General features: G+C 33.9%; 3 protein-coding genes and 1 non-coding gene across 4 annotated transcripts; 2 read left to right on the top strand and 2 right to left on the bottom strand.

Moving 5' to 3' along the window:
* Positions 1-36,908: 36,908 nt before the first annotated feature.
* On the bottom strand, positions 36,909-66,644 carry LOC124366257 (ATP-dependent DNA helicase Q4). Its single transcript, XM_046822657.1, has 12 exons — positions 66,370-66,644; positions 60,506-60,622; positions 57,000-58,635; positions 54,356-54,498; positions 52,406-52,532; positions 51,490-51,719; positions 47,643-47,903; positions 44,684-44,983; positions 43,620-43,737; positions 43,329-43,504; positions 39,703-40,011; positions 36,909-37,100 (listed from the first exon to the last, which is right to left on the bottom strand). Exons 2-12 carry the CDS (start codon positions 60,602-60,604, stop codon positions 36,924-36,926), a joined length of 3,576 nt encoding a protein of 1,191 aa, XP_046678613.1. The 5' UTR covers positions 60,605-60,622; positions 66,370-66,644; the 3' UTR covers positions 36,909-36,923.
* A 16,240-nt stretch (positions 66,645-82,884) lies between these two features.
* LOC124366249 (N-alpha-acetyltransferase 80) lies at positions 82,885-110,122 on the top strand. Its single transcript, XM_046822647.1, has 5 exons — positions 82,885-83,135; positions 89,252-89,365; positions 93,134-93,267; positions 95,393-95,468; positions 104,469-110,122. Exons 2-5 carry the CDS (start codon positions 89,262-89,264, stop codon positions 104,716-104,718), a joined length of 564 nt encoding a protein of 187 aa, XP_046678603.1. The 5' UTR covers positions 82,885-83,135; positions 89,252-89,261; the 3' UTR covers positions 104,719-110,122.
* A 6,738-nt stretch (positions 110,123-116,860) lies between these two features.
* On the bottom strand, positions 116,861-223,691 carry LOC124369129 (dynein beta chain, ciliary). The gene is made up of 80 exons (XM_046826935.1): positions 223,524-223,691; positions 222,299-222,475; positions 222,022-222,218; positions 221,793-221,932; positions 221,477-221,629; positions 220,960-221,171; positions 220,565-220,662; positions 220,330-220,462; positions 219,941-220,225; positions 219,693-219,803; positions 219,163-219,317; positions 218,865-219,060; positions 217,697-217,833; positions 215,070-215,188; positions 212,651-212,846; positions 211,196-211,360; positions 208,661-208,883; positions 206,887-206,964; positions 206,594-206,779; positions 206,342-206,511; positions 202,609-202,831; positions 201,719-201,885; positions 200,273-200,438; positions 199,639-199,762; positions 198,811-198,959; positions 192,664-192,693; positions 189,846-190,091; positions 188,895-189,119; positions 185,236-185,462; positions 184,728-184,869; positions 184,526-184,597; positions 183,613-183,774; positions 178,597-178,775; positions 177,943-178,078; positions 177,580-177,714; positions 177,374-177,493; positions 176,736-176,878; positions 176,223-176,424; positions 175,542-175,766; positions 175,205-175,415; positions 174,802-174,929; positions 174,414-174,562; positions 173,610-173,892; positions 173,291-173,464; positions 172,883-173,075; positions 172,559-172,671; positions 169,830-170,023; positions 168,802-169,021; positions 167,306-167,467; positions 165,486-165,685; positions 158,867-159,023; positions 158,523-158,711; positions 157,822-158,061; positions 155,197-155,430; positions 153,806-153,932; positions 153,611-153,720; positions 152,915-153,067; positions 152,442-152,595; positions 151,127-151,269; positions 150,838-151,007; positions 150,619-150,757; positions 145,944-146,108; positions 144,169-144,362; positions 143,046-143,250; positions 140,936-141,023; positions 140,382-140,599; positions 138,245-138,415; positions 138,008-138,156; positions 135,158-135,325; positions 134,715-134,847; positions 134,457-134,600; positions 132,543-132,680; positions 131,582-131,807; positions 129,316-129,491; positions 127,242-127,484; positions 125,735-125,917; positions 125,196-125,369; positions 121,171-121,319; positions 119,607-119,739; positions 116,861-118,510 (listed from the first exon to the last, which is right to left on the bottom strand). The coding sequence occupies exons 1-80, from the start codon at positions 223,689-223,691 to the stop codon at positions 118,349-118,351; spliced, it is 13,434 nt and encodes a 4,477-aa protein (XP_046682891.1). The 3' UTR covers positions 116,861-118,348.
* Trnaf-gaa lies at positions 186,856-186,928 on the top strand. The gene has a single exon. It is a non-coding gene; the product is annotated as a tRNA-Phe (tRNA).
* Positions 223,692-258,084: the final 34,393 nt, after the last annotated feature.

Below are 258,084 nucleotides of genomic sequence, written 5' to 3'. Positions count from 1 at the left end.
AAGTAAGCCCCACAAAAAGAAATCTAGTGGATTATGATCCGGTGACCTAGCCGGACCCACTCAAACGGTACCCTCGCGACCAATCCAACGGTTAGGAAAACACTTCATCTAACAGATTGGCGCCACCCGCAAATAGTAATGGGGCCCTGTGCTCCCATCTTGACTGAAAACCATACTGCATTAATAAATTGTGCCCCAAAGAAGAGCACGCACTGCTGGCAAAAAATGTTATTTGTCAACATATTGAAATAAATTTCGCCTGTTTGAGATTTTCCCATCTATCACAAATGAAATTAATGAAATAATGAAAATAATGGATTTATTCTTCCATAAAATTTTCAAAATACAAAAATATTACATTAAGTTTCTTAAGAATAAATGCTTAACACACAGCTGCCAGTAATGCTGGTTTGATGGGGGTTAGCTGCATGTAAATTAAATTGCAAAAGTAATAATACAACTTGTTGTGAGTTCAGTTCACAATAAACAATTTAATAAAAAAACTCAAGCCAGAATGCCACTCCATCTGGGACGCACTAATATAAATACCAATAATAACTATACAATACAAGATGCAGAATATCATTACACAATATCACTGAGCAGAATAAAAACGTGAATTTAGTTATCACATACAACATAAAAAATAAAAAAAGGTTAAAACGAGTAGGATCAAGTAGACCGACATAACACAACATAAGAACAAAAATAGTAAATAAAACTAACCAAAGATGAAACAAAAAGATTAAATTTTTTAACTTTCAAAAAATAGATAGAGAGGGGATTCTGTACAAACCCACAAACAGGGAGCATTTACTTTAGTACAAAATTAAACAAAATTGTATTGTTGTTTTCAAAAGGCCATATGTTTTAAACTTACGATAGATAATAATTTGTTAATATTGTTTTATGTCCTTTTATTATCCTGTAGGTAAAATGTTAAAAAAATTTTTGGTCCAGAATAGAGGAATACACGATAGTCTAAAAAATTCTTTTGTTGACTTTTAGGTAATTCTTAAAGATTTATCAAAACGGAATTACATTTCTTGTGTCAATACGCTCAAAGAAATGTTGTCTCCGTCATTTCCAACTTCTCAGGTTAGGAATTAATATTTAGGAACCTTAAAACACATAAAAGGTGGTTGTATAGGTTAAGATTTGTAGTTGGCAATTATTAATGGAACAAAGAACTGTTCCCCCGTGGTTTTTTATTTAAAATTAGTTTTACGTATGTATATTGATTTGAAAAACTCTTTAAACCTATCCATTAAATGTGTTTATACGAAACCTCCCCAACAATTTAACCGTAATTTTGCAAGCCATAGATTGAATTAAAAGAAAAAGTAGGAGTCGTTTCGTTAATAAAATTTGGTATATCACATAGGCGTCCTCACATAAAGTAGGAAAGTTTTCTTAGCGTTATTGCGAAATTTTTCGATGGGAGATTAAGAGTATGTTCGCTCCAGTTTAAATTTGTCATCCAAAATTAATCCTAAGTAATGTAAAATTAATCCTAGCGCCCTCTCAATATTTCAAACAGTCATAACACCAGTTCAACCTTAGTGCAATTATGAGTTGTGGTATGTAATCGGATATTGAAAAGCAAGAATCTCTATAAGCCAAAATTTATGTACTTTCGCTTTTTTTTACGTTAATTTATCATAAAATTAGAGGTTACACCAGTTTCTGTAATAAATCTAAATCGTTTGATTTATTTTACGGGTACAAGGGATTGTGAAGTTCCTTCGTCTGAATAGAAAAAAGTGCGATCATCCGTCTGACAAAACGCATTAACCGCACCAGCCAAAGGGAGCCTACTGTTCAAGAAGGTTCGTTTATAAAAAACTAAGAATAAACAGTTGCAGACAATTACAGAGCCTTGCAGGGACATCCTGTCTTAAATAGACGCAAAGGGTGGACTTAAAATTATTTGTAACTCTTCTACCTGTTGGTATCTATTCCGTTAAGGATAACTCATTTAAAACCAGTTTCAGGGGAAACGCCTCTAATGCCAAATTGATTTCAGTTTTATTTATTGAGCCAACGTTGATGATTAACAGAATCGAACGCCTTTCGAAAATCAATGAACAAACCAGTCACTTTTTTGTTTTCATTTAGGCTACTGTAAATTCTGTTTGTTACGTTAATAAGAGCGTCTTCAGTGGATTTACCCTTTATGAATCCATATTGATTGGTATTTAAAACAATATTTCTATTTAGGTAATTTAACAGTCTAACATTAACTATTTTTTCAATGATCTTCGAAAATACAGAAAGAAAGACTGATAGGCTGAGGTTATCCAATTTAATAGATTTTTCTTTTTTGAATAAGGGAACGACAATACTTGTTTTCAATTTTGTAGGAAATATTACCAGTGTAACAAACTTAAATTAATTAGGTTTGTTTAAAACGGGGACAATATATTCAGCAATATTCTTGATAAGTTCAACAGAAAATGAGTCGTGTCCAGTTGAAACGTTTGTTTTTCAAGTGTTTTATAACAGACATAACCTCGTCTTCAGTTGCAGGTGTTCATAAAGAATGAATACCGATAGGCTCGAGATGTAGGTGGACTATCGCTAGGCACAGCTGTTGTCTGACCTTGACCGCGATAATCAGCTGATGCGATAAAGTGTTTATTTATAATCTCGGCTACAGCTCTCACATCAGTCACAACAGTGCCATTTATCTAACATTAAACCTTATCAACAGTTTTGTTTATATTCCTTCCTGTCAGGCTATTTATAATTTTCCATTGTTGAGCAGAATCTCCACTACAAGCGCTAATTTTGTTAGTGTAATGTTGCATTTTTACGAAGTCTATTTCATTTTTTAAATTATTGCAAAATCTGTTATAATAGTTTTTAAAAGCACTGTCATAAGGTCTCTTTCTAAATGTTCTATGTAACTTTCCTTCTTGTTTTCTATTTTATTAATTAACTGAAGTGTGATCCAAGGACTGGTAAGTTTTGCTTTACTTAATTTACTATTTCCATTACTGCATGCACTGCTGCTACTGATAAACATCAGATAAAATACTTATAAAAGTATCGTAGCTTGAATCTACATCCCTGGATCGACAACAATCACCCCAATTTATATTCATTAACTTATGTTTAACCATATTATAGTCTATATTATTCCTAAAATTTATTTTTGTTTTTTCATGCATATTACTTAAAGTACAATTTTCTACTAAACTATGTCCTAACATACAGTGATCGGTTATACCATTATCAAACCACATTAACTTGCTAAATATATCTATTCTTCTGTTCTTAATAAAAATGTGGTCACAATACAAGAGCTGGAAATACTTGATATTCGTGTAGGTGAATTAACCCCATTGAACCAAAAAAAAAAAAAAATCCAAAACTGTCCATTTAGGCTCAAATAATCTTGTGTATATTCCGTTATTTATCCAGTATATTTAGATTTATATCGCCTATTATATATTGGGTGATCATTATTCAGAAGAGGCATAGATATTATGCTAAGTTCATCAATGAAATTCACTTTCTTGAGTACTTCTGTAATCTATATAATACATACTAATCTAAAAATATAACCTTAAAACAGCTTACATTTAGAGACTAACAATGTTCAGCAGTAACCATATCCATATTCAACCTTATCAAACTACAACAAACCAATTTTCAAACATAGCACACTACTCCACCGGATCTATATGTGTTGGTCTAACATGAAGCAAAAAAATTGGTAACCTGGAATATGTATAGAGATGGAGTTCGTCACTTCCAATCCAGACTTCACTCCAAAATAAATAAAATCTAATTTGTTCCTGAATTTGGGCTAATTTCTGCAAGTAGAGTATTAAAGTTTTTCTCTAATGGCTTCTTATGTTTGCGTATAATTATATTGAAAGCCTGATTTTTTATATGGCAACTCAAAGAAGTCTTGTAAGAGACAGTATTATAATCCTGGATTGTTTGTATCCTAAACATCAAATACAGTTAGTGTTAATTATTAGTCGGAACTGTAATTAAGTAGTAAACAATATTCCCAGGTTTATAAACAAAAATATATGAGCAAACTCCCATGAAGTAGTATTTATAAGTCTAAATTTACTTATTAGATAACACAACAACCATAACATTTAAGCTTTACTCTTGACGTGTTTTTCAATGTCAGTCATATGGTCACCAATCTTCTGGCATTTTTCCCATTGCATTCTTCCTAACAAAAAATTTTTCCATCTCTACTCCAGGGCGATCTTGTAGCCTATGTCCTTACCAATTTTTATCTTTAGCTTTGATAAGAACCTTTTGTTTTTCGGGGACAGATGATTCACTGGATGAAGAGACGCCCCTTTGATCGGGAAAACAGTTTGATTTTACCTGTTTTAGCACTTAGAATTTCTCTTTTCTCTGTATTTGGTAATCCAAGTGTCCCTTTAATTGCCTTCCTTTGGAACTGGACTATTATGGATGGTGTTCGCTGCCTGCTTGTATGGTACGGTATGGCTGGTGGGAAGCCCGAGATATGACTACTCTTCCAGCTCTACACGCCTATAATCGTTTGTGCTCACATCCTTACAGTAATTGTCGAGGTAATGTTGTTTTCAATTAGGCGCATGATAGGGTTAATCCGCTGATCTCTATATTATTTTTCCATAGTATTAAACTGCTCAACGAGATCTCACTCTGGGGATCTTGCAAGCTTTCGTATACAATCAGAGGTTAGGGCTTTTTTTGTTAAAAAATTTACTTTCAGAATTGACTCATTTTCTTTCCTTACCAAGGCTAGTTCATTTTTACATTTCATTTCATGATTGGTATTGTACGAGTCTGTTTTATCAGGACCATAAAACTCAACTGGAGTGCACGGAGTTTCACTCATCTCCTTTCTCTAGGTTGAGCAAGTTCCTCAGAGATTCTTAATTAGGCAATCAGTAATCAATGTTTATTTAGATCATTACTCATGCGTTAGGTTGGTCAAGGTTTGAGAATGATCTGCAGATTTTACACTTGCCAGTCCTTGTAAGACCTTGTCTTTCTGCCCTCTAGATCAGTCTTAATGCACTTTATATGGAAACTAACCTCACAACCACCGGAGCATATAACCTCACTTCCATCTTTTGATAGTTGATCTTTACAGACGCCACAGATTGATGACATTTTTACTTATTTACAGTTATTATCCCACTTTAACACGTAATAAAACGATATTAGTGAACAAAACTATCAATTGCAGTATATAGAAATGATGTATTGAGAGCGAGGCAACAGAGCTGTTGACTGCGCGGCTGCCTGAGCTGAACTCACGCGGCTGCCTGAGCTGAAATGGTCCTACAATGTTATTGTTTATTATTCCAGCCCACATATTCACTTTCTGAGGCCTTTGTGTGTGGCCTTCTATAATCCAGTGTGGATTATGGTCGGCCCCAGTAACGGCAATTATGCCTATTAACTTGTCCATTAACAAAGAATGTAGCTTCATCTGAAAACAATATCGATCTTAAAAAATTTTGAATTTCGTTACACTTTCTCATCATTATTTCGCAAAATTCAGTCCTTCGATCAAAATCATCCTCTGCAAGTTCTTGGGTTAGGGTTACTTTAAAAGGGTGATACTTGTTTTTGTGTAACAACATTCAACACTGACGTATGGCTCATATCAAGATCCTTCTGCAGCCACTCTGGCCGAGGTGCTGGGATTTTCAACAAATGTTTGGAGTACATCCAAAGATTTTTGTTCATTTGTTGCCGATTTAAGGCCTGCCACTTCTTTTCGCGATCTTTGGCTGTTCTAGTTTCTTCAAATCTTTTTACTGTTTTAAACACTGTTGACTTACTAATTGGGGGTCTATCAAGAAAAGTGTCATCAAACAAATGCGCTGTTTCTTCATAGGGACGAACTAGATATCCATACCCACGCATCATAAGCAGCGTGATTCTCTCAAACTCACTAAGTGACATTGCTTTTAAAACTAGTAGAATAAAATGTAAACACTTAAGTAAAAAAATGTATAACTATCGCATTTTAAAACTAGTAGAATAAAATGTAAACACTTAAGTAAAAAAAAATTATAACTATCGCAGTACCTTCTAGTGAAGGACTTTCAACTTTTATCTTACGTGGACGAAATTATAACGTAGACTAAAAACCAAGCTGATATTAAAAATTACAAAACTGTGGAGTTTTGCTGTGACAGTACTGTTTGTATTGCCTAAACCAGTTTATGTTTGCCTGAGATAAAAGGGCTGGAGGGACTGGACCTTGACCTCATGTTGATAAGGAGTTACAGTGGTATTATTGAATACTCTCAGTTTCTTGAAAGACAAGACAGGAAAACCCCTATTTACTGTTATCCAACAAATTTAGAGGTAAAAAAAATAATTTTTTGTTGGAAATTGTTTTTCAAATTTACATAACCGACATAAAAACATACTACTGAAAGTAAATTTGTTACTTCACAAGACAAAATTACTAAATTTCTTTGTCATGAAATTCATACGGCCCGTACTCTGGATAGGGTCAACCTTTTTAAGTGCGGTTTGCGGTAACGAGTTTCTCTTTACTAGACCTTTAATTTGATACAAAACTCGGCCTATGCTTACATTTAAGATTTTCGTCCGACTCCTCACGGGCCGTCCCCCTGAAAAAGATAAAATGTCCCCACTGGTCTCAAAAACTAGGTTCTTAATACAAGTGGTGATGTACAAAATTTAATTTGTATAAGTGAAGACATACAAAATTAGTGAAAGCGTTTCCATACTTTTTTTCCACCCTGTATATGTATTTACTGGGCAAACACTCATCAAAGAATAATTGTACAGCACTCTAAAAATTTACAGGCTAAATGTTATAGTGTGGTTTATCTTTGAGAGGTAATTAGTTGCACTGATTTATACTGTACCAGTAAAAATAATTTATTAATTTATAACTACAGTAATTATTTATTTCTACAGAAATAGGAGAGTACAAACATTATAAACAAACTTATATGAATAGTACATATTACTATACATTTTTTATGTTACTTGTATTAAACATTACTAAGCTTAAAAGTTCAAAACACCACAAGTACCACGTATCTAAAAGTTTATTTTAATTCAAATGCAAACAAATCAATAGATGTACCTTTTTTAAATCATTGCTTCATAATTAATAATAACAATATTTTTATATATTAAGGTATAGAGCATACTCTAATTTTACACAAAAAAAGTTCATACTAATATTACGGGACATAGGTTCTGAGGTTCCAATGTTAATGGCTCATGATAAAATTCACAGCAAGCAGTTGAGGTTTGTATTGTCCAGTATTTTTATGTTTGTTTATCCCTCTCAACATGTATGAAGGGAGACCCAAAAGTAACGGGAAGTTGGCCTATGGTGAGGAGCGAGAGAGTGGGGAAAGCCATTGTTCACTTGGCCATACGTCAAGGTCATTCAATGCCCTGCTCTGAAATTTTGTTTCCTGCTATGAAAATCTGCCGCAGAGACTGTTTATGGGGAAGCTGCCTCAAGTAAAACCCGAGTTTACAAGGGGTTTACTCATTATGAACATTTGACCAACCCGTTCAAGACGGCCTTCAACATCAAGAACTGACGAAAACGTCAACAAAATCAATGCCCTTGTTCGTGAAGATCATTGCAGAACCATTGATCAACTTTGTGAGATGTCTGGAGAGTCATGGAGTTTCAATCAGAGGATTTTATCTTAAGATTTGCACATGGAAAAGGTTTGCAGCCAAATTCGTCCCTAGCCATCTTACAGACGAGCAAAGGGGAGCGTCAACTTCAGGCATGTTTTGAGCTTTAAAAATCAGTTCGAAGAGGACCTGGAATTTTTTTCAAAGGTGATTACTGGTGATGAATCATGGTGCTATGGATACAATCCTGAAAAAAGCAGCAATCAAGGCAGTGGAAGACAGCTGGCTCTCTTTGTCCCAAAGAAGCTCGCTAAGTGAAATAAAGAAATCAAGACAATGCTCATTTGTTTTTTCGATTGCAGAGGTGTTGTGCACTCAGAGTTCTTTCCACTGGGTCAACCAGAATTTATAACTGGAGGTTTTGAAGAAATTGAGGGAGAGCATTCGGAAGAAAAGAGCAAATCTTTGGGTGCACAGGCGACTGGTTCTTTCATCATGACAACACGCCGGCTCACACCGCTCTCTCTGTGTCACAGTTTTTGACCAAAAACAGCATGACACCGATTTTCCATCCCCTCTAATCACCAGATCTAGCACCGCGTGACTTCTTTTTGTTCCCCAGACTCCACAAGGAAAGTGTTTTAATACAGTGGAGGAGGTTAAAACAAAAATCGCTGGAAGGCCTAAAGGACAGAATAATGGAATGTACGAAATGTTTCGAACAATAAATGTAGCATCGTTTAGAGAAGTGCATTACGGATGTAAAAATATTGAGAAATAAAGAAACTGTATTGAAAAATCCCATTTATTTTGGGAACCCCCTTGTATGCATTCTCTCTCATATACACAAACAAACTTATTATTTATAAAGGTCAATGGTGTATCCATTGCAACTAACTGCCTCACTTGGCACAGAGTTAGAGCATTTTAGAATACAACAAATCTGATCAGTAACCAATGCTATTTGAAACATTCATGTAGATAACACCAGTAAAACAATATTTGATAAATTATCATCTCTAATCGTCTCTGCAACTTCTCCATTATTATACATTTTCAATGGTCCTCAGAAAATTATTTTATAAGCAATTCGTTCAAATGCAAAAAACTGTATATTATAGTGTTAATGTCACAGTTGCGCATTGACAAACGTTAATAACTAAAAGAAAAAGCCCTATTTTTCAGAATTGCTCTCTTATTTGTTTGTTCCAATCCTCCCTACAATACTTTTGAACAATCTATCATTTTAAGCCATTGCATTATCATTTGAATGTTAATACTATTATTAGTATTAATATATATATATATATATATATTAAGTGATTTTGTATTTTAATTACAGGAAACACTTTCCTGGTAAACATCGCTCTTGCCGATCTGTTAGTAAACTGGAATCGTGATGCCAGCCTCTGCTGTAGTGATCCTAGCCGGTCTCCCAGACTCTCCACCAGTTTGTCACGTGCAATGGTTCCTCGCAATTCTGTGCTGGCTGGTCACCGTTCTCACGCTTCTTGGCCACCTCAGTCGAGAACTACGCTCGCCTCTGCATGACTCCCGATTGCTATGCTCTTCTCACTCCTACCAGTGTCACCCTCATTGTCCTCTCCATCTGGGTGCTCAGTGGAGCCGTCACTGTGGTTCAGTCCATCTATGACCTTGGACCGGATTACTGCAACCGCCATCACAACGGGAATGAAAAACCAACCACACCGCCTTCGCTACCACCGTCATCGCCTTGCTTGCTTTGGTCACTTCAGGATTCTATATCTCGGCCGCTTACCAGGTTCAAATCTGCCAGGTTGAACCCCCAGGCTTTAAGCCGCCTCTAGCATTCACCTGGGATTAACTCCCTAATGAAGACCAACATTTCGAGCTTTTCTTTTGTTTTTCATGTTTTTGGCTCCCTTTTGGAATAGTTCTGGCAATTGATTCCTCCCACCCAGTGTCCACAAAATTATTTTATTTCCTCGCTTGGTTTGCACTCAGCAAGTCCTGCATCAATAACTTCCTGTATTGTATTTCAAATCGACATTTCCGTAGCGCTTACTTGAATTTGTTTCACTATTGCTTGCTGTAATAAGACTACTGTAGCTTTTTCAAGACGACCAAGAGGTGAGATGCCCAGACCCTCTGGAGACGTGAGGGTTCACATCATACCAGGTTATAAACATGTACTCCTACACCAGTCCACAGCGTGCTAGCCGTGAAAATAAGGTCTTCCTGCAAGCGAAGCTCATGCTCTACACGTTCTCAGCGCTCTAATGGGCGGGAAGTATACCAATTATGATGGGTAATGGCTTGTCCTATGATCTTATCTGTTCATTGACAGAGCTTCTTGAGCTTTGAGAACACCAATATTCTATGGTTGGCATTATGTTTGTACTCCTGTCTTGATACTGTTGTACCCAGATACATGTTAAATGTTGTAAGAGATGTTGTGCTCCCGGTCACAGCACAAAATCTGCATTCGCTCAACGAACAATGCACAAGTCAGCATTGATTTTTTCCAGCTGCCAAAAACAAGGTACTTTTTTACATGATTTCAAAGTAGTATATTTTTGTAACATGTAATTATCTTATAGATACATCTGTGAGAGCTTGTGGACCAATTTGATACCAAAACATGTACTATCTACATTTTTTACACTGACAGGAATTTAGTTAGAATTCTTAGTCCAATAGGTTTTGTAAGGAACAGTAGAATTGTACTACCACGTAACAACCTGTTACTCAAATTTAGGTTAAACATTATGTATATAAAATAACTTGAGGAAATCAAAAATCAAAGTTGACATAACAGTACAATCTATTACGATATCAAATTATTAGTAATAAAAACTTGTTCCAATATAAATTTTTAGACTGTCTTTGAGCTTGTTTCAAAACAATAAAGCAGATTAAATATTTTTTAAATGAAAGTGAAAGGAGCCTAGGCTGGAAGTTGTAACAACAAACATGAGTTTTTACAACCCTTTAAGAACACAATGTTAAACCTTAACAAAAACTTTTAAAAAACCCCTTATTATTGGTCATAGACTTGTATGGTATTGTTTTGTATTTCAAAGATGTGGATGAATACACAATCAATACACCTTCTCATGGTTTTCTTGTTAATGTATGATACAAAAATAGTTTATTTAATAATCTAGTTTTTATTAGTTTGCTAAAGAGCATTAGGAGATGCGTATTAATTAACCATTTGTTTTTTTAAAATGAAACATCTCCCATAACTCTTACAATGTGCGAACTAAAAATGAGCGTTGGACACAAATGTTTGAACCTTGTTACTGTTATGGGGCTAAAACCGAGAATGGTTTACCAGTACAGAGCTGTCTCTTAGGTACGTTTATATTAAGTCATATCATTGCACATAAGGACTAAAATACAATATGTACTTTTTATTTAAAAATCGAGGACTCCATTATTGCACAGTTTGTGGACCTCAGAAGATCTTATCATATAGAATAATGAGAGTCAATGAAGTAGACAGAAATTTACCTTTTTAAATACATGCAATATAAAACACTTTGATAAATGATGTCTCGCTCTCATTCAGTGAGTGGGAGCATCAAAATACAAATTCAATTGCAACAAATAAAAAACACAACAACAAAATTCGTAAGTGGGGATCAATCTGATATTATTCCAGCTTTTAAAATTGTGACACCAAAATGAATTATTAATTGTAAATTTAAGGTAATTTAAATAAAATTATACATGAAATAATTTAATGTTACTAAATTAGAAAATTAATTACCGTGAAATTTATGTGGATTGCTCTAAATTATTAAGATACAATTACTAATTACATGAGCTTAAGTCTTTGTCCTGTAATTTTTTTTCATTTATTTCCGACTACCGTCCAAATTGACATGAAAAAATAAAGAATCTATGAGCTTTCATTTGTGTTCATCAAATTAATAAAACCCCAATTAGGACATTGGTGGTCTAAAACTTTTCCCTGAAACACCATCCAGGGGTAATGAATGAAAAAGACTGACCAACGCAAGGGTGACTGAACCAACAATAGGTATGATATTTTTGTAAGATAAGTAAGTTTTTCAAAATGAATCTGAGATCGGTTCAAAAACTGTTCTATTTTGTACATTTTAAAAATAAAGTGAAATGCAAAATGTGTACTTGATACTCAGTAGATTTACATGTTTAGACCACATTTTTTCAATTTTTAACTGTAAATCTCAAGGTTTGTTCTATGAACTGATTGGGGAAATGTGTTCTTCTAAACTGGTAAGGAAAAAACTGCGAGGGTAACTGTAGAGAAGGAATGATCTGATGAGAAAAAATAATTAGTAATAATAAATTATCAAAAGGCCAAAATATAACCATTTCAGTGTATACAACTAACTCATATAGCATATTTTAATATAATTTTTTTAATTATTCATTACAGAACCTCAGATTACTAGTATTTTTATACTCATTTCAATCTTCCTTGACTGATTGCCTTTTGATATTTATTCTTCAAACCAAAAACATTGATAATCACATTCAAACTTAGGTAATCTAAAAAGCATAGTTAGTATCAAAGTTACAATACTTGTGTGGGATTGCATAAAAGCGTAAAAAAAGCAACTAAAAAATTAGGCTTATTGTAAGTTGATAAGGTATTACATAACAAAAAAAAATATATAACACCCCAAACTATAACAGTTCCTTATGATACAATCTTCTAAACAGATGATTTTAACTATATACAATGTTTATCTTTAGAAGTAGTAAACCTATAAGGTGCTGCCTAAAATTTGTTTTTCCTAATTTAAAATCAATCTGTACTCTAACCATTTAGAGGAGATTAAAATTTCGGGTTTGTAAATTAAGATGATGGGTTTGATTATATTTTATGAAAACTTTTAAGCACTAACTTTACTTCTATAATTATATAAAGAAATGTGGAAATGGGGGGGGGGGTGGGGGGGGGGGGGGGTGGGGGGGGGGGGGGGTGGGGGGGGGGGGGGGTGGGGGGGGGGGGGGGTGGGGGGGGGGGGGGGTGGGGGGGGTAATTACAACTATAGTCCGTTCGTTTAGGGGTTTACATGCAACGACCCAGATAGCGTAGACAACACAAATAAGTGACGCGATGTTTAGTGTTTTATATCACGAATCTGAAACTACAAATTATAATTTTTAGAACTGTGTTATACGTTTAGTTTATCTCAGACTTCATTAGTAACGCCTGTAATAAAATTGACGTATGTAAAAAGAATCCCATTTAATTCGTTTCTTATTACTACGTTACTATAATGATAACTATTTAAAGAATGTCATCTGTTGTGTAGAATGACATTTTCGTTGTAACATTTTTATATACTCATCACGGTTTAGTTTGTGTATTAAATAGAACAGAAATGTGTATCCTATTTGTGAGAGACTATGTAGGGCCAATCACATATCTGACGTTTATTTGGTAAAGCATATTCAAAACGCTGTTTATAGACAAAGTTATGTATAGAATACATTTAAAAATATATTAAATTAAAGGTATGTAATTCAAGTATTACATTAAAATATTTTAAATAGTAGTAAAATCTAAGGCAAACGCAGTAGATCACAAGACACTTCTATCTTGTAGAGAGCAAGGCAGTGAACTGGCGTGCGAAGATTGCTACTGTATCCTGTGGGGAATGTGTGGTGTTCAGCAAACAGTATAGTCATCCTGAGACAATTTAAAAAGATTTGTTTATATAGGTAAAGGATGCGAATTCGTTTGAACAGTTCCCACAACTTCAGTAACAATTGAATGTCAATATCAATATCAACAATATATCAAATAACAATATCAATGTAGAGAAACTACTAAGTCGAAGTCCTATGAAGGTCATAGATTTCTTAGTGAAAGCACGTCTTGTGATGTAATACGATATGGTCCTATGATATTTTAAAAATGGAATCAATCGTATATCACGCATTAGATACCTATATATATATATATATATATATATATTATATATATATATATGTGTTCATAGATTAAGAGGACCAGGACGTTAAGCACAATTGCGAGTAATTTTTTATTTCAGGTTTTGCTCTTCTAGTTCGAATTCAATGCAAAATTGGAGAATGCCATTTTGCTCTGAGAAACAATATAAATAATTCTATATATAATTTTGTAATGAGGTTGGATTTTAAAACATTAAAGGTTTCTAAATTGTATGGGTATAGATAATGTTATTAAAAATTAATAACTAAAATCGATATCAATAATACTTCAACATTTCAGTACTTACACTATAACAATTGTCATTCCTTATGTAAATATGATAGATGATACAGTAAAGTACATATTATTGCTTCCCAATGTCATACTATTTCCTCGGTTAAGTGTAGGAATTATGTCAATATTTATATACGTAATCAGTGTCGAATATATTATCAGTAAGAAATGGATGCGATGTCACCTGCAACATTGTCCGTCGTATAACTTGCATTTAGTGTCTCGTGTATTGCTTTGTGATTCCACTTGCTAGAATCACGGAATCACTGATTTCCTTAAATTGTAGTCACGGATCGAATGGTTTGTTGAATCAAGCTAATGCCCAGTCCCTCCGATTTTGATCCTTCAGCTACTGTAAATATGCTGTCCCACAATGTCTAAGGAAATAAAATTCAATATCTTACATGAACACATTTCCTAAATTTGAAATCATTAATTAAAATCTAGAATAAATTAAATATTTTGCCTTGTTGCCACGATGTTGAAATAAGAACTGTTGTTATTTTTACTGTAAGGCTTTCTATCTAATGAATGTAAACGAATTGAAAATATTGGTTAAATTAATTAAACATATAATCGTGCTTTCATAATACAATTTTCCGCAGAACAGTTGATTTTTCCTTCAATTCACACTCCACAACTTTAGAGACCAAGATGGGATTTTTTGCCTGCTTAAAAGACCAGTGCGGAGTAGCCCGGAGAGATGTTCAAAATAAGAACTATAATTATTAAGCTTATATTCATCTCAGGGACCCTAAGATTGTCCATGTAAAATTTAAGTACAATCGGTTTGAATAGTTTGAACGTGAAAGGGAAACACACAAACAAAGGCACTTTCGCATTTATAATACTAATTAGGATTGGTATACAGGGCTTAACTTATTAGCCACTCAATATTTTTGCTTCTAACCTCCTTGTTACAAATCAAATTAAATATACAAAAAGATGCAAGGGTTTAGCAAAACTCTCACAAAAACATTCAATTTTATTATTATTTGGTTTGACTGAGCCCATTGTTTTTTAGCTAATGAGACAGGTTATAATATACTGTAATTTTTATAAGCACTAAAGTATATACATTTTTTTTTAAATTTCTAGAATCACTAATAAAATGTTTTTTTACATTTTGAAAGAAATTGTTTTTAGTGCAAAACACAGTTATAGTCTATGATATTTGGTGTACCTTTATAGGAAATTTAATTGAAAAACTTTATTTTATTGATTTATCTTAATTCTTTTTCAATTATACGTAGATTTTTGTAAAATGCGACATTTGTATAGTCTACTCCTTACACATATCTTATCAAACACGCAAAAAGTGCAAAGGTATAATATTATACCCTGAATCACATTCTTTTCTGGGGGCTAATACATATTTATATGTATAGTATGTGTTCTTTTGCCTTAGTTTTAATACATAAACTTTATTATTTAAGCCCGTACTAATGTTTAAATAAATATTTAATAATGTATGTCGTCATTACGGTATCGTCTCGTGACGGCCGAACGGTACCAAAACGCCGATCACACTCATATATTTTGTATTGAGTTAACACATATTTATATGTATAGTACATGTTATTTTGTTTAGTTTTAAAATATATACTTTATCATTTGAAGCCATACTACTGTTTAAACAAATATTTAATAAACGTATGTCTTCATCACGGTAACGTCTCGTGATCGGTTGTTTTGGTACTACTGCGCCGGCCCGTCACGAGATGGTACCGTAATAAGTGGTTAATGGGCTTTCAGGAAATAAATGAAAACACGTAAGCCTTTATTTCGCGTGAGGTTTAACCAAACACCAAAAAGCCTACGTTGAGTAGCCACAAAATCAGGCATTTTAGAGTGTCTTTAAAAATAAAATCGTCGCTTATTGCCTTAACACGTAAAACAAATACGTTACACAAAACGTTCACAACAGTGATCATGAGTAGGACGAATTATTTGATTATTACGTTTAACCCACGATAAGACGTTTAACAGTAATCTTTTCAAACATTATTTGGGTTGATGTTTCAATAAGTACTCTGTACACATTTACAGTGTACAGATCTATCAGGTCCCTAGTCTATTGCACACTACAGTACGCAATCAAGTAATGTTTGCTTATTACAAATCGTTAGAAACATCAATATTAAGATATCGATAGCATATTTTTGTATCGATTTTTAAAACCACATTTTAATCAATTATTACTTTTCTATTTTGACCAATTAACTCTTGCATGTAAATCCCATGTAAAAATATATTTATAAAACATATTTTTATTCGTTCATTTATTTGATTGTTCTACCGATATACCATATTTATGAATTTTATTTCCATAAAAATAATCTAGCTCGTAATTGTGTATTTAATTTAGAATCGGAGTAACATTAGAATTTTTGAATACGGAAAGGATACTTAGCATTCATTCGTTGTCAAAAATTTTGTTTTAATCTTCAAAATTGGAATAAGCAAAGAAAAAATAATTGTTTATCGAATGAAATAACGTGATTATCCTAGGCCGTTTTTGGCCTTGTAAACGCCCTAGACATTACCATTAGAGGTTTGATTAGCACTTCTTACCCCTTTCCATTCAACTACCAGCCGGCCACCTTTACACCCATACGGACCTCACCCCCTCACCCGCACTCCGAGTGACGTGTGTGTCGACAACCGGGACGGACATCGCGTCTCCTAAGCCTCGCGCGCACTACGGAACGGACGGAGAACGGAAGGACACGACAGAATTTTTTCAAATATGAATAGTATTGATGGTTATGGAGATTGCGCGCACTTGGACGGACGGGACGGAAAGAGACGCGTCGGACGCGTCGGACGTCAGTCAGATTATCTGAGGAAAAGAACTTTTGAACAAATTCTAGCGCGTCGGCTCCGTCGGTGACGTCGGGTCCGTCCCGTCCGGTGTTGTAAGCGCACACACCTCAGACGGAACGGAAGGAAATTTTCTCTATTCCATTCCAGCTATATCTTCTGAGCCAAAAATGGATGTCTCCAAGTTAAATTTCTCTTGTTCAATACTACACCGAGCTGTACAACATGCGTCATCCTGAATATTTTAACGTCAATAGAAGAGAGAATTGAAGAGAGCTAACCTTTTAGTGTTTCTGTTATGTACCCAAAACCTGGCTTTTCTTCGTCTTCTCTCTGCCTCTTCTTCTTCTATTACGAAAGCAGCAACAATAATTAATTCTTCATCTAAGCACTGAAGCATCTCTTTGACAATGTTTTAACACAGACTGAGAACTTGATTAAACACCCAAGACGAGTCTGGCGTGGCGCGGCGGTTCCGTCCTAATGCGCGCACCCTATCTTAAATAATTTTTCAGTCGTCTGTTCTGTCGTTTCCGTCCGTTCCGTCGTAGTGCGCGCGAGGCTATACAGTTTGAAAAGCCGCTTTTTGGATCGGGAGGTACTTAACGTCTTTAAATCCCCTATCCTCTCCTTCCCTTTTTCGAAAGCTTTTCCTTTATCCGACACATATTGGACCCCCGCCGTGTTCTGGACAGGAACTGGCAGCCGAGAGGTGTCCTGTCGGCCTCGCTCGGGAATGCGGCTAATTTTTTCTCACAGGCATCACACCACCCACCCTCTCTTTTTGACAAAGCATTAAATTTGTCTAATAGTTTTTCTTTGGTTTTATTTTAGTTTATTAGTTGATTGATAGCTGGCTTTCAGCTTGAGACTCGAGTATAATAGGTTCTCTCCTGCTCTTGCGTTTGGCGAAGTCATCAATAATGCTGCTGTAAATCTATTTTAAAAAGATATATCAGTTCAGGTGCAGAGCAACATCAAACCGTTCAGCTTGTCATCCTCTGCTCATAATTTTATTTCAGGTTTGGTTCTTTTTTAATGCTGAAATTCTTCGTTTTACTGACCATTTTGTCACATGTAAGGTTAGGTGTAGCTTACTTCTAAATTTGGGAAAAACACTTTCTAGATCGGTTGTATTAGATGTACAGGTATGCATACAATTCTTTGCATCATGCAATTTTCTCCATAATTATGCACGGTTTGAAGTGGTCAAAGGATACATCTTTTGGCAATTTTGGGTAATATTTTTAGCTTTTCTATCCACGTACTGGGTGTCTTTTAAATGTAAATTCCGAAAAAAATCTGAAATTGTGCACAGACTTTTATAAGACTCTCGTCCTTTGTTCAAATTCATCTGTAAGATTACCAGTTATGGCAACATATGCCCCAGTGGGGAATTTCTCTCGATGAGACGTTTGTTCCAAGCTTGTGTCTTTTTTTCGTCCGGAAACAAGTTTCTTATCACTTTTTCATAAATTAATAGGTTCTTCTTCTTACCCGAATGTGACAATGTTTTTAGACTCGTAAATCATTAATAGTGTTTCTACCTCCTTTGCAACGGTTAGATAGGACTAAAATTTAATTTTGAAGGGCCCTGACACGTTTTGAAAACTCTCTCAAGAATTTCATACCAAATCACAGTGGTTTGGAAATTGCCACTGTTTCTAAAAACCTATCGGCTATGACCCATGTCGATGTTTTAAAGTTTATATCGACTTGTTACTAGAGCTCGTAGTGCGTACCGTTTAGAGGTTTGATCAATATTTATCCCTGCTTGGTTTTTAGTTTCCCTTTGTTGCTCATTTAAAAAGTAACCTTAAAGCACGTTTCTCATCACCCGTATCTGGATGTCGAGAAAAAGTATACAGGCCTTGAAGGAATTAACAAAATATGGTGGGTTCTAGACATACCTTCGCGGTAGCAAAACATCCAGCAAGGTTTAATGAGTGAGTTACATATAGTACATATTCGGCAAGATCAGTTTTACTTTTAATCCTTCCCTGAAGACTTGCGTAAGTACCTTACGTGTTGGATGTAATTGTCAATAACTTTGTCCAAGCCGGTCATCTACATTTACCGCTAGGTTCTCAAGTTAACTGAGGGTAGCTTCTTCCAAATTTCCGGACTTGAAGGATACAGTTTATAAGAGTTACATCAAGCGTTCGTTTGGTCAGTAAAACATACCGAAGTATTACAAGATAATAGAGCGACACGTGTGTGGAGTCTATGATGAGAGAAAAATATCGAGCTTGTTGATTTAATTTAAGATCTCTCGCAATACCTCTTTCCTCATATCAAATTTGTTGATTGCAAATGTCGGATGAAAGGCATGATACACTATGTTGCTGTTTATGATCTGCAAGGAATGGATCAAATTCACCTATCAGCACAAGACAACATAGAAAAGTCCCGTTTTATTTAGATTCAAGTATTTTATTGTCACTTCGAAATGGGAGACCTCTACTCGATAGACATTCCACAACAGACACAACTCTAGTCAACATTTTTCGCCAATATTTGACATTTTCATGGTATTAGTTTTTGAATTAGTTTGGCGACATTAAATGTAGTCTTTCTTTTCGAAATAAATGTTATAACAACGGCACTGTGATCGTCAGATCGTTCATGTTTTCTCAACTAATCCCAATTAACTTTTACAGTCATTAAAACATTTAGTAAAATAATTTGGTTTGTTTTTCTCGGGTTAAAAGATTAGGAAAAATTACACAAAATGCCTGACCTGTTTAATTTGGAATAAACAAGCTAGTCTCTTTTAATATTTTCTCCGTTCAGAAGCTCGCCAAAAATGAGTTAACTGAAAGCATAAGTTTTAATCTTCTTTTTATTTATTGCCTTCGTAATAGCCTATTCCGTTTGCAGATGATTTTATTCCTCAATTTAAAAATTGATTAATTTTATTTACTTACATTTTATTTTTTAAGTTCCATGAAGCAAGGTCTAGCTTGAAATCGCATTGGTCTTCGACTGAGTCCTTGATTTTCGGACGTTTCTACTTCGAGGTTTGCATCAGAGTTACAATCGAGTATGATGTAATCTGGAAGTATTGAATGTAATACGGCAGAGTCAAATATTCGATGGAAGAACCCCTGGTGTGGTCATCGTAGACCCGGATCCAAACTTTGAGTTCACAAATTGTTTGAGGATGCAGGTTTCGTGTCAAATATTGAAAACCACAGTTAGTTGCCTTATGGACCTTTTCCAGAAACTTCGTATAGTTTCTATTTTAAACCGTTCGTTTACGAAACTCTGATCCACTGAACGGGAAAAAACTCATTATAATTAATTTAATATTTTTCAATTTCTCACAACTTTTGTAAACACCCTAATTAGCCAGTCTATAATATTATAGAGATAGTTTCAGTGTAACCAGTGGCGCATTGTGTGTTGTATGTAATGTGTGTTTTTTATTATAACAAAACAGGTAATACAACTCGATCACGTTTGGTTTGGTTTTCTGCTATTCTGTTTACTTACGCACAAATAATTGTCCATTCTTCTTGATCACCGGAATCCTTATCACGGTATAATGATTATTAATAATGTGCGAAAATCAATTTGTGACAGTACTTGGATATTGAGATACACCACCAATAACACAGTCTTCAGCACTGACATACACCAGAGTGACTAATAATACACTATGATACACAAGTAACAAGACATCATAAACAAAGTTTCATGTCGTAAACGGGTGTAAAACTGGGGATGTTGGGGTGGATGGTTGAGAGGCACATCCAGTGAGAATGAGGAGGTGCTGGAAGAGACGGAAGGTTTGTTTTTTCAGCTATATTTTTTGGAGTTTAGTTTTGAATATTAAATAAAACAGGTTTCGTCATATCAGCAGGGTCAGGTGGAGCTATTGTGATAGCCTGCAATACAATTTAGGCCTACACAGTTTTAAAAGTATTTGTACTATAGTTAAAATTAATAAAATATAGTCTATGTTGTGTAGCTTTTGTTATTACAGTTATAGGCTACATAATCTAATCAATCAAAATCAGAGAAACGTAGGTGATAAACAAATCAAACCAACCTAATCTATTTTCGCTCAACTTCATTTCGACATGGGCGAAAACTTTATTGTCATTATGCATTTCAACATATTCGAATGAGTAAATATAGGATAGTTATTTTATTCAAAATTTAAATAAAAAACTGATAATGTATATTAGAAGAGAGCTGTTTGTTTGAACTGATAAGGGTAGCTTATTTTTATGCCTTTTATTTTCCTATTGAGATAAATACGTATACGGTGTAAAGACGTCGATTTAAACGAGAAAATACATTTTTAACTTTTAAATTTCAGTAACTGTGTTCTATGTTTTTAGGAGCCTCTCACTGACCATTGAACTAGATCCTGACTAAGGCGTAGTGTTTAGTTTTATAAGATACTAAACAATTACTTCAGTAGTTTTTCCAACGAAATCCATCAAAATACAAGCGAACACGCCTACTTTAAATATGAGCAACAAACAAATTATACATCTCTGCTGTGACATGTTTGACGTCTCGGATTGTGCAAGCGTTACCTTAAAAATGCTCGTGCTCGCTTATGCGTTGACGAATTTCGTTGAAAAATACCGTTTGAATTGTTAAAAAATTGCAAACAGTATCTTTTTGTTTTAAGTTTAATTTTTTATAACCTATGTAAAAACAGATGATGCCTATCAAAAGACAAAATGTTTGCTGCTCCCGACTTGTGCAAGCGTACCTTTGAAGTGCTCGTGCTCGCTTATGCTTTGACGGGATTTCATTAAATCAAGTACCGTTGGAATTGTAATGAAGTACTTCAAATAGTTCTTGTCTATTAATTTATTATAATTGTACTGTTTTTTTATATTTTTATTTATCTTTAAGCATTTTTATCAGATGTCGTTTTGTTAATATGAAATAAAATAACACAACTGTGTTTTTAATTTTCCTTTATCTATTTAAACTTATGTACCAATTTTGGTTTCTGTAGTTTAGGTAGGTAATACATTTAATAAAAGAGATAATACTTGTTTTTAATCCAAAATTGCGGCTAGCGGCTAAAAGAACCATTTCTCGAACTATGTTTAGTGACATTTTTTGTTTGAAACGATGAGTACTAGCAGTCACAGTAGTGTTTGTGACACACTTTTGTGAACATTCTGTTTAGAGTTAGTTTTTACGATAGTGAAGTCAAAACCCGGGTACTATCGAGATGGCATAATCGATACTTAATTCGATGTGGCTTATTATCAATGACCAAACACTAAACACATTATCTCTGACGGAAAAGAGAAGGGACACACCGCCATACTGTTACGTCACAGTCAGCTGTGTGGAGGGGGCAGTGTAACCTTCAACATTCAAGTCTCAATCAACACAAACTCTACAGTTGTTGATTTCTAGTGGTCGGAGAAAGTGTTTATTAGTGGAATTCCAATATAAGGTACTATATTTAACTATATACATCCATTAGAAAGTGAGTACTGTGCTTGCCATTTTGGAATAAAATCTGCCTCGGTGTAATTATTTGTCTTGGAAAGTCCAACTTTTGATGATGACCGGTAATGCTATATTTTAAAAGTATCACGGATGGGCACCATTATGTAAAGCTGACAGTCTACTCCACAGCGTGCACCCGCAATACACTCTTGCTTGCTGTAATGTTGTGGACCTACATTAGACTTGAACACTGGACTTTTCTGTTTATTTTTATGACTTTTATATGAAGTTTCTTTTTCGTTCTTGCAGATAGTCTGAGATGTCCGATCTTGAACAAAATTCGATTGATCTTGTTTTGAGGATAACACGCCCGATCAATTAGAATAATTGTGGACTAACACATTAAAAACGTCGCGTGGAGTCAAACTCTAAGGGAAATGTCATGTCACCATTTTCTATACACCACCTCTCTTTTAAGAGGATATTTAGAAATTTCTTTTCACTGATGCAAATATCCATAATTAGTGCCTTATAAATATTGCCACCACAGTGGTGAGCACTAGGATGTAGAATTACCCCGCAGATAAACACGAATTACAAGTCCAAATCAATTTAGAAACGAATAATACCAAATTAGTACTAAAATAAATTATTGTGGTTTAAATCCATGGTTTGAAAAAATAATACATTATTGTGTTCTGTAATACATAGTTTGTAACAAATATAAAGATCATAGTTGTGAAATAAATTTGTAGATGTAATCAGATTATTTTATCTAGTCCTTCGTCTTTTGTTTGCTATGCAAAACCTGGAGTGCAGATGTGATAAGCAAAAGTAGTGAGGACTACATCAATGTTTGTCACATCATTCCAAATATAAGTTTTGAGACAAGTTTTTGCAAGAGTACAGGTTTAAATTATTCATATAGGAATAAGTTTTTAATTTTGAAATACTAATATTTTTCAATACAACAGTTTACAAAAAAACAAAAATATTTATTTAGGGGTGGTACAATTTTGAATTGGTTATTTTCTCGATCGTCCTTAAGACCACGAGGTGTGCCATTTGGTATAACGGCAGGAGAAACGTGCAATAATGCCTCCCCCTCCCAAAATCACAATCCTGGTACGTCTCTGGGACATGTGCAAAATAACTTATCTATCAGATGGTGGTATAATAAAAATCTACTAACAGTTGTGGTATTTAAGTAAATTCAGCTCTCTCAAAAAAATTCAGCGTGTTGTATCTGAGGCCGCTGAACGTGACATCAAGAAGGGGTGGATTTCGATCCCTCCCGAAATAAGGCTAAATCCTATTTTCTTGTCAAGTTGACAATTTAGTTTGGGGGGGGGTGGGGGGGGGGGGGGGTGGGGGGGGGGGGGGGTGGGGGGGGGGGGGGGTGGGGGGGGGGGGGGGTGGGGGGGGGGGGGGGTGGGGGGGGGATGCCAAAGCACCCAAACTTATTCACTTGAAATTATCAGGCTTCTTGTCCACACAAGATCATCCCAGTATGGAATATCTGACTGATTCTTCATAGATATTTGAAATTTTGTAGACATATCAAAGTTTGTAAATGTAACAGTCAGTAGCAGATAATTTGTTCAAATTTCTCAAACCAGTATTATTACACTATTATATATAATTGTTTGAAGAACTAACTATTTATTGTTCAAGTGTGAAAGGACAACTGGAAACCAACCTTACCCTATAAATTATTGTTCAAAGTTAAAGTAAAAATTATCACAATGGGACAAGGTTTCAGAAAATTAATTCTGGAATTAATAATCAGAATTAATTCCTCCCAAAGTTTAGTGCACTATAGCACTATCATAATACAATATTTAATTATTTTCTGAGAAGTTGTTTCTGTCAGTGAGGAGATGCTCTTTCTTCCATCATTTTCTCAAGAAAATAAAACAAAAAAATAATAACCAATCTTTACATTTAATTTGTGATCTCTCTGCACAAGGCTATACATCCGTATTAATTAAAACAAATTAAAACAAAATGCATTTTAAAGGTAAATTAAAGGTTACATTTTAATATCTTATTAATTTTTATTAATGTAATAAATAAAATCATTATCTGTATATTTTAACCGCAAATGTGTTGCTACAGACTCTGTTAACCAGATATAATTGATGTTGACCAGGTGTCCCTGAACAACGAGGACCAGGTGGTGAGTGATATACGCAGCTTGGTGAACTGCTACAGAGATGTTACCTTCAGTGGCCGTGCCGTGGCTCGCATTTTCCACGGTATCCCCCAGCCCCAACTTTCCCCGCACAGCAGTGGGGACGTTGCCGGTTTTGGCGTGCACATCTCCATGAGGACTTCAAACTTATTAGCAAACTCGCAACTCGTGAGTTAATTAAAATGCGTTGACTTCTGACAACTCAGCACCAAGTGTTGTGAATATTTATTTATTGAATAGATTAAAAAAGTAATATATTTTAGCTGCGATTTAGTTTTTGAGCTTTAAAAACTGTTGTTTTTACAAAATGTAACATTTCTGTAGTCATGTGTATAGTGTATTATAGAAATTTGTATAGACAATAATTTAAACAGTTTGAACATAATCTTTGCTTTTTTATGTTATCCTTTTTAATAACTTTCTGTCCATAGATAATGTTTTAGAAGAACATATATATTTAGAACTATATTTATTATTCTGCAGTTACAACAAAACATAAGAATGCATTTACTCACCAAATGTTGGTGTATAAATTATTAATATAATATTTTCTTTGAAATTTATACAAGAAAAACTAAACATTTTTAGAAACACAATTATGTTGAGCATCATATAAAATCTGTATTAACCTGCATACAAGTGTACAGGACATATATTAGTGCATTGTGATGGCCACATCCAAGTGTGTATTTGGTTTTAAAACAGATTACTAAGGATTAAAAATGCACAAAAACTCTTAAAAGTAAAAAATATAAATTCCCATTAGATTCTACCATCATACAGAACTAAGAATGTATACATGAAACTTATCGATATAACTGAAAAAGTTCCAAAGAACTGTAGTAGATGCTACAATCCATCAATGAGAACATTAGTTTTCAGTACTAACCTACAAAACAGTCTTAAAAGTCTTATTCCATACACACTCATTTCTCTGCAACTTTGATACACTTGTTAAGATATTAAATTACATTACTGCATTTCTGGAATCAAAAGTAAGTTCTTATCCTTTGGTTAATAAAATTTATCATTTTTTTGTAAAATTTTGTTCTTACTTTTCTGCTTTTCAATCAATACTGGGTGCTGATACAATAGCTGTCTGGAATTAGACAATACAATTTTTCTTCTGCTGTAGTTGGAAGAATGTAGATTTCACATGTGACTGTCATTTCAAAATATCAAACTGAAAAGTATTATTAGAAGGTTAATCCGCACAATTGATTATATGATGAGTAGTCAATTGTAGGCATGTAAATATATTCTTAACAGTTTCAAATATGTAGCAATTCCATCATTTTCAAACCTTATATGATAAAAATCTTTATACACATATAAAACTGGTACTAAAAACTTAGAATTGGTTTAGTTGCAAAACAAAACTAAATTAGATCTTAAAAATTAGTTTTCTAAACATATTTAGTAATGATTTGATGAAAAAAAGATGTTATTTCAATGATCTGAGAACTCTAAAACTCTTTTCTAACATTGAAACCTTAAAAGATATTAGAAAACGTATAAGAATAAAAGCTTAACCCATTGCGGATCACTGACGAGCTCAGGTCGCAAAAGCGGTCTGCTTTTAAATTTCCCTCCAAATAGTTCTTTTAATGTCTGATAGATCGGGCGATCGTCTTCACTTGTCAACTAAGAGTATTTAACAACGGTCTACGTTTAGAGTTTTAAAAAGTTTTATAAATATCCTACAGATCGCAGTTGTATGTCGAAGTTGAAAAATCATTCATATGAGTTTACTCTCTGCTTTTTAGCGCTTCTTTTTGGGTGTTTTCTTCAGTTGTTATTATAATACTTTTGAGGTTAGTGACACAACGAAAAGACGCAGACGTACATGTTGGCGGGTTTAGTCTAGACAATGGCCCGGATGTTGTAATCGCTTCGCCCGAGCCGCTTTATTTAGACTATGATTCAGACATCATCCCTGTCACCCCGGAACCTTGCTCGCGTGTTATCGTTCCTACATCACGGATACCCAGCAGGCCCATGTTCCATCTGAACGAATACCTTCACAGCCGAATTTTCTAGTGTACGATAGCGAGCGATACTGTGACGCAACATTGCTGTGCGGCCGCTGACCGTAAATTAATTCGTGCCCGCTGGTGCCCGCGCGCCAAAACAATACGATCCGCAATGGGTTAATATTGTTTTAAATGTTACTTTGTGTTTATGTTTGAAAACATTCAAGCTAAAAGTTTTACACAAATGCAAATGGCCATCTCGAGACTTTTTACTTGTTGAGATAAACTAACAAACTTATCAAATACAACTGTATGCACAGTCTCTTTGAATTAGATTGAATCAGCTAGAAATCACTGTAATTATTGTGTTCACCAATATTTTCTTAACGTAACTAGATGAGTGTTAAGTTTGGAACACACATACCCGCACCGCGCCTAACACGTGAATCGGCTGAGTGTTGGTGCAGGCTCAGCTCGGTTATCGTGAAGCCACATGTGTCCGTACGCAGTCAGAGCGCTGAGCGAACAATCTCACTGTTTATATAGGAGCATATTTCTTTTGGATTTTGAAGTGACAGATACTTAGAAAATGCTCAGCAAATTAAGTATTGCTTAAGATAAAAAAATATTAATTTTAATGCTGTTATTTTTATTAATCACTGTGATGAAATAAATATTACAATGCTACAGTAAAGCTTGGTGCAATCAGCTAGTATGTAAAATTTGTAAATAACATTATATTAGTTACGTTTTTTATCCCTAATATTCTTGTTCAATTTGTTTTCATTGCAGTGAATTTCAGTAAAATAAACAGTATATTTGGCATTTTTTGTATTATTTTAACCCAAGAACTTATAGTGAGGCCAGAGTTTGCCATGTTGCAAGTCTTTTTGTATTAATTGGTAAAACATAGTAAATATTTGTGAAACATGTGAGAACATGGTTTTTTTCGTACTTGAAAAAATTTATTGTATATAAAATATTTTTATTTTAACTTTATTGTAGTGAAAAGAATAAACCAGTATAAAACCAAATGCCATAGAGAAATTGTAAATATGACCTATACAAAATAATGGAATAAATGTATCAAGTAACTTTAATACATCCAAGATAAATAGAATTTTGCACAAATAAATATATGCTTGTTATTTCTTACCTAACAAAACTGTAGATTTTACATAATTCTAATTTAATTGTTTAAAATAACGTAATATACATCATAGTTTAATAATTTGTTGTAATTTTAGCTCAATAAAAAAATATGACTAGTTTACTCTGAAAAAAATGTCTAATACCATTACTAATAAATATTATTTTGTACGTGAATGCGGGATGTAGAATTAGTATACTAATTAATTCAATAAAATAGATCGTTTTTAAATGATGAATGCAACTGCAAACAATATAAAATTATATTTCAAAACTCTATTCAAATTTACTTACCTTCTCCAAGCTCCACATTTTCCGTAATCTACTTCCACACTTTCTCATTATACTCTTCATTCCAATATTTTTCACTTGATTGATTATAAATAACAGGAAACATCCTTACTTCTTCGATAAGTTTTTCTATACCCATGACTGATGCCACTCTTAGATCGCACCGTGCCCATCAAAATTCAAGCTGCGGCTGATAGGTGACAGTGCGGCCACAACAGTCTGGTGTCGGTGTGGACATGTGTAGAATTCTTACACCATATGACAGCCTCACGTTTCGGGCACGGTGCGAGTATGTGTGTCCCAGCCTTTAAAGGAACCTATCACACGTAAGGGGCTGACAAAAGTCCTCTTCTGTCTGTCCACACAATATTTTGGCAAATAATTGAATCTTTAGGCTTTAAACTTTGTACAGTACAAGCCACGTGTGTTGCCAAGTGGTAGAGCAAGAGAGATTGTGAATATCCCCCACCATAATTCCCCTACATCAATTGTGTACAGTATGTTCAAAATATAACTTTCATATTCACTTTCATTTGAATTTGATTACAAAAAAATGTAAACAATGCAAAAATCATCGAACATCTGATTAAAAATAAACAGGGAGTTTATATTATATAGTCTGGAGATTAGGTTTAGAGAGGAGTAAAATTCTAAATTTGTGTTGGAGTAAAACAGAAAGGTGCAGTGGGAGTTGTATCTGGAAATGACAATGTTCATTTGAGACAGACAGTAAACAGACATTTTTATTCATAATATTAGAGATCATGGTGTTACAATACATTAAGATAATCAATTTGTTTCAAAGTTAACAGATACATCTGGTAAATAGATAGTTCTTATGTATAAATTTAAATATTCAAATTGGTTGGTTTTACAATCAATGAATTATTAATGTCAATTTTTCTCTCCACTCCTCCAGTTTAAGAAACTCATCCAGTGAGTAAAATAGCCATTCTGTTAGCTATTGGGTCAAAGTTTACTTCAGTCCTTTTCCTTGCAGTGCTTCTTCTAGGTGAAAAAATGGCCTTCCTGCGTAAGAAGGTTTCCTCTCAAAGAGTGCAGTACGGTGTATTAGAAAGTGGAAGTTTGATGCATGGTGGGTATAAGTGAATGTCATGGCCTCATAATAGTTCCCTGATATACAAGCCAATAATTGTTAGCAAACATTGGTGAGGGAATGCACTCCTAAAGCTCTCTCTTGGACCGAGGTTTTACATTATCCTGACTGCTCTTTTCTGTAATAATAAGATTTTCCGTAAGTTTCCTGATGTTGTGGCCCCCACAGATTACTCGACTGTATCTTAGATGGGACTCGAATAATGCGTAGTAGGCTGTTCTTGTAGTGACAGCATCACTGACTTGCCTTATCCTTTTTTAAGATGTATAAGTACGAGCAATTTCTTGGACTGTCTTCTTGCCCTCTCCCAAAAGCAAATTGTTTAGATTTCGCTGTGTTGACTTACTAAGTCATTTTCATGACAATATTGATAGGCCATATTTAGCGCAATAAGGAGTTAACAGCCAAGTTTTTGGATGATATTATAACAAAGCACTATCATCAAGCTTAGCACTCACAAGTTTCTGCAGGTATATCAGAACACATTCTTCTCGTCTTTTAAAAGCCTTATGTTTGTGGTTTTAGTCCAAGAATGAGAAGTAATTAGCATTCAGATATCATACAATTTATCCGTATTCTAATTTTGACCTAACACGAAAAAAAACAATATTTTAATTAGAATTATATAAAAACCTAACCTTCTCATAAATCCCATTAACCTGTCGAGTTCCGGATTGTTGCAGTACAGGTACTCCTGCTGACTCGGGTTTTCTAGTCACTTGTGCATTACAGTTATTATTTGTTCCAGGAATATCATATATAAGATTTATTTAGATTATTAATTATTTAATGTTATTGATGTTTTCTGCATTTATATGTATACATCATTTTAGAACATATAAAATATTGGTTCATCGAGATAGCCTAAATCATAGATGAAATCTGCATCACAAACTAACTAGTTAAAAAATAAAATCATCACATCTTTCACAACTGATAATATCCACTTCACTTTCTTCGTCACTATCAGATAACGTACTAAGCTCATGATACAATAATTCATCTTTATTGAATAACTCATGCTTACGCGAAGCCATATTTGTGTTTACAAACAACAGCTGCCGGCTGAAACGCCTAGACGTTTGGAATAAAAACAGGCTGCCAAATACCGTAGTGCAAAATGAAATAGACCTCAAGAGAAAGCTAGTATTCTGATATGAATCCCAGTATATTAATTATTATCATTCAATTTGGAGATGTGTGTCCGAAGCGTAAAATGTGTGTAAAAGGGAAATTAAAAGGCTTGCAAGTGGCCACAACCCTGTGCCGACGGGTGTGGACTGCACACTTGTCTCGGCCGCAACTGTGGCGGCAGCGGGATCCAACAGGTTAAGGATAAAGATGATTTGCACAATGATATAATATGCTTATTAAAAGTAAATTCTACATAAAATAAAACCTCTAGATATTTAATATTCATTTTTTCAACTCTAGATTCACCAACAAATTTTGTTGATATAAATTATTTGGAATGAACATATTCTCTTATTCAAGTATGAAAGAAACTAATTTTAAAGAATCACCAGTTAAACCAAGGTAATTAAATTTGTGTAACAGAGTGAAAATGTTGACTTTATTAAAGGCCTTTTCAAAATCAGTGTAAATAATATCAATTTGCAAATTGTAACGTCATGCAGTATTGCGTAAAAATGTGCAAATTAGAATTTATTGATCGGTCTGGAAAAGCTGTACGCTGAAATTCCTTAATTAGACCTTAACATGAGTGAATAATGTGCTGTAAATAACGGACTCATAGACTTTTTAGTGGGTTCAAAGAGAAGAAAAATAGGGTCGTGGAAACTATCTTACTAATTTTATAAACTTCTGGAAAAATACCACTATTAATAGATACATTTAAAATGCAATGTAAATGTTGAACAAATATTTCAGCATTCACTTTAAAAATGTAAGGAGCCACAAGATCCAGCCCTTGACTTTTTCGATTAAAAAAAACTATTTGAAACTATTAAAAAAATCTCCTGCTAAGTGATCCCTCTTAGGGTAAATGCAAAGTATTATCCATGATTGGTGATAAGGGTGAGCAGCATGAATGTTCAGATCAAAGCTGAGATTACAGAATTAATAAACGGCTAAAATATGTGGCCAATGCTTCCGTGATTGCTGTATCCTTCCCTTCCACCATCTTATCAACCAGTACGTTATTGATGGAGTCTTATAGTTTCATACTCTTAACAATACTCCAGAATTATTAACTCAAACTCCACTTTTTACGTAGTTATCAAATTCAAGTTTAATAAATCTTTTAATTTCAAATATCAAGGGTTTATATTCGTATGGCAAATATTTATGTTTGTTTTTGTTTTTTTGTACATGAAATTCCAATACTGTGTATAACTGCAGTAAAATTAAGTACTAGTTTTAAATTATTAACCAAAAACATTTTCCCATTTAGTATTTTTAAGTTCATTATGGGAAAATTAGCTATTAGCTATGGAAATATTATAACTGTAACAATAATTTCTATTAGCTTTACATAAAACTTTATTTTTAAGAGCATTCCAAAAATCAATGCCGTGTGATTCATTACAGCAAGGGGATTCAATTCATCAAAAACATTTACATCAGAAACATGAAACCAAATCAAATTTATATAAAATGTACCTAAAACACAAATGAATGCATCATGTAACTACACACACACACACACACACACACACATATATATATATATATATATATATATATATATATATATATATATTTTTCCACTTTTCCATACATTCCTCGGATAGATTTCAACATTTTTCATTTCTCTGAACTAGTTAAAAAAATATCTGTCAATGAGATTTCAACCATTTGATGACAAAATATTAAAATCCTTCAAGATTAAAGTCAATCAATCTTCAAAGTCAAGATATTATAAACAAGAAAGCTAGTATATTTCTTTGTTATGTTAGTTAGTGTTCTAATAAAAACAACATCACATCCCAGTGTTATCATTTTATTGTTAAAATTTATATAAAATGATGTTTTTACATATGGACTTTATACCTTAAACATTTAACTACTCACTAATTATTAATATAACTTAAACAAATTATAATATTAAAGTTTACTCTTCATACAATTTTTTATAAATTGCAATAATTTGTATTGAGTTTGTTTAATTATCTGAAAGATTTACATCAGGATTAAAAATTTGCTACTTTATTCTGGTCTATAATGATAATTATATATGATTCCTCATATACCCATACATGGTTATATGTAGTTCCTATATTTGAAAAATGTATATGAATAGACTAATCTCTGCCTAAAATTTCATTATTGATGGTAAAGTTTTTTTTTTTTTTTTTTTTTTGAGAATAAAAATTATGTCTAGAATAATTTCAAACATAATATGTTGTTTGTAAGTCTTACTTTTACGTGTTGAAACACCTGTCATTTAACCACATTCAGATAATGGAATAAATCATTTCAAATTTCTTTGTGAAAATATAAAAAATTTTTTAAGGTTTCTCTAGTAACAAACATGTATGTTGAAGTTGAAGACACTTTGGTTTAAATATATTTTGATACTTATTTTGAGAGAAATTAAACTTTGGTCTTTAACATATTACATTAATATATTTCATTTTAAACAGTAACAGCTTCATACAAAATTATATATACACTATCCATAGGTATTGATGATACTCATAGATTCTGTTAGAAGCAATTCTTTTATGATGTCGTGCACAGCCTACAATTAATTACATTTAAGACCTAAGAGCCAATGCCAAACTGTGCATAGTCATAGTTCAGGATTCGCCGACTGTGTATCTTCAATGTTCGCTCATCCTGGAGTTTCCCAACCTTCTGCATCTGTTTCTTGGCAAGGCATTCGGCGCACTTATAATCAAACATGATGCGCATTGGAGTCTTGCACCGAATATGAGTCTTCTCATGAGAATGAGCCCAGTCGTGGTAGAGAACCTCAGCCAGGAGGTACAGGATCAGGGCCCATCCTGGCAAGATGATGAGAAGTGGTAAGATTAGTAGAGTGAGGTCAAAACCATTCTCTGAGTCCTTTTTTGGCTGAGTCAAGGATTGCCGTATCAAACACTGGGAGCTTCAGAGCTGAGCGAGGAACCTAAACAACAAACAATTTGGGATCAAACTAAAACATTCAAGTTGACTGTATTTACCAGATAAAAGAGGCAATTTCTAGACTATGACCAATATACCAAATACTACTACTAATCACCCACAATGTATGTTTAACAACAGCTGTTAGGTTCTTTGCGCCAGAGTTCTGCCTCTCAGCACATGCGTGAGAGGAGTTGACAAGACTAATAATTTTTTCCCTCTAGACAGTTATAACTTAGTTATCATAGTGTTGAGATGTTTGTTAGTGGTTTGAGCTCTCCTCATAGCATCACATAGATTGGAATTCGGAATTGGTCACATGTATGTCATCAGTGATAAAGTTGCTCGTCCAGTAATGAAATAAATATTAAAATTATTTCCAAATTATTAAAAACTATTATATTTTATGCATTTTTTGTGTGAGTTAAAAACAAAATCCACAGAGATGATTTGAAATTTTTATAATATCCCTTGATAAAATTATTTTAATCAAATTTTTTTGTTGTTTTAGCTTCTTTGGATTTTTTAATACAGTGTCTTTTGTTTGAGCAACAATATAAAATATTGGAAGAAAATTTGTAAACTAAAGTGAACTTTTTACACAAATAAAATTATCGTCCCATAATTAGACTATGATAAACTAACATAAACATCTGGGGGATCAAGATATTGTAAGTTCATTAAATTATTTTGTATTAATTAGTAAATAATGAATTTAAACACTAGTTAATTGAACTATGTTTTTTATTAGGAAAGGACTCATTTTATTTTATTTTTGGTAAATTGTTTTTTGTTTTCGTTAATCGCTGACAAGCTACTGGTTTTAGGTCAGTGTATTTCCAAAGAATGTAAATGGTTTTGTATTTGTTTGTAAATGGTGGAAAATAAAGTATTATTATTATTATTAATATTGTACAGACATATTGATTCTTATTTATTTATTTAATGGAGCAGAGGAACATGATTATTTAAAAAATAATACAATATTTAAAGTTTATTTTTATTTAGCTTTAAAAATGACATCAGTTGAGCCAGGGTTTTGGGACGATCAGTATAGACCAGTGATTTGATAGAGCCTCAAAAAAAATAATCGCACAGGGCTAAATCAGGTTATTGTGCTGGCCAATGGACGTTGTCCCCTATGGAGATAAAGCATCCTGGGAAGTGATGACGCAACATTGACACTCGCGCTGTGGGCACCATTCTGCTGGAACCACCTCCATCTCATTGAGTGTTGGCAAGAAAAACTCCTGAAGCATACGTGATGTAATGGTTAGAAATTCGCTAAAACTGCCTAGTCGTTTTCTCAAAAGCCCATGGACCAATTATCCCATCTTCTTGATAGAGCACACCAAACAGTAACACATTGAGAATATAGAGGTTGCTGAAGTTGCCTGGAATTAGCAGGGCTCCAACAGCACATGTTCTGTTTATTGGACACATTCTGACATGGAAGTGTGCCTCGTCGCTAAAATAAATCAATTGTGCCTTAAGGCACGTCAAGAAGCGCCACACATTTGTTTTGCCTCAAGCAACAAAATTTACATACACTATGTTTCTGCAGAACAACTAGTTGTTAAGGATGAAAATTTATTTCTTCATGAAGAATTCGTCTCACAGAACGAGTAAATAATAATAAAGCAGCTGTGTGGTTAGGGCCGAGCGCTAAGGGGATCGCAAAACAAACAGCCTTACCATGTCAATATTTTGAGGTGATCTTGCTGTCCGTGGAAGTCCAGGTTTTCTTTTCTTGACTTCACCAGCTTCCCTGAAGTTCTTTATCCATGAAGCAATAGACTGACGGCCAGGAAGACGACCTCAGGGTGCAATATTAAAGTGGGTACAGAATACACGTTGCGTGGCAATGATTGAGCATCTATTTGTAAAGTACGCTTTAACAGCAAAAATGTGCTCCAAATTCGTCCACTCCATGATTCAGACTAAACTGAGTGGATCAAAAACTTATGACCCTCCCTCTAGAATACGCATACCCACCCATCGTAATAACCGATGCTTCACTGCATAAAATTAAAATAAGCAAGTTCTTCTGCCCCACCCTGTACTAGTAATCTCACAAGATTTGACCCACTAGAGCTTCTGTAGATCAAAACTGCCCCTCAGTAAGGGTCAGGGTAGGTTTGAAGTTTTATATTTTACAGAAATCGATTTTTTAATTAAAAATTTTTAGAGCTATGTTTTCAAAACTCTATATTTTCCTTTTTAAGATATTTACTACATTTTAGGATTTTTCCAATTATTTTCTGAGTTTAATATTGGTCATAAAATAATCAATACATGTTAAAGAACATGCTGTTTCTCAAGTGGTTTTAATATTCTAAAAACTTTTTAAATATTAAATTTCTTTATGCTTTATTGTCATCAGCAATAACATTATACTTTTTTCTAGACATAAAATGTCTGGAAATAATTTGATCCGCCTGTTTGAAAAATATCAAAGAGTCTCCCATTCTGAAAATAGTTTGGTTTTAAACACAAATTTTGTAAAATGAGATAATCTGTTGCATATTTCTAAAATGATTAGGATTACATTCTTTTAGATTAGGTTTGATTGTTTATAAAAGTTGCTGTAATCTCCTATTTTTCATCTGCAGTAATATACTATAACAATTTATGAGTGTGTAATCTTGAATTTGCCTACGGTGTTTTTTAATTATATTTTATCCATGGTCAGTTAATTAAAAATGTAGCTGACTTTCCTTAATTTTAAAAATATTTTTAATTAGGTGATTATACTATAAAGTTCTCTGAAAATTTACATAAATGGGGGGGGGGGTGGGGGGGGGGGGGGGTGGGGGGGGGGGGGGGTGGGGGGGGGGGGGGGTGGGGGGGGGGGGGGGTGGGGGGGGGGGGGGGTGGGGGGGGGTTTTAACTAAGTCCACTGCAATATCTGCTCAAGTTCCTTACTTTTAACTGATCAGTAACAAATTCAACTAAAATTTCAAGGGTAGTACTTCCCTTTAAGAAGCCAAGTAGTAGGCTAATTTTGTTAACACATTTTGTGTTTGAAGATATTCAATAATTCTTTTAATTGCAGTTTTTTGTATCATTTTAAAGAAGGTATAATCAATGGGATCAGTCGATAGTTCTTTAATTTTCCAAAAGGGCCCAATTATGTGTTTTGAATTTATTCTTTATTGTTTAAATGTTGATGAAAAGGGTCCCTGCTCAAATACACTTATAATGATTTTTCACAAGACTTCATTTAAACTGCATAACAGTATTATTTATAAGACTATATTTCTATTAATGTCCTTATTAGCTTCATATTTTCTACAGGTTGTGTGGTTGCAGGGTTATGAATAAAGACTCTACTATATTGTAGGCAATTTGTTTTTCTAGTGCTTTTTTTTTTCTGCTACTTCTGCAGAGTATCTATTTTGATGCTCAGCCATCAGTAGTAGGTTGCTTTCAATTTTGCCATGTATTTCTATTTGAAGAAGGGTTTCACATGTATTTTTATTCTTCCCTAGCTACATTTCATTCCAGAGTGCTTTGGATTTATTGTCAGATCTTGTTTGTTCTGTTCCTGCACTGCACTTCAGAACTCTGTTACTGCTGCAGTTAATTATAAGACCGTAAATTTTGTCCTGTTATTCATTATCTCTCATTCTGCACTGCCCATTAGGTAATAATAACAACAATTCCCGTAATAATAACAAGAAGAAATATAAACTGACATGAAATAGACAAATAATGTACACAGATATAATTCAACATTGTACTTTATATTATTTTGTATTAAATAATTAAATCAGAAATCATCAAATATTCTCAAAATGTAGCATGACGGAGTCAACTGGCAGTTTATTAGTTACTCTACTTGGCTATTTTTTCAAAGTCCAAACACTAATAGCTATATTACTTCAATTTATAAATATTAACTACTTGACGAAGATGCAAGAAAATAGAAACTATTTAATTAAGGTTTCTAAATAACGTATTTGACCATTAATTAGGTAAAAAGTGCTGACTTGATTTATTCTAGGTGACGATTGTACCTTTGGTCCACTCCAGGTTCTTAAGCTGGCGCTTGACGATGCCGCTGTCCCACTTGATGGCAGCTGCTACAGGGAAGATGGGAAACTCCAGTGTACTGACTTTGTCCAGAGGTGTTCCTTTCTGTGTCTCCATGGCAACAGCTACTGCTAGAGGGGGGCACTGACACAAAAAATGAAGTGTAAATACTACATGTAAATAATAATAATAATTTGTATTTTCATAAGAAAATTATGACTGCAACAATGTAAATTAATTGGTGTACAACACTTCATAGGATTAAAAATCTGTGATGGTAACATAAACCACAGAGTGATGATTAAACATAGCAAAACAATTGGACATTAGCACCAAGTCCTCGGCAAGAATATGATTAAGATGGAGAGGATTAAATAGTAAATATTTTTGTATAAAAAGTATACAGCTTTTCTTTTAAAATTTGCTAATACTCAATGCTTTTTGATAAAAATCATCACTCCTCCCTTTTTGAACGTAGTTGACAAGAACATAACTTTATTAAAATTGAGTCTTTTGATGTCATGACATTTCACGTTACGGTACGATAAAACTACAATTTGGGGGTGCAACTCCTCCAGTACTATATGTAAAGCTTCTATTCTAAAAAGTAGATTTAGAATATTACTACAAAAAATTAATTGACACTGCAGTTGTCAGAATCAATGATTAATTTAAATTGAGAACAAATTAACTCTTAGTGACACATGATTTCATGGATCTATCATAAGAAACCCTGCATGGTATTTACTCATATTACCATTCTTTGTTCTTAAAAATAGAATTTAAATAACAAAAACTTTGATTTAAATTTCTGAAAGTTTTATTTTAATATGTTAATATACCAAGTCTGAAAATTCTGTTCATATTTTCATAAATTGGTAATTTCAAGCATATTGAGCAATGATACATATTAACAAGATCATACATTATAAACAGATGCACTTCCTTGATCTTTACTCAACACGCTGAGTTGAGTTACATAGAAAATCTACTGGAACATTACTAAGAACATCTCTTACGCCAAGCTCCAACTCTTGAATTGACTTCGGTTTTCTGTAAGAAACTTATTCTTCAGCCCATCCCAAAAATAACTCACATAAAGTTAATTCAGGGCTTCAAGAAGACCATCTTGACCATTCCATTTATCTGGGGAATTTTCTTGGAGATGTTCCTTTACAATCACTGCATAATGCGCAGTTGCTCCATTATTTTATTAGAATTATATCTGGCCATTAAAATGTTCACAAGCATCTAAATTAACTCTTAGTGACACATGATTTCATGGATCTATCATAAGAAACCCTGCATGGTATTTACTCATATTACCATTCTTTGTTCTTAAAAATAGAATTTAAAATAACAAAAACTTTGATTTAAATTTCTGAAAGTTTTATTTTAATATGTTAATATACCAAGTCTGAAAATTCTGTTCATATTTTCATAAATTGGTAATTTCAAGCATATTGAGCAATGATACATATTAACAAGATTATACATTATAAACAGATGCACTTCCTTGATCTTTACTCAACACGCTGAGTTGAGTTACATAGAAAATCTACTGGAACATTACTAAGAACATCTCTTACGACAAGCTCCAACTCTTGAATTGACTTCGGTTTTCTGTAAGAAACTTATTCTTCAGCCCATCCCAAAAATAACTCACATAAAGTTAATTCAGGGCTTCAAGAAGACCATCTTGACCATTCCATTTATCTGGGGAATTTTCTTGGAGATGTTCCTTTACAATCACTGCATAATGCGCAGTTGCTCCATTATTTTATTAGAATTATATCTGGCCATTAAAATGTTCACAAGCATCTAATACTGACTGTTCATGGTATCTGAAAAATATGTCACATGGGCCCAAGAAAGTAATCTGCCATAAAACAACATCACAGTGAAATACTAGTTTACATTCTTACAAAGCAAAATGAAACTGCTGGTTTTTCTGATGCACAGCAGCGACAATTGTATCTATTTATAAACCCATGAAACAAAGAACATTGGAACATTACTTGGCCTGACCATAGGATATTCATGAACAAATTTGGGCATTTTCCCTTACAAGATACCATGACTTACATAAACTTCAAACTTCATGTAAATGTTACCGTCATTATCCAATAATTCTTGCGCATAGTTCAAGTTTTAAGGTAGGAAATTGAGACTTTTTCAAAACCATATACACTGTTAACTTTCTCTTGCTCCCTATCTGACTTCTTTGGGCTTTGCTTAAAAATATTCTGCACTGTGTTCAAAATATCTTCTTGGTTTGACGTCTTTCAGGATCAGTTTTTATCTCTCAAACTACCACTTTCAAACAACTTTTCATGGCATCTTTGTTTTTGCATCTAGGGACTTATGTCTTAAATTTTCTACCCTCCACCAACTCTGTACTTGAACAACAGAATGCCAAACTTCATATATAGAGGTTATTAGACTGTTTTAGCTCTTTATTCAATACTCAGTACATCAGCCATAATAACCTCAAATGTCACAATACAATGTTTATTTACAATAATAGCAATAAGCAAGTACCAAACAGCTGACATTAATGTAAAAATTAAGAATATGTATATTCTGAAAGAGATGTTAAAAAAATAGGAACAGAATTTTCAACCACCCAGTATAACATTACTCTTTAAATAGATTCTGAGATAATGTATAAATGAATTAATACCAACATAACATTAAAACTGTCTCCTTCTATATCATAAATAAATAAACTAAGAAGGATAAATACCTCTTTAACTGCCAGTCGAATCGGTTTGGGCCCCTTGTAGGAGAGAATACGCGCACGCATGTAGGCACGAGAACAGACACGCACCCATTGTCTGGCGTGAAGCTCCAGGTAACACAGTAATGTGGCGATGTTCTCCTCAGGTAGGTCGAGTGCTTTTACTGTTTCATCCACAGAGAACGCTACCTCATGTGAAGGACAGCTTTCACCACATGAGCATGCAACAAATACTCGTTGCAGCAATTTCCGTATAGAGTGACGCTCAACTGAGTCTGCATAGATGTGTCGCCTCAATTCACTTAGATCCTCTCCCTGTAATATTTCTGTGTTATCCAGTGTTACATGTGTGACAGAAATAGCCAAATACAAAATAATTAATTGATGGATTTAAAGTAAAAACCCTGTGATAGGATATTTAACACATGAGTACTAACGGAGCGAGTACTTTCTGGTAATATCTGAGTCCTGGTGGAACAAGTACTTTTTGTTTAGAAATTTTTATTCATATTAATTTAGGTCATTGCCACATATACAAATTTAATAAATATTAAAAGTCACTTTTACAGGTATTTGGTCACATGCTAGTTTGGTTATTGCAACACATGTGTGACAGAAACAAAAAAATAATAGATAGACAATAGACAATTGCTTTATTTTCGTATTCATTAAGAACAGAAATGGCGTCAAATATGATAAGACATATAGTCAATTAATTGTAGATAAAAGTTGCTAACTACATTAACAATTAACATGTTTAACTGACACAGTTTAGGTAGCTATTTCTTTAAAACATGATAAAAAGTTTTACCAAAATAACAATTACAAAATACACATATAATTTACATATTTACATTGGTTATATTCTTGAACTCTTCAACACTATATATTGACCTTCCAACAAGCCACTTAATAAGTCTTTTCTTCAGAACCTGCGGAGTGCTGGTTTTGAAGTTCTTCGGAAGCATATTATAAAGCTTCGCTCCAGCATAAGACGGCTTCTTGGCAAAAAGAGCTGAGTGATGTAAGGGAAGACTGAAGTCATTGGCCCGCCTTGTGTTGTAATCATGGATGTCACCATTCCTCTCGGGACGTTGTGTGTAGGCGTGTAGAATCACTTCAGTAATGTACAGAGTTATCACTGTAGGAATTCCCAAGGTCTTGAAAGCCTCTTTGCAGCTATCTTGAAAGTCTAGATCAGCCATGATTCGTATTGCACGCTTCTGTAAAACCAACACTCGCTGGAGATTCCCTGCAGATGATCCACCCCACAGTACTATACCATAACGAATGTGGGTCTCAAACAGAGCATGGTATGCGGTTCTTGTTGCAGTAGGTGTACCAATTGATTTTATCCTCTTTAGCACAAAGAGTGCTGAGCTGAGTTTTTTGCATAAGCCGTCTATGTGGCAGTTCCAAGTCAACCGGTCATCGATCACTACCCCAAGGTGTTTTGTGGTTCGTACTCTTTCAAGGTTGGGTGGAGCATGAACTTCATCCTTATTTTTACCAAAAGTAAGGCATTTTGTTTTTGATGCGTTGAAAATTAAATCGTTCCTAAGGCAGTATTCCTGAGCCATATTTACAGATGTTATGGTGTTCATTTCTAGTCCTGGAACTGACTTGCTGTTGCTTATTAAAACTGTGTCGTCTGCATAAGAGACAGGGTAACAGTGGTTCCCCAAGTAGTCAGGCAGGTCACCAGTGAAAAGTACAAGATGGACCAAGAGTATTTTTCTGTCTAAATTTCCGACATTGACACACTTATTTGGGTTCCTAAGTCAGAAGCATCAACAATACCAACCCCAGTGCAGTCTAGTCTCAGACCAGCAGATCAAACAAACAAAGGAGATGAGATGTTGAGCAATTCATTCTGAATATTACAAATGATTCTCTGGTATTGTCATCATGCAATGTTACAGAATAATCTTAACAACTTACCATAGTTTCATAAATAATATTTTGATTGTAGTTCTGTATTTATGTAGATGTGTTGCTTCAAGTCTATGTTTGTGGATGGCAGCTGATTGGCAGTAAGCAAATTAAGAATCGCTAAAACGTGTTTTTTTTGTACTTTGTTTATGACAAATTAACGTAAATATCATCCTCTACCTAATAGTTTTGTATTTTCTACTAGATATAACTTTATTGATCTTGAATATTATGTTTTGCATTGTTTAATAAAAACAATAAGAAAATCCACAATCTAAGGTTTATAAGATCTTAAAAATGTCTAATTATTTTACATACATAATTAACAGTAGAAAGAAACCTATCGTAACATTTAGACCATAGAATAAATTCTTAACAATAATAATAATATTTTGCTTGCAGTTCATTTTTTAAAATTTTTTGTTCATGCAATACAACTCATACACATAAGACCTCAATGCATGGACGTCAGCTGCTTCATGGAAAACAAAGGTATATCACTAATTGTCATGATATAGAGGTGGTTTGAAATTTTAAGTGTTATAAATTTAAAATGAGTGTCAATGTTTGATATAAATATTTGCCCATATATTTTTCTGGAAGCTCACACTATAATGTATCAAATTACCTCCTAGAAGACAGGGAATGTTAATTCTTAAAATATAGCTATTACCACGAACCTCTGTAAATTATTTAAAAATAGAATGGTAATTTTTCATCACTTTTGTGTTGTTAAGCAGTCTCCAGAGGTTTAAAAGTAGCAGAAATTAGATTAGTGATGACTTTTATAATCATACTAAACATAAAAAGATTATTATGATTCAAAATTCAAGACATGTAAATACATTTTTTAATATTTGGAATTGGATACTGCTATTTAAAATCTGAATCAGACTGAGTAGATTCAGAAAAAAAGTCAGCCAATACATATAGTCACATAGTGTACGGGACAATTTATCTGTGATTTATTAAAGTAGTGGGTTTACTAGGGTATGTACTAGGTAATGGGAACTTGGGGTACTGATCTAACTGGCATAACTAATAACTAATCTGTGATTAAAGGTGAGATACATGAGAAACCTGTCATGGTTGCAAGTAGAGTAGTGGGTCAATAGGGTATGTACTACGTAATGGAAACTCTAAGGGTTACTAAGTAAGACGGCATAACTAACCTGTGATTAAGGGTGAGATACATGAGAAACCTATTATGGCCACAAGTACAGTAGTGGGTTACTAAGGTAGTGAGTAATGGGAACTGTAAGGGATACTGAGTGAATGGGATAACTAACCTGTGATTAAGGGTAAGATACATGAGAAACCTGTTATGGCCACATGTGGAGTAACACAAAAAATCCAAGGGTTCCAAAACTTATGGCAATGGGTGGTCTATCCGCCCCTACCCTCCTCTCCCCACCTTTTGGGTATATGGCAGTAAGAAATTAACCCTTCATAAAGCTAGTTGGAAGATACAGTAGGAGACTTTTAGGTTTGCGCACAACCTTGACCATGAGATTGGTGGTGAGATATGGCACAGGGTAGAACTGTGCGCGTTCTGCAAACACAGACTAGACACTGCCACCTTCTCCGCTCACTGGTGATTGTACACATACCAGTGTTTTTATGCATGACTATGCAACTTTGGTCTGCACCGGTAGGACGCATTGCTACATGCCACCTACTGTAATAATGTTTCACGTTACCTCAGTATTAAGAAACAGATGGCAATGAGCAGTCTGGCCATTCCTCCCTGCTCTCCCCACCTCTTGGACATATCTTTCGAAGGAACTTGGCATGTTGTAATGGATTATCCCATCGATATCCTGTTTGTTGATCCCCATGCCAAATGCAACAGTCGCTACAACAATCCGTGTCTTTCCTGCAATCAATAAAATATACTGAATTATATTAACTTTATTTCTAACTCTGAAGAAAAATTATATCATGATTTAATTAACATATTATTTCCTTATAATTCCAAAAGAGAGAGATACCTGACATGAAAGATTTTTGGACAGCTTTCCTCCTGGCTGCAGTTAGACCTGCATGGTAAGCTTCTGCGTTCCATGACAACTTCCCTCGTTTGGTTTTACCATCCTCCTTGTTCACATCCTACATCACCATAAATAATGTAATATACATTCAAACCATGGTTTTATTTACTGCTATTTATTTAACAAAATATCTATTTTATAATCTTATTAAGAATAATTTTGGTAAATTTACTAAAATTTAACCCTACAGTGTTGCAGGAGTACATGATACTCTTTTGGAAATCCAAACAAGTGTGCAATAGGTGCATATGTTTAAATGTGATTGGCTCAAGTTGAACACATTCGTTGAATGTAACCAAGCCTTTCCTGCCTGTTACTGATTACGAAATACGATTTCTGTCTGTCTGTGCACATGATCTTGTGTCACCATGCACAAATTAGTTCGAAATTGAATTTAAATGGCTGGTATATACACGTATTACCATAGTAGGCTTCTCAGTCCTACATAATTTTTTCATCGGAAAAACAAGGCAAACTCAGTAAATTAGGGCACCGTAAATTTCTTAGACCTACATATGTATATTATTTTCTTGAACGGGGCAAACTCAACTGCAGTGTCCAAAATTAAATTTATTTCAACACGAAATGCTCCTACACATGCAAAACCTGATATAAAAGCCAGTCGAATTCCACTTAACCTCTGATCTTCTTAACGATGAACATCATATTACATTAGAAATGCTTTCACTAAAAAGGATATGAACATATATTTAGAAAATTGTATGGGAAGCCACAGGTAACTCCTTGTTACTAATACAGATACAGGTTAGACTTGTTGCAATTGCAAATGCTTCTAATCCTCATTATGAGAATTATTGTGCAAAATCATAAATATTTATATGAACACTCCAAACAACAATACGCCTACAAAACTTTAACCTAACTGCCATCTTAGAGGATATAAAGTCACTTTCAACGTATTTGTTATAGAAAACAAAACACAAAGCTCTATATTAAATGTTTATCTGAATCATCTGAAACATAAACCCTGCAAAAGATTTTACCTGCAAACAGGTTCGAATGTAAGATGCTAGTCGCTGGCATTCATCTCGCCGCGTGCAGTACACTATAATAGAGCGACACTGGTCGAACCGCTTCCCGCTGAGCAGTTCTATGAGTGCTGTGTCCTTGCGCTTGTCTTGAGATACACTTAAACGCAGGTTGTCGGGCATGGGTGTGTCCCGTATCACACCCTCCACCCCGTCAGGCAGTCCCAGAGTAGAGGCGATGCTGGCTATAGTCGCCCGGGAAGCAGTTGCAGTCAGACCTAGGATGGTCCTAACACCAAACTTCTCTCTTAATACCTATATATTTAACAAAATGTTATGTCAGTGTATCCATATTTAATGTATTGAAATATAGTGTCAGAGCACTTGCACTCCCACCAAGGTAATAAAAATGTAGTTGGGCAAGAATACTGTATTTTACAGATGGTGATCAACTTTACAATTATTCCCACTATACAATGGTCTAACTTTTGATAAGTATAATAACAAAAACATTGACATAAATATAATAAGCCATAAAATTTCTTTTGTGATACTCTGGACTTCAAATTATAAAAGTATAGGCTAAAATTTATTATTGTACAGTCCTATGTGATAATTCACTCATATGTTTCAGCTTAAATATGACATCACCACAGTTTACATTACGTTTTCAAACTTATTAACAATAAAAATGCTATACATAATTCAATGCATATAACTCAAAATGAATGAACATAAATCGGTATATGCCTATCTGGATTGATCATTACTGGTACGTCTACTGTACTATAAAACCAAATTACATCACTACTGTCGCTGTTAACTCTATTACCATTGTGGAAGTAATCAAGTGTATGTATGAGTTCCTATTCTTTAAGAGTGGACTTTAACAGCAATCTTATACAGCTTGTAAATTTAAAATTGTTTCAATGTCCTAAATTTTCACTCTTTTTTCGGCATAACAGTAATATTTCAACCATTGACTAATATTGAATAACCAGTTTTTTTTGCTTGTATGTATTGTAAGTTCATTTTCTAGGTAATTCTAAGCAATATATGGGTCAACCTCGATTTTTCTCATATTACAATATAATGTTCCAATAGTCAATTAGAAAAGGAAATGACTAGAATTTTTTGCCGGAAAGCAGTTATAGGGAGCAGGCAACCGCCAGACGGTCATATATTGCTTAGAGTTACCTATTAGTGATCAGGGGCACTGACGTGATCTGGGCTTCAAATTTGGAACTACTCGAGTTAATTTTTTCTCTAAAAGAGCAAGCAGCGCGAAGCGCTGCGCAGCGGGCAGGCATCGAGCGTGATCCTTTTTTTTATTAAAAATTTCTGATAAATTGTTATTACATATTACAATATAATGTAGGTAATGTATGTAAAACAATTTTAAACACATAATTACATGCTGGAAAGCAAAGTAAACCAATATAATCCGCCCAATACAAAATCTCCGTAAAAATCTGGTAAAGGAATCTGTGTCATTCCTTTGGCCTGAATCAATTCAGTATAGACGAAGATCACGCACGATGCTTGCCCGCTGCGCAGCGCTTCGCGCTGCTTGCTCTTTTAGAAAAAAAAATAACTCGAGTAGTTCCAAATTTGAAGCCCAGATCACGTCAGTGCCCCTGATCACTAATAGGTAATTCTCGCGGTTGCCTGCTCCCTATAACTGCTTTCCAGCAAGAAATTCTAGTCATTTCCTTTTCTAATTGACTATTGGAACATTATATTGTAAAATGAGTTGCCTGCTCCCTATAACTGCTTTCCGGCAAGAAATTCTAATCATTTCCTTTTCTAATTGACTATTGGAACATTATATTGTAATATGAGAAAAATCGATGTTGACCCATATATTGCTTAGAATTACCATTTTCTAAACAATCAGTAGAAAGGAAATTCAAAAAGGATAATAAGATTTCGGACATTTGCCATCATTATATGTTAAAAAAATAAAACACATTCAACAGGTGTTATAGTTTGTATCATACAGTATAACGATGGCAAATGTCTGAAATCCTACTATCCTTTCAAACCTTCCACCGCCAATAACAATTTTTAATCACAGAAATTCAAAACATATAATTTTATTTATACACCTGGTTTAATTAATTTAGGTGATAATATGAGCTTAACTGGTAATAGTAAGTAATTAGATGGTTTGGGAGTTGTCCTAAACCGCTAGTCTTATAATACAAAACTGAATACGGCTGCTCTGTGTACAAAATGTCCTATATTAGAGACTTCCCATTACTAAAAGCCAACCATACAATACATTTTTTAATACTAATAGGCATAAACATAAAATAATTTAACTATAATACTTTAAGAATAATTGAAAAAATGTTTTCCATCTTAAAATCATAAAATTTCCGATTATCGATGATTTTTACCATTTTGTTAAAATTCCCTGACTATGCCTGGTTGTTCCAATTATCCTGGTCGCTACACAACCTGAAGGATTACCTTTCATGTTTGGACAGTATCCAAAGGTTTAATAATGGTAGATATTGGATAATTGATGATTTTTACTAAATCATACTTAGGTAAAAAAATCTTTTAAGATTCGGCATAGAATTTGAAACTTCTGGATTTGCCCATTTATTTACTTTATTTTATTTACCTTAACCTAAAGATGGATTCTTCGAATCTGAAATGTATATGAGGTATGTATTTGATGTTACATTATTAATATATTGCAAAATATCATCATTTTATGGATGCTACGTCAATTACCATAAATGTAGACCTAACCTTGTATCACTATGCACTCAATACCTATGCACCTTGTAGACCTTGTGCATATTGCACTCAATATTAACATTACTGAGTGGTTTGGGAGGATTAAAGAACTACAAAAGTAAATGTAAATACAAAAGTTCTGATGCATCAATAATCTTGAATGTGACAGAATCCGTTGATATCACTAAGATAAGAGGGGAGAAATAACCATAATATTTGTCACCTGACAGATCATGAGGTAAGATGGGCGAAAGTTGTGGGACCACTGGGAGATGCAGTGAGCCTCGTCGATACAAGCGAAGGCGACAGGTGGTAGAGAGCGCATTAACTCGCCCACACGGTCACCCACTGCCAGGGCCTCTGGGGACACTAGCAGAGCGTGCAGAGAGTTGGCTCTGAGTTGCTCGTATACAGCATCTCGCACCTTGGGCAACTGGTTGTTGTGCAGACAAGCGATCCGCAGACAGGCAGGCACTCCGTAAACCTTCACAAATACTTCGGATTGAAACACATTGACATGCCTCAACAATGAAATAATTATTGTTTGGTGTTTACAATGACCAATCCAAAAGATAGTGGAATAAGATAGAAAATATTAAATTGTATGTGAGACCAATTCTATTTTTTAATTTGCCATAGTTTTCAATACATTTACAAAGAACATAGTTCACATAAATATGTAAATTATATAGAACTGATTCTAACAATATTAAATAAAACTTCTGGATTATAAAGTAATATGAAAAATAAACACCATTTGTTAAACAGTCACCCACACATACAAGAATAATAAGCTTTATTTATGAGGTGAATTTTTAAGGACACTGGTAATTGGAATGTTGTTGTATAGCACATTTCCATGAAGTGCTATGTGCTTTAAATTGGTATAAACATGTGTTACAACATTTATAAAGTCATAAAACATATTGGCACTATCTTTGGGATTTATAAAAAAGTCATGATGGCGTTGAAAATATGTGTTCTTATTTTGAGAGTAGTGTGCCTTTTTCCTCATGATAAACATATAACTCAAGATTTATTTACTGCATCCGAGATATATCTGTCTCTTGCCAACTGTTTACCTAATTTTATTACATTCTTAAAGCTTTACAATATTTTATAAGGTAGACTATTAACTCAGAGTATTTTGAGGCACAAAAGATTTAACAGTGTTCTCTTTACCATTCATAAGAAGTTTTGATATCCATGACTTATAATGCTGTACAACACCTACTTCTCTGTCACGATGGTTCTGAAGGAGGAATGCCTTTTCGAAGCAAGTCATATATACTTTTAAGATGTTACAAAAATTTGTATTTAAATCATGGTAAGAGTAAAAGATTTTTAATTATAAAAAATGTTTAAAACCTCAAGTTTGGGATTTTAAATAATCAAATTATTACATTGAACAGTACAGTATAGTGGAAATGTATGTATTAACTCTTGTCAGGTTTACAAAAACAAATTGTTATTACTTGAAATGTTTCGTAAACTCTGAAACTTCACCGTAGCAAACAAAATATTTATATTAAATTTCCACTGATCACAAATAACATGTTTGGAAAATAACTTTTCAAAAGCAGAAGCAAGGTTTGGTTATTATTAAAAAATTATAAGTATATATCAGCACTTCTATACAGTAAAATTACTATCAATGAAAACGTACATTCATAGCATATTTGAACACACACCATGACTTGAGAGCCAGAAAAAATTTGACGCCGAAAGTATCTGTAAACCTTCCCTGTTGCCTTCCTGTCCTCTTTGTTTCAGATGACATGCACGATACCACTGGAAGTGACAATACTGATTTCCTCCCCAATCCGTCAACTTCCTGGATGCGTGCAACTTGTTGTGCAGTGTGCTTTGTTCTATGCAGTGACATTGTTTAGATTCATTCTCACCTTCCTGGGTGCACATGCAACGTGTTGTGTAGTACGTTTTGTTCTATGCAGTGACTTTGTTTGGATTAATTCTCATCAGTCTCACCTTCCTGGGTGCATGCAACATGTTGTGTAGTATGCTTTGTTCTATGTAGTGACACTGGTTGGGTTCATGAGAATTCCTCACCATAGAAAACCTAGCAATAAGCGGCAATGTGAAGCGACTTCTAAGACGTCGCTTGCCACGTCACGGCGGCGTAAATAGAACGTCTCAGACGTCGCTTGCCACTTGGAGGGTTAAACAAAGAAATGAACTGAATTGTATGTTAACTACCGCTGATCCTTCCAACTACCACTGATCCTTCCAACTACCACTGATCCTTCATGAATGAGCTAAGATGGAAGCTGAGGAGATGCAATATTTCCTAGCTGTTTGAAAAAAAAAGATGTCAGCTAATCTGCTGATGAAAACAGCACAATTACCCATCTGTATGTGCCAAAGAGATGAGAATTTACTTTGTTGTTGTGGTTTTTTTTTCTAACGGTTGAACTTATAATCTCACTGTGTCATTTCTCATAGTTTTCTGTGCAGTATATTCATAGATCTAATAACACATGTGGTTCAACTAATTATTTTGACACATAAAAAAAGACTGACTTCTTGTTTACACATTGCGTTTTATGTTTTGTTTCTCACACTCAGTCATAAAGCACTCTGTTCCATATTCAAATTCATGACTAATAATTAATTAAGAAGAAATTATTATTTTATGATAATTTATTTGAGTTTAATCTTAACTACATATAAGCATGAGGGTTGGTCATTGTTCAAACGGGTTGTGCTTATACATGCAATATAATATTTTCAGCCATGTTTTGTAATGATAGTTCTGAATTAGTCTAAAAGATTGTGCGGGAAGTGGTTTGGTAGTTTAGAGATGTGCAGCACATCACTTGACAACTTGTGTACTCGCCGATCTATGCCAGACGTTTTTATCTTCAAGGCAGCACTTTTATGGCATTACCCAATGCCACAAGCATTATTTCATGGCATTATTCACGTACATTACTGTTGTGGTCTGTTCTGTAACCTAAGTAAAACAAATACTTTAATTTTTATTATTTTACTAAAACTCTCAGTACTACTTCATATAAATATAAACAATAAAACGTTATGGTAGACAAAAAAAAAACATGTGTTTTCATATATATCATATTATTGTATGTATTTTAAATGATTTTTTTTCTATCTATGATTTACTTCTTATTTTCTGTTTATTTTTCTTTTCTCTTTCTTCTGTAATTTACCAAGTGTATTTTAAGGACTTAAGTTAGTATCGGAATCGACTGAAGATCAGCGGTATCGCATATTGGAAACGATCTAACCCTTGTAAATATTCCAGGGACACTATAAAAATTCAATGTCACTTTCAAGGTTTTACTTGTTGTCACAAACCCACTACTTTCTTCCCCTAAAGGTGTCTTATCAGGTCTGATAAAGACTAACTAACACTACTGGTGTACTCAAAAAATCGGGTTGCATCTCTTATCAAACCATCAGACAGATATTTACCGAACCGAAGTCTAAAACCTGTTTATAGGGTGAAAAGTGTACATTTTAGGCCTGCACAATCTATCTAACACGTCTTTTCAAAATGGTATTTTTACTCAAGAATGAGAGTTGCACAACTCTATAAAATTGAAACACAAAACCACTGTTTTTATAGTGGCCACTATCGCTTTGCCGCTTACAGCCACTGCTCATATAGTGGTCGAGGCCCAAGACGATCGGTTGGCCAACTTCAATTGTTCAATGGTTGTTGTGTTTGGGGTCTTACTGCGACACAGTGGTAGAACTAACCAAGATACACTACACTGGTGTAGGCAACCAACATCAGATTGGGCTCTCAAACATATATTGATCTTTATTCACAATTTCACGGACCACGTCAATGTTTTAGATTAATCAGGTTCTAATTCAAGGGTCAAATTATTTCATAAGTTCTTAGAAACAGAAAATTTGTTTTTGAGATTTTCCTGGTTCTATAGGAAGATTTCCTATTATTTACTCGATTCATTAAATTCCCAGCTTATTCCCGGTTTGCCGGTTGCATAATGTATAATGTGAAAAAAACTAGTAAACATAGACACCTTAAAACACAAAATTAACTTGAACAATTGTGATACCTGGTCTTCCATAAGAGAAACTAATGGTGATACGACAATAGTGATGCGGTGCTGCAGAGTATGATAGAGGTAGGCTGGCAGCTGGTAGCAGAGAGACTTGCCTGACCCTGTGGACAAGGTGACCAGCGTGCTCTGACCTGACAACACTCGCATCACAGCTCTCTCTTGACCTGGCCGGAATTTCTCGAATCCCAGTTGCATAAGAGCCTCCAGCACTGATAGTGGGGTGTCTGGAAGCACATTAAATGGTATATATTTTATACATTAATTGTGTATCAGTAAAATCTTTTAGAGTGTACTGATAAAAACCTTAAGTTTCCATGAAATTTGTTATTAAAATTTGAAAAAAGTCACATTTTTAATCCATACATGGCAGAATATTTTAATTTTCGTTGTTATTTAAGGATATTTGCAAATTGTGTACAAAATATCATTGCTTTGCATTACACTACTTTAAAAAGCAAAAATGCTTTTCTGTATAGCACATAGAGACAAACAGATGGAAAACAAAGCAATTTCGGACATATAAGGTGTGGCTAGAAATAAACAAACTGAGGGTGAAAATAAATTTTACTTACAGATATTTGAAAACAAACTTGATGTTCACATGCTGTTCTTTCTGGATACTCCGCATTTTTCCGATGCAGAGACAAAAGGTTAACTGCTTATAACTGATGATACGGGCGGTATAAGCACAGGAGCCAGACAAAACTTGAGGTGGGTGGGAGGTCTATGGCTCCACCAATCCGGTTATTTCCTAGACTCACCTTGTATGTTCCATTTTATATTTTCTTATTTTTATATATATATATATATATATATATATATATATATATATATATATATATATATATATATATATATATATATAACTATACACAACTACAATCAACATTAATACAAAGAAGAAACTAACCAATAACAGAGCCATCATTATTCGGTTTAAACACAGGCTCTTGACAAGCAAATCTCATGATGTCGTCATTGACAATTGGAGGAGGAGGTAGGGCCAAGTCTTCAACATCAAAGTTGTCTTTAGCCACCTGAAAATAAGATTAAATTTCTAAATGATACAATCCAACAGTTCCATTAATTAAAACAATTAATTATATATAAATTTGTTCTTAATATAGTAATGTACCAACCTAACACATTCACCTTCTGGAATGTTAAGCAAACAAGTGACACTGGACTTCATTAATGTCTAGTAGCTAAATACCAACTTAAAAACCAATAAATCTTAAAATAACAACGATAACTTCAACAATAAAATTAAAATAAGTTTTAGAAACAACACAGGAGAACCTGAGTGAAAGAGCAGAGACGTTACTACTTCTCTACTACTACTGCTAACAATTTGGTGATTGCTACTACTCTATTAATGGTGCCAAGACTTGTCTGGTTGCTATTATTCTTCTAATCCTGCCAACACTACACTTGATGCTACTAATCTACTACTGCTGATAAGACTTATCTGATTAATAAGTAAATAAATACCTTTATTATAGCACGCATATTTCAATTTTTACCACTGCTTTATGAATCAACTCTTGTCATAAAAAATCACAGCAACATACATCGAAATGTGTCTTGGTTTAAATAACTCTCAGTTTTCTTTTAAAATTATCAACAGAAACAATTTTTAATTTATAAGGGAAGGCCATTAAATAACTTGGTGCCAAAGTATGAAAAGCCCTTCCTCCCGACTTCAAGTCTTGCTTTTGGAAAGAGAAAGAAGCTCTTCATCTTGAGGGGAAAAGGTGCTACAGATGGTTTTTAGCATTTTGTTATTAACTCAACCACCTACAAGCCAGCAAACTTGAAATTTACATCAGCACCCTAAAACATACTGAACCACTGAAAAATAACCCTATAATTTTGTTACAAGAAAACCACCATTTGATTGGATTATTATGTTAAATATAGTAACTTTATTGTACTTACACCTTACATAACAAATTTTGCAGATAATAAAACGATGGTTCAGGTTCAGCTGGCTGTCTGTACATTATTTTTAAAATTTGTTCTCTGCCTTAATATGTATATTATTACTTACTTAAACTAAAAAACTCTTCATTTTTTTATCAATTTTCCTAAATAGCAACACATGATTTTGTTGTATAAAAGGACAATATTCCATTCATGAGACTGGACACCAGATGGCACTGCTATACTACATGGCAAACATAACGAATGTTTCAATCGGCATGGGTTCAAGCTTCAAAAGAATTGAGCTTGACCAGGACCACCATCCTTGCATCAGTCAGGATACTAAAATCTGTTGTAATAGATGGCAAGCATTACGAATGTCCCAATTGGCATGGGTTGAAGCTTCAAAAGAGTTGAGCTTGACCAGGACCATCCATCCTTGCATCAAATTCTGTATAGTTGATGATAAATTAGAAAATCTATATTTTATTTCAATAATACTCAGTCCTAATAAGAAGAATATTTGTGTTCCCTTAAATGGGTTGAAGCTTCAAAAGAGTTGAGCTTGACCATGACCACCCATTCTTGCATCAAATTCTGTATAGTTGATGATAAATTAGAAAATCTATACTTTATTTCAATAATGCTCAGTCCTAATAAGTAGAATATTTTGTGTTCCCATTATTTGTTTTTAGGCAGTTTTTACTATAAAATCTGATAAAATAATATCATTGTCCTTTTATAAATTAACTACATTTCCAGTGGTAGAAATATTATAGTTTTATGAATAATATACATAAGCCTAAAAGAGTACTCGTTTGACACCTGCATTTTGCAAGGAAGTTGGTATATAATACATATCCTTATGTTCTAATATATAACAGAAATGAATAGTCAATACTATACAATAACTAATACTCAAAAATATCATACTGACATGTATGGGCAAATCATTCAGATTCCGTTTCACACACATGGTTTTGGACGCATCCATTGCCATCTCTTCTGCCTCTTGTAGAGAGGGGAAAGGACTTTCTTCTTCTTCATCTAGGTCTTCTACTGGCAGTAACTGATCACAAGCTGCAAACATATATAGGGAGAATAATGTATGGATTAATTAAAGACAGACAATTCAAGTTAATATTTTTTAATAAATACATGTAAACCAACAGATGTTTCCTTTTAATAAGACAGATTTTAGCTAAAATATACAGGATGTTTAAAAAGTAAGGAACCACATTTATATAATTTAATGGGTACAGATCAAGCAAGCTTGATATTTTTTATACGGTTCTACAATATTTAGACCCATCTTTTGGTGTTAAAAGTATTTTTTTGGAGGAATTTAAAGATTTAAACTTACAAGATATTAATATTATAATTTAGATTTAACCCTTTGATGCTAATGTTAGGATATTCAGGCATAAGAATAAATGCAGATAAATACGGGATGGAACAGAGGGAGTTGCTTATTTAGAAATTAAATTGAAAAGAAAGTAATGAAGACATATATTTAATCCTTTTTATATCATCAAATACAAAAGGCTTAATACAAAATTTCAAGTCTCTAGCTCATTTCATTATTGGCAGAAAAAATTACAAACATACGAAAGAGATATTTTAGATTTCGCAGTAAACAAAAGAGAAATTGTGTCAGCCTACTGAGTGATACGCTTCAACGACGCTCAGCCAAATTCTATGGTTGGACATGTACCATCATAGAACTCCTTGTCTATGTAGAAATGAAGTTTCATGCAAATTTCAAGTCTACAGATGAAATCGTTCTCTAGACATCTTCACAGGATACACAATCATGTTTTTGTTTATTAAGTTGGGTTTCATACCAGTGATTAAGTAATAAAAGTTTACATACCACATCATAAAATGATGTATATATGGTTTTAGACTACATATGTAAATATAACACATTTTAAAATATCTTATGAGTGTATTGGCTTCTTTAACAACTTATTTATTCTGCTATTTTCTCATTGTCATTATGGTTACCCATAAGACTAATGTAATATTTTCACTAATACTCAGCCAAATCCCATTGAATGACATGATATTCACCATCATTAAATTCAGTGTGCCTCGTATAGAAATGAAGCTTCATGCAAAATTTCAAGTCTATAGATCAGTCCGTGCGAACTGACAAATATTAAATTTTGCCAGCCCCTCAAGTGATAGGCTTTGCTAACAATCAGCTAATAAAATCTCCAAAACCCAGAAACGTACCGAGAAGAACGACGGTAGGTAAGACAGTATCACAATTTAATAGTGGTAATTCTATGTTTTCTTTGAGTATGAGTACTGCTGACAGTCCAGGAAGCTAGATAGCTTTAGTGCTAGAATTATGAAGGTTAGATACAGAAAGAGAATAACCCCTACAATGAACAAAAACAACATAAAATAAAAGTATCTTCACTACTTGAAGTTCAAGAAACAAACACTAGAAGACAAAAAAGAAGAATGAGGGTCTTACATATGGTACTGAAGAGTTAGTTATAATTAATAAAATAACAAATAAAATATATGTATTTAGTGGTTTTTCTGAATTCTTTACGTTTATATGTTTTATGATACAAGAAACACTTCTATTTTTATATAACTGTGCATTAACTTAACATTTTTCAAGTTTCATGAATAGTAAACCCCTGGTTAAATGAAATAAAGGGTAGAAGCAGCCATTTCACACAACCAATTTTTCGGTTAATTCAATTACATCTAAAAATGGGTGCATAAAGTAAATTAATTACATTTAAATCTGTAAGTTATAATTTGGGAATTGTGGTAGGAGCAGGAGATGGCTAATAGCAGTGGCATAAATCGGTCGGCACCGCTGCGGGTGCAATCACGCAACACAGTGGTGATTAGTGAAGGAGTGAGATGGTGAATCATCATGTTATTTAAAAAACGTGTTGGTGATACGTCATGCATACACCCACTATTCTGCCGACAAGCGGAGGGTTAGCACAGTGTTCTACTGTTAAATATAAACTATTTTGCTCACTTATTTATGTAAACGTTACCATCCATGAACCATTTTGGTTGACCCGAGTTCGATTAACTAATGCATTATATATAATCTGTAGCATGTTTTTTAAACTGTTCAGAGAAATACCTTAAATATTTTTATAATACATTTAATCAAATTTTTTTAAACATAAAAACATTTTTTGTGTAGTTTTCAGCATTGTGAGGAACAAAATAGTTGTAGTACAAATTGTAGATAATCACTTTTGAAAAAACATCATGACAATATTTTGTACAGAAAAAAATAAAAGCGTTTCCTATGAAGCCAAATAAAAATGGTTTCCCCTTTAGGGGGAAGGGGAAATTGGTTTCTTATGAATTTTTCCCCTTAACACATATAGCAACTTAAATATCATTATTTTTTTCTCTGTTAATATTTTTTTTATTTGGGTGAACAGTCCTTTTCACGATAGAAATTTAATACTTAAAAAGTTAAAATTAAAGCATGGAAAACTTTTAGCATCATAAAATAAGTGAATGTGTTCATTTCAAAATAAGTACTTCTGTAATACTACCTATAAAAATGAACAGAGGAAACTCCTTACCTTTATTGCAATTTTTGGAAAAGTGTCCGATATCTCCACACTTGAAGCACTTGTAAACTCCACTAGTAGTGGCATTTTGGTTACCCTTAATCTTTTTCCACATTTGCTTCTTGTACTTTTGAAAGGTCATAGTTTTCTTACCACGGACATATGTTTTCTTTTTGATATTGATCTTAACAAAGTTTTCATTGGCTTTCCCAGAGCTAACTTTTTTCTTCAAAATTTCTTCCTCTTTCATTTCTTTAGTTTTAGGAGTTTTGTTCTGTATTTCTACCAGTTGCTTTGCTATGGATGCAGGTATGCCAGTATGGTTCTGTTGGGTATAGTTTGTAGCAATATGTTGTATGTTTTCTGAAGAAAATTCGTACCTAGTTCTCTCTGGTGCTTGGCTATCACTTAAACGTACTTTAGTCTTTTTACTTTCACTGACGATCACATCACCACCAACCTCGTCAAAAGGCCTCTTACTACTTTTTGAGATTTGGGGTTCATTTTGCAATGTTCTCAGAGAGCTTTCACTTGAACAACCTCTTTTCAAATCATTACTAGATGAAGTCTGAGTTTTATTGCTAGCAGTTAAAGACTGAAATTTACTAAAGGAATTTACTTTAGGTAAGCTAGTACTAAATGAACTAAATGATTTAGATCTGTCACCTTCAGAGTCACTGTCACACACAATATCTTCATCTTCACTAGCATTGTCAGTGGTACAAGGTGGAGATGACTTTGGTTCATCACTCACCACACTGGAATCAGTAAGCTCGATTCCTGAGTCACTAGAGTTAGCTTTACTGCCAATTTCAATACTAGATAGTTTATCTATACGCTCCAACCAGCCCTTATCAACAGTTCGTGTACCCAACGGTTTAGTTGAAGTGTTTGACATTAAGGTTCTCTGCAAGAGGCTTACTGGTTGGGACTTGCTCTGTGTTTGAGAAGTGTTAATGATTTTAAATTTATTTAGATCAAAGCTCTGTGAATCTTCATCAAGGTCATCAAAGTTATTAATTACTGAGATATTTTTCTCATCCAAGTTTGAGGTATTAGAAGGATCTGGATGCATCACACTTTCTTCCAAATTTGCAACAATTGAGTTTTGTGAATCTTCAAATTGAGATACTGAATTATCATGAGATTTTTCCCTGCGAATGAATGATTTTCTGGGGTTCCTTTTCTTGAAAGTTGCACCTGCAAACAATTTTTCTGTGTATCGAGAAAGAACAGCAGTTTTTTCAGGTTTTGTTTTCTCTTCAAACTTTTTGTTGATATTACTCAAATGAGCTCCCCAAACAGAACTTTGATTTTTATCCTCTTTAATTTCATTCGCATGTTTTTCTTTGAAAATTGTTGTATTGTCCACCGAATTATTTTCTACCCCATCATTTTTGCTTTCTTCGTGTTTTGTTGCTCTATCCTCTCTTACCTTTTCTATTTGTATATCACTCACAGAAAGAGAATCTTCTAGAAGATGACAATAGTTTAGCCCATTATCTTTAAACGGGAAAGAGAAGCCATCCATAGTATCCTCATCCCCAAAGGATACATCTACAAGACTTGTCTCTAGACAAATAGTTTTTAGCTTCCAATAGGTTTTGTACGCTGCTTTAATGTGTGATGGAGCATTCTTTATATCAACCTATAAATAAAACCATAAAAATATTATTACGATAAAACTAACAATAATAGAATATTAAACTACAGAAAAGTATTTTAGAATGTTAAAAATACAGTGATAGTTATATAATTTATATAAAAGTAAATAGTTCATATCCTCATTTTGTTCATTACTATGTATACTTGTTTATTCTACAATAAGTTTTGCAATAACTTCATTCCTTACTTCAGAATGTGAGAATTTTATTCTTCTAAGAAAATATTTAAATACTCACTGGTTACCAAAGCCGTTTCAAAATTGTTATTAACTCTTTAGGCAGCATGTATAAAATTACGCTGAAGGTACTCGTACAAGGCCTGTTTTGGACATGCAAAGGTATGGAATACTGTGATACCACAGCAACACACTGTTTGCATGGCTACACTGGCCACTGTTAGTTTGAGAAATAATGGTACAAGGTTAAAATATCACTATTGGTTTCAACTGGGAAGTAAGTCACCTGATTTATTTTATAAATAAATCATTTATGGATCAATATTGAGTTTTTATGTAAATTAAGATATTTTATTGCAATTTGGATATTATCTTGGGTTTCCACATCCTAGATAGTCCCGGTCCTGTTTAGCTCCATTGAGAGCCTGCTGCAGGAATCTACAGAAGTAGACAGAATGTATTCTTAAAATAAAATAAGACTGAATACAGTAGAACGACCACAAAGAAATCCATGTTCTTATTTTGGATTTAATTGTTTTGGGGTAGAAGTCAAAAGTTTTATTGTCTTTGAACACAATGTATGTGATTTAAAAGATTCATATATGCACAATGTGTATAAGACATTGTAAATCTACTGACTATTCTAACATTAAAATATAACCAATATAACCATGTTAAACATATACAGACTTACTCAAACAATAGGTACTTTGATATTATCCAGAGGTCATTCTGACTCCATCTACTACTTGTTATTAGGCGATATAAGTAGGTTTAGATTAGGTTATCATAAATACGTTACTAGTCATACCATAGTTAAAGTTAACCTTTACGAATGCTCAAGTGATCTGAGGTGCTTGAATTTGGGTACTATCTAGAGGGATGCTTTTCTTTTTCGCCACAAGTGCAGGCTGGAAGGCATTACAGAAGTCCACACTGATGGCCAAGGACTTTTCCGATTGGTACTTTCCCGACCTCAGACCACTTTGGATGATTTAGGACATGATTTGAGGTTGGGAGAGTACTGATCGGAAATGCCTCTGACCAGTAGTGTGGGCTTCTGTGGCGCCTTGCACTCCTCACTTCTGACGAAAAAAAAAAAAAAAAAAACATCCCTCGTAATAAGTACCTAAATTCAAGCTCAAATAACGCGAGCACTTGTAAATTTTAACTTTTTCTATTAATAATATTTCCATATTCCCATTTTCATTTCCATATTCCTCAAACGTCTAGTAAAGAGCTCCCCCTCCTCTGAAATAAATTCCTCACTACATTCCTGATAGTAGTTTCTAAATTTGAGACAATTTTAGATAGACCTGTTCTGTAGATGTCAAGTGGTGTAAAGAAGGTCAAGAGGGTATAACCCTGAACCCTGATATTGTAAATTACAATTATAATAAGCAAACTAAGACTTAAATACACACCTAGAACATAATTCAAATATAAATACTTTCCAGACAAAATTAACAGAAAACTACAACCATACAATTAACTACAAAAACCCCACAACAGTTATTTTATATTTGTTACTCAAATGCAAAGCATCTGATTGCTGGAGACTTATATCAATTTTTTCACAATTTATAAAACAAATTAACAAAGTAGTGTGATAAAAACTTAAAGCCTATAAAATTGGTATTTTTAGTTTTGAAATAGATTGTACATTAATTTAACTTACTTTGGAGGGTTTGGATCCATTAGTTTCTGTGAATTCACTTTCCCATTTTTTTACCTGATATTTGCACTTAAGGTATTTCTTTTTTGCGGTTTCTTCCATATTGTTAGTTATTCAATCCTATAACATAAGAAGGTAAAAACTGAGCAGTTTGGATCTAGTAGGTAACTTTTCATTAGATTCAGTTATCTAATGAAAAGTAAAACTATTCTAAGAAGGTTATGAGAGTATATAATATTTGTTGGCTCTTCCAAGCATTCATAATCAGACTCTGTAGAATTTATTATATCTGTTACAGAAGGCACTATTTCGAGGAATAAATTTAGTTCGTTGCCATGTGCGGGGCAGCACCAAAGGTGTCAGTGCAGCTTACACTGATTGCGAAGAATTAGTCAGCTTGTTCAGATAATAAAAGTGGACTTCTCTCCACATACCCTTACCCATACCCTTTTTATCATGTTCAAACAATAATAAAAAAAGTTTGCATTAAAATTATGATAGTTTAAAACATTTTTTTTAATTTTTACAGAAAGTGGATCATGCATACGACACAAGACATAGTTTAAATATTGGTATTGCCCCCCCACGTCAAACTAAGCTTACAAATACAAAAAATTCTTTTTACGTTCTACAAACAAGCTATCAAAATTTACCATTGGAACTAAGAAAAGTTCAAAAAATTACAGTGGAAACGTACAAAAAGAAGTCAATTGCTGGGCATTGCTTATATCCATTTTTTTTTAAATGTTGACATTATCTTGTGAATATTCACCACTTTGGTAAAAGTTTGTGATAAAAAACTGTCAAGAGATGACATTTGTTTTTTTAGCAAAGTTGGAAAATTATGACTGTAAAAGTATATTAGAACTAAAATTTTGTATAAATAATAAGAATGCCAAGTAGAACACATATAAATAAATTCATAACATTCTGAGAACATAGGTTTCATTTTGAATATTTAGTTAATATTATTTAACATGTTTTAACTCTGAACAAATTTCTCATCCAAAAACAAAAGAATTTTTTAATGTTGTCAAAAATAGCTAATTTCTAGGGCATTGTGAATTTTAAAAGCGGGTCAATCCATTTCAAATCACCCAGGTCATGTTGCTCAACATTTTTAATTTTGCCTAATTTTTTTATTATGAGTTCCCTATGGGTACACAATTACAAAACACTATTTGAAAAAATTTTTACAAGCCATAGTTTTTCCTGGTGGCCATTTTTTATATGGCGGTTTTGCAGATTTTTAGTAAAATATGCGGTTCGCGAAAAGTTTTAATTGCCAAGCTATTTTTAAAGATATCAGAATAATCCAAAAAACCAGTGTGTTCAGCATAAAATGAACTTCAATTTGACATTATAATAATGTTCTTCTTTTGTGCAAGAAAGTCAGTCAAACTTGTTCTGCAAAATCTCGGAAGAAAATCATCAATTGTCACTTTTTAAGACCATAAAAGTTTAAGAAGGAAAAGAGACTCACTACTAATATTTTACTTCTTTGTTGTTGAAAACTAATATAACTACCTACTGAAAAAGTTTTAGCCCTGAGAATGCTCTCCTTTTTTTCTAGAGCTTTTCAAAAATGGCCAAAAAGCCTAAAAATGTCAATTTTCTAGGTTAATAACTAAAAAGGGACTGAATGAAAATAAATGAAAATTTTACAGAATGTTCTTTATACAAATAGGAATATCTCATAAAAAATTATGACTGAGACTTAACTACATTTAGAGATATACAGTAATTGAATTTCCGTTAAAAGCGCTACCCTTTTTCTCGCTTGTGCGGTACCAAGTTAGCAAAAACAAGGGCTTTGTTTAAATCATTATGTTAACAATAAACTTATATTTAATGCTCAAAACATTATATTCCTTATTTAAACCCTACTTAGGATTTACAATAAAAATTATTTAAAACCAGAAAAAATTAGTGACCATCTTGATCACAATACACGACTGTGTACACATTTCAACATCACCTAATTAGTGAAATAAAGAAGATAAACCCTAATTTTGAAATGGTAATTTACTTTAGCGATGGAGCAAGCAGCCAGTACAAAAATAAGAAAAAACTTCATTAGTGTCTGCCTACACAAAAATGATTTCGGTTTAAAAGCAGGATGGAATTTCTTTGCCTCATCACACGGGAAGAATTCTTGCGATGGTATTGGGGAAACCACGAAACGAGAAGTTACACGAGCTTCACTTAAAAGACCTTACACTGAACATATCCTGACTTCACAACATATGTTCAAATATTGTTGAGAAAATATTACTGGAGTTCAGTATATTTTTGTTCCTTCAGCCAAAATCAAGCAAATGGAAACAAAACTTACCGAGAGATTTTGAATGCTGTTTACCCAGTGAAAGCAACAAGAAGCTATCACAGATGCATCCCCATAAATGGCAACCAAATAAGATGTTTTGTTACTTCTGCAGGCTCAAACTTTGATGATCATCAAACATTGATACTTTTCATAAATGTATCATCTTTTTACGAGTAATGACTATGTTGCTTGTATCTATGATGACATTTCTTTCTCCCTTCTGGACCAAAAACTGCCTTCCAGCTTTCCAAAAATGACACTGCCTGGGTGCCTTCTAAGAAAAATAGTGCGAAAGGTGACTCCACTGGAACTAACAACCGTGTCTGGTAGGACATATAACATAAATGAGAAACTATGTAATGGAATATCATCTTTATTTAATTCGCTGATGAAAATTGCAGCCAACAAGTAATTGAAACCAATCTTTTAAATCTAAATGCACAGAAGAACAATATTATGTGGATACTGTATGCAAGTGTAGTACAAAAATTATTATGATTCTTACCTATTGTTCTCACTGTGTAAGATTATGAGTTACTATTTTAAAATATTCCTCAGGTATTAACACATATTTTTACATCATGTATTTTATAAAATGTATTTGATAATATTATATTTTAGAACATAAATTATAATGCATATACATTTTGACAGTACAATAGATCCAAGCAAATTATTTTTCCTAAAGTGCGCAAGTGCTATTTTGTGGTTATGATTATTGTTTATATTATACCATTATTTTTCTGGTTTTAAATAATTTTTATTTTAAATCCTAAGTAGGTTTTAAATAAGGAATATAATGTTTTTGAGCATTAAATATAAGTTTATTTGTTAACATAATGATTTAAACAAGCCCTTGTTTGCTAACTTGGTACCCTGCACAAGCGAGAAAAAGGGTAGCGCTTTTAACGGAAATTCAATACTGTAATATCTCTAAATGTAGTTTAAGTCTCAGTCATAATTTTTTTATGAGATATTCCTATTTGTATAAAGAACATTCTGTAAAATTTTCTTTTATTTTCATTCAGTCCCTTTTTAGTTATTAACCCTAGAAAATTGACATTATTAGGCTTTCGGTCCCATTTTTTAAAAGCTCTAGAAAAAAAAGGAGAGCATTCTCAGGGCTAAAACTTTTTCAGTAGGTAGTTATATTAGTTTTCAACAAAGAAATAAAATATTAGTAGTGAATCTCTTTTCCTTCTTAAACTTTTATGGTCTTAAAAAGTGACAATTGATGATTTTCTTCCGAGATTTTGCAGAACAAGATTGACTGACTTTCTAGCACAAAAGAAACATTATTATAATGTCAAATTGAAGTTCATTTTATGCTGAACACACTGGTTTTTTTGGATTATTCTGATATCTTTAAAAATAGCTTGGCAATTAAACTTTTCGCAAACCGCGTATTTTACTAAAATCTGCAAAACCGCCATTTAAAAAATGGCCGCCAGGAAAAAACTATGGCTTGTAAAATTTTTTCAAATAATGTTTTTTTGATTGTCTACCCATAGGGGAACTCATAATAAAAAAATTTAGGCAAATTAAAAATGTTGAGCAACAAATTTTATTTTTATTGGGTGATTTGAAATGGATTGACCCAAGCCCTCTGTTTTTGTTAGTATATACAGTGCAATTATAGATAATATTGTGGCAATATCATTCTACAAATAAGTCAATTACTTATAATTTGTTTAATTAATACCCTTTTAATTAAAAATATGTACACAATAATAGCTTATTTGCTTCATATTAGCCTATTATTGGGATTTTTACAACACCCAATAATGATTTTAAACCACCAATAATATTCTTGATAATGTAAACTTTTATTAACGTCATGAAATTTAGCATATAAATCAATCAATTAAGAAATATAGGGGAAATGGCCGCGGCATAGGAAGTGACATCACTACAATCGAATTAGGGTACGGGTAGAGTACGATAAGCGGACCCGGTTTTCTATATCGAAATTGGTAAACAATATTACTTAATCATAATCATCGATATTAATCAATTATTTTGAACAATTAACTTAAATAATCTATATCAACAGCTGAAAATACTTTCAAATAATACACGTAGGGTAATATTTCAATTTTACATTTAAGTAACATTTGATTATTAAAAATGGCAGTCAATTTTAGTAAACTACACGACATTGCTTTGAAAGATGATAAGAAATGTTTTTCGTGGCTTCAACATGTAGGACTCGTACTGAAAAACCCATTATGTGAAATTTTGTGGGAAAGAAACAAATCTAACTGTGAGAGGAGCAAATATGGTCGTCTTCAGTTTTCCTAATTTCATTATAATAATTTGTTTGGTCACCGCTAATATTAAATTCACATTTTAATTTAAAACATATGTTTGTTATTGCGGACTATAGATACTTTTATATAGATTGATAGTCTAGGATTTGAGATATGAATATTAGGTATCGATGATTACATTCTTCGATATAAAATACCGGGTCCGCTTATCGTACCCTACCCTAGAGTACTAAATTATCGATTAGAAATACCTAACCTATTGGATGCAAAAACATTCAAGTTATAGTTATTTATAATTAATTATTGCCAACTCTTTTGAATACTGTTTTAAATTAATTCAAACAAAGTAAAATCATTTGTATGGTATTTGAGTGTTGGCTGCAAGTACAATGGCAATGCAGCCTACATATGTTATTTGTGTCACAGGCTGCCAGACATGTTTATCCTTTAAAATCATAAACAGTAACTAAATGTTATACGGTTTATTACATTATAAATACACATAGGGTAGCCTAAAAACTTTCTTATTCATCATTAAATTATTTCCTTTTAGATATAAAAACAGCTGAATTAACATCCTGTAATTTCAAATGCCTATACCCTATAATGTAATTTAGTTTAACATTTTAGTTTCTGTTGTGTTTGATATCATGAATTACTATGATTATTAGATGAGCTGATTGTAGTGGTGGCCGCTTGTTATAGGCTACTGCAGCTGGAAATATTACTGTCAAAGAATTACTCTCTCAATGTTTCTTTGGGAATTACAACTATTATGACCACTGGAATTTTTACCTGTCACCTTAAACTTACTATCTAGGTTATAGGAATTTTTTCATTTTTACCAGAAGTGTAGGGCATCACTGCCAAAGACCTTATTGATTGCCGACACTTGTCAAGATTGTTTGAAATTTTGTTATTACCTACTCTTACTGTTAATCAAACTAGTTTCCGAGCTAATTAAAGTGAAATTATAAGGAGTCCAGTAAAAGTGATTTCAGATTGTTATAGATTTCATTAATTGTTTATACTTTTTCAATAACACAATAATTTCCATGCTAACAATTGTAGTACACCTACTGAAAGTTTACACTGTTACCTGACTATTGTACAGGTTGTTTTAAATTCTTATATTGCCTAAAAACATAACCTATTAAGATTGCCTATTAAGACTATTTTGAATTTTGGATCATTATGTGAACATCACAAAGATTTACTTTTGGATGTAGCCATACTGAGTTAACATCAATTTGTTCTACCTTGATACTTACCTCACTTTGTCTTGAAATAGTGTTGTCTCTACTCAACAAATTATATCAACATGAAGTATTTTCTTGTAGTTTGATTCACTTCTAGCTAATATGATATTAATTTGCATTGTGAAAATGCAACACGTTTGTAGATAAAATTTAACTCATTCTAATCATAGATTAGAAACAGAAGACGACCATACTTCTACTAATGTAACTTAATAAATAACAATAACATAATACACAACATTACAGAAGTTGGTTAAATTTGACGTATACTTGAGTTCTGTACTGAGTACACATTTGGCGGGAGTATAAACTTCGTACGTACATATAAGTATCTGTGGACAGTGAAAGGGATAATCAAAATAATTGTACATTTATGTATTAATATACATAATAATGTATTATATTATTTATTATACGCCAAAGATTTGGATGCGTAAAAAACTAAGGTCAGAATTCGTTCTCTTAAAAGTTGATATAATTTTTGACTTTCTGATACATAATCTAAAGTGTAATATAAATCCATAGGACTAAATTTTGTTGTATATTAGATGACTGAATTCATAAGAAGTAAAAGTGGTACACAGTCTATCGAAGGTCTGGGTGCAATTTACAGTTACAATTGTTTTTTTTATATTCAAATATTAACTAAGCACTAATTTCGTAGACCATAATTGTTGTAAGGTAACAAATTAACTTATCTAAATAAAAGCGTAAAGTAATTATTTTCTCAGTGAGTCTCTTTAGTTATTTAGGTACTTTGGGATTATACCGACCACACCAGTATGAAGAACACAAAAATAGAAATTTATAGAAACAAACATGATAGAACGAAAAAACAACTCTTCAATTACAAAATTACAAACTTACAAGCATTTCCAGGTATTGTGATCGGTATTGTTGTCGCTGTTATCTTATCTTTCTCGAGAATCCTGATTACGGCAGGCCGCGCGGCATCACGTGATTTGCACGGTACATCATTGCCTTTCCATTACAATTCAATTTATATTTCTGATTAGCCCCTCTAGAATTTGATATTTTACTGATAGGTACTATCTCGAGGGATGTTTTTCTTTCGTCGACACCAGCGCGGGCTTCGGCAGCACCTTCGGTGCTGCCCCGCGCTGATGGCCGGAGGCACTCGCATTTTGGGTGGCGGAATGTGATTTTTAATAAAAAGTTTAGTTTGGTAAATGTTTGTTTTTGTTGAATTTTTGTGTTTGGAGAAATGTAGAGGTAAAACACGGAAGTACAACAAAGCGATGCACCAGCTGAACGGGCGGCGAGACTCTGCAATCACGTTATCTACTAGACGCTCGACTTTGACCTCTGTCTGAGGATGGGGAGGTGTTTGCGATAAGACAATTCCTGTTTTATATTGACGAAATATTGTTCTACGCTAATCTAGTAATCAGTAGAAACGAAATGTGAAATAACGATTCATGTCTGGGTGTGGTCGGTATAATCCCAAAGTACCGTTATTTATAATGTAATTATTTAATAATTACAATATTTTTTAAAGAATAAGATTTTTAACAGTGATGAATAATTTACTTTTATTTCTTCATAAAACTTTTCACATGTACATTTAACGTTACACTGTAATTAGATGATGTCCTTCACTTTTAATTTTGATCTGGAATTAATTAGTAAGAGTAAAAAATCTTTCTTCTGGCCCCGTTGTTAAGAAGACAAAACACACGAACAGTTTCAGTTTAAGAAATAATGGAATAGCTTTTCCTAAACTTATCGAACATTTGATTCTGACGTTAGTCAATAGCAGTTTTTTAGTCTTTTCCATTTGTCTTAACCTTTTTGTTAGGGGCACGCTTTATTGGTGTTAAACGCGATGTTTACTTTACTTACTAGATCAGGGATTTGTTCTAAATTTTGATATGCGGGATTCCTGCTTGTGTTTCAAGCCTTACTGACCTCGAAGGCCTTTCACTTAGTACCTTCTCAAAAGCACGAACGCTGCTGAACATAAAAATACAAAACTAAACAAAAACAAAATTTTTAGTAAAAATCTAAATAAAACTTTTGAACATTACAAGAAAATTAGTGTAGTGTCTTCAATGAACCAGTTCATGAACTTTGTCTATAATTCACTAAACAATATTCGTGTATAATAAACCAAAATCGTTTAATCATAAAATTAGAAATAACAAACAAGGACTTCGAGATGCTTATATTTTACAGATTAATGGTGCATCAGAATTGAAGAGCTATTATGAATAAAAGAAGTTTGAACATATGTCCTTATTGCCAGAGTAAATCTGACTATGCCAGAGACTCGATTGCTGCTGGTGACAACCCTTTTAGAACAACCCAGAAAATTATCATCTTCGTCATCAAACCTTGAGGCAGATGGATTGAACATACTGCAATAACATACACGATTCCCAAGACAGTTATAGTGTTTTTAAATGCAAAAGATTAAACACACGAATTTGGGGTCTAGGAGACGGACTGACCTTAGTTCGGGTGAACCCCAATGAACTGGGAAAATACCTCTCCAGGGGCGGCACCGCCAAGGTGTCGCTCAAGACCGAAGAGGGATCCGAATCCAACCAATGGTTGGGCTCGGATAAACGCTTACTTAGCGTCCTGCATGAGGTGGCCCTGCTGTCAACAAAACCCCAGGATCTAGGGTAGTGCCTTGATAGTGGTGCCAGTCCGGGTTCGCCGCAAAGAGCGCGGCGCAGTTTGACGAATCTGCTGACGGTCTTACTTCTGTGATTGTCGGCTCCTTCGATCTCAGCTGCCCGGTTATCAACAAAAATAGATCAAAGGTAGCCTGGTGGAGCTCTGAACTGGCCTCTTTGAGGAAGAGGGTCAGGGCTCTATTCAGGAGAGCCAAAACTTGGGGCACTTGGGACACCTACCATGAGGCTCTTGCACTGTACAACCGCAAGGTTCGTACGGCTAAGAGGTTAGCCTGGAAGAAGCTCTGCACCGATATTGACAGTGTGCTGGGCTGTGCAAGGCTACAAAAGCTATTAGCAAAGAATCCCATCTCGCCGCTTGGTAGTCTCAAGGACGATCAAGGTGTTTACATTACTGAGCCGGAAGGAGTTCTGAAAGTTATGATGGGAACACACTTCCCGGACTGTATTGTTCATGAGGGTGAACAACCACCCGACAGTGAGGGGAGACATGCGGGTCGCGCCACCCATTTTCAGTGGAGTCTCGCGCACCGTATTGTTACCTTCAGTAGGATTGAGTGGGTATCAACTCATTCAGTCCTCACAAGGCTCCTGGGGGTGACGGGGTGAGACCGGTTTGCTTGCAGCGGGGGTTGGACATTCTCCTTCCCCAGCTGTGCAGACTATTCAGAGCCTCCGTGGCTCTCAGGTACATCCCACTATCCTGGAGAGTGTCCTGAGTGGTGTTCATACCGAAGCAGGGGAGGGCGGGCATGGATCGGTCGAAGTCTTTCAGGCCGATATGCCTGTCCTCCTTCCTTCTCAAAACCATGGAGAAAATGGTTGCCAGGTTTGTTTGGGAGGGAGCTCTTCTGGAGCGACCTTTGCATCCTAACCAGCATGCCTACACTCCAGGAAGGTCATGCGACTCGGCCCTGCATCAATTGGTATGCAGGATTTAGAAGACGCTGGCGGCAAAAGAGGTAGCCATAGGAGTCTTTTTAGACATTGAAGGTGCCTTTGACAATACAGCCACTCAGGCGATTATCAATGCGGTCTCAAGACGTGGTGTTGATGGTCAGGTGTGTGACTGGATACTGCATAGGGGCCTTGCTCACGGACAGGGTTATTGTTACAACCCTCATGGGAGCAAGTGTTAGTGCGAAGGCTACGAGGGGCTGTCCGCAAGGCGGCGTCCTCTCTCCTCTTCTGTGGAACCTGGTTGTGGATGACCTGCTAAATTCTTTAAATAGCAGCGGAGTCTTTGCACAAGGGTACGCAGATGATATTGTGATTCTTGTGAGTGGCAAGTTCAACACAACAATCACGGAACTGACCAATGCTGCTCTGAACATGGTGGGAAATTGGTGTGATAAGGTTGGCCTCACCGTCAACCCCACCAAGACTGCCGTGGTTGCCTTTACCAGGAGGCGACAGATGGAGGGCATTGGTCCCTTTCTTTTTAAAGGCTCACCCGTTGAGCTGAAGCCTGAGGTCAAGTACCTGGGCGTGATCCTAGATAGGGTTCTAAACTGGGGACCTCATCTAGAAAAGGTCATTGCCAGGGGTAAGTGGTCTCTAATGCAATGCAGACGTGTGATAGGTGGGCCCTGGGGACTGAAGCCGAGGCTCTTGTACTGGCTTTATGTTTCCGTGGTCAGACCTGCACTAATGTACGGAGCTGTCGTATGGTGGTCAAAAACGGAGGCCAAGACGGTGGTAGCACGTCTGGCGGGTATCCAAAGGATGGCCTGCCTTGCTATCACTGGGGCTTTTCCTAGTGCGCCAGGCGCGGCTCTGGACTGTTGTCTTAATCTCGCCCCCCTGGACATTGTCATTCGAGCTATGGCCAGGAGGAGTGCCTACTGTCTTCAGCTGATGGGACTCTGGTCGGGCTGCAGCGGTGGGCACTGCAGAATTAGCACTCTGATACAGGAGGATGTATTGCACATGATCTCTGATGAGATGCCACAAAAGTTGTCCTTTGACAAACCCTTTAGGATTATTTTACCCTCAAGGGATGATTGGTCAGAGGGGAAGAAACCTCTTCCACCAGCGGAGCTCGAATGGTACACAGACGGCTCCAAAGCAAAAAGCGGCACAGGCGCTGGAATTCTGGGAGTGAGACCATGTAGGGAGCTGGTGGTTCCTATGGGTCCGTATCCGACAGTCTTTCAAGCGGAGGTCGCACCCATTATGGAATGTGCTCGTGAGAATCTTCGTCTGCGATATAGGGGCAAGACGATTAATATTTTCACGGAGAGTCAGGCAGCGCTGATGGCGCTGGAATCTTGCGCGATCAAATCCAAACTGGTTTGGGATTGCTATCATACCGTTTCCTCCCTTGCCAGAATCAACAATGTAACCGTTTGTTGGGTTCCTGGTCATGAGGGGATTCTTGGGAACGAAAGAGCTGATGCCCTGGCCAAACAGGGCTCAGCAACAATTATGACGGGCCCTCAACCGTTCTGCGGTGTTCCAAGGTGTGAATCCTTTAGGGTTGTCTCGAAATGGATTCGCGCGGAGCATGGGAGATGGTGGTGGTTGCATCCGGGTTTGAGAGTGAGTAGAATGGTATTACAGTCACCTTCCTCCAAGGTGGCTTCGGACCTTCTCTCATTAAACAGATCAATGTCTTCTAAGGTCATTGGTCTCATTACGGGGCATGGTCACGTGAGGAAGCATCTACACAGAGTTGGCATCCTTCAGGAGGATCCGCTCTGTGGAAGGTGTAATGAGCAGGAGGAGACTGCTGAGCACCTACTCTTTGATTGCCCTGCAATAGCAAGAGAGCGGTTTGCCATTTTCCTGGGGTGGTGAATTTTCCCAGGAGGACTTGATAGGTTGTTTTCGGCGGTTTGTTGAACTGCTGAAGTTGTAGACTGGTGGGCCTCATGGTGTTTCCGGAGTGCGCAAAAAGCCCTTGAGGCTTAAGTGCATGGCAGTAGGCCGCCCCAAGGAAAAAAACACACGAAAAAGATTTATGTACAAAAGATTTATGTACTTACACACTGCTATATTAAAATCTTAATATTTTCCTTCCAACAAACAGGCCAATTCGTACCAATGTTCCATTGAAATCTGTAAACCTTCTCTTTATTAATATATTGAATTCAATTTACTTCTACAAAATTTAATTATTTGAATCAAATTTCAAAAAAAGCATTACAACGTATTATTTCTCCAATCGCCAAAATATATATTTTTGTGTCATTGCCTTTCTTGAATGTCTTGCTCAACCCCTCTATTACTCAACGTGTCTTCTCAACTGACGTAAAGTTTAATAAAGCTATCCCAGTTGTAAAATATAAACTTTAACCGTAATACCTCCAGACTAATATTGTTTTCTCAATGTTTTAAAAATGGTAGAGAACATTGCACATTCCTGCATAACATACGTATACTATAATGTGCATTACTGTATTAAAGTACATTACTTAAGCTCATTACTGTACTATACTAAATTCTGAAACCATTAATATTATGTTAATGTTAATTTGGATTTCATCATAATCACTTCATCACTTCCGCAGTTTTTTTATTCAAAATCAATGTCTTCCGTTGTGGCAAATGAGCATTATTTTACTCTCTATTCAATTTCAGGAAACCTTTTGATTTTGTCTTCCACGAGACTTTCGGGGTTGCTAAGACGGCTGAGGTTTAAATCACGTCTTAAGATATGAAGTAGTTTTCTGATAATTTTGTTTTATTCGGAATTGATATCGAACTACTGTTCTACGTCGCCTTAGAGGATTGTCTGAGGTTTCGGACCACGGGAGGGTTTCAAAGTTTTCGGTCAGATAACGTCCCCTCTGTTTTAATTTATCATTGCATTACAACTAAATTTTTAAAGCTTTTAAGTCATATCTACAATAATGGAAACCACAGTTAACAACAATAATCAGTGAATAATAGAGAAATTTAAGTTAAACATGAACATAATTCAATTATTAAATAACGTTCTAAATTATTTAACTTATTTTTTCTTTAAATTAAATCACCTTTAAATGTGATATTATATAGGACAAAATTTTCACGTTATCTGGTCAAAAAGGCTTTTTACAGTTCTCATGGATTTCTCGATGTTATTTTAATATGAACTTACCAATTATAATTTTATTATTATTTATTTACATTTAGACAAATATACCATACTTTACCTTATTAACACTTCCACAATTCGCTTTTGTAGAATTCTCACTACATGTCTCGAGACGAAAATTTGTTGTCAAGGGTATAAAATGCGGAAATCAAATAAGTTAAAAACACGTAAAACCACATGATAAAACATACAATTCAAGAAATAAAACACGAACTTAATAAATATTGTATATAACACATACATGGTAGGCCTTCCGCACACGCACAACCACGGACACGAACCGGCCTGTCGGCAACGCCGACACTAAGGGCTGGGGGTTTTCATTCCTCTTCCCCTACTTCCTGGTATATTCTTATTTACTGGAGTCTTATCAGTAGTCAATAAAGTATTCTTGGGACCGAGGATAGTGTTAAAAATATAATGGGAACTGAATTGGAGTTTTTACTTAACGTTGCATCCTAATTTGAGTCTTTGTATTGAAAATGTTTATAGATTTCAAATTCTTCCAGGGTGTCAACTTTTCAACTCTTATAGCATACGTGCAAAACCTCCAGACTATTATCGATGCCATTAATTTGTCATGACTATGTTAAAAAAAGTGTTGGGCGAACGATGATTTTTATTTTTTTGCTCGTGGAATTGGGCGATATTCCTTCAGGGAGAGGTACCCTTTAAGTTGGTACACCTGTAAACAAATGGTCAACAGTAAAATATTTAGCTCTAAAAAAATATCTAAATTTGTGACACTTCAAGTACATAAACACTATTTTAAAGTTTCGCGGCAAATGGTTTTAGTGTTTGACATTTCCGGGAAAACGTCCACAGTGCTGCACGCAAGTGAGTTTTCCACCTAAATAACTCTGTCAGTCGTGTTTCTAAATATAGACATTGATAACGCTGTCGGAGGAGTCCGGTTCAGTAGCGTCGTCTGAGTTCGCGCATGCGCACTGAGCGTCCAGGTGCGACACCGGCGGGGACAGGATTCTCCCGCATTTTCCCCTGTTGCTGTGCACGGCGGAACGGCGCGGCGCGGCGTCGCTGTGAATTAACACGAACGCCTTCCGTTTTTACTCAGGGAATTATAAGACTGTTTCATGCATTGCGGTGATAGCGGCGGCAAAAGTTGAAGGAGTTTCACTTTCCCAGAATTAGCTAGTCCGCCTAGAATCAAGTTAAACAATTACTCTTATTTGTTACCTGTTGTGCTATTACCTGGCACTACACACCAGTCTTGGTGTCACATACTCAGCAATTTCAGCCGCAAGAAAATACTGCATTTGAAAATGATGATTCGTAGGGTACGGAGAAACCTAATGCGAGGGGGCCAAGATGAAATCCTCAATCTGAAGGAAGACTTACTAAATGAAGAGGTCATTGATCAAGCCGTCCATCTGTATGGAATATTAAATACAATATCGGATAAATACACAACTGATGCCATCGTAGATCTAATCCCCCACCTAATGACTTTATTAAATCAGCTTGGTAAAACAATAACAGCAAAAAATGACCTTACAGAGAATCTTACAGAAATGAGTGATGAAATCTGTCAACTCAAAAGATGTTTAGAAAATGAAAAGATGAAACGAAAACAAGATTTAGAAGAGTCTCTAGTAATGGAAGGGATGGTTGACACTGAGCTTGCTAAATTGAAAGAAGAAGTTGACAATCTAGAGAAGCAAAAACACGTTTTGAAGCAAGAAAACGACTCACTAAATAAAAAAATTGTTACATTACAATCCGAACACAATAAATTGGAAATAAATTTTAAACTACTAAATGGAAAAAATGCCAAGAATAATGAAACTTCTGAAAATAAGTCGATCTTTCTAACGCCAAGAAGAACATTCAGACAACAAAATGGATCCCCAAAACGATTTACACTTGAAACATCAAATCAGTTTTCTTCTTTGGACAGAGAAAATTCCCCAACGCAAAAGGATCGTCAGGACTGTAAGGTTACTACCAAAGCGCAAGTCCATCGATCTGAAAATGCCCCACCACCATCTGTAACACGTGAGACATGTGATCCAAAACACTGTAAAAAAATCGTAGTGTTGACAGACAGCCAGGGGAAGGATATACATCCCTACATTCAAGACCTTGTTGGAGATTACGATGTTTTTGTGTACTCTAAGCCGGGAGCTAAGTTAAAGGAAATCATCTCTGAGGGTAAACATTTTGTCAACGACTTATGCAAAGATGACTTTGTGATATTGTTAGCCGGCACAAACAACATTAGTGACCATGACCCTAGTCAGCTTTCAATCGTTCATGGACTTAAAGATCTGTTGACACTGCAAACAGATACGAATATAATAATTAACAGTGTTCCTTATCGTTATGATTTAAACCATCTTAACGATGCAATATTCTATGCTAACCTGGGAATAGCAAGAGTCATCCGAGAATACAAGGGTAAACTCAGATTGACGTATGGCGAGTTGAACTGCATCCTCCACAGAAAACACTACACACACACCACGGACTCCATATAAACAAGCATGGAAAGAAGGTTCTGAGCTGTGCGATTGCTAAAACTGTCTAGTCACGAGTCCAGTCTTCTGTGCACTCATCTTCAGGACTTTGTCCGGCCTTGCCTGCAGAGGCTTCAAAGTCTACCAGCACGACCACCTGCCGCAGAGAGACTGTGGATCTCGACCGCATAGAGCTCTGCCCCGGCCCCGACCCAGTGGGACCGCCCCCTACCACCCTGCCGCTGCCGATGGTCTCCGACTCTTCTGCTACGGTGTCAATAGATTCGCTTGTGGACTTTCCTCCTCTTGGGCTAAGCCCTGTACATGTGAATAGCTCTCTTACTCTAACAAAAAAATACTCATCGTGTAACCAGCTTAATAATGAAAAAAACTTTTCTTTTTTAGACAATCTGTACTTAACAATCTAAACTTGACTTCATCTTCACAAAAAATGCGTTTCTTATAAAAAGCAGAATGACAATTTTAGCTTAATCCATTTCAATGCTCGGAGTATTTGTAATAAAATTGATCAAATAAATGTTTTTTTGGACGACACGAATCCCGATATAGTTTGCATCTCTGAAACATGGTTACATGATGATAACTTAAATAATGCTTTTTTTCATAGTTATAAATTAGTTTCTTTTGAAAATAGAGGAACCATGTAGGTGGAGGCGTTGCAATCTTTTCAAAAACTTTTCTGTGCACAGAAATCATGGAAAATGTAAAAAGCTTGAGTGTGGAATCACGTATAGAGTTGACAGGTGTATCAATCTCTTTTCTTAGAATTAATGTAGTTGTTATCTACAGACCTCCAACTGATAATTTTTCAATTTTTATAAATAGACTAAATGAATTATTTTTTTATCTTGAGTCTTCTAGTTATAGCACAATTTTATGTGGAGATTTTAATATACCCTTTCACAATCTTACTAATCAAGAGTGTGTAACTGTTAATGACCTGTTTCATTTATATAGATTTGTAGTTCTTATAAAAGATTTCACAAGAATAACATCCACTGGTAGCAGTATTATTGACAATATTGTGACTAATATGGACTCTAATCAAATCTTGCTGATAAAATATCTTGACGTATCTTTTTCAGACCATAGAGCTCAAGTAGTATATTTTAATATTTCACCAGGTGTGCCATTTAAAAAACACATTCAAATAAAAAAAACGTTATTTTACAGACAATGCTTTTGCTACATTTACAAATTTAATGCAGGCGGAGAGATGGGACAAAGTTTATAATGCTACTGACACAAATGAAAAATTTGCAACATTCTCAAGAATTTTTAAGTATTATTTTGATATAGCTTTCCCGCTTAAAAAAAAAAAAAATCAATGTTAGAAAGAAACAGCCACAGAGATGGATAACTCCGGATTTAAAACGTGACCATGAGAACATTCGTTTTTTACTCTCCTTATCACGGACACCTGAAATCGAACAAACAATTAATGAGAGGAAACGTGAGTACAAAATTGAGGTTGACAAAGCAAAGCGATCTTTTCATGATAATCGAATCATAGATTCAAAAAATCGTTCAAAATCAATTTGGAAAACAGTCAATGATACCTTGAAATTGAGGCCACAAAAAGATAAGAAAAATATTGAACTAAGTGTCAATGACAAACGAATAAGAAATTGCAATGATGTTGCAGAGTATTTTAACAGTTTTTTTTTCAGGACTGGGGCGGCAATCCCTATCACAGCCTAGTGGGGCTTACAACCCTGTGGATGGCATCACCGCACGCTTGAATAGTATGTATCTTTCTGAGGTGTCAGTTTCAGAGGTTGAGACGGCGGTGAGACGGCTGAGGAATACAAATGCCGCTGGAGTGGATGAGATTCCTTGCACAGTGTTAAAGAAAATTTTTCCTTCTATAAGTGTTGTATTCTCTCACATTTGTAATTCCAGTTTATCTTCAGGTATATTTCCAAACCTCTTAAAAATCAGTAAAATCATTCCAGTCTACAAATCTCACAGAAAACAACTACCAGAAAACTATAGACCGATTTCAATTCTATCGTCCTTCTCAAAAATTCTTGAGTCAATAGTCTGTCAAAAACTTGTGGCTTTCCTAGAAATCAACAACATTCTCTCTACTCAGCAGCATGGCTTCCGCCAAGGGAAATCCACTACATCAGCCATCTTCAATTTTATAAACGAACTATCGCTTTCTTTGGACAATAGACTTCATTCCCTTGGTGTTTTCTGTGATTTAAGCAAAGCGTTTGATTCCGTTGATCATAATATTCTCCTTGGAAAACTAGAAAAATATGGAGTTAGAGGTCACTCTTTTAAATTCATGAAGTCGTATTTGTCTGATAGGAATCAAACCGTCCAAACCCATGATGGCCAAAATAAAGTTTTCTCATCATATAGAGCCATTACTTGTGGTGTTCCTCAAGGCTCTATTCTTGGTCCTGTATTATTTCTCATTTATGTAAACGATCTTCCAAAAATTTCAACAGACCTCAAAGTTACGATGTTTGCTGATGATTGTTCTTTTCTTGTTTCCAATAAATCCCCACATTTGGCTATATCGAATTCAAACATCCAGTTGCAAAGTTTAAATCAGTGGTTTAATTTAAATAAACTTAAATTAAACATCAGCAAAACTAATATCATCCAGTTTCATCTAGGGAACACAAACCAGTTTAATATCCAGGGTCTTATCAAACTAGGAAGCGAGGAAGCCAAGCAAGAAATCTCAGTTAAATTTCTGGGTTTATATATCGATAATAGGCTCACATGGGGCGGCCACGTGGAACATGTCTGCAAAAGGCTTCGAACCATGGGATTTGCTCTCAGCCGTCTCGCCAAGGTCTGTAGCCAAGATGTTCTACGAACAGTATATTTTTCTCACGTTCAATCGATTTTGAGGTACGGGTTAATGTTCTGGGGTCCATCCAGTGTAGTAAATTTTAATAGAGTATTTGTCCTCCAGAAATGGTGTTTGCGAATCATCTCAGGACGTAGGAGATTCGAAACTTGTAAACCTCTTTTCGGTGAATTAAAAATACTTACTCTGGCGGGTCTGGTGGGGTACGAGCTATGCTCTTTTGTTAAGGGCAATCCAAAGCTTTTTGTAAGCAATGGATACTACCATCAGTATCCGACCAGATCAAGAGGGCTGATATCTGTGGCTGCACATAGTACTAGCGCATTTGAGAGGGGTCCATACCACTTGGGTGCAAAAGCTTTCAATGCATTGCCATTGAATATTAAAAATGAGCAAAATCTACGTTTATTTAAAAAAAAAAAAACTAAAGACACACTTTCTTGATAAATGTTTCTACTGTGTAAGAGATTTGTTAAGTTAGATATAGTTTTAGTATTTTGACATGTAATGTAAAAATGTATTTTGCATTTACGAATCTTGAAATCTTGAAACCCTGCAACCCTTTTCCTTGGCTCCAGAGTACTTCTTTCGTCTGGTCACATGGTACATTTCCAAAGTCTTGCACATATAACTTTTTCGTCGTAGACCGGCCAGATTAACCTCTTCAAGGAGCAAGGCTCATATGGGTACATTAACTTTTATATTTTATTTCAATATTATTTAAGAGACCATCTTATGAGAAATGTACTCAATACTAACCATTAACATCCCATAAGTTGGCTACACTGAATAACATTTTGCTGCACATGTTTTCTGTGTCAGCTGGACCAGTTGTTTTGAAGGCGTACTGGGTTAAGTTGTGTTTGGTGTTTCGTGAGTTTTGGTGAAGTGTTTTAGATTATATATCTTGTGAGTACTTGCATAAGAATTTTATATTAAGGTGCCAAATACTATTAATTTCAATATTATTACCTAATTTAAGCCAATTTAAAGTCAGGGAAATAAATATAAGTAATTTTTGAAATGTACTCATTTGGGTACAAAGCTCGAATAGAGGTCAGTATTAATGTCCTCATTTGGGTACTTAGCTCTAACTTGGATAGTATTTGGACATTGTCTGTCTATCTGTAACAGTTTTTTAGATAGTAGTTCGTCTATTCAACTTATGCAAGAACACACAAAATATAAATGTATTTTTACTTTATAGTAGTACGAACTTTGATTCATAACATCCGAAGCAAAGTCTTAGGCCTAGTTATGGAATAAAAATATTTGTATGATTGGCAAGTTCCCAATTCAAAATTTAGCTTCTAGAATAAAACATTCAATTTTACAGTGTTTATTCCTTCAAGTTGTGACTAAAATGAGTAGATCATGGAATTTGGCATCAAATCCAGACTTTATTGAACAAGTGTTAGTTAATATGGAGAATCCAAATAGCTCAGATTTTAGAATTCTCTGATAATGATAGTGATTCAGATGACTCTGGCGACAATGAAGATGTACTACAAGAAGTCAGAAGCAACCAAAGAAATCGTGCTACTTTCGAAAATTAACAATCAAGACATACTGGAGTTCTTCATTGAAGAAGAAGTGGACCCACCAAATGACAATTGAACAAAATGTAAGCCTGCAAAATAACATTAGCTTACTAGAAGACAGTGTAAGTGACCAGATTGACGATCACCAACTCTCTATTACGGAATGTGTACATGAAGTGTCTAACATTACACCCAACATTCCACCTGATATACCACAAGCAACACCTGATAAACCTATTTCACCTAGTACTGCACCTACTGTTCAACAACGATCTACAACTTTACATATTCAAAATTCTACCTAAAAAAAAATAGACAGAAGAGACAAAAAAAGTCCAATGCTAATCATCCTGTTTGGGACGCTAAGGACAATAATTTGAATGTAAAATATTCCACCATTTCAGGCCAAAAAAGAGTTTAATCTAACTGATTCTAATGGTATTGAATCACCACTGTATTTCTTTTCTAATTTATTTACAGAGGAACTTATTGATCTAATTACGAGAGAGACAACATCGATATGCATCTCAAAATGGAGAAGTAGACTTCACTGTTAGTAGCCAAGAAATTAAGGTTTTCCTAGCAATAAACCTAATCATGACATACATACATTATCCAAACATTAGGCTATATTGGTCATCATTACCTGCATTGAGAATGGACCTCATAGCTGATTCAATGCCACTGAAGAGATTCGAAAAAATTAAACGTTTCTTGCATTTTGTGGACAATGACAAAATTCCTGATGACAACAAAGATTTTTTCATCAAAGTTCGACCCGTGATTGAAGTCCTTAATGAAACATTTCAAACATGCATGTCTCCCCCAGAATGTCTTGCTGTAGACGAGGCCATAATTCCATTCAAGGGTAGATCAAGAGCTAAGCAGTACTTGAAGAAAAAAACCCAAAAAAGTGGGGTTTTAAATCCTGGGTGCTAGCTGCTTCCAACGGATATGTCTGTAAGTTTGAAATGTACCAGGGAAAGAGGCAAGAATCTACGTCTGATATGGGTGTTATAAGTGATTTCTGTGTTGAGACTGTGTTCTCATATCAGTGGAAAAAATCACAAATTGTTTTTGGACAACCTGTTCACCAACTACAAATTGCTCAAAATATTGAAAGGCAAAGGCATTGAGGTTGTTTGGCGTTTTTCGTAGTGACAGACTGTATGGAGCAGATGCAAGCTTGGAAGAAACCCAAACAATTTGGTAAAATGAAAAGAGGCTCAATGAATGTTGTTACATCTGAAGACAACATAACAAGTGTCCAGTGGAAGGACACAGGAATTGTTTATGTTGGCTCAACGTTTGCGGGCATACAGCCAACAGACCTAGTTAGAAGATGGGACAAGACAGAAAAAAAAACATGTCATGGTAGACCGTCCTTATTGTGTACAAATCTACAATAAGTTTATGGGAGGGGTTGACCTTAGTGACAGAATGGTTGCCCACTACCCCCACTCTCTTAAAGGCAAAACGCTTCTATCTTAGAAATATTTTTTTATCTAATGAATGTTGCGGCAGTAAATGCTTGGATAATTTTTAAGGAGAAAACCAACTCAAAGATGCCTTTTGTAGATTTTAAGGGCAGTATTGCTAATGAAATGATTCAAAACAGCCTGCAACAAGAGAAAAGTTGGTAGGCCACCCTCCATCACCCCGCCTTTGAAAAAAAGATGTCGCCCAGGAGTACTACAGGATGTTCGGTTTGATGGAAAAGACCACTATCCTTTCAAAAGTAATCCTGGCCGCTGCAGGGACAAAGCCTGCACGAGCAGAACCCGATATAAATGTGGAAAGTGTGATGTTCCTGTCTGCCCAGAATGTATGGAAAACTTTCATAAAGCAAAACTAAAACTGCATAATACTATTATATGATCATTACATAATCCTAAGATTATATTATTTGACAAAATGCTGATTTTTAAAATCTAGATTGTATACTATAATTAATAAAATATTTCTCTTGTACTGATTTGTTATTTCTCTATTTCCTAAAAATTGTTACCAAATGTCAAACATGGTCAATATTTTACAATAAGTAGGCTACTAAACATGTATTTATCCAATTTATAGGTTTAAAATATTTCTAAATACAAATCACCTCTAACTAATTTTGTACAAACCTAAATATAATTCACATAATAAATCAAGCTACTTAAATATGCTGTAAAATATTAATGTACTCAAAACTAACCATTGACCATGTACGGTAGTAAAAAAAATCAGATGGTGATCGATGTAGGGTCTTTGTACACATATGAGTACACATGAATTTTAGCTGATTATTAATAATATAAATACAGTTTTTGGAACAATAAACATGAATTTTTGTGTATTTCACTGCAAATGTAACAAGAAAAAAAAAATATAAGTGCTTAGTAAAATAATTCATTGAAAACGTCCCTGAAGAGGTTAAATTAACAATTGTACAGTCATGAACATCTTTAAGATCATAGGAGAGATGTTTTGTTACCAACTCTTCGGTGAAGGACTAAATTTAGAAGATTTACACTCAGCAGACGTTGTTTTTATGTTATTTAGAGAACATCGCTGCATTATTCTAGATCTCAAAAGATATAATTAAAGAATATTAATCCACAAGCATTTTTACTTTTGATGGTAGATTTCTTGTTTACATCAGTAACAAAATCCATCTGATTTCGTTTTGACTAATACAACAAAATCGACAGCAGCAGAATTTTGTTAACAAAGGACGTAAGCTATCCTTCCCTTTAGGTCGAAAATCTCTGGCTTATTCCATACAAAACTAAATAATTAGCTCTTGGTTCCCGGATTGATATGTTGCATCTATAACTCAACTAATTATATCACGTTTTGTTAGCCTACTGTTGTTAGTATGATTACGTAGAAAATGTTTTACTGTATAGTGGTTGAGGAAGCCAATTAACTTAATCGAAGTTGTTGACTTCTATTGCCCATGACTTTGGGCAAACGTCAAAATAAAAATACTAACCTATAACACTAAACTGATGACAGATAGAACTAATTTTAACCTCAACTGAAAATATTAAGTACATTTGAAATCTATTCTTATGAGTATAACTATACAGATCGGGTTGAGAATGCCCAGATGTATTATTTCTAGACGTAGACCATAACAAATGGAGTTTCTTATTTAATATTTTTAGCACTACGCAAATGGTGAGTCGTATATTTGTAAAGTGAAAATTATATTAAATTACTGGTAGACTTCTAGGCTTTTATATTCCAAATATAGATTTCACAAATACAGTATTGTTTGACTATTTTCAAATCTATGTCAAAATTATATGTTCAAGCTAAATAATGAATTTATAATTAGATTTTTCACCTATTCAGTATCAGCAAATCACAAATATGGCTAACACAAGAACAAAATAGGACCTTGGTGTATTTAAGTATTTAACAAACCAAGTATTTAATTTCTTGTTAGTTAACTTGGCATCTTATAGTTAAAAATGTCTGCAGTATAGTAAGTGGCCACCACAGAAATCTTATCAGATACCAAATTATTGATTATTAACAATTATTAGTTAAATTATTTGTTTCATAACAGTCTTAAATGTAAAGTATAAGTTAGACTACATTATCTCTTGTATCTGCACTGCCAGCAGTTACCCGCCAGTTAGCACGCAGTTTAGTAGGTGTTGCCATGATCAAGAAAATGCGTCAAAAAGATTATAGTTATGGCCATTTTGATTTCATTGATTTCAGTATGATTTGTTCCATTATATGATTCTGCCTTGTATCATCTTAGTTCACTTTTACTTCTCTGATCTGTAGTATATATATATATATATATATACAGGGTGAGTGGCTCTTGGCGTGTCAACATTTTTTGAGTTATAATGCAATGTAAACGTGATACAATGGTGGTTATAAAAAAGTCTAACTCCAAAAATTAGGTCTGAAATGAATTATTTTCAGTTTTTCCAAAAAACTCGTGTTTTTGTAAGTAAATCTGATATTTCTCAGCAACGTATATATATATGTGAGCAAACTACATCATTTTTAGATTCTCCGTTAAATTTTCAATTTGAAAAAGTTAACGGTTCAAACGGTAAGAAAAGAAAATTAAGCTTCAGATCGATTCAAATGGCAAAGTTCCTAAGTTTCAGATATACTGAAATATCGTTGAACCCCATCTTTTTACCACACCCTGTACACAAGAATGTGTCAAGTGATATTAAAAACTTTGCCATTTAATAGGCTTTAAAATGGTATGCCATATGACCAACTATTTAGGTGTTTTGCATTAAAAAAAATCAGTATAGGTTAAAAGTTAACACTGAGTAGTCATAGGATGGTATAATAAACATAATTTTTGAGCATTAGTAAAGATATTATTTAATAATAGAACTTTAATCAATTATCAATAAGGTAAATGAAAATTAGAATACCTTATGAACACAAAACATTAAAAGTAAAATCATTGCAGTTCATTCTCAAAATGGCGACCTTCTTTTCTCACACAAGCTCTTGCTCGCTTTCTCATTGCTCCTACGGTCATTTTAAAGGACAGTTTTTCCCGAAGCCTTTGAGCAGCCAGACCAATTCTGCCTCGTAATTCTTCTTCTGAGTTTACTGGGGTGGAATAAACTTCCTGCTTAAAAAAACCCCACACAAAAAAGTCCATAGGTGTAAGGTCGGGAGATCGGGCAGGCCATGCGACAGTTCCCCCACGTCCAATCCACTCGGGATAGTTTTCAGTCAGCCATTGACGTACTGTTGCATTAAAATGTGGAGGGGCTCCATCCTGCTGGAATATAAGCTCGTCTCTTTCAACATTGTTCAAACCATCTAGAAGGTTAGGTAGGTCAAGTTGCAAAAAATCTATGTAGTTTGTTCCATTTACAGTTCCATTAACTTAAATATGTGAGGGCCAATCAATTGGTCGCCTAAGACTCCACACCAAACATTAATACTAAAACGCGTTTGAAAGGATTGTTCCCTTGTCTGGTGTGGGTTTTGTTGATCCCATTGGTGCATATTATGATAATTGAAAATTCCTGCTCTTGTAAACAATGATTTTTCGAAAAAAATGACGCTGCTCTATGTCTCTGTTTAGCAACCAACAACAGATTTGTACTCTAGGAGCATAATCAGTTGCTTTCAGACCTTGAACAGGCGTAAAATGGTATGGATGGAACTTATTCTTATGCAAAATGTCCAAAACCTTCCATTGTGATACACCTACGTCTCTAGCAAGTTGTCTACTACTAACTTCTGGATCATTCCGAACTGAATTTAGAATCATCTAATTCTACATCATGAACAATGTGTCCTACTTCGTTAGGTCTTTTGTGAACTGTACCTTCCTCCACAAGACGTTGATGGAGTTTTGAGAACACAGAATGACGGGGAAATCTGCGATCAGGGTAGCGAGCTTCATACTCTCTTTGGGCAGCACGCGCATTTCCATCACAATACCCGTAAATAAAGTGCATATCAGCGTATTCTCGAGTAGTGAACTCCATGGCAGCCTACACTTGACTAAATTGAGCAGAAAAATAGTTTATTGGAGGTAGAAGTAATTCATGTGGGCACTGGTCTTACAAAACAAGATAAGGAATGAATGTGCAATACTGGTGAAAGTGATAAGATAAGGAATTAAAACATTGATAAATGATGTGACCATTAATCCATAACTAGCATCCACAAATTATTTTAAACTGCTTTACTTTTTTGTAATCTTCAATTCCTTGTTTTATGAGGCAGTTTTATAAAACGTAAAAATTAAGTACAGTTGTTATTAAACTGTTTTAATCTTTTTGTAGCTTGCATGTTTTTTAATATTCAAACCGATAAAAGTACGTAACCGAATACTTAGCTATGGTCATATGGCATACCATTTTGAAGCCTATTAAATGGCAAAGTTTTTAATATCACTTGACACATTGTTGTGTACGGGGTGTGGTAAAAAGATGGGGTTCAATGATATTTCAGTTTTTCTGAAACTTAGCAACTTTGCCATTTGAGTCATATACAAGTGCCATATACGTTGCTGAGAAATATCAGATTTACTTACAAAAACACAGGTTTTTTAGAAAAACTGAAAATAATTATTCATTTCAGACCTAATTTTTGGAGTTAGACTTTTTTATAACCGCCATTGTATCACTTTTACATTGCATTATAACCCAAAAATTTTGTCACACCAAGAACCACTCACCCTGTATATATATATATATATATATATATATATATATATATATATATATATATATATATATATATTACACATATTACACATCAGAGAAGCAAAAGTGAACTAAGATGAATTTAATATCAGTCTTTAAATTTATAGTGAAAGTTGGATAGTAGCATTGTCTTTTAGACCTAATACTTAGTTTGTGATAAAAATGTAAAGTTAAAATTAACTACGTGTTTGCTTCTTTATAAACTGAAAAATATTTTAGAACATTTATAGCTGGAATTGGTAAATTCAGAAGCACAGTCCAACGAACTGTCATCTAACACAGTTCTTGCTTACTACTTTAAAGGGTGTCTTCAGAGTAAGATTCTATATTATGTTTTAGGACATTTTCTAAGGTAATTACTTACCTAATCACTAAAAACTACAATGGTTTTAAAAATAATTGTTATTACTACCATTATTAGAAATGCCAAGAAATACTAACCTTCTTTTATACAAACATATCTTTAGTTTTGAAAAATACTAACATCTGAATTTCATGATATTTCAAATTTTATTTGAGTAGTAATTATTATATAGTCCACCATAAATCATATAAGTTATCTATAAATCTTACTAAGTATATCTCTGAAATATGGGTTTTAACTGAAATTTTGAAAATTTTTCAATTATCTATCAACTTTAAAAAGTGTAAAAATAAAATGTACACAATTTTTACGAAAGTGTAATAAAAGTTCTATTTTTATAGTAAAAACCAATGCAAAATTGTGATTGTGTATGGTTTTATTTTTAATGTTTCATGGAGTAAAACATTTTTTACTGAAAGAAGGAGAATAATATTTTTATTTTTGTTCGTAATTTTTTATTATTACTTTGAATTTTGACATTTGTTTTATAAAAATGCCGTGTTTACTGTTATAAAATTTATTCATCTACAATTCTTTTTAAATCAATAATTTTTAGCAAAAAGTAAGGAAGTTACAGGCCTTATACTGGGATTAATAAAGAAAATTTAGAGAGTAGACAGAGAGTACAACATTAGAACACACAGTACTTACAGACAAATTCTCATAAAAGCAAAACCAAATAATGGTACTCAGTACATATTCCAAAAACTGTTAACCAGATAAAAGGTAGTTGCAGGACAAAAAAATACTTAGACAGGGCTAAAAGACTGTGCATTCAATTTAAATTAGGCCTTCTTGGTTGCCAATACTAAAAACCGAACTAAAAAGGATCAAACCTAAAGCCTAAGAACCAAACAGAATAGAGAGTTCAAATAAATCAAAGGAAATTCACAGTATAAAATTAATCTAAAAGAGCCAATAATAAAATAACAGTCTCCATTTCCTGGTTTGCTGTCATTTTGTTTCTGTTGACAGTCTTCAGTTACTTTTGGCCTTTGGTTAGTTGCCAGTGGTTGGTTATGTGAGTAGATTTTTTTTGTTCAGTTTATAATTATTACTGATATTTAAATGCATGTTTTAGAAAAAGTTTACATGGATATGACACACAACATGTTTGTTGAAATTATGTAACGTATGTCAACACTTTGGTATCATTTGTTTATTTTAATCAATATTGTAGCTATATGTTATGTTATTTATCCACCTTAGGAATAGATTAGATTGCAGATTTCAATATATAGTATATGGGTGTTCAGAAAGTAAGTACTGTTAAAAAGAAATTCAAGTAAAACAATTTTTTTCAACACAATTTTATTTCTACATGAAAGCCCAAACATTAAACTATTTTTCAACGTAGTTTACATAAATGTTCGAACACTTCTCGTAGCAGGTGATCAATTTGTCTATACCCTCTTCGTAGAAGGTTCCTGCCAACGGATGTAACCACAACTCCATGATGGTTTTCACTTCATCGTCGGTTTCAAAGAGTTGGCCGTCTAGCTCGCACTTCATGTGCAGGCACAAGTGGTAGGACAGTGCCAAGTCCGGACTGTAGGGCGGGTGATCTGCTTCGAACAAAATTGTCAAACCAATGTTTGAGTTTTACCAGCAGTATGGGGCCGACCATTGTCATGGAGCAACACAATTCCGTTACTGAGCATTCCTCTCTGGTTTTGAATTGCCCGTCTTAGCTTTCTTAAGGTTTTGCAATACCTTGCTGCATTAATGGTTTCACAGGAGAAAATCAATCAGCAAAACACCTTTTCGATCCCAAAAGACAGTGCACATGATGTTTTGTGCAGACATTGTTGTCTTGAATTTTTGTTTCTTTGGGAATTGCATGTGTTGCTGCTTTATTGACTGTTGTTTGGATTCCGGTGTGACATGACGGACCCAAGTTTCATCACCTGTCATAATTTTGTTTAAAAAATACTAATCATCATCACTGTACTGTGTGAGAAAAGTCAAAGCACTTCTGAGTCTCGGTTTTGTGCATGTCAGTAAACATTTTTGGAACCCATCGGGAACACAGTTTGAGATAGCCTTAACGGTCTGTAACAATTTCGTACAAAAGAGTGCGTGGAATTTGTTGGAAATCGTCAGATAGCGTTGTCATAATGAAATGTCTTCTCCTGGATTTTTTTGCCCTTACCAGATCATCAGTGACGAGAGAAGGCCAACTGCTCCGATTCTCATCATGCACATTTGTTCAACCGCCATTGAACATTCTAACCCACTTTCTCACCATTCCTTCACTCATCACGTCTTCCCCGTAAACATGTGGAAGTTGACGATAAATTTCAGTGGGTTTCACATTCCTTGCGTTCAAAAATTTTATTACAGAACGAATCTCACAATCGGAGGGATCACTAGTTGTCTTAAACATTTTAAACGTTCAAAGAAAACTAAAAACACAATGAAGAACAACTAAAATGGTGTGAGTCTATAGCCAGTGAACAAGGACAACTAGTGCGTATGTGCGGAACACTGATTGCAGCGCTACGGCGGCAGTAGAATGAAACGGTACTTACTTTCTGAACACGCCTCGTAAGTTTATTGCTAATTTTTTTAATCACTGAAAGATGGCAACTGACTAGAAAATCCTGTCACCTTCACAAACCTTCCATTTTCAAACACAACTTTAAACAAAAAATATAGCTTTATTAAGAAAATCGATTATGAAGTAATTTAAAATACAGTTTGATTTTTTTTAGATTATTGAATATGGAAGATTCTTTGGAAGTACTTCCCCTTCATCGATATGAAGTTTTTAGTGAAGATTGTTGCAATCTAATAAATGCAGAATGGAAACGAAGTCGTACAGCAAGGTAATTGCTTTAGTGTAGATATTAAGTTAGTAAAATTACACTGTAACTTAACTACGCATTAAAATAAATTTGTAAGGATATGTATAAAATTAAATTTTGATCTTATTTTTTTTAATGAATATATAAAATATTTTTAAAACTTTCTTTTTCTATTAATACCAGAGAGCCCTTGAAACGTTTTAAAGAGTGAATACATTGTTTCAACTCTTTTTGCCAGAGAATTAGTAATTTAATACATTCACTACTGAAGGTTATAGTAGTGGTGTGTGATGACCCTCATATTTCGAGCCGCTTGGTAGCCAAAGTAATAAGTGAAAGTGGTTTGAGAGGCTTGTCTACTAGAAATTAATTTTGTGTGAGAGAAACTATTAATTATAAAAGACCTAGCTTAAATCAGTATACAAACATGAAATGTCAATGGTAACCATCAGATTTAAAGCTCTGAATGACAATTTAGTAGGCCTACCCAATATGGCACAAAGGTTGGGAAGTGCGATGGCAGACCTGCCTATGCTTTCTGTCAGATTTCAAGCTCTGATGGTATAGTAACTGATGTTGTAGAAGGTGTGGGAGGTGTTTTGGAAGATCTGGCAGTGCTGACTCTTGGGTTCAAGCTCTGAATGATAGTGTTAAACCCAATCATTACATCTGCAAACTATCTTCTCTCATAGCCTGTTCGGTATCATGATCATGGCCATTTTTGATATGTGTTGCGCTATGGGTAAACAAACGAGTGCACCCCCCTTCCTATGATCACCTGGTACGCTGCTTCTGCTTGTTTTTGTAAAAATCAATACAAGATGACCATTTAATTTGTTAGTTTCTGCTCGTTTTTGTAAAAATCAATACAAGATGGCCATTTAATTTGTTTGTTCTGCTTGGCCTTCTAACAAAAATGCTCAGTTTAGAAAAAAAACATGCAGCAATTGGTCTGTTTAAACATTTTTACCAATATGTAGCACACTAAAAAATAAATTTATTGAATGATTTAAAAATCTAAGGATAAGGATGTTTTACAGTTATGAGCTTTGCAGTAATGTGTCATTGAAACAAGTAATGCATAACAACTAAGTTAACTAAGCAGAACCATCATGAATGAAAATGCTTAACCTATTGGATGATTATATATATGTATATATAAAATAGGGTTGAAACTGTGTTAACCTGTACTCAGCTGCTGTGTGTGTAAGTGAGAGAAGCGTGCTGAGGGCCCATAAGTAGTGGTGGGAGTAACATCAGCAAGGCATACTGTGTTTCTGTTGCCTCACTCCACTCACTTACTCATCCAATAGTTATTACATTGACAAAACAGACACTCAGTGAATGAGATTAATGCAATGCACATTGAGTATCAACAAGTAAGGCAGACGCTGTGATGCTGTGCCGGATGGAGAACATGTATTGATGATAGAGGGGAGGTGGCAAGGTAGAGGTGTTTAGTACATCTAGGTCATTAGTACTCACCAAGATCAATAGTACTGGTAGAACAGATTGAAATCTGATATTGGTACAAGCTGGACTGTAGTAACGGACTGATCATATAATGTATTCTGTTTTCAAACACAGGAGACACTAGCACTCAGCGGTTACAGTCATGTTTGAGTTTTGGACAGTAAACACGTAGCAATGTTCTCAGGATCAGGACTTGGTGAACAGTTATGTGACTTCGTTGTTGATTAATTAAATAGCCACATTTGCAATACATTCAAAACAGTATTTTATCAACTTTATTACATACTGCAATATTTAATGAACACATCATTACACACCGTTTGTGCAGAGTACATGTCCTCTGGCAATTTACTTACATTCTGCATAAATAGCTATACATGTGATAAAAATTAAGTAAATCTTTAAAAATGTTAGCAAGTTTCTCCGTCAGTTAATGTATTATACATACGAGTTTTTACATGGAAATAATTTTTCTGAATATAGAAGTATATATTTCCTTCAACATTGAAAATTTAAAAAATGTACCATGACTATACGCAATGGTAGTAATTTTCAGCTAACTTATTCTGTCACTATAACACATAAACTAATTAAACATATTTTAAGACGAACAGTATTGCAGGTAAAAAAGGTAAAATAAATGTATACTTGTTAGCAAATTGCTGTATTAATGAAACCCAACAGTCCGCCTTGATATGTCTATTTAACATCAAGACACCCAGGCAACAAAGTAGCACAGTTTGGTTACCCAGAAGCTGTCCAGTATAATGTAAATGAAGAGCATTGTCTCATTAAGTGCAAAATTGGGTGAATTACGACGTTTTAGACACAATTTTAAAGAACGTGCAGCAACTAAGGTTTCTACACGTAACAGCTATGGTGGGAAGGGTTGATTTAATATGAATATTGAGTTTAGCTCCATTTCACCTTCTGCTTAGTGGACACCTGAACTCTTATGATCTTCGTCTTCTGATGGAATGTTCTTCAGCAGTCTTGAGCATCAGAGCTCCAAAGGTATAAGTCAAAATACAACAGTACAAAAGCAAGCATTTCAGGGAACTAAATAAAAAAAGTCTTTTGAAGAAAACACCCCCCAAAAAAATGAATATGACTAAAGGCCTTAAAATACATACAGTCTCCAAAAGGAAGGCCTGCTTATCTAACCTGACTCAGAAGATGAAGCAACAGTGATTCCTTAAAGAACACTTATGTAGTTAAGTTTGACACAAGAAAAGCTTTTGACCTTTATGTTGTTTTGATTTCACTGGAAATTGATATAACATAAGGTATTTACATCTAACTTCTTAAGGAAATATCAGGATGGTTCTTTTTATTTTCCAGTTAGGAAGGGTGAATTGTTTATGTAAATAGAAGACATATCTCAAGTGTTAGCCGAAACTCAGATAACAAAAAGACAAACATACTTATTTACTGACTTAAGTGTGAACAGTTTTAATGATTTGAAATAAAGTGTAACAAATATAAGCTATATTATGACAAAATTTATTAATTTAAGATCTTGTTTATTTTCCCAACAGCTGGTACTTTGTACCGTCATCTACAATAATAGGCACATCTACAAAGTTTTAATTAGCCTTTACTCTTAACTTTGTTTTTACAATTTAATGCCTGATCAATAAAATTCTTTGTTTGATAACGAATACATTAATGTATATTTTATGATGTAACTACCAAACCAACTCAGCTGTGTTTGTGAACTGCGTGACCAAATAATGTTTTCTAAATTCTTCCCAAAAATTTGATTAAAAGTTGATTTTTGATGCTATTGTAAACAAATTGTTATTACAGTTATGAATGTCTAACACAATTTTTTCTGGTATTGAGTTTTGTTTATTGATAATTTTTTAACATGGGTGTTTGCAGAATTACCCATGTAGACTATAAAATAAGTGAAGATCACTCACTTGTATGTAATAGTCCTTGTAATTTAAAAGTTCTGGTTCCCTTCCATTCCAATTAGGTTTGTTGATTCTGTTTAATCCAGATATTTAGTACGAGATATCACTCAGTATCTCTTCTAAATTGACAGTATTAGGTTTTCTTATATTGCTAGTTTGGTATTATGGTTTTTGTTTCAAGAGTATTTTTAATATAAAATTCACTCAATAGGCAGAACTATCTTAAATTTTAAAGTTTCCTTCCATCTCAGTTTTTTGAAGGGTTGGTAATTTTGGAAGAATTATTTTATTACGCATAACCCCAAAGAAGATTATACAATTTTTATCTATGCATATATAGGAAGAGGAGGAGTTTGAAATGTTTCTTGTATTTGGAGTATATTTTTACATGTTGTAGGATGTTGAGTTTGAAGAAGTCTTGTGATAACTTTCCAACATCATTAGTGATGGTCTATAATGGAGTGGAAGTTGTCGGCCACAGTAGACTCTCCTCTATACCTGCTATTCCAGATTCGTGTTTTCTTGAGTCTGGTGAGATAAATAACTGTTTAAATTTGTCTATTATTATATTATATTTAAAATAGTAAAATACAAACTGTAGAGTGTCCACCATGTTGGTTGTATATAATGGAGTGGAAGTTGTCGGCCACAGTAGACTCTCCTCCATACCTGCTATCCCAGATTCGTGTTTTCTTGAGTCTGGTGAGATAAATAACTGTTTAAATTTGTCTATTATTATATTATATTTAAAATAGTAAAATACAAACTGTAGATTGTCCACCATGTTGGTTGTATATAATGGAGTGGAAGTTGTCGGCCACAGTAGATTCTCCTCCATACCTGCTATCCCAGATTCGTGTTTTCTTGAGTCTGGTGAGATAAATAACTGTTTGTCAATTTGTCTATACTTATAGGCCCCTACCCTTTTTCTTGTTTATATAAATGATCTTCCAAATGCAATTGATAGAGGCTTCATCTTGTTTGAAGATGACACTAACGTTCTCATAACAAAAAATTCCTTAACAAATTGAGACTATCCATTAATACAGTACCACTTAGAGCTTACAATTGGTTTAAAAATAATGGCCTTGTTCTGAACAAAGAAAAAACTAGTATAATACATTTTAAGGCTAGGACTATTGTTGGTACTAATTTAAGTCAGATGAAGTATGAAGTAGTTAATACTGAAGGAAACAGGATTTTTCCGGTTATTTGCCATCGTTCAGTGGAACAAAAAATCAGTAACACTACGTTTCAAGATCTGCAATCTGATCTCTTCTTCAGGTAAATAACTGACCTAATACATAATTACAAACTAGGTTAAAAGAAACAAATCATACCAAAGCGTTGTGACATGCCTAAGTCAGGAATCACAACCGCCATGTTGTGTGTCAACTTCACTAACTCTTAAACATGCACTTAATACAAATTCTTTAAAAAGTCTCCCTGAGAAAAGTAATTGTGAAGATATCAAAGAACTGCTTTTGGAAAGCCTACAATAGTGTTACTGATATAGTAGCATCTGTATAAAAATGTTATGTGCAAATAAATAATTTGTATTTTGAATTTGAATATTATACATAAAATAGTAAATAAAAATTGTAGTTTTTACCATGTTGGTTGTATGTAATAGAGTAGTAGTCGGCCACAGTAGACTCTCCCCTGATACCTGTTATCCCAGATTCGTGTTTTGTTTAGTCTGTTAAGATAAATAACGGTTTCGATTTGTCTATACTTATATTTTACTGAAAGTAGTAAAGTAAAAACAGTATAGGATTTCCACTCTGTTGGATGTTTCCAGTCGGAAGTATTAAGATTATTACTATTGAACTTTTATCATGCTGTCCTGTACATATCTTATTTTTATAAAATCCTTTATTGCATCTTGAAAGTTTTAGTATCAAGTAATTAATATAATAATTATTTAATCAATTATAGAAATTTGATTATTATATTCTTACCAGAGTTCAATTGTTGTGTTAATTTACAATGAAACCTTTCAATAGATGAACAATGTTCTTTATTGTCTGATGATAATAAAGAATTTTAAGCATTAAAATAATTATGTAATAAAATATTGTACCAGATCAATTTCTAGTTTTATTATGAGTATTTCGTTAAAACCCATGAAAATCCGATCAAAGGGGTCACAATGCACACTAAAGCAACCGTGTTAGAGGGATTGCTAATTATGTGATCAAAAAAAATTTGTAAATGTAATATTAGTAGCTCATCCATTACGATTCAATGTTTGAATATCTAAAAAGTATGCATGGTAAATAGGTATTCAATTAAATATTTAAAAAATACAAAATATGTTTTAAATACAAGTTGATGCTTATACGTTTGTACAATTTTAATGGGAAGGCTCCATGGTATGGTCTGGTTTGATGCTGATTCTGCAAGTGTGGGCGGTCAGGTAAACAGACACAATTACTCTTAGTTTAGATATTCTCCTACAACTGTAAAATCTGTTCCGAAAAACGTAAAAACCAATTTGAGGATAATATTGTGATTTACTTGTGCTATCTCTGATCCAAACTCAAATGTAAGAAATGAAACGTATCCTTAACACTGAACCAAAATGATTTTTATATATTTGGAGGTATTTGTTGAGATTGATGGTTGTTTCATTGTGTCATTGTGCTTTTAACAGTGGTGGTGAGCAAAGCGTACCGAGGGAGAGGCTGGGGAAAGTACCTCATGCTGGCAACAGAAGACTATGCTATCAGGTTAGTATTCAATTTTTAATTGCATTATAGTTTCATTTTAAATAATTTTGGTTGATTTTTTTCTATTATAAGTAATTTGTTTTGTTTGACATTTTGTTGTTTGGCAGAATGAACAATTCTGTTACTTTCTTCAAGATACCGTAACTTTAAGTATTAAGACATAAGACAAGCTTAAAAATGTACAGGGCGAGTTTTAATTAAGTTTTCCCCTGTACATCTGATACTCTATCAAAGTACTACCATTCAAGTAAATATTTAACTTTTGACTTTGACTTGTTTGTTATTTTTTCCCCCTCCCATCATCTCGTATCCTCCATATAGAGACTAACTTATTTTAAATGTGTTGTGTAATACATGACTTCGTGATTCTTTTTATGCCTAAAATATCATCACAAATCAATTATAATTATTTTTGTTCCCTAGGAAGGAATTTGAAAATTATGTGAGGACAACAGCCTTAATAATGTACATATGATAATTTGTTACTATACTGGATAATATTTATATCCATTGTATTTTAAAATGCTACAATCTTTGCATATGCATGTAAAATATTATTTTTATAGAAATAAATGTTCGTTTTCAATTATTTATTAAACTCAACACCGACAAAAAAATATGTGATGTCAGAAAATGTCAATCATCTCAAAATAAATTATTTACCACTACACGATGATTTACAGTAGTTTTGGTATCAATGTCATAAGAAATTTATAAAAAAAGAAATGGGGAGATTAAAAAACTCACCCTGTATACTGTTGAATAAAAAATGTTTGAGAGAAATTTGAGAAATGTTATGGAGATTTATGAACTGTTTAAGCACTGAGATTGAAATTTAGCAGAAATATTCAATTGTTGTGTAATAACAGAAGTAATTGAACGTTTGCATATGTATGTTATACTGTTGTTGAGTTATAATTAAAACATTGGGAGGTTACACAATTGGTTTGTTTGATAAATAGGTCTAAAACCTCATGAATAAAATAAAACATGCTCACATATAAATGACACATAATTAATATTTTCTTGAATGATTCTTTAGTGAAATTATCTAAAATTCAATTGTATTTAAATAGCAAACCTAAAATCTGAAAAACATGTTTGTTGAATTGTAATTAGTATGAACTGATTTTAAACATTCAAGTATAGCGGGTTTTTAAGGATATGGTAATAATATTTTATTTAAAACAGCACGCACTTAAAACTTTCTGTAAGAAAAATTTATATATACTCTAACCTTAAAACTGGTACATGTGTAAGTGACATCACCGCATTTGCGTGCATTCATATTATGTACCTTTTGAGTGAGCAGATATTCTCCTATTTCAGTAAAATTCACATGGTTGCAAAGATGAAAAATCAAACTTTGTTATTCTATCTGTACTGGCTTCAGTATTGCTTATGAAATCATATTATCAACTCAGGTAATATGTAGCAGTTGTATGAAAAAATATTCAACCTGTGGCAGTCAAAGTAACCTGCTTTTTTACCTGTACACTTTTGAAAATAAACTATATATATATATATTTCTGAAATGAGCGTAATATTTGGAAAAAATTTCTATTTTTAATTTGTGACCATACTCATTGTTACATGTTGAATTACTTACAGGAAGGAATTTAGTCATACTTTTTTTGTTATTTGCAAAGTTTTATGAAAAAAATTAAATTTTCAAATACAATTTTAATGTTTCTAGATTCTCTTTTCTACAACTCATACTGAAGAAAATGTTACATTTAAAGCATTGGTTAAGATTTAACCCTTGTAGTGTTAATCAACAAAATTCCGTCGCTTTTTGCCGTTTTTGTAGTGTTAACCGTCTTAACTTTGTCGGTCAAACATTCTCTCTTATAATCACTTCTTATAAAATACTGCGGTAACATATCGATTTGATTCATGCACCATTGGATTTGGGAAGAAAAATGCTAACAAAAACTAAAGTTTTATTCCTTTTCATTATTATCGTTGTGACGTAGCAAGTTTATTATTCTGAACCCCCCTGCCGGTATTGTTTACTTTTACGTCTGTGTGGAGCGGTGTATAATTCTAAGTTTTAGTAGTTTTATTCTTGTTTTGTGTTGTATTAAATGTGTAGTGTGTTGTTGGATATTGTAATAGTGCAAATAAATATATTTTAGAATAAAGAAATATCTTTTTACTGAAATCTGATAAATTATCGGCTCTGAGTAGGGTATTAGAGTTTGTTAGGCTAAAAGTCATTTCACATAATTCTTTATTGTTTTTCAATTTTATATTATTCACGCAATTCAGGCTGACATAAATAAAGATTAGCTCATTTAGTAATTCTGTGTATGTTGTGGATTTAAGCTACTTTTAACTGGTGCGCATTATCACATTTCCTTTTGAAAATTTGGTATTATTTCATAATTAAAGATATAAAACTATAAAACAATTGTTGTTTAATACAAACTTTCAAAAATATTTTATACTTTGTTGTATGAAAACTGTTTGTATAATTTTTGAATAATGACAAAAAGTAATTTTTTTATTCTTTTCAAAAATTGAGTTATGGAATTTATTTCATTGTTGCTGTATAGTTCATTTCATGAACATAGAAAATATACATATGAAATATATTCATATACAATTGTATTAGCACAACTTGTATTACTTAATTTTTACGTAGAGACCTGATTTTCATAATTTATATGCATAACCATTTTTTGTTTTATAGCTATAATGGTATTATATTTGTGTATAAAGTTTATGCTTTTCTAAAACAAGATGAAATTTGCCACAAAATGGCTATCTCACATTTACATTTTTCTCACAATAACTTGATTTGGTAGGCGTTACTCCCCAAATTTGAGAAATTCTTTTTGCAAAATTTGTATTTGTTAAAAAAAATGTATGACTTACTTTAAATGCAAATATTATTCTTTGTTTAGTTCTCAACAAAAAAGTTATATATATATATATATTTATATATTACTTTTAGTACATGTTTTAAGAATACCTTGCATGAAGCTCTAAAACAGTCCGACACTGCAGAATGGAATGATTACTAGTTGTGGGGTTAAATAGTTATTCAAAAAAATATTAATAGTAGACTTCAAATACTGCGCTACTTCTGCTGCCACCACAGTTTGCCACAACTGGGGTTTACGGTTCCTATGCTTAATAATTCTTCTTACCTTCTAGTTGAAAATGTCTTGTAAGAATTTTATAATATTTCAGACTTATGTTAATATTATTTATTTTAGCACAATGAAATATTACTCTAATTACAACTAAATACCTTACGATCTCTTCCAAATTTTTTCCAATTGCACTTTTTATGTTATTGCCATTGTTTCAACTCAGTTCAATGGAAAACCACTACACACATTCACACAAACATGTGCACACACATATAGCTTACTGTATAGACAGTTATGTACATAGAAAGTAATGTACATACTTTAGATGTAAATTTAATTCATTGTTTTCAGAGACTATTTTAAGAAACGTATTTCAATCCTAATTTATATTTTATTTGTAAATTTATTAATTTTAAACTTTATACTAAAATAGCATTAAAATAATATAATTAAAAATAAATTAATTGCATTTTCATGTACTAAAAAAGTTAAATAGTAAATAACTTAAATCACTTTGAAATATTGATGTGTCGTATTGAAAAAGTTGTAATCTAGCAATGTGTTACATACACACACTGAACATTCTCTTTGTATTAAATTAACATAATATTGAAATTTTATTGTGTTCTAAACATACTATTACAGTTGAAGGGTAATTTTCAATAAAATGTTTTGCTTTAGGATTTATTTCAACGGATCGAGTTGGCTTGTTTGAGCATCAACTTGTTTATCTTTCTTAATCTGCATTTCACAGTAAGCACTGTACCCTGTAGAATGGTATAGAGTATTCTCCTTTTTTATATGTTAAAATTTACTACCTTAGTTTTTCCAGTTGTATTAAATCAAGTAAATTAAAATGTCAAGTAAAAATTACTCCTAAACAAAGTATTAGTAATTTACTAACCACTTAGAGAGATATTTCAGTATTTTATTACTCCAATTGTTACTCCAATATATATCTATAAAAATATGTTCACTTTTAATAGTTAACAGCCCATCAATATGAGTATATTAACACTTGTGTAAATACAATGTAAATAATGTGTGTATTTGACAAACACTTCCGAATATTGCTTTGTAAATTATATTTCATTAATTGTTTGATGAGTATGTTTAAAAAGTGTGTTGTTTTGTTTTTGTATCTCACGTAAAATACTCTTATCTATATAAATATCTGAACTCAATCTGTGATAGATTATTAATCTTTGTTAAGGGGCAAAAAAAGCCAGTATCTGTCAGTTATGATTTTAAATTTTATATATATACATACAAAGTTAAACTTAGTACAAGTTAATAATTGTGTCATAAAGAGTTATATAAATTAAGCCTAAAAAAGAGAAAGAAAAAAATGAATTTATTATGTCTTATCACAGAGTCAAATCCAAACCACAAAGCCAATCCAACCAAGGTCCCTTCAAATTGTGAAAACTTTCTAAACGTCCCAAAAAAATAGTAAGGAGCTGTCTTTGACAATGTGCTCCATTGTCTAAGAACCCGCAACACAATCACATAGGGGGATTGAGAGTCATTCCCCATCTTGATTTCCATGTATTGCATCTGCCCACTCCATTTATATTCTAATAGGTTTTAAAGGACTCTCAGTCTCCTTCCGAAGGAGGTCCAATATGACCCAATCTAGTCATTGGATGGGCAATCAGAAACTTATTCCTTCCTTCAAACAAATCCCAGGAGAGGGCCCAGTTAGTGTTTGGTAAAAACCTTTTGAGATCAACTGGGAAATTGTATGTTGGGGTGGTTTACTGGACCATAGTCAAATTTCAGCCTAAGGGTAAGTTACCAGAAATACCGAATTACACAAAATACCGAAAGTGGACTCTTTGAAGAGTGCTTCCCTGTGACATATTTTGGTTGCACAATACTGGAAGTCAATTAAGGGGAGCTCTCAATAAGAGTGCAACTCATGATCCTGTTCGGCTGTACATCTATCTTTTGTACAGGCAATATTTAGCCAGTCGATAGCACAATATTCAGCAGCTGAGTAAACAAGACAAAAGTGGAATGCACAGAACATTATTGTCTTGGCTCTCCATGTTGAACCAGCAAGATAGTGTATAATATTAGTCTTTTTTTTTTACTTTTGATGCTGATTATTGAAGGTGGTTTTTAAAAGTGAGAGATAAATCTAAGGTAAATACTGAAGGTGTTCATTGTGATTTAGTTTACCACCATCAAAAAGGATGTTGAGTTTATAATTGTCCAGTTTATTGTTCACTTGGATACAGGACACTTCTGTCTCCACAGGTTTTGGACACTCAACTTCCAGATTTTAAAATTGTCTTTGAGGATATTTAAATGATCCTTGAGTGTTATTGTGTGCAAAAATAAACTTTCTCAATACAGTATCAGGAATGTCTTACATGTTGAAAAGTAGAGAAGCCAGTACTGAGGAAGGCAGTCATTTAATTGTCTAAAAGTGCTTTTTCTGCGACCTAAGCAAACTTTATTAACCTATAGCTTATTATTAAATTTAGGAGCCGTACAAGGAAAGGGCACAGAGGGATTTTGTTCCACCACACTGTGTCATAAGCCACGGAAAGATCTATAAATGCTGATAATGTTTTTATTTTCCTTTCAAGCCTATCCTCATTAATAGTAGTGACAGTCAGCACCTGGTCACAACAAGTATGACCAAGCCTGAATCCAGCTTGATCAATAGGAATGTTGGCATTGAGGACAGGTGAAATTCTACCTTAATATATAAATTAGCTTTAGTATAACAGCTTATAACAAACACTTAAAAATGCAGTAAGTTGATACCTGTCAGCTTGCTATTGATCTTTGTGTGGCATTGACACAACTATAAGATTACAGTGTTTGAATTTTTTAAAGGCGGAGGGAAGCTGGCCGGTAGTAAAGTTGTTTTATAGAAAGAAACTAAATTTTAAGTTTATAGCCAAATAGCTTCACAAATTCCCAAAAGATTTCATCTTAACAATGTGTAGTTTATTATTTTATCAGATCTTTGGCATGTCGACTTTGATAAAGCGGCAATGCGCTTAGATACTTCGCAGGAACTAAGGTATGATGTCGCTTTTTGTCTGGAGGACTACCTGTGGACAGCTTCCTAAGTAGGGACCATGCTTGACAACTGCAGCAGGTACAGTCCAGATTTTCTACAGTTTTTACCCATTTCTCTCTTCTGGCTTTGTCAAAAGAGTTTAGTAGAAGGTTGGTAGTTTGTGAAATACTGGTATTATTAATACCAGTATTGAATAAGTCCTCAGGCTCTTGACTCCACCCTGGCATTTAATCCTTTTGAAAGTCTTTTGGGACATGGGACTTTGGAACAGATAGGACGAAGATCATGAACCGATCATAGTTTCCCCATTTCTGGTGGAAAAAAACGTGATACTGGTCTCAAGTTTGAAAAAGATTCCCAATCAGCTTTTGTGAAATTTTAGCATGAGAATTCATATTCCAGCTGATATAAGAACAGGCTTATAAGATCAGTTACGAGAGTGAAAGTAAAGGTTGGGGAAATAACTATGGCACGACTGGGCTGAATAAAATGTATGACTATCTTTAGCGTCATACACTAGGAAGAAGGTATTATTTTCATCTTAGTTGATTAAACACTTGCCCATTCACATCATCTGCTCGGTATCCCCATTCACTCTAATGGCTATTGAAATCCCCAATCTAAAGGACTTTGCATACAATCAGCTTTTTTACGTGTTGTGGTCTCGTATTGGCTGTGTCATATTGCTCCAAATCGGTGTTCAAATAAGGAACAAACTTCCAATTCCTACGTCGATGTGTCTTATGCTGTGGAAATTGTCTGTAGTGTTGTTGGAAGTATACTGAGTGTTAGTGAAAGTACACGTTATATGTCACTAGAACTAGGTCTATATTTATCTCAGGTTTTAAGTAGGTTGAATGATAGTTCAAATTGAATATCACTGTATTGAAGGCTCTGATAAATATGGTTATTTATATCAAGATAAAGTTCACAAATGTTCACTGGATTCTCATCAATCACTTTGATTTTATTAAATTTTGAAATGTAATATTCTTTGAGCTAAAGCTTATTTTCTTTACTTACCACACTTCTTCGCAGATGGGGTAGTCAATGAAAAACAAAGCAAATCACTTTGATGTCAATTTATTTTGATGTGATACTAACTAATTGTACTCACTTTGCTTTGTTAATTTATTCATTAAAACCCCCCCATCGCCTGGTTATAACTTTTAATGCACTATTGCACAATTCGGTATTGCATCACTACCAGGTGGATCTACACGAGTACACGTCCTCCCTGCTTCAGCTCTGGAGACAGAAGAAAGATTCTCCGACTAAAACCCCGCGTATCGGTTCAAACAATGCTCATCCCCTCTCCCGTTCAAATCAGCGTCTTCACAATTGAATATAATTTAATTCTTTTCTCATAATTATTGAATTTTATCACGTTCACTATAATTGATCAATTTAAGTCTTTCTATTTTCTTTTATTATTTTTCTATCGCTTATTATTTAAATTTTTGCAACATGTGCTTTCTGATGTCATCAATACGCAAGTCATTTTATCCCACAATTGGCTTTTTTGCGTAATTTTATTTGGTACTTTTGTAAAAACGAATTTTGGTTATGTTTAACTCATTTTAATTATTTTAATTTGTTCCCGTATAAAGTTTAACATATTTCTCCATTATTGATTAAATAAATCTCAATTCCGATAACATGTGATTTACTTACGTCACAGTCTGCTAATTCCCCGCGAATATTTAAATGTCATAATTTGACCTGTCACACAACTCCCAAATATAAATTGATCGCATATTCGTTGTCAATTTATTTTTCTCCTCCAAGTAATTAAATCTTTCAATTTTTTGTTCAATTAAAGTGTTTTATTTAAATTTCTTAATAAGACCTGTCACAACTTGATGATTTTATTTAGGCAAAACTGTGTCTGATTAGTGGATATTGAGGTTTATTCTGATATTTGGTGGTTTATAACCATTCACTATGGTTGTTTCGGACAGCTTCACCGCTATTACAAATCACCACTACAGCTTAAGGATCACAGATACATTATCTGCATCCTGTTTTAAATGTTATGCCACACCATAAAATAAGTGGCCTACCACTTCTACAAGTTTGTATTTTGGGATATTGATCTTGCACTTTCTAATACACAGGATACATAAATGTTAATATTCCTTGTTACAATAAAATATTGAAAATTATGAATGGAATTGTTTAGGAGCCATTCAAAATAAAGCCTCTTGAAAAAACCCCAACTTGGTTATTAGGTTATCTGCATACACTGACCATTGCATTTTTTTCCAGAGAATTTAAGCAAGCTTCACCCCCCCAGCAATCTCTAACTCTGATTCAGTAGCAACATTTAAAATCAATGGATCAAATAAACTTAAATTGATTTTGTTTAAAATTGCTACTTCAAATGGCATATAATATTGACACTGAAAAAGGTTGAGACAGGTCAAAGTTTTGAAGTTGTAAAATCTGTATTTTTTGTTTTGAAACCCTTGTGCTGAAACTATGAACATTTCTGGTTTAAGCTCCTCACATAGAATAGTAAGTTCATCTAACTTATTGGTAAATTACGCTAAACGTATAATTTGTTACTGATTTCATTTTTCTGTGTTTCACTTTTTTGGAAAAGGTTAAATATAAGGGTTATCATAATGTAATTTTCGGATGACTGATATCTGCTATAAACAATAAGCCATTCATTATCCATTTCTTTTGGATAGTTTTTAAATCTATAGGCTATATTTGTACAGTTTTTGTTAGATTGATTTCTTATTTCATAATTTCAGGTAACTGCTCTGTACAACCCCAGATATGAGCACGCTAGGAACTGTTGGAGGTTTATGTTTACATCTTACAGAACATAAGGGTTTTTTACGATTCCAGATGTGGTGTACAGGAAATGTACTTGTCAGCAATGGACCCTGTTCCAGCATTTTACGCCAAACTCGGTTATACTGTTTGTGAGCCAGTCTGCATTTATGGGGGCCCTATCGTGAAGAGCCCACGGTCTTCTCCGTCCACTGTGGGGCCAGCCCCTCCACCCCCTCCACTGCCACAATTTAAGCTCAATGGAGGCTTTAAAAAAGTTCCAAAAACTTACATGAAGAAAATATTGTTTGAAATTGAATCATAATGTACTCAAGTTGAAATCTGTGATTATTTTTGTTTAAATTAATGTTTCTAATTGGCATTTAGTCGAAACTTATCAAGTGTTCATTATTTTATTTTGATAGGTTATTTTATTTGTGTTCATTAAGGACCTTAATTTATTAATTTTCAATTTCTTATACTATTTATAAAGCTTCTTTTTTATCAACTTTTGTGTTTTAGGGTTTAAGTTAGGCTACATAATTAATTTATTATTTTGTTATTTATGTTCTTAAGATTATTTATTACTGTATTTATATGTTATAGAGATGTAGAACTTATAATATACCATGTTGTGTAGTTAACGAAATTGCACATTAACCATCTAACTGGCAACATGATACACGTGAAACAAAGCTAATATTTGGAGAATTGATAATGTTCTGTGTATTTCTTGTGTTTTTGTTTTAAAATAAGTTATGTTTAACAGAAGAAGAAATAATTCAAGTATGTTTTCATTTCATTCACTACAATTTTCTTCTCCATTGTAACAAATGTCATCTTGAATCAATTATGATAAAATAACCAAGGGTTTTGTCCCATTCGGTCATTAATTGTGTTTTGATGTTTATACAATTGATTCAGATTTAGTTAAAATATTTCCTTTCTTACTGGTGAAGTGTCTGACCAAACTATTATATTTTTAAGAATACATACATACATTCATATAATATAATTTGTATATATATATATACATTATATATATATATATATATATATATATATATATAATGTATTTTGCATTTGTATATACATAGGCACATACATCTATAAAACACTTTTGAAAAAACAAACATCGTTTAAAGATCATGTAAGATATTGTACTTAAACTACATATAAATATACATTAAATGTATGTAAACGGCAATAGCCTAATTTATTTTCAATAAAGATTCATTTACAAAAAGTACGTGCTCCATTCGGACTCAAACCCATTATTGATTACTGATTATATATATTTAATCAGTACAAGAGTATGCTTATTTTTATATTCTGTGTAATCTTTAACCTTACACACATAATATATTAAATAGTGTTGTTCAAAGTTATAACAAATGTATTAACTTCATTCAAAGCATTTTCAAAATTTTATATTTTTTTATAAAATTATTAAAAAATAAGGATAGTATTCTAATATTTATTAAAAGTTTTTGAAAAGTGATGTATATAACAATCTTATGGTATTGGTTTTAAATTTCATGTAAATGTAAGAGTTTTACAGAAAGCTGAGGAAGTATTACTTTTCTCCCTTAGAAGGGTAAGGGCTTATAGCCCTTCTGGGAGTCTCTTGTAAGAATCCATTAAGTTTCTGACTACAGGAAAGTCCATTAAATTTCTGGTGTTGGTCTCTCTTACTTCTCGGGGCTCAGGAAGTTTTTCCTATCTATTCCTGACAATGCTTAAGATGACTGCATAGTACATCCAGCAATATTCTGCTGACTCACACCATTAATAGCTAAATCTATAGCTCTCTCTCTCTCAGTCACTCCTTAGTTCCTTTCTCTGTGACCATTCTTGTCGAACGCCTTATTTTTCTTTTGGCAGAGTCAAGGCTGTTGCACTCCCCCCCCCCCCCAAAGATCTATGAATAGTTTTGATTTTGAATCAGCATTTTGCTACAATGAGGTTGTAGATCACCTCTTCCACTTATTCATAACTCCCTTTCTTAAAACAAGTGAACCCACTTGAGGCACTAGACCTATATAGAGATTTCACTCGTTTCTTGCTAATAAGTCTATTCCCTTAATTTCCTATTGATACCTTTATTACCTGGACCAACACCAGTTCTAAATGATTGTGTTTTGCCAGTTCCTTTAGTATTAAATGGCGGCTTATTGCAAGCTCCACATCAAACTTTTAGAATCATAACCTTTGAGTTGCTTGGCAGTGTTAAGGAATGCGTGAGTAAGTAAATTCTCTTTGATTATAGACGTATTGTTTTTTCTATTTTTTTTTTTTAATAAGTGGTCTTTTTCCGTCTTACTAATGGTTGAATTTCATATAAGCTTCTTTTTTATTGTCACACAACCAACTGAACTATGTAATGTAATCTTATGGATTTTCCTTCTATACCGAGTGTTTTATTTAATGTGTCTCAAGTCGATTGTGTGGAAATAAATTACCATAAAATAGTGAATTTAATGTTTTTTCCCACAAAATTAACTTCTGAGAACAATTTAAAAAAAGGAATTCATAACCTTTAATTTTAAATACAATGTGTCCTAAAATCCATAGGTCTGGAGTTCGATTTAAATTTTTCGAAATTTAAACATGTAATATAATACCTTGGACAACTTTTCCAAACTATTATGTTTTTTATTTCAAAGTGGTGGCCAAAAAACTGTGAATTATAATATTAACCATAATAAATGCACTTGTGGAGATAAAAAAATGTATTTTATATTTACTTTTGCAATAAACTTAGTTAAGGCTATTTTGATATTGAACAAGACAATTTTCTCATAGCATTTCAAGTCCAAATTTTTAAAAATTCAAAATTATATCTTTTATTTTTAAATTCTAAAATATACCATATACCATATTGTATATCATTTTGTTTGTCCTTCCAATCAGATAACTTAAAATTTTAGTGAAGATTTTGGAGATGAGAGCAGTGTAATAGATGACATAGATACAAACTCCGGTTTCACTCTCTTTGATCCTGAAGATGAAGAATCAAGTCCAGAAGAACAGGATAATTATCTACTGGAAGCTCCCGGGAATTGGCCAGTTGTAGTGAATCAGGAATCTCTACGGAGTGAAACGAAATGAAGTGAATTGGGAATCTCTTAGAAGTGAAATATGAGCAGGAGACATACGAGGGGGTACCCTAAAGAAACCAGAATAGCATTGCCGTGGGTGGAGCTTGTGTAGTACACATTTCTACCGCTAAGCGAGTATAGCACAACTCATAGTCAGTTCAGTGCCACCTGTATTGTCAATCTGACTTGTTCCGTTTATCTGCAGTGATTGTTTTTTGCTAGTACTGCTTTGTTCTTGTTTCATTTTTTTATGATGGCAAGTTTTATGTGAACAACGTACAGCTGTGAAATTTTGTTTTCTACTCGGTAAAAATGCTGCTGAAGCTGTTTTAATGTTGAACACAGCTTACCAAGATGTTGCTATGGAAAAAACTCAAGCGTACGAGTGGTTTACTTCATGGCGACATGTCGATGGATGACAAACCTCGTTCTGATCGTCCATCAACTGACCGAATCGACGAAAATATTTAAAAAATTCGAGAGCTTGTGCTCACAGACCGTCGACAGACAATTAATCAACTATCAGAGATTAGTGGGTAATCTTGGAGCTTGGTTCAGTGAATTTTAATGGAATATTTGAGAACGAAAAGGGTTGCTGCCAAGTTTGTTCCTCGGGTTCTGACTGACAATCAAAAGGAACATCGGGAAACAGAATGTTTTTGGCTAAAAATGGCATGGTTCCGCAGCCCCACGCACCTTACTCACCTGATCTGGCATCGTGCGACTTTTTCTTATTTCCACACATGAAAAGGGGCGTGAAAGGACATTGATTTGGCAACATCGAAGAGGTTAAGAAAAAAAAAACAAGGGAGGAGCTGTAAGCCATTTCTTAAGATGAGTACAAAAAATGTTTCAAGCAATGGAAACACCGGTGGAACAAATGTAGTTGTAATGGAGAACTCCCACTAGAAATATAATTTGAACATTGCCAGAAATGTATAAACATTTCATAGTAAAATGTTCATAAATAAAAATGTCATGGCAATTTTGTTTTAATCTAAAAATCAGAAAAAATGTTAGAACCTTACAAACAGCTTATGATTTTACACAAAATATAAAGTCAAAGAAAAAAATACAAACAGCACTAAAAAAGTCAACTAAACTGTAATTTATAAATTTTAAAATTTAACAAGATTTTCCAAGTAATCCCACTTACGAAAAACCTCAAAACTTGAACAAATCTCAGCACTGATAAGAGACTAACTTCAGAACTTGCTACATATTATAATAAAATCTTATACATATATACGACGATTATTCCAAAAATAAGGTCTGATTCTCCATAACGATTTCAATTTGGCGCCAAGGACAAAATGTGTTGACTCCCAGCATCAGTAGTAAAGTAAAGTAAAGTAAAGAAGTAAAGAATGTCTTATTTTACCAGGCGAAGTTAGGGCTAAGAAGCCCTCTCTAACACTTAACCTGGGTAGTCAACTTTATGGAAAGAGAAACAACGATCAATAAAGCCACCTATTGTGTTACTCTGACTAAACTTTGAAGTGCAATCCAGAATAAGCAGTGGTCTTTTGTTGTCTGGAGTGTTGTTGTTGCATGACAATGTCAGACTCCATACTGCAAAACAAACACAAACTCTAATCAAGAAATTTGCATGGGAACAGATGGACCACTCACCTTACAGTCTGGACTTGTCACGTGTTCCGTTATCTAAAGGAGTTTCTTGGCGGCAAGTGCTTCGACATAGACACAGATGGTGAAGTGAAAGAAGCAGTTAAAGACTATCTTCGCAGGTAGCCAATTTCTACAACTTAGGCATTCAAAAGCTTGTTGAACGATGTGACAAATGTTTAAAAAAGTATGGAAGTTATGTTGAAAAATGATAAAGATATGTATAGGTATAACAATTAATATTTCTTGGTGATTATTCGAGAAGTCTTATTCGATTAATCAAGAGACTTGTAACACATTTTCATTGTTGCAGTACAAACAGCTAATAAGCCGCCATTTTGAAATGATAAAGATCATTAGGTTTTGTTTCTAGCATAGTGTTTGTGTTACAAAGGCCTTATAAGTTATGTGTACAATTATGTATATTTACATTTAAAAAAAGGGAGGATTAAAATTTAGATGAATAGATTTTGGCATTTCCTGTACCATTCATGAAACATTTCAAACTGTTTTCAAGGGTTGCTTTTTGGGAAAATCATGTAATTCACTATTTTATGGTAATCTGTTCTCACACAAACTGTGTAAGACACTTTATATAAAATAACCTGTATATGGATGTTGATTGGCATATAAGGGTGAGTTACTTAAGTGCAACTCATACACCCCACACATATTAAGATCATTTTCACTGTTTCAATGAAAGGAGTAAGTCTTCAGTCCATTGAATTTGAGCAAGGATGTCCTCCTTGAACGATGGACTTTCCTTAATTTGTACTCTAAAAGTCACAATGGATGAGCAACTTTGGATTTCCCCCTCTATTTAGTAGCTCATGGAACAAACCTGTCTGCTCCTAGTCCCTGGAATGGTTTAGGGACTTTGTGGTCTCTTCCATTCGGTATCTGTGAAAATTTCTATCTTGTTATTCAGTCTTTTAGATTAATTTGTACAAAGTTGTTGCTATGATTTAATGACTGGAATGTTAATATATTGTTTTTTGAAAATTTGGGACTCCATTATTTTGAAACCTTACAAGATATCTAAATAGTTATAATCACAGAAATGGTATCTGAAAATCTAGAATTTTTTAAGTTGGTTAGTAGATGTTATAACCAATCAGCTGATATAAATTTGATTAGTGGATTGAGAATAAACCTGCCTGAGTAATCCGTGTGTTTTAGTAGTCAGCTGTTTTTAACAAAACAAATTACTTTTGTAACATTAACATTTGAACTTGGAAGCATGTGGGGCAGAACCATATTTTGGGATGTACAGGGTGTGGTAGATAAGTAATGAGACTGGCCGCCGCGCGGCGCCCCAGTCGCTCGCAGTGCGGTCTCCACTGCAGGTCACGTGGTGGGGGATCTGAGCTAATAGTAGAACCGGTTCGCAATCGCGTCGTAGCTATGGTGCAGTGAGGGTCGAGCTTCGAGTATTACGTTGTTTGTGTGCCCGTGACACTTGTGAAAACGCTGAAGATGGATCGCTCGATAGAACAGCGGTATGCAATCAAATGTTGCTTTCGCTTGGGCAAAACTGCTTCGGAAACTTTTGCTATGATTACGGAGGCCTACAAAGAGCACGCCCTATCAAGAGCTCAAGTGTTCCGGTGGTTTAATGAATTTAAAAACGGGAGGCAATCCGTTGAAGACATGGAACGATCTGAATGCCCTTCAACGAGTCGTGTGGATGAAACGGTGGCTAAAGTGAAAGAACTCCTGGACTCCGACCGTCGTTTAAGTCTCAAAATGATCGCCGATGAGGTCTCCGTGAATAAATTTACGGTTCACAAAATTGTTACGCAAGATTTGATGATGAGGAAAGTTTGCGCAAAATTGGTTCCCCGCTGGCGCTGGCTTCTCCACCACGACAACGCTCCGGCGCACACAGCGTTCCTCGTGACCTCCTATTTGACCCGAATTGGAGTTGAAGTTTTGCCACTGCCACCATACAGCCCTGACATGAGTCCTCCTGATTTCTTCCTATTTCCGAAGGTAAAAAGATGCCTGAAGGTTCATCGTTTCGACGATATTCCGAACATCCAACGTGCTGTCACGAAGGCACTAACTGGGATAACTTCAACGGAGTACAGTGGGGCCTATGAAGCTTGGAAAACGCGCTGGTAACGTTGTGTCGACGCCCAAGGCGAGTAGTAATTGAAGAATAATATTGAGTAATTTGAAGAATTTTAACGTTTTGTACAAATCGGATCAATAAATTTGTTTTTCTAGACTGAGTCTCATTACTTATCTACCACACCCTGTATTGCAAATCAAACAAGGGTACATCTAGAATATAAAATAATGGCTTTAGAAAGCTAAAATTGCTGTATGAAAATCAATATATTCTTTTATTAATACAGAGAGATTGAACCGTCATAATTTGGGTTTTGATAAAGGAATGTGGAATGAAAGTGTTTTATAATATTTAAATATTTATTTGTTCTAAATTACTTAACTATTCTAAAGCTATAAATTTAAAGTCACTAACATTAAGCATTCATAACATTTTAAAGTAACAATTATTTTTTTAATAGATGTAGACTATATTTATAATAACTCTTTTAACAAATACTTATATTATGAAATAACAGTATTTTTTGTCTCGATAAGCATACATACATTAATTCATATAAATATGTTTTAAATCTTGTTTGAACATTTAAAACTCGTAGGCCTACCATCCATATATTTATATATGAAAATCACAGTCAGTTAACATTTTGAGCAGTAGTTTTTTATTTACTGATGAAATTATACATTAGTTTAATATCTAAAAGATACTTAATCAAATATCACTGTTTGATTTTTGAAATTATCTTGAATGAAAACTAAAATAATTTTGTTGTGTATCTCATGAATGGTATTGTTGAATATTCTGAATCTAAATAAAAATGTTAATAAAGCTATTGATTGGACCTCTTAACAAATTTTTAACTATATTGGAAAAATAATGTGAGAGAAAAGTAAATTGTATACTTATTCCCTACAATAACTACCAAAGTTAGTAGCAAAATGTACACTAGTAAAATTAGTACCATGAGTTCCAAAGCAAAAGTCATTAGTACTATTAACTGCACAACGCAAAATATTTTATTCTCTTATTATCTACATAACACACCAGTTACATAATCAGATGCTCCATAAGGTAATGTTTCACTTCATGTACATTCATAACAACATGTCACCAAGGCAGTAATATTGAGGTAGTAACATCATGTTTATCTGTCCACTAATGCTTTACACAAGGCCGTATTTAATAATTTAGAGCCCGTAGGCCTACCAGAAGATAGCGCACTGTCCCTTCTTTGTTTGAAGTTTGTTTTTGATGATGGAAGGATTGTGAAGGAAACAGGATTTTTCTGGACATTTGCCATCGTTCAGTGAAACAAAAAAACCAGTAACACTACGTTTTGAGATCTGCAATCTCAATTATTAAAACTGAACTGCAGAATACATATGATTTGTTTAATACTTCATGTTGTGTTTTGTTTTTTATTAAGTGCATGTTTTAGACTTAGTGAAGTTGACACATAACATGGTGGTTGTGATTCCTGACTTAAGTGTGTCATAACACTGGTATGATTTGTTTATTTTAACCTAGTTTGTAATTATGTGTTACGTTAGTTATTTACCTGAAGAAGAGATCACATAGCAGATTTCAAAACATAGAGTTACTAAAATTTTATAACACTGAACGATGGCAAATGTCCGGAAAAAGCTCTGTCCCTTTTAGCAATTAAATGTTCAATACTCGGACACTAGCACAGATGTGTTCTATGGCGAACACATATCCACCTACACAATGTGTATATTGGAGATAGTTAGGTAATGTCACACGGATACAATGCAGCATTCTTCCACTGCTCGTTTTTCAATTTAGCCCATTTTAAATACTGCTATAAAAAAGTTATTGTAGTCTATCTGAGTATTAGGATTGGACATACGGAGTGTTAAAAATATAAGTATAACAACATTTATATTGGGATTAAGAATCTATTTTTTTACTTCACATTAATAATTAGTTAATATTTTAAGTTGAGTTGGAGGTATTGTGTATGCATCCACAGTTTGCTTCAACATCAAAATAACTTTATTATACTAAACCAGTTAAATATTTGCTTAGAATTAGCATATACTTTGACAACATAATTATATTTTAAACATACCTAACTCTTAATTTAAATTTTGAGAAAATTTGCGCTCATAGGGAATTAAAAATTTCATTCTAACGACTGGTAATGATTCACTACAATCACTGTGCAACTAGAGAGCATAGTTCCAACACCAACATCATGTTTACCTGTTCACTAAAGCTCTACACACAAAGAAGGTAATGTTTCGCCACATCTATGTGTCAAGTAGACAGCTTAGTTCCAACACCAATATAGCGCCTGTCTCTCCTCTAATGCTCTGCACATAAACAGGTAATGTTTCGCTACATTTACTCTACACCTAGATGTCCTCCAGACGTCGTTCTATTACCAACATCATATTTACCTGTTCACTAAAACTCTACACACAAAGAAGGTAATGTTTCGCCACATCTATACCACACCTATGTGTCAAGTAGACAGCTTAGTTCCAACACCAATATGGCGCCTGTCTCTCCTCTAATGCTCTGCACATAAACAGGTAATGTTTCGCTACATTTACTCTACACCTAGATGTCCTCCAGACGTCGTTCTATTACCAACATCATATTTACCTGTTCACTAAAACTCTACACACAAAGAAAGTAATGTTTCGCCACATCTATACCACATCTATGTGTCAAGTAGACAGCTTAGTTCCAACACCAATATGGCGCCTGTCTCTCCTCTAATGCTCTGCACATAAACAGGTAAAGTTTCGCTACATTTACTCTACACCTAGATGTCCTCCAGACGTCGTTCTATTACCAACATCATGTTTACCTGTTCACTAAAACTCTACACACAAAGAAAGTAATGTTTCGCCACATCTATACCACATCTATGTGTCAAGTAGACAGCTTAGTTACAACACCAATATGGCGCCTGTCTCTCCTCTAATGCTCTGCACATAAACAGGTAATGTTTCGCTACATTTACTCTACACCTAGATGTCCTCCAGACGTCGTTCTATTACCAACATCATGTTTACCTGTTCACTAAAACTCTACACACAAAGAAGTTAATGTTTCGCCACATCTATACCACATCTATGTGTCAAGTGGACAGCTTAGTTCCAACACCAATATGGCGCCTGTCTCTCCTCTAATGCTCTGCACATAAACAGGTAATGTTTCGCTACATTTACTCTACACCTAGATGTCCTCCAGACGTCGTTCTATTACCAACATCATGTTTACCTGTTCACTAAAACTCTACACACAAAGAAGTTAATGTTTCGCCACATCTATACCACATCTATGTGTCAAGTGGACAGCTTAGTTCCAACACCAATATGGCGCCTGTCTCTCCTCTAATGCTCTGCACATAAACAGGTAATGTTTCGCTACATTTACTCTACACCTAGATGTCCTCCAGACGTCGTTCTATTACCAACATCATGTTTGCATGTTCACTAAAACTCTACACACAAAGAGTTAATGTTTCGCTACCTTAAACCACGATGAGGTGTCATGCAAACAGCACAATTTTAGTACCAACATAATGGCTGCTTGTCCACTAGTGCTTGGAGATTGTTGTTTACATTACATCTTTGGTTGTGGACATACATGAAACATAGAGCCTTGAATTGAGCAGCTGATCATAATAACTGAGTGTTATTTTGTGCGTTTTGTGATTATGTTGTATTAACCAGAATTACTGCCCACAGTAACTGAATTTGTAAACCTAAAATTGAGAACAATTACAAATTACACATTCCAATAACTAAATTTAATTTTTGTGAGGCCTTTCACTTTTGAGGAAAGCATCATCAGAGTCACATAACTGAATAATAGTAAGTATTCAATTATGAGGGTCTCATGATGCTTTCCTTGAAAGCGAAAGACTTCACAAAAACCAAATTTAATTATTAAAGTGTTTGATTTTTAAATCAATGAATAATTAAATTAAACCCAATATTATATATTAGCAAGGAGCATCTAGAATGTACTCATGAAATAAATATCAAGTGCAGAGTCTGAAAGGTTTCGATTATACTTTTATAAAAGATGGAGAATTATTAATCTTAAGATTGAGAGCTGTTATTGTTCTAGTTGAAATGCAGTATCAGGGAAATAATTAATAATTCTAACAGAAGGTTTTCAATTTAGGAATGCATTATCGCTAGAAAGAAATATATATTCAATAATGTAAGCATCATTATTTCAGTACACAACTTTTATGCCTTGCTTTAAATTAAATTTATTTTTATCTTTCAATTTTGTTTTAAGAAATGTCATTTTTAATATTCAAAATATTAGTATTTATAAGATTGAATAAAATGGAATGATTACTTAACAAGAACTAGTGAACTAAAACTCACAAACTATTAAAAAGCCTTACTAAGATTAACCGTCCTAACTGAACTCTATTTATGGTCATTTCTGCAAGGACTAATACAACAAACCAAATTAAAATATGGTTACAAAAATAATTTTTTAGTTGTAATAAGTAAATAATTTAATATAATATAATAATATAACAAACTAATGTTTGAAATATAAATTCAACTACAATATCTTAAATATTAAAAGTTAATGATCAACATTTTGTTGCAATATCAATCATATTTAAATGGTGAATTTTTATAATTGTGTAAAAGTATAAGAAAAAATATCATACTATGGAGGTGATTCATATAGGGATACATTTGAAAAACTAAATTGTTTGTGCTCTAACATAACTATTACGCTAAAAGAGTTTAACTACTGTATCTCAGTATTTCTCTACAGCATACAGCATATTGAAGTGATTCTAATAACACAACTTAACTTGTAACGTAACACTATCGTAGAATAGATTATTTAACTTGTAGCAAAGTTTAATAAAAACATATAAATAATTAAAAATTATACAGTGTCATAAATAATCATTTTAGTCCTGTTTTATCATTGTATCAAGTATAAGTAGGGACTAAGATGTACCAAAATGCTACTCTTAAAAAATTGTGTTTATACACTGCGATGCCAATGTAAAAATCGTTGCATCGTCAAAGCCAGCCTGTATCAGTTTATCAAATTAAAAAAAGAATAATTTATTGTTTAATCCAACCAAAACAAATTATATAGAATCTAATATTATCTGGTATTGAAATAAAATGAGTTTCTAATATAGACATTTATCAGCTCTTTTACATTAAAAAATGATTTTGGAACTAACATTGGATAGTTTTTTTTACTTGTAATAGACACATAGAGAATATAGATCTTAATAACAAAAAATTAATTATTGTAGTTGTACCTATATAAACACAATTTTCTAAATTCTGTAATATATTTTATGTAACGAGGCGCAATATGGATTGTTTTATAACTCAAATCGATACTTCTTTGAGTTGAAATAAATTCTATTGTAAATATTTGGTATTACAAAAACTTGTAATACAATAAAAGATTTAAAAGTTCTATCTAGAAATTCAGGAAAGACAAGTTGTGAATGAAAGATGCTTAGCATTGCAAACATATTTAAGATACAAAATTCGGACTTAACTCTTTTAAAAACTAATAGTTTTCAGAAGACATATCAACATTTGATTTTTAGATTTTTGCTTATAGTAAATTCTTAATTATGATTTATACTGTATTTTTATCTCTAAAGTGTTTGAATATATATATATATTCTAATAATATTTTTCCTATTATTCATAGTTTTCAATAGGGCTTCCTTATGAATAATTTACTCAGTAAAATTAAAAATTGTATGTTGAATATTTATAAAAGTAATAAACAAGATAAATTTTTTATCAAAATGTTATTGAACGACATATAAAGGAGATTCAAAAAAAAAAAAAAAAAATGTTAATAGTAGATTACTTTTGTACTGTTGTTCAGCTTGGTAAGACAGCTTAGGACATTTGTTGATGTGTCTGCATCATCATTCACTAGTTCATCAGATGGAAGTTGTTGGTTAACCATAAGGATTTGTCAGGTGAATTAAAACACAACACATACAATATACAACATAAAACATGATGCAGCCAATAAATGAGATGACAAAAACATATAATTTAAAAGCAAACTGTACTGGTGGCCATCTTGATTTTGATTTCTAAAGAATTATGTTGTACTTCAAACTTCTGGAGGTTCTTATTTTAATCTATTATTAAGTGTTAAATCAATATTTTAATAATGAAAATTTAGTTCTCACTCTATTTCTAATGTTTGTTTATAACAAAAGTAGGTACACCTGTCCCTTTCCAATTTGATAAGATGATAACACAGGATAAGGAACCAACCAGTCAGCTCTTGCCTTTACTATGATGTTTTCATGTTTGTGTCAATATTTTATCTTACCTGAGAAAGCCTTGTGGGTAATAACTTCCATCTGATGAACGTACTAATAATGAAGATGATGATGTCGCATCAAAACATGCCCTGAGGAAACATATTTTTATTGGAGAATGAAAGTACATAAATAATAGTCTTCATTATTTCCCACAGATCAGGGGATATAACAGTACTAACATTAGAATTGAATAAATAAAAATAGGTTCTATGATTTTATAAATATTCACCAAAGTTTTCTCTTTCTATCTGTTACATTAAACATTAGCAAAGAAGAACAGGCTTTATGAGCACCATGTGTATGTGTCATTAAATTATTGTCGTTAGAAAAGTGTTTTAATAATTATCTTATCAAATTAATTATCAAATATTTAACAGAAAATTTAAATATCATCTGGATAAAAGTTTGAAAAGTATTAAACCGAAGAACAAACATAAACAGACCAGAACAAAATCTACCTATGATAAACAAACAAAAAGTGGTTCTGTTCTACTCCTGATATTATTGCTAGATTTCTAATAAGCATAGTGACTGTGAGAAGCAAGACAGGAAACACAAAGACAGTACACGTAGTAAGTGGATAACACATAGACAAGACACACAGTAAATGGATTACACAAGACGAAACACATCAGGACATTGTAATCTAAAGGGAGACATGTAGTTAATTTTTGTGTATTTAAAAATTTGGTATTAATAACTGATTTAAGGGATCTATGGGAGTATAAGCTGTTAGGAGGAAAGTTAAAGTCGGCCAATGGGCAAGGACGACACGGACCAGGATCGCAAATCTGTTACCATCGGCCACTGCCACTTAAATTTGTAACAGGAGTGCGACCCCAGCCAGCGTCCACTTTGCGGGCTTGTCTTTAGACTTGAGATTAAATGTCCAGACATAAGTGGGCCCACGGGTACGAGTCTTGTATACTGGACACTCGTACATGTTCCGCATGTCTTGCTTATCCTGTGTAATAGCCTGGAACAGAATGATCAAAAATGAATATCAGTTTACTTTGCTGTAACTGATGTGAGGGCATCTGTTGCAATTGTATTGTTTATAACAACAAATACACAGGTGATTCTTGATCATATTCTTGGATCTGCTCAGACTAAAATTGAAAAGTTTAATAAATTTTAAATTACTTAAGGGTGGAGCTCTACTCCTGTAATATATAAAACCTATAGAACATTAAAATATGCTACAAGTAAGTGTAATAGTAACGTATAAAATGTGTAAAATGTAATTAGCAATAATTCCCTCTTTCTTAAAATTTGTAACTATGATGAGTGATACTGAGATTATTTTAGGAATTCAAAATTGAACTGAATTCTTCAACTTTATATAAGCAAGCTGTAGTGGGTATTTTGGTGAAGAATGAAAACAAATTTGTTGAACCTATTTCCTCGTTTTATCTCCTCAGGCAAAATATTATAAAGTTTAATTCCCATGTAATATGGACCTTTGGTTCTTAGTTTATTTCTGGTGCTGTGGACATGATTAGAAAGAGTTGAAAATAATTGAAGATTTTTTCTAACAAACTAAGGTTTCTAAAATGTAGAAAATGCAGGAATAGTTAGGATTTGATGTGTGTTAAAAATTTCTCTGACCAAGTCTCTGTAATTTAGTTTAAAAATTAAACAAATAACTTATTTTAAGAAGAAAAGTTCATTCGATTATACACCATAAAGTTCTATTTGTTATCACTGAAACAAAGTCAGAAGTTTATGGTCATTAAGAACATTTAGACACATTTTTTACAGTAGTACAATTAACATACAAGAGTCGAATATATTACAAAATATGTAACAGAACTGGGTATATATACATTATAATTATAATAAATAAAAAGCCAGATATCTCAATTAAAACTTGTCAGGTATGAAAACATTGTTACAGTAGCAAGTGATTAAAATTATAATAATTAAAGCAGCATGTTGACTAGGAACATTATATTATAGTCTACTGATACATGAGCTGGTAATAGAAGTATAGTACCATGTGCGTTACAACTTCATATAGAGAGGACATACACTGACATGAAATCAAGATTACCTGATGCAATGATACTTACCCTGATGTTAATGACAGGCATGTGAGGAAACAACTCCTTAAGCCTGGAGTCCATGATGACTCCCTGTTGTATGTCCCAACGGGCTCCTTCCATGAATAATCCATGAACATAGGCGCCATCCCTTGGAGATGACCTACATCAGTCATCAAGTAGTAATAACTTCGGTTAAGATTTTCTTTCTTCATGTTTGATTTACTGTATAACATTTAATTTTTTAATACAATAACCGCTGCAGACTGACATTTTAGCTCTAAGCCTATGGTTGCAGCATTCCCCAGGCTGTAATACAATTAGGCAACGTTTATGATTTTGATTTTCAGTTTAAAAAAAAAGGTTTGTTAATGTAACGTGTAAGTTTGTTATGTGCAATCAACACATTTTATATTTATTTTTACTGTATAGTAATTAGTTATGTTGTGACTAAATATTGTATACAAGTATTTATACTATTTATAGTCTTCATCAGATTTAGGATTTTCTAATTAGTTTTTAAATTTGTAAACTACACTAATGCTGACGACTCGCTGTGAACACGCTTTATATGTGATTACAAGAATGTCTACATGGTTGTGACACAAATCAGCAATGCAATATTGCTCATGCTACAAAGAAATCATCATAAGATAGTGTTTAATTTCCTAAGGAACAGCAGAATTATCAGTCACCACAAGTACATAAGAAATGTGTTAACACCTGTGTAATGCTGAAAGCACTAAGTATGGATACATGTATAAATGAGATTAGTGCTGAAGGCACTATACACATAGAAATGCGTAAAACAACAGTGGTGCTGAAGGTACTAACCATGGAAATGCGTATAAACTATAGTAGCACTTACAAGACTAACAATGGAAATTTGAATACACGAGGGTAGTGCTAAGGGCACTAACCATGAAAATAGTAGAACTAAAGGGACTACCATGGAAATGTGTATAAATTAGATAAGTGCTGAGAGTAGCATCCTCATGGAATAACCATGGAAACATGTAAAAACAAGAGTAATGCTCAGGGCACTAAGTATCTAAATATATATAACTGTTTAGCAGTTGAGGGGTTAATATACGCACGTTCTAAAACATAGACCTCATTTCTAAAACTTTCAAATAATTATTCATATTTTCATTCCATAACAATAAGTGTTTTGTACGCTGAACATAATGAATAAATAAAGTGCAGAGGTTTAATGGCTTTCAGAGATGTTTATGTTTACTGAAAGATTTGTTGTTTGATTTGTGAAAGAAAAACTTTAAATTGTTATGTGAAAACTGTAAATTCCAAATTTAAAGGTAGGATTGAGTATGCCCAAACAATGTACCAAAATAATGATATTGTGATTTGTTATTCAGACAAACATTAATCCTTAGTTAATACTAGTAAAAACCACACATATATTTCAGTTTATAAATATTATTACAAAAATAAATTTAAGGAGAAACTAATATTTAGGTTGAAAGTTAAACATGTTTATAGATTTTCGACAGAGTAAAATGATTATACCAAGTGAAGGTGAGGCAGATAGCTTCTGGAGGCCAAATATCAAGTCAGCCAAGACTAAAAAACTTACGAGAAATCCTCTTTCTGTTTTTTTGTGACATCGCACTGCAGACACATCTTGTCCAGAGGCAGTTCATTCTTGCGTGCTGTGCTCTGCATAATGGCTGTTAGGAAAGACTGGGGATTGAAGAAACCAGCCAACCACACTGATGGAGGGAGCTGATACACAAAAATCTCTCAGTACACAATTGCAACATACTGGAAATCTCATCTCATCATTTTTATTTGCCACAAAAATGTACAAAATCATTGATAAAGTCATAAACAAATCTCATTATTACAGCCATATCAAAATCTTAAAATGAACAATAATGAAGCCTATACAGCACAACAGTGATTGTAACAGGATACAAAAACAATAATCATTAAAAATCCATATTATTTTTTAATTTTAAAAACTTAATTTAAGCTGTAAAATGGATTCTCCAACAGCCAGGAATGAAAATTATTTTTAAATCTATCGAAGGGATATGAGCTAATTTATCTTTCAACAAAATTATAAACCTTCAAAAGATACCACAACATGGCTGTTAAAGATTTTTACTTAACCAACATTGTCCAATTTCAGTATCTTTTTTATTACGCAAGTCATGGCTATGAATTTCATGTTTATATACAAATTGTATATATATATATATATATATATATATATATATATATATATATATATATATATATATATAAATTTATAACAGCTTAAAGTCGTTGAAGTGTGGTTTACAATACTCTCTAGGCTTACATTTTTAAGAGCTCTCTAGCCTTCTGCAGCAATAATATTTCTTCAATCCTAGAGCAGTTACCTGAAGTAATGCAAGTTTCAGATTTATTTAAGGTTTTTTTTAATATAACTATTTTATTGTTAATTTTGGGTTTAGTGTGTTTGTCACTATACATTGATTAGTTTACTTAATACATGCACTTATGGTTTAATATTTGAAACATGAAGAAGGAAGGGGATAGTTTCCAGTCCTAGAAATATTTTTTTTTAATTGTTTGTAAAATTAAATAATAGTAAATGTATAGTCTGATCGCTTTACAAGCTAATTAATTGTTTAGTTGTCTATAAAGCTCATTTCCTTATGGTTCAGGTTCTCCCTGGTAGTGAATTCAAAACTATTCGTCCAATGTGAGATGGGTTTTTTTGTTATTCTTAATAATGTGGAAGATGGTAATCATTTTCTCTTCAGATTTTAAAGGAATATACTACCTTAACACCTTCACTGTGATGTGAGTTATCTACTGACTTTAGGACACCTGGGGTAGCAGTGGTGTGCGTCTGTCACAGTTTATATGTTAAGGCAACTCCAATTGATCAATGTGCGTGATCTTTGAATGAACATACAAAAGAGCTGTAAGTGTTAAAATTTGGAGCATTTTATAGACCTCTACAGCTTTCATTGATGACTCCGGCTATTGCTCTGATAGCCTTTTATTGTAGGATGGGTATACTATTGAGATTTTGTTCAGATGTTCCTCTCCATAGTTACACCCTATTAATTTATGGTGTAAATTCTACCAAAGTATTAACATGCTGTTTACACTACAAATCAGCCAACCTATCCATTTTACTCTTGAACCTTATACCCCAGAAAGCTAAGTTTCTTATTTTTTGTATAAAAATTACTGGTTCTGGAGAGATCAGTACCTATGGTTAAGCTTAAAATCCCTGTTTTTTTTTCAACGGTGATGTCAGGGATTTTCAGTATCCCTTCCAGTCTTCAATTAAAATGGATTTGTGTTTTCCTCAGTGGTTATATGACTGTTATTTTTGATGCAGTATTTAAGTGCTTTATTCACTGTGCCTCAGTAATAGCAGAAGTGAGATTATGATCATTTCATTCCTTCATTAGCGTCTTTACGAGGGCTGCTATTTATATTTCTGGCCTTAGCAACACTGATTGCTGCTAGAAATATTGTTGTATTGCACTGGAAACCAGCTGATGTTTCCAGTGCAACCTTCACATTGTTAAACATAACCTCAACGAAAAACATTTTGTCATTTTATTGTTGTTAGTGTTAGTGATAGCACGTTGAAAAAGTGATCTTAGGAGAAAATGGAATTAACTCGTGAACATTTTCATGCAGTAATTTTTCATAACTTTCGACGTGGCCTGACATGACAACAGTGCTTAGATGAACTTAATTCCTTATATGGTAATGAAGCACCTTCTTACAGCACCATTAAAAACTGGTATAACGAATTCAATCGTGGCCGACAATCACTCAAGGACGAATCCCGTGAAGGTCGTCCAACAACGGTTGTTGTGCCAGAAAACGTCGATGCTGTGCATGACCTGATAAAACATGATCGTCATGTAACATATCGCGAGATTGAGGCTTCTTTAGGCATTAGTATGACAAGCATCAATAAGATCTTGCATGAACATTTGCATGTGAAAAAGGTTTGTTCACGTTGGATACCGCATAACCAAACGCGCAAAAGGATGCTCGTGTTGATTGGTGCAAGAAAATGTTGCAGAAATTCGCTCAAGGTGCATCAAAAGCAGATTATAATATCTGCACAGGTGACGAATCATGGATATAATCATATGATCCTGAAACAAAACAGCAATCTACCGTATGGGTCTTTCAAGAAGAGCCAAATCCAACCAAAGTTGTTCGTGGAAGAAGCACATCAAAGCAAATGGTTGCCTGTTTCTTCGGCATAACCGGTCATGTGGCGACTGTGGCATTAGAGCAACGTAAGACGGTTAATTCGGAATGGTACACCACTATTTGTTTGCCAGAAGTCATTGAGAAACTTCGGGAAAAGTCAAAGAAAAGACGCATCATTCTGTATCATGACAATGCGAGCCGCCACCGATTGGCTGAAACAATGGAGTTTTTGACAAGGCAAAACATTGAATTGATGGGTCATCCGCCGTACAGCCCTGATTTGGCACCTAATGATTTCTTTTTGTTTCCGAACATCAAGAAAAAACTACGTGGACAACGGTTTTCAACACCTGAAGAAGCAGTTTCTGTATTCAAAACCCATGTTTTAGAAGTACCTAAATCGGAGTGGAAAAAGTGCTTTGAAAATTGGTTCCAATGCATGGTAAAGTGTATTGATCTTCATGGAGAATATTTTGAAAAACAATAAAATAGATTTTGTCTTTAAATGCTTGTGTTTTCATTCTTAGGCCACAAATATAAATAGCAGCCCTCGTACATTTTTTTCATTAATGCAACCCGGAAAGCTGTTTGGAAAATAGACACACAAAAAAGATACAGGGCTAAATATTGAGGCACACCTCTTTTGAATGGCTTAAAACCTTCATGATTTGTCTGTGCCAGTCCACATAATTTTCTTATCTACTCTCTTCTCATAACTTGAAATCTTAATACAGCCATTTTATAGAGTATCAGATTGTATCCAAGGCAATCAAATGCTTTGGTGAAATCTAGCAAAACAACTAAGACATGGTTGTGTTTGAGACATTGAGTGCACTACGATGTTTTAGACACAATCTCAAAGTACGATGGAGCAACAGAAGATTCCATATGTAACATAAGCAATAGTGAGAGTTTATTCAATGTGAATGTTCTTTAAAACTGGATCAAGAAGTATTTTCACGTTTCATCTGTGAGCAACTCATTATCTCAACTGTGGACATGATAAGACAATGAGAATACTTCTTCATCTAGATTACATTAGATGGCTGCTAGGTAAACCAAACAGATCCTTTTTGTAGTCTAGGTGTTTCTGGTGTTGAAACAATGTATAGATTTAGTTTTGAACATCTTCATCACTGACTTTTTTTATCTATTATATTAAAACATAAAAAAAAATATAAAACAGAGGTAGAAATGTCTTAACCCTTAATTTTTTTCTGAAAAAGTCACAATACTTCAAATGAAACAAAATTACGGTAGTTTGTGCAACAAATATTTTGCCTCACAGCATTCAAAAGGGGTAAACTACATAACTTTCTAAATTAAAAGAATCAAAGGCAAAATATAAATGTAGGGCATATTTATAACCACTTATTGCAACTAATGTGTATCAAATATACTAAGTTTCAAATTCCTCACCACAAAATCAGTGGACCAAGTTTCCAGTTCCCTGAGGCGGAGCAATAAATCAGCAAACCAAGACGTGAGGCCAAGTAGGGAAGGGTAGGCTCTCTGAGTCCAGATAACTGGAACTTGGTCAAGAAATAGAGCATTCTCCAAATCCTCCATGTCTGATGTTATTGTCAACTCTCCCTAAGTGCAAAGATAGTATTTTAGTATGGTAGTAATAAGTTGAATGTTATGCAAACAACATATGAAATTCTTACATTACAACTTAACTCCTCCCAATAATCTTAAATCCATGAGAATCACATTAAGAGCAATAAAAGATTAGAATTGGCCTATTTATCAATCATCAATAAATACCATAAATTTCCTACTCACCCAACACAAGCAAGGACATCCAATCTGTCTAAGAGTACTAACTATTTGGTGGCCTATGAGTTCAAAATATTTATATAAATAAATACATTTATCATATATTTATAACAAATTCAAAATTTTTGAAGACCAACATTTTAAATCTTAATACTTTTATTATATACGGACAAGTTCACCTTAAGACCCAAGTCCAGTTCCCGCAGAGAGCGTTTCATCTCCCCTGTTAGATGGTTCATACGTTGGCACTCCTGGAAGGCCACAATCACATATGGTGTCCGTTCTTCCACCTTCCCCATGATTTCTGTCATGTTAAACTCTTCCGGCAGCTTCTCTAAGATTTCATCCACTATTTGTTTCACCTAAAGACAGAACGTCTTTAGAGTTATGTTTCATATTGTTATCATTTAAAAACTGTTCTCTACAGTGCTTCTAAAAGTTTGTACTGATATGAGAAACAACTATTTCTTTTTTGTACTATTTCTGGTAACAAGAATTTCAATTGATACAATATTTTACAAACATCATCTGGTAATCCTTCAGATCATTCATATAACTGTTAAATTTAATACCACTTTGAAAATCACCAGTTGAGTATTAGAGTTTATAACCAACACTATCCATTTTGTAAATTTTGTAAAAATCTGATTTAGAATAAGAATACAAATATTTTATTATATAGATCTGCATTTAATTAAATATTAAAAGTCAAAACTCAAAGAGCTATTATAATTTAATGTACCATGTCACTGAATACATAATTAATTCAAATAACTGTATACATTTACAATAATTTCAATTGTATTATAGGTTATATCAATTATGTCAATTTATTTTTCAATGAACTCAATTGTTTGAATTCCTGAAAAAAGTGTTTCTCCACACTTCAGCCCTACAAATATCTTTACATCAAAGTTTAAGGAAATTACTTTTGTTAGATTTGCATATCCTTTTGCAGAGTTAGCTCTTATTAAAGTATTAGATTTACACAAGGTGAATATTTTCAAATCTAAAAAACAAAATACCATTACAACTAAGTTAAAAGATTTTCAGAAATTCTTGTATTAAATTAGAAAAGAGAGGAATTAGATTTACTACTATTCTAAAACTATAGATATGCTGAAATCTTTGCCCACACATTATACTACAAGACAGATAAGCCTGGGTTGTGTCAAATAAACTGTTTAATGCACTTTGGCCTGAGATGAATTGTTTAAACTTTGCATGAATGTAGAAGATAAGTTTTTTGAGATAATACTAGTATTAAAATGATCAATTGAGATCTCTTTACATTATTAATAAATAATAAAGCCAAAGGGCCAGGATAGCAATGATATGTCTCGTACTATAGTGTTTAACCTATAATAATGTTACTGGTATCTATATAGGACAGGTTTGTTTATTAACTGTCTAGTCTTCATGTTCCCGGTACTCTACATATGTGAATTAATGTTGAAGATGAAGTTTATATTTGTTTCTCATAGTGTAATCACTAAATTTAAAAATCACAACAATCAAACATTTTTATTTTGTGGGGATTTTTTTTATATTTATAACATGAGGATGTACATTTAACGTGATTATATAGTTAATTGTAATACTTTAAATTATCTTTATCAAATTTTAACTCAATTCTCGACTGATAAATTAAACTATGATTGATAAATTTTGATCTTTCTTGTGTACCTTGTCCTCTCGGGTAACAGTTGTGCCACCTGAAGCACCAGCCTCTCTGGGTTGCATCTCGAAAACTGTGCGGAACAGATTTTCAGAAGTTGTGGTCAGGAAGCCGATCTCAGCATTGGGGTGGAGGCCATATAAGTAGGGGCTCTCTGAAGGCATACATTCATCTATGTATGTGTGGTAGCCTTGGTAATCTGTATTAGGGGGTGCTGGGAATCCAGGGGCTAGAAATAGCTCTCCATCCACCTAGCCAGAAAATCTATTATCATATTAAATGTATAAGAGGAAGGTGCATAAACAAGGTGTTTTTAAAGAGTTTCCAGATAAATATGCAAATTTACTAATTCCTTATGTAACAATTACATTTATTGGTTAACTAAACTTAATTTTGAGTTATAATAAGCTGCCAATTTTAACTGATGTTTATATTTTACTACTTCTGAAACTCTCTGTAAATGAATGTTTATGATGTAGTTACGGCAATACTAAGTAATAATAATAAAAATCAATGAAACACCATGAGTGTAACTTCAACATTCTAAAATTATTTTTCATACAGAATAGTCCTTGAAATGCATAGAAAGTATAAATTTGGGAGAAAACCATACTCCAGAGACTTTATTTACATTCACCCTATACCTCAACACAAAACAAGAAATAAGTAATAATATTATTCATTTCAGTAAATATTTATAATGTTATCTTTTGGTGCTCAAAACATTTTCTTTGAAATGTAAAATTTTGTACTATCATCAATCTAATTATGTAATAATTTTATTTTTATACCAAGAAGTTAAAGTTTTATAACACTGAATTCAAGTATATGAATATTTTACTTCTTTGATTTTCATAATTTAGGTGTACAGGGATTTAATTGTTCACATTCTACATTTTAAAATAGAAGGCCTTCACTTTTTAAACATCGTGACAATGTGAATTAGCTAATGTGATGTAATCAATTTGAGTTGGGTTAAAACTTTTAATTTCATGGTTACAGTTCTTTAAACTACTTTCCTAAAGACAGGAAAAATATAAAAATTATTAGATTATTGCACAACAAAATTGTGGGCATTTCATGTATTAAATCTGGGCTAACTTAAACTCTTTTAAGTCTGAGTCTAAGCACATGACAATTCTCAAGTGCTGGCATAGTTGTACATTTGAAACCCTCCAGAGCTAAATATTTTTCCCGTTTTATTGGGTTTTTTACATATTTTTTGTACATATTGTGTAAAACGTATTAAGTAGTTCAAACATTTATCAATGATCACTTTAAAACGATTCATAGATAACACGCACCTCATGCAAACTTCTCAAATGCGTGTACAATACAAAGCACAAGGCTTTCAAGTCTCCAAAAGTAAAAAAATCTAGTAAAAGCACTAACCTGCAGCAATTTCCTACATACTTTTAACCTATAGCACCCCAAGTAACAAAGAATGAATGAAAAACAAAGAAACTCAGATATGGCAATTCATAAAAAATCTTGTGTTCCAACATGTATATTGTGTGTGGCGGTAATAGTTTTACTAACATTGCATGATATATATCTCGAGCATGGTGGTTAAAGTATAAAATTAAGCAATTGTAAATCTGACAAAAAATAGAAGATATGGATGACATGCTATATTTATATAATAATCAATATAGTCTTAAGCAATAATTAATTGATATCCATGTAATTTTTGTCACATTTTATTTAAAAATGTAATTCTCTAATTCATAATTTGTACAAACATACAGAAAAATTCAATAAAAATATATTGCATAGTAGAAATTGTTTGTAAATATTTTCTGTTTGCGATGAAGTTATCTCAAAGAACCTTAAAGAGAATTAAAATAAATTAACCCAACGAATACCTGGAGGCATGTCATCAGTCAATATTGAAATTATAAACAGCTCAACATGGTCACTGTGATTTTATTATGAAAATAAATGTTTAGTAATAAACAATTCAAGAAATAAGTTGAAATTTCAAAAAAATAGGTATAAAGTTGTATTATTTTTTTAAATCAAGGTACTTGTAATTTAGAATGATCAAATCTTTATTTTTTTTTAATAAATAAATTTCCTGACCAGATCTGGTTGCATGAGCTCTTCCAAGTATGAGATGCAGAGGCGGCGGTCCCAGTCATCGGTGATGTGCCCGCCATACATGATCTCTCCGAATAAGTATCGTAGATCCTCCCAGGGCACCTTGGAGTTGGCTTCCAGGTAGTTGTAGAGCACACTGACACTGATGTTCAGATCACCTACAACCACCAATACTGTACATAGTTACATGTGCATCACTCAGGTATTGGTTACGTACTATTGTATTCTTTTAATAAGAAAAGCATTGTTTTTTACTTGTTAATAGTTTATCTTCAACTGACGATTGCAGTTTTTAGAAGTTATTCAATTTAAACAAATCCTTAATTTTATATTAATTATTTATTTAGATGTTTTAATCAAATATAAACTTTGATGGCTAAAATAATTGTAATATTTGTTGTACAGATTTTTTTCCACAGTGTATGAGAAGATGTAATTCCTACAACATCTTCTTTAGGTTTCAAATTCTAAATCATTATATAAAGCATACAACATAATAAACAATCAAAATACATAGTGAAACCACACCAAAATCAAAGCAGACCACAAAAAAGGTGCACGCCTAAGATTAAAGGAATACTTAACCACAGTGCTAAGTCATGTTAGGCAAAAACAAAAATTGCCCAAAATAATGGATACAAACCAAGCATGATTATGTATTATTAAATGAACTACAGAAACGAGAAAATGAGTAGAAAGAAGATAAATATGTTATATACAGTAATCATAGTATCTTGGTAAACATTTCCACTAAATTAGCAAAACATTATTTAATCAAGGATGTCAGTTAGCATTTAATAGTTTTACTTACCTCGGCCTTATAATAAAAAATAAATTTAAACCAATAACGAAAATCTAAAATAGTGGTATATGCAAATTAAAATGGAATGGCTGTAAAAACCACTATATCAGAGAAACTGACCAATCCTTCAAAGTTAGATTTAAGGAATGTATAAAAACCTTGAAAAGAATCACCAAAATTAAAAATATGCTGGACATTTAAGCCGCAGTCGCACATCTGTCTTTTCAACAGACAACAACATTTCCGTTTATTATACAATGTGTTATGGATGGACCGGCTTCTCCAGTCATGACTTTGTTGTTGTATAGTTACAGTATTCAGCGGTGTAGAAATATATGAACCGGTTTAAGTTGGAGTGGTCATGGAAGTGAATTAACACAGCTAAGCCGGTTTGACCAAATACAACTAAATGTTATTTTATTACTTTGCAACTAACCAACTTTGTTACTTTTTCATCCAACAGTTAGTAATTTAATGTAAATATCATTAGATGGTTAATATGCAATTTTATTACTTTTATTGTTTTAAATATAGTTCTTTGTAATATTAGCCAATCCAGTAATATTTTATATGTTTTTATGTTGTTCCCGGTCTGTTACTCTCCTAGAGCACTTATCCAATAAATCCAGAATTTTGATATTTATAGTTTTGTCTTAATATGAATAGCATAGATTGTAAAAATCTAACCTAGAAAAATTATATCAAACAATGTATAATACACTAAAATTGTCACAGAGTCTAAGATGTTATTGAATAATCCAGGTTGGAAAACGGCAGGTACCAAACTGGCCCAAACCTTTGTGCTTGTGAGTCTGAGAGTGCGTGTCTGCAAGGTAACTAACTACCTTGCCCGTCAGACGCACTCCCTATTTGCTAATACTATATTTATGTATACCTTAACCTATTTGTGTATCTGATGATGGATTGTTAAATCAAATACTTTTAGAGACTACACTAATGATAAAAATATCATGATACAATACAGATCTATTATGACTTCTTGTATGTATCCCTTGACATACTGTGGATCCAGCTATTTGTTAATTTTTAATGTACAGCTTTTGTATTTGAGTTGTATTTCGTTTTTGATGTTATAACACCTAATGATGGCAAATTTAAGTTTCTTTTTACCCTTTTAAATTATCTGACGTAAACAATGTATATTTTCTGCAGGTAGACTTACTAGTTGCCCTTGGATTGTAGAAATTCTTTTAAAACAAGTAAATAGTGGTCTTTGTATTACTATGTTGACAGTACCTCAGACCATGCATAGCTGAAACTGATTTCTTGAGATTTGAATTACTAGTCACTGGCTCTACTATCACTAACATTCTACCATAACAAATCACATCTGATGTTTTATATCCAAATTAGGCCTACTTAGTGTGTAAAATCTAAAATAGTTTAAATTGAATGTTAGGAAATAAATAATGAAAAGATTCTCACCAACATTGAAAGGATAGATCCTGTTCCACCCTTGTGGTCCAAACTTGCGACGTTCTGCAACAACAGCATGAAAGTAGCATAGAGAGAACAGGATAGCTTTGAATTCTGCCTCCTTGGAGCACATCTCAAGTGTCTCCTGGCTGAAGTTGTCCAGAGCTTTGTGGAGGTTGGCCATCATTCCCGTGGGTGGCTCATTGGTGATCTTAATGGATGACTCCAATATACCCTGAGGATATTAACATTGTTAGATTGCAGTCTAATTGGAATTAATAGAACAGAATTACTTTCAGCTTTGCATCCCTATAACAAATCTACAGCTAGACTGAATTATGTATATAGTAGAGTAAGAAAAGGTTGACATTCTAATCATCTGCCACACTTCTAATATTAATGTTAATATTTTTGATAACCTAAATAGCACTGCCTGTATTTGTTATGAAGGATAATTTTCAACTAGCTTTAACGGTCACCAGCCTTTGACTGTATGACTTGATAATTATAACTGAAACTCTTTTTGAAAGTGGAGTGCCGATGGCAGAGCGGTCTAAATCGTTGCACTTTGGGTCCGAGTTAGAGATAGCGCAGGTTCAAATCCTGTTTGTGACTATTGCAGTTTGCAGTTTTTATCAGTACCATCGACCTTATACTGTATCGACACTCCCCTTATTCTGTTTGATAAGATCCTCGCATAGGCCAGTGGCCCACAGAATAAGGCTTAAAAGGGGATCACCCTCTCCTTTACAAAAAAAAATCTGCAAGTAGTAAATATTTGTTGTAAAAATATCACTTGGGACGCTACCTATTACAGTTGGTTAACTAAAATAGTCACTCAAAATGAGTGATGAGAGCTTTATGTTATAGAAAAGTTAATTGGCTTAACAATTATTAATACATCTTTTCTAAACAAAGTAATGTGATATAAAACAACTTGTGGCTGTATTGTGCAACAGTAATAAATAACCTGAGGAATGATGTGGGCAGAAGGAGTGGAAGCCGGCTCTGCACTCATGAAAACACGATAGTCTTGATGAGAATTGTCACTAAGGTGTTCCAGTTTCTTCTCCAGGGCTGGTAACCATTTCTTTACTAAATGGATGTTCTGTAATATGAAGTTGACAGCAATTTTAATGAATAATGTTGCCTTCTGAAGTAAGTTAATTTATTGTGCTATTTGAATTTTATATTTTAACTTGGAGGTTTGAGCACACCATGCAATGCAAACTAAGTTTAATTTCTTTGCACTGCACAACCAGAAGCTGCTCGGGGAAATATGATAAGATAATCACCATCTGATTGTACTATTCATTGGATGATCGTTAGCAAAGCCTATCACTTGTGTGATTGAAAAATTTCATTTCTGTCTGTCCATCTATATATATATATATATATATATATATATATATCTATATATCTCAAGAATGAGTTGACCAATAGACTTGATATTTTTCATAAAGTTTTATTTCTGTATAAACAACACTGAGTATGGTGATAGTGTATGTCAATCCATGGGATTTGACTGAGTGTTAGCAAATATGTTTACAATGGTCTTATAGGTAACCATGATGTAAATGAGAACACAGAAGAATAAATAAATTTGTAAACATGCTGAGTAAAGCCATAGGAGGTTTTAACACATTATACATTGACACATGTAGCTTATTCATTTAATAAAAAGAAAAAAGTAGAGTGGAAAGTCAATTTTAAAAGTCGGTGACAAGATTTAATTTCAGTGCAATCTTGCGTTGTATTACCTTCACTACCTTATGTATACTTTTATTGGTTAAACACTGCTATGAAACTCATGAATAAACAAAAATGTGAATGTACTATGTGGCATGATATCCTGAGAAAGAAACTTTGCATGAAAATTCATTTTTACAGGGACAAGATTGAGTTTTATGATGGTGGATGTCGAACTATGGAATTTGCCTGACAATCATTGAAGGCTATCACTAAACATCACTCGGCTGACAAAATTTCTCTTTTTTTTGCTTGGGTATGTAAAAAGATTTCTTGTATATGATTGTCCGCAGGACATTTTAGAATGAAATGAGCTATAGACTAAATTTTGTATGCAGCATCAGTGAAGCCTGTTACATGACATTTGGTGTGACACACTCCTACCTCATATAAAAGTAGATGGCAACAATCATGTAATTAGGCTTCAACTTTTTAACATTGTTGCTGCCCAATGTTAAAAAAAATGTAAAATGTATTTTATAAGAAAAATACAGCCTGTTTTGCAAGGTACCTACCTGTTTTTAACTTTCTTCTGCTGTCTTTAAAGATGAACATAAAGTACATAACATTATTTAATAAGAATCATTGAAAATCTGTTTAGCAAAAACACAATGCATAAAGGTAAGTAGTTTTGGGTAGTGCATGATTAAATAGTTTAAACGGTTATAAAATATAACTTGATCACTGCAGAATATATTATTCTAGAAAAGGTGAAAGCTACCTGAGGTGCAAGACTAATTTCTGGAAATATTTTTTATCAATTAAGTATTTAAGTTTAAACTGTGTCTAAACAATTATTGAAGTCTTAAAATCTTGGTATAACTCTGTTAACTCAATAAAACATTGAAGCGTGCCTAATAATGCCATTACCTTTGGAACAACCCAGTGGCCTTGAGAAAGTCTTTGTTAGTTATCCAGACAATAGTTATATTAGTTTATCATATAAATAAAATATAAATTAAATTAAACATTTACCTGCTATTGGCATTACCTGTAACAAAATCTAGTGGTCTTGAAAATTTGATGCTAGTTACTATATAAAACAGGGTATTGTATGCTTGTACATCCGTTGTATTTGTCATCAAATTTAAATTACAATAAAAAAATTCAAGTTTCTACCTGACCACAACATTACCTGAAGAACAACCCAGTGGCCCTGTGAAGCAGAAATGTCCATAGCTTCTTCTGCCACCACCTCTTGACCTTGTCCCAAGGATACATTGTGGAAGTTACCATTGTCTGAGGTGAACCCGAGCTTTTTACCTAGTGTCTCCACATCCTAATAAAACAGAATGTGTCAAAAAACTAGAAGAAGGTTTATGGAATTCATGTACAAAAACATTTCCATAGAACAATATATTTGTCATGTTAATCCTTGGATTTATAAAATTACCTTCAATGGATCAACTCCAGGTGAAAGGATAAAGAATATCGGTGTGCTAGGACTGGCTTCTTGGAAGGACTTAGCAAAATCTACACTCCGGCCTTCTGTGTACTTGGAACCCAACTTTTCTTCAATGAATGCTCTAAAAAATACATTAGTTTTCTAACTATCAACAAGCACTTTTACATAAATAATTCATAAAGTTACTTAATTATTCCTTGCTTTAATAGGCTTATAGCTGACATATAATAAATGAGACTGAGAAGCTGAGATTCCTCATTAACAGTATTTTTAATTTCCTAAAAGAACTGTAAAGTTTGATTGACAACATTTTAGCTCTGAGATGTGATCAAATCCTCTAAGAAGGTTTAATTACATTTAAATCGTAATTTACAACTTTAGAGCTAGTAATGCAGATCCTCCTATATTCATGAAGGCTAAAGACTACTCACGCTACAGCGTAGGTCATTCTATCAGGCCGTAAAGCTCTCATCATACATAATCTCTGGAGTGCTGTCTTGTTCTTCCACTCCTGTGGGAATTTTTCCTTCTCCGGACATTCAGACTCTACAAACTTTTTCCACCTCTTGGATGAACTTTCAATGTCTCGGTCAAGATTCCTGTAAATTTGAGGACATAAGGTTAATTTTATGCTTATAATTACAATTGTTTAGCTATTATATTAGTGTATGTGTGCACGCATGTGTGTATATATATGTATCTTAAAAACAAATACAAATCATTCTGGCTATATGTTACTTACTACACCTTTTATCAAATAATATTTATAAAAAATTACATTGTTATGTACTAATTTGAATACAATGTATTAAACTAAACCATTAATTGTTTATGTGTGAAACTATAAACAGTGTAACTGCTGTTCCTTTTATTTATTAAAAATATTCGCTGCACTATTACTGTCAAAAGAGATATGATTAAAAAGCACTTTTGGTGATATTTTTTATATTATTATTTTTTTATATGGTTGTCAACACAATGTTTTAATTTATTATAAAATATCAAATCTAATCCATATAATTTATTTTTATCTTATATGGCTAGTGGTCTCCTCTAGGAATACTTCCAAATCAGGTTTCAGTTGTAATAAAAATTCCAAATAAAGCAAGACAGTTTTGCAAGATATATAAACCGAGCAAGCAACAAGGCAAATAAAAAATAAAAAGACAATTTTAAACAAATAATTAAATGTTTGAGGCTAAATTAAGACTTTCTGATATAATTTAAAAGTATCACAATTCAATGTGTGAGCTCACATACTACGCCACACCAACCATGCTGCTGAAATGATCAGGGTTGTATCGAATTTTATTTGAGTTCTTAACACTAAAAGTTAATTAAATGTACAGATTGATTTAATACTAGAGTTATTAGTGGAAGTACATGCTTCTTAATGGATTTTTTTTGGATCTTTTACTGATTAGTTGAGTGAGCTGCTCCCCAGAGTATGCCACTCAGGAGCTGGCACATAATAATATCTCCAAGAGGCTGGAAGCTTCTGGAAACCAGAAGATCAATCAAAAATAAAAGTTTATAGAGGATTGAAACTACAGGCTTCTAGAGCAGTGAATCTCTGAAGTCCACAGTTTCCTACAGAACAATGTTTCTAGGAGCTGCAAGCTCAGAGAGACTGGAACCCCCAAAGGGTGGGAGCCTCCAGAGACCTGAAATTAAAATAGACTGGAAGGAAGATGTCTCTTAGAAGTCTGATAGAATAGATCCATATATTATTTGCCTGTTCTCCTCCCAGTAGTACAGATCAGTAGCACGAATGAATACTACACTACAAGAAGCGCATGCTTTATGGGACAAATTCTGTCACTACCCGCTGTCGAATTTCGTAGTTCAGCTTGTAGTCACAGAGCAGCGTTGTGAGTACCAAATAGCTCGGCGGCAGTGAGAGTGAGCAAACCTAGTCGGAGAGAGTGAGATAGAAACAGCATGGTTGGAGGGGGGTTGCAGGGAAGGGGTGGCCAAAGCGCAGCCTATCGAGCCACTGTAGCGGTACGGCTCTTGTTCGTTCTCAACTGTCTTCCTTGCACAGAACAGAGTTTCTGCGATCTGTGGTTCCTTGGCGCTGAGTAAGCTCAGGCACAATGTTTCTTACCATGCTAATCATAAATTGCCATAAAATTGTATTTAATAAAAATGATTACACTGTTCATATATCAATCAATGATCAATTATTTTAATAGTGGTAAAAAATTGTGAATTACAAAAGTGTAATCGAACAAGTCTTTATTACGTCATAAATGGCATGAAATAAGTTTTACACCATCAATAAAATATAAAATGTGAAAATTATGAACAATGATTTCTGATAGCAATACTAAATACAATAGAACACACTTTAACTTAGTAATACTTTATTTGAAATCGTAACAAAAAATATTTATAAAATATAATGGAACAGTTTACATTTTATTAACGTGGATAATAGAAAAATTCTATGACCTTTACAGTCTGATGTGAACCAACCTTCATATTTCTTTTCAATCTTTAGCATTGTATTATGACAAATGTTTTTATGCACTCCCTTTTCCGAAGCAAACTGTTTAAAAAATTCTGTGAAGCACATTACCTGCCAGTGCACAACACTACGAAACAAAATGGAAGGGACGTGAAGTTTGGAAAATTCACATGTATGACATGTAAAAGTCTACAGGTGAATCAGAATGTATTCTTTTGGGTTGTCTGAAATTAGTAGAACATCCTTTCACTCTTCACAGTTATACTTCTCTTTTAACTTCTTCACAAGCCACCCAGCTACATAGCAAATAATGTTGTCTTGTATGGATGGATTGCATTTTACCAATATTGAACGTAATTTGACTGAACGAGGATTATTCTTTTGAAATAATATCTCTTAATTTTTTGACAAAATAGCTTTGTCTAAACGTTATGACCTAAAAAACCAGCATGGGTTAATTTTTCAATTTTATTTTTAGGATTTATCTGGCTATATTTAAATAAATGTTACCTACTGTAAAATAGTTTTATTGTCCAATTCCATATTTTTTGGTAAGCCTAAAATAATTTATTCAGCTTTGTATTGTTAAAAAAGGAGTCTATTGGTCGATAATACAATTATTGCACTTAAGGTGTGTGGCTATAGGTGCTGTGGACCTTGTAGATGCATAACGGGTATGATATAAGAAGTCAGGGAGGACACATATTCAAATCTACATTTTCGTTCTAAAGCAGCCAAATACCAGAGTTTGGATCTTTGAATATGTTGGTTTTTATTAAGCAATTCCCAAAAAATATTTAAATGTCATCACCTGAACTCGTCCTTGCTAGACAAGCTGCGTATACCACCCCAGCTGGTGTTGGACAGGAATTCAACGGGGCTGCTGACATGCTGGGTGATCGGAAACCTGAGCAAGAAGTCTAAATCTTGTGGCTGAATCTCTTCATTCATCAGGAGGATCTGAAATTTGAGGAGTTTGTCAGCCATGAGATAAAACGGTTTTGATTGCCAAGATATTTGAGTATAACAAATATAAAAGACAAATTACCTGGAAAGCCATCTGTGAAGAGAATATGAGCTTGTCACATTCAAACAATCCTCTGGTTGTGTAGACGAAGACAAAGTAAGTGATGCAGTCAATGAGATTAAGCACCCTGGTCTCTACATCTGTGGCTTCCTCTGCCTTCTCAATGGCTTTTTGGAACACTACACAGAATGCCTGAAACGTAATAGGTCTTGCAGGTGGTATGATCTCTTATCATCTATGATGAAACTTAAAACAATAATACACTTGTAACCTAACAGTTAGTTACAAAATTTATATACCTACTGTCTCCTAACAACACAACATTAATTGTGTTATATGAAACTTCACAGGTCTACAACATATAATAACATAAATAATAATAAATCAGACTATAACTAGTACATTCATTTTAGCTCTCTGAAGATAGACATTTAACAAAAAAACTGAATCTTTTAAACTGGGAAACAATCAACTTACTACAAAAATAAGAAAAACATTTAATTGTTGTATCAAATGCCACATAGACAATTTTTTAATTTTATATTTCCTTTAGACAGAATTGTGGAAATAGGTATTGACTAGCTGTCTATCGATATATTTTATGTTAATTTAAAAAGTATAAAGAGAAGTATGCCTATAACTTGTTCAACAAATTTTAATTAGGAAGAACAATAATTATTTAATTTAAATCGCTGAAAATGTTTCATAGGTTAACTATAAAGCACATGTCCAACTATGTTAATGGTATTGCCTTAAGATTAAGTTAAAGTGATTACTACGAGGAATATCCAGAAAGTAACACGGCAGAGGGCGGGGCTACAGCTGCCATCTTGGTGTCAAAATACTCTGGCGTTTAGTATTCATCGACCTGTAGTCGCGTGCTGTCTGTATCTGTTTTAATTTTCTCTCTGTGAGTAATTAAAGTGTATGCTGAAATTGAAAATCCCGTCACTTGTGAAGTGCGTCCACATTCATTGAATTTATAACTGGTGTCCATAAAAAATTTCAGCATCTGTATCCAAGGCTATATTAATTTTGTTCACTGTATGGCTCACAGGTTAAATTTGGTTTTAAGTGATTTAAGCGTTGCATTAAAGACCAATATTTCTAATCTAGTCCCTCAAAGTAAGAAAACTCGCCTATTGGGATTGTGTGAGACTAGGTTCATTAAGCGGCAAGACACCATCAATACATTTTTGGAGCTCATTCCAGCTATAGTAGTCTTCAAGAGTTGTTTGAAAGTAACAGAGCAGTATCATAATCAGCCGCAAATCATCTCTCAGGAATTGAGAAGAGTAGTTTTATCATCTCACTAACTAGTGAGTATTTGCGTCAAAAGTGATTTATCATCAGCCATAAACTATAACAGCCCAAACCTTGATGAAAGATCCCTTTGATACAAAAATGAGTATTCCTTGACAATCCATCCACCAAACAAAGAGAGATAATACCCCTCACATCAACGTAGAGGAGTATTACAGGAAAACAATTTTCATTCATACATAGACACGCTGATTTCTTGTCTCATGAATTGGTTTGGTGCAAATAAACCAATATTAAAAGCCTTTATTGCACTGCTACCAAAATATGCAGATGTAACCAATTTAAAGTTGTTAAGTGATCTTAAACTCTTGTATAAGGATCACAATCACAATCAATTATTGAATCTGAGTACCTGCTGTGGTGTGGTTAGATACCATTCTACTTCTAAGAATTAAAGTGCTTTAAAATGTTTGTTTACTCCATGATAAGGTTCAAGTAATGTTATAAGTCATGTTAGCCTTGAATCAATAAAGGATTTCATACAATAAACTGTTCTCTAAAAGTATTGTTTAGTCATTATATTTTCTGAGGGAGCACACCTGGCCCCTCCTTTTTCTGGTGGCTATAACACCCTCTACCCCTGATATGGGTCCCCCAAAATAATTTCATGGCTATGGCACTGAGCCTTACTATTTAATAGACCAACTTTAGTGTAAATTTCTTCACTGTATGTCAAACCGATCTCGAGATAGTGGCCGGACCAGCACACACAGACATCTACTCCCTTACACATACCTGCAGGCAAGAACTTTTTGGGTCGGACCAATTTACTTTATTATCTAAATATTAAATAAATACACTAAACCATTGACACTGTACCTATAATAAATATTACCTTAAGCGAAAACTGATAAATAGGATTGATGGTGTTGAGATCGTTCAGTATGAAGTATAAGAGAGAGGCTCTGGCAGCAGCCGGCCTGTAGTGTTCTCTAGCCTCGTCAATCTTGGCAGACGTTATCTTGGCTTCTGCTACTTTTTGCTCGATCTCAGCAGCTGTGCGCTTAGTTGTTTCCAAGTTCTCTACCAAAGCAGTGTCTCCCAGAATGTTCCCTGAGGTAGGCACAAATTGGGAATTGAAATCATTTATTATCAAAACAAAATAAAGATATATGTGAAATTGAAAACATTAGAAAGTACTACTGTAAAGTGTATTACTGTGACAGTATTACTGAGTTATTACACTGTTGTTTTGAAATCTAACTATGTGTACAACGTAATATTTTATATAGAAACATTTATATACTGTACTCATTACATTATGATCTAAATCTAAATACACTGCAATGGGTATTGACATTCGGATTGGTCAGGTGAATATAGGTGATAGTTGGTAAATATAAAAATTAAAAATCGTTCTTTAATATTTAATTACTACTTAATACCTACCTCCTGCTGATGACAACCGGGAAAGCAGGTCATCTTCAAGAGTTTTTAGAGCAATTTTAAAGTCATTCTGCTGTTTTGTAAGTTCTGCCTGAAAAGAAACAAAAATTGCTGATTTATTTAATTTTTCATTGTATTTTTTTCTAAATAAAGTCACTTTTACCTTTAATCGTTATACTCACATAGTGGTAAGTATGTGGTAAAAATCATATTACATTTTCAGTAACTGGACAAAAGAATTAGAGCTTATTTAAATCTGTAAAATATATGCTGAACAGTCCAATGCTTTTAGTAAGCAAAATCCTTCACAGGATTTTTCTTTATCAAGAAGAGTTGATTTAAAATTATTTAAACTAAACTGATTAGTGCACTAGAAAGCTTACTCAAAACAGCGCATGGAAACTATTCTATACTTTTATGGTATTACTTGTAATTAGCACAAGTATTTATTTTATGGCAAAGTGAATGTTGGCAATATGCTTTTGCACGTTATGAGAACAACTAAAAACCCTATGGTGGTCTAACTCTCATGTGATCTACTTCTCCAACATCCAAACATAACAGTGTACGTGTCAGATCTCAGTTCCATCACAACTGTGAGTATCTAGTGACACCAGGTCTGGTACGACTGAATAAACAATACTGGTTGACTGAGATGATCAATTGATCTACCTCTTCAATAGCTGAACCATAACGGCATACACATCAACCCTTAGTTCATGCCCAACCACTTTTGTGTAATGCAATAGGGATCGAGATGATCACGTGATCTACCTCTCCAATAGCTGAACACAACAATACATAACCATTACTGAATAGTTCCTTTACAACTGTCAATGTGTAGTGATTAGCTAGTGCGTAATGGATCAGTGAAAACCCTATTTCTTTTTTCAATGTGACAGAAACCAATTGTAAAATTAATTACCAACAAGATCAAATCAAATCAAATCAAAATCATTTATTTCTCATTGACATTAACATGTATCGAGAATGATCAATATGTATAAATAACTAAATACTAAAAATATTCTTGTTAAAGTTATTGTTATATCTGGTAAAACTACAAATTAATAAATGTATTGAAAAACAGTACTGCTGATATTTTTACTTGTAAGGTTGGGTGGGGCACAACAATTCAGAGAGTGAGTAAAAACAGTTTTTTACAAGAAAGTCTTTTAGCTTGTTTTTGAAAGATGCAAGTGAAGTGCTGGCTTTTAAATAATCTGGCAAACTATTATAAATTGTAGGTGCTAAATGGGTAGGAAAATTGGTAATGTGTTTAAAAGTGTAAATTGAAACGGAATAAATAAAAATGGAGGGGAGGGTTAGTATACGTTCTTGGTGAAACACTTGCCTACAGCTCTCCAGGCCCCTCAACCCAAACACGAATAGCCCTCTTTTGCAATTTGAATATTCTTTGTAACAGAGAACATGATGCAGTTCCCCATGACATTTATGCCATATGACATCACAGAGGAAAAGAAGAGAATAGATGAATAGGATGCATAGATTTACAATAATTCAATGTTTAGTCAAACTAGATTTAGTTAATACTTGCTTGTTGATCATACATAGTTAATATTCATTATGTTACTTTTTTGACAACCATGTAAATTATTGACTGTATGGATTGTAACCACCTGGCTAGGTATAAAGAACAGCACTGGGTAATGATCATAAAAGACCAAACTAGCTGTATGTAGTATATAATGGCATGTAGTGAAACGAGAGCTTAAATATAAAGAGAATCAAATAGAGCTATTTATAGACCAGTGTTTCCTGTGGGTACGCCAGTACCAAGATTTTTCATCTCATAATAAGAAGTGAGTTTGAGAGGAATGCTGATAGGACATAATGGAGGTATGTTGGACAAGTGATTTAAAAGTGTGATCGGAATGAGACAGACTCTTTTCCAATTTTTGGTACTTTAATTCTTTGGTACCTCATCAACAAAAGAGAGAAAATTTATCCCTAGCTAAATAGCATCCTTGATAGCTATTTTTTTGGAAGATACTATTTTTATTTATAAAATATGAATGACTCTTGGAGTCATGGAGTGGAGAGCCTGACCACAGTATGACTGGAAGCCATAGTATCTCTGTCTGTTTCTTACCTTAAGCTCCTCCAGGTCTGGACGCTCAGCCTTGACCACTTCTGCCAGAAGTTGGTCCTCAAGGCCATCCCTGGTCACTGTAAAGTTGATGAGAGTTGTTTGTGCCTGCATCTCCGGTTTGTAATGGGGGTTGGCCAACTTGGTGTGTAGAATCAGTCGAAAGTTGGAATTATACTCCACCTCCTTGTCTCCCATCTTGATAGCTCTGCAGGACACCTTTCTCTTCACTCTCAGTTTATAAGATATGTATATTTTGTAATTTAACTACTTAGATTGTGATGTTACATGATTTCAGAGACACTGGCCATCGTCATATGTTATAAAATATGAAACAGGATATTTTACAACCTGATAATTTTTCTCTTCTTCAGAAGCAAACTTAAGACATAATAAAGTTAAGAATATGTTAAACAATAATTACAGAGTGAAGAAAGTGACAATTAACATGCCAAAACAAAAGTTAAAAATAGAAAAAATTGTATGTTAAAAATAAAACCATATTAGAGGCCGAAAATCATGAGACTACATTTTGAAATGTTTGTATCTAGAGATAGATAAATCCGACAACAGTTTACTGGAAGGAAACTTACACAATGAGTATCTCTAACAATAAAGAAATCTGTCATAGGAGGAGTTACATAGTACTTTTTATTTGACAAAGTAAAAGGTTTAAGCCTGGACTAGATGGACTCGCAAAGGTTAGTCAGATCTTGCACAGAATTATATTCCTTCTATGTATAATAAATAATAGCAAACGTATAAAGTGTGAGTTAAAAGTATGAAAAGTATAAAACCCTTCAAATGAGGTGTCACTTAATGAGTCTTTACATTTAAAAATTCTGAGCCGCTCCCCCAAAATCCCATTTTGGGGAAATGGACAAAGTTGTAACAGTTACTAAAAAGTTCACTTCTGTTTCCTAGAGAGGTGTCCCGAGTTCTATCCCTCCATCTTTATCCATCAAAAACTAAACAGAGTGTATCCATATTTTTTTAATTCACACTGTATAATGAAATATCTATTACTGCAGGTCCAGAACAGACTAGATCTAGGCTCTCTTTGATGTTCTCCACTTACACTGATCCACAATGTATGATAATAATAGTGTCTTTAGTTCCAGCTTACCTTCCTTTCTTAATAAGATTTCTTCCCAGAAGAGGGTCCAGCACCGGGTCCAAGTTTTCTCCAATATTCTCCAGCAATACAGTCATACCCTTGGACAAGCTGCTCTCCAGTGTTTCCATGGCTCCACGCTGTCCTAATCGAATCACCACTAACACCTCCCCATATTTCTGCTTAATCCACTTCACACCTTGAAGCTGCAAATTTACGTATCAATAGATTTTTATTTTTATAAAATTATGAGTTTGAAATACAATTTATTTGTTAGTGAGTCATTATTTTATTAAATATGCCGAAATGAGGTAAATGCCTTTGTCACAGTAATAGAAAGCTAGAATTTGGAACCAAAGATAATTTTCAGAAAAATCCTCAAAATTTACTTATAACAGTAACTAGGCATACGCTTTATAAATTGCATAATAAGTTGAAAAAAGAATATAAGTGTCATCACTTTGGCCATAGTTATTTAAAACTAAATCATAATATTAGTATAATGTATGAAATCACTATCTCAAAATCAATTTACCAATACATATTCTAGGCAGGCCATTGTGTTATAGTTAGCGTCAACTCTGGATTGAGACATAAACAAAAAAGAAAGTCTTTACCAAACATGTACTGTGTCTTGTTTTGTAAACAACCCTTCACCGTCAAAGTTCTCATAGCTCCTAAAACAGTATTGTTGGGCATTGTTTCACTATGGGGTTGCATCTCATTTATCTCTAAACACTTTAATGTTAATTCTAGTTTAATACATGAGTCATAAAAAGTTTTTACCAAATGTTGATAAATGCGTCCAATAATAAGTCTTAAACCAGTCACATAGTTCATTGCTGCCCTGTGACAAGGATGTTTTTTGGTTACTTTAGTTATATCTGGCTCTGATTATTCATGACAGTAGATCCTACACTGGATACAGTTCAAGGACTTTAGCTGTGACCTTGAGTGTGTGGTGATAGGCGGGAGGGGTGGCGGGTGATCATTAAGCGCTGCGTCCCGAAAACATTTCCTGTGACTCATAAGGGCAAAACCCTCCTTTCAGGAATCGTATTGGACCAAATAACTCATCACACTTGCTAAAATCAGTCTGTTTTGTGACAGTGCTGATTGTGGTGGAATTAAAAAATAAGAGAATATTAAATAATAGCAATAATAGGAATTATCCTTGTTTTTCAGTTGTTATAGTGTTGTTTAACGTGTTTTTGAAAATAACGTATTTGTCAATACTAATCTGCAAATCGAAATCGTGAGTTTAAAGTCGTTAAAGAGATTGTTGCGCCTTCATCTCAGTGGCTAGCACGTAAACGCAACCTGCCACACAGATAGCGTTTATTTGTTGAAAGGGTAGTATTTGGGCCCTACGAGCACAGCTAAATTCCTCCAACTGTACACTGGGAAAAGGATGTGTTATCACTCACATTTTTAAGGCAACCTAATTGCTGGGTCAAAAGGACACTTCACTAACCTATCACTCATCACCAGGTTTTTAGTGTTAATTATTAATCAAATTAACCTAATTATATGGGTCCATAAACATAATGAATTTTGAGGAAGTAAATATCTATCTATCAAATATAGATCTATGATATAGTCTATCAAATGAAAGAGATTACCATTTTAAATATGAAAGTCAATGTGTAATAAATTAATTAATGTAAGGGTGCCACTTGATCGGATCAACTACTCTTACTTACAACACTGTCTCACATGTGACGAATGCCCCAGACAAGTCTTACAGCTCTCATACAACTCAAACATTCTCTGAATATTGCAATTACCTGAGGATCAATCATAAGAGGCCAACGATCAGAATTGGAGAGAATGGTGGCATTTTCGGTGGACATCCGATCTGAAGGAAGTCCCTCATTGTTCCAAATAGCGATCTGAGCATCATCCGTCAGCAGGGTGAGAGGGTCTAACCCCTCCGTGATCGGCACAGGTGGCTGTTATAAGCATAAGTGCTGTAAGACTAAGGCTTTAAGAAATACAAAAATGTACAGCACTTCGATTTGAAAATGTTTATTGTCAGGAGATGCAGATTATAATCATTTGTGAGACAAGCAAATTTAAAGAAACCCTTTCATTGTCATTAATAGTTGCACTGAACTGTTATAACACTCTTTGGATGGAAATAAGATTGTAAGTTTCCAGAGTAAGGGTTAACCTTGTGTTCTTAGTTAGTGATATTGTGTCATTTAACAATGTATTATTAAACCCCCCACCAATAAATATAATATAATATATTATATTATATTTATTGGTTATATTTTGTGGGTTTTTATTGTACCTAAATAAAATAATGTTAATGGCAAAATGTTCAAAGAACTAAAAGAAATGGCTCATGAATACATATTTTCATTGGTCGCTTAGCCCCATCTGTCATTTAAAGGTCATCATTCCTTAGGGCATGACCCGGTGTCATCCATAGTGCTGGTTCCTGTTAGGTGGTTCGTGTTGTACATGGACTGAATGCGAAAAATTCTGTGACATCAATGGTATGTCTATGTGGTTGCTTAAACGCTGCTTCAAATACATTTCCACACCAGTAACAAAACTAATCAACTCTTATTTTGAAAAAAAAACTTTCCATCACTTCCATCACAAACCGCTAGTCATTCAGGTTTAAAAAAGGATGATCCATTGCAACCAAGCAATTACTGCTCTATTTTACTGCTTCCAGTTTTCAGTAATATCTATGAAATCCACAATAGGTGCAGTTACACAACTTGTATATTCTGTTGTCGATGGACTAGGGGCTAAGCATATTTCTTTATATATCTAAAGTTTATGACTGTGTGCATTGTTACATGAGTTAAATTCACATTGTATACTTGATATGCTACATAATTGTCTCTCATCTCATCTAAAAGATAGACCAGAGTATCTAAATTGCTAATATCATGTCAAATAAAGTCAATATGCCCTATAGTGTCTCTAAGAGATCTATTGTTGAGCCAGCCTTGTTTCTAATTTATGTAAATGATCTAAAATTTGTCAGTCTAAAATGGGTAAATGATTCATTACGTGGAATGTCAACTCTCACTTTTCTATAAAAGCTCTCATTATTTGGAAATTAACTTCTTCATACAACTGAACACCTGTGTTTAGTTCTTTTCAGATATAAATCTGGAAACGAATGACTTAAAATCAAATGCCCTTTAATTCTCTCTTAGTCACCATGAAAGCATAGTGGAGCCTTGTATATTTGTGGACATTGTATTTGTTGAAATGACAAACTCCACTACATTCTTTGGAATGGACCTTGATCAAGGACTGATCTGGAATGACCACAGTAACAAAATGTGCCGAAGTCAACATCAGGTATTCACATATTGCATAATCTTTAAATAAATGATCCTTTGACATAATAAGAACAGCCTATTTTGGCCATATTAACCCTTACTTACGGAATTCACTTTTGGGGAAGCTGTTCCAAGCAACAATTATTAAAAGTGTTTAGACTTCAAAAGAAAACCATTACAATTTTTTCAAGACTAGTCTTGTATAAATATTTTTAGAGAGCTTGGGTTGCTGATTTTACCTATTATGCATATTTGAATGTGACAAGAATTTTTTATTTGCATACACTGTAAAACAGATATCTGGTATTTTATATACATACATAAATATTACAATGACAATGGATGGCATGGATATAAATTTCGCAAAGTGCTCTGTGGTCTCATTCCATCGCTCAGCTAGGGTCATAGTCTTCAACTACGAGATGGAGGGAATCATACTGAATCGCTCAAGTACAGTTAAGGATTTGGGAGTTATCTTGTCCTCGTCACTGAGCCCTGAACAGCATCTGTCTGCAATTACTAGGAAAGCCACTATTGCCCTCGGTCTTATATTTAGGACTTCTCGAGATGGGTTTTCACCATGGACACTTCGGGCCCTGTACGTCCAGTTGGTTCGACCAATATTGGAATACTGTTCGCCTGTATGGTCTCCCTACCTGTTGGGTCAGGTTGAACTCGTTGAAAGAATTCAGATAAGATTCATCAGGCTGATTGGGTTGAGACTTGGATTTGCCTACGACGGGGTTCCTGTTGAAGATCTGCAACGCCACTTTGGGCTCCTACCCTTGAGCACCAGACGCCAAATTGCTGACCTGATGTTCTTGAAGAAGATTTTGTCGTCGTCTTGTGATTCCCCGAGACTTTTAGAGAGGATCAATCTTCGTTGTCCCCGACCATCTTCAAGATCTGTGCAGCTTTTCGAGAGGGAATTCCTCGCTACGAACTATGCGTACAACAGTACAATACCGAGAATTCACAGGTTGGGAAATGGTCTTCCTGCGCATATTGATTTGTTCAGCATGTCCGACACATCATTCAAGAGGGAGGTCACTAAATATCTCTCTGGCCACACGTGAAACTCTGACACTGAACGTTATATTTTGCTTGCTGTTTTTTTGTTTTTGTTTTTTTTTGTTAACACTTTTGTTTATATTTAATGGCATCAAACCCTGCATGTATTGTCGCATATTGTATATTTCACTGAATAGAGATGGTTTCTTGTGAATGTTATATATTGCTTGCTATTTTCTTAATACTTTTGTTCATATATTATTATAATAGCATCAAAATTTGCATGTATTGTAGCATGTTTTATATTTTGCTAAATGGAAATGGTTTCTTGTGATTTTTTTTTATATATATATCAATGAACATAGGCTACGCTAATCTTTATTTTTTTCTTTCGTATTGTATTTGTTCATATGCATATGTATGTCTCAGTAGTATATAAGTAACTCTATATTTTATACGCTACCGGTACTTTAATTAAGTCTTTTTTTACGGTTCCACCTTCATGTTGCACTTGTTTATGAACTATATTGCTGTTGTAATTTTTCTTTTTATTCACGATGTTGATGTTATTTGGCACTTGTTTTGCTTATTTTTTTGCTTCTGTTTGCTTTAGCATGTATGCATGTAAACTATTTATGTAAGTTGTTTATATCAAGCCTCTTTTTTTTTCTCAATACCTATAACAAATGTGAAATGGTGTATACCGTATGTAAATAAATAAATAAATAAATAAATGACACCTGCAATACAATGTATATTGTTCTATTGCAATAAAGAATTATTATTACTATAAATAGCAAGTTATTGTTATTTAACAACATGTGCTATAGGGAGTGATTTGACATTGTGTAATATAGTTACTGAGATTTTGTTATTCAACAATATGTACTTGGATACAAATTTGGATTTACTAAAATTTTTAACAAGATAACAGTAAAAACAAAACTGTAAAACCGTACAACTAGTGACTACCCTGTGTATAAAAGGGAAGTAAAGTAAAACATTGTTTCAAAATAATTTCACAAAGTGCCATTTTGGAGTTATTTTAGGGTGTTATATGCCCAAATTCTTTGGGGTTGAAATATGGGGGTTCTCGTTAAAACAAAGAGAGTAGGTTTTGTCGGTTCAGCCACTATACATCGCGGACGGTCACCTCACCCTGGCTATATGTATAAGGTAGGGCATTTGCAAGTTAAGGGTTAAGTATGTGTACTATATCTAATGAGGTATTAAAATATATACACATATACACAATGCAGTGTACGTTCTGTAGTAGTCTGTATAACAGCCTTTGAAGAATAAGAGGATGGGGCATTTGCAAGATATGAGTTAAGTATGTGTACTATATCTAATGAGGTATTAAAATATATACACAATGCAGTGTACGTTCTGTAGTAGTCTGTATAACAGCCTTTGAAGAATAAGAGGATGGGGCATTTGCAAGATATGAGTTAAGTATGTGTACTATATCTAATGAGGTATTAAAATATATACACAATGCAGTGTACGTTCTGTAGTAGTCTGTATAACAGCCTTTGAAGAATAAGAGGATGGGGCATTTGCAAGATATGAGTTAAGTATGTGTACTATATCTAATGAGGTATTAAAATATATACACAATGCAGTGTACGTTCTGTAGTAGTCTGTATAACAGCCTTTGAAGAATAAGAGGATGGGGCATTTGCAAGATATGAGTTAAGTATGTGTACTATATCTAATGAGGTATTAAAATATATACACAATGCAGTGTACGTTCTGTAGTAGTCTGTATAACAGCCTTTGAAGAATAAGAGGATGGGGCATTTGCAAGATATGAGTTAAAATTGTTTAGTATTAGCTATTGCGGTTTTATTATGTAATACACTTTAACAACATTTCATAGACTATATAACAGCCTTTGGAAAGTAACAGGATGGTACATTTTTGTGAAATAAGATTTTGTACTGTAGGTAGTGGATTATTATCATTCAGTTATACATTTTAGTTTCACATTTTCAGTTACAAATAGGGACTACAATGTTATAAATCAAGTCTTTCCACTTTAATAAAGTCCAATGATATTAAAAAATAATAATAGTTTGAAAATAAACTATACAATATTTTCAAAGTGATTATATATGTCCAAAGTGGGTTAGCTTGCCTCTAATGTACGAAGGTACGGGAGCCACAGCTTGTTGAGCAAATCAAGACGGAACTGCTTGGTGAAACAGCCGACGTACGAGATAAAGGCAGTGATCAGAAGAACATCTCCTGGCAGAGTAGTACCTTGCTGCATGAAACTGATAATCATAGGCTCTTGTAGTATCAAATCTTTTACTGCCAATTTTGTTGGAAACAGTATATTAATTTCTGAACTTACTTGGCAACAGCTTCAGCCCAACGCACATTTTCAGAACTGAGGCCACCCACGAGCCTGTTTGCTAGTTGAATGGTCCTACTGGTAGCATCTGCCTCTTCTTGACATCTCAGCTTTTCAGCAGTTGCTTTCTCGAAATCAGCTGTTAACTTAGCCAGTTGCTCCTCTAGACTCTGCACATTCAGATCTATATTACACCAGTTCTGAACTATTATTATACTAATTTCATGCTGCCTCTACAGCTAATTCACAAATTTACCATGGTTTATGTTTACCACTAAAGAAGGCTTACCCCGACTTTCCGCTTGATGACCGTCAGCTTGTCTTGTGCTGCTGCTAATTCAGCATTGGCCTGCGCTAAAGCCTTACGCTTTGGCTCCACATCACAGTACACTTCGTAGAATTTGATTATGTTGATTACCCAAGCACAGAGTCCTGAACACATGTTCAATGTGATTATAGCTAACACTTTCTAGTCATAAAGTTTAAAAAAAGTATAAGAAAATTAGAAGAATAATTTTATTTTGTGGGAAATGACTAAACATTTTTTTAATAATACAGAGACAAAAAAATCAGTTATATGTTACAATATATACAGTATTAGTTTAATCATTTTAAAGCTTCTTTTGGATCTGGGCAATACTGTTATTAAAACAATGTTAAAAAAGAATGCAAATTATAATTTGGTATTAAAAACTTACATACCATACACAGTAAGGTACAAATATCAATATACATTATTCTTACAGAAATCAGTTACTTTCTGTAGGATATTACCAAGAACGCCATATTTTGGATCTTAACAACTGTGGGAGCTTTTTTATCTATCATATTAATAAAACATAAGAATACCAAGCTACTATGAGAAACCATCAAAAATTATTAATGGAAAATTTAATTTTCCTTCTGATATTGAACAGTAAAAGTTGAGATCTAAATTAAACACTTAATATACTCACCTGTATCCTAAAGATATTCCAAAAGAAATTCTGGACAAGATTTTGCAAAACCAGAAAAAATAAAAGGAAATCTGTGACAGAGCTGCTGTTAAAAAGGGAGCAATTATTTTAAGATGGTGAAGTTATATAACATTAAATAAATAAATAAAAGAAGAAAACTATCTCAATTAAGACCTTATTTGGTACATTTATAAAATACAAGCGTTTTCAGGAGATACTCTATATTTTAATATTAATTGTGTTAGCTATTTAAATTTCAAGAACAAATTAGGTTCTAATGGAACCTGATTTCCAGAAACAAGTTGTCAATGAACAGAATATTCTAACACGGTTTGCATGTAAGCATGTTTTTAAAGGTAGTCCTATAGGAGGAGATGTTTGAAAAATTCAGTGACTTATTGCCAGTTGTGAAAAAAGAAAAAAAATATTTGTTACTTTAAAAAAAGTAGTTTTACTTTTACAACTCATTATTTGCTTTCTGAATTTAGAAAAACAAATTAGTTACAGTTGTTGCAGCTAGAAACTGCTGGTTTCCTCTTCAAAGACCTCGGTTCAAGTGTAAATCTAAATAGATTCTGTGATTTCCGATATGGATGTTTTTCTTATCTTAGGCTATCAGAGAGTCCAAGAAAGGCAAGGTGATAGTACCTGCAGCAGCTGCAGATTTGCTCCTTACAAACTCTGGCTCAAACTCTGCATCTTTCAAATAAGGTTGGATAGCTTTCATGATCTCCGGGTGGATATTTTCCTTGTCATAGTTGATCAGGGAGTCCAAGAAAGCGTCAACTTTAGCCATGACAATCTGAATAAATAAATAAGGCATTGTAATTCTCAAACCATTATCATTACAATAATGTGAATAGTTATAAATAATAATAACTTAAAGAGCGTTCTGAAATATTTCTTCATAAACATACTGTACTTTATCTCCCCTAATAATTTGCATAAAATTTTGTTTGTTTTTATGTTTACAAATTAAGATACTTTTTTATTTGCGTCTTGTATATAGCAATTCAGAAAGAAATGATTGATTGATTAAAATTTGTCAGTTTTTTTTAATAATATTATTTCTAATAATCTGAAACAACAATGGGTAAGTAAAGTTATAATTATCAACTAACTTTGGCAGCCTTCCAGCTCCTGTCCTTTGGTATCTTGCCGTTGGGTGCAAGCAGAACCATTACTGCAGCTGTCACGTTCGTTACTGCGCCAGGTGGAGATCCGAAGGATTTTAATTCTGTCAGGTTAGCTTTGTTGAGAGTGTTCAAAGCTTCCTGTAACATTATTTAGACCCTAAACTGTAGCAGACTCCGGACACTATGTTATCTTTTGTTTAATGTCCATTATTGGTGATAGATGATTTAAAGGGTACGGGAATTTGCCATCGTACAGTGTTACAATAATGTAAACAAAATGTTTCAAATGTTTATCTGATGTCTTCTCAGGTTTAAATCTTAAAACATAATGTTAAGCTTGAAAGAAAGTAAACAATTCAAATTATACGTCAAAAACATATAATGCCTGAACCTAGCACCACATCAAGAGCAGAACAGATGTCAAGTTTCTGTTATTGTAACACTTGACAGTGGCAAATGTCTGTAATCAACCTACTTATAATAATTCACATTAAAAAGTTATAACATAAGTAATTGTTGTCCACAGTTATCAGTTCTTAAATTAATCCTTATACAAGTTTTATGTTACACAGATAGAAAAGACAACCCAGGTATGTAACCTGGATTAATAATGATTATATAATTATCCATTAATATTATTATTACTCCTTCTAAGAAATCTAGTTTATAATGTAATTTTACCTGAGCTGCGATGAGTGCTGGCTCGGCTTTCAGCAGGTCTGCCTCACAATCTTGCTGTTTCTTGCTCACCTCCTGAGCTATCATAGCCACCTTTCGCTCCTCACTGTCAGCTGCAGACAACCACACCAATTAATTTGTTGCAAGATCGGAGCTTAATATGTTGCAAACATAATACCTTGGAAACTAACTTCTTACCAATTGCCTTCTCCTTAGACACCTTTTCAGTCTCAATTCCTACAACTTCAATCAGAGCATCAGCAGCATCATTCTTTATTTTTAACTCAACTTCTTGAACAGCAAGTTTAGCTTTGAGATTGTCCACCTAAAACATACATTCAATGTGGTAAAAGTTGCTTTATTTATGGATACTGGTAGCAAGGGTAAAATATGCTATTGAATTTCCTTATCGATGTTATGTATTGAGCTTATTCTTTCAAAATGCCATGGAAGAAGTTTAAGCAAGAAATGTGTGCCAGATTGTGTGGTGCCTACAAAAATAAATAATAAAGTTATAACTACATGCAACTCCTTTCTTTAAAACTTGTTATTGACAATGGGTAATTAAAAAATATAATAGAATTGGATATAATCAATTTAAGGATTATGATGGAAAATGTCCACAATCTTTTCAATACGCCACTAATGCATGTATCTATAACTGTTTATTGAACTCTGAGAGGAACAGAGAGAAATACATCTGATATGAATATGATTGCATGATCTGCCATAACACCAATCTTAAAATTATTAACCAACCACCTGTTAATCTGACCAATATGTCTTCAGCGATCAATGTGGCTTCTTTGTCACAGACTGTCTACTTTTCGATCATCTGATGCTATTTTCTTTGTTAAAGTTGCTATCCTTCCTTTTTAGGTTTAACTTATTTGGATAATTATATGGAATCATGCCATTATTTTTATTTTGTCTAATTCTATTGCTTGTTTCATTTTAAACTTCAGCTAATCACAATAAAGCTTCTTTCACTCATCTAGGTTACTGGTTTTACCAGTCTTGGTTTAACACTTGTTGACTGAAACTCTTTACAGCGTGGAAGGTGATAGTTCCTACACCGCCTGTGTAAGTCTAAGAATTAAGGGTGGTTTAATATTACATTTCATACATTATTAACACAACCAATAAAATATTAGAAATAAAACTGGCATATGATGTAAATAAATGTATCTCATGGACTTAGAATTCATATAAATTGCTCATTTTCACACATTTTTATGTACAGTACCCTTTATCTTTTGATGGAAAACTAATAGTATGTTTTTCATTCGCTTTTTGTTATGTGCTTGATTTCTATTGACCCACTGTTAGATTTTATTCTTCTATTTTTGAGACTGATAATGTCTCTCTTTAATCTTTATTGTATTAAGTCTGGATGAAATAGTACTTATAATACCAATATGTATATTCAATTTATATTGCTGTAGGGAAACCAGGATCATTTACAAAAGGAGAGAGAGACAAGTGTTGTGAGTGTAGAGTTTCCTGATAGCATAGGCTTATGTGTCAGTTACTAGTCAAATAACACAAATAGCACAGGGCAGAACTAATTCAATATTGACAGATTATACCTGTTCGGCCGTACTCTTGAGTTTATCTAGGCCATTCTCCAGACGATCAACCTTGCTGGCCAGTTCGGCACTCTTCATCTCCAATAGCTTGGAGTACAGTGAGATCTGCTCCAGAAAGGACTTAGGTGTGGTATAGTTGTATCTGCGCTCACTCTGCAAGTACACTCGTGACGTTGCGTTCACTTGTATGTGGACGTAAGCCATGAACCGGGCTACAGACTCGCGATAGTGTTCCTGTTATAAATAAGAAGTTAACAAATTTAATATGTATGAGTAAATTAGACAATAGATATAGATATGTAAAACTAATTGATACATTTCATTGAGGAAGTCAAAATTTAAAATTGTGAATTAAATTTAAAATTGAACAATTGTTTAGTTTCTTTCTACTGCAATAATTGCTATATATTCATTTATTTATTAAATATTATCAGACGATAGCAAGATAAATATCTGTTTTGATTACAAAATAACTTAGTATCTTATAAGACAGAAAACATCATGAACAGCCTAAATAAATTTGAGAAAAAGATGAAATTCCAAATTGAGTATATTTGAAGAATATCAGATCGCAACAATATTTTATTTTACATGCTTAAGTACAGATGAATCAATTCACATTGCAGCGTAAGAAACCAACAATTTCAAATATCACTAGTATACAGGTGACATTTAACACAATTCTCTATATAGTCCTAATCAATCACTCACCACTCAGTTTTAGTATCTCAGAATTTGATGCATGTATGCTTCATGACTTAAATAGAAAAATATAAGCATTGTATGAAGAGTAAGCATACGTAGGAGTTGAAATGGAGTTGCAAACTCTCAAAGAAATGTTTTTTTTGTTTTTAAACTTCTCGATATTGATGTTGAAAGATCAAATTTTATGCTTTCAGCAAAGTAAAAAATTTTCATGATGATTAATTACCCATAGAAACTGCAACCTCTAGAAGAACGATATTTTTTTCATAATTTTGATGCCTCTTAAAGAAAGAATTTTAAAAAGAAAATAAGTAAAATTGTTTTAACTGATACTTCTGTAATTTATATTATTTAATTTTGGGGGGTTTATTCACATTTCTATTGCACTTTCAATTTGGTGCTCAACGGGGGAATAAAAAATTGTATTAATAGTATGCACAGTCAAATCAATTGTAAGTCCAATTGTTAGAATACTAAAACAAATTAATATAATTAAGTAGACATTAAAGTTTTGTAGACAAGTTGAATTAAAGTTTATACACTTTAAAGGTTGAAAGAATTTACAAAAAAATACAAGTGACTTATTCTTTTTTATGATTTATAGTTCAAACTGGAAACTGTTGATAAAAACAAAGTCTGACCATTTATTTACCATAGGGGAGGCTTGACTCTTAAAACAGGAAAAAACTGTGGTACTGTATATTAGGTTAAGAAAAGGTTTAATTAAAGTTTAAGATTTAGAGAATAATTTATAGAGAATGGTACCTTTGGAGGTTGCTGGAAAGGGAGTGATGAATTAGGAAGCGATAAAATAATTAATTAGTTCAACAATGAGGACTGGAAATGGCTCTGGTGAATCAAATTTCTACTTTCTGTTGGCCACTTTACTGCACTATAAACCGTCATTAAAGGAAAATAAATTTAGAATTTGGAAATATTAATTAAATTGAAATTATACTTAATAATAATGTAGTATGTAATGTAAGTAATGTAATGTGTAGTAATGTAATAGTTTCCAGAACAGTGTGAAATTGAATGTGGTGATTGACCACATGAAAACACGTTGGTATTAGGATGATTTGACAACTATAACTCAGTTATTAATAAAATACTTAATTAAATATTATACATATATTAAATTTATACTGATTTGGAAATATCAATAAATAAAATAAGATATTTCTAAAATAAGAAGGGTGAGGGGATTAATTAAATTTAAAATAAATGTATAAAGAACATTAGAGGAGATGAATTGTTATGATAAGACTAATATATTTCAGTGCTTATAATAACTTTTCACAATTCCGACTTTGGGGTTCCAAAACAATGTTCTTTAAGCAAAGTCTAATTGTTCTGAAATTTATCAGGAGATTAGAATTCTCCCAGTGACCATCACATCTCAGAAGAGTTTATTATGCTATTTTAGTTTATGTGCTAAAAAAAGATATACCTGTGACATTCCCTGTTATTCAATAGGAAATTGCATTCAATGCCGCGGGTAACTGCTTGTAATATTATCTTATTAAAAATGTCCATGTTTCATACATTATGCGCTACTTTCTAAAATCACAAGAAATAAATAAATAATCAGATAATTTAGACTTACGTATCAGCACAGAAAGAAGGTGATAAAAATAATTGAGTATATCAGTAAAGAAATAAGTGCAATCATAATCAAATTCAAGCAACTCACAATACAATAAAATTATGTGTAATTTAAAAATAAATAAATCTCAGTAAAAAAAAACAAAAAAAAAACTGTGTTTGAAGGCTGTACTGAAAGAGATTATTTAATAGGTTAGGAGATTCATTTCCTAAGATATACGTACCTAAAAGATAAATTATACGTTTTTACATGGGTGGCAATTTTTAATGATCCTGATTATTTATGTACTACACAATTAAGTTAGACACACCTACCGGTAAAACTTCCAGATCTTGCAAGAACTTTTTAGAGACAGAAATAAGTGCTTCCTGGGGCCACTCATGGAACCAGTTGATAGCTGTGGAGTTGACTAGGGCAGGGAACTTGCGGGCACGGATTCGCAGCGTTGATCCAACTGGAGAGAAACACAGGACCACCTTCAGCTGACGGCGTACTCGGTCTATGAAGAACTTCCAACAGTTCTCTCTTGTGTCCAGTAGCCCTGCACCTTTCACCTGGTGATGTTTGATAGACAATACTGTATTAATCTCTAAAATAGTTTTTTTGGTTAGTTCCTTTGTATTTAAAATGATGTAATCAGCGAAAAACATGCAATGTTATACTGAGTATTTTTACAAACGTAATAAAGACAAACAATGAGTAAATCTTATAAATTAAATATTCTATGAGTAAACATAAAATGATAAAACAAGGTTATGGAAAAGTTTACTTTGAACTCAGAAATCTTAGTTGTAAGAGATTTAAAGACATCTGTATATCACACATTAGCTTCCATAATAAAATTACTAAATGACCTAACACTTGATTTTTATCTTATTCAATGATTAATGTAAGTTATCAAAGGCTATACATTAGTATCAATAAGTTAAACATTAAACACACTACAGTTGCTCATTTTAAGAATTGTAGAATTAAGTGCCAACTAACAAGTTTTAAGTTACACACACTCCCTCACCTCATTCCTTACGCTGGAAATTATATTTTCTACCTCATCATCTGGGAAAAGATCTGGAACTTCTCCAGAGGCTAGCAAATCATTTATAAGCACTAGGAATTGCTCACTTGGAACCTGGGCGTCTGTCATGAGAAACATGATGCCAACATTCTTCAGTCCAGCCTTCATGTAGAGTCCAGACAATTCCATCTGGCCAACAATAGTAGGAAATCATTAGCAATAAATAGTTTTAAAAATGCTTAGTTTATATTATTTTGTACCTAGGGAGTTAAAGAATAGTAATAAAAATATTCTACATTGAAGAAAATTATGAATACAAAAAAGTGATTTTACAAATAACGGACCTTTAGATCAAGTATTCCATAACCTTTTCTCAGTTGGACTTGAGCTACTTCCAAACTTGATATGAAAGCAGCCAACCTAGCCAGTGACTGTTTACCACTTCCACCCACACCAACCAGAAGGGCACTGCCTCTGGGTGACTCAAGGATTCTGTTGATTCTGGAAGAAAGTTGTGGCGTTATTAAACATTATGTTCTATCTAATATAACAATTTTATAATGATCATTCTCCGGAATGGTGTTTGCCTATACAAATAACAAATAATATTAGGCACAGAAAAGTGACATGGTTTAAATCAATGCTTTGAAGTTACAACTGGGTACTATATAAATATCTTTGGTGTGATAGCATTTGCTTTATTGTATGGATCTAGTAGAAATACACAGTGGGCTCAAAAGACTATAATTATCTGTGGCAACCTTATCTGTAATTTGGAAAGTAATCAAATCAAATCAAAATGTCTTTATTACGTGAACATTAAGTACAGTAATTTGTCAAAATATAATACATAATGCAAAGTTAGATAATTACAGTTTAATAGTGTCATCATTGTGAGTTTGAGGAGGTTTATGCTTTCAATTTTTAAAATCACGTGGTTCCAGTGTTAGCAGATTCCAGGAACTCTTCAATGGTGTATACAGGTCTCTTCAGCAAAAACTCTCGAAGTAGGTTCTTTAGTCTGTTTCCTGTCAGGCTGCGGAGGTAGTCTGGTAGAAGGTTTTTAAATTTCCGGCCAATGTATGAAGGTTTCTTCTCGTATAAAGCTGTTTCTGTGTTTGAGGTAGGGTGAGCCTTGAGGCATGGCGTGTGGGGTAATTATGGAGGTCCATGTGAGTCTGCAGATGTATTTATCTACGTGCAAGATGGCTTCATAAATGTAAAGTGCAGGTACTGTAAGTATGCTAGGGTCTGGTAGGCCTGTCGGCAAGTTTGTAGTGGCTCAAGGTTTGCAAGGGTCCTGACTGTGCCTTCTTTTGGAGTACCAGAACTCTCTTGAGGTTTTCCTTGGGAGGTTCCCCCAGACTATAAGGCCATACCTAATGTGAGACTCTATTAGCGCATAGTAGGCTATTTTTGCCGCTTCCAGAGAGCCTACCCATTTAATATGTTTAACAACGTAGATGCCTGTACTAATTTTATTGCATATGTTGTTTACATGATCTGCCCATGTGAGTCTGCTATCGAGAGTTACTCCCAAAAACTTGATCTGGTTAGCCACTGATATATTGGGAATGCTTGCTGGTACCTCTTTCTTCCTGCTAAAGTGTACCTGTGTAGTTTTTGTCAGGGTTTATTGCTAAGTCATTTGATTTACTGTAGATTATGGCGCTTTCTAATGATGTGATAGAGTTTACTGTACAATTGTTCAGCTGTGTCATTTCTTAGAAGAAGAGTGGTATCATCTGCGTACATTATGCAGCTCGTACTTTCATTTTGAATTAGAGCTGGGAAGTCGTTAGTCAGCAGAATAAACAAAATGGGTCCCAACACAGATCCCTGTGGGACTCCTCTAGTAATTGGTTGAGGACAAGATCTGAACATGCTAGTGACGCCAGATGTAGTATGCTGAATCTCCACAATTTGGGATCTCCCTTTGAGATAACTATCAAACCACTTGTTTTTCCAGACCTGTTTACTCCCCAAAGCTGCAAGTTTTTTAGAGATGAGCTGTGTCCTAAGCAATCAAAGGCCTTACTGTAGTCTAGGAATAAGGCAGTGACAAATTGTCCCTCCTCTATGCTGTCAATTATAGATTCGACCCAGACTTATGATGGCAGATAAAGTAGATTTTCCCCTTCTGGAAGCCATGCTGGCAGTCAGTAATTAAGTCCTGTTGTGTAAGATGTGTCATTAGTCTCTTCAATACTATTTTTTCAATAATTTTTTTGAAAACGTTGATATTAAGGAAATGGGTCTATAGTTTTTTTGGGTCAGTTTTTGGTCCTTTTTTTTGCTGGGATAGACCTTGGAGACTTTAAGCTTTTGTTGGGAATTGGCCCAGGGAAAATGATTTATTTATAATTGATGCAAGAGGATGAATCAATTCCACTGCGCAATGCTTTACCAACTTTTGATGAGAATCCGTCTGTACCCACTCGATGATTTGTTTTTTAGGTTGTGTATTACTTGACTTACTTCTTCCCATGTTGTGGCGTCAGATCAAATGGTTGTATTAAAGGGTGTGTTAAGAGGTTTAGGTCCTCTTCTAATCTGCTGTCTCCTGGCTGTTGGTTGTTTTGCTGTAATGTCACTTCTGCTATCTTGAGTAAAGAAAGTGTTTAGTTTGTTCAGCTACCTGAAGAGGATTGTCTACCACTGCATCGTCAATGTTTAGCTTAGGACAAACGTTTTTGCTAAGTTTTTTGGCATTGGTCTCTGTATGTATTATGTCCCATACAGCTTTGGATTTGTTGTCAGATGTCATTATTTTCTGTGTATTTGCATTTTGTTGCAACATCCTTAGTTTTCTGTCGTACTTCTTTTTATGTTTACCATAGTTTCTTTATCTTGTGCCCTTCCGGTAATTTCATAGGTGTTTTGAGGCTCTTAAGTAGGCAGCTTTTATCTCAGCTGATTCTTGGTCCATAGTAGTGAATTGGTTTACTATTAGTTTTATTTTTTTGCTCTTCTTGTGAGGCAGGAGATGTCAAGGGCAGTTTGCAGCACTCCTTCGAATATGTTATATGCTGTTTCCGCATCTTCAGCATTATAGACAGTATCCCCAGTTTTTTATGGAAAGCAGTGACTTGAGCTGGTCAAGGTTTCTCCTTCCCATTTGTCGCCGAAGAGTTTGCGTGTTGTCGTCATTTTTACAAAAGTCCAGGCTACATATTTGGGCGGTATGATCCGATAGTCCAGTTTGTAAAATTGTTTGCACTAAGGTCATGTTCTGGAATATTAGTGCATATACAGTCATTGAAGTGCTTGTGTCAACTGTAATGCGAGTTGGTGGCAAAGGGAGCCTTCTTATGTTTGTGTGTTGCCAATTCGGTTGTCAAACATCAGGCTGTCCGGGTTGTTGGGTTTTAATCTGTCAATGTTTATGTCTCCTGTCAGAATAAACGGACCTATTATGTGCTTGACTATTGTCCAGAATGTTTGATAGGATGTCCAAGCTATTTTGAATGTTTACCCCGGGAGGGCGGTATACGCCAAGGAGAAAGAGATTGCTTCCCTTTGATTATAATATGTGCCATTGCAGCCTTCAAATAGTTTTTCTTCGCAGTGGTTACTCATGTCTATGGCCTCTATATTGTTTATTAAGTTGTATCTACAATAAATAGCAACCCCCCCCCAGTCTATGTTCTTTTCTGCAGTATTCAGATACGAGAGAGTATCCTAGAAGTTTTGTGGTTTCAATATCGCTTTGCTTGAGACCGTGTTCTGTTAGAAACCAAGAGGCTGGGCATACTTCACTTAGTAGATGGTTTAGCCGGGTTTATTTTTGTATTGAGACCTCTTATGTTTTGATGACATATTGTCTAGGTAGTCATTTTTTATCTGCTGAGTGCTGCCTAAAAAACAGTTTGTTTCTGTTGAAGATGACTCTGAGCATTGCGGAATTTTTATATTACTATTGCAGCTTGACATGTTGGTATGGTCTAGAAAAGAATTGAGTGGTGTACGTCCTGCTTGCACCAGGATCTGATGTCCAGGTTCCTGTGGAGATGGTGGCGGTAGAGGAAGGTGATGATTAGGTGTTGCCAGGGCTATTTCATCTGTCTCCTGTCCTAGTGTTTCCAAGAGAACTGGTGAGATCTGAAGCAGTGCCTCAGAAGAAGAAGTCATTGGCATCATGTTCCTAGTGACTTGCAGAATTTTTCCTGAGTTTTAGTCATAATCTGAAGGTAGAATTGAATATTCATTGCAAAAAACTCATCCAAACTTTGATTTTCAGGCTTCAGTTTTGCATACATAGTGGCGATTTTGTAAATTGTGTTTTTTTTTCCTTGTCTGACTTACATAAAGCTGAACTTACAGGGAAGATGTGTTCTCTTACTTTAGTCAGTATGGATTCAGTGTTGTTAACGCAGATTTGTCTGGCTTCTGCGGTCAAGTTGTGGTGAGGCATAGTCCTGGTTGTCAATGTTGGTTCAGTGTTTGTTAACGCAGATTTGTCTGGCTTCTGCGGTCAAGTTGTAGTAAGGCGTGGTCCTGGTTGTCAGTGTTGGTTCAGTGTTGTTAACGCAGATTTGTCTGGCTTCTGCGGTCAAGTTGTGGTGAGGTATAGTCCTGGTTGTCCAATGTTGGTTCAGTATTTTAACGCAGATTTGTCTGGCTTCTGCGGTCAAGTTGTATTAAGGCGTAGTCCTGGTTGTCAATGAAGGTTCAGTGTTGTCCGAGGTCAAGTTGTAGTAAGAGCGTAATCCTGGTTGTCAATGAAGGTTCAGTGTTGTTTACGCAGAATTTGTCTGGCTTCTGCGGTCAAGTTGTGGTGTTGTTCAGAAGTGTGATTCACACTTTGAGTGCTAGCTTTGTACTTAGCAGCTTGGAGTGATATACTGAACAGGTTTTGTTTTTGCAAAGTGTTATCCAGTTGGCTGTTCTTCATGGTCCTGGTCATGTGACCTCTAGCTGAGGAATGTGGACTTTCCTTTCTGTCCAACATGGATGTAATTTTATTATTCCCTGGTTTATTTAAGTGTGTATTTGAGTCAGAGTTAATAAAGTTGTCAAGGAATGAATTTGTGTAGACTTTAAATTTGTTTATCAGCTCAGTAAATCTAAACTGGTTTTCCTCTACTTCTTCCTCCGCTTTTGACAAAATTACTTTATAGTTCTGTAGCTCTTGTTCTGTCTCTTTCCCTCGTGAAAATTAATTGAGCATTTTCATTTCTGAGAATGAGAATTTCATTATCTGCCCATTTTGTGGTTTTAGCTAATTCTGCTTCCAAATATTTTATTTTTTCCTCTGACTTAGTTTACAACGTTTTCAGTTGTTTTAAGTACAGCATGTTAATGATACTGAAGGTCTTTTTCTCAAGCTGACCTGTCCTTTGGTTGGATGTGGAAAGTTTATTAGATATAAAAATAACTACTGGATTGCTGGTACCATAGACGTTTTTTCAAGCAAGACTAATGATGTGGATACCTTTTTATAGCCTTTTTAATTCTTAGGCTTATGCGGCCAATGATATAGCTATAATCTGAGTTTTCCATTTCATATTGCGCCATAAAATTACTAACATTATTAAAATCTTAAACATCTTACCATCAATGTGAAGAACCCTCTCCAGTCAACAAATATTAAATCAAAACTGTCAGTCAGTATGAAAGCTTTAATAGGCTAAATGTTCTTGGCCTCTGAGTTTATATACAACTATCAGGAGAAAGTTTTTTTTAAAAAGGCCCTATGTGATTAGAATTTTGTCATCTATATGTAGGAGAAACATCAATTTTCTAAATATTTAGGCAAATTACCAGTGAATAAGGAAAATGAGATAAATCTCAGCACCGATTCTTGATGAAATCCTCTTCTTATGGTCATTGAATTATTAGCCTTTTCAACCCTAAAAGTTTCGTTGACAACTTGCTTTACTTGAACAACCTATTTTCCTTGCAGATAGCTTTTTAACCTGTTAAATGCTCGAGAACTGATCTTCGTCAGCAGCGTTTTGTGACCAAGACTATCAAATGCTCTGCTATAATTCAAGAACACACTAGCTTGGTTTTCTCATTCTTTAGGTTATCGATAAGGTGAAAAATTATGGTTGATCTTCCTGAAATTAAGCCATATTGCTGTAGAGATATGTTGTTTGTTTCAAGGTCACATCAAAGATGTGAAAGTAATACCTTTTCTATCTCTTTTGAGAATGTGGGAACCAGGAAGACAGGTTTGTAACTCTGCAACACTTTCTATTGCCTTGCTTATATAAACATGTAAATCAAATAGTTCAGTCCTCACACAGAGTGTCCATTTCTCATGTTATTATAAGGACTGATATGGGTTAAGCCAGTGATTTGTCGATAATTTGAAAAACGGTTAAACCATTTATCCCTCTTGATTGTATGTATTTTAGTGAAATAATTACACCTATATCATCTAAAGTATTGTACAACCAAACTTTATGCACAACACATTTTGAAGCCCCCTTGCTGTTAGTGGTATTTAAAACTGTCTTGCTCTTGTAAATTAAATGAGTTATACCACCTTTGCTGAGGGTTGTCTCACTTAAACATAAACCATAAAGCCATAAACCCTTTCTGGAATGGAATGGCTTTATCCTCTTTATTTGTGTTTCATATGTATTTTTCATGGCCCTTAATGAAAATAGTTATATTGTTCACCTCTGGATTGCTAACTGCATATCTGTTTTGTATACCCGCCTGATGATTTTTTTTAAAGTACATAAGTGACATGCTGCTGTGAATGCATAAAAAGAATCAGGTCTCCTCTGATTCAAATACTAGTTAGTGAAAAAAGCTTTTGAGGCTTAGGTTTTCTTGGCTTTGATTTATTTTTAACACTGTTGTAGGGTTTTCATTACAGAGTTATGCCCACATTGCAAATTTAATGCAGTTTTGGGGAAGGAAATAATGCTGGTTTGGTATTTTGTGTCAGACTGATTATTAACTTAAGTTATAATGTGTTTAATGTATAAATGAAAGATTGAAACTTACCTGCAAACATGCATCATGGCATCTTCAAACAAGACAAGATTCATGGCTGCCACAAGGTCATTAAACGACACCAACGCTTCTTGCAGGAGTTTTGTCAATACTGGCCACTCATATATCGGCATGTATTTAGGCTCTCCGATTCCTTGTGCAAAGTGGCAGTAGATGTTTGGCCTTTCAAGCACGGCCCCTTCATCCAATTCCTGTGACAAGAAAACACTCGATAAGCTAACAAAGATTTGACACTACAAACTGTGAATGATCTTAATTCATAAAAGTTTAACAATTTCTGTCTACGTGCTGTGAAACAAAAGTTTCCTTAGCACTCTACGGAATAAGCAGCCTCGGCCTCTGACATTACACCTAGACAATGCTAATCCAGCACATGGATACGGTCACTGCGCTAAATTAGAACTTCTTCCCTCCCTCCGATTTCACAGAGTTATGGCTTTATAACTTATATTGTTTGACACAAAGAATATGAATTGGCTTTCTGATATGTTTAAGCATAAAAAATAAATATTATTGTATTGGATAAACATATGAACAAATAATAATTGTCATGTTACTGTAGTTTGCAATCTGTAAAATCTTTTACATGTTCATTAATAGAAAATGTAAGACATAAACTATCTTCGACGAGCAAGGTTCCCAAAATTTCTAGAGTCTATTATTCAGGACACTGTTAAGACATGTATTACAAAGGAACCATATAGTTCCATTAAAACTATTAACTTACAACCAACCCAGTAAGAACTTTGTGTGTTATAAACTATCAATAATTCCTTAAAACATTATTGGAATTCAAAATTATTGGTATTAGCATTTTAATTACATTATTTTCAAAACTTCTGTATACTTAATTAAATTTGATTATTTTCCTAATTTTTAGCCATTAAAGTGAACAAATATAAAATTTTGCTATTTTAAATTGTCTGAACAGACTATCAAATAAATGTGCTTAAAGAAAAATTTTCACAGTTTTATAAAACCATTGCTGCAATGATTTTGGAAATACATTTTTGTTGGTAAAAATTACTAAATGGTGTTTAGCCATTAATTTTCCAGTATTAAAATCATAACATGTTTCTAAACCCAACTGAATTTAGAAGGCAAAAATATATAGTAAATGCAACATTTTTCATTAATATTGTATAACAGAGTGTTATTTTCCGTATGCATATCTATTATTGGCATTTAAATTTTCTTGAATAAAATACGCTTGAATTAGAAAGTTTCAATTTCGCTCAACTGAAATACTATGTATACTTAAGATACACCGTAAGGTAGAAACTGGAAAAATATTACAGATGTATAAATTTCAACCATTACATGTTAACCTTATTGTGTAAAATTTAATAAAACCTATCTGGCAGTCTAATGCTTCTTTCTTTAAATGTTGTCATTGACAATGAATGATTTGAAGAGGTAACAGCATTTTGGACATTTATGATCGTTGTATGTTAAAAAAATAGAACACTGCATTTTGAGATTTAGGATCTATTCTCTTCTTCCAGATTAAAAAAACCTTCAAAACAAGATTAAGCAAGCACCAAAAATTAAAAACTACAGAAAATATAGCAATGAAGTCACCAAACTAAAAAAAAAAATGTTGAGGACCAAAAAATACAAAATATATCCAACTCAAAACACACTGTGCATAACAGGCAAATTGGGCACACAAGTACACACACTCCAGATAATGTCTTACACAGTAATTTTATGATGCGCACTTTTGTTGTTGTTAATAATACTTTGGCTTACTGTTTGCTTCACTGGTCAACTTCGGTGCTAATTCAGGCATGTGTGAGAATGTTACTTACATCAAAACTCTTCTTGACTATGTCTATTTGAATTTTCATGAAGGCGTCAGAGTCCTTGTCGTCTGTCAATTTGTCTCCATAAACTCTCTGGGATTCATGCATCCACAATCTCACTAGGTCTGTCGGCTGAGTGAGGCAGTCCATTGAGCTGAATAAGAGTCCCTACAGAAAAATAATGTACACCATTAAGTAAAAAGTTATAAGGTTTACTGAAGATGGTGGCAGTAATGAATTAAAAATACTTCTAGTTTATTCTTGATTTAATCAAACATTTCAATGTAATGAACAAAGTTGTGAATATGTCCACACACACACAAATCGCTTTCTTTGAAATGGTGGGAATGCATATTTATAGTAGATTAAGAAATAAAATTGGAGGGACCATGCGTGAACATGATTTTACTAGTTATACACTCTGTGACATTAATTTGAGGAAAAAACCGAATGCAGCAAGCCTGTGACCATTGCAAATGGAATCACAAAGCAATGTACCAGAGGAACAAGAAAAATATAAAAGGATCTGTTTTGCACTGGTGAGAGGTACAATACTGATTAGACCTATAATAATTTGATATAATTCCAAGACTAAACCAAGGAAATAGGATGACAGCGAACAGAGATAAGAAAACAAGGACTTACATGGTTTGGTATTAGGTTTAAAGATATTCATATTTTTCAAGAATGAATACCGAGGATACAAACAAAGACAGCGTGCATGTGGCCTTCTAAACATTCACACATGTTCCTTTAGGGAATTGAAACTAATCATAAGTAAGAGATATGGCAGTATTTTTGTGCTTCTGTCACATAAAAACTTTATGTACGATTGTGTTAAAGTTTCTGTGTAAACATTACTATCGAGCTCCATCATATTGAATCATAAGTGGTTCCACCAAGAAAGCTACGTTTAACATTCTTCAACACTACCTAAAAAAGAAGTATTTCTGAAATCGCTGGAGCTTTTTCAGTGATAATGGAATGTTGTACAGCAATTTGAATTATTCATCAGTGCTTATAAAAACTGAGTCATTCTCTAAATACTGCTCATTAAACTTAAAGTCCAAATATTCTAAAACGTATCAGAAAATTAGGATACATTCCAGTGACAATCACTTACTTCAGGAGTGTTTGGTATGCCATTTAAAAAGAATATGTTTATTGTGTCTCTGTTATACAATGGGAAACTGCTTGTGAAGCAGCGGGTGACTGATATTGTTTTGATAACTTCACACCTATTTATGTAATGTAAGTAAGCAAAGCTAATATTATGGTTGTAAGTATCAAAACTTATCATAATACATAAAATAATAATTATATTTTTGTCTAATGGAAATGCTAAGTTTCATTTCTACATGATAAGTACCATTTGAAATATTGCAAACACATACAGAAATATGTGAATATCTTACCGCCTCTTGTACTGACAAGAATGTTTGATATCAATTTCCTAAACGCAATGAAGTGTTAGAAAATTGATTTATTTATAAAAAGTTGACCTGAAAGACGTTAGAGAGATCTCTGAGGTTGAAGATGTAGTGGAACTTGATGGCAGTTGGGAGGAAAACTTGAGCTGCCTTGTTATGGAGGGCAATGGTAGCAGCCACCACGTTAGGGCACAGTCGTGTGACAACGTGTGGGAACCGGTGCTCCACGTTGGCAAAGTGCTGGCTCAGAATGGACGAATAAATCATGTTGAGTGACTCTGTGTTCGGAAAGCTGTATGGGAAAAGTTTTAATGTTTTACGAGTCAATGCCTCAATATTATCACAAAATTCAGATTAACAATACATTACAGAGTTTAAATAATGAAATGCTATACATTTATACAATTAGGGTATAGAATTCTAGGTTTGATGTCTCATTTTATTAAGCGAAGTTGATCTAAGAAGACCTCTCTAACATGTCACCTGGGGACCTACGGCTTTAAGGTGACTTCTGAACCACCACAAATGGCTGCAAAGGCGTACTCTGCTTGCCAGGATAGGATCGCTCAGCGGTCACCCATCCAAGGAGCAACCCATTCGTCGTTGCTTGACCCAGTTAACATGCGATAACCGCCGTACGTAGCGGACTATGCAATTGGCTTTATGAAATATGACTTTAATGTTCTGTTTAATAAATTAGTAACTTTAGGAAAAGCCTATCATTATAGGGATTTGAATGATTTAAGGTTCAGTTTAGTAAAATAATTCACAAATTTGATACACTATGAAAACAATCTTGTGATTTTTGCTTATCTTTGAGAATAATTCAATAAGTTTAGGAGTCACTTATTTTATTATAAAACTTTTACAATATCTATACAAATCTTCTTAACAATTAATAATATAATAGTGTGAAACTGAAGATATAATACTAATGTGAAATATCAACTTTAATAATCTTCTAATGTAACGGAAAAGGAAATCAGTATGCTGAATAGATATTACGTTCAGATAAATATATGGCTATGTTTTACAATTTAAATATACGTCTGCACCAAAACCAATATAAATAAGCTAACAAAATAGTATTGTTCGCTGACCAGACAGCGAAAACACAGAAGTGTCTTTGCAGGCGGGGATTGATGGTGAAGCTGCCCGCCGTGGGGTTCATGCAGGACACATACTGACAGTTGTGGATGTCCTTGAGAGTCAGTTTGGTACGATCATACCAGTGATTGTAGTCCAGGTGCTGCCTGATCAGTGTATGGGGCTGGACAGTACCGTAGGCATCCACCTAAGCAACAGATATCCTTGAGAGTCAATTTGGTACGATCATAGCAGTGATGGTATTCCAGGTGCTGCTTTATTAGTGTATGGGACTGGACAGCATATCTTCTAATTTAACGGAAAAGCAAATCAATATGTTGAATGGGCATTATATTTCATCATGGACGTAAATGGACCTAAAAACAAGGATATGTTTTTCAATTTTAATATATATCTGCACCAAAAGAGCATGCTGGTGGAGGAACCACTTTATAGTTTAATGGTATTGTTCGGTAAAAAGAAAAAGTTATACAAGTATAAAAGTAAACACTACTCTTATATTTTAGTATTATTTTAAAATGTTTGTGCCAACAGTGACTTTTCCATGTTTAAAAATTTTGGGTATATTATACAAGTATCATTTAAAAATAACAATATTGTATCTTATCTTATAAAAGGATTTTCTATTAACTGTCCTATGAGTTGAGATTATTTTGTTGAGAAAGTGTTGAACTACTATATTTTAGCTTTTTTGTCGTAAACCAAGTTTTCAACTACAGGATGGTAACTATTACTTTTAACCGCCATTGTCGTGGGTCAAGGTATGGTGATCAAGGGGCCAAAAGGACTGACAGTCGGCGCATTTTGAATACGCCTTATAACTTGCAGTGTTGGCCAAGAGTACGGTTTGTACAATTATCCATATGTCGGATTTACATTTTTTGTCAAAAGTGTCCTGTTGTAGTAATGTCGGCCTATTGCTGAGCAAATAAGGATTACTCCAATCTGGCGAGGATGTAGTTGAGGCACGTTCTCACAATGGTATTTCACAATATTATAGTCCATTGGATCATACTTGTATGTTTGGTCTGGAGTGCATATTGGCTAAACGTACACAGTTGTAAATTTGACCAGTCTTGAAAATGTGGAATATCGTCCAATAGTTCAGATTTGTACATTTGACCAATAGTCAGTATTGAAATTTTGGCAAAAGTTGCACTGTTGCATTATTGTTGTAAGATTGGTTAGTTTTAAAAGTATGGAGGTTTTAAGAAATATTTTGAAGTCTTTAATCGAATGTAGTTAGTGCTGATCAAATAACGGTTAAATGTGAACTGTTATATTTTTGCCAAATTTTTAAAATGTATAAATAAGTTCAATGGATAGGGATCCTATCTTTCACCAAGAGTGCATATAATTAACCTTGGATAAGAAAATTTTTTATAAAACTGTACAATAGTTCAGTATTGCATTTTTGGCCAATTATGTAGTGTTGTATTAGCAACCAAACGTCGACAGTGTTGTAAACTTGGCCATTTATGAAAATGTGGAATATTGTCCAATGGATGAAAATGGTATGTTCGGATACGATTGCCTTTTGTTTGTGAAGTTTTGCACGACTGTAAAAAAGGTCAATATTAAATTTTTAGCCAAAAATGTACGGTTATATTGGCCAAATGTGCAATGTTACTGCATTGGATAATTTTTAAAATGTTGGAAAATCGTCCAATGCATACTTTTGTCAGGTATGGATATTGTAACCTTGGAAAATAGAACAGTTTTATAAGACTGTCCAATAGATTATTTTTGGAATTTTGGTCAAACACGCACTGTATTACCTTCAACCAGTTTTGAAAATGTAGAAAATGTTCCAATGAATTTGAATTGTACATTTGGCCAAGAGAACAGCGATGTAAAACTACCCAAAAGTCTAGTATTCCATGTGTAAGTGTAATGTATTATTGGCCAAACGTTCACTGTTAAAACTTTGGCCAATTTTTAAAATGCGAAAAATCGTTACTATGCATACAGTATTGTAAAACTGTCCAAAATTTCAATACTCAAAGTTTGACTCATTCCAAAACAGCTATCATTGCATTTTAGGTTAAAAGTGCACTTTGTGATATTGTACACTTGATAGGCCAATTGATAAGCCTACGGTGATTTCTTTAATCAGTTGGTTTTGGCCTCCCCAGAGGTGTAGTGGAGGGGGAAATCTTTCTTATTCTGATTATTCACGATGTACTTTGTTACATTACACAAAATGTACTGGTAGGAAAGTTCATGTTGACTGTTCCTAAAAAATTACTACTGGCGCAATTTTTATTTAAAGGGGCCTGAATTGACTTTTACCATCAACGCGCATTGATTTTCTCACTGACTCCCCCATCTGGATTATGCTTCAAATTGTAAATGCTGTGTTCCGATATATAGTACATATATATATATATATATATATATATATATATATATATATATATATATTATATGCTGCTACATATTTTTGAGAGTTTATATCTCTTTTATTTTGCTATAAAATAATAGGCCATTGGGCATATTTTGTAACGCTATTGCTACTATATCAGTCGTTTGATATATATATATATTAGGTGAGTCACCGATAGCCCAGACTGGCTGCTTATAACGATAAAACCATCCGCCGCATGGTCCTTTGTATGGCGGAGTTTTACAAATATCGGTTAGTTATCACAAACTTGCCGATCATTAAAGGCCACTGTCTGTGCATATGTTTTAAACAAAATAGCTGATATGTTCTACTCACTTCTGGCATATTCATGTCATCGATGAAATACACAAGAGTTTTGTTTCCTGGAGGACCATAGTTTCTGCCAGCCTTCTTCTCTAAAGGTTTTTCCAATATTTTCTGAAGCATTTCTAAAACACACATAAGTATAAAACTTATTGTAAAGTCATAAATAAATGGTTTATAATTTATTTTATTGTCCAAAGTTTCATTTAATCAAAGAACTACTTACTGAGTGAAATACCATGCAATTTCACTTATGAATAATATTTTACTCTTTTATTTATCTATTTATAATTCTGGGGCTTATAAAAAGTACCTGCAGGAATTGTGAATACCTACCTGAAGAAGTGTAAAAGTTGAAAGGAACATTGACAACGGCATAATTCTCCGAGAGACTTGTGAGCTTCTCGTTGACGAGGACCGTCTTGCCGCAGCCTGCATTTCCTATTAACATCACTGGGTGTTTGTTGTCCATCAGTAAATCCACAAAGTATCGGATACGGATGGATTCTGCAGTGTGGACCAAAACTGCCTGTTATAGTTAAAAGTGTGATAATTTAAACAGCTTATCTGAGTAGTGTATACAAAATAAGAATACACTGAAAATGTTAATATATTTCTATATAGTTTCAAAATTGAATGATATTAGAATGCAGTTTTAAGTATTGAAAAGGTTAACTTGTTTGTCTAGATGTGCTAGATTATGTAACAATAAAGGAATACTATATTATTATATCCAATAAGAACCTGTAAAGGCATGTCAGGATCCAGCTCAAACTTAGGCAGTCTCTCAGTCCACGGCAGGAACTGTTTGGTCTCCGAGTCAATATAATAGTCGAACACTGTTCCTTGCGGCGGGAACTTAACAGATTTGAACTCGTTCACCCACCATTTTGTGAACTCTACTCTATGATCGACTGTCTGTAACAAAATTTATTTATTATTGTAATCTGTGACTCAGTTCAAATGTTTGAATAACAGGAAATCCACAATACCTGTGTGAAAATCTTTAAAAGCCTTTGAAGAATCTTACGCTAATGATCTTTGATATTGTTATAAATCCTACCTGATCTTGGAACATAGCTGCCCCAAATGCCCACACGCAGGCGAAACAGAAGTACAACTCGTGCCATTCCTTAGGACAGTCCAATGGGGTGTTGGATGGGTTCAGAAGACAGTTGAGCAAGTGACACAACATCTGAATGTGAGCCATCTCCACGATCGGAGTGATTTTCTTGAAGCGAGTCCTCACATTCTCGAGACACGACGGTATGTACTTGTCAAAGAGAATCACCAAATTGGATTTTTCCGAGGTGTGTTCTCGGGTTTCGATCCAGCTGGTCACGTACCTTTGGGATAAGAATAGGTGTTGGAGATGAATTGAACACAGTGAAATGTTCAAATCTATGAAATTGTGATAGAATTATTCCAAAGAATTGCATAAAGCATTAAAACACTCATTAATTTCTCTATTGAGATTAAATGACGTAGTGTATAAGTGAAAGCTAAATATTTAGCGCTAGAATCTATAAAATTACACTTGCGTAATATATATAATTTAAAAGCATTTTTGTGTCTTGAAATCATAGCTTGTTCAAGAAGTAGCGACCTGTTTTAACTTTGGAAACTAGGGGAGAATGCAATGGTAAAGACTAAACAAATATAATGAAGTTATGGCTAAATGAGAAAAACTATTATAGTGGAATTTTAAGATGCTTACACTTCATAATTTATAAGCTTAATTATTTCAATACCTGAGAAGTGTTGAACGTCTAAACTGGGCTGAGGCACAGTAACCGCGTGTGGGACCAAATTGTTATATTATAGGAATAATTCTAAAATTTAAATTAGAGATATAGAATGAACGTACGGGTTCCAGCCCAAATCCTGAGGGTTGATGTAGAGAATGCCAGCTCGAGAAACAGAGGCTGGGGTAGCGGTCCGCAGATTGGAGATCTCAAATAGCAGTCTCATGGAGGGGTTCAGGGCTATCCTCTCATTGCTGGCCAGCGTTAGAATCTGACACAATAATATCATGAAGTTTGATATCACTTTCCTTATTTTAAATAATGATGGATATTTAAGTTTTACTCATTGACAATTTAAATTAATTCTAAGCAGCCATTAAATTATACCAACCCAGTGATATGAATACAATATGGGTGAATTATGCAGTAAAGTTTTATAACATTTTGGATTATTATGTAATTAAAATGGAAATCGGAGCTAAACTAAATTTAAAATTATAATGTCTTCACCTTATTGTCGTCCATGACAGTGTTCAGTGACTCAATCCACATTGGGTCGATGTCACCGTCAAGTACGATCCACTTGGGGTGTTCTCCGGAAAGGTTCGCTTGCTCTCTCATAATCACCGAGAACAACCCTGTGCAACAAACATTACTGAGAATATACTATTTCAAGACAGTGTTCCATAAATAATCCATATTGGGTCGATGTCAATACTGTAGATGTCATCAACCAGTATAATCCACGTGGGTTGCTCTCCAGACAGGTTTGTTTGCTATATTTTATTTTTCTTACATAACTCTCAGAGTAAATGCAACAAAACCAATGGGGTATCTTTAATATTCAATTAAATATTTATGTAACTAATTTCATTATCTATAGATTTTTATTAATTTTAAGCATTGTACTCACCATCTTTCCACTCTCTTGTGGCTGGGTTAATGATACCAAAGAGTTCATCATTGGTGACTGCCTTAGGGTTCAAGTCGTTGAATACGGGTTTGCGTCTGATGTTTTGGTAAGTCTTGATCAACGTCTTCCATACCTGGGTCTTACCGGTGCCAGCATTACCGACTACAAAGACCGAGTGTCTCACTTCCAATAGTTCCTCCAGCTGTACAACCTGGCAAGGACATCATGATCATGTTCCAGCTTGCATTTGTTACTTAGTAGTGTAACAATCTATACTCACTACTTGACATCAAATAAAGAATAACAACAAACATATTTATTTTGACATTTTAGTTACTTTAAGTATAAAGTTGTCCTCAGGCTGGAGTAGGAGGTCCATGGCGGCTTGCTTGACAGTCCGTTCAAACTCAAGGTCACGTTTCCTGGGCACATCAAGGGCTGGGAACAGGTCACCAATGAGGCCCATGAACACTGGCACGTCGTCTGTGATAATCTTCGGGACGTTGAAGTCACGTAGGGCGCGCATTAACACTTCCTCCTCAGGCCTACCAGGATCTCCTCGCTAAATGATCACACATTTTTTTATTCTAGCAACTTTTGAATCAATCATTTTAAAATGTTGTAGTACTAAAATTGTACTACTTTAGTATAGTGTTATTATTTTCTATAAGATTTGTACAATTATTGACAAGGATGAAAGCAAGGAGTTAAACCAAAAAGGGTGCTAAAATTTCGATGAATGTAATAAAAATATATAACAAATTAATCTATCTAGTTACAGCCGGATTTAAAAATTTGCCACCCCAGTTTGTTGGATTTTTTACAAGACAATATATTGTTTTTCATTCTCAACACCACAATTTTATTTTTGTATTTCATGGAGACTTAATAATTCTGAGGCCAAAGTCTTTATAATAACATCTTACAAACTATGAACAGAGTGATAAACGTATGAGCCAAGATCCGAGCCTTCGTCTGCCACCATATTTACTATTTCATGGATTGAATAACACATTACCTTGAGAGATCCCGCCACAACGAGCACGGATTTGATGGCTCTGAGGCCCCAGTCATAGTGGTCTTGTTTGGAGAGCAACTCCTTACAGAGTGTGTACAGAGTAATAAACTTGCGAGCCAAGATTCTGGCCTCCTGGAATCCCTCTGCCACCAACATAATCTCACAAATCAGCTCGAAGTCTGGTACTACCATAGCGCACGGCCTGTGGACATGTCCATTCATCTTTCATTATTGTCTCCAATAGTCTATTATAGGCTATTATATCATTGTAACATTGTATTTGTACTGTATAAATTAAAAATTGTAACCATGCACTGTTTTTATATATACTAGTATTATATGTAAAACATTAACGTCATTAAATTTTAGATTTAAAAAAATACAACACCTGTTTTTTCTTGTCAACCCACCTGAATACCACACCACAATAGGGGGAATGGTGTTTATTATATATATAGTATAACATTTTACTAAGAATGAGAGTCTATTTAGATGATAGTTTAAACGGATCACCTGAAGAGAGCCTTGAGGTTCTCTGGCAGTTCTGTACGACCAGCATACCCAGGGTTCATTGTTATAAAGATGCCTACTGTAGGAACCATTGCGATCATTTCACCCATAAAGTTGAATCTTGACTTCTTGTCTCGTATGGCATCCTCATGAGCAAATAAAATGACATATACTTAAACATACAATATAAATTCGTACTCTATTGCAAATTTTATTTAAGTTGACTATTTATTAAAGAGTCACTATGGAATAGATTTGATCAAATTGCAAAGTAAATTAAATTCAAGCTAGTTTCTAACTACATAGCTTTCAGTGACATATATCCTTATATTCTTTGAAATTTACAGGTATCCCAAACTAAATTTCTTAAGTAAGGAGTAATTGTTAAAAGTAGACTGTATGGTTATTTGTTGAAATGAAGAAACTTTAGAGTCTTGTGAAATTTATATCTTGAGTATTCAGATATTGATGAGATATCAAAACGAAAAGTTTCAACTAAATTTTGATAATGTAACAAATTGTTACTTTATAATGCTTGTATATGGTTATAGTAAGCAGTGGTTATGGCCGTTGTTAAATCACAATGAAGTTGAAATTTTATTGTAGAAAAACAGTGTAAATAGCTAACATTTGCGTCTCACCTGGACAGACTTGACTTGAACAGCGACCACAGACAACACCTCCACAGAGATGCGATTGAATTCGTCAAAACATCCCCAAGCCCCAGTCTGAGCCAACCCCTTGTAGATATTGCCACAGGACTGAGGAAGAACACGAGTTTGTCAAGTTCATATGAAAATATTATTGTAATACTATAAATATTTTGACAATTTTCACAAATGTTTACCTTATAGTCCATTTGCTCTGAACAGTTGAAGACATATACCATGATGCCAAGTGCTCTGCCCAAGTCCTTGGTGGTTTCAGTTTTACCAGTGCCAGCCGGTCCTGCAGGACCTCCTCCCATCACTAAGTGGAGGGACTGGAACATTGATAAAAAAATAATTTAAAACATTACACACCGGATTCCTACTCCTATGATGTATTTAAGGGCCGTTTCAAACGTACAACCTATACCACTCTGTAGCCATCGTTTTGTAACTAATGGCTAACCTGAAATAGCCGAATATGAGGTTCTCAGTGTTAATGGCATGCACTAGTGACTTTTAGTTTTAAACTAAGTTAGTGTGTACATACTCAGGATTTGTACCTGAGTAAGAGTGATGTAGCATCTGTCGGTCAAGGGGGTGATGACAAGGCGGGGAGTGTTTCCCAGATACTCGTGACAATAGCGGAACTGAGCATCACAAATGTTGGCGAAACAGTCACGTTCTCTCTCATCCCATCTAGACACCCCACACTTATCATCATCAGCATTATCATTATCAACAGGGATTCTACATCATGATATTGTGTACCCTTAACTAATAATAAGTAGACCGTGATGGTAATGGCTATAAATCAGTTTCTGATGTAGTCTACACCTTTATAATTTAACTAACATAACGTGTACTTTCTTTCAAATCCCCTTAGGACACGTGTTTTAAGGACACATATTTTCCAGTTTCATAACAAACAAAACATACAACAACAACGTGGTTGTGACATTGAATAGTACTCAGCACTGCTAAAAATATCTCTCGTAAAATTTGCACGTCACGTAAAGCTGTTGAAACTCTCCTGTAAAGAAGTGAATTACAATATAACTCTTCTGTCCAACTTTATTTAGCAAATATACATTATATTTTTTAATAATTTATCAAACAAAAATTGTATCTGCCTTTATCACTACAACTCTAATACTCACGATGAAGCAAAAGTTATCAAGTACGAGTAGTATTGTGAAACAGAGAACAACAATCACCTGTGACGGAGCTGCGACTGCCATTGGAAGGCGCTAGCGCTCTCCACCTTGGCTTGGATCAGGCGGGAAACCATATCCCGGGAATGTACATCGATTGTACAGATCGTCATTATCTTCTGGCGGTCCAACTTGGTCAGTTCCCCCAGGAGCAGGGATATCAGGGTGCTCAACTGGTAGATCTTTAATACAGAAAACATTCCTGAGAGTGGAAGATTACCTGGAGAGAACTGGAGAAGTCCACAACCGGCTGGAGTCTACTGGAGTCACGTGCAAATCTGTTTGGTTGTGTGAGTGTTGAACAATGGATAGGTTAGTCACATGTTTAGTTTATCACTTGATGCATTTATTCATGTTTTATCAGTGTTCTGTTTACCATACTATATTAAATGGCTTTGTTAGTGACATATTTTGGTTGTAATGTGTAAAACGATCCTGGATGTCACAAAAGACTATAATTTTATTAAACTTTCCGATAAAGAGTAAAAGTATATATAATTTTGTAACATGATTGATATGTTAAGGGGATTCTGCATCTAGAAATGGCAAAAAATGACAAAAATTTGAAAAAAAATATTTATACATATTCTTGTTCTCTGTTTAATTCTGAACCAGAAAAACATAACTTTATGACTAAAAAATAATAATTTTATCTCATAATATTTATTTTATTCGGCCATGTCCTGAGTGTGAACTCGACATTTTCTGGTTTCAAAGAAACTTTACATGTAATAAGCATTATTGTTTACTCTTTGTTTCTATAGTTATTTATCTTTGTTTGTTTGTCTTTCTGGCTAGCTTGTATGTTAGTTAGCTAACAACTGTTTGCTCAAACAGCTGATCAAATGTATTTTGAGTCATATGGTAGCATATCACAAACAAACATTCACAAAATATTCTGTTTGTTTACAATTGTAATTGTGCAGTTTCTTGTGTTTTAGTGTCCTACAATAAGTGAATAGTTTAGTCAAATATGGGTCGAAAAAAGAACTCCAAAAAGAGACTAAGTGATAGAAATAGACAAGCGATTTCGCTAAGATGGAAAGATACAAGTGACAATGGAAATAGAGCTCCAGTTGAGCCTAGGCCTAACCTACAAACTTGTGATCCACAACCTAGTGTTAGTATGCAACATGTTACAAATGCACCATTTGTCCCAACAACAAGTAAGTGAAGAGACTGTGGAAAATGTAAGTAGGCCTACTGGATTTGCATTATAATTCTAGTTATAATGAGATAATTCCAGAAAAAAACGAATCATCAGAATACATTTTAGTCGAAACCAAGAAGCTTGAAAGTTTTATAGGCGCTTTTCCTTGTAAAATGTGTTTTTCTGAGAGGTCAAAAGTAATAACCAAATGCATAAAAGGTTTTGCTGTTACCCTGAATGTAAAATGTGATGACTGTGATTATGAGACTAGCTTTGTACGTCCCAGTCGACGAATACAAACGACACTCCGAGAGGTTCTTATGACGTAAACCGCAGAGTAGTCAAAGCAATTGCTTCTATTGGCAAAGGGCATAGGGCTTTAGATATGTTTTGTATGTCCTTGAACATGAGTCCAATGAATTATAGAACGTTTTCAAAAACATATAAGTAGCCTACACGCTTCTTCAAAAACAGAAATGGAACATGTTTTGGAATTAGCCCGATTCGAAGTAAAAAAGTGTTATGGCACTTTTAGATGCTGACAATGAGGTGTTTGACATAACTGTGAGTTATGACGGATCATGGCAGAAACGTGGTTTCACATCCAAATATGGGATTGGTTGTTGTATTGAAATTTTGACAGGTCTTGTTATAGATTTTGAAGTGATATCCAAATTTTGTAACATATGTGAGGTAGCAAAACGAAAAATTAGCAACCCTGAGCATTTTCAGACTTGGTACAACAATCACAAAGGTGTATGTAACCAAAACTATGTAGGTTCATCATCACCAGAATGGAGGTGGGAGGCAGCAGAAAGATTGTGGCGGCGTTCGGAAAGCATTGGATTTTAGATATACAACCATGTTGTCCGGATGGCGATGCAAAAACAATTGCACATCTAAATGATTGCAATATTTTATGGTGACAAACAGATTGAAAAAGTGGAGTGCCTCAATCATGTTGCAAAAGAGGTTAGGCACTGGATTGAGAAAACTAGTAAAGGATCGTTCAAAATCAAAAAACCCAGTTGGAGGTCGATCTCGAGGTCACCTAAGTGAACCAGTTTATACAAAAACTAACAAGGTATTACCACAATGTATACATAAAAAACCTTGGTAATGTAACCAAAATGAAAGAGGCAATATATGCCACTCTCTTTCACTGTAAATCCACTGATGAGTCACCACATCAAAAGTTAATGTCCGCTAGGGAAGGAATCTTGGTGTTTTTTTTAACCAAAGAGCCATTGCTGATGGAAGATCTCCTGAACCACATGCATTGAAAATCAAAACACCTCTCTCTCCTAATGTAGTGAAAGAAATGCTTCCTTTATATGAGAGGCTCTCCACCGAAACTTTGTTGACTAGGTGTTTAGCCGGTCGGACTCAAAAATGCCAATGAGGCGCTCCACAATGTTATTTGGTCAAAGTGCCCCAAAACTGTTTACACATCTAAAACAAAACTTGAACTGGGTATTTTTGAAGCCATCAGCATTTACAACACAGGCTATATGAAAACATGTATCAAGCTATCAAGAGGCTGCAGGTATTAGTCCTGGGAGGCACAGTTATAGGATAGCTAAGCGCTTTGATAAAAGCAGGCTACGACTATCAAAAAGGCGCAAAGAGTTACAGATTGGAGAATATAGGAGGAGACTGAAAGTGGCACAGATAGCAGAAGAAGAAAGACTAAAGAGCAACAGAAGGGCTGGTGTATGGTGCAGGAGAATTCTAAGGTCTAAAACCTAGTAGGCTACATTGGCTGTAAAGATCTGAATGCTGGAACCACTACTTGATACGGTAGGGTCTAATTTTTTTTTTTTTTTTTAAGACTTCAAAACTTAGATTTTGGACCAACAAAAAATATTTTATGGATACTATTCTAATAGGCCTATGTAAAAATAACAAATTAATGTAATATTATGTTATATAAAATTGTTGTATTAATATAAACTTGTAGATTAACATTAAAGAAATGAAACTATTTTAGTTTATCGCGATTTTCCCGAAAGTTAGGTTTCTTTGAATAAAAATTGATATTGCTTGAGAACCATAATACATAGAGAGCTGAAATTTTTTTCCAGGTATTATTCATATCATGTCTAAAATTCCTATGTATTTTCATAACTCTACAGCTTACCTAACCTATTTTTTTAATTATACAAATAAAAATAAAATGAGAAAATATTTTTTTTAATTTTTAAAAGCCCATGGAATTTTTAATCTATTGGGGTATGACAATGAAAAATACATAGGAATGTAGTAGCTGTCAATAGCATCAAAAATAAAATAAACAGGATAACAATTGATTGTCATTCAGCTATGGAATATCAATTTTAAAAATTAACGTTTTTTACAAAATAAAAACGAGTATTTATTTTATTGTATCCAAGTAAAATTAAAATATGACACCAAAGGTATTTACATATTAGTTTTTACATGTAGGTAATTGAAAAAAATACATCAAAATAATAAAATGTTAGTAAATATAAAAAAACACCCATCTAGATGCAGAATCCCCTTAAATATTTGAGAATCTAATGTTAAGCAGTATTTCAAAATGTGGTAATTTCTTATATAAGGGGCCACTGATTCTTAAAACTGTTTTTACACAATATTCAATTATTTTACAATTATTCTCTTTAATAAAACTGCAATATTTGACTGAAATAAATATTAAGCACGTATACTCTTTTAACACTTGATTATAATTTCAAATCAGCTAAAATGTACAACGAAATAGTATGTTATTTAACTCTCTTGGCTAATCTTATGAAATGAAAATGATTGCAGGTCTATATTTATTACAATCAAAAATAAAATGTAACCTAACACAGGTATATATATATATATATATATACCAGAACTGAAGTTTTGAAGTACAACGAAGAATTTATAAGATGTATGAAACATTTACCAAGGCGCAACTGCTAAGATACCAACTGTTGACACTATTTCATCTTGAACAAACGACAATGTGTTAAATATAACAACAAAGTTTTGAAATAACGAGATCGGGTTCGAAAGTCACTGGAGTGATAAAGATACTGTATGTTGAGTGATGTTCAAATGTTTATGATGGTTCCATGCCATGAGTTTATGCTTGTCAGTTCATAATTATCTGGACTATTTATTTGGAATGTCAGCATGTTATGGCACACATTCAGTGTATTTAGCACTTGGGTTAACTGATGATGTAGGGAGTGTCGCTGGTTGAGTGCACAGGCAAGGCAGTTGGTACAAGGCTACTGTACCTGTGTCTCAATTGGGACTGCCACTGGAACGCCGTGGAACTCTCCACTTTTGTTTGGATGAGACGCGCCACCACGTCCCGGGAGTGTACATCTATGGTACAGATTGTCATAATCTTCTGGCGATCCTGTTTGCTTAGTTCACCGAGCAGGAGATAGATCAAGGAGCTCAGCTGGTAGATCTTAAAGAAGAAGCATACATTGGACAAGATCTCAGTCACACTAAAAAAGTTATATGCTAAAACAAAAAACGAGGTGTAAACTAAAAAATGTGTAAAAGGTGACATGAACTGAGTGGGTTTTATAGTTTTGTTTTGATGTTTTAGCAAAAATGAAATTGAACTGAGAAATTCTTGATGAACTGTTGGATGGCAAACGTGTGCGACATGCGTGAGCGTAAATACAGATAATTTGATCTCAATTGAAAATAAATAATTTATAATCTACATTTGCAGCGTTTAACAATTACTAAACGTATCTGATGATACTATGGACAGCAAATGTTAACAACCGATTGTGAGAAGTATAACAAACAAGAATAAATCGATGAAAACTCGTTATAAAATATGTTCCGTAAATTTTCATGGATTATGTGATTCTATCAGTGACTATCGATACCTGTTTCTTCTGATAATCCTTGATGGCATTTTCATATCCTTCTTCCAATCTAGAAAAGGCAATGTTAACTTCCGTTGTCCACCATATTTGTGTGCCGCAGAGAGAGACCTGGGCTGGGTAGTCAAACAACCATTGCTCCCTGGGCTTTTCTTCATAACTGACCTGTCAAGAAACAATATTGTAAGTACGATTTCTATTAAACGTAATTAAACATAAACTCTGCTTAACATTATGTTTTAAGTATACAGTAACGAAGAAGGAATATACTGTATCCTCAAGGAGAAACGAAAAACGTGGAATGACCGATAGTTTCAATTTGCCTACAGATACGAGTACTCAGAAGCCGATACCTTTCTGCCGGGAACCTTTATTAGAGGTAGGAATTTTCCAAATTAAAAAAGCTCCTAGACTCTGAAGTATTTCCACTGGCTCAGGCATTCAGAATTTTCAAAAAAGTCCAATTAATAAGAGTTACCAGTCACCAGATGTCGAAACATACTAATGACTGGGAACGCCCAGTGGTTGGCTGATGCTTGGTGTAAAGATTATAAAGGGTGGATCGGGTGAAAGTCTAGGGGTGAAAAGGAGGATCGGTGTGGTGTACGAATGAATAAGAAGATCGGTGATGTATAGGTGTGAATGGGGGAACCGGTGAGGTGTACTGTTGTATGGGAAGATCGGTGACGATTAGGGGTAAGAAAATTAATGTTCGGTTTGAAGCAGACATTTGAATTAAGTTAAATTCGATTCTTTTAGTTTTAAACGAGTAATAATTAAAATACCGTTAGGTGTAATGGCTAACAAATTTTGTAATTAATTATAGTTCAGTTTCGTGGTATTATTCAGTTGTAAACAAATTGAGTGTTTCTTAATTTCATATTTTTAACTTGATAAATTCTACATTATCACTTACCACTCCTTCGCCAAAGTAATGTCGGATAGTCGTTCGCATCGCAGCTTGAAGACGATTTAACCAGACTTCCACCTAGTCAAACGTGTTTGGTCAAGTTCTCTCACATAAAGGTGAAGTTATAATTTATTACTGATAATTATTATTAAAAAAAACCATTTGATTTGTATTATAAAAACAAGGTAAAAATTGAAATGGTTCTCACCGGCCCACTACAATCACAGTCATGGTTAAACTCTACATACTCCCCGTCCTTGGCGTGCATCCCCAGGGCACTCTTGGTGCCTTCTACCTCTCCAGGCACGAACTTGAGTCGCGCCATTGAGTCAAAAAGCTTTGTCAAATGCCTGCAACATGATTTATCATTTATTTATACAATAAGCTTTTTGAAGTAGTTAATAATCAGGTTACAAAATATTCAGATAAGGTGTTATGACTTTAGGGACACATGATGATGACATCGAATGCCTCAATGCAATTCCCATAGCTTCTTACTGAGGAGTTGGACGAAGTAGTATACATGAAGGCAGATCTTAGACAATTGGGAATAGAAAAATGAAAACTCGTTAGCAATCAATTCAGCTTGGTTGACGTTGGACAGATAGGTTGAAGACTAAAGTAGAATTGAGTTAAGGTAGCCGCTTGCCTTGTGGTATTCTCACAGGCACGGACAAACTGCAACTAGATTAAAGAGTAGGAATATTAAAGTTTACCTTGCAACCAGTTCAGGCTGGTTGCCGTTGGAGAGAATGTCCAGTAGATCAGCTGATGACACGAAGTAGAACCTGGGGAAAGCCAGTCGCTTGGTCTCTAGGTATTCTGCAAGAGCTTTTTCGCAGAGCGTCAGTTCCTTCTGCAGGACCTCCAGATTTTTCACCAGATCCACCTTATTGGTCGCCTCCACCACGTTCGGTGTCTTCGCCATGTCTTCCATCAGGATCTATTACATTATTCTTATGCCAGGGTACAGTTCATGACAATTTATAGGTATAAGTCATATTCAGTCAACTTCTTTGACTTAGAGTAGTCTTATCGGGAGGATATATACAACATTAAACTGCCTTTGAAGGGGGTAGAATTTTCACTCATATTCAAAGAATTCAGACTATTCAAGTCTGTATTTAGGTAGGGAGAAACTTACCACCTATTTAGTACATCTGCTCTTGTATATGAAACTGATAAGTTTGTATCTAAGGACAAGAAGTTGTAGTAGTAAAGATTAATTTGTTCCCCCCCCCCCATACGTTCGATTCTGTAAATGATGAGGAAAATCTAGCTAAACTGCACAATTACATGATTGATTTAGTATGGTTTGTTTATCTAGCAGATCTCAGATGACTAAAACAAATAGCCAATTTCCGGAGGTGGCTAGTAGAAGTTCTATAGTACCGCAGGGTAGCTGTTTAGGTCGTATTATGTGCACTACACATGTGTATAAACTATGTTTTTGCTTCTTCTAGTGATATGAGAATGGCATTCTGTTTTTACTAACATACCATCCCCCTGGTCGGAGTTAGCTGTTCATGTCAAGTAATATTTTTTGCAGTCTTAAACTGGTCAGATAATGGTCACGTTATGGTGGAAAATACAATAATATCTTTATTTAAATGAAAACGTTCTATAATACATCGTCTGAGCGACTGAGATTCTTCTAATTACTAATTGTTTTGGCTATGAACATTGTTTAAAGAAATGAACTTAAAACACACATCAGTAAAGTTTCAAGTTATAAAATTGTAAGATGTTTAAAACAATAATATTGTTAACATGAAATATAAAATTAGTGTTGACAATTTACTTTATTAATTATTAGCGGAAACCTATTTAAAAAAAAAAATTAAACTAAACATTATAGTTTGTACTGAAAATAGTATAATGACAGATATTATGAAATATTGGTATTGTTTACGTAGGAGTAAAGTCCAAACAAATATCTCAAATCTTCAAGTCTGGTATCCACGGTACAACGTCTATAGCCTTGGCTATCAGAGTCGTCAATGTGCACACATTGGTTAGGCAATTTATTATTGTTTTAGAAAAGTTAGATTGCAAAATAACAGCGTAACTCTACCATATTTTACATCTTTATTCAAACATCAATTTGTGTGTAACAAAAAAAAAAAAAAAACTAGGCCTGCTAAATGTTAATTAACTTAGACTGCTATACCGGTACATCATTATCTAGGGTATAAAATTCTGCATCTTTACAGACTTTAGTAAAGCAAAATAATGGAACTAGGCCTACTATTCGTATTGAAGAAACGAACCAGGGAAAGAAATACAAATACAACTATTTTACACCCTCAGAAGAATGAAACTCTCGTTAAAACAGAGCCGAAATAGCTCAGTTGGGAGAGCGTTAGACTGAAGATCTAAAGGTCCCTGGTTCGATCCCGGGTTTCGGCATTAAGTTTTTTGCTATTACAATTTGAAAGTGTCAGCAACTTATTAATTGTATTCTATAAATGTAGAATTATTACTGTATTTATTTTGGTTATTTTTATTTACAATTTTTTTTAAATTAAGAAAGCATTGAATTGTATTGTAGGCATCATGGACATCAATAAATATTTAATTCAGCTCATAGATGTTTTTAACTATTTTGTATTGTTGTTATTTACTTGTATACTTGTACGTCCTCTTGTGAATAAATACTTATTTTTTACACTGATAAATAAAAACATTGTATTGAATAAGTTTCCAACAAAATCATTTGTAATAGAAATATCTACAGGTTTTACAAATTATTATACTAACAAAACGTATTCAACCACGAATTACGAAATAAAAGCTTAGAATACTAATTGAACTATAAAGCATTGTGTCACGTGTAAATTAAGAAAATCTGAAAGTAAAACTATTAATTTGATCAAAGTTCAAAATCTAGGGAGGAGTCGAAAAATATTGTTGACTTTAACTTTAACTTATAAAAAAACTAAACGATAAACAAAAAAATAATCCAGTACCAGTCAACAAATAAAATTAAGAATAAATGAAAATGTTAAAACATTTTAATAACACAACTTATGAAAACCCCTTGTGTATAGGAATATCAATTCCGCCATTTGCATTGCTAAATCTAAAATTTCTAAATAAAGAAAAATTACAATGACCAACAAAATTACATCTAGAAATGTAACCATAATTTGGAATCTTGGGTTAAAGTATCACTCTGCTAGATAGCTTATAAAAGTCAAACAAATTTCTCAAATAAGACCGTCTGTACTTTCCTGTCCTTATACCACAGTCTAGGAAGCCAAGCAAACCAGAATCATGCAGTTGAGGCATTAGCATTCGGAATCCCGGCTGTTTATAAATAAATATCGGGGTTTTAACTCTTTGTAATTTTTTACTCAAACAGTTTTGTTTGTTGTCACCTATATATAGGTGACATGCACAAGTGGATGCAGTTTCCTCCACCATCCGCTAGAAAGCGCTATAAGCATACTGGCGCCATGTAAACAGAAGGCTTTTTGTGTTCTGCAGTTTGCAGACAGAATCTGTAGTAACTGTGTAACGTGCGTTCCGTGTAAAATTCGGTTGTGATCTTCCAAGTGGTAATAACATCCGTAGATATTGTCATCACTTTGAAGATACGGCTGCCTTTGCAAAGAGAAGAGAGTACGGGACAAGAGAGTGTTGAGCGAGTGAGACTTTCACGGAAGCCCACATATATCAGTTCGGAAGGCTAGTCGTGAATTAGCAATTCCAGTAAAGACTGTTTAGAAAATTTTACGGAAACGTTTAAAACTATTACCTTATTGTGTGCCGTTGTTAAAGGCTCTAAAGCCTGCATATATAGAGATAACTAAAGAGTATTCTTAGAAAATAATTGCACCTCTTACGAATGTTAAGAATTTCATAGCATCTATTGAAGAAAAATATTTTGTATATTTTTTACAACGCCAAACAATTTGTACGCATTGTTGTTAACGATATATTCTATGTACTTGTCAAACTTGAAATAAGAATACAAAAAAATACAGAAATAAAAAAATCTTTATACTTAATTTTGCTCAAAAATTTGAACGTCAATTTGAAACTATAACAATTTTTTATTAAATAAAACATGTAGAGATAATCTTTTATGATTGTTTATGCATCAATTACCAATTTATTCCTCCTCTCGTTTATTGTTTTAAATCTTTACAAGTTTTTTAAAACTAAAAATTACTATTATACATTTTCAGTACAATCTGACTGGTACCTTTTACAAATCAATTTGAATTTAGGAAAAATTATTTTACATTTTCTAGTACACTTTTAAAAACGTGTTAAAAATAATTTTTAGAATTATCTATCTATTATCTATTCTGTTATCATTTACATTTTTGCATGCAAAAAATGGGGGATTCCCGATATTATTAAAAACCTTGAATTCCTCATCGACGTGGTCGAACCTAGCTGAGTCCTCGGGCAGCTGATTGCGTATATCTTCTGAGCTCATGAAGATGGACTCCAAGTGTATCCATGTACGTTGCACCTCAAACCAAACCGTGATCACTTGGTCTGCGACGCTAAGACGCGATTGCCAGGCCGACACTTCACCCAGGAAGTGAGCTATGAACTTGGACGTTATCAGGTTTTGCAGTTGTACCTGTGAGAACAAGGGGAGAGTTCAATCCTCTTTATATTATTAGTTAACTAAGGAAAACAAAAACCAATCGGTAAAACGTGAGTATGATTAGATTATAGAAGTAGAGTGCAGCGCGTGATCAGCAATAAGCAGTATTTTTAGTCCATAACTTACCTGATTCTTCTTAAATATCTCTAAGGGTTCCTCGTTGGATCGCAGCAGAGCGCAACCAGCGGTCTGTAGACAACGTATCGTTTAGTTAATACTTACGTAAATCTTCTGGAGTGTCTCAGTGGGTTCCTCACTCAATCGCAACAGAGTGCAACCAGTGGCGAGCGATCAACACTATCGTTAGTCCATATCTTACCTGATTCTTCCCGAATATCTTTAAGAGTTCCTCGGTAGATCGCAGCACGGCACAGCCATTGGCCAGTATATAACGTATCTTTAGTCCATACTTACGTAAATATCCTCCAGAGTCTCTGTGGTTTCTTACTGAATCGCAACAGAGTGCAACCAGTGGCGAGCGATCAACACTATCGTTAGTCCATATCTTACCTGATTCTTCCCGAATATCTTTAAGAGTTCCTCGTTAGATCGTAGCAGAGCACAGCCATTGGCCAGCAGATAACGAATCTTTAGTCCATACTTACGTAAGTCTCCTCCAGTCTCTGTGATTTCTTACTGAATCGCAACAGAGTGCAACCAGTGGCGAGCCATCAACACTATCGTTAGTCCATAACTAGCCTGATTTTCTTCCAGCGTCTCTATGAGTTCCTCACTGGCGCGTAGTAACGTGCAACCGGTCCTGGAGTGTTTTTCTTGCTGGAATTCCATGGTGCTCCAGGTGCTGTGTAATTCTCGGAGGATCTTCTCCATGGACATCTCCTTCACCGCCTTGTCCACGATGTTCTTCACCTCGTCCTCACATTCATGTAGGTTTAATGCGAGGAGGTCGCTCAGAGTTGTACCCTCGTCCATCACGAACTTTACCTATGCCATGGGATGCCAATTGTCACATGTATCTCACGTATTATAAATTTATATTAATCTTAACTAATCTTAATGTTTATTGAGTTTATCAAACGTAAATTACCATACTTGATTTTTAAGTTGGCAATGCTATATGCTTACATTGTATGGTAAATAGTATCGTTAAATTATTAAAGTTGTTAAATTATTAACAAGGATACAATAAAAATGTGGTTTAAACATTATAATTTTTTTACCATTGATACGGTGCTTAAACGAAAAAATATAAGGGTATAAAATTATTAGTTTAATTAAAGTGTGAGTAATCAATTTTGACAATTAGGACATTATAAGATATTTAAATATATTTATTAGAACTGTAACTGTTGAATAACATTTCAATTCATCTTAAAAAATAAATGAAATCACAATCTTACCAAATATACAGCACTGAAAATTAGTTAATACACAGTACTCGTAAGAAACGTAATATTGTTTGCTACGAATTATTAGCTAGTTTATAAAAAGTAAAGAAAACAAATCTACAATATGTGCACAAAAGTAAAATATGTTTAAAAAAGTATCTACTGGTGAAAATAAAACTGGACAACAAATTTACATAGTGAAAACTGAAAAAAGATAATTAAAAATTACCTACTAAGTGATAAAAGTTTAGTAAACACTAGAAACAAATTCTAAAATAGTAATGCACAGTATAAAATGATAGTTGGACAGTAACCTTTATGGCATATACAATTTAAAAAGCTAGTTAATTTAAACTATTTTTTCTAATATGAGATCGAATACACATTAATACTGAAAGCTGTTGAAACTAAGACAATGGACAAATAATTACAAAATTAAGAATACAGAGTGAGCACACGAATATTCATATTTTTCGTAAACACAAACTGAAATTTAATCATTAATCACGAATGTTTATCGTTGTATTTAATATAATACTAAACTCAGTATTACTAAACAATTAGTTTAACTACGTTACGTGTATATTTTATACGTAACTGCATGTAATAATCTTTTTATTATGATGATCAAAACTTCTTACAGAGATTTGGACAAGAAATTTGAAATAATTATGATGAAATGGCATAACAACCTCTTGGATTGTTATCAAACGTAAATTACCATACTTGATTTTTTACAACGTTTCGTGAAGTAAATATTACATAAAGTTTACATATTATTGAACAAAGTAAAAACTATTTGGTTATTAGAGATGCTGGTTATTACTTTTGCGTGGTTTTTGAGCTACATATTATATTGTCTATATATTATTTGCTGGCAGAATAAACATATATTTCTAGTGTTCATTTTGAAAGTTAAGTTGATTTCAATAAATGAATTTTACATTTCTTCCTCGACCTTCAGTTACCATGTTACTGATAGGTATAATGTTATTATTACATGAATAGATTGCATACATTATTGTACGTATTACTTATACCATTATTTTTCAAATTCTTCATGTGTTTTGAATGAATAAATAACAAATGTATTACGTTAGGACGAATGATCCGTTAGCTCGCCATCAGTATTCTTAAACTTATATATACAGAACCATCGTACTTAATATAAAACTGGAACGCACTGTTAAAGTCAAGAGGATCGAAGAAAACTGTCCGGAGTCGGCTATGTTGCTTGAGGCGAAAATTACCTGTTGTAACAGTGGCAATGGTATTACATCAATATGGGTCAGCATACGTTGAGGGGTTCTATCAGATGCGTAAGAATTATACTGGACTGGATTTTTATGAAAAGAAGTTTATTGTACAAACGACTTCTGTCTGATTAATTTTTTCACTTATTCAATCAGACGAATTTGGCCTTATTGCCATGGGGGTTCAAAGTTTTCTAAATGTAATCATATAAGAGACTGTTTATTTAATATAATTAAAATTTTTCGTTTTTATTTATGTGTATTTTTACAATGCTAAACTCTCACAACTTCTCTATACAATAATAATGCGATTGATAAATTAAAAAGAAAAACTGTAAACCTCTAATGGCTAAACATTAATTTCAATGACTAGACTATAAAAGCAATAGACCGGTATGTATAGTCCGGTGACATCATTAAAAAATTATGAAATACACAGGCACATTTCAATGATATTTATGTTTTTAAAGTAAAATATGTTGGTGAGAGTTAAATGCGCATTAAAGTTATTTTTAAAGTTTATAAATCAATCTTTGTTGTTTTGCCTTTGAAGTAGAATTTAGAACAAACCAACCGCGGTAGATGAGAAATGACAAAATCAACTCTGAACGTATTAGCCCAAGGTGAACTGGAAAATATAATCATCATTAATAGTCCAACAAATTTAGTGAGATGTTGCATTAACCAGGTCGACTGTGTACAGGTGGATTTCTGTTAGTTTTGTTTATAAATGATGGTAGAGTACTGATTCCGTACACAGTATAATACTGAACTCTGTAGCTTGTGGAGTTTGTTCCAGCTTTGTATTTAGTTCGATGGACAGATAAGACAATTCACAGGAGCTGCAAAGTGAACATTCTATAACAACACCACATACAGCACGATCGTGTATCGTATAAACGGTATCATACTCACAGTGACTTCAGGGGGCAGTGCAGCTAAACTCTGTAACAGGCGCATGCTGATCATCACAGTGCAACCTAAGATGCTCATTCAGTCAAGTTGATCATACATTTACTATTCGTTGATCATTCAGCTGGTGATTCTGGCATCATCGGGCGATTTCTTTTTGTGTATAACAAGCATTTAAAAAGAGGTTTTGTCAATTGGTTCAAAAGTCAGTGTAATTTTAAAAATAGAATAGAACTCTCATATGAAGGTTGTGTGTCAGAAATAACATGCAGTCAGGTCAAACTTATATTCGTTATTTTGCTCAGCTAGGGTTGTTGATGTGTGTAAAGTTCTCTATAATATGCTTTTCTAGTAGAACGTTAAATCATCCTGAATAGGTTAATGGCAGTTTGAATAAAAATGTCGTATGTACGAATGACACAGATTACAGTAAAAGCGAAACACGTAAGTAATAGTTTGGTATTTATGTCTTTCCAATGCAAATTTACATTGGTGCATATGGAGAGTGAATATATTGTCTATTCATCTTATTCCAGGAATTTAAAAAAGAGTATGATATATATATATATATATATATATATATATATATATATATATATATATATATATATATATATATAAATATAAATTAAGTGGTGAAAGCACTAAGGATTTCCTTTATATAAGGATGTATTTACTGATATCCTCTACAAATGATTCTGTAGACTATTCACAAGAATCGGTGCAACACGGGAGTCATCGGATATCTACGAAGAGGTCTCTGAATTGAAAAATCTCTCCTTTCTATTAAACAAAAATACTCTCCCTTTATTGTCTTAAAACATAGTTCTGGAAGTGGCCAAACCATTTTAGCGTCTTTCTTAAAATTCCCGCATGCATGTTCATATCGTGAGCCTTCTCCTATCGGACTATGAGATTAGATTATAAGACTCATCAATAGACGCGAAAGAATTAAATGATTCGTTAGAGTAAGTGTACATTTGATACAAGAGTTTATTATGTTTAATTTTTATTGAAAAACTTATAAAAAGATTAGAAAGAAAAAACATTAACTATTTAAAATATGATAATGTAGAACGTTTTAGCGTCTCAACGATAGTTGACTTCTCTCAAGTGTAGATAAGATACTCCAGCAGTGCTATTTAGAAACAGAAAATTGTATTAATCTGGAGAAAAAGTTTGGTTGGTTACTTTGAAAATAATAGAGAGTAGTATAAAAACACTAAGTACTAACTGTTGGTAGTATTTAGTCATAAAAATGGTCAAGCACAATAATGGTAATGATAATTATAAATATCTGCAAAGAAAGAGTATTAAATTATATAATGGTAAAAATAACGCATTATACACCAACAAATGCACAAGTGCAAGTAACAAGGTGCACGACACGGTACAACACACAGACAGAGACATGAAAAAGAAGCGACAGCACAACATCAAGTTCCCTATACTTGTATGTACAGCCTCCTCTGTCATCTGTTGAGACAGCAATCTACTCCGCACTCAGTGAGTGTCTTGCAAGCCTATTCATCTCTAGCCCTTACATGACACTCCAGTTGGGATTGGTACTGTTCTTGTCGAGTGGCTTTAAAGATTAAAGATTTCACCGATGATCTGGACGATCCTGAAGATTTCACGCGGCGATTGAGCCTTTCAAACAATTTCTGCAACATTCACTTGCGATAAAAAGCCCAGATTCGATCTCGTAGATAATATGTATAAAGTAGTTTTTGACAAGTGATATTGGTTTTATGAGAAATTTTTAAATACAATATAGTTTTGTTCTTAGATTTAAGTGTTCTATATGAAGTATATTTTGCAATTATGAAAATATTGGCTGTGAGGGCAGAAATAAGACGGTGTAAAATGATATGCTTGTGAACATTTTTACTTGTGCGTTAAATAGGTAGTGTGATGTTTTGAGGAATTGTATTTAAATTACCGTAAAAATGAACAAATTTTAACGCTGAACGTGTTATGTAAATTTTATTTTGTAGGAAAATGCAAGTTGCAATATATTTGGGAATATTGGCTGTACATTCATGTAAAAGACCAGAAAGAGAAATGGAAAATAAAGAAGAGGAAAAAAGAACAAATAGGGTCTCAAATAAATATAATGTTTTGCAAATAATAAAAAAGAAAGCGTCAGAAAGGATAGACACATAACGAAGTGTTTCATTAAGCTCATTTAAACACACAATATATTGTTGTATGGTTTTCCTAAAAGTACTAAAATGTAGGATAGTTTGAATCAATCGAAAACAACTAGGAAGTAGTATTAATACTTGATACCAAACAGCTAAAATGTGTATAGAAATTGAAACCTACTAAATTGCACTAAACACATCGAAAAACAAAAGATAAATTGTATCAGCTTATTAATTGACAGACTTCAACGATGGTCAGCTAAATTCCTTGGTTGTTTATGGACCAACATAGAAATCATAGTGGTCTATGTAGAAATGAAGTTTCATGAAAAATTCAAGTCTACTCTTGGAATCTTTCTAGAAACGCTACAAGCTACATACACAATTTTTCTCATTAAATTGTGTTTCGTATCAGTGTTCAAATAATAAAAGTGTACAAACCAAGTTACCATAAAAATAATGAGGTATGTGTTGGGATAGTCACGCTATGTGTGTTTTAATATGTAACACGTCAATGTGTCTTATAAATGTAATGAGTTTGTTTAATAATTAATTTATTCTTCTATTTTCTCGTTGCCATCGTAGTTACCCATAAGACAGATGTAAAGATGTTCGTTAACGCTCGGCCAAATTCGATGTGGTGGAATGCACATATCAAACTCAGTGTTCACAATGTGGAAATGAAGCTTCATGCACAATTTCAAGTTTGTTGATAATTTCTTTTTCGAGTTATCGTGAGAACAGACTGGTAGAAATGAAATTTTGTCCGGTCTCTTAAGTTACAGGCTTCTCTAACGATTAGCCAATTATGTAGAAATGATCTGTTCAACTATAATGAATATCTAAACTGTATAAACTTCAGTAATGTCCAACAATATTTCGAGTTTACACATACCGGTTCAAAATTTCATCGCTCTGGGATTCATTTACTGGAAAGACTAGTATTCTTGCTCAATAAGTGAGGGATTCTTACTTAAGTTCAAAGTAAATAAATAATATAAATGACATGTCAAACTATATTACGTTCATATAAGGTGTATCCACACACTAATGCACGTTACAATGTAATAAAATAAACAAGTAGTCTTACATCCAGGATGGATTTTTAAGGATAGTAAAGTATGTGTAATTAGTTTAAGTGAGCTTAAAGAGAGATAGAGATAGAGAGAAAGAGAATAAGATGAAGGCAGTACAGAGACAGAGAAGTAAGAGACAACAGTTATTCAAGACAACACACTGAATGCAAAAGCATAAAAACAAATTAAAACATGATTAAAAAGTCGAGTATGTTTCTAGTCATGGATCTGGAAAAAAACTACAAGTAAAATACAGTTTTTATACTCTAACTTCAAATACCATACATAAATACACAGTAGAAATAAATTATAAGTGAAAGTACTTTTTTGATAATCTAATAAGATATATAACCCAAGGGTTCTCAGATATGATACTACAACACTGGCTGTTACTTATATTGATCTTACGATGACTTTTACATATAGAAAACCCTAATCAGAATTTTTTAATTGAGTATTTATCTATTTAAATTATATATTATTATCCAAACAAAATGAATATCAGCATCAAGTAAAATATCAGTTACATAGTCATTAAAGAAAGTATTTTTGGAGAACAATTATTATATATAGTACTAGAAAAATACATTAAAACATTACCCAGAATATAATTTTAGTAAATTTACTTAAACATGAATAACAATTTCATAATTGTAACAAGTCAAAGCTTAATAGATTTTTCTTACTGGGTAAATTCTTCGAGACTTTAAATATTAAATGATTTATTACTCTACTTATTTGTACCATGCAACAAAATTATTTGATTATAAAATAGAATGTAACTAATAATAATCACAAAAGTTTACAATATAATTTAGTTTTTATACTGGCTAACGCTATTTTCAAGTCCTTTACCATACGTTATTTTAATGTATAGTTTTTTTTTTTTAATAAGTTGTATACAAATTTATTTGTGGATTCATCTGAAGAATATATTTTTGATTTCGATAGCTCTCGTGGAAAATACAAATTTACATTAGAAAAACCGTATGATTATTATTAGTTGCACTGAATTAAAAACTGCTCTAAGAAATAAAAAAGAAGCTACAGCTCAACATCAAGTTCCCTTTACCTGTATGTATATACTATAACCTCCTCTGTCATCTGTCGAGAGAACAATTTACTCCGCACTATTTTATAATTGTTTATAAACACTACATACCTTCTTTAAATGTTACCAAATTTGCAGTTTTAATTTGTTATCAGGGATTTTGCTAACGGCACGGCCCATTACCCTTAAAAATTGTCATCAACAACGGAGCTCTTCTATTTCACCCTATTTGTACGCGTGGGATGGACTATCAGATTTCCTCAACTTTTAATCTGTTTTACTTAGCTAGAAAGTCTAGTAATCACCACAAATGTGAAACTTCACGCACTAAAACTACAACTTTCATGTAAAGGGGTTTTGTATGAGGAGATGACGTAATTATAAAGAGTCAAATTTAAATTACACCCCGCTTCCATCGAAACTACTAAATATACTTGAAGCGCCGGACTTTAGTTGTGAGTGAGATTTAGTGTAAGGTAAGATCTTAACTGTGACCGTTACAGTTCTAATCAGTGCTAATGATCTCGTACTGTACCAACTACCCTCCCCCTTTCTGCCTGATAAGAACCTCGCAAAGTCCCAAGAGGACGGGCAGAATAAGTGGTTCCTTAAAATAAAAAAACTATGTCCATAATATGGAAATGTGGATCGTCTGACATTACCCTGACACGCGCCCCCTCGCCTTGTAGTTTCTCTTCCTACCCAGTTTCCTTCTAAACCCTACCATCCCCTATATCAGGAATATGGATTGGTTCACTTTAACCCTGACACGCGCCCCCCCCTCGCCTTGTAGCTTCTCTTCCTACCCAGTTTCCTTCTAAACCCTACCATCCCCTATATCAGGAATATGGATTGGTTCACTTTAACCCTGACACGCGCCCCCCCCTCGCCTTGTAGTTTCTCTTCCTACCCAGTTTCCTTCTAAACCCTACCATCCCCTATATCAGGAATATGGATTGGTTCACTTTAACCCTGACACGCGCCCCCCCTCGCCTTGTAGTTTCTCTTCCTACCCAGTTTCCTTCTAAACCCTACCATCCCCTATATCACGAATATGGATTGGTCCACTTTAACCCTGACACGCGCCCCCCCTCGCCTTGTAGTTTCTCTTCCTACCCAGTTTCCTTCTAAACCCTACCATCCCCTATATCACGAATATGGATTGGTCCACTTTAACCCTGACACGCGCCCCCCCTCGCCTTGTAGTTTCTCTTCCTACCCAGTTCCTTCTAAACCCTACCATCCCCTATATCACGAATATGGATTGGTCCACTTTAACCCTGACACGCGCCCCCCCTCGCCTTGTAGTTTCTCTTCCTACCCAGTTCCTTCTAAACCCTACCATCCCCTATATCAGGAATATGGATTGGTCCACTTTAACCCTGACACGCGCCCCCCCTCGCCTTGTAGTTTCTCTTCCTACCCAGTTCCTTCTAAACCCTACCATCCCCTATATCACGAATATGGATTGGTCCACTTTAACGCTGACACGTGCTCCTCACCGCAACGACTAATGTTATCCTCCTAACTAATCTCATTCTTAAACTTAAAACCACATCGCTCAGATGTACTGATCAGCTCCACGGTCACCCAGCTTACACTTATTACGTTAAGTAGCACATTATATGAGCGGAGCAATACTCCACAAATAGACTGTCAGTGCGACCTTTATAAGGCTTCATATGTCACTAGCGTGATTTACACTGTAAATTATAATTGATTAAACATAGATATAAAATAGTAAAATAACACCTAATAGCAGTGAATATCCCTAAAATAAAAAAAAATATTTCTCATTTAAAACATAACATTTCAAATGTTCTAAAAACTTTAGAGAACAGGAAAGAGATAAAATGGCGATGTAGATGGCGCAAACCTTAGTGGACTTCATGAGTTGTTGCCAATGACGCTCTCTGATTGCAGGATTCTGCAGCTCTCCGACTGCTCTAAGTGATGTAAGCATGTTCTTGACCGCCGCCTCCAGCTGCACATACGCATCCCAAGTCCGCATTTCCTTGTCCAAGGCTGTAAGTGGAAAGTCCATTAGTAATACGAAAACTACGACAGTTTGTAGGAGACCATTGCAAGACAGAATTACAATCTATACTGGATTCACCGAGAGTTGAGAGAGATGTTCCGCCCACAGGTTGGGAGAAAAAACAGGCAAAGTCCATTTGGAATGTGTGAAATCCCAGAATTTCCAGACTTCACAACCGGTCTATTCTCTAAAAAACGTTTCTTCCTTACATAGTTGAAGAGATTGACGTTTCTTCAAGGAACGGGGAGTCACAAATAGTTCACCAATAACATATGTTACGTAACGTTTACTAACAATATGAAGACTCAAACGTTGGCGCTCCACGCGAACTGGCCTGTTACATCACAGCAATGATGGGCGGCGCAGTACTCTCAATACTCGGTGAATCGAGTAATAGTATGTGGTGAGGAATGATAAGTGCTAGACATGAAGAATATATCTAAACACTGCTCCTTCAACACTTATATTATATGTTTCCAGCCAACAACTATCTGCAAGAGTACAATTAGTGCCGTTCAAAAGCCAATCGTCGCGGGAGCAAAATGCGAGCACGTCACCAATTTCTTTTTAATTTAATAATAATGACACGTAAAGAACTAAACATATGTGTAATATAAATTAATATAAACGTATAATGAAGCTCACGACGACATTGTTTAAGCCTACCTCTGATTTCTTTAGCGAATTTTTTGCACTCTAAGTCCATATTTTCCACATCAATTTGACGCCAAGGAGTGGTTTTCCAATCTTCAACACTGGTCTGGACGATGTGAACGTAGTCCCTCAATTGCTATAACATTGATACCAAAATCCATGTTAATATGTATGTTATGGAAAAATAAAACTACCTTATGTTAATCTATGTTAAGTAAACATAGTTACACTTAAAATGTAAACTTTTATACTTTACACTGTCAACTAATATCAGTTTTCTTTTTTCAAACTACATACATTACATAAATATTTTCCCAGTAGTTCCTAATGTCTAAAATTTCTTTATCCTGGTGTAAAATCATAACTACAATACAAACTTACATACAGGTTTAAAATTGTATTTGAAGTATTTTTAAAAACTTAAAAAACTCAAAAATACACATTTGTTAAAAATCATTATTTAGTAAATTCATATATTTAATTTTAACTTTGTAACTTGAACTGATTTGTGACTAACTTAATTTGCATTAAAAAAATTACCTTTAACTTTAAAGGTTGAACAATTTTATTTTAAATATAAAAAAATCTGAAGACATATGTGTAACATAAATTAATATAAACGTATAGTAGTATATAATTCAGATACCTTGAGCATTCGAAGCTCACGACGACATTGTTTAAGCTGTTTGAAGTCCGGGACGTTGACTTCGAACAAGGATGCGCTCTCTTGGATCCTCAACATCTCGGTCTCGTGGTTATGGATCACCACATCGGTGTCATCCAACATCTTGTATGGATCCCAGCAATCGTACCTACAGGCGGATTAGAGTGCTTGTTATATCCCTTTACATTATTAGGAACTAAGGGGGATAGGATGCAAGTATGAGAGGAAACAGTTTATAGTACATGTGACCGTTTCGTAATACTTAGTAGAGGCATTCATTTCCTCTTAGTACGTGTTATTTGACTAAGCTTCCTAATTAATTCCAAGATACTTCTCCAAAGATTTTATTTCAAACACCTTAGTTTTTAGTTTTTAAAGTTAAGTACGTAAAGTAAAGGATATTTGATTTCACCAGGCAAAGTTAGGTTAGTTAGTTAGTTATTTCACAAGCCTTCTCTGACACTCAACCTGAGGACCAACGGCTTAAATGTGACTTCATAACCTCCACTAATGGTCGGGCAGGCGGGCAACTTGCAAGGACAGGATCACTGAGCGGTCACATACTATCGAAGTAGCAACTACTTTCGACGTTGCTTGATTCGGTTATCTGGCGATGACCTGTTACCCGTTACACTACGCCATAGTGTTACGCGGCTGGTTTCACAATTATGTTTACCGACTGAGCATTATTTCCAAAACTATTTAGTTTTTCTTAGCCCCAATAAAAATTAATGCTGGAACTATATTTTCTTTCTTAAGTTTTGGTGATACACTATTAAATACACCAACACTACGGTACTATCATATAACCTGACAAATAAAGCTATTCGAATTTTTATCACCGAATCAGTGCTTCTTTGTGAATGTAAAGAACTGATATTTTATCATATATAATTTAATTGAATAAAACTTTTTCAGATTGTATCACTGATATTACAAAGATTAACTTTACTCAATGGAAATCAAAATAATTAAATTACTTTGTCAATATTCTTATATAATTTATCATCTAAATTTTTGAATACTCTTAACAGTAGATTTTGAGACTACGTATAATAATACGTAGATACGTGATAACATTCTCGTTCCAAAAGCAGGAGAAGATATTCTCAAGGTTAGAATTCGCATGAAATTCTATCTTAATAATTTATCCTCGTCCATTATGTCGTATATGTTACGTTATTTTCGAAATCGTATACAATCTTGATTACAAGACTTACGTTGATTTGTTTAGTACAAAACCACCTACGAGTAGTTTTACAAATATATAGCCTACTTGTGAACACCAACCTTAACAGGTGACTGAAATCTATCAGCTATAAATAACCGGTGTTGGGTGTTGACAATAATATTTCATCAGTTAAAAACCTTGTTCCAGAATTATGTTTAAAACAGGAGCTTTATCCTGTGCACAACTATTGGTATTACCGGAGGAACGGCGCCTTCTTGAAGAACTCTCTGTATTGAGACTGGCTGGCGTCGAAGGCGGCGATCTTGTTGCGGATGGAGGACACCTCGCTGGCTTGAAGAGGTGCTACTTGCTGCTTTACCACCACGGCGATCTTCTTAGTGTTGTTCCATTGTTCTGGCAGCTCCTGTTGAGCCGATCATACAAATCCAATTAGCTATCATCTAGGTGTAGATATTAAAATGCAATATATGCTGTATACAGAGATTTTTTAAGCAGAGTTGAAAATACAAGAGCATTGTTTGTTGTTTGAGCACAGGACCATGACAGTACTCATTAAAGTGTAATGGTCATAGGAAATATTTGAACCTGCGGTAACTCCACTATATTACAACTAAAATCTGACGTGTGCGGCAACCGGCTCTCCCAGGTAGTTTAAAATAGCCTGTGTTAGCAGGAATTGTTTAATTGAACAAGAGGCCCAACACGTGATTAGGGTGCTAAGAAACATTTCTGGCAGTTTATAATGAGTGTATCACATAACTGAGAATAGACACAGTCAGAATGATGTATTTAAACGGACACATGCTATGTAAAATGTTATGAGCCGGCTGTAGCAAAATTACCTTAGGCCATTTTTTTCTTTAATTTTGCCCCCGTAGGTGTTAAACTTTAAACACGTGTACATTGTTATTTTTCGCAACTGTGTTATAGGAGATGTCGTTTTATTTATAATTGAGCAAGTCTGCTCTTGATAGCATTGTCATATTATATTAATTTCTCATTGGAACAACTCACATAAAGCAATACATTGACCTCCTTTAGGTACCTTGTTGGAATTTTGTATCAGCAGTTCTATTCTTGATGGTCATTCTTCACACTATTGTCATACCTTACAAAAACAACTCACCTGAAGTAACACGTTGACCTCCTCAGGTAGCTCTTGGTCGTACTGTTTGAGCAACTCAATGGTACTCTTGATAGGCTCGAACATCTCGTCAGTAGTGGCTTGTCTCTCCTTGACGTTCATTAGATATCCCATGACGTTGACAAGTCCTTGATAGTCACCTTCCTCCACGGGCTGCAACAGCCCTTCGTCTGCCTCATGAATGAAGTTGGCGAGGTCCGAAAGGCTTAACAATCAAGGATAACGAATAAATGAAAAATCATACAAGATAATTTAAGATACACACCACACTTGCCTTACACATATGGAGCAAGAATTTCAGCAAGCTAAGAATGATCTATATCGTGTGGTGAAAAATAACTCTCTAAGACGGTGGGACTTAATATACCATATAATATAATATAAATATACCATAATACCTAATGCTATATACCATAATATATTTATAAATATATAAATAAACTAGCTGACCCGGTGAACTTCGTTTCACTTACCTCTTGGCCATGTCGCTACCTTTGTTAACATATTTACATATGTACTTTATCAATTTGACAGAGTTACAAAATTCCACATTGATGTGAGTTTCAAAAGTTTTGGACAATATTGGCGAGTACGGCACAATCCAACGATTATCTACATCAAAATTTTGTCCTTTTATCTTCACAATTACAGATCGCCCACCGTCCTCAACTGATTGCCGACGATACAACGGGTAACCATCATTTCCCGAGATGGTTTCAGCAATCAATGCTCTAGGGTATCGCTTAGAACACTTGTCGACCATACAGGGGGAGTTGTTGAAAACTCCGCAAGGTCCATGTATCATATGTTTACTTACTACTGCATGCAATTTTGGGTCAAGTGTTTCATCGGGAATCTCGGCTGAAATTATGGAATCAATGTCTTCTGGCCTTAATTTATCAACTAACCAAACTAATATGTGCGCATTTGGCAGACCACGTTTTTGCCACTCAACAGAGTACATCCAACAACGTACTTGGCCATACACACGATGCTTTATAATGAAATTCATTAAAGATTTTAATTTTTGCTTAAACACTCTGGCAGTGATGTCATGCCTATCAATTGGTGTTTGGCCGTGTAGCAATTTTTTCTAAATTTCCATCCATTGTGGGTTACAGGTGAATGTAATAAATAGGTCTGGACGGCCATATTTTCTAACATACGACATCGCATCTTGCGCGTATTCGTGCATTGGGCACGGGCTTCCAATGTAAGTGGCCGTCAAAATTGTAATTTTTTCCAAATTTTCTGCATTTGCAACGGCATTAATAGCATCACGAATCTGTATGAATAAAAATTCATAGAGCTGACTTTTTTGTTGGTTTCAGCACCTGGAATCAGAAATGATAAACAATGACATTTTTGCATACATTAAATATAACACATTTATTGTCAAATTATCATCATTATCATATCGGACAAAAGGCAATCAATACACGTAATCAATTTAAAGCTTTCTGGTAAACTATATTTTTTGTCTTTTTTGCGGTGCGTAAACATATAAAGATATACTTTACCATGTGTAACAAAAATCTTCGACATAAAATATTGGGTGCTGTCAGGCCCAAACATGACAGTACTTTATTTGCCATCAATACACACATATATTCTATCATGATCAATGTCTAATTGTAAATTTCCGCATTAATTAGTAGTGTAGGATTCGAAGTTTTACATCGCACACGATGTAGCACATCCTCAGACATGTCATCCCTATATTTCATCCACAAATCTTCCGGATTCGAAGGGAAACATGTGGATATTATAATCGCAAACAATGTTCGAATTTGATGTGGTGGAGATATGATGGAGTTCCTTGAGCGTATTATCCCAATGTAAATCATCCTCGAGTTACTGTAATAGTTGACACGCCTCACGGTAAGTAGCACACAGATGTCCATCAACTGTTCTCAATTGTTGAAACGATGTCGGACCACGAACATTCACCAATAACAATCTAAGATAATAACATTCAGCGTTATTTGGATGTACTGTATTTGTCGGCACTATAATCGATTTCTGGATCGTAGGAGAATGCTGCTCGTTCCAGGTTCACAGGAGCATTGCGTTTGCGGAATCGGTCAATTTCCTTTTCCCGGGCTCGCAGCTGTTGTGATCGATGTGCCCGAACTCGTTGCATTCGTTGTCTATCCACTTCATTCTGATTTACTGTAGAACGCAAATGTGCTATACCAATACGACTGTTATCATTATCAGTCTCTTGCTGGTCATCAGTGCGATTAGCGCGTGAGGTAGCTCGCCACACATTCGATCTACTTCGACGACTTATGTTAGGTCGTTTTCTTCTCGGCATTGTAAGCAGTATCTGATATTAATGTTTTCTTGCACTAATAATGTTAACCTATAATGGAGACAGCTGTTTTACCCAAAATTGCATGCAGTAGTAAGTAAACATATGATACTGAAACACTTCGTCATTTGTATTTGTTACAGCTGTTAAATTAAGTTAAGTTAAACATGAACATCAATCAAACGTTTGACAGGTACTAAGAACAGTTTGTATGGGAAAATCAAATTGTCGTTTTTAGTATTTTCCTTGCAATTTTCTTATATTTTCTCATCGTTTAAACCTTCCCTGGACTTCCACGAACATTTCAAGACCAAAATTAGCAAAATCGGTTCAGCCGTTCTCGAGTTTTAGCGAGACTAACGAACGGAAATTCATTTTTATTTATATAGATAAATAAATATATATATATATATATATATATATATATATATATATATATATATTTATGTATATATATTTAGATTTTAAAATGTTATATATGTGTGTATAACGTACTTATATTAACGAAGCATCGAAATGTTTCTAAAATCGAGCAACTTCTATTGTGCTGTGAGGAACAGGATCAGAATGTTGTGAAATAAAAAAGGCAGTTATAATGAAACGTGAAAATAACACATTGGAGAGTTGAAAGAAGATATGAAAGATATGAAGGAAATCAACATATTAGTTGATTCACGTCAGATATGGTTGATATAAGTAATACGAGTATTTGAACTATGTTAGAAACCTAACTTCAGATGTTTTGATATGTTTCTAATCGAAAATGTAATAAAACTATAGAAAATAACATAATAAACTTATTACAGTGGTTGCATTTAAAAGCTTGGATAAATTCGTCAACCCGTTTCAAAGAATAAAATGAGGCATTATGGTAGCCATTCACATTTAAGTAAAGCTTTTACATATCTAGGTAATTTCATAAATTAAACGTAATGACACGATGTTTTAGTAACTTAAAGCAATTTTGGAAAATAAATGGTTGTATATCAAACATTACACAAAGCAGAGCTAAACAAATAGCTCAAGTAATTTACACCAATGTTTCTATTTACATGTTTTTTTTTTTTTTTATCTGAACAGGTTTCGAGAAAAGTGTACCACGTGTGGATTCGATCATCATTAAAAGTGAATAAGTTAACAAACAAAATCTCTTAGTGATTGCAATTAAACCGATCTATATTTGAAAGTGTATATTGTGTCTCTATAAATTGCCAAGCTTTAGAGTCATCAAACGACGACCAATATCGTGAAAATTAATCTTCTAAGCTTATTAGAAGATAAGATGATGAAATTAAAGGGTTCTATAATTTCCCTCTCAATTTTCTTATGATGTATTAGATAGAACCTGCAGTAAAATTTATTCTTAGATAAACTATTTAAAAATCACTGAAATCTCCTTACCTGTTTGTGACATGTTCTATCAGGTGCTGTTTGAACATGTGGCCCCACTTCCTGACGGTGTTGAGCAGCGCTTGTTTGAAGGGACTGATGTCGACTTGGAACCAGGCGCTGAATATCTGAACCGAGTCCAAATCCTCTACTTCCGCATAAAGGTTCTCAAAGTTGTCAATCTGTAATATTTATTATTTTCTGATTTACAGATTCAGCAAGCCGGGTCATTTTTCAGAAAGGTTCGTTAGATAAAAGACTAACTTGTTCCTTGAACTTGTCCATCGTGGGGGGTGTCGGTTCTGGTCCACAGACGTCTCCCATAGCCAGCAACTCTAGCTCTTCTATGTTCAGCTGTCTTCCGTACATCAGGAACTGTTGCATGTACATCTGTCTGTCGTCCAGCCATAGGTAAGAATACGCCTCGAACCCGCTGCAGAACTCGTTTGCCTATTAAGAATTACTCATCTTAATAATTTATAAAACAACCGTTGTAAATGTGAAACCAAACAAAATGTAAACGACCAATCGACTTATTCAGAGTACCGATTACTAACCTCATCCATGACACTTTGACATCCATCGATTATGTCTTGTTTCATATCGGTGATGTCAATGTTCTTCTCCATGTCATCCTAAAAAATTCAAATTTGTTAAAAATATTCAGTATAGCTGATATGAAAGGGATCGATTATCTGAGCATGATTTTCTGGAAATAAAAAAGGTCTATAAAGGATGATTAACAACGTGTCGCTTGACAATGTATATCTCATTTCTCTAAGTTTGAAGTTAAAATATAATTGTATTACGTGAATGTTCAATCTAGTTCACCTTCCCCTAAGTGCAGCGTCCGGTATCTGACACCGGCACAAACTTGACTCATGGAATTTATAATCTGGAATCATGTTTATCTAAAGTGACTCTAGTTGCATCTGATGCTAAATTCAAAGTGATGCAGACATATAAACTGGAGCTAAAATCAACATTCACATTGAATCAACCATCCCCATAATAACTACGTTATGTGTACTCAGTTTGGTTATAGGCCTACATTTATTTATTCTGCGATTTACTTGTTGTCATCGCAGAACAAAAATATGGTAGTCCGCGTGAAAATATGTTAAAAATTGAGTATTTATGGTAATTTTAATTGACTTTCCGGTCTTATTATTTTCGTTCCATAACTGAGTTTGCCTTTATCCCAATTACGAGAATATGTATACATACGCAGCTATGAGAAGCATTCTTTTGTCAAAAAAGAACTAAGGAGGATTTTATATCAGTCATTAACTTTATATTAAAAGTAAGTATTTTAGAACATTTAGAGCTGGAATTGGTACATTAGTTCAAAAGAATAGTCCAGCGAAATTTCATCCAGCATAGTTCTTGTCGAATGCTTCAAAGAGAGTCTTCGGAGTGAAAATCAGATTTTTTATTTTTTAGGACATTACCTATGGTATTATGGATTATCTATGGTATCTATGGATTAGTACTTACCAAATCGTTAAAATATAAAACGGCGTTAAAAACATGGTTACTGAGAAAATTTACTCTCTGTAAATGTAAACAAATTGAAAATAATAAACAATGTATACACAGAACAGTTGATTACATTTGACAGGCTCATTTAATTAATATTACACAACTTAGGCCTACATTCATCCCAGGAACCGCAAGATATCCTTCTTTCAGCACAATCAATTGAGTAGTTTACGCGTGAAAACAAAATAAACAAATGCACTTTCACATTTATAGTATTATTAGGATTAGGATGTAAGGTTGCTTATTTTCTGAATTATATATGTATTTGTGATATACTCGTAATTATTTGTTATTGTTAAGAGTTTTATGTAATATTTATTGTTAGATTCTCGATATATGTATACAAATGTGTAATACTTTGAATTTGCAGATAGAAATGTTTGCACGTACTTCATTATTTTATTGAATAATTTGAAGAATGTCCATTAAAAAAAACCACTACTCCTATGATTCAAATATAACGTTATGAACAAATTTCTCAACACAGACACCCTAAAGTAAAAAATCACTGAATACACGTTTAAAATGAATGAATACACTTTCACAAAATTAAATTGTTTTATTAGCATATATACAATTTAATTATCTTTGTTATTTAAGCTCGATACAATTGCATGTACTCCTGTTACTTATTGACACATAATAGTTGTATATGTAGCTAATTAATATTACTGTAGCTCTTTTTTGTATACACCTTTTGTTTTGCGATTTATTATTAATAAATGAGTATAGAATTACTTTGATCTATTAACCATTACGTCCGCTTCACAAGCCACCACTGATCCTTACCTGATAGTCCGGGTGTTCATAGTGGGTGGCGATCCTCGGTATCAGGTTGGCCATCTTGATAATGTCCTCAATGAGACCTTGCACAAGGCTAGTGAAGTTGTCAGGTCGGTCCAGGTCCAATGGCGGAACAAACACCAGGTCCGGCTCTCTTAGCTCTAACTGAGCCTCAAACAGGGGGGCGAACTGATTGGTGGGGTCCATGTGCTCGGCTAAGTACCCTAAGCTAAACATAGTCAGTGCTAGCGTTAATATTACGTAATAATCCTTCAAATTTATGATTATATCTTACGTGAAAAACCAAGTTGAATAAAAACTAACAAAGACTGACCGTTGCTATGATGAAAAAGCAATCATAACCATTGCATAATCATTATACAACAATGCCTAATATTAATTTTCGTAAACATGTTTCATATAAAACAAGATGTACTGGCTAACAGCCACTTGATTTAGGTTGATTTTTGTTACAGTTCAAAAGATTTTATAGGGTACCAGGTTTAAAAACATAACCTATCATATGCACATATTTACTAGATTTGAAAAATCTTTTACATGCTTTACTGTGTGATCTTAGTTTTTTGGCGCCTAATGAAAAGCACAGATTCCAATCCTCGAAACTTAGTGTTCTAATTTTGTAATATTAACGATGGCAAGTGACCGTAAATAGTATATTCTATAAAACCACCAATGTTCAATAATAAAATGCAATCATAAAACTTAATATATTTAAATTTTATATAAGAAGGAAATAGAGGCACCTGGTCCGGAAAGCGTCCAGAATGTAGATTACACTACCTCTGAAACATCCTAAGCTCCAAGTCCTGTGGTATCTGGCAGTTCTTGGCTAGTGGGTGCTCCCGGGCTGTAGCATTTCCGCTCTGGCAACTGTCATCCCATGTCAACTCCCTACTTTCGGGAAATTCTGTATCCCGGCAACTCCCGACCTCTGAGAACTCCCAGCAACTGGAAAGCTCCAAACCCGTGTCAGCCATCATACTGTATGAGTTTTGAGGCCTCTACAATCTCTAAGCATCTGTTAGCTACAGTCCTCGGTGCATTCTAACTCTGGCCTGAAAGCTGGGGCTCACGGGCTCAGGCAGCTCTCGCACTCTGGAAGCTCACGGTCTCTGGGAGCATTCGTAATTTGGCAGCTGCCAGCTACTGTAAGCTCGTGGTCTCTAAAAGTTCTCAGTCTCTGGATTTCACAGACTCTGATAGTTTCTGGATTCTATCACTTCTGGCCTCAAGCAGCTTTCGATCTTTGGAAGCTCACGGTCTCTGGCAGCATTCTAACTCTGGCAGTACACAGCCTCTGAAAGCTGGGAGCTTCTGGCCTCAGGCAGCTTTCGATCTCTGGAAGCTCACGGTCTCTGGGAGCATTCTAACTCTGGCAGTACACAGCCTCTGAAAAGTGGGAGCTCCTGGCCTCAGGCAGCTTTCGATCTCTGGAAGCTCACGGTCTCTGGGAGCATTCTAACTCTGGCAGTACACAGCCTCTGAAAGCTGGGAGCTTCTGGCCTCAGGCAGCTTTCGATCTCTGGAAGCTCACGGTCTCTGGGAGCATTCTAACTCTGGCAGTACACAGCCTCTGAAAAGTGGGAGCTCCTGGCCTCAGGCAGCTTTCGGTCTCTGAAGCTCACTGTCTCTGATAGTTTCTGGATTTTGGCGGCTTCTGGCCTCTGGGAACTTCCATCCATTGGGAGGTACTTGCTCTGGAAATTCCCAGGCTCTGGAATTTAATCCTTGGATCCAATCAATACATATACAGTCATAAGGTATGAAGGCTATTTGTGCGGATACTGTTTTAGTCGCCGTCTTGGCTCAAAGATCTAAATATCCGATCCTGGGTTAGCATTTAATCAATAGAATACCTGTTTTGGCTAAACCCATAAAACCAAAGAGCCTATTTATTTATAAAATTGTTTTGCCCTAGAGTTGTACTTTCTTGTCTCAAAGAGCACCGTCAAACCATCTTGGGTTATCATTTATTACATAGAATGTTTATATCTACTTTAATTAAAATATATCATACTTAAAGTTTCAATATCGATTGTGCAGAAAACGGGGGTTTTACTTGTAAAATATTAATGTAATTGTTTTTAAGGGTGTATCCAACAACGTGGCATCTATGGTAGCTGCGTAGAAAACATTATTGGGCGAGGGCTCTGACTCCTTGTCTCTAAATCAGGGCATGAGTATAAGTTATTACGCCTTTGTTTAAGTTATTAAATGTATAAAACATCCGTTTATATTTTTGTTAAAATAAATCTGTGTAATTATTTCTTTTTTGGTTTTTCTTTTCTCTGAACTTTTTTTTCAACAATTTAAGAGTAAACTATTTTGGCTCTGAGGCACAGCCCGCTTAGGTCGGATTGGCTTCAGTAATGTCCTTGATATTACCAATCACTGTCTATACTAATTTTGCTTAATAATTCAGTAAGAAATATGGCTATGTATAGATTATCTGAAGTCTATAAAATATACAAAAACAGATGTACCATACAGTCTGTCGAGGTTAATTATTTGGTTATTTACCTGCAGCCAATAGTGCGGAGAAGGGCATCAGAGACGATACTATCCACGTAGACTACGTAGTCTAACCACTGAGCGCTGTCCAAGCTGTTCTCCATGTTAAACAGGCGACAGTTATCTTTCAGCAAGAGGTGGATTTCGTTGGCGGCAACTCCGATCTCAGCGTACCTACGAAATAGTCATGGTTAATTTGTTACTTACTTGAATAATTGCAGACTTAATCGTAGACCAGTATTCACTGGATAGATGGCGTCACAAACTATCCTTGTACAGGGGTGTCAATCAATAAAACACAATTTGAAATAAATAAATGGGTGTCGCAAGTTATAAAACAAGTTAGACGAATAAAGAATGGCGGTGGCTAGATATTACTCATGTCGCTCTCATAGAGTTCTCGGATGACATAAAATATTCATTCTTCTTCTAAAGAATGGCAGATAAAGCCACCTTACAGCTTTAGGTAATGCGTTGAACATTGTTTATGCCAGTATAGGGAAACAGTCACTCTTCTTACTCAATATACAATAAAGAACGTTGATTTCAAGTCCCCGTCTGAGATGGTAGGTGTTATGTGCGTGAGACGAATTCTCCACTTGTATTTGGATGAATCAGACTATGTAGAATATAAAGGCTTTAAATAGTCAATACATTAAACTTTGTAAAAATAGGCCTACAATTATCACGCCACTTAGCATAAGAAATGATCCTTACAGCCTTCTTCTGAAGCTTAAAGATTGCTTCACTACCCTCACAGTAAAATACCATAGCTCAGGTAACTGTTAAAGAGGCTGTAATAGATTGAGAAAAGATTTTCTTTGGTAAACTGAGGTTTAAGCCTTTGCAGCAAGTAGGTCTTGTGCAAAAACTGTTAGTGTGCTGATTCCATGTCAATTTAGGGTCAATACTAAATCCTAGCAGGTTGACAGCCCCCGCATCGGAATCTAAGCTGTAGATGTAGCCAATGGCGCGGATATATATCGACTACGTAGTCAAACCAATGAGCGCTATCCAAGCTGTTCTCCATGTTAAACAGGCTTCAGTTATCTTTCAGCAGTGGATTTCATCATCTATAATTCTTCGATAATTTTCCACTGAATAAAACATTTTCACAAATTAGAAATGAGATTAATTTCATGAAGTTACATTGTTTCTATTAATACAATTTGGTGTATAATGTTATTTCTGTGATGCTCACCTAGCAGTTGCAGTTGTGTGACTTTTTGTCCACGTAGAGTATGCATTCTAATATGTAATATTATGTTACAAATGAAGTATAATTAATGCAGAAAGTTTCAAACGAGCCGAGCTGTCGAGTCAAAATAGAATGCATTAATGTCCCCTGTTTCTAAAGGATACAGCGTTTAGGTAAACGTAGCCTATGTAAAAAATATCTACTAATTTTCAATTCCAAATAAAATTTTACTAATTTTGTAATAGAAGTCAGAATCTGTTATTTACCTTTTGGCAATTCGGTCCTGTCTTTCTTCAATGCAGAGAAGTGTGTCTTTCTTCCCATCCCTTCTCTCGAATAGGGGCATCTTCCGCCACGTACACATGACCGCTTCCATCTGCTTCACGTTCTCTTGAGTCTTCTGTATCCTACCTTGCAGTTTCTCCACCAGAGCGTGCAAGCGTTCTATAAACTCCCATAAGTCTGGCATGCAACAACATTTAATACATTACTGAGATGGCGTTATTTCGCGTGAAAGTGGCGATATAGATGTACAGACACACCAGCCACACGTTTAAAAATGGATTGGGATTATATCTTCAACTTTCAGAATATTGCACAACTTCCGATATACCAGAAGTCATTTTATTTTTAAAGGTTGGTCAACTATAAAATCACGTTTTGATAAACATATCTCTTTATAAAGCGAGAAAGGATTCCTATTTATAAGTCAGTTTATACATGCTTATATTCAGTCAGGTTACGTAGTATGAAAGTTATGGAATAAATTATAATTTAGATTCAAGCATGCAAAAGGAAATAAGATTAAGCATGGTTTAATCTTGATTTAATGAAATGTCAGATGTACATAAACAAGAATTTCAGATGTACATACTCAAGGTAGTTCAGCTTTGTGCTTTGTCTAACTCTTCAGACTTAACGTCTCGTTTGTTAATAATACGTTCATCGACTGATATACTTAAATTAGAATTAGAATAGACATACCTTCTACATTCTCATGAACTGATTTTATAACACTTATGTCAGCTTGTTAAAAAAATGTTGTCATGCTGTCTTTCTGTTTCAAACAAGATTTTCTTTACTTCCGCTTTGTCGCACCAGAGTTCGTTTCATGGTGTAGCCTTATTGAGTTTACAATTAACATTGACCACACTTAAAAAAATACTTAATGAACAATGACACGGTATTCAAGCTATGGCGATTACACGAGTGTACATAAAGAACAACAATTTTGAGACTTGAATCGCGATAGCTACTCACACACCAAGTTCTCGAATTGGCCAAGTTCGTGAATGACCGAATGGCAACGTCATATACTGGTCCACAAGAAATAAATACAATACGTGTTTTCTTACTAGAATAAATACAGTGCTAGTTATAATATTTATATTTTAGGTCACCAAACTATTTTTGGAGCACCAAAGAAATGTAGTTACAATTTTCAATGCATACGCTTTTAATATAATAAAAAAGCACAATACCTCTTTCTTTAGTGTACAAAAAACTTGGACAGTGCCCTAAATATTTAAAAATTATGTTCTTGTTTACGTTAATAATTTTATTGCTTTATTATAACGTGATGGTAAGTAGTAAGTAAGTACTTACTTAGCGTACTCACGCGAAAAGTAATTTTTGTATAATTAAATATTTCGTGCACCAAAATATAAATTACTTTAAATTGTTTACGTTCATAATGTAATTGCAATGTTTTACCATCAGGAAATAATTAATAATAAATAGTCTTTTTCTAACGAAACCTTTTTCAATATTATATTTTTCACATTTTAATTTAATATTGAATATTAAATAACAAATAAAATGTTCGTGTACAAATGAGTATTTGGACACGATGGTACCTAAGAATTATTATATCATGTAACGTTGTATTTTACTGTTTTTGTCTTGCACAGCTATCTATATTTTCCATTTCGAAATACAAATCTATGTACTTATTAATTTACAGCATTGCCATTCGGTCATTCACGAACTTGACACGTTCCCGTTGGAAATAAGAACAATAGACGCTTAAAGTACGACAATACGTCTGTACTGCGCAGTGCGCATATCCCCGTCTGTTGGTTCCTTACACAGATATGTGGCCCAATTGTAAATTACGCTTATGAATAAAGGAGAGACAATTATTATAACTTTACTTGTAATAACTGTATATTAGAGTAAAAATTAGAGTTATAAAGAAAACAGTCACTGAAAAAACAAAACTCAGGAAAAACCTAAAATATTTTAATATTCCCGGGCCTGGGAAATGTGCGATACGGTAAATTCGTTCCTGTTAATGACTACTCTGAAGCCGAAACATTTCAACAATAGAAATAAGTTAGTAATGTTTCGACGTGGTGTGAACAGAAAACTGTGGTGTGAGGATTGTGCCACACCACACCAGCACTAATGCATAATAATATCAATTTGTTATTAGAAAGAATATTTAAAAGAATTTCTTGACAATACAGTCTCTAATAGTTGTACAGACAGATAGTTGTACAAAAGTTTGTAATTTGTAAACGATTAGTTTTGGTCAGGGATCTAAAATATAAACTTTGCTGAATTGATGTTTAGGATCACATTGACAATACATCTCAAAATCTGAACTACAGTTTGTTATTGCAAAGAAATAAAACTGAAATATGATTCTCAATCTTGAATCCAACTTATTGAGATTAAACGTACCGGCAGAATTCCAATCGAGTTCCTTCTGTCCCTTCTGGATCAATTGGTCAATCTTCTCCACTTGTTCCTTGACCAACTCGAACTCTACCTCTCGGCTGTTCCTTCTCACTTTGTTGTACCTTAGGGAACACAGCATTCTCATAAACCACAGTAATATAACAAGTATAAAGTAATTTGAAAATTTCTGGCAAGTTCTGAGCTGTGGTTTATCAATTTTTGGCCGGACATCTATATTCACATAAATTTGATACCAATATGATGAACAGTCAAAACAGAAGATTTTTGAAGACGAACGGGCTCCAGAAAAGGCGTAGACGGTCGGCCGGTTGGTAAGGTTATAACAATGAATACAAAATGTATTCAGTTCATGGGTGCACGCCTGCGCAGTTCCGTTAACAAATATTATGGAATTAAAGTTCCAACTACTACAACATCCACCGTATTCACCAGCCGTAGTTGGCCCCCAGTTACTATTTGTTATTTTCAGACTTGAAGGAGGTCTGGTGGAAGGTTTACGTCTAACGAGGAAGTAACCACCCAAACAAATGCCTTTTCGAGAAGCTTCCAAAATTTTACTTTTTAGACGGCTCACAAAAATTGGAAAATTCTTAAACCAAATTATGGAGTTTTGAAAGGAGATTATATTAAAAAATTAAAATGTTCACAAAAAGCTTATTGTATACTTTGTTTAAGGACTTATTGATTTCAATTCTATTCAATTTCGTGTTGGGCTGTTATAAGTTAAATATAGGATTGAAGAATGCTTATTAAAATAAGTAAATTGTTGTGATCAAACGGATAACCAACCAAACGGTTTATTTTTTCTAATTAAGGTTTTCAAATTTTTCTGGCTGACAGTGCATACGCAGAATAACCTTTTTTACTGATATGATTGATTTTCTCATGCATATAGAACGTACATATATTGAGATACATACATATATGTATTCTGTTCTCACACATATATTGTCTGATATGTCGTTCAGATATTTATAGAGCATCTCGCACCGAAACAGTCCGATGGTGGCTGTTGTGTTTCAATCCCCCCTAGACACCAGGCGTAATGAATAATTACTGATTCTTCTCAACATCTACTTCCATCAAACAAAGACGATAGCCACGTCAAAGTGAGCCAACAGCTAGTGGCCAACAGTGAAATGGCATTATGGCAGCACTAACTAGATGTCGTTAGACTATTTTGGCGCAGTCTGCTCTAGCGAGAACACAGTATCTGTTAAATAAAACGTGTACTATATATACATATGTACGGGGTGGGCCATAAGACAGTTGTCACTAGCAATCCTTGGACTTTGTTTTTCCTAGCGTAGTAGTTGTGAACTTGACTAAGTCAAACACTAGCAGTTTGAGGTTATGTTTGTTTATTGTCGATATCTGAGAAAGTATGAATAGGAAATTAACAACAGAACAGCGTGTGTTTGTTTTGCAAACATGGTGGAAACATGATCATAATTATAGTGATTTGATTGTGGAACGTTTTCCAAATATTCAGCCTCCATCTCGACAAGGTATTCGCAAATTAAATTTAAGATTTGAAGAGACTGGGTCGGTAGCGGAGCTTCTTCGTTCAGGTAGGCCAAGGTATGTTACTACAGAAGAGAATCTGAATGACGAACAATCACCGATGAAATCGCAAAGTAAAGCATCAAATGAGTATGGAATAGCAAGAACAAGCCTACGAAGGATACAGAAACAGTTGCATTTGAGACCATATAGGCCTACCTTACTCCAAGGCCTAAATGAAGATGATCCGGACAGGCGTGTGGAATTCTGCGAGCTGTACACAATCCGCCAAGAAGCCGATCCCAATTTTTACAAAAGCATTCTTTGGAGCGACGAAGCAACTTTTAAGGTGAATGGCAGAGTGAACAGACACAACTGTGTCTACTGGGATTCTACGAATCCCCATTTGACGATGGAGACAGAGTTAAACGCTCCTGGCGTGAGTGTATGGGCTGGTATTTTTAGCGGTGGGCTAATCGGGCCTCATTTTTTTGAAGGTACTGTCAATTCTCTTAATTACCTAGATATGCTTCAAGAGGTGTTGTTAGAACTGGAAAATAATCCACTTTATGAATATCTGCGGTTAAGAAAAAGTTGATATGGCAACAAGATGGAGCACTCCCCCCCATTATAGACTTATTGTGAGAGACTTTATAAATAATAACTTTAATGAATGGATTGGCAGACGGGGTACTATTGAATGGCCTCCACGGTCCCCAGATATAACACCGATGGATTTTTCAGTCTGGGGTATACTAAAAAATGAGGTTTATTCAGTCAAGATTCGTAATGTTGAGCATTTGAAGGAACGAATCCAATCAGAATTTGAAAACTTACAGTCCAGGAACATTTGCGACACAATTTTTAAATCTGTGTTAAAAAGATGCAATCTTTGCTTAGAACAGCATGGAGACCACTTTGAGCATATTTTTTTAGGTTCATTGAATACTACAGGTTTTCCTATATTAATAAATTGTATTTGTACTACATAGTAAAATAAATGTATTTGTATTTTCTCTTGTTTGGTATATTATTGCACCAAATGCATTTTTGTCAACTGACTTATGGCCCACCCTGTATATTAGACTGGGCGCAAAGCGACATACCATTCAATTGTGAGGTTCAGTTGTACGGTATACTTCCTGAATACGTCTCTCTTCTCATAAAGCTTGATGGCTTCCTCGGGTATATCCTCTTTCTCCGCCAACTGCAGATAATGGACTTCCCGAAGGATAGTTGTCAACTAAGACCATGAACATATAAATTAGTATCATCTGATTTAACCATTAACATTGTAAATGTTCTAGACTAAGATAAAAAAAAGGTTTAATATTTTTGAAATACTGAATATAATTTATATGTTTATATGTCTCAATATTTCTCATCTCTAGTCATTAGTTAAATAAACATTGAAGAATGAACAATAAACTAAAGAGGACTCCTCACTACTTCTTAGCAGGGGACAAACGCAGTCTCCGTTGAAAAATCACACTGATTTAGTCTCTCTCAGCAAATGAAAAAACACAGTCTGTTGCTGAAAGGCAACAAATGAAAAGCTCTGGTTGCTTTTCGAATTCTGTCCTATTACTTTTAACTTCTTATTTCATGAAAGATCTAGAAAAGGAAAAAGGATTAAAAAAATGAAAAAGCATGAGGTCTGTTCTTAATAAATCTTTCTTATTTACCCTATAACAGTCATTTCTCCATTTAAACAAATCTTAAATCAAATTTTAAACGGACACTAAAAAAAACAAAACAAAAAAACAACCCCGAACCCCTGTTTACTTTTACAAGCTAAATTTATGGTCTGGGTGGAACTTATTATCAATTATAAAATGTTGGTGGGATGCTATTAGCTCTTGTTTAAAAGTTGCAGTATCATTAATTGCAGTCTCATAGTTGCAGGGCGGCTTCTGTGGCATGCAATGAACCTGATCTCCGTTGCCAGAAGATGCCTACGAGCCACTACCGAGATATGTTTGACATAGAGTGGCAGAATTGTATAGTCATGAACTAGGTAGAGCTAACGACGGTCACAGGTTCAGACACGTTGCGAAGCATTGCAATAAGTATCATGCCTAATTGCTCCTTCTGTAGTGAAGGACACGAATACAAGAAATTTAGAAATTGGAACTATAAGGATATCCTTTCTGAATAATTTGGGTGGACACTACATTTATCTCATAGATGGGTAGACTCGTAGCACTCTATCACGGCCTGGGCATCTGGTAAGTGGGCATCATGAGTTTCATATCAACATTAATCCTTACTTACCTGATTGTGGAAGTTGAGCAGCAGCTCGCTGTTGTTCTTGGTGCGCGTAAGCAAGGATCGCTTGAGGTTGCGAGCGATCTGAGAGGGCACGAGATTGGTCCACTCAGAGAACAGTCTCTGGTCAAACTCCGCAAGGAGAGCCATCAGACGCTCGTAGCGTTCTATCACGGCCTGGGCATCTGGCGACTGAACTATGCTGGATCATTACAATTTTGTATTAATAAAAGTAACGATTTATCGGAAATTCATTGATTAACCAGATAAGTATATGTATGGTTGTGTGTATATTTGCACGTACATATGGTCGAGACTCTTGAAACTGTGAACTGGTAGAGTGATCCTCTGCCTGAGTTGAGCAGTCCACTGGAGGGCTCCAGCCACCGGGGGCATGTTCTTGGCAACCGGCATCCGACCCGTCGTCATGAACTCTTCCATATGTTCATTGAATAGTTCCTGCACAGTCCTCACGATTAAAGACTGAATTTTACTTTTTAATGTTCTTAAACGTAACGTATAAATATTTCCTCTTACAAAAAAGTGTAAGCTAGTGTGAAATTTGTACTTAGACGTTTGAAGAATCACAGATCACTCCAATAACAATAATGCATCTACAGTACAGTACAGATGTAACGATATACATGTAACTGATGATTCTATATGAAGAATGTTAATTAACACATTGTTGGTATCAGAGTTGAACTACCCTACTTTTGCTGTCAAATAACGATTTCATCTGATGCGTAGCTGTATAAAGTCACCAAGACCATCATCCTTTTAAACTTTTATGGAGTTTAATATAAAACTGCGAAATCGAATGCTTCTATTTACCTCTGAAGTAGACATCTCAAACTCCAGCATGTTGACAATCATCTGGTACTTTGTGGTGAACTCTTCTTTGATTAGAGGCCGCTCCAGCACAGAACCCACAATCTCAATTAACTGTATGTAAACAAAGATCATTGGAAAGTGATATGTTGTAAAGTAACCCACAATCATCAGTAAATATTTAATCAATAAATAATATTAAACAACTTTAATTTACAATTCTAAGAATGAAAACTTATATAATAAATTACCTTAAAGACACTTTCCAAATTTGAACAGTCGTCAAAGGCCTGGCAGAGGATGGAAGCTAGACGACGGTCCAAGTCCTCAATATTTTTCTGGAAGGATTCATAGTCAATGAGAAAAGAAGGATCCTCGGGGTCCAAGACATCGTAGGTCTTGGTGGCGAATACGGTGAAGTGATCATTGAACTCTCGCGAAACTGTGATGATTCGAGAACTAAGGGCTCTTCCCTTGAGACCGCCTATCTCCACTCGCTCCAGCTTCATGAACTCAAGAACCGTGTCAAAAAACCACTGGAATGAAAATATCAGAATTACTGAAGTTCTGTGATAGAGAAATGTTTATTGGTGCTTAGGAACTGTGTCGTGACAGATTAACGATCAGAATATTAACATACTTGAATTGTATGTAGCCTGTCCAAAAAGAGCTGAAATCTGCCAAAGATAACATTTGGATGGAAGGTCCACAGTTGAGGTGGTCGATCCTTAAAGAAAGGCACCAAGTTGTCCTTGTACTCATCAAATATCTCTCTGAAAGATACATTTTGAAGAGTTACAACATGAAGCCTTAAAATTTCGATGACTTTAAAAGTATTTTTTGATAGTGGAATAAAAAGAAGTTGATTAATTTACCTAAATGTCTTCAAAACCGTTATAGAGAGCTGTACACGTTGCTTAGCTTCATCAACATCTGTCTGGAATATTGAAGTGGGATCAAGATAGCGTTTGGCCTATAACATTTAGTATTTAAGGTCAGGATGTGGAATGTTTAATCAAAAGAAAAAAAATGTATTGAAGCAAAGTACAATATAGAAATTTATATTTACGAGTATTATATTACATTCTTAATAACTTATATTTTATTAACATTTCAAAGCAACCTTAACTAGGTTCTAATTTAAACTCGGTATGCATAAAACGGGTCTTGATATTGATCTCCGGAGGCGTCTGCAAACAGATTATACTATCCAAAGTACCTATTACTATAATCAAAATTCTCCATTACAGTGAGTTAGTTCTACGGCTACCTGCTGAATGATCAGGTTACAGATTTGTTTGAGGAGGATGATGATTTTGCCCGAGTTGCAATAGTAGCGAGAGTTCGCCCACACCAGACACACGACGTGCATCAGCGGCTTGAGACAGGGCGAGACGTCAGCAAAGTCCGTCTCCTCCAGTGTTGTAAAGTGTTTGGAGAGGGGCTTCAGGAATTTGCAGATGTCCTTGGCTTCTGTCAAAGCTGTACAAAAATTCTTGTGAGAATTTCTCAAGATGTTTCTAAATTCGTTGAGGCTGAAGTTAAATCTGAAGAATAAATTTAATTAAGTTAATTGAGTAGAATCTCAAAACAATTATCACTCACTGAGAAAATATAATGGTTGAGAATATAAAAGTATTCTAGAATAAAAGTCAGTAAGTTTTTTTAATAAAAAATTCAAAAAATACGTTTACTCCCACAACTTAGTGAAAAGGCATTTTGATATGTTTTGGAATAGCATTATTGCTTTAAGAGGCCCACGAGTTAGAGTACAATACTTCGCTTACCAGCAACAATGTTACGGAATATATTCTTAAAACATGGGAAATATGCGCTATCAGTTCGTTCCAAAATAACTGCCATCTTCCAGACTCGGTCATCCCTTAACTGTTCATAGATGTACTGAAGGTTACGTAGTCGACCTTCCCAGAATGTTGTTTCTACAAAAAAAAAAAATTATCCAATAACAATCAAAATAATAATGATAATGCTTCTACAGTATTACACTAAAGAGAGTTTTAACAATTAAACACAATGGATAGATTTTGTATATATACTATTGACAATGAATCAGGATATTCAAGTATTTTTACGTATCTTTACCTGCAGAAGGAGTTGGGTTTTGCCCGTTAGCAAAAGCTTGTCCTGATTCTTCTGTGAGAATGTCGTTGATTTGAGTAGCCCATTTGATGATGACACCTTCGATGGCAGACTTCAAGTAAAGATCAACAATTTCTCCATTACTACAAGTACGAATAAAGGTTAGTGTTTGGATTTTGTTTAACTTAAAGAACATATTTCTCAAGATTTTATAAAAGGAATATATATATACCTCTCTGTGAGCTCCCTTTCGGCCTCGTGAACTCTCTCGATGCCCACGGGCATGGGCAGCACGGTCTGGCCACACACTTGACCCTTGACTTGATGCACCGTGCTCTTGAGGGAGTGCACATGTTGGCTCACGTCCTGGGCTACGACTGGAGGCCAGTTTTTATGATTACTGGGGTTCGACAGAAGTGGCACGAATATCTGGAACCGGCAAATTGTTTTATTATCACCCTCAAGAACTTCTGCGGGTTTTGATGGTAAGAACAATTTAGTAAAAATACCTCATCGACCAGAACAGCCAGCTGTTCGATGGGTTTTGTGGCCATGTCCCCCAGGATGAGAACATCACTGAGATTCTCCTTGGGAACAACTAGTTTAGCCTTCTTAATGAAGTAAGCGGCTTTGCTCTTTAGATTTACTGGGAAGCTGGTGGACGGGATCAGCTGAGCTGCTGCGTTCTAGAAAAACGGTAAAGTTTAAACACAGATTAATCATCATTTCCCAATTTGGATTAATATTAGCTGAAACAATAGGGAAATTTATATTTTCTAAAGATTTGAAATAAATAAATTTGATTTAAACAAATATTGTGTACAGGGCCGCATTTACAAATTCGGCGCCCCTAGGCCTACAGACCAAAGAGCGCCCCCCCCCCCCCAGAGGACTCTGATTACACTGACGTAGAAATCCAGTAATTTTCTTAATTACGTAATTTTGATGAAAGATAATTACAATAGTATAAATAAATAAATAAATATATATATATATATATATATATATATATATATATATGAGTGTTTTGAATAAATAAAAGCAATGAACCAGTTGCAACATAATATTCTAGCTATTGTTATAATAACAGTGGTCATTTGTATGGTGTAAAAATAAGTTAAAAAATATGAGTTTTTAAAGTCTTTTATTTGATTTCAATCAAAAAATGAAAAAAAACGTAAAATACAGCTAGAAATAATAACATGAGTACACATAAGATAATTTGAAACTTATTATATTTGATGAAAAAATTAATTTTGCAGCTTCGATAAAAATACTTTGTACAAGAGAAGAAAGTTTGGTGTTTTGGGCAAACATCCAAATGCCCAAAAGAAAGCCAATTAGCCAAAGGCTCAAAATCATTAAGTCATTACAATTTTCTTCTTTGCTTTGACTCAACAAAAGTACGTGTTAATTCTTCTACGTCCAGGCATTCAGTGAGGTCGGATTCTATCACCATAACAGAAAGTGCATTTAATTTGCACTGGCTTAGAGAGTTTCGTAAATGGTTTTTCACTCGTTTTAAGACAGAAAACGAGCGTTCATCGCTGCAGTTGGTGACAGCTGTACTTAAAACTGTTCTTAAAACAATTTCAAGTACCGCCGAGCGCCAACACCACCCGCCGCCGCAACTTTGTTCTTTTGTGTACTTTAAAATTTATGCGCCCCCTAAAATTTTGCGCCCTAGGCCTGGGCCTAGTGGGCCTATAGGGAAATGCGGCACTGATTGTGTACCTGGAGAATTATGAGGATGATGGTCTCAGGCTTGTCCAAAAACTCCAGAACCACCACTTTAAGCTCTTCTGTAGCCAAGAGACGAGCCCACTTTTCTGGTTTTAACTTCAGCGTCTTCTGCACGAAGTTGCCAAGAAAGTCGAGTCTCGTGTCGGGAACGTTCTCCATGATGCCCTCTTAACTTGTACTTGAAAGAAATATTTACAATAAACCATTAGTGTTTTCGGTACTCATTGTAAAGGTAGAATAAGGAGACGCATTTTCAAGTTTAGTCCTCAATTTTAAACCAACTCAATTCATAAACTGTAGCACATTAATATTTTCTATTTTATAAAACTTCGTAATTATTGCTACAGTTATTATACTGACTTAAACTTAAAATAAAATTTAAAATTGAGCATTAAACGTGAAAAATGGGCCATCCTTACATTGAGTGAAGATGAAAAGTCATTGTAACAATATCGCAGGGCTCAGAAATAAAGATATATATTACTTTACGTTAATAAATAAAAACAAACAATGATGGTCATTTCAAGATGGGTTTAAACTAAGATGTAAATGTAAAGCATAAACGCCCTCAATTAAACCATAATATCCTGTTTACAACAGTTTAATGAGAAATAAAGAAGTCAAGGCCGTAATGAACCTATCAGCAAGACAGTTTAAGGTCTCCAAGTTAACGGGGAGGGGCGGGGGCGCGCAATCTGCTCAAGGAAGTAAGGTCTCATGATGCAGTGGGAGTGGGGGCCTATAAATAAGAACACGACCCAGTGGGGAAAGCCGTGCCTCGCACCCGCTATTTTCTATATAATTTATTGTACATTGTAGTAAATTGTTGACATGTCACGCGAGCGCTCATCTTCTTGTTGGAAAATCCATACGGCGCCAGTGACACAAATTGTGCAGGTCCGCCTTCAGCCACGCAACCCTGCGATAAAACCTCCCCGTCTGTGCAAATATTGTGGATCTTCTTCCCTCTCGCTCTCGGTTTTTCTCTAGACAACAACTCCAGTCTTATCGATAGCTTTGGGAAGTCTAGTTTGAAAGGTTGCTAGTCTGATACTTTTATGATTTTGTACACACATACGATATATCTACGTATTATTTATAAAAGTTCGAATATTTTTAGGATGAATAGAGGTTGTGAAAAGGGACGTTTCATTACTTGTTGTGGTCAGTGAATTGCTATCGCGAAAATTGAGAGTTATACACTTATTTACACGTATCAGTTAGCACAGTCCATTACCATCAAGTCCTCTTGTGTACTGTTTCTATTATTATGTTCTGTTTTTACAGCCTTCTAGATTAATCTTCTCCGAAGCTCTTTAAAGGAAACAGGATTTTTACGGACATTTCCCATAGTTTAGTGATATAAAACTCAACACACAACAATCAACAATGCTCTTTGTTTTGTTCAAGGACTGACGTATCAAAGAATACACTGTGTTGTAGGACGTTCTTGACCAAGAGGATGGATTGGAGAAAATGGCTCTGTCCACTGATTTTCGAGAACTCCTGATCTTATCCAGTTTAATATTTTCCTTTGGGGCTACCTAAAAGATTAAGTGTAAGAGGCACAGATAAACGATGTAGAATAAATACTCGTTGCCCATATTATCACTGTAGCAAAGGAAGTAAGGGTAATTTCCAATATATATGGAATGTTCACCTTAAACAATGTTAAGATATCAATGCTGGACTTGCGCTTGGAAACTATGGAAAATTTAAACAAAAGTCACTACTTAATAATATAACATTTTTATCACATCATGGTAATAAAAATATTATATTAAATGCAGACGCTGGCAGGTATCACTGAATTCATATTGAATGGATTTTTTCACTACGATATGTTTTAATGCAATGGCTTTTGGACTAATAATGTTTTAATCCGCGTGTTGTCGAACAAAATACAATTTGTTTTAGAACCTAAAAAAGATTTAAAATCTTTCTTCTTAATTTATATGTTTGAAGATATCTATACATATATTAAATACATCACTTCTATCTAGATGGAGGTTCTAAGATATTTCTGGTGGAAAATATCGCGGATTGAAAAAGAAAGGCCAAGATATTAGGACTTTTAATTTTGCCAGTGTTGTAAGTTATTAATGATCCTAGGACTTAGGACATATATTCTTCTTGGTGCAAGAGAGAGATCTATATTACCTGTCTGCCTTCAATGTGCTTACGTTTTCGTTGCGTTCTGTATGGTCTTTAATACTCCGTTTTATCGGTTTATTAGAATATAATTTTCTTTCTAAACAACGTATTGTGTCCAGGAACTGAAAACCAAATCGGATTGTCCGAGGGATAATAACACAACCAGGGTTTTCTTTAAATCTGTGCGAATTTTATTTATTCCTGGGAACAAATCTTGGTGTAAGTCTACTAATTATTATTGGTTTTTATTATTGTGAAGTTAGGTGTGACAGATAGGGTACTGCTATGTTATATATTGTATGTTTATGAATATCAATGACTATAACGTTAACACTGCATTTTTCATAAATAATATCATGAGAGGATTTCGTTTTAAGCATTGATGTTCCCCATCTGGCCAGGATCCCTTCAAGGATAAGTATGTTTCGTTCAAACAGCGGGTTCCAGTAGTATAGCAATTCTCCTGGCATGAGTACATGTTTTAGTCTACTTTTAGCCGTCTCTTTGGTCGTACTTAGCTGAAGGAAGTATTTATTTAATGGAATCAACCATTCCCACCAACATGTCTAGATAATGCTCATGACCTCTAAAACAGTGAAGCCTGTACGCGACATGTTCTCCGGCGTACCTTATACAATATATGTGATATAATTTGTATATATGACTGTTTGATTATGGGTTTTTTGTGAAATTTGATTATCCTTTTGCCACTTTAGTTTCGAGCGATAACGAAGACTTGGAGGCTAAAAAGTTTGATTTCCGTTTTATTGTGTGTCTGCAGGATATCTGAAATGAGCTATAGACTTGAAATTTTGTACCCAACTTTAGTGATACGTGTTACGCGGCATGTACATTGGAGTAGACCTGCCTTGTAACTGATAAAATGAAATTTCAATTTTAGTTTATATTTTATAATAAAAGCATACACATCGTAATGAAGATTAAGTCAAGTAGAAACAAATCCGGCCTACTTATTGTTACTATAATAGCCACATTCGGTCCTGTAGGTAAAGACTTCTCAAGATGACATTCTCCTAAGGAACTATGAAGCGTTGAAGGTGCAGAAACAGACGAATACGAGTCGGACTTACTGTCCGAGTCGGACATTACTTGTCCCCTAGCTGTTGAGAGCAGCCTTATTGTTCATTTGATTTGGTTTTTCTTAACTTCTACATTTAAATGTATGTAAATGTATGTGAAAATTAAGACCAATGAAATAAATTTTGAAGACAAACAGTGATCCAACATTTAATACTCGAGGTGAGGAGCGAAACTGTTTTATTAGTGAATATATTATCACATCATCTCATCTGAAATCCAATTCGAAATTGGTTGACTTTATAATCAATTTCAAACTTAGATTTGTACCGAAATATGCAGGAATCTCATCAAACATGTGAGGAAAACGTTTTAAGGGAAAGTTAACCTTCATCATAAATTGCAAGTTTTGAATATCATAATACATTGGTGTATTAACCTAGTTTTCCACAATAAAATTGAAACGTTTCTATCACAATCTGAAACAAAATTGACACGGTATACAGTGGCTTACTATTATGTTAGTAAAAGTCGCGTCTAATTATGATCAGAAAACTTTTACTTAACTATATTGATATTCAAACTCATATAATTAGAAGGACGAAGGATGAATTTGAGTTACTTAGTTATTCATACTTTCAGTAAATATAAAAGAGTTGTTTGGTAACTGTTCAACGAATTTTTAAACGTAACTTAATTGTAATTAATTCATTTTAGGTGCATAATTTATGAAACAATAGGTATTATTAATAAAATTAAAAAAACATTCCACTCCATCGCAATTCAAATAAACAAACAGCATTAAATTTTCTTATTTAATATTTAACATTTGATTTTGAGGTATTAAATAATAGTATGTAATTCAATTGCATTAAAATTGCTCTTTAACTGAACTAATTATATTGTCATAAAGTTTAAATTATAAAAAGAGAGTAATTACAACTTTTTGCATTTTCCAGGAGAATAAAGACAGAAAATTTGTACAATATTGGATTGTATCTAGAATACATACGCTAGGGGCGGCAGTCGGTCCGATACTGAGGGGCAGAGCTGTGTCGCGCCGCTCCGCTCACACTGAAAACTTTGCTGTCGTGACTTATCCCATTGTAGCCTACCTAGTATATCTTGTGTATAACAATACAATACAGACGACTGGGAGAGGGTATACATAAAACTGTCTTGTGACATATCATATGAGGTTCACTAAGATCGATGTTTTCCTTGACCTTGCGGCTGACATCTTGTGTATAACAAGACAATACAATACGGGAAACCGAGGGTGGATGTACATCACTACTAACTTTTAATGTGACATAAACATACTTACTTAGATGTTTTCTTGATATTCGGCTTCTAGGAATCTATTAATCTTACATTTATGAGACTCTTAGATTTAAAATCATGCTTTATAATTTCTTGGACGCAAAGAATATCCATGTAAAATTTTAGTATAATCAGTTGAATAGTTTACGCGTGAGAGCAAAAAAAAAGCAATTTCTCATTTATAATATCTGCCACATATGGTACATGTATAGGGTGATTCAAAATTATGATAATAGAATTTGGCTAATGTTGAAACTTGCAAAAAGTAAGAAAATATGCCATGAAGATGTGTCATAAAATATTTTATTTGCTGTCTCTGATCGTATTGTTTTACTGAGTATCTCAGAAATCATGGTAGTTATAATATTAAAACTTATGGTAACTACTGATGTTTGTGTTGCAAATTACAAAAAAATCATACAATGTTAATAGATAACATTCAAAATAACGAGAGTTTAAATTTTATGTTGGTGCCAGGAACATATACGGAATAAAAGAGAAAATGGATAAACTAAAGCGGTGCAACGGAGTAAAACGAAGGACCCAAAACATAACAAAAATTCTTTGGCGAGATGACTGACTGCCCTTTAACCTACTGACCCCATGAAATCAGTAGAGTTCTTCCTTGCACCAAGTGGGACCTATGTGCCAAGTGTCAGGCCTCTATGACCTTTCTATCCAGAGTTATCAGACAGACGGAAGAACCTGAGCCGACAGGCTCCTTTCTAACTGAGGAGAAATGGGTTGGTAGGGATGGTGTCGCTATTCACACAAAGACGGTCTGCTTTGAGCCAACATCATCAAGAACCCCCCGAATTGAGAAGAATACCCCGTGCCCTGAGATGTTATCGATCTCGATATTGTACTCCTGAGGTAGAACAATCCTTTATAATTAGTTATAACTCGTACTTTATAACGTATGCAGGGAATACCGTTTACAGATAGTATCAGAATTACGGTGGTCTTGTATAGTGCCAAACAACTGCCCCTTTGTTGGCTCCACAGGCGATAGGCGAGGAGTACCGCGTATCATACAGCGTTGTGACGTGTGAAACAGAAACCACCAGAAATTCGGTGGTAACTCACGAGAGCCAGTCTCTAACGTATGAAACAGGCTCGGCATTAGGTAAGCAAATGTTACCTTTCTTTTTTTTCATGTTTATTTTCTTGGGAAGCGATAGACTTGAACGTGAACTGATTATATCAGAAATTATCTGGCTGACTACTACTACTCTCAAAAGTTTAGGTACCCGAGTTTGAAAGTTAAAAAAAACCTGCGTGTGCGGTAAACCTATTATTTATCTAGGTGTACTGTAAAATATCTATCGCTGATAAGTCTTATTTATTGAATTTTATGTTGTATTATGCATTATTTTGTGCTGTTTTTAACTTCATTTAACATCCTCATTTTTATACACATGACGATGTGACTTTCGTCTCAAAACATGTTGTAACATTTCTACAAAAGGGAAATTGAAACTGTTGACAAGGTAAACCACCATATATTTGTTGAGAAATACATTCAAATTTAAAGCATACGTTTAGACATATAAAGCAAATTATTCGCAAACAATAACTCCCAGTTTTATGACGATAACAACAAAAAAGGTAGATGCCGGTTTTTGGTGCTTTTCAACAAAACTACAACTTTGAAGATTTACAACTTGGACACCTGAGATCTGATCAAAACCAAATTTGTGTACAAAATAGTTACATGTGTACAAGTTTTAATAATATGGTATTGGTGTAATTATGAGCTCTTAAAGTCATTATCTTGGGCGTGTAATTTTGTAAACCACTATTAAAAACAATTAATTTTAATATCGGTTTAATTGAACATATTTTGTTTATTTACCACGGCCTGCGCTGCTCGCTTGAACACGCAAACCACCAAACTGCCGAGACAACTCCGCTATTGAAAGTTTCAAACACGAGAATTGATTTTTATTAGTTTTCCTGTATTTAAGAAAACCGCATGTTTGCAATGTATTCTGTTTGGCTTTTCCTTTTTATTTGTTATTATTTATTTTATTTTATTGTTATCCATAACAAATCTTGTCTGTGAGATACCTACAGGTTACCTACAGATACCTACAGAACACCTTTATTTTAGTGATAATTCACTAACATAAAGACCTCACAATGCTGTCGTCACTTTTAAAGAAGGAACTTGTCTGTCTCTGGTTTATAAATAACATTTGCGTTATAAATCGTCTGTACTTCTTTAGCCTCAATATATTCGAAAGATTATTGAGAGAGTGGCGGTACTTTGCTGGACACGATGGCAGATAAGGGTCCTTGAGTTCGTAAGTAGAGCCAAACGTACACGCAAACTAAGTTATATAACCTATACTGTATCATAATGTGTTTAACATATCTGCTACCTATGTTTACTAAAAAAGCCTCCGTGCATAAGGGGTTGTTCTTCATCTCAGCTGTAAATATGCCTACATTTAATTGATTTTGGTAGGAATAGGGCCTACTAATGAAACAGTATAGTGACAAAGAAGACCATAATTATTTATTTTTAGAAGAAGAAGTAGCCATAGCACCCGTATTTGTTTTTTTTTAGTTTGTCACAGGGCCTGGTGACTCAGGTGACGAAGAACCTAACATTTTGCAACATTTCGGAAAAAAAAACTATATTCTTTGCGAAAAGCAAGCTGCTGAACTCCTCCGAATGGTGGAGTTAACGATCGGATCGGTTGACAAAAAAACGCAACATTTATTAGTTCCGGTTTTTTGAAACTATAAAATCACTGAAGATTTCTTTGGTGTGTTTGTATAAACTGTTTGATGGGGCTTAACCGTTCCAAATCGTTGAATATTTTAATTCGAAGTATTGGTTATTATTTACCTAAAATGTTGATTCGTGACGTACCAAAAAAAACTTCATTAAATCTCAGAAGGCATAAAAGCAAAAAGAAAATAATTCGCAATGAATGCGACAGAGATGAGTGACATTTATAAACAGTCCGGCTAATTTGATTATTATTAATTTTATAATTAGTTTTCAAAATAGTAACATTATTTTTTGAGTAATTTTTGGGATTCTACAAAATTTTTTCCCCTATCACTATGTACATGGAAATGTAATTTGACATAAAAAATACAGTTCATACACGGTACGGAATAAAGGAAAACGTAGTGGAGGAGGAGAATATGCTTCCAAAGTTCATTATTTCCGTTTTGAATCATTCAACGCTATCTGGCGCATGGCGGAAATGGTGTGTCGTATTTCCGGAGTAAATCGCTCTTTAATGACTTGTCCCTCTATATGCTCTGGTATCTGTACTGTGTTCAGCCGTTTCGTAGTTAGTTCACACATTTTCACCCAGATAGCGTGGCGCACCGATGACTGCATAACCATGTTGTTTTATTGGGCTTTAAAAGGGAATGGTTAGGGCTTGTTACCACGTGGTAGAAATGTTAATGCTTCAAAATTGACTAAATAAAAAAGATAGTGATAAATTTTGGTTAGAGCCTCAGTCCACATGAAACGTTACATCCTGTTCGAGTTCCTTATACTATCATATTCCCATTATAATTGCGTCATGTATTAAATATTAAGTCATGTTTGCTAATGATTACTAGATACACTCTCAGAAAGTACGAACAACATGACCAAGACCTACTCTAGCTATAGTGTTGTCACTAAAACAAGATCTCAGTTTAATTTTTCAACGAACTAAAATATTCCGGTATTAATTATTTAATGACATGAGTGAATTGTTTACAGACAACTAACTGGTTACATTTTTAAATGCAAGTAAAGTTCTTGGGAAGAAATGTTTATTGAAATGCTAAAAATAATTACTATTAAATAAACATTAATGTGTTTTTACCACTTCTTCTGAATATTTTCGGAAAATCTCTAAGACAGGGTATATGTCCTGATAAATTTAAGATTGATTGTGTAGTGCCAATGTATAAAGCAGGTAGCCATACAGAAGTTTCCTCATATAGACCCGTATCGTTAATTAACACTATAGCTAAAACTTTAGAGGTAATTATTAAAGAACTGGATTATTTTTTTCAAGATCTTTGTTTTTAAACAATCAGTTTGGGTTTTTGCCAGATAGAGGCATGTTAAATGTATTGCGGATTAAATTTACCACCACAAGTATGTGTTGGCCATGTACTTAGACTTTCAAAAAGTCTTTGATTTAATTGATATAAATATTTGACTAAATAAATTATGAATTTACGGAATTTTAGGCAATGCATTGAAGTGGCTTGAGTCTTTTTGTAATGGCAGAAAGCAGGTTGAAAGATGAATGGTGTCTTGAGCAAAGAGTTGTAATTAAATTATGGTGTTGCACAAGGGGAAGTTTTGGGACCTTTAATGTTTATTACACAAACATTGTTTGTTCTGCAAATAATAAAAATAAATTAAGACAAAATATTAACTAAAACTTAAAAACTATTTCAATTTGGCTAATTCATAATACCATAGTAATAAATAGTAGTAAGTCAAAATGTATATTATTTTTTGACCGAAATAAGAAATGTAGAGAACTACAAAATGAAAAAATGTATGCCTTTATAAGTGTTTATGTGAGGGTATTGAGATGGTTGACAATGTCAAGTACTTAGGGCTTATAATAGATATAAATTTAAAATGGGACTTCTACACAAAATATCTAATAGGAAGCTTAGAAACATAAATTATTGTAGTTTATACCATATGGCAGAATATCTAAAGTCTGACCCCTTAAGTATGACTGATTGGTGGATACTGGTGGACCAACAAGTAGGACAAAATTTCAAATGTACATTTATTCATAAAAATATTTTTTCAACATTTATCAATATAAACAGTTTAACATTATACAATTATTCTGCCTTCAGGACAAAATTTCCTACAATTTGGCTATTCTGAATTTTAATATATGTAATATTTTAAATTCATATCCGTACTTTATTGAAAAATTAGTTTTTATTTTTTGTTTAACTTTTTAAATTATTAAACAAAGAAGTTCTTTTATAAAAAAGCACAGCTTTATGCTAAACACAGGTATATAACACTTTATATTTAAGTTACTATTTAGATTTATTATAAATTTACAAGGACAGTCTGTAAAACCCCACAAAACATAATGGACGCTCGGAGGATTATATGCCCCCAAATCATAAACTTATTTGTATATACGAATAACGATAAAAAATTACTGAAATAGTAATACAAACTTATAAAACTAGTCTTTACGATTGTATAAAGACGATAAGAAAGTATAATTAGTTTCCAAACAATACGAAATTAATGCCTCACCAAAAATCAGCTCTTGCAATAGTGCATATCATGTAACAGGGTCTGATAATAAATGTCTGAGAGAGTTATCAAATATTATAGACTCATTAGCATAGATGTCTTCTATATAAAAAGTTGAACTTTATAGTGATTAGACGTTTGATAAGTTCGCCGATATCTCCTAGAAGTTGTAATTATGTACAATAATATTTGAAATTATTTTAATTTGAAGATTACTCTACTCAGCCTCAATTTCTACATTTGTATAACAATTTGGATGACTTTAGTCCATAACTAAAGTACTGTAGATCATAATAAAACTTTATCAGAACATCAAAACTATTTCAGGTTTAAATTTAAAACAATTGTGAGATAATGCGGAGTTCCTAGATTGTTTAATTAGGAGGGAAAATAGAGTTATTAAATACATTTGTTAAAACGTGAGCCAGACACAAAATGATGGTTTACACCAGCTGCTTAACCAATAAAACATTTGACTAACCCGCACAAAGGCCGAGAGGGGCCGATTATTCTTCAGCCTGAGTAATCTCATTGTCAGAGACTCCAGTTAATTATTAACACAGCTGGTTTTTAATTGTTCCTATCTGTGAGCAATCTTCCTCTCTGTAATCACAAAGTACCGCCAGATTGAAGGATACATTAGCCAAAGGGCGGTTACACGTTACAGCGTTTCAAGTTTGCAATAATGGTTCATATTTCTTCAATTTAGTCTGAATAAGAAATAGGAAGATTATAAAATTATGGATATGTAAATAAGTAAAGAATTTTGTCCCAGTTTCAACTGGTTCAGATTTATTAATATTTTTATTTTATAAAATTGGGTTGATTTCTCTAAAGTGGTTTCCTTAGAAAAGACCTAAAATTTATTATACTGCATAATATAACTTTAATATATACTGATGTTAGGGTATACCTTGAAGAAATATATTTTGAAGTGAGGAACTTACATTTGAAATACGTTTACGTATAAATGGGATTAATTTATTGCCACTACGTCTTTAATTTGTAACAGTGAATGAATGTACAGAAAATATTGAAAATATTTTACAGATAAATTTAATTACTTGTCTATCTGCTAAAGTATATTATCAAGCGATGCAGCTTGTTGGCCACATTTTATTTTAAATCAGAAGAAATGTTCAAGAATTGGCAGTAGTTAAACAACCTTAACATGTTTACCCCTAAGAACAATTTTAAACTACAATTACGCCCTTATTTTTGGTTGTAATATTATAGGAGAGAAATCTATCGTATTCTAAATACCATTAAATACACTTTTCGATATTCTTACTGGTTATTAAGAATAAAATGAGAACGCACAGTGCTTGCAGGATAACATTGTTCTTTAGGTCTTAAATAATGAGGGGCACTAGTATAGCCGTCTCATAATGGAAGGCAATTAGTTAATTTAAACAAAATAACTTGTTATACTTTTTAATTTCTTTTTATATTAATCAGTATGATCGTACTAATAAAGTTAGTTTGTTAAAGTTAGTTTACTATAAAACTGAGCTGGTATTATTGGGGATAAGTTTAATTTTAATTTGAATGCGAAATACCTGAGAGATTGTAGATAGCATAAAAGAACAGCTGAATTTGCCAGAACGCCTTCTTACCTCCTGTTTCTATAAGTTGTTGCTTAGTTCCTAAAAAAATCTCTCAATATCCCGATTGTCTCCTTTGTCTCTATCAACAATACGCTATTGTCTATGTCTCCCTCTTACTGCTAAGCGCTTCATGTCGCATGAGAGTCTTTTGCTAACTACCGAGAAAACTTGCTTTAACCGGTCTGTCGTTGTTTTATCAAAGAAAGCTGTAGGAGAACGATTTACCTTTCTCCTTAAATATGACATGAGTTGAATATTACGTTCTTGATAGTCAATCTTAATATTTTAAAATTTATTAAATACGGCGAAACCCATAAATGTTAATAGAAAAAGCTCAGGTGCACAATACGTTTTATCTCTACAAGCATTATAAAAGACTGTTTCATGTTAATCCACCAATCTGCCTGTGTATAGTATAACTTAAGTCCACTTCCAATATAACAAAATTTGAATAGTTCATTGCCTAAATACGTATAAGAAACATTGCAACTCTAATGAATTCATTGAGTTTTATTAGTATCAAAAACATTAAATAATACTAATAATCAACAATATTATTCAGTTTAGTAACCAAAACTTCTGTATTATGCGGGGTTTCATGAATGAGATCTGTTCCAATTTCAAAGATTCTTGCCAAGGCCAAGGATCTTGTATTCAGTTCCAACCTTCTTATACGCAATTTGAGGAGCTCTTTTGTAAAATTTTCCTGTAAAAAATAACCTATAACCATTCTGAATATTATTATAATATAAATTCTGCACATGAAGACATTCTTCGTAAGCGAAGCGTTTTCTTGGACCTGTTAATTTTGATAACGTGGCACTTAGATATGGCACTGCAGTGTTTCAAATGTTGAAACAGGAATTTAAAGAAAAAAGGCTCTGTAAATAGTATACGACAACAATAGAAACGAGACTAAAGAGTATTGCCACGTATCAATACTGACCAGCCTAGGAAAGCTGTAGGCACAATTATTGTCATGTATCATAGTACCCAGGCTATTGAGCTGGCGGTATAATTATTGTCATGTATCATAGTACCCAGGTTATTGAGCTGGCGGTATAATTATTGTCATGTATCATAGTACCCAGGCTATTGAGCTGGCGGTATAATTACTGTCATGTATCATAGTACCCAGGCTATTGAGCTGGCGGTATAATTATTGTCATGTATCATAGTACCCAGGCTATTGAGCTGGCGGTATAATTATTGTCATGTATCATAGTACCCAGGCTATTGAGCTGGCGGTATAATTACTGTCATGTATCATAGTACCCAGGCTATTGAGCTGGCGGTATAATTATTGTCATGTATCATAGTACCCAGGCTATTGAGCTGGCGGTATAATTATTGTCATGTATCATAGTACCCAGGTATTGAGCTGGCGGTGTAATTATTGTCATGTATCATAGTACCCAGGCTATTGAGCTGGCGGTATAATTACTGTCATGTATCATAGTACCCAGGCTATTGAGCTGGCGGTATAATTACTGTCATGTATCATAGTACCCAGGCTATTGAGCTGGCGGTATAATTATTGTCATGTATCATAGTACCCAGGCTATTGAGCTGGCGGTATAATTATTGTCATGTATCATAGTACCCAGGCTATTGAGCTGGCGGTATAATTACTGTCATGTATCATAGTACCCAGGCTATTGAGCTGGCGGGATAATTACTGTCATGTATCATAGTACCCAGGCTATTGAGCTGGCGGGATAATTACTGTCATGTATCATAGTACCCAGGCTATTGAGCTGGCGGGATAATTATTGTCATGTATCGTAGTACCCAGGCTATTGAGCTGGCGGGATAATTATTGTCATGTATCATAGTACCCAGGCTATTGAGCTGGCGGTATAATTACTGTCATGTATCATATTACCCAGGCTATTGAGCTGGCGGGATAATTACTGTCATGTATCATAGTACCCAGGCTATTGAGCTGGCGGTATAATTATTGTCATGTATCATAGTACCCAGGCTATTGAACAGGTGGTAAAATTGTTGTCCCGTATCACTAGCTGAATGTTATTTTCAATATTTCCATAATACAGGAATCTGTTTTATGCACCAATCAAAGATATGCTCTACAGTAACCATGAGTGTGGGCTATTAAAAATAATCAGATCAAATCAGTTACAATGTTCTACTAATGCAGCGACGTTTACTCGCTGTGACCAAAGACACCTCTTAGAGGACGTTTTTAGCTACATTTTGTCTTTGATCAGTATCTTATTAAAGTTTTACGTATTTACGAACAATTTATTTACAGCAACTCCATCACGTTTTATTTTATGGTAATGTTTTGAATTTCATCAATTAAGCACATTAAACGTATGCACTTTATAAAATAGGTTTGGATACGTAGTAGTTATATCTTATGAACGAGTCATCTTCTGTATCATACGATCAAAAATGAGGGTGTAAAAGTAAATGAGGTTAAATGGCGTATAAGGTTGAAAGCCACGAATTTCCAGAAACTAGCCTATACACGAGCCAATAGCAATAGACACAACTTTGTTTTAACGGAAATCTAAACATAATTAATTTTACATTGATTATGTGGTTAGATCCTAATTAAAACAAATTAATGACTAGACGATCACAGCCGCCGTGTATCTGACAGAGTGGCACGCCCCGACCCTACAGCCCTGTCCCTCTCTTGTGAGTGCCAGTCACTTTAGAGAATATTGGTTAGTTGAGAACTCATGTACAGTGAACCTTCATGACATGGCATGTTTCAGTGAGAAATATTAACATCAACTTTAAAAATATCAATCTCGTGTACGACAAATATACGAGTATGTATTTGTGGGTAAAAAAATCATACTCTAGTAGTTCCGCAAAACCAAATTAGTCTAGTTTTATGTATAGATAGATATTATATTATATATTTGTAATATATTAAACAGAAAATAATCCTGTCATAACCGATAAAAGTTTGAGAAACCACGTCTTGTACAGAAGTGTATGTTTCCAGCTCCAGCGACTGGAAAGTCTTACAGACGTATATACGTGACCAGAGTTACTTGAAAGATTGAAATACTCTTTGGTACAGATATTATTATACCGTACCTTATTTAACATATGTGTTCTTGTACATCCAAATTTGAAAAATCATGCATTTTTTATTTACTACTTCGAATCATATAATGTCTTACCTCATCATTATTTTCGATTAGAATTGACCACGTGACTCAAAGTAACGGTTTGAAAATAAATTAAACTCATAAAATAAATTGCATACGAATTAGTAAATAAAGTGTATGACAATCATGTTTAAACGATTTTAATGTTTTTCTTTTTAAACTAACCAACGTTACTTGTAATGTCAAAGGCTAATAAGAAACCAAATGAGCTTTTACGTTCCGACTCATTTACTTCAGGTTTCCTGTCGTATTGTAGTTGTTTTGTTGTATCCACGTTTATTCAATCCTGTATGTCAATTACAATCTGACAAAAGAGTTGATGTATGGTTTCAGATATTTAATTTGTTTTGGCATGTGAATAGCGATGTTTTTACACCTGCTTATGTTATATTTTGTTATCCCCTGAAGAACAGAACATATCTTCTCAATGCAGAGCTTTGTATTTTCTTTTCTATTGGGTTTTATACCTGGTTTAATCTTGTAATTTTAGGTTTCTGGTCTGCAAAATTTACACACTCCTTATTCCTCAAATCAGAAGAATTATATATTGGATTTAATCAATATTAACTTCATTCAAGATTATCCTCCATCTTATGTCCCAGAGGGTTACATATCCCAAAGTCTTGGATATTGTAGAGATTGGAGTATTCCTAATGAAAGATCCTTCATTATATGAGGAATTCATAGAGGACAGTAGATTCTAGAGGCCAAACATGTTTTGTAGTGAGAAGTTTTCTGTTTTCAGTGCGCCCCACAGTCCTGGAAGGTTTAAAGGCTGCCCGTTTCAGGTAGCAAGAGTTTTCAGACATCAGATATTCACAGTAGCCGATGGCTTCCAACCACCAAATTCCTCTGTTGACAGAATTCTGAGAATCTACCTTGGCCCTGGAACTTTCAAAGGCAAGAATATTCCAAATGCCAGGGTCTTTCAAAAGTAGGTGTTCGAAAGCTAAAACAGACCGAAAGCTCCCACAGCTTCCGTCAAAGAAACTGAAAGTTCCTATAAATATTTTCATCTCTAAATGGCCAAGGACTAGAATTTCCTTTTCCAATGCAGGGCTAAACAGTGTTCTCAAAGGTATATAATATATATTGTGAAAATGAGGCGATATGAAGCATTCACAAACGTCAAGATTAGTTTTATGTCGTGTACACCGCGCTTACAATAGTTTTTAAAAGTATAGCAATATTCTTAGAAGTAAAGGGAAGTTAATTTGAATTAAATAGCTGTAATGGATGTTTAAATTTGTACAGTTTTAATATCTTGTTACTCAATGAATAAATATAAAATATAGTTAAATCAGGTAAATGTATTTTTTTAACAATTTTGTTATATATAAAACATTGCATATAGACCACTATAGAAAATTAATAAGATGTTTACACTTTTAATAAGCCTCTAATAACACTTAAAATGTTTGATGAAAGTAAAAACATTTAACATTGGAACAAATTCTTTCTGGCACCTTCCACCTGACCCAGTGTTTTGTTTATCTTATTTGTACTGTGTGTGTATACTGTGCAGAGAGTTTCATCCTGCTACAACAAGACTAATACAGTGCACGGAGCTTAACAAAAGCCATGCATCTTGCTAGAACACCTGGTTCCTCCCATCTGGCTAAGTATTCGCTGTACCTTATGTATACTGTGCAGAGAGTTTCATCCTGCTACAACAAGACTAATACAGTGCACGGAGCTTAACAAAAGCCATGCATCTTGCTAGAACACCTGGTTCCTCCCATCTGGCTAAGTATTCGCTGTACCTTATGTATACTGTGCAGAGAGTTTCATCCTGCTACAACAAGACTAATACAGTGCACGGAGCTTAACAAAAGCCATGCATCTTGCTAGAACACCTGGTTCCTCCCATCTGGCTAAGTATTCGCTGTACCTTATGTATACTGTGCAGAGAGTTTCATCCTGCTTCAACAAGACTAATACAGTGCACAGAGCTTAACAAGAGCCATGAATCTTGCTAGAACACCTGGTTCCTCCTATCTGGCCCAGTATTCGCTGTACCTTATGTATACTGTGCAGAGAGTTTCATCCTGCTTCAACAAGACTAATACAGTTCACGGAGCTTAACAAGAGCCATGCATCTTGCTAGAACACCTGGTTCCTCTATTGTATACACTGATCAGAGAATTTCGTGTTTTTTTTCAAACTGGACATTATAATATGAAAATCCTGTAATAACAACATATTACAAGATTGGAGCCACCTCTACCAAATCCTCCACTAAAGATTCCACTAAATATTCCTCCTCTCCTTTATAAAATATTTTATGTAATAAAGAAAGCTGCAGCATGAAGATATAGTGATTTATAGTATATAATGTGAAGTACAGTATTTTTTCCTGTTTACAATGACAGCACATGATGTAATAATTTAGAACGTGCAAGCACATTGCCATTATTCAGTCTCATGAACTACACAACAGTTTTAAATAAAAGAATGAACAATTTGGCACTCTACCATTTATTTTCATATGAATTCAAATGTAGAGAATATCACAAGTAATTTTCATAGTAAAACAAAATGTTATTAATTTTTTATGGTTTTATTATCATTACATGAAATTGGAATATTCATGTGACGAAATTACTCGTGTTTTGCATTAATTATGTTGAATTCAGAGGTACCTAATGACGCATATTAGTTAGAGCACCATATATCTGTAGTGAGTTCCTAACTGAATAGTATCCAATGTTCTGCAATTTCACGTTGAGTACAAGAATTGTTAGTCAAACCACAATCATTCCAAAACAAGCCAATACCTTAAGTTAGGCACAACAAAACAACAGAGAACTATGGGTATAGGACAAACAAAGGAACAAAGGATGTGGAGAAGATGTAGATTTGTGGACAGAAGAGATTATAGACCGACCATACAGAGCGATTACTGTGCTTTTGATCATCTTTTGGGAACAGCTCTTTCATGTGTTTTATGAAGTACTTTCGGTGCATATCCTCCCAAATAACTTTGATATTATTGGTATTACAATTTTAATTTAGAAAGCCGAAAAACCCCTCTTATAGAATAAATACAATTCACGTTTATATTTTTGTATTTTTTAATGAGGTGACATTTGTATGTATCTTTCTCCCGCAATGCTTAATTAATGCTCATAGTTTCCATTATATAACCGAAACATTTTGAAACTTTTATCTTAATGATACGTTACAATGCCATATGACAACTGTGAATCAAAACATAAGAATGTTTCCTAACCTTTTCTCAACGTATTAGATAGATTATATATTTTCCAAATCTACACTACATTTATTTTATGTACTAATTTGTTTGTTCATAATGTACTTGAATAGTTCTAAATGTTAAAGAACAATTAGCTCAAATATTTACAATATTAATAAGACATTTACAGTTAACTATAGGACGTTTTAACATTGAAATTTCTCCTGTTCCCAAAATTAAAAAATAGGTTACTATTTAAATATCTTAATATTTTTATTAGTTAGTACCCCTAATAAGGGGTTTTACACTTTTCAAAGAAAAGCTCGAATCACTCAGTATTTAGATAAAATGACCTTCGTTCAGTAAATATGAGCTGTAAAAACGATGCTTTTGTAAAAACAATTTAAACAAATATGTTAAATAAAATATATCGGTTTCCTCTTTGAATTCTTTTGATGTTTATTTTTAAAGAATCAGTCAATAACTCTTGAATCAAGTCAAAACAGTCTCAGGTTAACAAAATTAAACAAAATTTGATTTAAAAAAAAAATAAAAGTTATCACTAGAAAACTATTGTGGTTCTGTCGAGAAATATGACTCGTGTACTGTTTTGAAATATACAAAATATAATGGTAGAATATAATTGTAAAAATGCGATTTAAAATGTGAGTATTATATAAGATTATATTTATTTTAAACTCCACGATGTATTTCAGACATGATGAGAAAGTATCATATCATTTGAATCATTTAAGTACATATTAGACATACAAAAATATTCAATTATACATATAACGTAGCGTTAGAGTTGAAATGAAGAATTCGCTGAAAAAAATACTCGTATAATATAAAAATTGTAATAACAGTGATACAAATTAATATTGAAACCGATCCTAAAACATTATTGTTGTAAAAGTATTATAAATAATACGTATTATTTCGAATAAGAATGTGCTTGAATCATGCTCGAATGAATGCTTGCACTGGTGCAAGCATAGAGAATGTGTGTGTCAAGTGCACGCTGACCACGGGAGAAGTAGATGGAGGGCAGGGAGAGGTAATCGACAATGTTACGACCCTCGGTAAACCAATCGACTGTAATTATTTAATCCACCGCAAGGCAATCAATTGTCTTTAACGATTTACTGATGGAGAGGGGCTGGTATAATATCGGGTGTTCTGCAGGGTTGTATTACTATTTCGCACTTCTTTCTTGTCCTCCGATTTGTTAATGTCTCTTTTGCATTGTATACAAGAGAACTAGTTTTAATAATTGAGTTAAATATTACAATTAAATTTATTACATATTTGCCATCTAGTTACTTCTAAGGTACATTATAAATTTTGAAATTATTTATAAAAACACATTTTCTTTTGGATTCATCGTTGTTCATACATATACATTTTTTAAGTATTGAAAGTATCCAGAAAATAGAATTAGTAAGCTACTTTTGTAATGATAATAGATAAAAATTTAAATGCCAAGTTCGAGCGCATTTGATATTTAATAACATATTGAATACAGTTTTTCTTTTATTTAATTTTTTTCTGGACTCTTAATTGTTTAACTACTTGTGAAGAGACAATATAAAATTTCACATGGTACCAATAAATACATAATATCTTTCTCAGTTTTGTTATGATTAGAGATAGAAAATAACTGAATATGTGAAAGTTATTCTGTTGTGTATTGTCTTTAATTTACGGCTCTTGACATAATATTTATTGTAATATTGGCTGTCGTGAGTTTTGTTATAGAAGCGTTAATTATCCCGTCGTTTGAATACTAAGTTGGTCATCGCAGCTGTTGGTGCTGGTTTTAGAACTACGGGTTTTAAACGAAAACATGATGATATTTAATGAGTAACAAAGTGACATAGGGCATGTGGTCTAACGTTGTGAAATGTTCCTAAAGTTTAATTTAAAAAACTCGAGTCTTTAATATTCATACAGTTAAAAAAGGACTTGGTATATTAATAAAATGACACAACGGAAATAAATATTTTAAACTGTCAAAATAATTGTCATAGAAATAATATACGAGGTAGAGTACGCAACACCAGGTTTTGCTGAGCGTAAAGTCTGCACCTGCTGTTGCACGGTAATTAATCGTTTTAATCAGCGAAGGAGTAAAACATCAGCTGTTAGCATCATTAATTGTGTGTTGTTTTTGTATTGAAGGTAAAATAACTCATGAACATGAGACAAATCTACTGACTAATCTATCACACTAACACGAAACATAACGGTACTTATTAATAATTTCAAGTTACAAAAATTACTTTAAAAAACAAAAACAATATATATATATAATTTTTGTATTTTTAACCCTTTCAATAACCTCATATTTCGATCATGACCTTTCTTTAAAAAAAATTTCTATAGATTTTATAAGGACTGGGTTGTGTGTGTATACAATAAAATTTGTCCTCCGTTCCTGAAATAGAATTTTGTCAAATTTGTTTTTTCTATATTTACTAGATAATTCTGACAATGGAATCATATCGAAAGTCTATTTTCTGGGTACAACATTTGGCATAGACCCAGAGATTGTTACTATAGCATATTTCAAATGATTTACAAAATTATACCCAATTATAACAACAAAATACCCCTTATAAATTTACCCTTTTAGGTTTCATGATTTTTAAAGATGTACCTATTTAAATATAAATTTGCCACACACGAGAAGCCAATGAGAAGGAAGCGATTGCACTTGCAACAGCTTGGGGTAAGTGGGGAGTCAGGATGAATTATTAAGAACAATTGATTGCCTTGAGGTGGTTCCACTAATTGCAGGCGATTGGTTCAGCTCGCCCAGGGATATAACATTGCCGATTACTTCTTACTACTGCATTGTGCCTGTAACTTTGAAGCCTGCACCAAACGTTATTGAAATTATTGGAATGCTTGCGTGCCATTAACATATTAATTTTATTCATCACATTTAAAATTGAATATGTTATTTATTTTAAATGTTGTTTTAGGTAGATTTTGTACACAAACTAAGCATATTGCAATTATTGTCCTCGTGGCACTTACCAAACCATTTTGCATAACTTCACTGAACCTCCAGAACTCAATACTGTACAGAGCAAGTGTACAATAAAAAGCCCAAAAGAAAATTTGATCTTATAAATATTTCGACAGTTAGTTGCCCAGCTTGCTACGCCATTGTTTTAATATGCGGACCTCCAAACTTAAAAACTCCAATATTTATGGATCTAGATAAAAAATCTTAAATGTTCTTGAATGCTCGTAACATTTCTTGAAGTTATCGTTATAAACAAGTTTTGTACCTATTATTTCGTTTTGAATTCCATGAGAAATAAGTGAGTAATATTTCAGTTGCCACCAAATGTACCTACTTCTTACGATTGAGCCCGATGGACCGTTTTATTTTGTTAGTATTTATGATAAAGATTTATTTTTTTATTTGTCAGTAGGATTATAAAAATGTTTAGTTTAAAACAATTGTAATTTGTAATTTTGCATAGCCATCTTTGTTAATACGTAACTCAACGCTAAAGAATAAGTAATGTTGGTGACGTACTAATTCCAAAACAGCTACTAAAAAATGTTTATGGCAAATTTCATAGAAATTGTTAATCTACGGGCTTGACGCTTTTCTCAATTTTTAGATATATTAACAGTGAAGACGTTCCCAGGATTTATGAAAATTGTATTCTTAAAAAACTGTTCAACCTGTATTAAAATTTATAAAAAAATAACTGATTATATAAATATATCTCATAACTCATTAGAATTGTCAGATCTATTCAGCAAATATTAGCATACACAACATATTATATATCATTGGCTGGAAATGGATATTTAATGCCAGAAAAGTAATTATTTCAGCCGGAAATGAAGTTCAGCATAATGATCGAATCAGCCAAATCCACCCTCGCTGCTGATATTATCTACTGTAAGTGTTATCAGATTGATTCCCTGCCACCCCTGTTTTTACTCCAGTCTTTTTTATTCAGCGTTTATCCATTTCACTATTTCATCTATTTCACCGCGTGCGGTGCATAAAAAAAAATACTTACCCTGAAATTGAGATTGTAAGTAACTGGTTCGCCTATTATTTCTAACAAAATATTCGAATGGAATTACAGTATTGAAAAAGAGAAAATGCTTTAAAAAATATTACTATTGATAAACATTCTATCTTGTTCTAACGAGCCGACAGAGCCTAATAAATCGTGTTAGAAGTCCGTCCTTCTGTGAGGCACATGTCAAAGACAAAGTCACTATCTAACTAACCACCACTACCAGGTACTATATCCAGGTAAAGCTAAACCAACTTTCACTGTATATGTCCCGATTTATGTATATATATATATATATATATATATATATATATATATACATATATATATATATATATCTTTACACTGCTCAAATATTAGTTTGTAACGTTCTCTAAATAGTACAATAAATACTGTAAAACTCGTTTATCTTGCTCAAATATACTTATCCTAATAACTACTAATGGCAAAAAGATAATTCTTTTCAAGGATTCCAAAGTGGAGTTGCTAATGACGCTGGTGTTCACCGTAGCATTGTGGCCAAAACTGTACATTATGTTATGTATAAATTAAATGACAAATCCTATAGAATGATAATGTGTTCTTCCAGTGTAGATGGGTGTTATGGCAAACCCATTTTCGTTTGCCTAAAGTTGTGGGATCCTTTGACTGTACTCACATTGAAATAATTAAATCTTCTATTTTCCAGACGAGTACGTCAACCGGAAGGGTTACCGGTGTTTATGCGGAATGGCCCGTGAATGTGCACGATCCAAGAATTTGGAAAAGGGGCCAGGTAAAAGGTTGTTTTATCACATTATGACTGTGATTATTGTATATTGGGAATTCGGGCTATGATATTATTGTCCTTGGTTGATGGGTCCTTAACCTCAACCAACACAAGAACGTGAGAGATATTTTAACTTGTCCATGCACAAGAAGGGTCTTTGTTGAAAGAGTATTTGAATAGATGAAAATACGATTTCCAATACTTGAAAACTGTGTTGGAGCAGCTTTAGACAACGTAAAAAAATTATTGTTTCTCGCTCGGGCTATACAATGTGGTGAAAGATTTAAATTATTAGTTAGACAATGAAATTAAAAAAGAAAATCTAATTTTATTGACGTTGAAGAACATGTCGCAATATAGGAAAATGCTGCCACAAAACTACGAGGAGAGCGATAACGTAATGAGTTAGCTGAATATATTTTTATTAACAGACGTGTGATTTATATTGTAATGTTAGAACTACTTTCTGTAGCCTTTGAAATAAAAAATGTTCCTAAACCCAAAACAGTAATAAAAAATACAATATTAACAGTAAATAACAGCACCAGCACCCTACAATTGCGCATGTACATAAACACCACGCACAAAGAAAGTACCAGGGGTGAGTTCATACTAAATCTTAGAATATTCTATAGCGATCCAAACTGCTTAGAACATACTAGTTAGCCATAGCCAGTTCCTATTCTCCTTGTTTTGAGAAAGTGCTAAAACTACTTAGTTTGTACTAAGTAGAATTTTCTAATGTTCTTCATCTCGCCCATTTAAAGACTGTTATAAAACCCATCTTAGTTGTCCTGTGGCAGAAGTAGGCTTTTCAGACCTGCTTGATCAGAGCAACAAAGTATTATATTGTACTTGTATTGCGGCTCTAGAAATATCTTAGACTGAGAGTAAATTACAATGACGTAAAAAGTAGACGCTTTATGGCTGAAGTAGGCTTCTAAGACCTGTGCATGTAAGTATATTTTCTTGATTGGTGAAACCAGGTAAAATAAACTATGGTATAAAAAAATACCAAGATCGTAGTAAGTTACAATGGCCATAAATATACACTTTTTAGCATATTATTTTGATCATGGCATCAATGAAAACTCAACACTGGCGTCGGAAATATAATTCATTCCAATCAGAAGCGTTCATACTCATAACGTAAGCGTTCATAAGCTTACGAAATTGCGTGCGAATCCGTAGGTAACTAGTACTACGTATTAATCGTTTATCAAAAGTAGTTCGTACTTTTGAAGGAATATTCCCCGAGCTCCCTTCTATCGAGTGAACTGCTCCCCACTCAATCCATTAGGATGCGTTTTGTCGGGGATTGGAACTTTTGATCCACAGTTGGAGACTGAAGCCACTTTCAAACAAAAAGAGGGTTGATGGTTTTAAATGCCAAATCCGGCTTACGGTACCCTCCGTGCACTTTATGGTGTCTTCTAGCCTCCACATTGTCCTTTACAACACGAACAGACTGGTCCTACACACACATAAGTAGAATCAATCTGTTCTGATAAATTTTAACCTGTTAATAAATAATTAGGCTCCAGTACAGTTAGGGTAACATTATATGTAATGAAAATATTCACTGCTGCAAATAATTATAGAGATTTGAGAAGGCACAACTTCAATAATTGGATTTTCTATAATGGAAAAATAAACCATCATGGTCTTTAATTTGATTGATTACACAATAATTAAAGACTTACTGTATTTGTCATACGGAGGAATCTATAATGCTCTTTAAAGACAACAATGATTATAATAGAATATCAAACGTTTTAGGGAACGATTCTACCATCTATTTTAAATAGGCAAGGTCGATCCCAATGATGGTGTATGCCTCCCCCCATGAGATTTGGCTGAACATTAGTGAAGTCTACCATTGAAAGGAATACATCGAGAACGAATTAAGCTATTGTTTTGTTGTTGAATGATATTCTATCTACTCAGGCAAGATGAATTTTCCTTAAGTGCGTTGGATTAAAACAGTAAGAGTCCGGGGGTACAGCAGGTTCATGGGATGAACCTAAATGAACCAACCAGGATGTCATTAATGACTGTTTCGTGACAGATGTTCTGGCGTACCCCTACCTTGTTGTAGTACGTGCTATTATATATGATTCTCTTCCATCCGGAGAAATCACCCGGATATGTGTGTGTGTGTGTGTGTGTGTGTGTGTGTGTGTGTGTGTGTGTGTGTCATGGGTAGAATTACGTCTTAAGCTAAGTTGGAATCGAGAAACTAGGCTGTGTTGTATACGAGGTTATGTCCCACGTTACACGAAGCGCCATACATTAAATAGTATTTCCACATATGAGCACCACTAGTGGCATTACTTCCCAAAACTGTCAAAACATATCTATCTTACAACTATCTTGAATAAATAAGGTAGAAATATCCAAAGTTCAGCACACTAGATCCAAAGATATTATGTTTGTAACATGGTGGAAATTTGGTTTAATATAAAGTTGTTGACATAATACATGTTATGTGATTTTAATATTATCGTAAAAAACTATCCACACGATAGTTTTTTTCATTCACGAAAGTGAATTTCATTATTCGTCCAGATTATTGACATCCCTCGTCTCTTGGCATTAATAGTTTCTTAATTTAAAAATTACTTCTTCCAATTGACGTAGGAATATTCTACGAGAATATTTATGTATTGGCAAATAGGTCAGCTGATTAAAATTGTATCCATTAACCATCTAATGTTATTTTTCATGTTTTATTTATTATTGCTACTATTATATTTCAACTCAAAGACAATAATCGTTGTTTCTTTTATTGTTCAATATATAATATCCGTAACAAGGATAATAGATTTAATATTTTCCTTCTCATACAGTTTTTTGGTAATTGCACGAAATAAACTATAATATTCCAAACATTTAAAAGAGAAGGAGTTGCTAGTATTAAGAACCTATCGTGCAGACTTTGACAAAACTTATGAACCATTTCTGATTTATTATTACTGTTAATGCCATTTTATAAATTGGCCTATTTTTTAGTCAAAACATGAGATATTTGCAGCATTTATATTACTTCTCATCGACGAGGTACATCTTTCATTCAGATCATGAACAAAGGCAATCATGAAAATATAAGATTGTATAGATTATTTATTTCTATAAAATGTCTTCACGGTTTTTATTCTCCTGATTGAACGAAGAAATATTACACCGACTCGCCCAAATCCATAGCGAATATATTAACAGGGTGGTTTGAAGTAGTTCCAAATACGGTTTTGTTGTGTTTATCCAATAACTAAATTTTAGTAAATTCCAACGAATGGATTGCCACAATAACAAGTTAAAGAAAATGTTCAAACAAGTCAAGTGACATAGTATGATATCACGTACCCGTACCCTAGGTACACATCTCCCCTCTACTCCCTCACTCCTCTCCATATCATCACAGTAGATAGCGCTCAACACCGTCCCTCCGGAAATTGTGAACGTCATTAAACAGACATATTTCATGTTTCACGTATGGCTGAATGGCTCCCCATTTATCTATATCCAAGGGATGTAATTCTCTCATTTTTAATGAAAAATAAAGCAACATACGTTTTGTTTATTTAAGGTAATTCTTATTACAACTTACAATTATAGTTACAATTGTAACTATATTACAATTATAGTTACCATTGTAAAGCTTACACCTTATTACAATTTAAGTTACAACTCACATAGAATTACAAGAAAAGAAAATTATGTAATAACATATTGATATTAAACTCTCCTCATTATTAGCAGTTTAAAATTAACCTTCTCACCAATTTAGCGATGTTAATGCAGTCTTCTTTGTGTAGGAGAATAGTATTTCTTTGAAAGACAAATGAAATACTATTATCAACTATTTGTAAATAAAATCACGTTTTGTGTGTGATAAACGTATTTGTGGATTCCAGAGTTCATCTAAATAAAATTTTTCAAGTACAAAAGAAGCCATTCCAATAATTTCAAACTATGCTGTTTTTCTATCCACACATTAAGGCATTATAAAATAATACTAGAACCCATAATTTCATCAACTTTATTACTAAACAGAACCATGGGGATACACTATTTTATGCCCAAAACATTGTTTTGTATATATATTTGCTAAACAAAAACTCTGTAACTGTTATGAAAACAATTATTATAAAACTGTTTCGCAAAGGATTTTGATAAAAGTTACTGAAAACATTATTTTCAATTATAAACAATTTGAGTTAGTACCTTATGAGTTTATTATTGCGAGCTACAAATATTTCACAAACATTTACAACGCATATTCGAATAAATATACATAGTTTATATTAATTACGGTTTTTACTTTAAACCTTGTACTTTTGCACAACAAACTTGATTTAAATTACAACACAGGATTGGTTTTGCAAAATGATACCATCCTATGCTGCAGTGAACAGTAGGCATCTGTAGCCTAAAATAATATTATTAGTAGTAACGGAGTGTGGAAGTGAAAGGGTTAAATGGCTTACGGAGAAGAAAAATATCACCGTATAAGTTAAAGGGGTTCCCCATCATGATGTGTAATTAGCGAAGTCAAATACAAAAACGCGATATTAAATTTAAATGAAAATTGGGGTGGCAGAGTATCAATCTGATAACCCCGATATCACCAGTGGGGGTGGATCATCTGGCTGAACTGATCATTAAGCTGAACTTCATTTCCGGATGAAATAATTACTTTTGCCGATGTTGGGGTGGCTTACTAGCCTTTGGGGTGTAGCTCGTGGTCAAACTGTTGGGGGAAATGACTGTTTTGTTAAACTTTTACTTTTAAATATTTGAGTCCATATTAATATGAAATTGGGATTTATTAAGATTTAAAGATATTATTACATTATTAATAAAGGATGCATCTTCCCGCATCACGACAAACACTTCACAAATCCTCGAGGCGTGTACCCAATGAAGCCAACACTGTATGTATCTTTCCGCATCACAGTCAACACCTCATGCCAATTTCAGTGGCTATTCTTAACAGCGGAGAACCAAAGTATTGTTAATTTTTTATATGAGGCTTGACTTAAAACCTTGATTATGAATCCTTCTCAGGATGTCACTGAAACTTTTAATGAATACCTACCGTGCAGTAATGTTTCTAGAATAGTTTCCAATGTATGTAGTAGAGAAGCAGAGGCAAAGAGAAACGACGTCAGTACGAACCGTCATAATGTCACTAAAACTTTTAATGAATACCTACCGTGCAGTAATGTTTCTAGAATAGTTTCCAATGTATGTAGTAGAGAAGCAGAAGCAAAGATAAACGACGTCAGTACGAACCGTCATAATATCACTGAAACTTTTAACGAATACCTACCGTGCAGTAATGTTTCTAGAATAGTTTCCAATGTATGTAGTAGAGAAGCAGAGGCAAAGAGAAACGACGTCAGTACGAACCGTCATAATGTCACTAAAACTTTTAATGAATACCTACCGTGCAGTAATGTTTCTAGAATAGTTTCCAATGTATGTAGTAGAGAAGCAGAGGCAAAGAGAAACGACGTCAGTACGAACCGTCATAATGTCACTGAAACTTTTAATGAATACCTACCGTGCAGTAATGTTTCTAGAATAATTTCCAATGTATGTAGTAGAGAAGCAGAGGCAAAGAGAAATGACGTCAGTACGAACCGTCATAATGTCACTGAAACTTTTAATGAATACCTACCGTGCAGTAATGTTTCTAGAATAATTTCCAATGTATGTAGTAGAGAAGCAGAGGCAAAGAGAAACGACGTCAGTACGAACCGTCATAATGTCACTGAAACTTTTAATGAATACCTACCGTGCAGTAATGTTTCTAGAATAATTTCCAATGTATGTAGTAGAGAAGCAGAGGCAAAGAGAAATGACGTCAGTACGAACCGTCATAATGTCACTGAAACTTTTAATGAATACCTACCGTGCAGTAATGTTTCTAGAATAGTTTCCAATGTATGTAGTAGAGAAGCAGAGGCAAAGAGAAACGACGTCAGTACGAACCGTCATAATGTCACTGAAACTTTTAATGAATACCTACCGTGCAGTAATGTTTCTAGAATAGTTTCCAATGTATGTAGTAGAGAAGCAGAGGCAAAGAGAAACGACGTCAGTACGAACCGTCATAATGTCACTGAAACTTTTAATGAATACCTACCGTGCAGTAATGTTTCTAGAATAGTTTCCAATGTATGTAGTAGAGAAGCAGAGGCAAAGAGAAACGACGTCAGTACGAACCGTCATAATGTCACTGAAACTTTTAATGAATACCTACCGTGCAGTAATGTTTCTAGAATAGTTTCCAATGTATGTAGTAGAGAAGCAGAGGCAAAGAGAAACGACGTCAGTACGAACCGTCATAATGTCACTGAAACTTTTAATGAATACCTACCGTGCAGTAATGTTTCTAGAATAGTTTCCAATGTATGTAGTAGAGAAGCAGAGGCAAAGAGAAACGACGTCAGTACGAACCGTCATAATGTCACTGAAACTTTTAATGAATACCTACCGTGCAGTAATGTTTCTAGAATAGTTTCCAATGTATGTAGTAGAGAAGCAGAGGCAAAGAGAAACGACGTCAGTACGAACCGTCATAATGTCACTGAAACTTTTATCCCTTTCAGGGCCAGGACCAAATGTGAGGTGTTGCAAAATTTTTTCACATATCATATCCCCTTGTGACTAGTCAAAAGTGCCAGGCTAAAATTGGCGATTTTGCAGTCTCTTAGATTAAAATTTATAACTTTTCATAAAAACTAGAGAATGACTTAAAGTTGCACCAAATTACTCGTATAGATATATACTATCAACAAAATAATATATAGATGTTAAGTAATTTAAAATTTAGAAAAATAATGTTTTAATGGATTACATAAAAAGTTTTTTTATTTTTTTATTTTTTTTTGTAAATAACTAAAAAAGAAAAAATAATTTTACGGTGGGAAGCTATGTTATTATATATGATATTGTACATTTAGAAAAGAACAACCATACAAAATTTTGTGTTATTTCTCTCATAAATAAATTTATTATGACACATTTTGTATAAATACGCATAATTGTACTTCGCAACATTTTATAAATGATAAAACAACTGACTCTTACACTGCAAGAAACTTAAAATAAATATTCACATTATGGATGTACCGGTAAACAGATGATTGTAGGATCCATAAACAGTTTCAATACAGTTAAAAACACTATTTACCAAGAAATATTTACACAATTTTACTTGAAATTTATTTACACTTTTTCTATTTACAAATATGCTACTTACAATTTCACTCCCGTGAGATCGCAAATTGTCAGTCATTGTAACTACTACACACAATAGCTAAGCAGGTAACTACTAACACTACTAATATTTACAACCACAAAATAAAATAATGAAGAAGAATCCAGCATACAATAGTACAATTACACTAAAGCATAAAGAATTAACAACAATAGATCGAGTCAGCTGATAATGTCACGTGATAATTACGAAATAAAAACGCATAGACCTCCAAAATAAAAATGATATTCATATTAATTATCTACAAATATACCAGGGAATAAAAAAAAACATAAAACTTTAATCATTTGACGTCGTATTTATTTAAGAAAACGACGAATATCAACGTGGCAATATATTGCCGCCTGGCACTTATCAGACGCTATCTATGGCGGCAATATATTGCCGCCTGGCCCGGAAAGGGTTAATGAATACCTATCATGCAGTAATGTTTCTAGAATAGTTTCCAATGTATGTAATAGAGAAGCAGAGGCAAAGAGAAACGACGTCAGTACGAACCGTCATAATGTCACTGAAACTTTTAATGAATACCTACCGTGCAGTAATGTTTCTAGAATAGTTTCCAATGTATGTAGTAGAGAAGCAGAGGCAAAGAGAAACGACGTCAGTACAAACCGTCATAATGTCACTAAAACTTTTAATGAATACCTACCGTGCAGTAATGTTTCTAGTATAGTTTCCAATGTATGTAGTAGAGAAGCAGAAGCAAAGATAAACGACGTCAGTACGAACCGTCATAATATCACTGAAACTTTTAATGAATACCTACCGTGCAGTAATGTTTCTAGAATAGTTTCCAATGTATGTAGTAGAGAAGCAGAGGCAAAGAGAAACGACGTCAGTACGAACCGTCATAATGTCACTAAAACTTTTAATGAATACCTACCGTGCAGTAATGTTTCTAGTATAGTTTCCAATGTATGTAGTAGAGAAGCAGAGGCAAAGAGAAACGACGTCAGTACGAACCGTTATAATGTCAATAAAACTTTTCAAGGCCCAAACATAGAATGTATGTATATACTATGTAACGTACTTAAAACCAAAACGCAGAATATGTTGGAGATCCCGCTCTCTTTCAATGATCTCTAAACTTAAATTTGATAACTCTTACCAAAATACTTTACTTTTTTCTTAATACTATGCACTAGCCTCGATGTGGAGGTACTCACTAACTCTATAACCATTGCAAGCTAGGCTAGGACACTAAAACAGTACTTATATTAAATATTGTAATCATATACAAAGATTGAAAATAAAAAGTTATTTATCTGCTTTGTTTTTAACATCGCTTAGGACCAAATTGCTTTCAGTTTAATGTGTTTTAGAGATAAAAATGCTACCATAAATGAACCTGCTCCTGACATAGATTGATACACTTCACCCTCACCCTTTCTCTCCGCGCCCCACCCCTGTGTTTGAGGCAAGCTCACGTCGCAAGAGGGATGAAGCAGAAGGATTTAATCCATCCTCTTCCCCTTGCATTGTTAATCAGATAGCCATTTTAAATTTCTTCGCTGACCTAAGTTGTATGAATTTCAAGAGTTAACCTTGAAAACGTGTGCTGAATACCTTCTTATTCTATTTAATAAAGCCATAATTTTGGGTAACATTAATAAAACTCATCGCTTTCATAAGCTGTGTTAAATATACCAGCAAAAATTTGGTTATAGCATTGTAAAAGTATATGTATTCTAATAAAGAAGCCTACATGTTTGATCAGACAGTGTTGAGAACTCTTTCGTTTTGTCTCATTAACAAAAATATAGGAAACTGTTTAGTCAAAGTTTACAGCTAAAACATTTTAAATTGAAAATTAAATGAATATTGTAATAAGACAATCATATGGCGAATGTGTTTGTCATGACCTGAGCAATAATGTTGTGTACCTTTGTCCAAAGAGGTAGCGGACATGCGATTGGTATGCGATTTTGGTGGCGGACGTTGAAAATTAGGAAAAGAAATGGTTATATCTCAGTTACTATCCATTGTAGGTCAAAGAAGTGTTTCAGTATTCTCAGGTCATTTAATAAAATTTGTGCTTACTGTTGTAAAAAATACTGTTATATGGTTTTTGGTATATCAAAAGGTTTCCAGGTGAACACGATAATTGGCGTAATTTATAACCAATTCAATCTAAACTTGGTCCAGAGATAGGATTTACATATGCATTGAATAAATTTGTCAGCTAATCTCAACCAGTAAATGTTTCAAGATGACAACATCTGTGAAAAAGTATTATTTTAAGTATTTATCAAGATACACAAAATCACAGCTTTTATAAAACTCTCAAGCATTTATAATAATTTAATAATAAAGTTTATGCATTTGCATGCATATCTCAGGATACTAAGCAATCATAGGGCAAAATTAAATATAGTTTTGAAACGCTCAAGGAATTTCCAACAATGTTTTTTTATTTACAACATGTTTTATATTTTGTGAGGTTCGAAATAAAGGCCGTTAAATATATATGTAGTGTCATCGAGTTATATGCGAATGTGATTATTGATATAATATCTCTGACGGATTGCAACTAAATCATATCCATTAAAAGCACGATTATATTCTGACATGTATTATTGTCATAAGTTTTAATATGATGGAGTTCAGTAAATATTTGAAAGTGCATAAATATACTATACTAAAGTATATGAGTAAATTAACATAGAATATATTTACCTCAATTCACATATTTAACGTCATGATGTGTCTAACATATCCATGCTACGAGACAGGTTGGCCAGGAATGTACTCTGCCTCACCCAACCTGCGCACGCAAAATAGCAAGAGAAAAACCCGTCGCAGACTGTCTCATAGCCCAGTCGATATGTCACCTGTGATTAATAACTCAGTTCAATCGGGTATATTGTGATATTTAAAACGCAAATTAGTCAATACGACCTTATTTTTCAAATGATAAATTGACCAGCAGAATCACAGAAGTATATGACTACCAACAAAAATGTATTCTTTATTTTTAATGTTCCACCTTTGTGTATAGAACATTAATGATATTAAATCATTATATTAAGCGTTATTATGAATATAATTTTGGAAGCTGGAAAATCCTTTTAATAAAGATCAAACTGAAACTTATCAACTCTTGTATATTTTGGTGTAAAATGTAGTTAATTCATTCATAATCCATTTGGTTCTCATAGGCGATATCGAAATCTATAAACTCAGGTTGCCTAGAAAACGTCATTTCTGTGTACCCGTCCGCACGATATATCGAAAACTAACTGATCTGTACTCTTGAAAGTTTTCATACAACTTCATTTCTATATAGGCAAAACTGAATTTGATAAGGGTGTCATTCCATGGGATTTGGATACCATTAGCGAATGTTTGTACAATCATCTTATGGATAACCATGAATGATATCCAAATATCTGAAAATAGCAGAATAAATAAATTTGTAAAGAAAGTGAGTACAAACCATATGAGATTCTACTATGTTACGTATCACCACGTGTAACCTAACTACTTTAACACATAAAATATATTTTGGTGACATTGTGAGTAGAGTAATATTATTATTGCTATGAAAGGCAAATTAGTGGACAAAAATGAGAATATATCACAAGGCAAGATATTATGAGAAAATATCATCTGTAAATGTTGCATGAATATTTCTAGAGACAAGAATGAGTTCTTTGACGGTGCATGTCCAACTATGGAGTTTCAGCGTCATTGAACCATGCGCATAAAAATACACGTGGCAGTAGGCTGTCATAATTTCTCTTTTAGCTGCAGAGGTCGTATAAAGATGTCTTTCCTGCATGACTAACTGTCTAGAGAGATGAACACTCGACATCTCGAGAATTTTTATAAGTGATTGTCGTCAGTAAGAACATTTAAGAAAGGCGGCCGGCTAACAGGACTAACAGATTTGACTAGGTAAAAAATTCAAGATGTCTTGCGTGAATAAATACGCAAGGTTTTGTTCTCACATAAAGTACCTGTCATCAACAGCAACTTTGAGTAAACTCACGTATTTTCTTGTTACTGAGAACAAGTGGTTTGTCCGCATGAGGCAAGTACATGATGGATGATGATGTGTGCCGAAGTGACTTGTTGGACATACCGTTCTTGCCCACTGTAGTTAGTCCTTAAAACACTACGAAAATGCCCTAAAATGAGAAAATTATCATAGAAGATAAATTATATAATAATTATGCGAACTGTAACGCAAATCTGGTAAAGTAAATACGTTTTTATTAAAACATCATCAAAATAAAACTTTATTTTTATCTGAGTTTATAACATGATAAAATATCATCAACTATTCTTAAAAGAATAGCTAAGTTCGCCGCAGCGCCTTTAGTTCATCTGATCAATTTGTCTTTTGAATCTGAAACCTTTCCAACTCTACTGAAAACAGCCATCGTTAAACCAATCTACAAAAAAGGTGACTGCAAAAGTTCTGAAAACTATAGACCAATCTCGATTCTTTCGACATTCTCTAAGGTGTTTGAGAAAGTCTTCCTCTCACGTCTTTTACTCCGCTTAGAACATGATAAGATTCTTTTCGAAAGACAATTCGGTTTCAGGAAGAGTGTTTCAACAGTGAATGCCATGTTTAGTTTCGTTTCAGAAGTAGTCAAAAATTTGGATAAACGGTTAAGCACAATGGGTCTTTTCCTCGACCTCAGCAAGGCGTTTGACCTAGTTGATCACGCTTTACTGTTAGAAAAA

The sequence above is a fragment of the Homalodisca vitripennis genome, chromosome 1 (assembly GCF_021130785.1).
Source record: "Homalodisca vitripennis isolate AUS2020 chromosome 1, UT_GWSS_2.1, whole genome shotgun sequence".
Taxonomy (NCBI): domain Eukaryota; kingdom Metazoa; phylum Arthropoda; class Insecta; order Hemiptera; family Cicadellidae; genus Homalodisca; species Homalodisca vitripennis.
Note: the sequence above shows the minus strand (reverse complement) of the source record. Positions and strands in the feature narration are given on the sequence as shown.

Excerpts from the sequence above, each read along its gene's own strand:
- LOC124369129 (XM_046826935.1), bottom strand. The coding sequence starts at position 223,691 with ATGGAGAACGTTCCCGACACGAGACTCGACTTTCTTGGCAACTTCGTG. Across the intron at positions 153,933-155,196 it reads TCAAGAGTACGGCCGAACAG|GTGGACAATCTCAAAGCTAA; the intron begins GTATAATCTGTC and ends TGTATGTTTTAG. Across the intron at positions 132,681-134,456 it reads GCCACTGGGTTGTTCTTCAG|AACATCCATTTAGTAAAGAA; the intron begins GTAATGTTGTGG and ends TTCATATTACAG.
- LOC124366257 (XM_046822657.1), bottom strand. The coding sequence starts at position 60,604 with ATGGAAGAAACCGCAAAAAAGAAATACCTTAAGTGCAAATATCAGGTA. Across the intron at positions 52,533-54,355 it reads TGAATGATTTGCCCATACAT|GTGGCTAAAGACAACTTTGA; the intron begins GTCAGTATGATA and ends TCTTATTTTCAG. Across the intron at positions 51,720-52,405 it reads TAATGATGGCTCTGTTATTG|ACACCCCACTATCAGTGCTG; the intron begins GTTAGTTTCTTC and ends ATGTGCTTCCAG.
- LOC124366249 (XM_046822647.1), top strand. The coding sequence starts at position 89,262 with ATGGAAGATTCTTTGGAAGTACTTCCCCTTCATCGATATGAAGTTTTT. Across the intron at positions 89,366-93,133 it reads AAACGAAGTCGTACAGCAAG|GATGTTGAGTTTGAAGAAGT; the intron begins GTAATTGCTTTA and ends TACATGTTGTAG. Across the intron at positions 93,268-95,392 it reads TTCGTGTTTTCTTGAGTCTG|TGGTGGTGAGCAAAGCGTAC; the intron begins GTGAGATAAATA and ends TGCTTTTAACAG.